Source organism: Vipera berus (genome assembly GCF_964194415.1).
Source record: "Vipera berus genome assembly, chromosome: 1".
Lineage (NCBI taxonomy): Eukaryota > Metazoa > Chordata > Lepidosauria > Squamata > Viperidae > Vipera > Vipera berus.
Window position 1 is genome coordinate 9,917,298 of NC_138202.1, and position 271,619 is coordinate 10,188,916.

The 271,619-nt window shown below is 44.4% G+C and overlaps 7 protein-coding genes across 16 annotated transcripts; 5 read left to right on the forward strand and 2 right to left on the reverse strand.

Annotated features, from left to right (window-relative positions):
* Positions 1 to 4,207: 4,207 nt before the first annotated feature.
* Positions 4,208 to 72,266, forward strand: LOC308659920 (calcium/calmodulin-dependent protein kinase type IV-like; the record flags this gene model as incomplete). Its single annotated transcript, XM_081314049.1, has 12 exons — positions 4,208 to 4,306; positions 4,510 to 4,611; positions 23,744 to 23,822; positions 34,910 to 34,972; positions 41,072 to 41,154; positions 42,714 to 42,786; positions 56,756 to 56,846; positions 59,857 to 59,931; positions 61,511 to 61,586; positions 66,351 to 66,477; positions 68,916 to 69,068; positions 71,976 to 72,266. The coding sequence occupies exons 2-12, from the start codon at positions 4,511 to 4,513 to the stop codon at positions 72,264 to 72,266; spliced, it is 1,212 nt and encodes a 403-aa protein (XP_081170175.1). The 5' UTR covers positions 4,208 to 4,306; position 4,510.
* Positions 72,267 to 89,120: 16,854 nt separating this feature from the next.
* PWWP3A (PWWP domain containing 3A, DNA repair factor) lies at positions 89,121 to 130,903 on the forward strand. The gene is made up of 14 exons (XM_081324278.1): positions 89,121 to 89,589; positions 93,467 to 93,583; positions 95,469 to 95,557; positions 95,957 to 96,027; positions 100,674 to 101,600; positions 107,594 to 107,710; positions 108,759 to 108,829; positions 115,002 to 115,081; positions 117,559 to 117,619; positions 118,163 to 118,238; positions 121,007 to 121,057; positions 122,615 to 123,042; positions 123,606 to 123,694; positions 129,342 to 130,903. The coding sequence occupies exons 2-14, from the start codon at positions 93,521 to 93,523 to the stop codon at positions 129,415 to 129,417; spliced, it is 2,199 nt and encodes a 732-aa protein (XP_081180404.1). The 5' UTR covers positions 89,121 to 89,589; positions 93,467 to 93,520; the 3' UTR covers positions 129,418 to 130,903.
* A 3,726-nt stretch (positions 130,904 to 134,629) lies between these two features.
* Positions 134,630 to 155,638, forward strand: NDUFS7 (NADH:ubiquinone oxidoreductase core subunit S7). Its single transcript, XM_081346731.1, has 8 exons — positions 134,630 to 134,753; positions 141,190 to 141,226; positions 141,496 to 141,564; positions 143,149 to 143,266; positions 145,755 to 145,934; positions 146,945 to 146,991; positions 151,532 to 151,620; positions 155,389 to 155,638. The coding sequence occupies exons 1-8, from the start codon at positions 134,738 to 134,740 to the stop codon at positions 155,484 to 155,486; spliced, it is 654 nt and encodes a 217-aa protein (XP_081202857.1). The 5' UTR covers positions 134,630 to 134,737; the 3' UTR covers positions 155,487 to 155,638.
* GAMT (guanidinoacetate N-methyltransferase) lies at positions 148,670 to 173,553 on the reverse strand. Of its 4 annotated transcripts, none has more exons than XR_014028792.1 (8): positions 172,930 to 173,553; positions 166,235 to 166,380; positions 164,890 to 164,953; positions 163,171 to 163,238; positions 159,886 to 159,996; positions 158,776 to 159,526; positions 149,825 to 150,875; positions 148,670 to 149,726 (listed from the first exon to the last, which is right to left on the reverse strand). XR_014028792.1 is itself a non-coding variant. In XM_081346730.1 (6 exons), the coding sequence occupies exons 1-6, from the start codon at positions 173,096 to 173,098 to the stop codon at positions 159,389 to 159,391; spliced, it is 696 nt and encodes a 231-aa protein (XP_081202856.1). In that variant the 5' UTR covers positions 173,099 to 173,553; the 3' UTR covers positions 156,721 to 159,388. The 4 variants fall into 4 exon arrangements, 1 of the variants encoding a protein (XP_081202856.1); XR_014028793.1 differs by having other exon boundaries at positions 156,981 to 159,526; XR_014028794.1 differs by lacking the exons at positions 148,670 to 149,726; positions 149,825 to 150,875 and adding an exon at positions 162,266 to 162,437 and having other exon boundaries at positions 159,504 to 159,526.
* A 3,088-nt stretch (positions 173,554 to 176,641) lies between these two features.
* Positions 176,642 to 242,759, forward strand: DAZAP1 (DAZ associated protein 1). 6 transcript variants are annotated; one of them, XR_014024598.1, is made up of 14 exons: positions 176,642 to 177,045; positions 205,725 to 205,765; positions 209,387 to 209,553; positions 210,485 to 210,550; positions 211,815 to 211,919; positions 217,674 to 217,722; positions 222,404 to 222,486; positions 226,761 to 226,914; positions 228,355 to 228,384; positions 229,006 to 229,247; positions 231,036 to 231,176; positions 232,064 to 232,246; positions 238,651 to 238,740; positions 241,651 to 241,793. XR_014024598.1 is itself a non-coding variant. In XM_081313702.1 (14 exons), exons 1-12 carry the CDS (start codon positions 177,014 to 177,016, stop codon positions 238,728 to 238,730), a joined length of 1,131 nt encoding a protein of 376 aa, XP_081169828.1. In that variant the 5' UTR covers positions 176,649 to 177,013; the 3' UTR covers positions 238,731 to 238,740; positions 238,846 to 238,875; positions 241,651 to 241,790. The 6 variants fall into 6 exon arrangements, 5 of the variants coding, with proteins under 5 accessions (XP_081169825.1, XP_081169828.1, XP_081169827.1 ...); XM_081313702.1 differs by lacking the exon at positions 229,006 to 229,247 and adding an exon at positions 238,846 to 238,875 and having other exon boundaries at positions 176,649 to 177,045; positions 241,651 to 241,790; XM_081313699.1 differs by lacking the exon at positions 238,651 to 238,740 and having other exon boundaries at positions 176,645 to 177,045; positions 241,651 to 242,759.
* A 1,576-nt stretch (positions 242,760 to 244,335) lies between these two features.
* On the forward strand, positions 244,336 to 255,082 carry RPS15 (ribosomal protein S15). Of its 2 annotated transcripts, none has more exons than XM_081313643.1 (4): positions 244,336 to 244,356; positions 252,058 to 252,143; positions 253,029 to 253,263; positions 254,916 to 255,082. In XM_081313643.1, exons 1-4 carry the CDS (start codon positions 244,354 to 244,356, stop codon positions 255,027 to 255,029), a joined length of 438 nt encoding a protein of 145 aa, XP_081169769.1. In that variant the 5' UTR covers positions 244,336 to 244,353; the 3' UTR covers positions 255,030 to 255,082. The 2 variants fall into 2 exon arrangements, with proteins under 2 accessions (XP_081169769.1, XP_081169768.1); XM_081313642.1 differs by lacking the exon at positions 244,336 to 244,356 and adding an exon at positions 247,780 to 247,855.
* A 2,722-nt stretch (positions 255,083 to 257,804) lies between these two features.
* Positions 257,805 to 258,533, reverse strand: LOC308660609 (gap junction beta-4 protein-like; the record flags this gene model as incomplete). The annotated part of the gene is made up of 1 exon (XM_081315030.1): positions 257,805 to 258,533. The coding sequence occupies one exon, from the start codon at positions 258,531 to 258,533 to the stop codon at positions 257,805 to 257,807; it is 729 nt and encodes a 242-aa protein (XP_081171156.1).
* Positions 258,534 to 271,619: the final 13,086 nt, after the last annotated feature.

Genomic DNA, 271,619 nt, shown 5'->3' on the forward strand with positions numbered 1-271,619 from the left:
TATCTATCTATCTATCTATCCCCATCTATCCAACCATACATTTATCAATTTGCCCATCCTGTATCCATCCATCCATCCATCCTTTCTTATTCACCTACCCTCTCCATCCATTAATGTCCATCTCTCTCTCTCCATCTATCTATCTGTTATCATTTATTTCAGCCATCTTTTCACCCATCTGTCCCTCCATTCATCAATCTGCCCATCCTCTCTATTTCTATCTCTTCACCCATCCCTTCATCCATCCATCCATCCATCCATCCACCCATCCATCTTTCAGCTACCCATCTTCTCACATCAAAACTGTGGTGGCACAATGGTTAGAATGCAGTACTACAGGCTAACTCACTGCTCACTCCAGGAGTTCAATTCTGAGCATCTCAAGGTTGACTCATCCTTCCATCCTTCCAAGGTCTGTAAAATGAGGACCCAGATTGTTGGGGGCAATATGCTGACTCTGTAAAGTGCTTAGATTGGCTGTAAAGCATTGTGAAAGCAGTATATAAGTCTAAGTGCTATCATCAATCCACCCATCTTCTCTCCATTCAGCCATCTATCTATCTCTTATCTAGTCACCCGCTCTTCATCCATCCGTCTTTCCATCCATCCATCCATCCATCCATCCATCCATCCATCCTTCTTTCCCTTTCTTCCCTCACCCAGCAGCCTGAGGGCCATACTGAACAAGATTGAGATTTTCATGGTTTTCACTGAAGCCAAGATTCCATGTTTACAGCAAAGCCTTTTGACTTTGCTTGCTATCTCATTTTTCCCAGACCTGCAATCAGATTAATATTGTTTCTCTGTCACAGGGGTGTCAAACTGACAGCCCGCGGGCTGAATGCATCATAGCAAAACCATGCCCACCCCATTGTCAGCAATGGAAAAAAAGTCACGATATGCCGCAACATGTCACGTGACGTTACGATTTTGGCACACCCCTGCTCTATCAACTTGAGAATGTTTAAAAATTTCATAGAAAAAAGGAATATCCATTTCCGCTTGAATTTTTCTTAAAAGCAGAGAGATGAGAAAAATGGGGCAATTTGACAATGGAACAGTCTTATTATCCTTCATAATGTGCCAGTCCAAGGGTTTCTGGGGTGTGTGTGTGTGGGTGGGGTAGGTCATTCCTGCAGTTCCAGAAGTTTATTCACCAAAACAGGAAATGGTTCATGATCCTATTCCTTAGTCCCATTTCTGTGGCTGGATCACCCCTTTTCGCCTAGCCTTATTTCAGAGATGCAGCATTGTTCACAACTTCCCCCAGTAAAATACATTTTTATGCAAGCATTTTATTTATGTATATCCCGCCTTTGTTATTTTTATAAATTGCAAGGCAGTGAACATAACTAATACTTTTTCCTCCTCCTATTATCTTACCCACAATAACAGCCCTCTGAGGTGGATTGGGTTGAAAGACAGGGACTGGCTCAAAATCACCCAGCAAGGACTAGAACTCACAGTCTCCATTTCAGGCACCTATTTTTTTGAACTCGCTTCCCCTAATGGAAATTTCCTCTGATGCATGTATAAAAAAACTGGCAGGACATTTTAAAAAGGAATCCTTCTTTTTCAACTACGTCTCCATGACGTTGCTTTTGCGTCATTCCCAACCGAGAAGTAGAAACACGTTATCTTTGATAACCTGGAATCAATGTTATATTTTTCTTCTTATGATGACACCTTGAAAGGGCAACCTCGAAGGATTTTATAATTTAGAGTTGATAGAAAACAGGGGCATCTGAGGGAAGAGGCAATCCAAAAAGTCAAGATGGTGGCCGCCATTGCCATCTTGATTTTTCAGACCTTCGTTGAAGGTGCCTTTTTGTTCAACAGGAGCCAGTGATCTGGGACTGACTCCGAACAGGGTCAGAAAAGCAGTACAGGAATGGGGATATTTAATGCCAAATTGGAACAGAAAACATTGCAATGCCAGCACCTGCGAAATTGCCCATCTCCAGGTCTCTCTTACAGCATCAAACAGTCAGAATAAGAGACTAGCAGAGCTGAAGGGACTTTGGAAGTCTTCTAGTCCAACCCCCAGCTCAAGCAGGAGACCCTGGCTGAGGAATTCTGGGAGTTGAAGTCCACAAGTCATAAAAGGACCAAGTTTGAAGATCCCTGCCCTATACCATTGCAGACGAACGGCTGTCCAGTCTCTTCTTAAAAACCTCCAGTGATGATGAATCACCCATAACTACTGAAGGCAAAGTGGTTCTACTGATTAATTGTTCTAACTGTCAGGAAATTTCTCCTAGATTAGTTCTCTTCTTGATTAGTTTCCAGCCATTGCTTCTTGTTCTGCCTTCAGGTGCTTTGGAGAAGAGTAGAGTAGAGTAGAGTAGAGTAGAGTAGAGTAGAGTAGAGTAGAGTAGAGTAGAGTAGAGTAGAGTAGAGTAGAACCTTGGAGGTCTTCTAGTCCAGCCCCCTACTCAAGCAGAAGAACCTATACCATTTCAGATAAGTGACTGTCTAATCTCTTCTTAAAAACCTCCAATGATGGAGCGCCCTTGATTTCTGAGAAGGCAAGCTGTTCCACTGGTTAATTGTCCTCACTGTTAGGAAGTTTCTCCTTAATTCCAGGCTGCTTCTCTCTTTGATCAGTTTCCATCCGTTGCTTCTTGTCCTGCCGTTCAGGTGCTTTGGAGAATAGGTTGACCCCCTCGTCTTTGTGGCAGCCCCTCAAATATTTGGAAGACTGCTATCAAGGTTGACTCAGCCTTCCATCCTTCCTAGGTAGGTAAAATGAGGACCCAGATTGTTGGGGGCAATAAGCTGACTTTGTAATAATGCCGCTTGGGGGGTGTATGAAAGCCCTAATAAGCAGGCATATACATAGAATGAAGGCTACTGCTAAGCTTGTAAGCCGCCCTGAGTCTTCAGAGAAGGGCGGGATATAAATGGAATTAAAAAAAAAAATAAAAAATTAAATTGTCACCGTAATCCTTCTTTTCATCAAACTAGACCAGGGGTCTTCAAACGTGGCCCTTTTATGACTTGCGGACTTCAACTCCCAGAATTCCTCAGCCAGCCACGCTGAGGAATTCTGGGAGTTGGTCCGCAAGGCATAAAAGGGCCAAGTTTGAAAACCCCCCCTGAACTAGACACACTCGATTCCTGCAACCGTTCTTCGGTCCGTCCTCTTGAAATGAAAAGCAGGATCCGCTAGGAGGCAGGAGAGAGCTGGATTTGCAAGGCGGAGCAGCAAAGCCACGCTTTCCTCAATAGAGGTCATGGGATCTCATCTCAGTCGGGCGTGGCGCTGCCTGCACCGCCAGAGCATCACCCTGCGGAATGGAGGATTTCCCCCCAGGGGAAAGATCTGAGCTCTGACCGCGAAAACTTCCTTTTGACGACCAAGCCTTCCTTGCATCTGGGCTCCGATGCATCTGCCAGCCCGTCGGATTCGGAGACCCGGGATTGTCACTTTTAAACTGGATTCACGCTTGGGCTGCAGCCGAGCGAGCAAAATTCTCCCAAGTGGAAGCTGATGGTTCCCAACTTCTCCAAGCTCTCCACTTCAGCACCTTCCTGCAAGGATTTGAAAGAGGAAGCAAGCCAGCCAGCCAGCCAAGTAAGCCACTGGAACAGGAGGAGAGTTTTGTGTTGTTTTTTTCTATCGGGGCGAGCCTCCCTTGAAATAACTGCCATCAGGAAGACTGTGCTGTGGATTACGGCTCTACAGAAGCAGGTGGAAAGTTGACCTACTCTGCAGGGTTGGTTTTCTAAGGCAGCCCCAAGGGTGGAAAAGAGGAGGAAGGAAGTTATTTGCTGAGAAAGAAAGAAAAAGAATAGGTGAAGATCTGGAGAGGGAGTGGTGCCATCTTCACCTGCGTGGTGCTCATCTTTTAATTTAATTTTTTTAATTTTAATTCCCATTTATATCCCGCCCTTCTCCGAAGACTCAGGGCGGCTTACAAGCTTAGCAGTAGCCTTCATTCTATGTATATGCCTGCTTATTAGGGCTTTCACACACACCCCAAGCGGCATTATTACAAAGTCAGCTTATTGACCCCCAACAATCTGGGTCCTCATTTTACCTACCTCGGAAGGATGGAAGGCTGAGTCAACCTTGAGCCTGGTGGGATGCGAACCTGCACTAATTGCAGGCAGCTGGTGTTACTTAAGGACGCATTAGCCCACTGCTCCACCAAGGCTCTTTGCCCCTGACGATTTTAAAAATCCCCCCCTTTTTTTTTTTAAGGAGGCTGAGGGGGACATTGAGGACTACGAAGATGCCAGCACCTCCCGTGTGAAGCTGCTGATTAATCTGCACCCACCGTATATATTCTAGCAGAATAAGGTTTGGACACGGTATTGTGACCCTCCTGGATAATCCTAGAAATTGCTTCTCCAAAACGCTCCCCACCCCGCCCCCTTCTCTCTTGCTCTTTTTTTTATTTCTCCACCTGCAATGTGATCAGAAGAGGAGGAGGAGGAAGAGGAAGGGGGGGGGAGAAAAAGAAAGACAAGCAAACGCAAGCAGATCCTTCTTCTCTGTTCCAGGATGCTCACTTTGAAACCTCTGGAGGGAGAATATTGGATTGAAGGATCCCGGAGAGAATCGGCTTTGCAAGATTTCTATCTCATGGGACCGGAGCTGGGCAGGTGAGGTTGGGCATTTAATCTCTTTGTGGCCTTCTGATGCAGATTACTTGGTATGAGGCTTACAAAGTGGGGAAAAAACCAGCAGGGTGATGGCAGCCCCAAAGACATGATTCTTCTCTAAAAGAACGTTGATTCTTTTCTGCTCAAGAAAAAGAAGAAAAGCATAAGATCTCTCTCTGGATTCCACCTGCAGAGTTTGACTCTTAAATTGTGGTATTTCCTCGAAAGGTATACAGGTAGTCCTTGACTTAGGACCACAATTGTGCCCCAAATTTCTGTTGTTAAGTGAGACAATTATGAAGTGAGTTTGCCCATTTTAAACCTTTCTTGCTGTTGCTGTTAAGTGAATCACTGCAATCGTTAAGTTAGTAACAGGGTTGTTAAGTGAATCTGGCTTCCCCATTGACTTTGCTTGTCAGGTCACAAAAAGTGATCACGTGACCCCAGGGACACTGCAGCCGTCGTAAATAGGAGCAAGTTGCCAAGCCTCCAAATTTGACCGTGGGGATGCTGCAACGGTCGTAAGTGTGGAAAGTGGTCCTAAGTCAACTTTTTTCAGGGCTGTTGTTAAATTTGAAGGGTCACTATATGTTTGTAAGTCTACTATATGGCTAGCAATGGCAGGCGCAGTTGCGCTGAAGCAGCCCCCCCCCTACAAAAGAAATACAAGTTGGAACGTTTTTGAACTCTGTGCAGCTGCTTGGGTCTGTGTTTCTTTATTTTTGCTCTGGTTGTTCCAAAATTCCCAGCTTCAGTTTTCTGCTTTTTTAAGCGGTCCTTGATAAGCTCATGTACTTCAGTCAGTGGAACAAATCCGAAATTTCAGGGAAGCAGAGTTCTATAAATGTTGGGGATGAATTAATGCTCATTAACCCTGAAAAAAGGGACGCGGTGGCTCAGTGGGTTAGGACGCTGAGCCTGTCGATCAGAAGGTCGGCAGTTTGGCGGGTCGAATCCCGAGTGTCGCGTAACAGAGTGAGCGCCTGTTACTCGTCCCAGCTTCTGCCAACCTAGCAGTTCGAAAGCACGTAAAAATGCAAGTAGAAAAATAGGGACCACTACGGTGGGAAGGTAACAGTGTTCCGTGCGCCTTTGGCATCTAGTCATGCCGGCCACATGACCACGGAGACGTCCTCGGACAAGTGCTGGCTCTTCGGCTTTGAAACGGAGATGAGCACCGGCCCCTAGAGTTGGAAACGACTAGCACGCATGTGCGGGGGAACCTTTACCTTTACCTAACCCTGAAAAATCATTACTTGATTATCATCTTCAAGCAGGTAGAAGAATTGGGGGGGGGGGGAAATGTCAAAAAAATAAACATAGCAGTTACAACCTGTTCTTTTACATGCACCAGTTTCACTTAAATTCAATTAAAAATAAGCTAAATTACAGGGACACTGATTACCTTCCGTGGAATTCAAATTCTTCCTTTTGGGCATCCCCTTTAAAAATCACAACAGCAGGGAAAGCTTTCCGATTCATCCCCGTAGTTGGGAAGAGAGCAGAGGGCCATTGAAATCTCACATTAAATCCTCAATCTCAACCCCGGGCAGATAGATAAAACACTTAGAGGATGATCTCCTTTGCCGTGTTCAAGTATTCAAAGTAAGCGGAAGGGTCACATATAAAAATAAGTGGGACTTCAGTTGCAGACACCATCTTGACTTTTTTGACCATACCTTGCAGACAACCTTGGGCAGAATACAGATGTGAATGCAGTAAATCTCGGCCAGGACATCCCATCAAAAGTCTCTATCAGCGTTTCTCAACCTTAGCCAGTTTAACATGTGTGGACTTCAACTCCCAGAATACCTCAGCCAGCATTGCTGGCTGGGGTATTCTGGGAGTTGAAGTCCACAGATCTTAAACTAGCTGAAGTTGAGAATCGCTGATAGAGACACGTGATTGCTGGCTGGGGTTTTCTGGGAGTTGAAGTCCACACATCTCAAAATGGCTCTTACAGTACTCCCGTATGTAAAGTGCTTATTTTGTTTATTTTGCAAAGGCTTACTTGAACAATATTAGCCCAAGTCCTGCATGCAAGGGGGACATCCCTTCAATGCAGGGGTGGGCAAATAATTTTCCCAACGGGCCGCACGAGAAACTGGAATTGTAGCTGAGGGCCAAACCAATAGGGCTGTGAATGTGTGTGAATGTGCATGCACGCACATACGTACATTGAAAAGGAATGGAAATTGCTTTCCGTATAAAAGCAGTTCACACGGGCTTGGACAGGAACAGGCAAAGGGACAGATATAGCCCAGGGACTGTAAAATGCCCACTTCTGCTTCAGTATGTGACTTGGTATTTGAAATAATCAAACGGACCAAACCTTTACTTCTTCATGCGTGTGGGTTTTTTTTGCCTGGGTTTTACATTCTAACACCCTGCCCAAGCATCAGAGGCAGCCCATCCATGAAATTATAATACTTGGAGCTGTTTGGAGGACTTGAGCTGGCCCACCTACTCCCACAGCTGGGCAGGAAGTTCGGTGTAGAAAAGTGAGTAGGTGTGACGTGCAATTGCTATAAGATGCTGTGCAAAGGAAGAAGCCGATTTCCTGGGGCCGTTTAAGTGTGGAAAAGATCCTGAGGCTGCATCAGTCTGCATGCTCAGTGCTCTCTGTGGTATATTAGAAATTCTGGAAAGTCGGGAGGGGGTAGAACAGCTGCCGATCCTGAAGGGTGCAGCATCAAAGGAGATTAGAGAGGTTGGGGGGACAGTCCCATTGCTTTCCTGGCGCCATTCCTGACATCTCCTTCAACAAACAGTGGGTCTTAGGAGCCTCCCGAGAATTACTTTGTTTGTCCTCTTGCCCCCAATACTCTTCTGCCTCAGTGCAGGTAGTCCTCGAGTTATGACCACGAAGGGACCAGAATTTCCATTGCTTAGCTAGGCAGTTGTTAAGGGAGCCGTATCTGATTTTATGACTTTTTCTGCCCTGGTGGTTAAGTGGATCATTGCAGTTAAGTGAATCATCTGGTTGTTTAGGGCAGGGGTCCCCAAGCCCCGGGTCTGTGGACCGGTCCCGGTCCACAGCATGCCAGCAACTGGTCCGGACAAACAAGCAAAGCCCCATCCGTGGGATGCAGGCAGCACACAAAACCTCGCCTCCTCCGGTCTGCCGAAAAACCTCTCTCCACGGAACCGGTCCCTGGTGCCCAAACAGTTGGGGACCTCTGGTTTAGAGAATCTGGCTTCCCCCATTGACTTGACAGAAGTCGGCTGGGAAGATCGCAGAGGGCAATCACATGACCCCAGGATGCTGCAACTGTCACAAATACACACCAGTTGCCAAATTTTGATCATGTGACCATGGGGATGCTGCAGCGGTCATGCAAGGATTAGTTGCAAGTCACTCTGTAAGCAGTATATTTATTTATTTATTTATTTATTTATTTATTTATTTATTTATTTATTTATTTATTTATTTATTCATTCAATTTGTATACCACCCTATTCCCGAAGGAATGGTGCTAATATTTCATGTGACCTTGATACTATCTGTTGATGCAGCTTGGGACTACATTGGCTTTTTTTGGCAGCTGCAGTGCACGGCTGGCTCAGATTTAAGTGATTGTCCACTAGGATTCCTAGATCCCACTCAGTTACTTCTGTTGCGCCAGGTGCCACCTATTCTATACCTGTGAACTCACATAGTACTCTTGCTTGGGAGACTGAGATGTGAGCAACCAACCTAAGAGGCATTTGATAAAGTAGATCACAACCTTCTACTTGATAAGATAGAAAAATGTGGGCTAGACAGCATCACCACCAGATGGATTCGTAGCTGGCTGACAGGCCGTACTCAGCGTGTGGTCCTCAATGGAACTGCATCTACATGGAAGGAAGTGTGTAGTGCGGTGCCCCAGGGCTCTGTTCTGGGCCCAGTGCTCTTCAACATCTTCATCAACGATTTGGACGAGGAGATAGATGGGGAACTCATCAGATTTGCAGACGATACCAACCTGGCAGGAATAGCCAATACTCCAGAACACAGGCTTAAGATACAGGAGGATCTGGACAGACTTGAACACTGGGCGCTATCTAACAAAATGAAATTCCATGGTGAAAAAAGTAAGGTTCTACATTTAGGCAAGAAAAACCAAATGCACAGAGGTGTCAAACTGCCGGCCCACGTCACCGGGAAACCACGCCCACCCCATTGCCGGCAATGGTGAAAAAGCTCTGATTTGTTGAGCGACATCATGTGACGTCATGAGTTTGACATGTCTGGTATAGATGGTACCTGGCTCCATAGTAGTAACTGTGAGAGGGATCTTGGAGTCCTAGTGGACAGTCACTTAAATATGAGCCAGCCGTGTGCTGCAGCTGCCAAAAAAGCCAACACAGTTCTAGGCTGCATTAACAGAGGGATAGAATCAAGATCACGTGAAGTGTTGATACCACTTTATAATGGCTTTAAGGCCACACTTGGAATACTGCATCCAGTTTTGGTCGCCACGATGTAAAAAAGTTTAGAAAGAATGCAGAGGAGAGCAACAAAGATGATTAGGAGATTGGAGGCTAAAATATATGAAGAACACTTGCAGGAATTGGGTATGCCCAGTTTAATGAAGAGGAGGACGAGGGGCGTGTTCCAATATCTCAGGGGCTTCCACAAGGAAAAGGAAGTCAAGCTATTCTCCAAAGCACCTGAAGGCAGAACAAGAAGCAATGGATGGAAACTCGCCAAGGAGGGAAGCAACCTAGAACTAAGCAGAAAATTTCTAACGGTGAGATCAATCAACTAATGTAATACCTATCCTTCAGAGGTTTGGAGTGCTTCATCACTGGAGGCTTTCAAAAAGAGACTGGACAACCATTTGTGTGAAATGGTATAGGGCAGTGACGGCGAACCTTTTAGAGACCGAGTGCCCAAACTGCAATCCAAAACCCACTTACGTATCATCAGGTGCTGGGTGGGCGTGGCCCATTGGGTGGGCGTGGCTGCAGTGTAATAGCAGACTGGGTGGGACTAAAAAGTTCCATCAATCAATTCCAACTTGGCGAGATCTTTTTTTTTCCAACGAGAAGCGAAAATTAATTGATTGATTGAACCTTTTTTTTTTGGCACACTGCGGTGGAGGCCCAAAGCGAAAAGCTTTTATAAAACCCAGCTGAAGGCCTGGGACTGGGGCGACGGGGCGCGTGCCCACAGAGAGGACTCTGCGTGCCACCTGTGGCACCCGTGCCATAGGTTCGCCACCATGGGTATATAGGGTCTCGCTCGAGCAGAGGATTGGACTGAAAGGTCCCTTCCAACTCTGTTATTATTCTATGTTCTATGGCAGACATGTCAAACACAAGGCCCGGGGGCTGGATCCGGCCTGCGAAGTGGTTTCATGCGGCCCGCGAAGCCATCCTGGAAACAGTGAGGGAACGGCCCCCACTGCCTTGGCCCTGGCCCAGAGACCCTCCTTCTGCCAGAGACCCTCAGATCTGTCCCACTCCTGCCCAGGCCCCCCCATAGGCACCCTTGATGCGTAGAGCTGGCCACGCCCACCCAGTAGGCCATACACGCACTAGACACGCCCACCCAGTAGCCACGCCCACCCAGGCCACACCCACCCGGCCCCCTGAGGGCAACCGCAATGCTGACGCGGCCCTCAATGAAATTGAGTTTGACACCCCTGTTCTATGGTGTTTCTTTCCATCAAGGGATTATCGTGAGTTAAGCCTCAGGTCAATTTGTGGACCCATCTTGTCCCTTAGATTAACAAAATACTCTTGGCGGTGGCGTTTGTCTTTCTGTTTTGGGCCAACTCTCCTGCCTGCCTCTTACTAAGCCATGAAAATCAGCGCTGTTTTCTCATTTGATACCTTTCCCGTGGCTTCATCTGTCTAATAATCCAACGGAAGATATCCCTGCTCTTCGTCGTCAGCAGAGCTTTATTTTGCAGACGTTTTCCAGCCGTCTTACATCAAAGAAAAAATGAAATCAAATCTAGGACATGGTTTCCATAAATAGATTCCCCCATATGTTACATCAACAAAGCATCTGGCAGGATGGGGGGTGGGGTGGGGCAGTGAATTTCATGGGGGGTGGGGTGGGGAATCTAATTTTGCATTCCCCTCTGATCCAGATAGGGCTGCCTTTAATGAAATTTGGAGGATGCAAAGGTAGAAAAGCACAACTATTCTTAGCAGGCAAAAACGGAACATATGTAGCGTGGATGCTGCTGTTCCATAATGCTGCTATTTTAGTCTTCCTGTGTGTGTGTGGGGGGGGGGTGTTTCTTTGAAAGTGCTGCCAAAAAACTGTTCTCAGATTAAAGTGGCTAACTTTCCCCCAATCCTCCGATCTGGCTTCAGTGCTTTTAACACTGGAAAGCAAAAAAAAAAAAAAAAGGTCCTCAGAATCTGCAGATAGAGTGAAAAGTGAAGCGAAAAAGTGAGATTAGGATTCCCAGAATTCCCCAGCCAGGATGGGCATTTCTTTGGCCGGTGCAGCTAGGAATTCTGGGAGTTGTAGTCTTGACACACTGTAGAACAGGGGTGTCAAACTGGCGGCCCGCGGGCCGGATGTGTCACACGCAGGCCATGCCCACCCCGGCTCTGCAAAGGCAAAAAACATTGCAATATGTCACGATACGTCACATGATGCAATCTTTGACACCTATGCTGTGGGAAAAGGAAGTTGGGAAGTGCTTGGTTAAGAAATATGCTGAGGAACAGGTTTAGGGTCACAGACCCTAAAACTATTGACTGGGGGCTGGGACTGGGATTTCTCCCACCAACACTTTGTGGTTTAGTGGAGGCAGTAGAATCTGGTCTACTTAGACTGATCTTAGTAACACCAAAAGCAGAGTCAGAGCTGGTTAGTACTTGGATGGAAGACCACTAAGAAATCATGGGATTGTTGGCTAGACTGGGAAATTTAAAAACAAAATCTGGAAAATAGTGGAACTCTGCATCTATACCACGGCCAAGAAAATGGCATGGTCTAAGATAGTGTTTCTCAATCTTGGCAACTTTTAAGAAGTGTAAACTTCAACTCCCAGAATTCCCCAGCCAGCAAGGGGATTTCTGGGAGTTGAAGTCCACACAGTGTAAAGTTTCTAAGGTGGAAAAACACTGGTCTATGACAGGGGTCTTCAAGCTTGGCCCTTTTATGACTTGTGGACTTCAACTCCCAGAATTCCTCAGTCAGGCACGCTGGCTGAGGACTTCTGGGAGTTGAAGTCCACAAGTCATGAAAGGGCCAGGTTTGAAGACCCCTGGTCTATGAAGGCACAAGGAATTAAGTTCAGCTTAAAGGAGGTGAGATTGGTCCCAGCTTTATTGTTGGAATGTAACCATCCCAAGTGGGGAGGTGGGGTCAAGCAAGGAATCAGTCTGGACTCGCCACATAAACACAAAAGGACTAGATCTGAGCTCCTTTGAATACCTATCTGGTCATTCCCAGGCAAAAGATGCTAGTCTAGGGAAAACCCTGTGTAACAGGGAGAGAACAATCTAATAGTCTGGGTGTTTGCACCTGACCTCTACTGATATTACAAAAGAGCCTAAAACTGGGTTTTTTTATTCTCAAATGGTGATCATGTTATCCCAGAAAACTGCAGCCATCATAAATACATGCGGATTGCCAAGCACCTAAATTTTGATCACATTATCATGGGGATCCTGCAGTGGTCCTAAGTGTGAGGCCTGTTCCTAAGTCACTTTTTTCAGTGCCATTATAGCTTCAAACGATCACTGAACGAACGTTGTAGGTCAAGGACTGCCTGTATGACCTTGGGTAATCATTCATAATACAGTAATAGTAATTTATTAAGTGTATATATACACAATTCTCAGGAACTCCTAGCAGATTGGAATTGTTAAACCATTTAAAAAATAAAGAAAAATACACTGTGGAGTGGAAGAGATGAGCGATACACTGTGGAGTGGAAGAGATGGATTGATTATATTCAGAATAAATATGGGACTAAAAAGTTTCACTTAGCATTTGAATAAGTAGTGGATTTATATGATGTATAATTAGTTTGTAGTTATTTTATTAAGAGTTAAAGTGCGATAGAATTTAATATTTTATTGTTTGCATATTTTAGATTATGTTTGTTTGTATTTTTCTACCCTGTATTTAGCTCTGGGAAGTCGGGGAGGGGGGAGGGGAGGGGAGGGTTTGGGAGGGCTGGGGGGAGGGGACGGGGAGAGGGGGTTTTTTTGTATTCCAAAATGTATTTTAAAACTTTTCAATAAAAAAATAAAATAAAGAAAAATACAAAAGACACAAAACCAGCACCAGGCAAAAGTACAGATGGTCCTCTACTTACAACCGTTAGTTTAGTGAATGTTTGAAATTACGACATCACTGATTATTGGCCCTGGGGTTCCCATGGAAATTCAGGTAGTCCTGACCTAGACTTATGACTGTAATGGAGCCTGCCCATCATGGCTATTTTACTATCTTTTTTGCAGTGATCATTAAGCAAATACCACAAGTGTTAAGAGAATGAATGGTTCACTATGAGCCGTTTTTGCCCAAAATGAGAAGTAAACGTTTGTTTTCAGCAAAACCATTGTGAAATGTGGTTGTGTGACTATAGGAGAAGGGCAGCTGTCGTAACCTAGGAACTGGGTTGTAAGTACTCTCAGGAAAGTCTGTTGTAGCTGTGCGGTTGCTCAGCCTTCTCATAAGTCAAAGTCCACCTGTATGGATCCTGTGAGATGGCTGTGTTGAAGGTGAGATACACTCTCTTGTGAGTTCTCTGTTTGCTTCTTTGTTTCCTATTTATAATTTTTAATGGTTTTAATGGTTTTGTTCTCATTGTTTTGATTGTTTTTGGTTTTTGTTGTTTTAAGTGTGTACGCTGCCCAGAGGCCCATCTGTGAGATAAGCAGCTATATAAAATCCATGATGAAGATTTGAGATTCTTTACAGATTTGATTTTAGAGGGACACGGTGGCTCGGTGGGTTAGGACGCTGAGCTTGTCGATCAGAAGATCCGCAGTTTGGCGGGTCGAATCCCGAGTGCCGCGTAACAGAGTGAGCGCCTGTTCCTCGTCCCAGCTTCTGCCAACCTAGCAGTTCGAAAGCACGTAAAAATGCAAGTAGAAAAATAGGGACCACTACGGTGGGAAGGTAACAGCGTTCCGTGCGCCTTTGGCGTCTAGTCATGCCGGCCACATGACCACGGAGACATTCTCGGACAAGCGCTGGCTCTTTGGCTTTGAAACGGAGATGAGCACCGGCCCCTAGAGTCAGAAACGACTAGCACACATGTGCGGGGGAACCTTTACCTTTTACAGATTTGATTTATACCCTGCTTTCAATCCCAGTTAGTGACAGCAAGCACCCAGTCGTTGCTAAACTCAGAAAGTGGAGCTGAGTCCGATCTGATCAGTTGTTTGGGAACCCAGCAGAATAAAGCTGTAAGATTCTGGTTGAGCAAATATCCCCTTTGCACGCAAGAACCAAGTGCCTTTTCCTTTGCCAGGAAAACTCAGGTTTGTCTCCGCTAAATTGCCAAAGGCCACCCTTGAATTGAGGGACGCTTTCGAACAGAGTAAAAATACACATACATAGTATATTCATGCAACAGGCATTCTGTGCGGAGTGAGGGATGCGTGGAAGGGCTCCTTCTGGAGATTGGAATTCTAATTTTCCTGATCTTATTTCTGAAGCAGAAGCGACAAGTTGTAATTTCAGTGACCATAGCAATAGCAATAGCATTTAGGCTTATATTTGTACCTGTATAACTGTCTGGTTCGGCACAGCGACCAAACAGGATAGGTAGAGACTTCAACAGATAATGAAGACTGCAGAAAAAACAGTTGCAACCAGCCTGCCTTCCATTGAGAATATGTATATTACAAGGGTCAGAAGGAGGGCTGAGAAAATATCTACAGACCCTTCACATCCTGGACATAAACTATTTCAATTCCTCCCCCTTGAGACGCCACTACAGGGCATTGCTTGCCAAAATAACTAGACACGGGGACAAATTTGTCCCCTCGTGTCATCACACCTAATTCTCACAGTACTGTCCTATGTCTTAAGTATATTTACCCAAATGGTATGGTTACAGCATTATTATTGTTATCCTTGTCATCTTCTCTACTACTTCCTCTTATTGGTATCATTATTATGATTATTATTACTCTATTGTTTTGCATGTACACTGAGAGCTTCTGCACCGGAGACAAATGCTTTGTGTGTCTGATCACACCTGGCCCAATGAAGTACAGGTAGTCCTTGACTTGCAATCACAATTGAGCCCAAAACCTCTGTTGCTAAGTGAAATATTTGTCAAGTGAATTTTGCCCCATTTCACGACCTTTCTTACTGCAGTTGTTAAGTGAATCACTGCAGCAGTTAGTAACCTGGTTGTAAAGTGAATCTAGCTTCCCCATTGACTTTGCATGTTAGAAGGTCACAGAAGCGGATCACGTGACCCTGGGACGCTGCAACCGTCATAGCCATGAGTCAGTTGCCAAGCATCTGAAATTTGATCATGTGACCATGGGGATGCTGCAAGGGTCATAAGTGTGAAAAATGGTCATAAGTCACTTTTTCAGTGCCGGTGTAATTTTGAACAATTACTAAATGAACCATTGTAAATAGAAGACTACCTGTGTTCTATTCTATACCGCTTCATAGTGCTTTACAGCACTCTCATAAGTCAGAGGTCACCAACCTTTGTTGGTTGGCGGACTGGTGGAAAAGGGAGGGGGAAGCATTCTACACGCGCATGTGTGCACACGGGGCCGCAAGCACGCACATGCTGCAAATGGGGCGGGGCTAGCACCCACGTGATACTCATTAGCTCTGCCCCATTCTTGCGTGGCGCAGTGCTTTGTTTCTGCGCCCCATGGTGCGGCGGTGGCCATTTTTGCACCTTGCAGTGCGGTGGCAGCCCATTTTTGTGCCCTGTGGTATGGTGGTACCCATTTTTGCACCCTGCAGTGCAGTGGTAGCTCATTTCCATGCCTCACGGTGCAGCAGCAACCCATTTTTGTGCCCTGTGGTGTAGCAGCGGCCTGTTTTTGCACTCTGTGGCATGGCGGCAGCCCATTTTTGCGCCCCAAGGCATGGTGGCATCCCATTTTCACTCCCTGAAGCGTAGCAGCAGCCTGTTTTCGCACCCCGTGGCACAGCATCCTGTTTTTGTGCCTATGGCCGTGGCGCTAGTGAGGGTGTCCTAAAATATGATGCTGTTATCTGACTTGCTTAATGGCCATCACAACTTACAACGGTCATTATGGTCGTAAATTGAGGACTATCGATATGAGCAGTTTGTCTCCATTCAATCTCAAATGGGAGATTTTGCAGAAGGCAATATTTTTCGTGCTTTTCAGGAGCATTGTGTTTCATAGTTAGGAACAACTGTATATATTAAATTTACGCTGTGTAGAGGAGTAGTAAAAAAAACTAATCACATTACACCAAGAACTAACCAAACTACCTCATTTTCTACTGAAATGCAGTAGAGAAGAATACAGGTAATCCTTGACTTACAACCACTCATTGAGTGACCGTTAGAAGTTACAATGAACGGCACTGAAAAAAGTGACTTAAGGCTGTTTTCACACTTGGAGAGAATTGCAGCATTCCCCGTGGTCACGCGATCAAAATTCAGCCACTTGGCAGCCAGCTCATATTTATGATGGTTGCAGCATCCGAGCATCTTGCGACCACCTTTTTTCAAGCTTCTGACAAGCAAAATCAATGGGGAAGCCAAAGTCATTAACAAACACGTTACTAACTTAACAACTGCTATGATTCACTTAACTATTAGCAAGAAAGGTCGTTAAATGGGGCAAAACTCACTTAACAATTAGCAACAGAAATTTGGGGCTCAGTTGTGGTCGTAAATCGAGGACTCCCCGTATGGAAATTTTTAAAACTAATCAAGTTGCACCATTTTCTATTGAAATGGAGTACAGAAACAATGCACTACACGGGGCAGAAATGAATTGTGACTGCTTCATGTAGTGTATCCTGTTGGGACACGCATTAAAGGAAACTTTGCTCCATGTATATAAAAGATATTTTGGGGCCTCTGAGAGTTTTTTTTCCATCAGGTCATCCTAGATATCCCATCTGGGATATCATGTCTGTGTAGATATAAATTTACCAGGTTTATTTCTCTGGGAACTGCTGTACTTGACAGAGGTCACAGCCCTCTAGTAGTGCCTTTGGTCTTAAAAGCAGCCTAACCGTTTAAAGCTCTGGAGCGTTTCAATTTTAATTAGAAGAGTTTTACCAAAGGAAGCCAGAAGGGAAAAAATCCTTCTGTGGGGAAAGAGGAGGGGGAATTTCATTCTGTACTGCAGGATTTTTGGATCTAGCAAACACCACTTAGGTATACAATTAATGTGGCTTCTGTGCCCTGAAGCTGTGAAGCGGTTTGGATTTGATCTCAGAAAAGTGCTTTAAAATGCCCAAATTTGACTCGGCTTCTGCATAAAACCCAAAGTAATTGGTTTTCCTGGCAAACCCTCAGAGTCTCCTTAGCAAGATTTATTAAGAAGAAATAGCGTTCTAAGAATTCCAGTGACAAATCTGCTTCCTGTCAACAAGCAATATACCACAAAGTCCTTGACTTACAAGCTGTTCGCTTAGTGACTGTTTGAAGCTACAACGGCCACCGGAAAAATGTGATTTATGACTGCTTTTCAACTTACAACCGTTGCAGCATTCCCACGGCAACAGTTGCAGTGATTCAGTTAACAACAGTGGAAAGAAAGATTGTAAAATGGGACAAAACTCACCTCACAACTGTCTTGCTTAGCAGTCGAAATTTTGGGCTCAGCTGGGCGTTGTAAGTCGAGGATCACCTGTATCAAAAAGTATATTAGGGCATGTAAAAAAACAACAACAACAGGTGACATTCTGATTTCACTGTAATGGTTGCCATCTTGCCTTTTTGGACCTCATCTTGTCAGCATCTCCCTGCAACAGGAGATTAGAAAGGGATTAGTGACCATTTCTCTTACCTCCCCTTCTGCTTTGCGAAAGGAATGGACACTCCCCACGTTTTGCGGAGAGTAAAAGGACGGGGGGGGGAACGCTTTCAGACTTGAAAGGTTAACGTTAGCCTAGGGTTAGGCAACCTTGGCTCTTTTATGACTCGGGGACTTCAACTCCCAGAATTCCTGAGCCAGCCATGCTGAGGGGAAAGGGAGAGGTTTCCAAGCTGAGCCATGCTGGCTCAGGAATTCTGGGAGTTGAAGTCCACGAGTCATAAAAGAGCCAAGGTTGCCTACCCCTGCGTTAGCCCTTTGAGATATTCACAATAGTGAATATTGTACTAACTCTAGGGCTTTTTTTCTCATAGAATGCTCAGAACTGTGTTCCAGCACCTTTTTTTTTGCAAAAAAAAACCTCCCTCTATTGGCTTTAGGAGTAGGCAATCTTGGCTCTTTTTTATGACTCGTGGACTTCAACTCCCAGAAATCCTGAGCCAGCCACGCTGAGGGGAAAGAGAGAGGTTTCCAAGCTGAGCTGTGCTGGCACAGGAATTCTGGGAGTTGAAGTCCTTGAGTCATAAAAGAGCCAAGGTTGCCAACCCTGCACTAAAGGAGCACATTAAAATTATTTACAAAGTTACTTCTTTTGGGAACTAAACTTTTAGAATCTAAAACAGCTAATTCAAAAAAGTCAACAGGAAAGAACCTCACATTTTTCATCTGCTTCTGTCTTTTGGAAGGTAAAATTAGATAACAAAATAATCTTATTTCCTACGTTAACATCTCTGCAATGAATCAATAAAGGTAACAGGAAAGAAATGAGATACATTTTTCTCAATGTAATATGTCTAATTTAGCTGATGCTAGGAAAAAAATAGTATCTTTTGTACACCCTTGAAAACTATTTTGAATCTATAACCACTGAACCATTTTAAATTAAACAATTCTTAAGAATGAAATATTCTTAATTTGGACTTTACTTTTACTCTTTGGACTGTTGTGTGTTTTGAAAAATAGATAATTTAGAATCTAGTTATGTTGCACTTCAGTCTTTAAATAATTAACGTAGTATATACATAACAATATATGATATTTTCCATGGTGAGCTTAACATCAATAACAACATTTATTAAAAAGGCTAAAATAATTTCTGGTGGTATTATCTGAACATTAAAATTTTGTTTAGTCACAGTCTTTCAAAAGATGTTACATATGTGCATAAGTGTAGTCAGTAGCATATGCCTTTTTAAAAATATCAAACATGCAAAGAAACAAAAATAAGTCCAAAAGATCTGTATTACATCCAGAAATGCCAACTTTGCAACCAATATTTCTCACCCATAACTATGGCACCCTAAGGATACCTGCATTTATTTATTTACTTATAATGAGACTTGTATGCTGCCCTATCTCCCGAAGGACTCAGGGCGGCTAACAACAATAAAATACAATAAATACAAATATTAAAAAGGAATTAAATTATGTCGAAGTCCCACTAAAACCAATAAAAAAATTTAAAATCATAATTAAAACCCCATTATCATCAGTCCAGGTCGGCCTGTTGGAAAAGATATGTCTTAAGGTCACGACGAAAGGACCGAAGGTCTGGGGCCATCCGGAGCTCCCGGGGAAGCTGATTCCACAAAGTAGGTGCCCCAACAGAGAAGGCCCTCCCCTTGCGGGTCACCAGCCGAAATTGTCTGGCTGATGGCACCCTGAGGAGGCCCTCTCTGTGCGAGCGCACAGGGTGATGGGAAATCGTTCCTGGCAGCAGACGGTCCTGCAAATAACCCGGGCCTAAGCCATGTAGGGCTTTATAGGTAAGGACCAGCGCCTTGAATCTCACCCGGAGGGCAACCGGTAACCAATGCAGCTCGCGCAGGAGGAATGTAATATAGGAGTATCGGGATGCTCCCATCACAACCCGCGTGGCCGCATTCTGCACCAGCTGAAGCCTCCAGGTGGTCTTCAAGGGCAGCCCCATGTAGAGAGCATTGTGGTAATCTACACAGGAGGTGACGAGCGCATGAGTGACCGTACGTAAAGCATCTCGGTCCAGATAGGGTCACAACTGGCGCATCAGGCGAACCTGTGCAAATGCCCCCCTGGCCACGACTCCAACGTGGTCTTCTAAACTGAGTCGTGCATCCAGGAGGACACCTAAGTTGCGCGCCCTATCAACGGGAGGCAACACCTCTCCCCCCATAACCAAAGATGGAAGATCTTGGACTACACGAGATGCCGATACATAAAGCCATTCGGTCTTGGCCGGGTTGAGCTGGAGCCTGTACTTCCCCATCCAGATTCGTACCGCTTCCAGGCACCGGGACATCACGTCGAGGGCATCACTGGGTTGGTTCGGGGTGGAGATGAAAAGCTGGGTATCATCAGCATATTGATGATACCTCACCCTGAAGCCACGGATGATCTCGCCCAGTGGCTTCATATAGATGTTGAACAGGAGGGGAGAGAGGACCGACCCCTGGGGCACCCCACAATCAAGGGGCCTTGGGGTTGACCTCTGTCCTCCTGCCAACACCATCTGCGAACGGCCCAAGAGGTAGGAGGAGAACCACTGTAAAACAGTGCCTCCCACTCCCAACCCCCGGAGACATCGCAGCAGGATACCATGGTCAATGGTATCAAAAGCCGCTGAGAGGTCTAATAGGACTAGGACAGAGGAATAACCCCTATCCCGAGCCCGCCAGAGATCATCCACCAGCACGACCAATGCTGTCTCCATGCTGTACCCGGGCCTGAAACCCGATTGGTATGGATCCAGATACTCAGTTTCCTCCAGGATCAACGGGAATTGCCGTGCCACCACACTCTCAACAACCTTCGTAAGAAAACGAAGGTTGGAGACAGGATGAAAGTTATTCAAAATGGCTGGGTCCAAGGCAGGTTTCTTGAGGAGGGGCCTCACCACTGCCTCCTTCAAGGCGGCAGGGAAGCACCCCTCACTCAGAGAAGCATTAATCACTGCCTGGAACCAGCCTTGTGTGACCTCCCGAGCTGCATAAACCAGCCAGGAGGGACATGGGTCCAACAAACACATGGCGGCACTCAATCTACCCATGATCCTGTCCACTTCATCCGGCGTCACAGGGTCAAACTCCTCCCAAATAATATCAGCCAGACCCGTCGTTTCCCCCTAGTCAGATACTGCCCAGTCAGAGTCCAGACCGGTCCGAATCTGAGCGATTTTGTCCAGCAGATGCTGACTAAACTCCTCAGCCCGTACCTGCAAGGGATCTTACCCCATCCCCTGATTTAAAAGGGAACGGGTCACCCTAAACAGGATGGCCGGGCATACATGCAAATGCTTCTCTGGGATCAGTAACGCAGCAGGGATTGCTTTTTCCTTCCAGGAAATACCAAACATGGCCTTGAGAATTCCAATGTTTGTTACAAATTTTTCTGGATGTGGTTGGAAAGTGGCTGTTTGGTGCCGGAGACCACTGCCACGAGAAACACAGCTCTGGGTCATTCTAAGGTTATATTAACAACAGGGGTCCCCAACCTGTGGGCCATGGCCCACTACCAGTCCCCGGCCTATTCCCAACCGGGTTGTGTGAGTGCCCGGCTGGTGTGCGCACACGCACAGCCTCACTCGAGTGAGCATCACAGGCGCTCAGGGCGTCCCTCGGCTGCCCCTCCCACAAAATCATCCTCTCTTTCCCCCACCCACCCCCCTTTCTGGGCTGCCAACCCAGAAAGGTTGGGGAACTCTGTATTAACAGAATTTTTCCAAGTCTGAATGTATTCCTTGCTACATTTCCTTTTATTCTCTGGAAAACAAGGAGAGTCCATTCCAAGAGTCTTCCCACACCCATCCTTCTGTGGACTGAGATACAGGGAGTCCTCGACGTATGACCACAATTGAGCCCAACATTTCTATTGCTATGCAAGACATCTATTAAGTGAATTTTGTCCCATATTACGCCCTTCTTTGCTACAGTTGATAATAACAGCAACAATAATAATAATTACGCAAACTGATTACAAAGCTAGACATGATCAAGTTGCTAAACTAATCCACTGGGCATTGTGTAAAAAATACAACTTGCCTCTGTCCAAAAAGCGTGGGAACGTAGGGTGGAAAAAGTCGAGAATGAGAGGGTGAAGATCTTGTGGGACTTCCGAATACAGACAGATTGCCATTTGGAACACAAAACGCCAGATACCACAATTTTAGAGAACCGATTGATTGATATCACTGTACCAGGAGATGCCAGAGTCGAAGAAAAAGAACTGGAAAAAATTACGAAATACCGCAACCTGGCCATCGAAACTGCGCGATTATGGATGAAACGTGTAACAGTGATACCCATTATCATCGGGGCACTGGGAACTAGGTCCAAAAACTTTGCAAAATACATCAAGAAATTGCAGCTTCCTGCAATAACTCCAGCAAAGCTACAAAAAACTGCGCTACTCGGAACATCTTACATTTTAAGGAGATACCTGGTTGATACCTAGGATGCTGGCAGCAACCCGTGTCAACCATTAGTGCCAGTCAATTTGAATGTTCAGTTGACTGAGTTTCATATTTTATGAATAAAAGTTTTATATAATAATAATAATGATGATGATGATTATGATGATGATGATGATGATGTCGGAAGGGGCCTTGGAGGTCATCTAGTCCAACCCCCTGCTCAGGCAGGAAACCCCATACCATTTCAAAATGGCTGCAAGTCAGCTCCTGGTCTTGTTTTTACTGACTGTATAGAGCGTCTCCATCTTTGGCTGCAGAGCACATAGTCAATCTGATTTCTGTGATGTCCATGTGTAGAGCCGTCTCTTGGGTTGTTGGAAAAGAGTGTTTGCTATGACCATCGTATTCTCTTGACAAAATTCTATCAGCCTGTGCCCTGCTTCATTTTGTACTCCAAGGCCAAACTTGCCTGTTATTCTGGTTATCTTTTGGCTTCCTACTTTAGCATTCCAATCCCCCATGATGATAAGGACATCATTTTTTGGTGTTAGTTCTATAAGGTGCTGTAGGGCTTCATAGAACTGGTCAATTTCATCCTCTTCAGCACCAGTGGTTGGGGCATAGACCTGGACTACTGTGATATTGAATGGTTTGCCTTGGATTCGAACTGAGATCATTCTGTCTTTTTGGGGATAATATCCCAGTATTGCTTTTCCTACTCTTTTATTGACTATGAAGGCTCCATTTCTTCTGAGGGATTCTTGCCCGCAGTAGTATACCTGATGGTCATCTGAATTAAATTCACCCATTCCTGTCCATTTTAGTTCACTGATACCTAAGATGTCGATGTTCAGTCTTGTCATCTCTTGTTTGACCACGTCCAGCTTTCCTTGATTCATGGATCTTACATTCCAGGTTCCTATGGAGAAAAATTTTTTACAGCATCGGACTTTCCTTTCACCACCAGACACATCCACAGCTGAGCGTCCTTTCGGCTTTGGCCCAGTCGCTTCATTCCTTCTGGCGCTACTAGTACTAGCCCTCTGCTCTTCCCCAGTAGCATATTGGACGCCTTCTGACCTGAGGGGCTCATCTTCCAGCGTCATATCGTTTTGCCTTTTGGTACTGTCCATAGGGTTTTCATGGCAAAGATACTGGAGTGGGTTGCCATTTCCTTCTCCAGTGGATCACATTTTGTCAGAACTCTCTGCTATGACCTGTCCGTCTTGGGTGGCCCTGCACGGCATAGCTCATAGCTTCATTGAATTACGCAAGCCCCTTCACCACAACAAGGCAATAATCCACGAAGGGGTTTCATTAAACTAGACATACCCAATTCCTGCAAACGTTCTTCATATGTTTTAGCCTCCAGACCCTAATCTTTTTTTTTTTTTTTGCTCTTTTCTGCACCCTTTCCAGAGTCTTTGAAGGGCACCCTTTCCTTGGTGCCCTGTGGTCATCCTGATTTTGCTTAAGGGTTGATTCAGGGCTGAGGGAGAAACCTTTTCTTCTGATTGAAGAATGGTTAGAAGATCCAACATAGCAGCAGGAAGGACCCAGAAAAAGACTTTATCTCCAGACAGAGGTTGTGCACACCAAATCCAGATATTGAAAATGCACAGTTATGATGGATCTATAATTTCCTTTATTTGTCTGTGTGTGGGGGGGGTTTATAGATTAATATTAATCAGTCATATGTTTTGTGTGTCCATTTGTGTGTGTGATTCCAGTCTTGGTTTTGGGGACAATACTTCTGATCCTTGTCTGTTTTAGGGGGGCCACCTCTGTGGTTTACAGTTGTGAAGAGAAAGGATCGCAGGTCCAGTATGCTGCCAAAATATTGAAGAAAACGGTAAGTGTAAAACTCTTCCTTCCATCACACTTTTTTTTACTAGCTTTGTATCCTGCCTTAATTTGTACTAAGACAAGACAGTGTAAAGCAGGCATGCCAATCTGCTGGCCCTCGGGCCGGATGCATCACGACGAAACCGCGCTCTCCCCATTGCCAGCAATGGCGAAAAAGTCACGATACATCGTGCGACATCAAATGACGTCGCGGGTTTGACATGCCTGGTGTAAAGGGTGCTCTTATTTTCCCACAATCACATCCATATGTGAGGACCCAGATTGTTGGGGGCAATAAGCTGACTTTGTAATAAGGGCTGCTTGGGGGGGGGCGAAAGCCCTAATAAGCAGGCATATACATAGAATGAAGGCTATTGCTAAGCACATTTGATTTGTGCTTAAATTGTAAGCCGCCCTGAGTCTTCAGAGAAGGGCGGGATATAAATGGGATTAAAAAAAAATGGGGTGGATTGGGCTGAGAGGCTTTGGGGGGGCCAACATCCCCCAGCCACTTTCATGCCAAAGGCAGACTAGAACTCACTGTTTTCTGATGATTGGCCCAAAGTCAGCCAGCTGGCTTTCATGCCTGAAATGAAACTAGAATTCACAGCTCCTGGTGATTGGCCGTCACCTAGCCTGCTTTCATGCCTAAAGTGGAACTAGAACTCACTGTTTCCTGATGATTGGCCCAAAGTCAGCCAGCTGGCTTTCATGCCTGAGATGAAACTAGAATTCACAGCTCCTGGTGATTGGCCCAAGTCAACGAGCTGGCTTTCATGCCTAAGGTGGAACTCGAACTCACTGTTTCTTGATGATTGGCCCAAAGTCAGCCAGCTGGCTTTCATGCCTGAGATGAAACTAGAATTCACAGCTCCTGGTGATTGGCCCAAGTCACCTAGCCGGCTTTCATGCCTAAGGTGGAACTCGAACTCACTGTTTCCTGATGATTGGCCCAAAGTCAGCCAGCTGGCTTTCACGCCTGAGATGAAACTAGAATTCACAGCTCCTGGTGATTGGCCGTCACCTAGCCTGCTTTCATGCCTAAAGTGGAACTAGAACTCACTGTTTCCTGATGATTGGCCCAAAGTCAGCCAGCTGGCTTTCATGCCTGAGATGAAACTAGAATTCACAGCTCCTGGTAATTGGCCCAAGTCAACGAGCTGGCTTTCATGCCTAAGGTGGAACTCGAACTCACTGTTTCCAGATGATTGTCCCAAAGTCAGCCAGCTGGCTTTCATGCCTGAGATGAAACTAGAATTCACAGCTACTGGTGATTGGCCCAAGTCAACGAGCTGGCTTTCATGCCTAAGGTGGAACTCGAACTCACTGTTTCCAGATGATTGTCCCAAAGTCAGCCAGATGGCTTTCATGCCTGAGATGAAACTAGAATTCACAGCTCCTGGTGATTGGCCCAAGTCACCTAGCCGGCTTTCATGCCTAAGGTGGAACTCGAACTCACTGTTTCCTGATGATTGGCCCAAAGTCAGCCAGCTGGCTTTCACGCCTGAGATGAAACTAGAATTCACAGCTCCTGGTGATTGGCCCAAGTCACCTAGCCAGCTTTCATGCCTAAGGTGGAACTCGAACTCACTGTTTCCTGATGATTGGCCCAAAGTCAGCCAGCTGGCTTTCACGCCTGAGATGAAAGTAGAATTCACATCTCCTGGTGATTGGCCGTCACCTAGCCTGCTTTCATGCCTAAGGTGGAACTAGAACTCACTGTTTCCTGATGATTGGCCCAAAGTCAGCCAGCTGGCTTTCATACCTGAGATGAAACTAGAATTCACAGCTCCTGGTGATTGGCCCAAGTCAACGAGCTGGCTTTCATGCCTAAGGTGGAACTAGAACTCACTGTTTCCAGATGATTGGCCCAAAGTCAGCCAGCTGGCTTTCATGCCTGAGATGAAACTAGAACTCACTGTTTCCTGATGATTGGCCCAAAGTTAGCCAGCTAGCTTTCATGCCTAAGGCAGGACTAGAATTCCCAGACTCCTGACTTCTAGACTGTGCCTTAACCACTAGGCCAAACTGACTCTCTCGTGTTTTTCCGTGTTCCTTACAAAATAGCCTAGGGGAGAATATGAATACAGAGGAACATGGATGATTTTCTGCAGTGGGGGACAACCAGTCTACCAAGAAATTGATATACCATTGTAAAAACAGTGGCAACTTGCTCCAGATTAACTTTAGAGCAGTTTACACTGCATGGCAATACAGGTAGTCCTTAACTTATGACCACAGTTGGGATCAGAAATCCATTTGTAAGTCATTGCAGTCATACGTTGAGGCAACCACATGACCAGATCCATTTTTTTGCCATTTTTCACTGTGGTCATTAAATGAACCAATACTTACTGAAAAAGGAGAATATTTGTAGCTCAGGATTGAAATGAGGGGTTCTTGGTCCGTTTTTTGCCAGAAACCAACAAGGAAGTCACAAACTGTGATCTGAGGGACATTGCAACTGGGTGTTCTCTCCCAGCCTACGTACGTCCTTGTTACTTCACAAAGACAACCCTTCTTTTAACAGTAGACTGGAAAAATAAACCCTTTATTTTATTTGATAATTGTCCCAGAAAAACAAAAGCAACAAAACACTTTTCCAACGGAGACCTTGTTCAAAAGCAAAATGGAACACAAGTCAAACAGGAAATAACTCACAGGCAAAATAAACAGACCATGATCTCTTGACACTGAAGTTCTTTGCAAACGGTTGCCTCCAGCAACCAGCCCTGCCCACACATTCCTTTTTTGTTATGCACCCTCCAAGGCGTGGCTTCTCACTGCTTTCTCCTTCTCCCCTGGATTTGCCCCATTGCCTCCCTCTGACCTACTCGTGTGACCTGTCTGCATTTACGAGTGTCTCTGAGGTCTTCCATCTATGCTTCCTCCGAGTCCGACTCAGCCTCCCAGCACAGGTGGCTGTCAGCTTGATCACGAGTTGAGGGGCCAGGTTCTTCCTCACTTTGTAAGTCCTGTAGCGTGTAGCTCATCAGAGCCTTCCTCCTCCTCTGATGGCTCCCCAGGCCCCTCCTCCTCCTCCTCTGATTCCCTGGACCCAGCTGCCAGGATCACAGGCTGACACAGAATCACAACACTGGGTCACAAAGGAAAGCCAGTTGCCAAGTGCCCAAAATGTGCTCTCATTATTGCAGAAGGGTGTGTGACATTTTAAAATGGCCAGAAATGCTTTGCAAACTGTGGAACTCCTGTTCCGAGGCCATACTCGTAAAATAGCCAGTCACAAATTAAGGACTACGTGTGGATCGAGAACTACCAGAAGTACAGGCAGGATTTCGAAGAGGCAGAGGAACTAGAGATCAAATTGCCAACATACACTGGATCATGGAGAAAGCTAGAGAGTTCCAGAAAAACATCTACTTCTGCTTCATTGACTATGCTAAAGCCGTTGATTGTGTGGATCACAACAAACTGTGGCAAGTTCTTAAAGAGATGGGAGTACCAGACCATCTTATTTGTCTCTTGAGAAACCTATATGCGGGTCAAGAAGCAACAGTGAGAATTGGACACAGAACCACTGATTGGTTCAAAATTGGGAAAGGAGTCCGGCAAGGTGCCTTGGTGGAGCAGTGGGCTAATGCCTCCTTAAGTAACACCAGCTGCCTGCAATTAGTGCAGGTTCGCATCCCACCAGGCTCAAGGTTGACTCAGCCTTCCATCCTTCCGAGGTAGGTAAAATGAGGACCCAGATTGTTGGGGGCAATTAAGCTGACTTTGTAATAATGCCGCTTGGGGGTGTGTGAAAGCCCTATTAAGCAGGCATATACATAGAATGAAGGCTACTGTTAAGCTTGTAAGCCGCCCTGAGTCTTTGGAGAAGGGCGGGATATAAATGGAATTTTAAAAAAAGGTTATATACTGTCACCCTGCCTATTTAACTTATATGCAGAGCACATCATGAGAAAGGCAGGGTTAGATGAATCAAAAGTTGGAATTAAGATTCCCGGGAGAAATATCAACAACCTAAGATATGCAGATGATACCACTCTAATGGCAGAAAGTGAAGAGCCTCTTGTTGTGGGTGAAGGAGAGTGCAAAGGTTGGGTTGAAACTTAACATTAAGAAAACCAAGATCATGGCATCTGGCCCTCTCAATTCCTGGCAAATAGATGGGGAAGAAATGGAGGTAGTGACAGATTTTATTTTCCTGGGCTCCAAGATCACTGCAGATGGGGACTGTAGCCATGAAATTAAAAGACGCTTGCTCCTCGGGAGGAAAACCATGGCAAATCTAGACAGCACAGTAAAAAGCAGAGACATCACCCTGTCAACAAAAGTGCGTATAGTCAAGGCTATGGTCTTCCCAGTTGCAATGTATGGCAGTGAAAGCTGGACCATAAAAAAGGCCGAGCACCAAAGAATTGAGGCCTTTGAACTCTGGTGCTGGAGAAGACTCCTGCAAGTCCCTTGGACTGCAAGGCGATCAAACCGGTCAGTCCTAGAGATCAACCCTGACTGCTCTTTAGAAGGCCAGATCCTGAAGCTAAAACTCAAATACTTTGGCCACCTAATGAGAAGGAAGGACTCACTGGAGAAGAGCCTAATGCTGGGAAAGATTGAGGGCAAGAGAAGAAAGGGACGACAGAGAATGAGGTGGCTGGATGGAGTCACTAAAGCAGTAAGTGTGAGCTCAAATGGACTCCAGAAGATGGTAGAGGACAGGAAGGCCTGGAGAAACGTCGTTCATGGGGTCGCGATGGGTCGGACACGACTTCGCAGCTAACAACAACAACAAGTAACTCTTCAGCAACATCTGTAGATAGAAAGGGCCAAAAAAGCACCACCCTTTTGTGTGGCCCAGAACAGGCAAAACAGTGGATGTGATACCATAATCCAAGTCCTGCCCCTTTCATGGGCTAGGCTTGGATTGCAATGCTGCATCCGCCATCTTGTCTGTCATGATTCCACACCCATGGGATTCTGATTGCTCCCCCAGTATTTTCTAATAAAAGGTTCTGCTCCTCTGTCTGGCTGCCTGAATCATTTTTAAAGCAGAGATACTAGCTCAGTGTTTCTCAGCCTTGGCAATTTTCAAATGTGTGGACTTCAACTCCCAGAATTTCCCAGGCAGCTGGCTGGAGAATTCTGGGAGTTGAAGGCTTCACATCTGCCAAAGTTGAGAAACACTGTACTAAAGACTGAATTTCTATGACTGTATTCTCCTGGATAAACCCATCAGCAGATAAACTGAGCTACAAAATCAATCAAAAATCACAAGGAAATTTAATTTTCATTTAACTTAATGACAGCAGCAGAACTGTTCCTTTCTCCAATCTACTAATAACTTTTTGCTTGAAAATTGCATCATACTCAAACTGTTAACAATTTCCAGATAGGGCAATTACCTATCTCCCAGAAATGTGTTCAGCAAGAGACGGGAAACCGTAAACATTTACATCATCCTTTAAAGCTTATGATTAAAAAATAAATCTGAGCCCTAGTCCATGGATAGGTCAAAGTGAATTTTTAAGGTGCATTTTAGAATCAACAGTTCATTAAGAGCCTTGGTGGAGCAGTGGGCTAATGCCTCCTTAAGTAACACCAGCTGCCTGCAATTAGTGCAGGTTCGCATCCCACCAGGCTCAAGGTTGACTCAGCCTTCCATCCTTCCGAGGTAGGTAAAATGAGGACCCAGATTGTTGGGGGCAATAAGCTGACTTTGTAATAACGCTGCTTGGGGGGGGGCGAAAGCCCTAATAAGCAGGCATATACATAGAATGAAGGCTACTGCTAAGCTTGTAAGCCGCCCTGAGTCTTCGGAGAAGGGCGGGATATAAATGGAATTAAAATAAATAAATAAATAAATAAATTTAGTGACCAAAATTACAACAGTACTGGAAAAAGTGAAATGATGATGATGATGGAAGGGACCTTGGAGGTCATCTAGTCCAACCCCCTGCTCAGGCAGGAAACCCTACCTACACTATTTCAGACAGATGGCTGTCCAGTCTCTTCTTAAAAACTTGTAGTGTTGGAGCATTCACCGCTTCTGGAGGCAGGTTGTTCCACTGGTTAATAGTTCTCAGTCAGGAAGTTTCTCCTTAGTTCTAGGTTGCTTTTCTCCTTGATTAGTTTCCATCCGTTGCTTTATTGTCCTGCCGTCAGGTGCTTTGGAGAATAGCTTGACTCCCTCTTCTTTGGGGCAGCCCCTGAGATATCACCACTTTTCCTATTTATGACGGGTCCAGTGTCCCAGGGTCATGTGATCATCTTTGTAACCTGACCAGAAAAGTCAATGGGAAAGTCAGATTAACTTAACAGCTGTGTACCTAAGTTCACAACTGCAGTGATTCACTTAACAACTGTGGCAAGAAAGTCGTAAAATGGGGCAAAACTCACTTAACAAATGCCTCACTTAGCAACAAAAATTTTGGGCTCAATTGTGGTTGTAAATTGAGGACTATCTGTAATCTCACCTGCTCTTCAGAAGTCTATCTCAGTAAGATGGTTTTGACAGTCTTGTAGTAATCTTCAATGGCAGCCCCACAAAGAGTGCACTGGAGTAGTCAAGACACGTCTAGATCAAAGCAGGAGCCATTATTGCTAGGGCTTCTAGATCTAGGAAGGGTCAGCCAAGGTGCATCAATGCCCTCTACCCGGTGGTGGGATTCAGCTGGTTCCCTCTACCCAGTGGTGGGATTCAGCCGGTTTGCACCGGTTCGGTAGAACCGGTAGCTAAATTTTGTTGAGTTCGGAGAACCGGCTGAACGCACGCTGCTTCTGGAAGTCCGTTTGAGGCCTGGGGGGGCCTTGAGGAGGCCTCCCAGGCCTAGAACAGCCCACAGGAAGTACGTGGATGTCACTTCCAGAAGTCAGAGCCCAGGCCTGCATCCACGCGGAAAACCAGTTGCTCAGGTATTTGAATCCTACCACTGGCTCTACCTGCTGATCCAGCAGAAGCTGTGAATCTAGGAGACCTCCCTTCCCAAGACACAGAACTGCTCTTTTTAGGGACTACAGATAGTCCCTGACTTATGACCACAATTAGGACCATAATTTCCATTACTAACAAAGTGATTGTTAAGTGAGTCGTGCTGATTTTATGACCTTTTTGCCACTGTAGTTAAGTGAATCACATGGCCATTAAGCAAATCTGGCTTGCCCATTGAATTTGGTTGTTGGAAGCAGCTGGGAAGATCTCAAATGGTGATCATGTGATCCCAGAAAACTGCAACCAACATAAATACATGCGGATTGCCAAGCACCTAAATTTTGATCACATTATCATGGGGATCCTGCAACGGTCCTAAGTGTGAGGCCTGTTCCTAAGTCACTTTTTTCAGTGCCATTATAGCTTCAAATGATCATTGAACGAACGTTGTAAGTCAAGGATTGCCTGTATGACCTTGGGTAATCATTCATAATACAGTAATAATAATTTATTAAGTGTATATATACCCAATTCTCAGGGACTCCTAGCAGATTGGAATTGTTAAACCATTTAAAAAATAAAGAAAAAGACAAAAGACACAAAACCAGCACCAGGCAAAAGTACAGATGGTCCTCTACTTACAACCGTTAGTTTAGTGATCGTTTGAAATTACAACATCACTAGGGGGAAAAAAGACCTATAATCAGTCCTCACACTTATGACCTCCACAGCAATCATGTGATCAAAATTTGGACACTTGGTAACAGGCATGATTTACGATGGTTGCAGTGTTCTGGGGTCATGTGATCACCATTTGCAACCTTCCCAGCCAGCCAGCCAAGCCAGGCCAGGATTCCTTAATGACCACCTGGTTCATTTAATAGTTGGAGTGATTCACTTTAACAACCATTGCAAGAAAGAGCACGAAATCAGGCATGCTTCACTTAACAACTGCCTCGCTTAGCAATGGAAATTCTGACCTTAATTTTGGTTGTAAGTTGAGGATCACTCTATATACAAATATACAATTCTATAATTGTATATCGTCAGCATCTTAGTGGTAACTCATTGCAAGCCTACAGATGAGTTTGCGAACATGGTGGCTGCAGAGGCATACATGCAGGCAAGGGGTGGGAAAGGTCAAGATGGAATTCATGACCACACAATCACAACCCCATCATTTTGACTCATACACACCCACACACTACAATACCCCCAGCCTCTGTGTAAGTTCCACAGAATACTCTGGTTTCATGTTGTTTTGAAAACAAACAAATCTTTAAAAAAAAAGATTAAAAGGGCCTGGCAGATTATATTCGAAACAGAATAATTGGCAGAATGTTGTTTATATTGCTCAAAAATCTTCTTTCTTGACCTCTTAGTGGAAAGAATAGCTTAATTTACATGTTGATAAGCCAGCGATCCATTCTGCAAATCATTTTTAGATATATTTTTTTCTTCCAATGTTTGCAGGTGACTCAGCCAACCTCTTGGCTTCCAAAATCTGGAGTTCTCCGTATCTTGTTAAATTACAAATAATGGAAATATAGTACAGAGAATCACAGATGTGACCTTGGAAAATGTACACGATAATGATACATGATTTAATCCCAGGACAGAAATAGAACGTTAGAAACAAATTTAAAGTGACTCTATCTTAACCTTGCAGAAGAGGGAAGGAAGGGGAAATTCTGCCAGGCTTCCAAGATTCTGTTATTACAGATGGTCCTCATTTAACAACTGATCACTTAATGACTGTTTTAAATTACGACGGCCTTGGAAAGGGTGCTGTATTAAAGCGCTTCTGATTTTTGCAGAGTTTTTGCACACACACACCACCTGCAGTTACATGATCACTATCAGGGTGTCATACAACTTGTTCACACTTACAACCAATTGCCAAGCACCTAGCAATCACCTGATCACTCACCATTTGCAATCTTCTCTGCTGGCTTCCCCAAAAAGTCAGTGGGGAAGCCAGCAAGCTGATGGTCCAAGGACTCCTTCTCTAGCTGAAAGTGGTCCCTGCCAATCCATGCCTGCTTGGATCTCAGCAGCCGAAATCCAAGCAGGCACGAAGCTCAAAATCCCTCTTGAGAACTCCATGGAAGGATGCAGAGAAATTTCTTATCAGGTACTTACCGTAGGAGCTGAGGACTTGGCAGCACAAGAAAACAAGAGCCAAGGTCTACGTGTTTTTTCAAGAGGCAACTGGGCTTTCTTCTTTTTTTTTCTTTGAAGCTGAAGAAGCTTCTTGGATGAGAAGGGAAACGACTTCAAAGAAAAACAAAAAAGTCCAGTTGCCTGTTGAAAAAGCACCTTTGCGACAAAACAAGAGCCAACGACTTAATAGCCGACCATCGATACCCCAACCAACAAATAAAAAGCCACACAAAACCAAGCACCACACAAACACTGTGCATAAAATAAGCCAAAGCATGCCTTCCGTTAGAGAGAAGTTCCCTGAAGATGGGTTTAGCGCAAGTCCGAAAACTCGGAAGAAAAAAAAAACCCTCCGGTCCCAGTGACCGACCGAGATCGGATCCTGCAACATTATCCTGGGACATTCATTCATTCGATGCAAAGAAAGACCCCAGCTCCGTGCCTGGTTGAACCTCAGCATCTGAAATCCAGGCATGCATAGACCCACTGGTGGGATTCAAATACCTGAACAACCAGTTCTCTGCGTGGATGCAGGACTGGGCCTCTGAGGCCTAGAATGGACTTCTGGAAGTGACATCCAGGCACTTCCTGTGGGCTGTTCTAGGCCTGGGAGGCCTCCTCCAGGCCTCCCAGGCCTAGAATGGACTTTTGGAAGTGACAGCCACGTACTTCTGGTGGACCTCTGAGGCCTAGAATGGACTTCTGGAAGCAGTGTGCGTTCAGCCGGTTCTCCGAACTCAACAAAATTTAGCTAACGGTTCTGCTGAACCGGTGTGAACCGGCTAAATCCCACCATTGGATAAACTTTAAAATACTTGTCTCTCCACTTCTGTGGAGAGCCACACAGAGGCAGGGAGAGAAGGATTTTAAGTACCACACCTGCTAAGACCTGAGTTCAAAATCCCTCCCTCTCTGCAACTCTATAGGCACAGTGAAGGATTCTGCTTACTTAATGGCCCATGAGATCACTTAACAACTGCAACAGGGAGTGCTAGGATTGTGGTCATTGAGCTAAGCAGTCACACAAGCATCTTACTTAATGACCTCTTTGCTCTTTGCATTTTTCTTAGCTATTATTAGCCCTTTGAGGTAGGCCAAATCAGAAAACAATAGCATCTTAGAACTCTACCTTATTGATTTAGCCGATACAGATAATCCTCACTTAATGACCACAATTGGAACCATCAACCAATTCTTCCAAATGGGCGTTTTTGGCCAGAAACCAGCAAAACTCTCACAAGTCATGGAACTCTATTGATTTAGGCTATGCGGATTGTCCCAGTTGCGGTCATTAAGCGAGGATTGTCTGTATAATCTAAATCAGTAGAGTTCTAACATGCTATCTGTTTTCTGACCTGGCCTACCTTAAAGGGTTGATAGCCAAGAACAATGCATGATTGTTAAAAGGAGTATCACTTCAATATGAGCCAGCCGTGTGCTGCAGCTGCCAAAAAAGCCAACACAGTGCTAGGCTGCATTAACAGAGGGATAGAATCAAGATCACTTGAAGTACTACCACTTTACAATACCTTGGTAAGGCCACACCTGGAATACTGCATCCAGTTTTGGTCACCACAATGTAAAAAAGATGTTGACTCTAGAAAGGGTACAGAGAAGAGCAACAAAGATGATTGGGGGACTGGAGGCTAAAACATATAGGGAATGGTTGCTGGAATTGGGTATGTGACAGTGAGAACAATAAACCAGTGGAACAACCTGCCTCCAGAAGCGGTGAATGCTCCAACCCTGGAAGTTTTTAAGAACAGACTGGACAGCCATTTGCCTGAAATGGTGTAGGGTTTCCTGCCTGAGCAGGGGGTTGGACTAGATGACCTCCAAGGTCCCTTCCAACTTATTATTATTATCTTTGGGGAGGCATCAAAAAAGTCAGGATGGAAGCCAAAACTGATTGAATAGCAAAATCATTTCTGAAAAACCTTGCCAAAAACCTACAGGGACTTGTCTAGAATAGTCTTGCTTTTCCTCCATCCTAGCATCACCCAGTATAGCAACATTATTGTTATTGTTATTCTTTGCAGATTGACAAGAAAATTGTCAGAACTGAAATTGGAGTTTTGCTGAGGCTCTCCCATCCAAATATTGTAAGTAACAGATCTCTGTAGTACTTAAAATGGTTAGCTTACATTGGTAATCATATTTGGTTTGTTTTCGTCACATGCTGAGGTGGTTTGTTTTTTTTTAATCTCCTGATTTCCTGTTGCCAAGCATCCAAAAATACAGTCACGTGACTGTTGGAAAGTCCAGCTGTGAAAACTTCGAATCTGGGTCGTAAGTAACCCTGGGGAGGTCCGTCACAACTCTGAATGGTCACTAAATTGTAACCACACAGTCGCTTTATTCTTTCTCACAGGGAGCTGCTTCAGCCGGTGTCTCTTTTTGTGTTCCTTTTACAGTTCTTCCAGCTCTAAAATATTGCTCTTCAGGCCAAAAGACCATAAACTTCCTTTATTATGGCTTTATTAAATTGCCATTTCCATTATCAATTCCCTTCCTAATGATTCCGAGCACGGAATCCTCTTGAATAGGTTGTCAGTTGCCCAATCACATGACAGTGAGATGGACTGCAAATAAATTTAATCAATAAATAAATGACGCTGTTGCACTCTGGATTTTCATTGAGATGTCCACTATAAGATCACGATCTTTCTTTCTCTCTGTCTGACTGTTTAGCTAGATAGCTACCTATCATCTAACTAGCTATCATCAATTCTATCTATCCATCCACCATTGATTCTATGTCTGTCTGTCTTATCTATCCATTTATTGTCGTCTAACAATCATTATCATCTAGGATAGATAATAAATCTATTATTATCTATCCTCATCTATCTTTCTCTCTTTCTATCTTCTATCCATGAATTAATGTATCATCAGATAGATACGTCATCTATTTCTAACAATCATTTATCTTCTATCATCTTTTTATTCATCTGCCTCTCTATCCCTTTCTCTCTCCCCCCCCTTCCTTAGCAAACTGATAGATTCTGTGCAGTGGCCCTGAGAATATACCAAACGCTATGAATTTCTTTCTCCTACATAGTTACCGATCTAGTTTCTTGCACGAACAATAAAATCTCAGCTTTTCTTTTTTTTCTTTTTCTAAAAAAATAATAATACCAGGTTTGTTTTTTGTTCTCTGTACACATTTCTTTCTTCAAAGTTCCATTAAAGAAAAGAGAAGATGACAAAACTAATTTCATTGTTTACCCTTGCGACGTGTAACTTTCCCTTCTGCTGCCAGCATTCAGCTGATACGAAGTGATAATAGGATTGCAAACATTTGAAGTTAATAAGAAAAAAGATTGCAAGAGCCCTATATTAAATGGAGCATTAAGCCTCTTCCTGGTGTGACTGGTATTGTAGGATCACTGAAGGAAGCACCCTGAGCTGGGAAAGTAATGATTAAAGTGGTATGAAATTCACAGTGTCACTAACATCTTAAGAAACTATTATGGAACAATTTTCTGGAAGGAAGGGAGGGAGGGTTAGTTAGAAAGAAAATTTGAAGGGGGGTTTGCAAATATTTCTCTCTCAGCTAATAGGCTGTAGGTTTTAGCTTCATTGTATTTTCATAAAGAATACAAAAAGCTGTGATTTAAGGTTGCTATGACAGCTGGGAATCTTTCAATAATCTTGTGATTTACTTCCTTTGTTGCTAAGCCTAAGCCTTAAAAAGTCAAACCTTTTGACGTGTGTTTAGTATATTTAGATCAGATATAATATTCATGTGTATTTATAATAAATATAAAATTTTTTTGATATATTTGCTGGCTAAAAACTCATCAAAACTGATTCCAGGCAATATTTTTTTTAAAAAAAAGATGGTTTATGTCTTCCACTGATTTTTGAGTTGCAGCTATGCAGTGTGTGTAATGCTTATTTATTATTTATTTATTTTATTTTTGGGACTTATATGCCGCCCGATCTCCCGAAGGACTCAGGGCGGCTTACAACAATAAAAACAACAATACAAAAATTAAAAAAGAATTAAATAGCCCCAAAATAAATTAACTACAGTTAAAAATTAAAACATATTTAAAAACCCATCATCAATCCAGGTCAGCCTAGAAGATATGAGTCTTGTTGCTTTCAGTTGTACTGTGTCTTTTGTCTTCTCCCTTATTACACAGTGTGTTGCTCTTTCCAACCAAAACCTTTGCAGTGATCCACAGCTGATGTTCTGGTTCAGAGATTACAGGTAGACCTCGACTTACGACCATAACTGAAACCCCAAATTTCTCTTGCTAAGCAAGGCAGTGAGTTCCGCTCCATTTCATGGCCGTTTTGCTACACTGGTTAGGCGAATCCCTGCAGTTCTTAAGTGAATTGTGTGGTCGTTAAACGAATCTGGCTTCCCTCATTGACTTTGCTTGTGGACACCAGCTGGGAAGGTCACAAATGGGGATTGCAGGACCCCGGGACAGCGCAACCGTCATAAATACAGGCCAGTTGCCAAGTGCCTGGATTTTGATCACGTGATCCTGAGGATACTGCAGCGGTCATAAGTCATTCTTGGTGGAGCAGTGGGCTAATGCCTCCTTAAGTAACACCAGCTGCCTGCAATTAGTGCAGGTTCAAGTCCCACCAGGCTCAAGGTTGACTCAGGCTTCCATCCTTCCGAGGTAGGTCAAATGAGGACCCAGATTGTTGGGGGCAATTAAGCTGACTTTGTAATAATGCCGCTTGGGTGTGTGTGTGAAAGCCCTAATAAGCAGGCATATACATAGAATGAAGGCTACTGCTAAGCTTGTAAGCCGCCCTGAGTCTTTGGAAAAGGGCGGGATATAAATGGAATTAAAATAAATAAATTCTTTTCAGGGCTGTTGTAATTTTGAACAGTCACTAAGCAAATAGTGATAAGTCAAGGACTAGCCTTCAAGTTGGTGTCGACTCTTAGTATCCACAGAGATAAATTTGTCTTTACCCAACCTGGCCCTTCAGATCTTCCAACGTGGTACTCCTCGCCACTGTAGTCCTTCTATCATTTTGCTGCTTGTCCTCCTTTTCTTTCCTTTCCTCCTTTCTTTCCTTTCCTCCTCCTTTCCCAGCATTAGAGTCTCCGCCAGGGTATGATGGAACACGAACTAAATTGCTTTATAATTAATGATCCAAATAGCATAAACTCTGCAGAATGGTGTTAAACAGACTTTATTGGTCAGGCATCCTAGGCAGACTTACGTTTGCTGATAAGATCCTCCAACATGGCACATCTGTCCATCCTGACAGTGTAAAAGATTGAAGGTAAATTTACCCCATATTGTTTTGGAGCGAAGAAGCGTCCTTGCATGCATTCGTGTAGAGATGTAGAACATAGACAAAGGCAGGAAGTCCTGCTATAAAACTTAAAACTCCACCCACTTAACTAGAAGCATGGTATTCACTAAACAGTTAAGACTACAATTCCCATAAGGCATCTCTTGAGGAAATAACGTTTAACCCTGTAAAGGCTACCGGTTCTTACATACAGTGCTGCTAGTATTAAGCCTGTAAATGCTGAATACACTAACACAGTTCTTAATTCCTAAACTAGATAAAAAATGGAACAGCTGAATGTATACTGGTCCAGCACACAGGAAGCTGAATTCTTTGCTTAATGCATCCATAGTATGATAATTTGACATCTCTGAATTGATTTGTTTGATGATCCGTTTATTTTTAGCCTGTCCATAAGGTAAAGGTAAAGGTTCCCCCGCACATGTGTGCTAGTCATTTCCGACTCTAGGGTCCGGTGCTCATCTCCGTTTCAAAGCCGAAGAGCCAGCGCTTGTCCGAGGACGTCTCCGTGGTCATGTGGCCGGCATGACTAGACGCCAAAGGCGCACGGAACGCTGTTACCTTCCCACCGTAGTGGTCCCTATTTTTCTACTTGAATTTTTACGTGCTTTCGAACTGCTAGGTTGGCAGAAGCTGGGACGAGTAACAGGCGCTCACTCTGTTCCGCGGCACTCGGGATTCGACCCGCCAAACTGCCAATCTTCTGATCGACAAGCTCAGTGTCCTAACCCACTGAGCCACCGCGTCCCTCTAGCCTGTCCATACTAGCTGTCTAATGGCAAAACTCAAAAGCATCCTCACTCTTCCTCTTCTACTTCTTCAAAATCCAATTTTTGCTTCCATAGTGTGTCTCAGTGAATGCTATTGCTTGTTTGAGGCGTTTAAAGGTAGTCCTTGAGTTATGACCGTTATGGAGCCCAGATTTTCTGTCATATGTCATGACAGTCACAAGTCAAGTCAGCCATGTGACCAACCTGATTATTATTATTTTTTTGCAACTAGCATTAAGTGAACGCAATGGTCATTAAGCAAACACCGTGATCATTGAATGAACACATTGTCAGCAAGGGGCGTTTTTTTTGTGTTTTTTTTAGGGAACCAGAAGTAAATGTTGATTTTTGGCCAAAAAAAGCCAACAACATTGTAAATGGTGGTCGTGTGACTGTGGGATGCTGCAAAGCCATAAATGCAGATTGATTGCCTAGCATCAAAATTTTATCATATGATTGCAGGGGGGTGGCCATCGAACTTTGAATTGGGGTCGTAAGTACATTTTGGGGAGAATGACATAGTCTCAAATGGTCACTAAGCAAGTAGTCATAAGTCAAGCACTACCTGTATAAAAGGGACGCGGTGGCTCAGTGGGTTAGGACGCTGAGCTTGTCGATCAGAAGGTCGGCAGTTTGGCGGGTCGAATCCTGAGTGCTGCGTGACAGAGTGAGTGCCTGTTACTCATCCCAGCTTCTGCCAACCTAGCAGTTCGAAAGCACGTAAAAGTGCAAGTAGAAAAATAGGGACCACTGCAGTGGGAAGGTAACAGCGCTCCGTGCGCCTTTGGCGTCTAGTCATGCCGGCCACATGACCATGGAGACATCCTCGGACAAGCGCTGGCTCTTTGGCTTTGAAACGGAGATGAGCACCGGCCCCTAGAGTTGGAAACGACTAGCACGCATGTGCGGGGGAACCTTTACCTTTACCTGTATAAATCCTTCACCTTTCTGGGCTGGATATAGACCTTCACTTAGTTTTCCACAATGCTCTTAACTTTATTTCTTGCAGTGTCTCTGATATACCATTGTTCTGGGTCAGAGAAGAGATTCCACCTAAGGACATATTATTTGAGGTCTCAGAATAGGAGGACCCAGCTGGCAATGCAGTTTGGACTTTTTAATATAAATTAGCACTCTAAAAATAACACACCCACACACACACACACACACAAACAAATCAGAACAGCTTAGGCATCTGAATCATTATTGGTGAGAAATGTGTACAATTTGCATCTGAATGAAAACTGATCTAATATCAGGTTTTTTTGCAGCAAAATTCCCAAAATAAAACTGAATCATCATTTTAAATTCCCAGTTCTCCAAATGTGCCAGGTTACAAGAACATTTTGGGGGAAAAAAGGAAAAAGACCTGCTAGGGAAAATAGTTTGCAAAACAGAAAAAAGGCAAACAAAATGTGTATATTTAGAGAAAGTGTATTACACCTAAACCTTGATTTACAGCCGTTTTTTTTTGAAGTACTGTGGCATGGAAAAAAATTAACGTACGACCATCCTCGCACTTATGACCATCATAGCATCCCCACGGTCACATGATCAAAATTTGGGTGCTTGGCAACTGGCATGTATTTACAATGGTTGCAGCGTCCTATTCACGAGATCGCCACTGTCAGCCAGTTGCCGATAAGCAAAGTCAATTGGCAAAGCTGGATTTGCTTTATCAAGATTCGCTTAACAACTGCAGTGATTCACTTAACAACCATGGCAAAAAAAGGTTTTAAAATCAGGTGCGATTCACTTACAACCACCTTGGCTTAGCAATGGAAACTCTAGTCCCAGTTGTGATTGTAAGTAGAGGCTTACCTGTAATATGGATAGAGATTTTAGTACAGTTTTGAAATTATTCTTAATTTCAACCCAAAGGGCATAATGTACTGTGCCAAATTAATAAACCTCAAAAGATTTGCCAACCTCTAATATTGATGCATATAATGTCATAAGATCAAGAAGATTGAGGTTTCTTTCTAAATCTTGCAATCTGCACAATAATTGCATCTGTGAAGATGGGCATGCAAAAAGTGTGTTTGGAATCGCTTTTTCCATCGCTTTTTCCTCATTTCTGCAAAGCTTTAGATCAAAGTTACTCATCCTTTTATATTTCTTCCTATTTGCTTTTAGATCAAACTCAAAGACATCTTTGAAACCCCCACAGAGATCACACTCATCCTTGAGCTGGTGACAGGTGGTGAGCTGTTTGACAGGTAACACAGGAGAAACCTTGGCTTAATTGGCAGGTTCTTAATTAAAGATGACTAATTGAACAAAGGGAAGGAGAGTAATTTGTTGCCATGGGGAAAAGATGTGTTTGGGACACAGAAAAGGTGATTGGTTTGATTCACAACAATCAGTACAGAGTCTCTAGCCTTGCCTTCTGCCTTTCTGGCATCAGCTCTTGGTGAAAATGGAGATAGTTAATTTTTTAGAATTGATGGACATAAATGTGCCTGCACCAGCCAGGCTTCCTTGATTGACCTTACTTTAATTTGTTTAAATTTGTTTTAGTTTTGTTTTGTTTTTACCAACAGAGCTAAAGGGGAAATGACCAATTGCAAAGGGAAATGAGAAATTCTAGCATTGTCTGTGTTTTCAAACAGCTTGTAGCTTCACCTACAACCTAGAGTCCTTGGAAAATAAATACGATGGATGGCCGTGACCCATTGCGATGGGGAATTAATCACGATGTCTGAGAATGGCCATTGCAAACCAGGCATGAAATGAAAGGATGAATTGGCTGATATCAAGAGGAAATAGAATTAGCCACTTTGGGGCAGGAGGCCAAGTTACTGAATAATTGTTTAAGAAGCCAGATAAACTTCCATGAATATCTAGTGATTACAAGAGATCGTGAGTAACTAGCAATAGGATATATAAGCAAAGAAAGGGTTTCTTTTTCCCTTCATGCCTGATTTTGGTAGATTTTGGAAAGCTAATCGAAATCAAGCCTGGTTAGTTACGGATAGGAGACCACCAGGAAATCAGGGCTCTAGAATAGACAGGGAATTCGGAGAAGGGCGGGATATAAATGGAATTAAAATAAATAAATAAATAAATAAATAAATAAATATATGGATCTTTGGTCACTGGTTGAAAAGCCCTAATCTAGTCTGCAGCTCTTCTTTCTCCCAAGGCCCCTCCCTTCTATCTTATAATGCCTTTGCTTCTGTCTCCCAAGACATTTCTCTTCCGTCTGTCAAGGTCTTTCCCTTCTATCTCCCTAGATCCTTTCCTTCTATCTTTCGAGGCCTTTCCTTCCTTTTCTCCCTAAATCTTTCCCTTCTATCTCCCAAGGCCTTTCCTTTCTATTGCCCGAGGCCTCTCCCGCAAACCCATTGCAGATGCTCACAAGTTAGGAGCATTAACAAATCTGGGCTGCAATACTTTGGGTGACTTCTAGATGGCAGCAAAGAAAGAGAACCAGGGAGGAGTGAATGTGTGGATGGTTGCCTAGCAACCCCTGCAGCCTTCTCCCTTTTGCATCCACCAGGAAAAGGAGTGCTCTGGTTGCCTAGCAACCTGCCATTCCTGCCATCTTTGCTGCAAACGTTCCCCGCCTCCTCCTCCTCCTCCTTGTATCACACATTAAAGCAACAGAAAAGAAACCAATACACCTGCCAGCTTATTTATTTTTAAGCATTCCCCCACCCCACCCCACCCCCAAAGCAGATTTACAGGTTGGCAGTCAGGCTGGCTGTGCAGGGTAAAAATATATAAATGAGTATATATATATTTTAAAAATCTGCACGCTGTTTCATCTCCGCAGGATTGTAGAGAGGGGATTCTACAGCGAAAGGGATGCAGCCCACGTGGTGAAACAGATCCTGGAAGCTGTCTCCGTAAGCCATTTGAATGTTTCCTTCCTTCTTTCTAGGCTCATGTCCTTGCATCTGTTTTGGAGGGTAGAATTTTGGTTGCCAAGGAAACGGAGACATAAATTTTGCCACCTTTCAAAGGCACCTTTTCTGTAAGTGGAATTTCATAGGCAGGCACACAATTGAGGCCTTTGCTTTTCATGGATTTATGCAGGAGTGCCCCTCCGATGGTGGGAAGTTTGTGCGTGTGCTTCGTTTTTTGAAGTTGTGACTTCATTTTTTTTCAACGTTCAGTTATTATGATTATTATTATTATCCTTGAAAGCTGCCCTTCTCAGTGCTCTGAAATCAGCAGCTTATAACCAGTAGTTTCCCTACGTTGGTAGGAAGAATAATAAACGGTGCACATTGCAATACCTGGGGATAGCAGGAGAAAAACCTGGTGAAAATGACAAAATGGAAAGACTTGGAAACAAAAGTAGAACAGTTGTGGCAAAAGAAAGTAAAGATAATTCCAATAATAATTGGCACCGAAAGGAAGGGAGGGATGCAGAGAAAAAGAAAGTAAAGATGAAAAAGGCATCTGGGGGTCGTTTACATCAGTGTGTCTCAGGCTCAGCAACTTTTAAGATGTGTGGAGTTCAACTCCCTCCGCTGAGCCAGCAGCCATGGCCGGGGTGCTGGTTACAGGCGCTTCTTTTTTCTCCATGCTGAGATTTTCCCTAAGTCTTTATCAGACTATCCCTCGACTTAGGGAAGGTGACTGAAACTCAGGACCCAAGGGTGGTCAGGATAGAAGGCAGTTTGCGGTTAATGTCATGGTTCCGATAGATGAAACCCATCAAAAGAACTCCAAGGCAAGAATTCTTCCTCAAAGAACATTTTATTCAGGAAACCAAGTATCGGGGTGACATAGTTGAACCCAAAACTAGTTTCCCTTCCCCCGGATACAAAGTAACAAATTGCAATTCCCGCCCTCCAATAAGCAGTCATAAATCACGTTCTCCAATTAGCCTGAAACGTGGGCTTTCTCCCCAGCTCCTCAGCCCGCCAAAACTTTAGCAATTCGTCCTTGGGTTCCCACAAAGCAGCGTTTATTAGCTCACCCTTTCATCCCAACCCCCAACCCCCACCCCTTCTGCACCTGATTTATAAACAGGAAAAGCATGTTAAAAGCAAAGAGAAAATGGCTGAGATTTTCATCAGTTGTCAGAGCGGGGTCCTCCAATGTTTACAGCGTTGACAGGCAGGGAATTCTGAGAGCTGAGGGCCACACATCTTACAATTGTGAGTATTCTGGGAGTTGAAATCCAAGCATCTTAAAAGCTGCTGAGGTTAAGAAATAGCGTCCTAGACAATGTGGAATACAGTTTTCTGAATCCCAGTCCACAGTGGTTGGGGACTGTGAAAACCATCTGTTTTCTATAGTCAAAATATGTAGTAAGTCCTCAACTTACACCAGTTTATTTAGTAACCGTTCAAAGTTACAACAGCCCTAAAAAGTGACTTATGACCGTTTTTCACACTTAACGACGGTTGCAGCGTTCCCGTGGTCACATGATCCAAATTCAGACGCTTAGCAACTAGTTCATATTTATGACGGCTGCAGTGTCCCTGGTTCACATGATCCGCGTTTGTGAGCTTCTGACAAGCAAAGTCAATGGGGAAGTCAGATTCACTTAACAACCGTGTTCCTAAGTTAACCAATGCAATGATTTACTCAACAACTGTGGCAAGAAAAGTTGTAAAATGGGGCAAAACCTACTTAACAAACATAGGACCCAGATTGTTGGGGGCAATTAAGCTGACTTTGTAATAATGCCGCTTGGGGGGTGTATGAAAGCCCTAATAAGCAGGCATATACATAGAATGAAGGCTACTGCTAAGCTTGTAAGCCGCCCTGAGTCTTCGGAGAAGGGCGGGATATAATGGAATTAAAATAAAAATAAATAAATAAATTCAGCAACATAAATTTTGGGTTCAGTTGTGGTCGTAACTCAAGGACTACCTCTCTCTAAAATCTGTTGACATTCTATTCGTATGTACTAATGTGCACAATATTTTCTATTGTAGTTTCACAAGGCTGATTGAGAAAATAGGATCTCAATAGGCAGGGTGAATATTTTCTCCCCTCGGTCACTGTTCCTTCAGTAACCACAGATGAAGAATAAATTTCCCATCAAATTGAGTCCCTCTTCTCTGTCAACCTCTGGAATTTTCTTTCCGCCTTTACCAGCAGTTCTCGACTTACAACCATTCATTTAGGGCAGGCGTCTTCAAACTTGGCCCTTTTATGACTTGTGGACTTCAACTCCCAGAATTCCTCGGCCAGCATGCTTGGCTGAGGAATTCTGGGAGTTGAAGTCCACAAGTCATAAAAGGGCCAAGTTTGAAGACCCCTGATTTAGTGACTGTTCAAAGTTACAGTGACACTGAAAAAAGTAACTTAGGACTTTTTTCTCATAAAGTCTTACAACCGATCCTCACACACTTGATCCAAATACATGCTTCGCAACCGGCATGTATTTATGATGGTTGCTGCGTCCTGGAGTCATGCGATGGCCCTTTGTGACCTTCCTGGCCAGCTTCTGAAAGGTAGTCAGTGGGAGAAGCTGGATTTGCTTAATGACCTTATGATTCACTTAACCACCGCAGTAACGTGCTTAACAACTGTGACAAAAAATAGCTGCACAATTTCCCCTGGGATTTGGTTGCGACTGAGTGCTGTCTTGGAAAATTATTATGGATGATTTCCAATTTATTTTACCCCTAGCACACAGCCAGTCGATCACTACATTCAGATCACAGTAAGCACATGCGCGCTCAGTTCAGCGAGCCAAAATAGAGCTTGAGGGATATTTATAAAGCATCAGCAAAGATTGTTTTCTCTAAAAAAAATAAAAATAACTGGCAAAACAGAATAAAATGCAGGCAATGTGTGAGAGAGAGATGAACAAGAATTGACCTCAAAATGAATTGCAATTTCCTGAGCCATTGGTAATAGTCTTGGGGGTAATTTAACGTGGAGAGTAAGGGAGTGACCTATGGCTATTCCAGCCCTAACTCTTTTATGTACATCACAGCAGTAGAATCGAGAAGGAAAGTAGGCCATCAAGTGATCCTTTCTCTATTTTGCACCATCAAAGAAACTTTGATGGACGGCAGCAATAGATCCAATGTGTTACAGGCAAACTTTTTCTAGGCCAGGGGTAGGCAACCTCGGCTCTTTTATGATTCATGGAGCATAGCTGACTCAGGAATTCTGGGAATTGAAGTCCATGAGTCATAAAAGAGCCGAGGTTGCCTACCCCTGTTCTAGGGTAAAGAACAGGCCTGAGGGAAAAATTGGAGCAGAAAGGAAGAACTAAAACAGATTAAGAAATCACACTAAAAGATTTATTTGAATGGATGTGATTTGAAAAATCATGATTTACAAGTAGTCCTCAGGTTATAACCAGGTGCTTAGCTACTCCTTGATACTACCACAGATCATTACAACTTATAGCCTAGTTCTGATGCCCGGGGCCCCTCCCCCCAGTCATATGATTGCATTTTAGGTATTTAGCAGCCATTTTGCATTTACAGCTGTAAAAATACATTTATAATCTTTTTGCCAAAGATAGGCATTTGCTTCTTGTTTTTGATAAAAATACCCTATAGCAGACATGTCAAACACAAGGCCCGGGGGCCAGATCTGGCCCAGGAAGTGGTTTCATGCGGCCCGCGAAGCCATCCTGGAAACAGTGAGGGAACGGCCCCCACTGCCTTGTCCCCTGCCCAGAGACCGCCTCCTTCCAGAGACCCTCAGATCTGTCCCACTCCTGCCCAGGCCCCCATAGGCACCCTTGATGCGAACGATGTAGAGCTGGCCATGCCCACCCAGTAGGCCATATGCACTCTAGCCACGCCCACCCAGTAGGCCACACCCACCCGGCCCCCTGAGGGCAACCGCAATGCTGATGCGGCCCTCAATGAAATTGAGTTTGATACCCCTGCCCTATAGTAAGCCATGGCTTTGCTTACTGAATGCAGTGTTCACTTTACAACTGCGGCAAAAAAGTTGTAAAATCAGGTTGGTGATGTGGGTGACCCGTTTTCCCACCATCATGATTTATTATTGTAATGGGCAGCCTCCATTACAGTCGTAATTCAAGGATTACTGGTGCAGTGTTGTTTAGGTCTAATTAGCACAGGTAGACCTCGACTTACGACCACAGTTTGGTCCCATATTTCTGTTGGCAATCAGATACGTTTTGCCTCATCATATGATTTTTCTTTCCACCGTTGTCCCGTTTGTAACATGGTTGTTAAGTGAATTCGGCTTACCCATTGACTTTGCTTGTCAGAATTCTGCAACAGACACTGCAACTAACATTATGAATACCCGCCATTTGCCAAGCATTTAAATTTTGATCATGCTGCAACAGTTGTAAGTGTGAAAAATGATCATGTCACTTTTTCCAGTGCCATTGTAACTTCGAATGGTCACTAAATGAATGGTTGTAAGTCGAGAACATCCTGTAGTTGTTTATTTGACAGATTAACCAACCAAGTTTCAGCTTGTTCAACCAATGTCTGAAAGTAGAGGCTGAAAGTTGAGATTCTAGAAAGAGTGCAGAGAAGAGCAACAAAGATGATCAGGGGACTGGAGGCTAATACATGTAAGGAACGGTTGCTGTAATTGGGTATGTCCAGTTTAATGAAGAGAAGGACGAGGGGGGACATGATAGCAGTGTTCCTGTATCTCAGGGGCTGCCCCAAAGAAGAGGGAGTCAAGCTATTCTCCAAAGCGCCTGAAGGCAGGACAAGAAGCAACGGATGGAAACTAATCAAGGAGAGAAGCAACCTTGAATTAAGGAGAAATTTCCTGACAGTTAGAACAATTAATCAGTGGAACTACCTGCCTCTAGAAGCTGTAAATGCTCCAACACTGGAAGTTTATTTATTTATTTATTTATTTATTTATTTATTTATTTATTTAATTAATTTATTCAATTTATATACCGCCCTTCTCCCGTAGGACTCAGGGCGGTTCACAAGGTTTTTTTTAAAAAAACCAGATACAATTACAAAACTTAAAATCAATTAAAAAGAATTATATAAACCTTGCAATAAAACCCCAGTTAAAAAACAGTTAAAATCCCAATTAATATTTATTTATTTTTATTTATTTTAATCCCATTTATATCCCGCCCTTCTCCGAAGACTCAGGGCGGCTTACAAATTAAGCACAAACCAATGTGCTTAGCAATAGCCTTCATTCTATGTATATGCCTGCTTATTAGGGCTTTCGCCCCCCCAGCGGCATTATTACAAAGTCAGCTTATTGCCCCCAACAATCTCAGACCAGGCCAGAGAGCTCAAAGAGCCAGGTCTTCAGGTCCCGGCGGAATGAGAGAAGGTCAGGGGCAGTCCTAAGCTCTACAGGCAGCTGATTCCAGAGGGCAGGCGCACCCACAGAGAAGGCCCTCCCCCTGGGTATTGTCCGCCGGCAATCTTTTACCAGCGGTACCCTGAGAAGACTCTCCCTGTGGGGGCGCACAGGACGAAAAGAGCTTGATGCCTGCAGCAGGTGTTCCCTCAGATATCCCGGACCCAAGCCATTAAGGGCTTTATAGGTCATCACCAGCACCTTGAATCTCACCTGGAGGGCAACCGGAAGCCAATGCAGTTCGCGGAGCAGAGTTGTTACATGGGAGTATCGGGAAACCCCCATCACAACCCGCGCAGCTGCATTCTGCACCAGCTGAAGCCTCTGGGTGGTCCCCAAGGGCAGCCCCATGTAGAGAGCGTTGCAGTAGTCCAATCGGGAGGTCACGAGCGCATGAGTGACTGTGAGCAGGGCATCTCGGTCCAGATAGGGCCGCAACTGGCGCACCAGGCGAACCTGGGCAAAGGCTCCCCTGGTCACGGCTCCTATATGATCTTCAAAACTGAGCCGTGAGTCTAGGAGGACACCCAAGTTGCAAGCCCTATCAACGGGGGGTAACACCTCACCCCCCATCATTAAAGGTGGAATAGACTGGTTAGTCCGAGATGCCAGTATGCACAGCCACTCAGTCTTGGCAGGATTGAGACGAAGCCTGTTTCTCCCCATCCAGACCTGGACCGCCTCCAGGCAACAGGACATCACGGCGAGGGCATCACTGGGATGGTTTGGGGTGGAAAGAAAAAGTTGGATATCATCAGCGTACTGATGATACCCCACCCCGAAACCACGAATGATCTCGCCCAGCGGCTTCATATAGATGTTGAACAGGAGGGGAGAGAGAACCGACCCCTGAGAGACTCCACAAACGAAAGGCCTCGGGGCAGACCTCTGCCCTCCCGTCAACACTGATTGCGAACGGCCCAGGAGATAGGAGGAGAACCACTGTAAAACAGTGCCTCCCACTCCCAACCCCCTGAGACGCCGCAATAGGATACCATGGTCGATGGTATCAAAAGCCGCTGAGAGATCTAATAGAACTAGGACAGAGGAGCAACCCCTGTCCCGAGCCCGCCAGAGATCATTCACCAGTGCAACCAATGCCGTCTCCGTGCTGTACCCGGGCCTGAAACCCAATTGGTACGGGTCCAGATAATCAGTTTCCTCCAGGAACAGAGGAAGCTGGTGCGCCACCATGCTCTCCACAACCTTCGCCAAAAAGCGAAGGTTGGAGACAGGACGATAGTTGTTTAAAATCGCTGGGTCCAGGGCAGGCTTCTTCAGAAGGCCTCACCACCGCCTCCTTCAAAGCGGCGGGGAAGACACCCTCACTCAGAGAAGCAGATTTTACTGCCTGGAACCAGCTTCGTGTCTCCTCCCGAGCCGCATAAATCAGCCAAGAGGGACAGGGGTCCAATAAACAGGTGGTGGAACTCAGTCTCCCCATAATCCTGTCCACATCATCAGGGGAAACAGGATCGAACTCAGTCCAGATAACATGCTCAAGACCGTCCAATTCCTCCACATCCGACTCTGCCCAGTTAGAGTCCAAACCGGCCCGGATCTGAGCGATTTTGTCCATCAGATGATGACTAAACTCCTCGGCCCGCCCCTGCAAGGGCTCCTCTCTCACCTCCTGATTAAGGAGGGAGCGAGTCACCCTAAACAGGGTGGCCAGGCGATTATCTGCGGACGCGATGAGGGCAGCGAAGTAATTAGCCCTCGCCGTCCTCATCGCAGCAAGATAAGACCTTATAAAGTTTCTTAGCTGCAATCGGTCAGATTCGGAACGGCTGGACCTCCAACCGCTCTCTAGACCCCATCTCCGACGCGTCATCTCCCGGAGCTCCACAGAAAACCATGGAGCCCAGTGGGATCTGCGCCGGGTCAGAGGTCGCAAGGGTACAACACAGTTGAGTGCCTCAGTGGCCGCCTTTTCCCAGGCATCAACCAAGGCATCAACTGGGCTGTGAGTGAGGGCGATGGGTATAGACCCAAGTGCCATCTGGAACCGTTCATGGTCCATTAGGCGCCTGGGGCGGAACCATCTGATCGGTTCTGCAGCCCAGCGGCGGGGGGTGGCATAACGGAAGACCAGCCGCAGGAGATGATGGTCGGACCATGACAGGGGAACAACGACCGGTGAACCCCCTCCCAAGTCATCCAACCACTGTCCAGACAGGAACACCAGGTCGAGAGTGTGACCCCCCACATGAGTCGGGCCTTGAATTACCTGGGTCAGGTCCATGGCCGTCATGGAAGCCATGAACTCCCGGGCTAACTCCGACGACCCTCCCAGGGAAGGCAGGTTGAAGTCACCCAGCACTATAAGCCTGGGAAACTCCACCGCCAGCCCTGAGAGGGTGTCGAGCAGCTCGGGCAGAGCTGTTGCCACACAGCTGGGCATCAAGTATGTGAGCAACAAGCCCATCTGAACCCGAAGGCCACATCTCAGGAGGAGGGACTCAGTCCCGCCAATCTGGACAATGGTGGTCTCCCGCGGACATAAAGTCTCCCTAATAACCACTGCCACCCCACCACCCCTACCCTGAGCCCGTGGCTGGTGTAGCACACAGAAACCTGGGGGGTATAACTCGATCAGAGGGACCCCTCCCTCCGAGCCCAACCAGATTTCCGTAATGCATGCCAGATCTGCGCGTTCCTCCTCGATCAAGTCACGAATGAGGGGAGCCTTATTAACAATGGATCTGGCATTAAGGTAAACCAGCCTGAGCTCAGGGACCTGATCACCCTCACCCCCAGGCAAAAGGGTGCTAACCGGAGGGTCGGAGCGCGTCACCGCTCGAAGACAGTGGGGGTGCGATCCCGGATGTCGATACGGCCCTCCGTGCACACACCTGCTGCCATTCCCTATCGTCGTGGGGATTTGAAACCCCACCCCAACACATCCAGAACCAGCAGCCTCTACCCCAAACCCCGTGCCAAGAAGAGACTGGACAGTTATTTGTCTGAAATGGTATAGGGTTTCCTGCCTGACCAGGGGGTTGGACTAGACCACGGGTCGGCAACCCGCGGCTCCGGAGCCGCATGCGGCTCTTTGAGCCGTCTCCTGCGGCTCCCAGCCGCCCGGTGCGCGCGCACCTCTTCGAATGGGCAGTGGTGCGCGCGCACCTCTCCAAATGGAGTGTGGCACCGCCCGTTTGGAGAGGTGCGCGCGCACCTCTCCAAACGGGCGGAGGTGCGCGCGCACCTCCCCAAACCTTTGGAGAGGTGCACGCGTACCTCCGCGCGAACGGGCAGCGGCTCCGCTTCTTGGGAAAGCTGCCGCGGCCCGTCTGCAAAGCTGGGCCAAATTTGGATGGGTCCCGCTCTACATGCGAGGCTCCCGAAGTTAATTCAGAAAGGAGTGGATCTGTGTTAGAGGCGCACGGAGCGAGTCCAGCGGAGCGTTCGTCCACCCCTCCGAAGCTCTCGTGTTTCTTGCGCGAGGTAATCGCCCAGAGAAGCCGCTTCGGGTTACAACACAGCGAAAGGTAACTGGAGATGATCCGCATGTGAGCAAACTCACCAGGGGACCCTTGTTGCCCCCCGGCTTTCCGTCCCCTCCACCCCGAAACCCTTAATTGCAAGACGCCTTCCCATTGACCGAGGTCTCCTCTTCTTTCCTCTGCCTTCCTCTGCCTCCTCCTCCCTTGTACACCTACTATCCACTTTTATGCTTCCTTAGACCCTCCCGCCCCCGCCCCGACGGTTCCCTTCTAGCGGCCGCAGACTCTCACCTTCGGGGCGCGCGCGAAAGCCGCTGATCTTTAGGTGCAGGGCAAGCTAAGGGCAGGGCGGCAGCATCTCGGTCCTAAATGGGAATGTGCAGAGCTCACGCGCACATGCTCACTGGGGCCTCGTGAGGACTTTGGAGGGCACGTTTCCTTCGGGGAAAGCGAATCGCGCCTTTGCCGGCTGCGGACTTTCAAGCCCGAGAGCGGCAGCAGCGGCTGCCTTTTAGCGCCGGCAGGCTTGTTCCTTCGCTCGAGCGCCGGCGGAGTCGGGGAGCTCGGCGCGCACATGCTCACTGGGACCTCGTGAGGACTTTGGAGGGCACGTTTCACGAAGGGAAAGCGAATCGCGCCTTTGCCAGCTGCAGACTTTCAAGCCCGAGAGCGGCGGCGGCTGCCTTTTAGCGCCGGCAGGTTCGTTCCTTCGCTCGAGCGCCGGCGGAGTTGGGGAGCTCGGCGGCGCCTACGCTCAATAGCAAACTGTGGTGGTGCCACTGCCCTTTCGAAGAGGGAGAAGCGGGATACTGGTTGGGTGGGGAAGCGGCAAAAGTGGGGGGGGGAGAGAGAGAGAGAAACGGCTCTGCCTTTGGTTCCCCGTCCTAAAGCACAGGGGCGCTAGAGAAAGTTTGGAGTTGGGTAAGGAAGTGCAAAATTCAGGAAGGAAAGCGGGACGGCGGGCGAACGGGAGAACCGGGAGCATTGGGGGGGGCGGAGGGGAGCGATTACTGTCTCGCTACTAAAACGAGGGCCGGCCACTCCGCTGGGGCGAGCGTGCCTATCCTGCTCCCTTTCTCTTCCAAGCGGCGCTGCTCAGCGGAGACGGCAAGAGAGCAAGAGCCTCTGCAGGCAGGGAGGGAGGAGCGGCGAGAAAGGGACGTTTGGGGTCTCTCGCCAAGGGGTGTAAGCCGAGGAACCCCGAAAATCTTTGAGTAGAAAAGGAGGAGCTTTGGCAGGGAGGGAAGTGAGGTTGGAAAAGCAGGCCGGGCGAAGGAAGGGAGCGGAGGCGGCAGCTTTGTAGATGGGCCACGGCAGCTTCCTCAAAGAGCGACGCCGCGGCCCGTTCCGAGAGGTGCGCGTGCACCTCCCTGAATGGGCGGAGCTGCGCGCGCACCTCCCCAAACCTTTGGAGAGGTGCGCGCGTACCTCCGCGCGAACGGGCCGCGGCGTCGCTCTTTGAGGAAGCTGCTGCGGCCCGTCTGCAAAGCTGCCGAAAGCGGCAGCTTTGCAGACGGGCCGTCGCCGTCGGGCAACCGGGAACCGGTTCCATCTCACTTTTTAAAAAAATGGCAACCGCGTGCGTCCGCGCATGCGCAAAAAACCGTTTTGTGCATGCGCAAAACGTTTTTTTCGCATGCGCGTGCATGGACACACGCATGCGGCTCCCAGTTTTTTTAATTTGTGATGGAACCGGTTCCCGGTGGCTCTTTTCCTTTTTTAGGTTGCCGACCCCTGGACTAGACGAACTCCAAGGTCCTTTTCAACATCATCATCATCATCATCATCATCATCATCATCGATCATTGCACAGCCAGCCAGATGTTCAGACTGGATTTGTTATTTTTGTCTACCTATTGAGTCCTTAGCAAGGACCTGGGATAGGCAGATGTGGATGTTTGATGGTATTACGGATATCGTTGCAGGATGGAAGCAGTTCCTAGTAAGGCTGCCTTTTGCAATTGACTAATGGCAGATTTGTCAATGCCAATGATGGTGTTCAAGTGGTGCTCCAGTTGTTTTGGGATTGCACCCAAGGCGCCTATTACTATTGGTACTACCCTTGCTTGCATTTGCCACAGTCTTTCTATTATTATTATTATTATTATTATTATTATTATTATTATTATTATTATTATTATTATTGTTGTTGTTGTTGTTGTTGTTGTTGTTGTTATTGTTGTTGTTGTTGTTGTTGCTTTGTGAATGTGGAAGCTGCCAGCAACAGAGGTTGGAGAGCATAATTCACAAGCAGGGAGAAGGTGGCTGGCTTCACCTTGCAAATCATACATTAATCTTGGTTTGGAATGACACCCCCTTAAGGGACATTCTTAATTCTATGTGTAATTCTATTCCGCACGAGTTTCATAAATAACATTCCCAAAACCTTTGAAATGCAGACAATTCCATATTTGGTATTCAGCCCCTTCCCTCCCGGCCCCTGAGGAATTGCTCCTGACGAGAAGCCGCTTAAAAAACAGGACGAGCAGGGAAAGAAATGGTAGCGTGTATTTGGCATTAAGCTCTTTCCTGCGGTCTAAATTTCAGCACTGCATAAAAGAACAAGAAGAAATCTATAATTCTTCGAGGGAACATTAGTAGGCCACTGTTTCGCAGTACTAAAGGCCAGGGAAGATGGTTTCCATGGCAACCAGGGGTTTTAAAATATGAGAGACATTCGTGTACAAAAGTAGTCCGTCGTTGGCTTTGTGCAAAAGTGAGAATTTGGCTCCATCGCTCTGAGCTGGGAAAGAAATGCTATCCAAATGGTCAGAGATCTTAACAGCTGAGCGAATAAAAAGTACAATTGGGATGCAAGACAGGGATGTCCGTCCTTGGCCACTTGAAGGCCTGTGGACGCCAACTCACAGAATTCCCCAGCCAGCCAAACAACAGTACAGAGCAATGTGCTGTTGCTGTGGTTAAACTCCTGATATAACATTTATTCAGAATTATTCAGAAATAATCCAACAAAGGGCTCCCTGCCGTTTTTAAGCAGAAGCAGCTTCCGTGCACTTTCTGCCCATAATTTCAATAGTAGAGAATCTTATTTTGTTTCTATAATTTGTTCTTGGGCCTGGAATTGTGTCTATCATTTGTTCACAGCACGAGTGAAGAATTGCCTATCATTTGATCAGTTTGCGGTTCCGGTGTAATCTGTGAATACATGTTGTCTTTATTAATGATTTGGGAGAAAACAAGAAAATGAAAAGAAATTAGCAATTGAAATAAATAATCTCCTCCAATTGCTTAGGAACTGAGGCACTTATTTGAATAAAAGCTGGATTTTATCTTAATGATTCGGAAACAAGGCTATAACCATCCTGAACAGAATGCAGAAAGCGTTGATGCAAAGCTAATAAATTTAGAACACAACAGAACATTGTCAAAGTTGGAAGGGACCTTGGAGGTCTTTAATAATAATAATAATAATAATAATAATAATAATAATAATAATAATAATAATAATAATAAGAAGAAGAAGAAGAAGAAGAAGAAGAAGAAGAAGAAGAAGAAGAAGAAGAAGAAGAAGAAGAAGAAGAAGAAGAAGAAGAAGAAGAAGAAGTTGGAAGGGACCTTGGAGGTCATCTAATCCAACCCCCTGCTAAGGCAGGAAACCCTATACCATTTCAGACAAATGGCTGTCCATTCTCTTCTTAAAAACTTCCAGTGTTGGAGCATTCACAGCTTCTGGAGGCAGGTTGTTCCACTGGTTAATTGTTCTGTCAGGAAGTTTCTCCTTAGTTCCAGGTTGCTTCTCTCCTTGATGAGTTTCCATCCATTGCTTCTTGTCCTGCCTTCAGGTGCTTTGGAGAATAGCTTGACTCCCTCTTCTTTGTGGCAGCCCCTGAGATATTGGAACACTGCTATCATGTCACCCCTCACCCTTCTCTTCATTAAACTACACATACCCAATTCCAGCAACCGTTCCCTATATGTTTTAGCCTCCAGTCCCCCAATCATCTTTGTTGCTCTTCTCTGTACTCTTTCTAGTCTTTCTTTTAGTCCTACATCCTTCTCAAGCAGGAGGCCTTATATAATAAGATACCAAATAATGGTACACTAGGCTTGAAAAGCCTCAGTACTTGTAACACCTTACTGATTTACATTGGAATGCTAGTCCTTGACTTATGATGATTCATTTAACAACCGTTCAAAATTGTGATGGTGCTGAAAAAAAAATCCGTTGCAGCATCCCTGCAGTCACACGATCAAAATGTGGGCACTTGGCAACTGGCATGCATTTATGATGTTTGTAGTGTCCCAGGGCCACATAATTGCCCATTGTGACCCTCTCAGAGGCTCCTGAGAAGCATAGTAAACGGGGGATGGTGGATTCATTTAATGACCGTGACAAAAAAAAAGTAGCAAAAATTGGGCAACATGTGCATTATTTAATGACAGAAGTTCTGGTCCCAATTGTGATCGTAAGTCGAGGCCTACCTGTATTAATACAAGTAGTCCTTGACTTACGTCCACAACAGAGCCCAAAATTTCAGTTGTTAAGTGAGACATTTGTTAAGTGAGTTTTGCCCCATTTTACAACCTTTCTTACATCAGTTGTTAAGTGAATCACCGCTGTTGTTAAGTTAGTATCACACTCGTTTAGTGAACCTGGCTTCCCCATTGACTTTGCTTGTCAGAAAGTCGCAAAAGGTGGTCACATGATTTTGAGACCCAGCAGCGGTCATAAATATGAATCAGCTACCAAGCATCTGAATTTTGATCATATGCTCATGGGGGTGCTGCAAAGGTCATAACGGTGAAAGAAGGTCAAAGTCATTTTTTTCTTTTTTCTTTTTTTTTTATTGAAAAGTTTTACAGTACATTTTATCTTTAACAATCCCCCCCTCCCCCCACCCCTACCTAACCCTCCCTATTTTTTCAGTTCTGTTGTGGTACACAAAGGCCACGAGTCAGAAAAATTTGAAATGCCTTCAAATGCCACCTAAAGTTACTTTGTCATTTGAGCTGGCTAATAACTTGATTAATTACATTAAATAATTAAGAAATAATTAATTCGCTTGTTCCAAAGGAATTCTTTTTGACAGCATACAGAAGTAAGGGACTTTTTACCACAAAATGTTGCGTGTTTTTCTATCTTTGTCTCTTTTAGTATCTGCATTCAAATGGAGTCGTCCACCGTGACCTCAAACCAGAAAACCTTCTCTACGCAGATCTCTCCCCCGATGCTCCACTCAAAATTGGTATGTTTGGGATGAAGTAAGCAGAAAATATTATATAATGAAAACTTATTTTAACAGACTAAGAGGGGGGCAGGAATCCATTGTTTGCAAAGAACCGCTAGGTGGAAAAATACACCACTGTGGCAATTAACTTCAATTGCGTGATGATGTCATTTTGCAGGCGCTGCAAATCATGCCCTTTGCGTCAATACACGTCATTTGACATAAACTGATATGAAGGATATAAAATCATTTGATCCAAAACAAAGAAAAAACAGAATTTATGATGCATTTTGTAAGATGTTATCTGATGTGACATTTGTGTAAATGTACCTGATTTGCGTTATAATCTCATTATGCAGCTTACACAAATGACAGGATTTTGAATTTAACAGATGTTTGGGAGAAATGGGTCTTCTTTCCCTCAGGTTATACCTTAAATTAAGGGTTGACTAATTTAACAGCATTACATGCAGAACCACAACAACTTACAAGAGTTCGTTTAGTGACCGAAGTTACAACATCACTGAAAAAGTGACATATGACCGTTTTTCACACTTATAACTGTTACAGCATCCCCAGGGTCATGTGGTCAAAATTCAGATGATTGCCAGCTGACTGATATTTTTGACAGTCACAATGCCCCTGGGTCATGTGATTCCCCTTTTCCAATTTTCTGACAAGCAAAGTCAATGGGGAACCCAGATTCCCTTAACAACCATGTTACTAATTTAATAAGTGTAGTGATTCACTTAACAACGGCGGCAAGAAAAGTCGTAAAATGGGGCAAAACTCATTTAACAAATGTCTCACTTAGCAACAGAAATCTGGGGCTCAGTTGTGATCATAAGTCAAGGACTACCGGTATCTGTATTGGAATTACTGTTTTAACAGTATTTCCTGCTCTAAGCAGAATGACATAGCATTCTTTCCTGGCAAATAATGACGTTCCCTAGTTGGGTAATGAAACGTCTGCAAGAAAAGCTCAGAGAGCGTCAAAGAGAGAGCATCAAGGACTCCATAACTCAGTGGCCTTCAAATCTGGCAACTTTAAGACTTGTAGACTTCAACTCCCAGAATTCCTCAGCCAACCATGCTAGAACTACTAGAACAGGGGTCTTCAAACTGGGCTGGCTGAGGAATTCTGGGAGTTGAAGTCCACAAGTCTTAAAGTTGCCAAGTTTGAAGAGCCCTGCCATAACTGAATCCTGAATTATAAATATTCTTTTCTCTTGGAGTTCCAAATTCTTATTTGGCTGGTTTTCTTACGCTGATGACATTGCTGTCATTCATTGGGTAATGAACTGTGAAAAACATCAACCAAGCCAAGAGAGCATGAAGGACTTCACCGTGCAACCCTGAGCTACTGATAAGGTAGTCCTTGACTTGCGACCACAATTGGGGTCAAAAGTTCCATCCCTCAGCAAGGAGATTTAGTTAGTTGCAGTTGATTTTTGTGACTCTTGTTCCACAGTTGCCAAGCAAACCATTGAAGTTGTTAAGTGAATCACATGGTCATTAAGCAAATCTGGCTTCGCCCATTGGCTTCCCTTGTTGGAAGCCCCCTGGGAAGTTTGCAAATGGTGACCAAATGATCTCAGGGTGCTGCAACCAAAATAAATATCTTCTGATTGCCAAGCGCCCAAAGTGGATGCTGTGACAATTTTTTCAGTGCCCTCCAACATCTAATTGAGCAGAGATTAACAGCAAGATTAACATCAGAGCAATAATCAGGAAGTAAACAGTACCTCAATCAAGGGAATAGAATAGAATAGAAGAGAAGAGAAGAGAAGAGAAGAGAAGAGAAGAGAAGAGAAGAGAAATTGGAATGAAAGGAATAGAATAGAATAGAATAGAATAGAATAGAATAGAATAGAATAGAATAGAATAGAATAGAATAGAATAGAATAGAATAGAATAGAATAGAATAGAATAGAAATTGGAATAGAATAGAAATTGGAATAGAATAGAAATTGGAATGAAAGGAATAGAATAGAATAGAATAGAATAGAATAGAATAGAATAGAATAGAATAGAATAGAATAGAATAGAATAGAATAGAATAGAAGAATAGAAATTGGAATGAAAGGAATAGAATAGAATAGAATAGAATAGAATAGAATAGAATAGAATAGAATAGAATAGAATAGAATAGAATAGAATAGAATAGAATAGAATAGAATAGAATAGAATAGAAATTGGAATGAAAGGAATAGAATAGAATAGAATAGAATAGAATAGAATAGAATAGAATAGAATAGAATAGAATAGAATAGAATAGAATAGAAGAATAGAAATTGGAATGAAAGGAATAGAATAGAATAGAATAGAATAGAATAGAATAGAATAGAATAGAATAGAATAGAATAGAATAGAATAGAATAGAAGAATAGAAATTGGAATGAAAGGAATAGAATAGAATAGAATAGAATAGAATAGAATAGAATAGAATAGAAATTGGAATAGAATAGAAATTGGAATGAAAGGAATAGAATAGAATAGAATAGAATAGAATAGAATAGAATAGAATAGAATAGAATAGAATAGAATAGAATAGAATAGAATAGAATAACAATAACTTTATTGTCAGTTTGAATGTACACTAATCGGCATACATTAAAATGAAATTTCATTGCATATAGCTCTCAAAGGGTCACCATCTCCAATATACACTACATAAATATGATGAAAACAAACAAACAAACAAATACAGAATTATACATATACCCACATATATTATATGACACACAGTCAAACAAGCTAACAGTAAACAGCCCAACTAAAGAATCTCCAGCACCGCTCCCACCAACCCTGAGCTACTAGAATATAGGGCGAGCTACTAGAATATAAAACGACAGCAAACCCCACTCCCTGCAGTCACTGATCGTGTTACCTAGTTTGGTAATGAAACGTCTGCAAGAAAACCATCAAGCTCAGAAAGCACCAAGGATCCCACAGTTTAACCCTGAGCTACAAATATTCTCTTTTTATCAGTACACACAACAATTTCTTTTTTTTTTTCCCCTCCCAGGTGATTTCGGTTTATCTAAAATTGTGGATGAGCAAGATACGATGAAAACTGTATGTGGCACACCAGGATACTGCGGTGAGTATGTGATGGAGAGCAATGGGGAACTCTGTCCCTGTTACGGGTGCAAGAGAAAGGGAAGCTCGGTATTCTGGGCCCTATTTTTAAGAAAAAAGCACATAACAGCATACGTAATTGTGCTCTCTAGGAAAGGACCTTTTGCAGGAATACTATATTTGGGATGTGAAAATCCAGATGTCCACTAAGATGCCAGCAAAATGTTAGACTTACTTTCTCTCTACTGCTTCCTAGTGGTCATGTGAAGATTTGCAGCTCAGATCTGGTGGTTTTTTTTCAGCTTAGCAACCAGTGTTATTTGCTCCTAAAAACTGTTTCTTGCCACTGTTCCCAAACCAGCGTGTAAATGAAGTGTGCTGAAGTATTCACCTCTGGAAGGCCCATTGGAGAAACATTACGAAGCTTGTGGAAAGATGCCTTAAATGAGAAAATGGCTACCTGGCCTAAAGGATCTGAGCTGCAGACGTTCAGACAACCACCAGATGGCAACAGAGAGTATTTGAGGGATCTTTTCTACCATCTAGTGCAGGGATCCCCAACCTGTGGGCCGTAACCCACTACCGGGCTGTGGCCTAATGGCAACTGGGCTGCGTGAGTGGCGGGTCGGTGCACATACACAGCTTGAGTCATGCGAGCAGCGGGTGCTGGTGCTTGCAGCCCCGCTGGTGTAAGCGGCAGGCGCAGCCATGCCTGCCCCTCACATCAAACCATCCTTTCTTCCTCTCCCTTCCTCTCCTCTCCCCCCACCCCCGTGCCAGGCCCCCAATCCAGAAAGGTTGGGGAACATTGATCTAGTGGTCATCTGGCTTTAGCATCCTCATTTTACCACCTAGCCCAGGGGTCAGCAACCTGAAACAGTGAAAGAGCCACTCAGAACCGGTTCCCTCACAAAAGGAAAAACTGGGAGCCGCAAAAAATGTGTGCGCATGCACGTACATGGGCGCATGCACAGAACAGGGTTTGACTGAAGAGTGGAGCCTAGACGAGATATGCACCTACCCTGCATATTTGAATTGATTGGTTGAACTTTTTTAGTCCCACTTTTTTTTGGGGGGGGACTGCACATGGCAGAGGACTGGGAGCCGCAGGAGACGGCTGAAAGAGCCGCATGCGGCTCCGGAGCCACGGGTTGCAGACCTGTGACCTAGCCTGACTCGAAGGAGAAGGCCTTTGGGCAGATAGTTTGGGCTACAGGTGTGTTAGGCTTTATCCATTCTGCTTCAACGGGCCACCAGGGAAGCATGGGCAAATAATAACATGCCACTCTCTTTTCCTTCCCCATGAGTTTGCAGAAGTGAAAGTGATAGCAAGTGTCAGGTTGGAAAACTTCCAAGAAAATTGCCCCATCATCCCTGAAGGAGTGTGAGTTTTCAACCTTGATGCTTAGGGGATGAGCAGGGAAGAGAGTCATAGAGGGAGAAGGCGGGAAAAAATGGAAGCAAAGATATGTCTGCCAACTGCTCGTTCTCTCTCTCTCTCTCTCTCTCTCTCTCTCTCTCTCTCTCTCTCTCTCTCTCTCTCTCTCTCTCTCTCTCTCTCTCTCTCTCTCGTCTTTTGTTTATTTTTCAAATGCCTTCAGCACCTGAAATTCTCCATGGCTCACCATATGGCCCTGAAGTGGATATGTGGTCTGTAGGCGTCATAACATACATTTTGTGAGTAATGCTAAAATACTTTGACACAAAACTCCTGTCACTGTGATTTGCTCGCTCGCGCTCTCTTCCTTTCAAGCAGGGCCCAGCAAACCAGCATGATGTGAAGTGTGCCTTTTCTTATTCTGGGTTATTGTTTTTGGAGAGGGAGAGGGGGTGATTCTCACCCACCCCTAATTTCTGCCATTCTCTGCTTCCGACTTAAAAATAAATCAGGGGGAGGGGGGGGAAGGGGGGAGGTAGGGAGGGGAGGAGGGAGGGGGAAGGGGGTTTCTTAAAGGAAAACTGTATTTTTAAAACTCTTCAATAAAAATAAATAAATAAATAAATCAGCTCCTTTTAGCCTCCAACTCTTTCCCTCCCACTCACTTTGTTTATTTCTCTCTCCAAGTAAAAACCACAAAATTCTGACTTCCCACACGCACACATACACACACAATGATGCATGCTGACAGGCATACTGTTTTCTTTTTTATTTGCTTTCAGTGTATTGCCAAAAAAAAAAAAGGAATAGGCAAAAGTGTAAGGATGCCAAGAGGGGGCTTGTTCCAGATCACAGGTTGTTGTGGTAACTGAAAAAAGTGACTTATCACCTTTGCACCATCCCCACGGTCATGTGATCAAAATTCGGTCATTTGGCAACTGACATGTAATTTATGTCCCCAGTCATGTGATCACCATGGTGAGAGGTAGGCAACCTTGGCTCTTTTATGACTCGTGGACTTCAACTCCCAGAATTCCTCAGCCAGCCACGCTGAGGGGAAAGGGAGAGGTTTCCAAGCTGAGCCACGCTGGCTCAAGAATTCTGGGAGTTGCAAGTCCACGAGTCATAAAAGAGCCAAGGTTGCCTAACCCTCACCATGGGTAACCTTTCCAGCTGGCTTCCAATGAGCAAAATCAATGGGGGAAAGCCAGATTCACTTAACAACCACATGAGTCACTTAACAACTGCAGTGATTCACTTAACAGCTAGGGTAGAAAAGGTCGTAAAATGCGTCGCAATTCACTCAACAACAGTCACGCATGGCAATGCAAATTTTGGGCTCCATTGTGGTCATATGTCAGTGGCTACCTGTACAGTTTCTTTCCTTATTGTTACCCTGCACAGGGCAAATATGGACACCACCGCCTGCTAGGAGATTGGCCCTATGATTTTATGCCATACAGAAAGACTATGGACTATCACTTAAATAGAAGCCAGCCGTGTGCTGCAGCTGCCCCAAAAGCCAACACAGTGCTAGGCTGCACTTACAGAGGGATAGAATCAAGATCACATGAAAGTGTTAATAAAGGTAAAGGTTCCCCCGCACATGCGTGCTAGTCGTTTCCGACTCTAGGGGCCGGTGCTCATCTCCGTTTCAAAGCCGAATAGCCAGCGCTTGTCCGAGGACGTCTCCGTGGTCATGTGGCCGGCATGACTAGACGCCAAAGGCGCACGGAACGCTGTTACCTTCCCACCGTAGTGGTCCCTGTTTTTCTACTTGCATTTTTACGTGCTTTCGAACTGCTAGGTTGGCAGAAGCTGGGACGAGTAACAGGCGCTCACTCTGTTACGCGGCACTCGGGATTCGACCCGCCAAACTGCCGACCTTCTGATCGACAAGCTCAGCGTCCTAACCCACTGAGCCACCGCGTCCCTTCTGAAGTGTTAATACCACTTTATAATGCCACACTTGGAATCCTACATCCAGTTTTTGGTCACCACGATATAAAAAAGATGTTGAGACTCTAGAAAGAGGGCAGAGAAGAGCAACAAAGATGATCAGGGGACTGGAGGCTAAAACATATAAAGAACGGTTGCTGGAATTGGGTATGTCTAGTTTAATGAAGAAAAGGACAAGGGGGGACATGATAGCAGTGATCCAGTATCTCAGGGGCTGCCACAAAGAAGAGGGAGTCAAGCTATTCTCCAAAGCGCCTGAAGGCAGGACAAGAAGCAACGGATGGAAACTAGTCAAGGGAAGAAGCAGCCTAGAACTAAGGAGAAATTTCCCGACAGTTAGAACAATTAATCAGTGGAACTACCTGCCTCCAGAAGCAGTGAATGCTCCAACACTGGAAGTTTTTAAGAAGAGACTGGGCAAACATTTGTCTGAAATGGTATAGGGTTTCCTGCCTGAGCAGGGGGTTGGACTAGATGACCTGCAAGGTCCCTTCCAACATTATTATTATTATTATTACTATTATTATTATTATTATTATTATTATTATTATTATTATTATTATTATTATTATTATTATTATTATTATTATTATTATTATTATTATTATTCTAAGGAACAGCCGGGAGCCATGGAGAAGGTCCTCTGCTGCATGAGGCTAATAAATCTGTTGCTAACAGGCTTCTAGTTAAGTGGGGGATTTTTTTCCACTTATAAAACTGTAGTTGGCCCAGTACTGAGATGCCCTAAGGGTCACCGCCTTCAGCTAGGAATCAATGGCCCAATAAGAACACTTCAGGAAACAATGCTTTGTAGTTCTCCAAAACCATGAAGTGAGGGCCACTGAGGCCAGCAGGAAATGTTTCTCAGTTAATGAGAAGCTAGATTAACCTCCACATTATTGTCATTTCAGAAGCATATTAAATCAGAGCTCTTCCAGAAGTCTGTTAAAGTTGTAGTTTATTGAAGGAACACCCTATCGATGTTTATATTATTGTAAGTTATGATTTTTAACTTGTGTGATCCAACTATTAAGGATAGCTTACGTGCCTATATTTTGCAGTGACTTGTTCTATATCGCTGAGAGTTGTTTGATCGCAGTGGCATCGAAAGCCGATACACAAGGAAGCCCTTAATATATTTGGGGCAGTGGATGCGAAAAAAGACCTTAGTTTTACTTTTGCAATGTAAGTGCAGGCCCTACAGAGGGAAGAGATTGGAGAAGAAACCAGTGAACAGGAATGCAGCAGAGGGGGTAGTGGAAAAGAAGAAACTGGACAACCATTTGTCTGAAATGGTATAGGGTTTCCTGCCTGAGCAGGGGGTTGGACTAGATCAGAGCTTTTCAACCAGTGGTACGGGTACCACCTGTGGTACATTGGCACCTGGCAGGTGGTACACGACCATCCTAGAAAAGTGGTAGCGGGGGAGGGGAATGAGCTGGACTGGTGGCAGCACCACACAAGCCTGAGCGAGAGACGGCTGGAGCTGCAGGGCTGTCAGGGCTCAGCCGAAGCGCCAGGATCAGCGCCAGACTCCAGCTGGAGCCCGGCACTGATCCTGGCACTTCTGCTGAGCCCAGAAGAAGAGCCCATCAGCTGGAATGTTGCCGCATCTCCAGGGTCTTGTGATTTACATTCAGATGCTTGGCAACTGATTCATATTTATGACGGTCACAGTGTCCCAGGGTCATGTGAAGTGACCAAAACCTGCTGCAACCACCCAGCAGAGGGGGGGGAATAAAAACCAAACACCCCACCCCACCCCCGCTGCCAATCCTCAATAGAAATGCTCACAACAATGAAAACCTCGGACAGGAGGAAGAGCGCTGCCGGGCGGGCGGGCGGGTGTCTTGCTCGGCTGTGGCTTGGGGGGCACTTTTTTCAGTGCCATTGTAATTTTGAACAGTCACTAAGCGAATTGTTGTAAGTCGAGGACTACCTGTACTTCATCACTTTTTTCCTTTTTTTTTTTTTTTTGGTCATCAAGTTTTTGACACCTTGCTAGGCGACTGGTGGTACTCGGAGGTTGCCATATCCTAAAAGTGGTACAATGGGTGAAAAAGCTGAAAAGCCCTGGACTAGATGACCTCCAAGGTCCCTTCCAACTTGATGATGATGATGATGATGAGTCAGTGAATTAAGCCCCTCCCACATTAATTGATTGATTGATGCACTTTCAAGTCTGCCCGGCTCAGTAATAACTCAGCGTGACTAACAGATAAAAAGCAAAAGAAAACAAAATACATCAAGAAAAAGGGGGGGGGGGAAAGATAGCTAACCAAAGCCCAAGTACAGGTCATCCTTATGATGACCTGACTTATGATCAAAAAAGAAATACCGATAGTCCTCAACTTATGACCATAATTGAGCCCAAAATTTCTGCTGCTAAGTGAGACAGTTGTTAAATGGGCTTTGCCCCATTTTACAACCTTCCTTGCCACATTTGCTAAGGGAATCACTGCAGTTGTCCAGTTGGTCATGTGGTTATTAAGAGAACCTGGCTTCCCCTTTGACTTTGCACGTCAGAAGGTCACAAAAGGTGATCACGTGACCCCAGGGGACTGCAACCGTCATAAATCTGAACCACTTGCCAAGGGTCCGAATTTTGGTCCCTTGACCGTGTGGGGATGCTGCAGTGGTCGTAAGTGTGAAAAATGGTTATAAGTCACTTTTTTCAGAGTCATTGAATGGTCTCTAAATCAAGGGTCTTCAAACTTGGCAACTTTTAAGATTTGTGGACCTCAACTCCAGTCCACAAGTCTTAAAAGTTGCCAAGTTTGACGACCTCTGCTCTAAATGAATGCTTAGGTCTAGAATGACCATACCTGTAGTTCTTATACTCTTGTGATTTTGGGAGTGTCTGCCACCAGGACATTGTGAGTTCTAGTCTTGTTTTAGGCACGAAAGCCAGCTGGGTAACTTTGGGCCAATCACTTTTTCTCAACCTAACCCACCCTCACAGGGTGGTTGTTGTGGGGAAAATAGGAGGAGGAAGGTGCGCTGAATATGTTTCCCACCTTGATTTATTTGTAAAAATAATAAAGCCAGAATATATATAAATAAATAAGGGTATAGGCATCTGTTTCTTCCATTTTTTTCCCCAGACTGTGTGGCTTTGAGCCTTTCTTTGACCCAAGAGGAGACCAATACATGTACAGCCGAATCCTAAATTGTGACTATGAGTTTGTCTCCCCTTGGTGGGATGAAGTGTCCCTCAATGCCAAGGACCTGGTGAGTTCCTGTATTTTGAGCACGGCCCTGATGGATGACTGGCCCGTCTGCATCTGCTCGGCAGGCATAAAGGAACCCTGGTGGCACAGTGGTTAAAGTGCAATATTGGAGGCAAACTCTGCCCACAACCTGGAGTTCGATCCTGATTCAAGGTTCAAGGTTGACTCAGACTTCCACCTTTCTGAAGTCAGTAAAAAGAGGACCCTGATGGTTGGGGGCAACATGCAAATAATGTTTTACCTCAGGGTTGGGGAACTGTGGAACTTGGTGGACTTCAACTCCCAGAATTCCATGCTGGCTCAGGAATTCTGGGAGTTGGAAGTTCACAAGTCATAAAGTCCCTACCTTTGCTCTAGATCAGGGGTAGGCAACCTCGGCTCTTTTATGACTCATGGACTTCAACTCCATAAGTCATAAAAGAGCAGAGGTTGCCTACCCCTGCTCTAGATAGTAAACTGCCCAGAGAGTGATGTAATATATGGAGTGGTATATAAGCCTAAATGCTCTTGCTCTTGCTCTGAAGGGTTGAAGCCCTGTTCCTCAGCCACCATGTCCCCTCAAACATCATCCTGCAAATGAAAGTAGCAGACTCGCCTTCCATTCTTCTGTAGGGATATCCTTGGATCTCACTGGGGTTGGAGAGAGTAATGGGACACCGATTCCATGTCCCTGGGTCCTTGGTGCTTTCCGAACTTGGTTGTTTTGTGGCAGATATTTCATTACCCAACTAGTTAACCTGTTCAGGGCTAGAAGGGAGTGGAGTTTGCCCCTGTAGCCCTGATGATGTTACCTAGTTGGATAAGGAGATGTCTGCAAGAAAACAATCAAGCTCCGAGAGCACCAAGGATCCCACAGTTTGAACCTGAGCTACATATATTCTCTTCTATTGCTACAAGTGCCTTGACTGGCTGAGTCCACCCCATGGTCCTCCTTTTTTGTGAAGAGGAGACTTTCCTAGTCAATCCCTTCTGCTAGGGCAAGACCACATGATCTCCAAATATCAAATGTGTTCCTAGCTCTAAGACTGGATCATTGTTGCTCCAATATATTAAGACTTCAGGGCTCTTCAAACTTGGCCCTTTTATGACTTGTGGACGCGTGCCTGGCTGAGGAATTCTGGGAGTTGAAGTCCACAAGTGATAAAAAGGCCAAGTTTGAAGACCCCCGTATAAGAGATACGGCTTGGACTGCACAGTGAGGGCCATCATTTTGACTTCTCCAACATCCCCTCGCCTGGCAGACACCCTCAATTAGCAGAGTTTTATTTTATTGATTAAACTTCTATGCCTTCACTTACGCTATTGAAGCTGCTCTGGGAAGCTTGCAAAATGATAAAAAGACCAATATGGAAACAATTAAAATTAAAATTAACAAGGAGTAAACAGGCAGCATGGGGCTGTCTCTGTACTCCATCAGCCACTCCCAGTATAGTGCAACCCATTGGGGCCACAGAACAGCCAGGAATTAAAGCCCTTCCAGAAGGCCAAGAGAGTGTGGGGGGGGGTGGACCTCAGCTATGGAGGCAGAGTATCTCAAAAGGTAGGGGCCACAGCAGAAAAGGCTCTGCTCCCGGATCCGGCCCACCGGAATTCCTTGACAGAGGGGTTCTGAAGCAAATGTCGTCTGCTGGAGCAAGTGGGACAGGGCAGTCCTATGGGGCGAGACGGTTCTTCAGATAGCCTGGACCCATGCCCTAAAGCAGTGATGGCGAACCTTTTAGAGACCGAGTGCCCAAACTGCAATCCAAAACCCACTTATGTACAGTCAGGTGCCGGGTGGGCGTGGCCCATTGGGTGGGTGTGGCCCATTGGGTGGGCGTGGCCATAGGTTCGCCACCACAGCCCTAAAGGCTATTTACATCCATTATTATTTGTTAAATTTTTTGCTGCATGGCTGCGGTGGTAACAGCAAACTGGGTGGGACTAAAAAGTTCCATCAATCAATTCCAACTTTGTGAGATCTTTTTTTTCCCCGTGAGAAGTTGAAATTGATTGATTGAACCTTTTTTTTTTGTACACGGTGGCGGAGGCCTAAAACGAAAAGGTTTTATAAAACCCAGCTGAAGGCCTAGGACTGGGGCGACGGTGCGTGTGCCCACAGAGAGGACTCTGCATGCCACCTGTGGCACCCATGCCATAGGTTCGCCATCACGGCCCTAAAGGCTATTTACATCCATTATTATTTGTTAAATTTATTTGCTGCCCATCTCAGCGGCCCCCCAAACATTTGGGCACAAGAGACTGGTTCCATGGAGAAAGGTTTTTCTGCGGACCAGAGGGAGGCATTGGGTGCTGCCTGCATCACACGAATGGGGCTTTGCATGGCCCGGTTGCTGGCATGCATGGCCCAGTGCTGGTCCGCAGTGGGGGCTACTCTAGGTGGACACGACATGTTACGACCTGGAGTTGTCACACTAGATCCGTCTCTGGCCTTTGCAGGTCCAAAAGCTGATTGTCCTGGATCCCCAGAAGAGGCTAACAGTTCATCAAGCTCTAGAGCACCCTTGGGTGACTGGCAAAGCTGCAAAGTTTGCACATATGGACAGCACTCAGAAGAAACTGCAGGAGTTTAATGCCAGGAGGAAGTTAAAGGTAAGATTCTGGGGACGCTGCCCTCCTGTCTGGGGTCCCCCATGGGGGCTGGGAACTAGGGGCCCAAGCTCAATGCCAGAGGCTCAGAATCAGGGTGCAAGGCAAGCCTTCCAAAGTAGCATAGTACAGTTGCCTGCGGTGTGTGTGTGTGTGTCAAAATCAAGTCGTGACCGTCTTTCACGACGGTTTTGCCATAAACCAGCACTTGCTTTCAGCAAAACCACGCCCACAGCCAACCATCGGTTTGCTTAACTAACACTGCAAAAAAGGTCATAAAATCGGATCAGACACCCGACCGACCCATTTTACAACCGTCCCAACTTAGAAGCATGCAGGAACAGAGTGACGGTTCTCGTCCCTTAATCTTCCCTTTTGGAAGGAGGGTGATTTTAAACCCAGGGAGGACATTCTCTGAGGTAAATAGAGGGCCTGAAGTTTTCCTCTTGTGCAAAAAATGTTAGGTGTGTGATTCTTCTGAGACAGAAACACCTGCAGCCAATGGCAGGCTGTGGTGGATGAGATCTCTTGCCTGGGAGGTCTTAACAATGCCTGCCAGATGTTTGTAATTGTGATCCAGTTGTGGCTTTTATTTCACTCTTCCACATTTTTATTCCATTGGCAGTCAGCCACCTGTGCTTAGTATTAGAGAACATGGTGCCGATGAGAATGAATTAATGTAATTAATTAAAATAAATGTATACAAGTAGTCCTCAGTGACCGACAGTAATTGGAATCAGGAACTCCATTGCTAAGCAATGCAATCATAAGGCATGATGTCACATTACCATGCCGACTTAACATTGGCAGTTCCAGCAATCCCAGTGCTGTTGTTAGGTAAATCCCATACAGGCCCAGCGTCCCATGGTATATTTTTTTATATTCATTTATGTAATATATAAAATAGGAGAAGGAAAAAGAGAGGGGGGGGGAAAGGTGAGATACTAGGGAAAAAAGGAAGAAAAGGCGCTGACTTCCGATTCTCTTTAGCACAGTACAAAATAAAAACACTCCAGCCTCAACTTTTTGTTTTTACACATTAGTATATAACTAGACATTTCTGTAACGACAAATCTATCTAATCGACAAAACCAAAGTAAAGTCAAATTTTTTTTTCCATCACAAGCACAAAATCTAGAAGTGATATATATCCAAGTGAAAAACATACTTAAATATATTCTCCTCTTTGAATAAACTGATCAATTTAACCCTTCCTGCTTTATCTTTCTTGCTATGGAAATTTCTGTTTGCGCCTAATAATCTTTCTGAACTATCACCATTTTTATTAACAAGGTTCACTATATTCTTTCAGATTCTTTGACCTTACAGGGAAAAATACCTTTTTTTAAAAAAAAAAAAGTTAAAACTTTCCTTTAAACACATTTCTAAAATCAAAACTTTCTAGTGTATCTTTTTCTTTAACTTCTTAAGAAACATGCAGGATTTGAACTTCAGTATTAAATTTAGCATGACCTTGAGGGATAAGGGGTAGAGATGCTGTCTAGGAAACGATCAGATAAAAGATGGGGGAGCCATCAGTTACTTAACAGTCAGAGAAAAGAACTAAGGCAGGACTCGCCCTAACTCAGGGGTAGGCAACCTTGGCTCTTTTAGGACTCGTGAACTTCAACTCCCAGAATTCCTGAGCCAGCATGGCTCAGCTTGGAAACCTCTCCCTTTCCCCTCAGCATGGCCGGCTCAGGAATTCTGGGAGTTGAAGTCCACGGGTCCTAAAAGAGCCAAGGTTGCCTACCCCTGCCCTAACTGATCACACGGTTAAAAGAGATGGGAGGAGATTTGTACTTTCAGACCTGCAAGATTTTGACAATGTAACCTTACAATTAAGTAGAATTAGCTCGTCTGGTTACATTTCCTGGTCTGGTTTAACTGGAAGGGCTGACATCAGTCTTGCAAGTCTGAAAATACAAATTTCCCACCATCACTTTTAAATGTTTGATCCATTAGGATGGGTCCTTCCTAACTTTTTTTTCCTGACCATTAAGCCACTGGGGGCTTCTCCCCTTCTTGTCTGATCATCCTCTGAACACCATCCCTTCCCCTCATCCCTCAAGATCATTCCCACGTACCATTCATTACTCACAGTCACACAGCAGCCATTTTCAACTTCCTGTTTGCTTCTCCACTGACCTTGTTTGTCAGAAGCTGGCAGGGAAGGCTACAAATGGTGATCACATGACTATGGGATGCTGTGATATCATAATTGTGAGCCAGTTGCCAAGCATCCAGATAGTGAATATGTGACCATGGGGATGGGCCAACAAGGAGAACCCATTATCCCTCATTCAGCGCTATCATAACTTTAAATAGTCGCTGAGGGAGCAGACATTAAATCAGGACTGCCTGTGTGGTTCTGCATCTCACCCAGAAGGGCAGCTCTTGGGTGTCTGATTGAGAATTAAAACTCGGTTAAAAGCAACCAACAGTATTTATTTATTTATTTGATTTATAGCCTGCATTTCATTATTTTTATAAAGAACTTAAAGTGGAAAAACTATCTAATACTTTTTCTTCCTCCTTTTTTCCCCACAACACCCTTGTGAGTTGGGTTGCGCTGAGAGAGAGTAGCTGATCCAAAGTCACCCAGTTGAATTTCATGCCTAAGGAGAGACTGGAACTCACCATCTCCTGGCGATTGGGCCCTGATCACCTAGCTAGCTTTCATGCCTAAGGCGGGACTAGAACTCACAGCCTCCAGGCTTCTAGCCTGGCGCCTTAATTACTAGACCAAACTACGCATATAACATAGATATAAAATATATAAAACCCTGCTAGCCAGGGAGACGTAACAGTCCCCGCCAGCAACATTCTTTTTACAAGCTCCTTTATAATAACAAACACATACGTTCAAACCAATGTCACTCTTTGTCACGTCATGTCTAACATACACAGGCTGCCGTGAAAGCAGTGGTTGCATCCAGCCGTCTCGGCAACCACAGCCACCACGAGGGGTGCAGATATGAGCGCCATCAAGATGCAGCCAAAGAGGACAGCGCAGCTCCCTCAGCAGAGAGTGACCTCTTTCTCCAAGGGAACCTTTACAAGGAGAAGATGGAGATTGATACAGAAGAAGCCATGACCGTAAACAACCCTTTAGCCAAGGTCGAGAAGCTCGAAGGCTTCCAGAACGAGAGTCCCGGAGCCCCGATGGTGATACTTAACGGCTCCAGCTGCAAAACCTAATGCTACGGAACACCAGCGTGCTGCTCTTGTCACCAACTCAAGGGGGATAAAGTCTGTCACCACCGCCGATAGACCAAATTCTAACAGTGACCGTCAAAGGCCACCAGCCAGATTGAGAGCAGTTCAGATGGAGGAGGACCAAAAGCTAATAGAGATTACGAGAAAGTGCTGTGGGGATATCTTTTGCAACCTGGCACGTCATAGTGGATTCCTGCTTCCATCATCTTCAGTCAGGGATGATGGGGGCTATGATCCAATTTTTGGGGGGAAGAGCACCAGACTGGGGAAGGCACTAAGGGTAGGCAGCTGAAGAGCAGTTTGTCTTGTTTTGCAGAGAAACCCATGTCCTTTATTATCCTTGCTCTGTGTGTGTGTGTGTGTGTGTGTGTGTGTGTGTGTTTGTGTATGTGTATGTGTCTTTGTACACAAGCATACAGCAAAAGGATAAGAATATATGCATTTGTATGGGAGCCAGGTAGTTTAGAAATTTGAAATCCCATAGTAATAATTCAGGGAGAAGCGGGGGCAGAAATAACTTTTCTTCTATTGCTACATAAGATCCTTTTAACTGCAGGCGCCGTCTTTGAATTTGAAGCTTTCTACACTCAGAGTATTTGCTCTAAAGCTGCTGCCATCATTCCATTCAACAACTAACTTTGAACCGTGTGTACACAGAAGGATAAGGTGCTCCTCTAAGAATTGAGTGATTTTTCCCAACCGTTTGTGAGCCAGATGGAATACATTTAAGGAACAGCAGCCTCCAGATGCACCCTCTAACCAATAAATAGATGCTGCCACTGTTGCTTCTCGGAATTATTTTCTTGTTGGCAGGCCCAAATTTTGTCTCCTTCCAAGAGCAAAGAAGTGCAGCAAAACTGCCCACCGAAAAGTGATTTCTCCATACGAAATAGTTCTGGACCTGTCTTCACTCTGCAGAGTGTATTTGAACTGCATTTGAACTATGTGACCTCCACATGGTCAAAAATTGGTCCTGCCAACTTGAAGCAGGGAACTCACCCAATATAACCAGGGAAAATATTCTTCACTGCTTCCTCAAAATTCAGAAAAATAAGAATATATGGATTCTGCCAGGGTGTCATCTGGTGTCATCCACTTCACATCGTTATTCTGGACAGAATGGCTCTTACACCCCTGAACATTATGTGTAATATTATGGCCCCCAGCTCTTAAAAAAAGAAAATGTCTCTTTTCCAGTGACTCGGCTAGCTTCTTGCCTAAGGCAGAACTAGAACTCCCAGTCTCCTAGTTTTGGACCTGATGCATTCAACTATTATTCCAAACAGGCTCTCCTCTGTTAACTCCTTAAGCCTTGTCTTCTGGGCAAAGAGAAAGTGAGTATTTGCCTTCTTCAGGAATTAGAAGAATGCTTATCCAACCGTTCCTGTCCGTATTATCTTCTTCTATTCCAAACTCAAGATCAATATTTCTTTCAACTGTTCCTTACAGGACCTATTTCCACACTTCGTCCTGACTCCTTTGCCCTCCACTTGATCTGGGGCTGCCGCAAAGAAGAGGGGGTCCACCTTTTCTCCAGAGCACCCGAAGGCAGGACAAGAAGCAACGGATGGAAACTAATCAAGGAGAGAAGCAACCTAGAACTAAGTAGAAATTTCCTGACAGTGAGAACAATCAACAATCAACAATCAACCAGGCTTGCCTCCAGAAGTTGTGGGTGCTCCAACACTGGAGTTTTTTTAAAGAAGAGATTAGACAGCCATTTGTCTGAAGTGATACAGGGTTTTCTGCCCAAGCAGCGGGTTGGATTAGAAGACCTCCAAGATGCCTTCCAACTCTGTTATTCTGGTCCCAATTTGTTACATTCTTCTTAAAATATCTCACCCCCAAATGGACTCGGGTTTTGGAAGTGTGTTGTTGTTTTTTACTTTATACACAGTGTGCAGGGCACCTGAGAAGAGAGTCATCAGAAGAGTGTTCATCACCTCTAAGAACTTAAAATATGAGGATCAACAATGCTGGTTTGATAAAAGCAAAGGGACAAAGTGATAAGTGATATTTTTGTTAGCTTGATATGGGCCAAGAGCAATCTGAACCTGTCGCTTTAACTGGAAGAATTAAATGGAACTTGTGGACACAGATAGCTTTCTTCCCCACTGCTCTGCAGGAAACATTTATTTACTCTCCTTGCCGTTGCTTTACAGTTTTGTATTTGAGCAACAAAACAAAACAGAACAAGGATGGTTGAGAGATCCCAAAGATGCTTTTTCACGAGGCAACTGGACTTTCTTGTTTTTCTTTGAAGACGTTTCACTTCTCATTCAAGAAGCTTCTGAAGAAGCTGAAGAAGCTTCTTGGATGAGAAGGGAAATGTCTTCAAAGAAAAACAAAGTCCAGTTGCCTCGTGAAAAAGCATCTTTGGGAGAACTATGACCTGGATGACTGAGAATCTCCATAGACCAGGGGTAAGCAACTTTGGCTCTTTTATGACTGGTGGATTTCAACTCCCAGAATTCCTGAGTCAGCTATGCTGACTCAGGAATTCTGGGAGTTGAAGTCCACCAGTCATAAAAGAGCCAAGGTTGCCTACCCCTGCCATAGACGGTTGGTTGAGAGACTTTGCAGCAACTAGTAACTTCCAAACAATGTGCGATACCGCTTCTGCAAAAGTCAAGGCCTTCATAGAGATGACAGAACAAGAGACTCGGTTATTGTCACGCTGGACATCACAATCCTGTGAAAAGCATGTAAAAATTGGGATGTACGTGGGCAAAACACTAGGACATCAACCCTTCACCGGGGCTAATGGGATGGCCTTCTCACTTCATAAAAGGCCCCTTGTTACATGTTTGGAAGTCAGTGTCTCATGCGGTCACAAATAGTCACAAATAGCTGCATCAGCCCCCACAAGGCAACGACACTAAGACTGCAGGGCATTCTGGACTTCCACCTTGTGAAACGCCAGTTCTGGCGGCTGCACATGAAAAGAGACATTGAGAGCTGTGTGACCAGTTCTGCTTGCTTTCTTTTTCTTTGCTAGATGACTGAGTGGGACGGTTGACACGGTGACCTCTCTTGAGAAACAGGTTGGTGTTCCTTTCACCTACTTATCCTAAGAAATAAGTGGGTTAAAATTTATTTATTTTATTCATTTATTTTTATTACATTTATATCCCGCCCTTCTCCGAAGACTCAGGGCGGCTTACAAGCTTAGCAGTAGCCTTCATTCTATGTATATGCCTGCTTGTTAGGGCTTTCACACACACCCCAAGCGGCATTATTACAAAGTCAGCTTAATTGCCCACAACAATCTGGGTCCTCATTCTTCTTCTTAAATTACAACTCTCTTTTAGAATTAATTTGCTTGCATGAAAAGCATCTATTATTAACAGATCACCGATGCTCCAGTCTGGATGACGATTGCCTTCAGTGCAACAACGTGAACTGCCAGGAGACCTATTTTGGTTTGAGCATTGCCTCGCTTTCTAACGATAAGCACTAATAACACAATATTTCCAAATGAAATGTTGCCGGGAATTCAAGGGCTAGGCTGTAGTTCAAGTCTGTTGTTTCACGTTGGGCTTAAACTTCAAACACGGACTTGAGACATTCAAACTCAAGAGGGTGGGAAAAACAATTTCTGTTCTCCCCCCCCCCCAAAAAAAAAACCAGATGTAAAGAGACTGTGATGCTGCCATCGATCTTGAAATATTTATCCACGTGCTGCTGGATGAACTGGAGAACCATGGAAAGCAATCTACATTTTACGATACTCGGTTATACTGTAAGCAGATGTTTGAATGGGAAATTGAAAACAAGCGAACAATGGAAGGCAGGTGGGTGGGGACCCAATTAAGTGTATTGATCAAACTTGGTTCATGTCCAGATGGTTAACTGGGATGCCACAAGAAATGTGATATGGTGAACAAGGTAAAATATTAGATTGGATCTAGGGAACTCTATACAGGTAGTCCTCAACTTATGACTACAGTTAGCAACCACAGTCTGTTGCTAAGGAGTATCATTGTTAAGAGAGCCAGGCCTGATTTATAACCTTTTTCACGGTCATTAAGCAAGGATTTGGCTTGTTGGAAGCCTGAGAGGGTTGCAAACGGCAATGTAAACGCATGGCAGTTGTTAAGCAATTGAGTTTTGATCACGTGACCACAGGTATGCAGCAATGGCCATAAGGGTGAGGACTGGTCATAAGTAACTTTTTCCAATGCCATCATAATTTTGAATGGCTGTGAAACGAATAGCCATAAGTTGAGGCCTACTTGTGTTTACCTTTCAGCTCAAGGCTCACCTAGTGGAGATTAGGCCAGGCACTCTCACCCGTACCGCTGCAGAAGCTTTGTTTAAACCTGGGTAATGACTGGAAGAGAAGTGTGGTTATAAATGTCGTAAATGATTTCTGACATGCTGTTAACATGGGTTAATAAAAGGTTGGGGAAATGCATCTCTGAAAAAAATGTATGCTTCCTATGAAGACCATAATCCTAAAGGGCTTGTGAATACAATTACGTTTTAAATTAACCAAGACGCTGTTTCATGTTACATGTTAAAAATAAATACATTAATCCAAGAAACCCTATGGGATTAAAATTGTGGACGTGATTTAAGGAAACCAGGTAGGTTTGTGTTGTGCTTTTTGTTAAATTGTTGTTGTTATTGTTGTCGTTGATTTGCTTCTTTTGGAGTAGACATATCTGGGAGCATAGTGTCTGGTTAACCTGGACAAAAATATTTCTGATCCAGCTTGGGCACTGTTCTGGAACTGTTAACTAAAATGCTTTATAGTCCCGATCCAGACACTATAAATCAACAAAAATGATTTTAAAACAAATATTTATTGCCCAAGAATTCTAAGCAAAGACTTACGTTTGCAGTAGATACGTCTGATCATAGCAACATATTCATGCCCATACTTGTTCATTCTCGTAGTGTAAAAAAAGAGTAACTTCTCCATCTCAGCTAAGCATTGTTACGGATGCTAATTGATGCCTGCACGATGGTGGATTAAAACAAAGGGCTTTTACAACCTGGCACTAGCCAGGATGTCCTGCAGTAAACTTTGAAGCTCCTCCCACTGGCTAGATAAGATATAGGACTGACTAACAACTGGACTACATTTCCCAGAAACCATCTCCTTAAGGAAACAGCGTTTAACCCTTTAAATGCTAAATGTTCTTACATACAATTCTCTTAAGCAGGGCTTTTCAACCAGTGGTACGGGTACCACCTGTGGTACATTGGCACCTGGCAGGTGGTACGCGACCATCCTAGAAAAGTGGTAGCGGGGGAGGAGGATGAGCACAACCAGTGGCAGCACTGCAGAAGCTTGAGCGATAGATGGGTGGAGCTGCAGGGGTGTCAGGGCTCAGCGGAAGCGCCAGGATCAGTGCTTCTTCGGGGCTGTCAGGGCTCAGCGGAAGCGCCAAGATCAGCGCCAGGCTCCAGCTGGAGCTCGGCGCTGATCCTGGTGCTTCTGAGCCCAGAAGAAGCGCCGATCAGCTGGAATGTTGCAGCATTTCCAGGTTCTTGTGATTTACATTCAGATGCTTGGCAACTGATTCATATTTATGACGGTCACAGTGTCCCACGGTCATGTGAAGTGACCAAAACCTGCTGCAACCACTCAGCAGACAGGAATAAAAACCAAACACCCCCACCCTTCACCCCCACTGCCAATCCTCAACAGAAATACTCACAACAATGAAAACCTCAGACAGGAGGAAGAATGCCTCCGGGCGGGCAGGCAGGTGTCTTGCTTGGCTGTGGCTTGGGGGGGGCACTTTTTTCAGTGTCATTGTAACTTCGAACAGTCACTAAGCGAACTGTTGTAAGTCGAGGACTACCTGTACTTCATCACTTTTTTCCTTTGGAGGGGGTCATGAAGTTTTTTACACCTTGCAACTGGTGGTACTCGGATGTTGCCATCTCCTAAAATTGGTACAATGGGTGAAAAGCTTGAAAAGCCCTGCTCTTAAGGATACAGCATTAATGTTCTAACACAGTTCTTAATTTCTAAGCTAACTATATAATGGACCAGCTGGCTATACACTGGCCCAGCACAGGCACCCTTGACATGCAAGGAGCTTCAGATCCAACCATTTCACACGTGGGTGTCATTCCTTTTAATGGCAGGAGAGCACACCAGACTCTTTCCTTTTACATTTTCCTTAGTCCATGGGTGGGGAATCTGGGCTCTTTTATGACTTGTGGACTTCAACTCCCAGAATTCCTGAGCCAGCACTGCTGGGAGTTGGAGTCCACAAGTCATAAAAGAGCCCAGGTTCCCCACCCCTGCCTTAGTCTCTCTTTTGGAACCTTCATCTTCATAGGGGAGAAATTGGATTTGACCACCAGTGACTGTCCTTCCAGAGCTATGGGAATCCGCCCTTAATTCCTTTTCACAGGTTAAATACGATCTGTCCAGCGTTTACAGTTAATGGCCACGATTCAGCCCAACATTTCTGTTGCTAAGCGAGACAGCTAAGTCGGCTTTGCCCCATTTTACAACCTTTCCTGCCGCAGATGTTAAGTGAATCACCAACCCCGGGACACTGCGACCGTCATAAGTACGAACCCGTTGCCAAGCATCCAAATTCTGATTATGTGACCATGGGGATGCTGCAAATGTCGTTAAGTGTGGAAAAACAGTCATATGTCACTTATTTCAGTGCTGTGTAACTTCAAATAGCCACTCAATGAATGGTTATAAGTCAAGGGCTACCTGTGCTCATTCCATCCTGCCACTTATCAGAATAACAGGAAAACCTATGATTGTGTACCATCAAGTCAATGTGTAATGACCACATAGATGGATCCATGATCACCTGGTTTACCAGATCTTAAAATAGTGCCTCCATTGCCACTGTAACTGAATATATCCACCTTGATGCTGGTCATCATCTTCTCTTTCCTTCCAGTTTTTCCAGCATCATAGATTTCTCCAGAGAAGAGAGTCTTTGCACTAATTGACCGATTAACTGATTGTTTATTCGTGTCAGAAGTATCACAATTAAAATAAGGCATATTATTCACTGATTGATTACATGCCATTTCTGAGGGAGAGGGGTAGTTAAGAAATATGATAGATAGATAGATAGATAGATAGATAGATAGATAGATAGATAGATAGATAGATAGATAGATAGATAGTCCTCGACTTACAACAATTTGTTTAGGGACCGAAGTTACAACAGCACAGAAAAAAGTGAGTTGTGACCATTTTTCATATGACCATTGCAGCATCCCTAGGGTCACATGATCAAAATTCAGACCCTTGGCAACTGATTCGTCACATTATCTCGTTTGCGACCTTCTGACAGGCAAAGTCAATGGGGAAGCCAAATTCATTTAACAATCCTGTTACTAACCTAACTATGGCAAGAAAAGTTGTAAATTGGGGCACTTACTTAATTGTCTCACTTAGCAACAGAAATTTGGGCTTGGATGTTGTCATAAGCCCAGGGCTACAGATAGATAGATAGATAGATAGACAGACAGACAGACATTTTTGATCCTAATGACCACATAGTTAGATTTTCTCCAGGAGAGCTTGTCCCCCACCTGGTCCTTTAAAGGTGCCTCCATCACCACTGTGACCGAGTCCTTCCTCCTTACTGCTGGTCATCCTCTTCCTCTCTTTCCATCCACCTTTCCCAGCACGAGAGCCTTCTCCAGGGAGTGGGGTCTTCACATAATAATAATCTGCAAGATTACCAGGTATTTAATCAAGCAATCAGCAACCTCCACTTTCTTAAATTGCAGGGTTCGTTCCTGTTTCCTAATTACTACTATTTCTTTTCCTACCATTTGCTTGTTCAATTTAGCCTGATAGAGGGTTCTGGAGAATTCAAAAATCTTGTTCTTTCTTGGGTTATATTTTGGTTGATCTTTAAAATAGCATGGCTTACCCTTTAATTTTAGATTCATTTTTTTCTTTACGAACCGCCGTGGCTATCTTTATTATCTAGGCTAATCAAAAACCAAGTAGAAACATTAATTAGAATCCCAAATGATTGCCGTGTGTGTGTGTGTGTGTGTGTGTGTGTGAGAGAGAGAGAGAGAGAGAGAGAGAGAGAGAGAGAGAGAGTGTTACTGGAGGAGTTCACAGGCGTGAAAAAAAATAGCAAGGATTGTTTTGAACTACAGGTAGTCCTGGACTTACAACCATTCATTTGGTTTTTGACATTACAACAGACCTGAAAAAAGTGACTTAAGTGATTGTTTTTCATGCTTATGACTGTTGCAGCATCCCCAGGATCACGTGATCAAAATTCAGACGCTTGGCAACTGGTTCATATTTATGACGGTGGCAGGGTCCTGGGATCATCTGATTACCTTTCGTGACTTTCTGACGAGCAAAGACAATGGGGAAGCCAGATGCACTTAACAACTGTATTGCTAGTTTAACAACTGCAATGATTCACTTAACAACTGTGGTAAGAAAGGTGGTAAAGTGGGGCAAAACTCATTTAATAGCTGTCTGTCTTGGCAACAAAAAAATTGGGTTTAATTGTGATTGCAAGTCGAGGACTACCTGTATTTAGAACTAGGACTAAAGCTTCCTTCTAAGACTTGAGCTGTCAAGATTGAGTTGCTAAGATGCTTGCTAACCTCTGTCGCTACTTAATTTGCCATAGAAACATGGGGGAGGGGAAACTTGGGAAAGAAACGGCAGTTTCAAAAAGCTGTCCACGGACCCTGAAAACCAAGGTCACAAAAACAGGTGTCTGACGGAGAAGTGGACCGTTCTCATATCAAACCAAAGAAGTATGATTGGCCAACGTGAACACTTGGTGGGTGGGTTTTTTGGAAAACTACTGTTAACTAATCAGATTTTCACACAGGAAAACCAGAATTGATTTAGCTTCTTCAGTACCGAGATGTGTATTCAATAAAGTTTGCCTTTTATGGCAGGGGGTCCCCAACCCCAGATCCAGAGACCAGCAACTGATCCACACAAACAAGCAAAGCCCCATCCGTGGGATTCAGGCAGCACACAAAAACACACACCCTCCAGTCCACAGAAAAACCTCTCTCCAGGGAACCGGTCCCTGGTGCCCAAAAGGTTGGGGACCTCTAAGCTGTAAAGTTTCCTCAATATTGAATTCGCTAGTCGGACAGTTGACATAAGCCAACATTCTTAATAGGCAGTAAGCCCTATTCAATACACCTCTTTTACCTTCCTAAATACAGATAGCCCTTGATTTACGATTACAATTGAGCCCAAATTTTGTGTTGCTAAGGGAAACAGCTGTTAAGTCTGTTGTGTACATAGTTATGGGAGTGGTTTCCCTTCGGCGGGAAAACCTAGTGCAATCATTGGCTGTTACTTCCCGGCGGGAGATTCTGAGCCGGGGATTGGTTATGTTTGAATGAAACCTAGTATATAAGGTAAGGGTTCAACGGCTGCTAGCCAGTTGACCCATGTGAGTTCTAATAAACGTTCCATGTTTGACATCGCTGTCTCCGCTCGTCATTCCGGACTTAACAGTGGCGACGAGGATGGGATCTGACGGCAGAACAGCGATAGAACCGCGGAAAGCCGACAGAGCGAAAAGCGGGAAATTTGAATCACAGTCAACCGAGCAGCAAGCGAACTGAAGCAACAGAATGGCGCAAGTCGGTTCCCTGAAGGAGTTTGACCCTAACTACCCTGAAGACTGGGAAGAATATGTTGGACAAGTCGAGGGGTACATGCTGGTCAACGGGATCACGGAGGACAGGAAGAAGGCGGCTCTGCTAACCATCAGCGGCACTCCGGTTTACCAGGTGGCCGTCGGCCTGTGCCAACCCCTGCCGGTCTCCAGCGTATCGTACGCCGATACGCTGGAGACCGGCAGCTAAGCTGAGGGTCCATTTCATCCCTAAACGGTCGGAACTGTTCTGGTGGAGGATATTTGAAAAGCGGAACCAACGGCCGGGCGAATCAATACAACAATTTGTGGCGGCAGTCCGAGAAGCAGCCCTGCGCTGTAAATATGACAACCTCGAGATTCGCATCAGGGACCGAGTGGTTTTGGGGCTGCGAGATGAACACTTGCAAAACCGAATCATCTCTAAGCCCACAGGCAACCTCCAAGAAGTCTTAGACGAGTTACTCACGTACGAGTCTACAGGCAGACGCGACCCCCCCTACAATAGCATGGCAGCCTCAGCCGAAATAAACCTGGAGAGCCATGTGGACGGTGGGGAGGTGGACTACCAGTGGGAAGCCGAGATTGCCGAAGTAGCCAGAAGGTTCGGGAAGATGGCGCCGAGACCACAACGAGCCGAAGGCCCAGACCAGAACAGAAGACTACAACCTCCAGCACTACAACAACGACCCCTGAGGGACAACCCAGCCAGACCTCGCGACCCAGAGACCCGGTGCGGAAGCTGTGGCGGGAATCACCAACGATCGTCGTGCCGATTCCGAAACGCCAAATGCCGAGGGTGCGGAAAAACGGGCCACATCCAGGCCATCTGCAGAAGCCGACCGCGCGACAACCGCCTCCACGAGCTCGACGCTTGGGCCTCAGGTGAGGTAACCCCCGAACGGAGTGGCGGAGAGACCCATAGGCCTAAGGCACGCACTTCCAACCCGGGGGCTGGGGTGGGGGTCAACCACGTGGGAATCCCTAGACAAAAACACACCCCTAGAATCAACCACATTTTGAGGCCTAAATTAAGAATTGAAGTCCAACTGCAAGGTGTCCCTTGCAAGATGGAAGTGGACTCCGGGGCCTCAGTATCTATAATTTCTAGGGACACCCTTAAATACATAGAAACCAGAAGCGGCCAAAAAATTCCCCTTAAACCCACCAAATTACAATTAGCCGACTTCCAGAAATCACCCATAGACCTAGTGGGAGAGACTACCATTAAAGTTAAATATAAGGGGTTTAGTGGATTATTAACTATTTTAGTCACTGAGGGCCAGAGAACTAGCCTTGTAGGCCTTAATTGGTTCTCGGCCCTAGGCATCTGGGTGGGGGGAATTAACACCATTCAGAATAAAACCCTAAAATCCGTCTGCGATAACTTCGCAGACGTATTCGACGGGTCGTTAGGGAGGTACAAGGGACCCCCCATTAACTTTAATTTAGACCCCGAGGTCAGGCCCATTAGGCTTCAGGCCCGGAGGGTGCCTTTCGCCCTTAAACAGAAAATCGAGGCCGAACTAGATAAGCTAGTAGGCCAGGGCGTTCTAGAACCCGTAGAGGGGGGCCTTTGGGAGACACCGATCGTCACACCCCTGAAACCGAACGGGGATGTGAGGATCTGTGCCGACTATAAGGCCACCCTGAACCTCGCCATGAAAAAGCATGCTTACCCGGTCCCGACGGTGAAGCAGGTCCTCGCGACGATCCAGGACGGCGCCATTTTCGCCAAGCTCGACTTGGCGCAGGCGTATTTTCAACTTACTGTGTCTAAGGAAGCCGCCGAGGCTCAAACGATAGTTACCCACAAGGGGGCGTTCCGCGTTCACAGACTTCAGTTCGGGATAGCTGCAGCTCCAGGCATCTTCCAGGAGGTGATGGAGAGAACCTTGAAGGGCATTCCAGGTGTATGCCCTTACTTTGACGATGTCCTCATCGCTGGAAAAACTGAGGACATCCTAGCTGAGAGGCTAGAACAGGTACTGGGGAAGTTCAGGGAGGAAGGATTGAAATTAAAAAAAGATAAGTGCTGCATAGGGGTAAAATCAACAGAATTTTTGGGGTTTAGAATTGATGCCCTAGGCATCCACCCTACAGAAGGGAAAATTAGGGCGATAAAATTAGCTCCACAACCCAAGAACAAGGCGGAATTACAAGCTTTCCTTGGCTTAATTAATTTTTATCACACATTCCTGCCTCATAAAGCAGCTATTGCTGAACCCCTCCATAGACTTTTAGATAGGAAGACCCCCGGCAGTGGCAACAAAAACACAGGACTAGCTTCCAAACTTTAAAGGACATATTGTCAAGCAATTCTACAGTTACTCACTTTATAGAAAACAAACCTATATACTTAGCTTGTGATGCTTCCCCTTATGGAGTGGGAGCAGTTATTAGCCACATGGATGAGCAGGGTCAACAGAGGCCTATAGCATATTATTCCAGGACCTTAACAAAGGCGGAACGGAATTATGCACAGATTGACAGGGAAGCATTGGCCATAGTGGCAGGCGTAAAAAAGTTCCACGATTATCTGTATGGTAGGGACTTTACCATTTACACTGACCACAAACCCCTGCTAGGGCTATTTACTACCGATAGACAGACTCCACAAATAATGTCTCCCAGAATGCTAAGATGGTCAATTTTCCTTTCCGCTTACACATTTTCAATCAAACACAGGCCGGGCAAGGAGATGGGGCACGCTGACGCCCTCAGCAGGTTACCTCTAGAGGATACTGGTACAGACCCCGCACCTGTGGGACAAATCATGTCCCTACAAGAGCTCTCTGAGTGCCCCCTAACTGCCAGGGACATTGCAGCAGCTACCAGAAAAGACCCCATACTCAGCAGAATAGCAGCATGGGTCCTTCCTTCTTACACCATATGTAAGAAGGAAGGACGAACTATCATCACACGTTGGATGTCTGTTGTGGGGCAATAGGGTTGTTATACCAGAGAGGCATAGAAACACAGTAATTGGGGAATTACACGATGGGCACCCTGGAATTGTGCGTATGAAGGCCCTAGCTAGAAGCCACGTATGGTGGCCAGGGTTAGACATAGCCATAGAGGACAAAGTAGCGGGGTGCTATCAGTGTCAGCGCTCTCGACCAGAGCAAGCACACACATCGGTACACAAATGGGAAGAGGCCAGGAACCCGTGGTCTAGGATCCATATTGACTTCGCCGGCCCATTCCAGGGCCTCACATTCCTTGTAGTAGTGGATAGCTACTCCCGGTGGTTGGAGGTCATGCCTGTTAAGTCCATGACATCAGCCAAAACCATACAGGTCTTACGGGGACTCTTTGCCACTCATGGGTTACCTGACGTAATTGTTTCTGACAATGGGCCACAATTCACATCTAATGAATTTCAGGACTTCCTCAAGGCCAACTGGATTAGACACGCGACTTCTGCACCCTTGCACCCCTCCTCTAACGGCTTGGCAGAACAGAACGTCAGAACAACCAAGGACGCCCTCAGACGAATAATCCACGGCGACTGGCATCAGAGACTGGCTCAGTTCCTGCTGGCCCAACACACCACACCGTGTGCGGCCACAGGGAAGAGTCCTGCTGAAATGAGGTGGGGCAGGCGATTAATAACGAAATTGGACAGACTACACCCTGACAGACTACCTGCTGAACACGATCCGGTTACCCCAACCAGGTCTCTGAATATTGGGGACATGGTGTGGGCCAGGAATTACGGTCAAGGGGACAAATGGGCACAAGGGGTCGTGATCGATAAAACCGGTCCCTTATCTTATTTAATTGAGGGGGAAGGGAATCAGCTGATTAGGAGACACATCGATCAGTTAAGGAAAAGGGCCCCTGAATGTGTACAAGCCAACAAAGAGAGGGAAAACACTACAACTGACACTGCTTTTTCCCCAGCCAGGGTTAACACAGCACCAGGGGGTAAAGGGAGGAGAATACAATTCAGGTCAATAGAAGCAACCCCCCAGAATTGTAACGCAGGAACAGAAATAGCGCCCCCTGACAGCCCACCAGGGTCATCCAGTCAATCCAATGAACCCCAACAACAGCAACCACAACAACAGCCCAATAGGGAAATACCACCAGAGCCGTCCACACACACAACAGGGTCAGAGGTGGTAGTCAATGGCGGAACTGAAGGCACCCCAGCAGTTAGTATGGCCAGCAGATATCCAGTCAGGCAACATAAACCCCCTAGCTATCTGAAGGACTATGTCAAATAGTAAATATCATCCAGGGGGGAAGGGGTGTTGTATACATAGTTATGGGAGTGGTTTCCCTTCGGCGGGAAAACCTAGTGCAATCATTGGCTGTTACTTCCCGGCGGGAGATTCTGAGCCGGGGATTGGTTATGTTTGAATGAAACCTAGTATATAAGGTAAGGGTTCAACGGCTGCTAGCCAGTTGACCCATGTGAGTTCTAATAAACGTTCCATGTTTGACATCGCTGTCTCCGCTCGTCATTCCGGACTTAACAAAGTCAGTCGTAACTGATTTTGTGACCTTTTTTTGCTACAGTTGTTACAGAAATCACTGCTGTTGTGAAATGAATCATATGTCAAGTTTCCGACTATGGGCTTTTCAAGTGACTCTGAGGCATTGTTTACCTTAAAAGTCCTTTATTAGCCTAATACACCGGTAAATGCTTGCTCGAAGGAAGCTGGAATCTGAAATCTCCGCCCCTTGCACAATATATTAAAACACAATTCTCCACCTTTCTAATTTTGTCATTAATTTGTCGTGGAATAGTTAACATTCCGACCAGAGGAGGATGGACCGTGGCTCATTTGCATGGTGAATATCAAAGAAAGAAAATCCGAGGCATGTTATATTGTAAAACTTTTAATGAGAAAACAAAAGACCTAAACTGACTACATTCTCTCATCAGGCAGAAGAGAGAAGTAAGAAGAAACTGTGAGAAACTTCTAGGCATGCGCACAAAACAGTCTAAAACAGGGGTCTTCAAACTTGGCGCTTTTATGACTTGTGGACTTCAACTCCCAGAATTCCTCAGCCAGGCATGGTGGCTGAGGAATTCTGGGAGTTGAAGTCCACAAGACCAAGTTTGAAGACCCCTGGTCTAAAACCATAACATAGCTGGACATATGAGATTCACTATGGTTACATGATAAGATAATAACACAGGTGCAGAGAGCGGAGGAAAAAATGTACAGACAGAAACGAGCTGCTGACAAAATTAGAATAAAACGGCAGTGACATAATCATATTCTCCAATTAATTTAAAGAATCAGTTTCCCTTCCGTTAGAAGAACTGCCAAAGCCTTATCTTCTTTAGAGAGACAAATGGCCTTGAAAGTGCATTCCTACTCTTCCCTCCTCCCAACTTTAAACTAAAGCAATACACAAGTCTTAAAGCAATACACAAGTTTAACATATGAAATAGCTACTTCTTCATCTCTTGTCAAGCAATAACATTGGATGTTAGCAGCGTTGACATCAGAGTCATTAGGCAAATCTGGATTCCCTCATTGACTGCTTGTCGGAGATCCAGCTGGAAGATAGCAAATGGCGATCATATGACCTGAGATACTGCAACTACTGTAAATGCATGCCAGTTGCCAAGCAACAAAGTTTTGATCCCGTGACTGTGGGGATGTTGCAACAGTCATAAATCCCATGTTATTACTTTTTTTTGCTATGGCTGTTAGGTGAATCACTGCAATTAAGTTAGTAACATGGTTGTTAAGTGAATCTGGCTTCCCCTTTGCTTGTCAGAAGGTGGCAAAAGAGGATCACATGACCCCAGGACACTCCAACCATCATAAATATGAACCAGTTACCAACTGTCTGAAATTTGATCATGTGACCATAGGTGTGCTTGCAATGGTCATAAGTGAGAAAAACACTCACAAGTCAGCTTTTTCAGTGCCATTGTAACTGAATGGTCAATAAATGAATGGTTATAACTCAGCTATCTGTATTGGGGCCAAAATGTGGGGTTGGCTTCCTATAAAGGAAAAAAACATTACATAAAGTTCCAATAAAAGAGAATATTTGAAGCTCAGGGTTGACATGAGGCGTCGTTGGTACTCTCTGAGCTTGCTTGTTTTCTTGCAGATGTTTCATTACCCAAGCTAGATAACATCATCAGTGCTAGTAAGGCAGGGGTCTTCAAACTAGGCCCTTTTATGACTTGTGGACTTCAACTCCCAGGCACGCTGGCTGAGGAATTCTGGGAGTTGAAGTCCACAAGTCATAAAAGGGCCAAGTTTGAAGACCCCTGTAGTAAGGACTGTGGTGGCTTGTCTGGTGGCTTGCCCTGTCAGTGTTGGTGGGGGTAGTCTTAAGAGGGGTTTTCAAACTTGGCCCTTTTATGACTTGTGGACTTCAACTCCCAGAATTCCTCAGCCAGGCATACTGGCTGAGGAATTCTGGGAGTTGAAGTCCACAAGTCATAAAAGGGCCAAGTTTGGAGACCCCTGTCTTGGGAGATTCTTTGGTTGGCTTGTTTACTGTTGGCTCTTTAGCCCTTTCTCGATTGTTCAGTGTATTGTTTACTTGATTGTTGATATGAAGTTAACCTTGGAGTTAATCTATGCTGACCTGGATTCCAATTACTGGTGGGGAGGTGCTTGGGTCTTTTTGTTCCTTTTGTGGTGGTGGGGGGACAACGGGGTGATTCTCTCTTTTACATAGTCTATAGATGTTGTTCATGTCTATGTGTCTATTGATAGCCGATTTGTCAGAGTGCCAGGCTTCTAGAAACTCCCTGACATTTTGGAGTTTCCATAAGTCCAAAAATGCCCGATCTGGGACATTACAATAACTTTACATAAAGTTATTGTAATGTGCACATAAAGTTATTGTAATGTGTATTGCTGCATTGCAGCAACTCTGCTTTTAATTGTCCTTTCATTGTGTTGCATGAACCTCAACACTGGCGTCGGGCCCCAAAGTTCACTTTTAAGGAAATAAACAGGATAAGGAAGGCGAAAAAAGAAAGAAAAAAAAAGTAGGGCGGGAATAAAGCGGGTGTGATGGATGGAGCGTCCATTCAGGAGGCAACGCATAACCAGAGGTCTTTTGTGATTGGCTGCTTGGTCTCGAGCCGCCTCCGCAAAGAGCGCGTAACAGCTGTGTCTCGCGCAAAGGGCCAGAGGGCCAGCCGTCCTTACAGAAGCGGAGGGAAGGAAAACTGAGCCCAAGATTGACGTTTCGCTTTTCATTCTGATTGGTGGTAAGGAAAAGGAAGGAAGGACAGTCTCCTTTTGGATTGATTTGTCTCTCTGTTGTCAAACGCGCAGGTACATTTTGTCCCCTCAAACGTCCCATGTGCTGTGTCTATCGCTAGCCCCGCCCCTTGCGTTGTATCTGACTTGTTACCAAGCGTTTTGGGGGAGGGGAAAAGAGAAGGGAGGGAACCAATCCTTCGAGACGATTGGCCCAGCTCTGATAAGAGGGCGGAGACTCCAGCCACAAATGAGGAAAAAGCGGAAGAATCCGGAAGCGCCAGAGCTGGAAGGCAAAGGGCGGGATACCCGTACCCAATGCAGAGCCTGAGTGAGGTTCGAAGAGGCGTGGCCCAACTGGAGAAGGCGGAGGGGCGTGGCCAGCCTCAGTTCTCGGCCTCAACAGTCTGGAGGAGGGGGCGGGGCAGAGAGGAAAGGGCGGAGCTATGTGTTGCAGTTTTCAAATGCGACCGAGAAGAGAAGGACGAAGCTTTGGGTGGGGTAAGTTCGAGTCCCGCTCTCCCCATTTTGGTGGTCGGAAAAAAAGGAAGGAAAAAAAAGAAGGGCTGCGGTGACTGCCCTGGGGAGGGGGCTGCTTCCATGGGTAGAGAGGACGACTCCTGCTCCCTAATATGGCTAAGCTGTGGCTATTTCCCTTTCCTGCTCCACTCATGGGGGTGGATTGCCTTACCTCAGGTTCTCCAGCCTTCCGCAGTAACTTGGGTAGTTTCCAAAAATGGAGGGTTGCTCCTGTGGTTAAAGCAGGGATAGGGATCTATGGCCCTTTTATGACTTGTGAACTTCAACTCCCAGAATTCCTCAGCCAGCACTGCTGGCTCAGGAATTCTGGGAGTTGAAGTCCACAAGTCATAAAGGGGCATAGTTTCCCAGCTCTGGGTTAAGGGGTATCTTGGCCTCATCTTTGGGGTGGGGGGACAGTCCCTTTGAACTCACTTTACAGTGATTCTCAACCTGGGGAATTGTGGAAGTCCACACCTCTTTAAATGGCCAAGGTAGAGGAACACTGGTGGATCTTTCTCTCAGCTTCCTTTGATGTGGGAGTGCATAGCCCTTCTGGCTGGGAAGAACGATATTTAAACAAAAACTAAAGCATTTTTTAAATGCACAACAGCTTCCTTGTCTCAGTACAACATACTGTACCTCTTTCACCGGCTCATGGAAACTAGTGCAGATCGTCCTTGTTTAGTGACTTCCTCAGACACAGCCAGTTACGACAGGGATGTCAAAGTGCCACCAGTCCTCGCCTTTATGACTTTTGCAGCATAAATGTACAGCAAAGGAAAATCATGGGCACAGTTGTGGTTTCACTTAGTGGCTGCTCAGCTCCCCTACCAAATTGCCAGTTCCAATGCTGGTCGCTAAAACAAGGGCTATATTTATATGTTTATATTGCATAATAGGGGACTCGGTGGCTCAGTGGGTTAGGACACTGAGCTTGTCGATCAGAAGATCGGCAGTTTGGCGGGTTGAATCCCGAGTGCCGCGTAACAGAGTGAGCGCCTGTTACTCGTCTCAGCTTCTGCCAACCTAGCAGTTCAAAAGCACGTAAGAAAAATGCAAGTAGAAAAATAGGGACCACTATGGTGGGAAGGTAACAGCGTTCCGTGCGCCTTTGGCGTCTAGTCATGTTGGCCACATGACCACGAAGACGTCCTTGGACAAGCACTGGCTCTTCGGCTTTGAAACGGAGATGAGCACCGGCCCCTAGAGTCAGAAATGACTAGCACGCATGTGCGGGGCAACCTTTACCTTTATTGCATAATACACTTGAAAAGTGAATGAGATTATTTTAAAGTGCTCTGTTGCTTCTCTATTTTTTAACACACGAACTGGCCTTCCCAGTGTAAATTTTTTTTACCCCAGTGGCATATTCTCTTCTTATTTATTTGGTGAATTTATATAGCTGCCCATCTCATGTATTTGTTTCTGATATAATGCTCAGTGGGGACTCCGGAGGGGACGTGCTGCTTTCCAAATGTAAGAGCAATGTGTGCAATTAATCGGTGGGTGCCCTTCCACTTACATCAATTAGTACATTTAGCCAGCATGAAACTGTGCAAATGTCTATCCGTTTGGCTTTGTGAAAGTTTTAGATTTTTATCTTGCTTTTTTCTTCATAACTCAAGGTAAACATATAGATTCTCCTTCCTCCTCTTAAGTTTCTAATTTTTTCTAGGAGGAAAAAATATTAGGTATCTTTGCTACCTTGTGTTATTTATAAAAATAATAAAGGTGAGACTAAAAAAATATCAAAGGTTATATCTCTGCATAGTACCTGGGGTTCCTGCTGGACATGTAAACTTTAATGAAATCCTCAGTTTTCAAACCAGCCAGTTTGGGTAGGCAGAATCCTGCTGGTGCTGCTGTCTGTTGTTTGGACTGTGGCAGGCAGAATGAGTTGGTTTAGAACAGGGGTAGGCAACCTTGGCTCTTTCATGACTCGTGGACTTCAACTCCCAGAATTCCTGAGGCAGCATGGCTCAGCTTGGAAACCTCTCTCTTTTCCCTCAGTGTGGCTGGCTCAGGAATTCTGGGAGTTGAAGTCCACACAGTCATAAAAGAGCCAAGGTTGCCTACCCCTGGTTTAGAACATCTTCTCTAATCAAAGATCCTGCAGGGCAACTTGGCCAAACATATTACAGTTAATAGGTTTGGGCCAATCACTTCTATTCCAGCCTAACCTTTGCTAGTCTGTGGTGCAAATCAAAGAGAAGGACTAGGGGGTAACATGATAGCTGTCATCCAGTACTTGAAGAGCTGTCACAGAGAAAAGAGGGTCAACCCATTCTCCAAACCACTAGAGCAGAGGTCCCCAACCTGTTGAGCACCAGAGACTGGTTACGTGGAGAGAGGTTTTTCCACGTACCGGAGAGTGCGTGGTTTTGTGTGCTACCTGCATCTCACGGATGGGGCTTTGCTTGTTTCTGCAGCCCGGTTGTCACCATGCTGCGGCCCAGTACTGGTCCATGGTCCGGGGCTTGGGGACCCCTGCACTAGAGGGTAGGACAAGAAGCAATGGGTAGAAACCCCTTAAAGAAAGATTGAACTTGAAACTAAGGAGAAATTTAAGAAATGAACAAATAACCCACTATAGCCATGAAAGCCCACTGGCTGAGTGGGCCAGTCATTCTCTCTCTCTCAGCCTAATACACACAGGGTTGCTGTTAGGAAAATAGGAGGAAGGTGGTGTATTGGCTATGTGCATCGTTTTCAGTTATTTGTAAAAAAAAATAAGGGCAGGATATAAATAAATAATGGAACAGCTTGCCTATTGGGTGCTTCATTACTGGAGATTTTCAAGAGTAGACTGGGCAACCATTTCATCAGAATGATATAAAGTCTGCCTTGAGCGTGGGGTTGGACTAGAAAACCACGTTCCCTTCCAACCCTGCGATTCTATGATTCTAAATATTCTAAATATTTTCTGGGATATCATTCTGAGCAAATAAATATTTTTCTTAGTGGAATTCCTTGGACTTGATCTAGAAAAAAGGTGGAATAAAAATTATTGTGGATAGTATAAATGCTGAACGTTTTATGGAATGGAGCACAAGTATTTATTTATTTATTTATTTATTTATTTATTTGTTCTTATATACCGCCCTTCTCCCGAGGGACTCGGGGCGGTGTACAGAGTAAGGTAGGTATACAGATTGAACAATAGTGAAAAACAATAGTAAAAACAACTGAGACCCCAAGAGCTATCAGGCCAGGCCGGACTGCTGGAACAGGTAAGTTTTTAAGTCGCGCCGGAAGGTGCGGAGGTCGGGGGCCATCCGGATTTCGGTAGGCAAGCAGTTCCAGAGGGCTGGCGCACCCACTGAGAATGCCCTCCCCCTGGGGGCCACCAGCTGACATTCCTTGAGCGGTGGCACCCTGAGGAGGCCCTCTCTGTGGGAGCGCACAGGGCGCAGGGGTGTTGACGCCGGCAGCAGGTGGTCCACGACATACAACACAGTTGAGCCCAAAATTTCTGTCGCTAAGCGAGACAGTTGTTAAGTGACTTTTGCCCCATATTATGACCTTTCTTGCCACAGCTGTGAAGTGAATCATAGCAGTTAAGTTAATAACACGGTTGTGAAGTGAATCTGGCTTCCCCATTGACTTTGCTTGTCAGAAGGTCGCAAAAGGGGATCACCTGACCCTGGGACGTTGCAACCGTCATAAATATGAGTCAGTTGCCAAGTGTGTGAATTTTGGTCATGTGCCCACAGGGATGCTGCAGCGGTCGTAAATGTGAAAAATGGTCATAACTCACTTTTTTAGTGCCATTGTAACTTTGAACAGTCACTAAATGAACCACTGTAAGTCAAGGACTACGTGTACAATGATTTATCCTTTTGTTACTGAAACCTAGAACGTCCTTGCTAGCAAGCCTTTAATCTGGAACCCTGACTGACATCCAACAAGGATGATGATGAGTGAAGGAGAATATGTCTTTTGCAAGTGGAAAAAGCGGCTATGGCCAGCACAGGTATGTAATGGGCCAACCCTGATTATTTCTGATTTGGGGAAAAAACATATCCAGATGGGCTAAAAATACCATGTCGGTTTGAGCTGAGCTGGCAGTTCAACTGTATTTGGTTTTGGAGGGTTTTTTTTTGCTCTGTTTGCAAACTATATTTAACCACAGTTTGGCAAAAGGTCACCCTGTTATGTTAAAAGCAGGGGTCTTCAAACTTGGCCCTTTTATAACTTGTGGACTTCAGTTCCTCAGCCAGCATGCCTGGCTGAGGAATTCTGGGAGTTGAAGTCCATAAGTCATAAAAGGGCCAAGTCTGAAGACCCCTGGTTAAAAGGCTTTCTCCCATTAGAAGGGTTTCATTTCGAACCCAGTTGTCTATAATTTGGGAATGGTATATAACATTGGGATGTAGGAGACATGCAATGGATTCTTCTGCAAATATCCCACATAGTGTGCAATCATGGTTTGTGATAGCTTACTACAAAGAAAAAAAATTCCCTTGAGTCAGATGTGATTCTTGGTTGCAATCATACAGTTGGCTCTGCTTTCTAGGACACATTTTCATTGTATTTATGTACTTATATATTTGTTTGGCTTCCAAGTCCAGACTGGTCTTAGGATTTCACAGTGGTCTCCCATCTCAAGTATGAACCAGGCCTCACCCTGCTTAGACTTCTGCAAAGGCCAACCAGCTGTGCCACTGGCCAAGGTGTGGGGGTTGTAGCAAGCCACTGTGTTTATTTATTCGACTTTTATCCCGCCTTTATTACTTTGTAAGTAACCCAAGGCAGAGAATACATCCAATATTCCTTCCTCATCTTATTTTCTCCACAACAATGACAACCCACCTCACTCTGAGAGAGTGTGACTGGCCCAAAGTCACCCAGCCAGTTTTGTTGCGTAAGGCACAGTGGTGGGATTCAAATATGTGAACAACCTGTGTGGATGCCGCTTCCGGAAGTCCATTCTCAGCCTGGACAACAACAAATTAGCCACCGGTCCTGCTGAAGTGGTGCGAACTGGCTGAATCCCAGCACTGCTAAGGCAGCAATAGTACTTGGTGATTGGCTCAAGGTCACCCAGCTGGCTTTTGTGCCTGAAACAGGACTAGAACTCATAGTCCCCTGTCTTCTAGCCTGGTAAATTAACCACTAGACCAGACTGACTCTTGTATTGCTCATGTTGCTGCCAAGAAAATTATGTGTATACACACAGAGTCCCCCCGGTGAATTTTCTTGTCTTCTACATTTTCACTCCTGTTGGAATGTCAGTGGTAATTCAGAATCTGATTAAAGTATCACATCCTCTTCCCCACTTTTTGTTTATTTTCTCATGATAGACCTGGGGTAGGCAACCTCGGCTCTTTTATGACTCGTGGACGTCAACTCCCAGAATTCCTGAGTCAGCATAGCTGACTCAGGAATTCTGGGAGTTGACGTCCACGAGTCATAAAAGAGCCGAGGTTGCCTACCCCTGTGATAGACCGTCAATTTTCAGGGGGGGGGGTTGCATTGGTAGGGAGAATTTCTGGCTTTGAGAGTTCTGAAGAACTTTAAAAAAAACCCTCAACTTCAGGGCTCTATCTTGTGCAGGGGTAGGCAACCTTGGCTCCCTCATGACTCGTGGACTTTTAACTCCCAGAATTCCTGAGCCAGCATGGCTCAGCTTGGAAACCTCTCCCTTTCCCCTCAGCATGGCTGGCTCAGGAATTCTGGGAGTTGAAGTCCACGTGTCATAAAAGAGCCAAGGTTTGCCTACCCCTGAATTCTTGCGCATTTCTCACAATAGAAATACGTTTCTGTTTCTCTGTTGCAGTTTTGTGGGTTTTCTGTTTCTCAGAATTTGGATGTCCACCTTTTAAAAAAAAATCCATATTTTTTCTTCTGCCTTCCAGATCTTGTGTAGAAGCCAGAGTTCCAGAGGGCGACTGCTTCCTGAGAAGCTCGGTTCCATTCGGCTCAAAATTATTGCTGAAAATAAACAGTTAAGTTTCTGTGGATTTGCAGCCTCTTAGCACTGCTTTTTTATATGTCTAGTTCACCAATAGGTTTGACTTTGATTTGCAAAATAAATCCAGTAAAAAAGCCCCCAGGTCCTAATCTCCCTTCTGGGTTTTTGTTTTTTTTAAATAAATAAATTCCTTTTGGGATGTTATTTGGGATAAACAGGAATAGTCATAGCTGGCAAAATGTTGACAAGCAACCTTAGAGTTGTAATCCTATCAAAGACAATGCTAGGTTAGGGAAGGTGCTGGTGTCGGCTTGCTCAAGAGGGTTAGGCTTAGAAGTCTAATTTATTTAAAAATGTCACAGCTGTTGAACCAAAGCATTCTTGACCACACAAAACCAAAAGTTTAATGCTGTTCTTTCTCCCTTTTTCAAGGGTTACCATGCGTGTTGCCCATATTGTGCCTCTGACAGTACAAAGCATTGAAGATATCGCAGATAAATTGGGTATGTTTTTCTTGTATTTGTTCAGCTGTGACCATGAAATCCTGTATGTTGGCTATTTTCCTAAGTTATCTTCTAGATAACGAGGGGCACAAAAATCTCGCGCTAGACTTAAGGAGCTGAAGACAGGCAAACTCTGTTAAAAACAGTTTTCTTCATTCCGTTGTGTTTAGGTGTCTTCTTTGCCAAACCTCTCACTATAGTTTTTGTTTTATAACACTGATATGCATCCGTAAAAGATCTAATTCTAAAGAGAAGGAATAAGGGGTTGGGAACATACTCGGGGATGAAATTATATCATCGTTCCTAACGGACTGGGGTAGATTTTTTTTTACTCTTTTGTTATAGCACTTTTTGTCTGTATGTTTCCCCCCCCCCCTTTCTCTTTGAAAATGTAAGAATGGATTAAACTTAAGGACACCTCCTAGAAATGAATAGGCTGTCTATTACAAAAAATGACAATGTTCCCCTTCCAAGAAAGTGCTGAGGCCAGGCTAGGTTTGCAGGAACCCACTGAAAATGTGTGTTTTTAATATACAGCCTGTTTTCAGCGGTTCCTGAAAGCATTGTGTGGCTTCAGCGGTTCGTTGGCTTGAGGAAGAACACCACCATCCACCCTCTTTAGTAAAAGGCAGCCCATTTGTGAGTGCCAGTTCCAACCTACGTACAAATTGGATTTAAAGACAGATTAAAAACAGATTTAGGAATAGAACTCATACTTCCTCCAGTACGGGAGGTTTTTAAGAAGAGATTGGACAACCATTTGTCTGAAATGGTATAGGGTTTCCTGCCTGAGCAGGGGGTTGGACTAGATGACCTCCCAGGTCCCATCAACTCTGTTACTCGGTTATTCTTAACCTCGGACCTCACCTGTATACAAAAAGCATCTTAAGAGTAAAAGAATAAACCAGGTGAGAACCAAGCGGATGGTATAAACTCAGTATAGGTAGTCATCGACTTACGACTGTAATGGAACCTGCCAATCACAGTTGTAAAACGGGTCACGTCCTGATTTTATGACTTTTTTTTTTACTGAAAGCGAATGCCAATTTTTGGCAAAAACATCATGAAACCAAGTCACGTAACCGTGGGATACTGCAAACAGCTGTAAATGCAGGCTGGTTGTCAAGCACTCAAAGTGTGGTCATGTGACCGCAGGTTGTTGGAATTTCATAACCAGCTCATAGGTGTTCCCCAGGGAGATCAATCAGAACTTAAAATGGTTGCTAAGGGACTGGCCCTAAATTGAGGACTCTCTGTAAGAGAAAATAATTTAGGAAGCAAAAAAATAGCCTTGCTAGTTCAAGCTAAGGTGCATTTTAATTCCACCCACCCACCCACACCCACACACTGTGGGGTATTGGTACTGGTAGTCCTTGACTTACAACCGTTCATTCAGTGGCCATTCAAATTACAACAGCTTTGGGGGGGAAAAAGTTACCTAGGACTGTTTTTCACACTTTGCAGCATCCCCATGGTACACCTGATCAAAATTCAGCAGCTCGGCAACTGAGTCGCGTTTATGACTGTTGCCGTGTCCCAGGGTCACGTCGTCCCCTTTTGTGAGTGTCTGACAAGCAAAGTCAGTGGGGAAGCCAGTAACAAGTAACAGCTGTGTTAGTAACTTAACAATTGCAATGATTCAGTTCACAACGGTGGCAAGAAAGGTTGTAAAATGAGGCAAAATTCACTTCATTCACTTAGCCGCAGAAGTGTTGGGCTCAGCTGGGGTCGTAAGTTGAGGACCACCTGTACAATTCAAGGGAGTGCACTTAATACCCCCTCTGCCTATTTTCCCACAACCAACACATCAGGAGACTTGGGCTGAGTCCGAAGTTACTCCTAACAAGGAGATGAAACTTTAATGTTTTCCCTCTGTTGTTCTTTTGCAACTGGTATTTGCAAGCCTACTGGGGATTGCAAGCTTGGGGATGATTTTGAATCTTCAGGATCAATATTATTATGGTTTGTCACACAATCAGCCAGATGATGTTCAGGCTGTATTTGGCATTTTTATCCACCTATCAAGTCCTTCCCAAAGACCTGAGATAGGCAGACGTTGATCTTGGATGGTGTTATAAATATCATTGCAGGATGCCAGCTATTCCAAGTAAAGCTGCCTTTTGCATTTGACCATTAATAGTGGTTGTTATTATTTTGATTCATTGCACAGGCAGCCAGATGGCCAGACTGGATTTGGCATTTGAACCACCAGATGGACATTATTATTATTAGATTTGTTTGCTGCCCATCTTGTGGTTCAAGGTGACTCTAAGCTCTTTTTTTTTATTGAAAAGTTTTACAATACATTTTTTTAACAAAACAAAACCCCTCCCAACCCCCTCCCCTCTCCCCAACCCTCCCCAACACCTCCCCCTCTTCCCCCTCCCCCCTCCCCGACTTCCCAGAGCTAAATACAGGGTATAAAAATACAAACAATCATAATCTACCTTATGCAAACAACAATAAACTATTAAATCTATCGCACTTTAACTCTTATAAAATAACTACAAGCAATATAAATATCACATCAATACTTATTCAAATGCTAGATGAAACTTTTTAGTCCCATATTTATTCTGGATATAATCAATCCATTTTTTCCACTCCACAATATATCTCTGTTGCGAATGGTCTTTCAAATACGCTGAGATCTTTGCCATTTCCGCCAGGTTGGAAACTTTTAAAGTCCATTCTTCTATAGTCAGCAGTTCTTCCTTCTTCCAATATTGCCCTACTAAAAGTCTTGCTGCCGTAATTAAATTCAACATCAAGTTAGTGTCCACAACAGTAGTATCAGTAATAATGCCCAGTAAAAACAATTGCGGACAAAACTTTATCCTTTTCTTAAATATCTTTTGCATGTTCCACCAGATTTTAATCCAAAAAGCTTTAACCTTTTTACAGGTCCACCATATATGAAAATACGTTGCATCTTTACCACCACACCTCCAACATTTAGGCTGGCAGTTCGGATACATACTTGCTAATTTTTTAGGATCTAAGTGCCACCTATAAAACATTTTATAATAGTTCTCTCTTAAATTTTGAGCTTGTGTAAATTTTACATTTCTCACCCAGATCTTTTCCCAAGTATCCATTGCGATGACTTCTTGAAAATTCTGAGTCCACTTTATCATACAGTCTTTAACAAGTTCTGTCTCTGAATCAATTTCTATCAATGCAAGATATATCCTTTTAATGTGTGCTTGACCTTGATCTCTAATTTGCTTTACCAGATTTTCATCAATCATTGAAAAACCAATTTTCTGGTCTTCTTTCCACCTGGCCTGTAATTGCCCATACTGAAACCAAGTTTGTACAATCTTTTCTGCTCTTAAGATATTATACGGCTTTAAATGCCATACATTTCTTTCCAAACTTAAAATTTCCTTATATGTAGTCACATCATGTTTAAACCCAACACTTATATTTTCTATTGCGTGTTTCGGTACTGCCCATATAGGTATCTTATAATTTAACTTATGTCTATACTTTTTCCAAACTCGCAACAGAGCATGTCTTAAAATATGTACCTTGAACACATTATCCACCTTCTTATCATACAATAAATATGCATGCCAACCAAATAACAAATCATGGCCTTCAAGATTTAATAATCTCACTTGTGTTAAATTAATCCAATCACTTATCGCTGACAAAGCAGCAGCTTCATAGTATAGTGGTGACTCTAAGCTCTTGACTGATCTGCCTCATGAATTTATTCTACTTCTTTGATAGTCATCCAAATTCTTTTATTTATTGGTATTTATTGAGAATTTTACATAAAGTAAAAAGTAAATCTAAAGAAAAAAAAGGGAAATGAAAAAAAGAGGAAAGAAAGAAGTGCAAGAAAAAACAACTAAAGTTATGAAATATAATGATTTCTGATTTTCTCTTTCAGAGTTATTAACGAACCTAGCATATCTCCTCCCTCTTAACTCTTCCAGACATCCCTTCAACCCCTTATTTAATTCTTATGTATTTCAGTTAATAAATCCATGTTAATATTTTGGCTTCCTTTAGCAAAAAAGCCATAACATACTTCTAGTTTGCTTTTTTAAAGCCCTTGTTGTTTTCTCCCTGGCCAATTTCTAACATTTTAACTATCTGTTCCTGCATTGTGGGAATTTTACTACTCTTCCACCTTTGTGGCATTATCATACACAAAATTATTCTTTTGTGAGTCTTTTATAATTTAGTATCCATTAAGTCCCAATAAAAATGCCTGGCTGAGGAATTCTGGGAGTTGAAGTCCACAAGCCATAAAAGGGCCAAGTTTGAAGACCCCTGCTTTAAAGGGATGTTTACACAGGACAACATGTCTGGCTGAGGAATTCTAGGAGTTGAAGTCCACAAGCCATAAAAGGGCCAAGTTTGAAGACCCCTGCTCTTCTGCATAATCTATAGATGTTGTTCATGCCTGTGTGTCTATTGATGGCTAATTGGTCAGAGTGCCAGGCTTCTAGAAATTCCCTGGCATTTTTTGGGACTTGGTCTGGTCTAGGACTGTCACATTTTCCCAATTGAAACTATGGTTAAATCTATGAAACTATTGAAACCATGGTTAATCAGATTTAACCACCAATAGACAATAGATAAATAATAGATTACACCCCCTCGCTGATCACCACCGACTCCCTTCCCAGGTCCGAGCAATGAAACCCAGAAGGTTGTAGAAGAGTTGACTTATCGCCGAGCCTTGCGAGAATCGCTGGAGATCATGAGGGAACAGGCAGCTCCTAAAGGCCCTGATTCTTTTTGGCAAAGGCGTGAAGAGGCGTCAAGCGGGAAAGGACAGCAAGAACCATCCTCAGCCTCCCAGGGACCACTTTCTCCCCGAAGAAGTCCCCGTGGGACAAAGAGGGTGGAGGCAAGCGGGACCCTTCCGGATTCTCCAGCCACATCATTGAGACCTTTCAAGTCGAGGACCAAGAACCCGTCTACCTGCAAACCTCCTTCATCTGCATCGGAGGACCTTCCAGGTGTCAGGACGCCAGCCTGGGAGGCTGACAGAGTTTTGGAAGCCCCAAAGCCAAACGTCTCGCAAAGTCTTGCAGCGCCACTCCAACCCACCCAGAGGTCTTCCCTGGCCTCCAAGGCGCATCAACAAGTTGGTGGTCCATCTGGCAAGAAGGCGCCTTCAAACCGGCCGGCGAGAACCAGCACCCCGGACTCTGCTTCTCGTGAGCGCTGCCCCAGGTCCCCGCCAGCAAAGGAAAGAGACGAGGCCGCCATGAGACTGCGGAGGCGTTTGCTGGGGCCCGCCGTCGAAGGGTTTTCATCCCGGCCAGCAGATGCGCTCCTGGCCAGGCTAGAGGAGTTGAAACGGAAGAAATGGCAGCTGCCCTCCAGCGGCACCAGGCACTCCTTGCGCTTGGAAGCCGCCGGCTCAAAGCAAATCCTGGCGACTCAGGAACCCTCCTTGGAAAGGACACGGTGCATGGGTGAGAGAGCGCCTGGAGACTACAGAGAACCTTCTCCGGACTCTGCCCCGTGGGAATTGAAAAGAGAGCTTGACCCATACGGAGCTGGAGATGAAGGAGGCCGTCTTCCAGAAGTTGCGGATAAGGAAGGTAAGATGATGTCAATCTGCAAAAGACATGCTGGGGCGGGGGGGGGGGAAGCTGTGAGTGTTGGGGAGAGCTAGTAATGAAGGGAAGGTTTCATGTGCTGTCTTTAAGTGCAGTGAACTGGTATTGCCAAGCGCCAGGGAAATCCTGAGGTCCAGGCAGTTCAAATAGATATATATTTATAGATATATTTAATGAGGTTGCCACCCACCTCACGGTCCAAGGTGACTTTGGAGCAGTTTATAGCTGAATCTGATGCATGAACATATCGTTGTGGTTCTAGTTTTCAATACATAATTGAAACCCAGCCCAGCATGGTGCAATGGCTAAATGCAGCCGGGCTTCATCCAGTTTTCTTTTTTTTAAGTTTATATCCCACGGAAGTCTCACAGTGGCCTATAAGGGGAACTCACTGCATCCTCCCCCTGCAACAACAACCCTGTGAGGCAGGTTGACTGAAAGTGACTGACTTCATGTCTGAGGAGGAATTTGAGCCTGGATGTTTTGTACAGCTGGTCCTCAACATACAACCGTAATGGAGCCTGCCCATTACGGACATATACTGTAAGTCGTGCTGGTCATAAAGCAGGTCACCTACATGACTGTCCTGATTGTATTACCTTATTTGCGTGGGTCTTTAAGGAAACTCATTGTTTGCTATGGTGCGGTTTTGCTGAAAAGCAGAAGTAAACGCTGGTTATTGACAAAAACGTACATCGTAGTCAGGTGACTGTGGGATGCCATAAACAGTCATAAATGTGGGCCAGTTGCCAAGTGTTCAAAATGAGCAGCCATCAATACTTTGGAACCAGGTCATAAGTACCTTTTGAAGGGTCTGTTATAACTTTGGACAGTCACTAAACAACCGGTCGTAAGCTGAGTACGTACAGTTGCCAAATGCTCAGATCGCCATTACGTGACTGTAGCGGGTGCTGGGATGATCTGAACTTTGAGGACCAGGTATAACTACCACCTGTTCAGCGCTGTTGTGACTTTGTACAGTTGCTGAACTGGTGGCCGTTAACTCAAGGACTACCTGCATACCAAATTTAGAAGCAGCATTTGATTTGGAATAATCCTATATGCGATGACTCATGGCACAGCACAGAGTCAATGCAGTCAGCTGGCAATTCAAACAGTTCTTTTATCGCTCCCAATTTTCCCCAAATGCTCCCACATTTGCTGGCAAGCCTCCAACAAAAGGATCACACACACACACACACAGAGACACAGACACACACACACACACATCCCTTCACATCCCTGCCGGCGTCGACTCCCCTCCGCCCTGTGCGTGCCCACAGAGAGGGCCTCCTCAGGGTGCCTCCGGTCAAGGAATGTCGACTGGTGGCCCCCAGGGGGAGGGCCTTCTCTGTGGGTGCTCCGGCGTTATGGAACCAACTGCCGGTTGAGCTCCGGACGGCATCAGACCTCCGATCCTTCCGTCGCGGGTTGAAGACCCATTTATTTGAACTAGCGGGTCTGGCCTGATGGGGGTATATGGGTTTTTATAGGCTTGTTATTTTTTATCATTCTTGTTTTAACTTGGGCATTGATTTAATTGTTTTTTAATTTTTGTATTGTTATTTATACATGCCCTGTGAACCGCCCTGAGTCCCTTTGGGAGAAGGGCGGTATAGAAATCTCAATAAATTAAAATTAAATTAAATTAATTCAGCTGAAAGCAGGTTCAAACACAGGCTGACTAGCATAAGAAAGTACTCAAGGCCATAGAGATAACAAGGAAGAAAACATAAAATAAACTTAAGGAGTCTGTTTGAATCCTAGCTTGCCTGAGCAGTTTTCAAAAGAGAGAATCCGAAATACAGTCCGAAGTCTTTAAACAGTCAAGCACCGTGGTCAGTCAGTCCAATAGTCAGGGTTTCCAGGTTTCCAAACAAGAGATTAGCAACAACACACAACACTCCCAAGCAGTGCTTTCTTTTTTTGTGAAAGAAAAAGGTGCCGGAACTCACACACGTCATACAACCCGCCTTGCCTACCCTACAAGGTTCCATCCAAAAAAGGTGCCGGAACTCCGTTCTGAGCGTTCTATGAGAAAAAAAAGCCCTGGGTCTCCCAAGATTCAGAGTTTGTTCCCGACAAATGCCCCTCCCCATAGCGTCTCCTTAAATCTCAATCCCCAGGTGTGCCTTGTGGAGTGGGGCAGGACGCTCTCCTCCCGAGTAACTGAGAATTGCCCTCCTTCTCTCCACTCTCCATGCTCTAGGACAGACATGTCAAACACAAGGCCAGGGGGCCGGATCCGGCCCGCGAAGTGGTTTCATGCGGCCCGTGAAGCCATCCTGGAAACAGGGAGGGAACGGCCCCCACTGCCTTGGCCCTGGCCCAGAGACCCTCCTTCTGCCAGAGACCCTCAGATCTCTCCCACTCCAGCCCAGGCCCCCATAGGCACCCTTGATGCCAACGATGTAGAGATGGCCACGCCCACCCAGTAGGCCATACGCACTGTAGCCACGCCCACCCAGTAGGCCACGCCCACCCAGGCCACACCCACCCGGCCCCCTGAGTGCAACCGCAATGCTGATGCGGCCCTCAATCAAATTGAGTTTGACACCCCTGCTCTAGGATCAGTTGGGGGTGGGCCTTGCTCATCACCTGAACTCTGTTCATCCTGTCCCAGTCCTTAAGAGCCCTGGCCTGCCTCAGCCTGCTCTTCCCCACAGTTCTCTGCAACCTGCTGCAACCACCCAGCAGAGGGAGGGGGGAGGAGGAGGAGGAGGAATTAAAAACCAAACAGGCAGGTGTCTTGTCCTGGCTCCAGAGGACTTTTCAAACTTTTCACCCATTGTACCACTTTTAGGATATGGCAACATCCGCGTACCACCAGTCGCTTAGCTAGGTGTCAAAAACTTGATGACCCAAAAAAAAAGGGAAAAAGTGATGAACTACAGGTAGTCCTCGACTTACAACAGTTCGTTTAGTGACTGTTCGAATTTACAATGGCACTGAAAAAAGTGTCCCCCCACCAAGCCACAGCCGAGCAAGACACCTGCTTGCCCGCCCGGCGGTGCTCTTCCTCCTGTCCGAGGTTTTCATTGTTGTGAGCATTTCTGTTGAGGATTGGCAGCAGGGGTGGGGTGGGGTGGTGTTTGGTTTTTATTCCCCCCTTCTGCTGGGTGGTGGCAGCAGGTTTTGGTCACTTCACACGATCCTGGGACACTGTGACCGTCATAAATGTGAATCGGTTGCCAAGCATCTGAATGTAAATCGTAAGACCCTGGAGATGCTGCAACATTCCAGCTGATTGGCGCTTCTTCTGGGCTCAGCAAAAGCACCGGGATCAGTGCCGAGCTCCAGCTGGAGCCTGGCGCTGATCCTGGCACTTCCACTGAGCCCTGACAGCCCTGCAGCTCCAGCCGTCTCTCGCTCAGGCTTGTGTGGTGCTGCCACCGGTTCAGCCCATTCCCCTCCCCGGCTACCACTTCTCTAGGATGGTCGTGTACCACCTGCCAGGTGCCAATGTAGCACAGGTGGTATCCGTACCACTCGTTGGAAAGCCCTGCTCTGAAGCCACAGACACACCTCCCTCATCCTCCACAGGGTCCTGTTCCAGCTCATGTTCCTCCTCAGATTCAGGCTCAGACGGAGGCATGACACCGTGCAAAAATATTGTAAAAATTGGGGAGAATATCAGGGTTGTAAATGAAATCTACGGTCTAATGGCAGAAAGTGAAGAGGAACTAAAGAGCCTCTTGATGCGGGTGAAGAGTGCAAAAGTGGGCTTGAAACTCAACATTAAGAAAACCAAGATCATGGCATCTGGCCCTCTCAATTCCTGGCAAATAGATGGGGAAGAAATGGAGGTAGTGACAGATTTTATTTTCCTGGGCTCCAAGATCACCGCAGATGGGGACTGTAGCCAAGAAATTAAAAGACGCTTGCTCCTCGGGAGGAAAGCCATGGCAAATCTAGACAGCACACTAAAAAGCAGAGACATCACCCTGCCCACAAAAGTGCGTCTAGTCAAGGCTATGGTCTTCCCAGTTGCAATGTATGGCAGTGAAAGTTGGACCATAAAAAAGGCTGAGCGCCAAATAATTGAGGCCTTTGAACTATGGTGCTGGAGAAGACTCCTGCGAGTCCCTTGGACTGCAAGGCGATCAAACCGGTCAGTCCTAGAGGAGATCAACCCTGACTGCTCTTTAGAAGGCCAGATCCTGAAGCTAAAACTCAAATCCTTTGGCCACCTAATGAGAAGGAAGGACTCACTGGAGAAGAGCCTAATGCTGGGAAAGGTGGAGGGCAAGAGAAGAAGGGGACGACAGAGAATGAAGTGGCTGGATGGAGTCACTGAAGCAGTAGTCGTGAGCTTAAAGGGACTCCAGAAGATGGTAGAGGACAGGAAGGCCTGGAGGAACATTGTCCATGGGGTCGCGATGGGTCGGACATGACTTCGCAGCTAACAACAACAACAAAATGAAATCCTCGTTGGATAGCAAAGGAACTACTGGAACGTATAACACCGGACATGTCACAGGAAGGCGAAAATCGCAAAACTGCATCTCACTTATTTTGGCCACGTCACGTGGGGGGAATTCACTGGAAAAAGCAATTATGCATGGAAAAGTTAGCAGTAAAAGGAAACGCAAAAGAACCACGGTGGCCGAACGCCATCAAAGCTGACCCCAGCCAGAGCATAGAAAAACTCAAAGAAATAGTGCAAGATCGGAAGACGTGGGGAGAGAGCTGACCCATACAATCGCCAGTAGTCAGACACAACTGAATAGATAACATCCTCATCAAATGAAAACCATGAACTGATGTTGATTTACCAAATAAGTACCATATGTAAGTGTACCCATGAACTGGAAATGGATTCTATTAGGGGGGGGGGGAAGCAAAAATATTGTATTTTTTTAACCATACGAGCTTCCAGGGACATGCAATCACCTTTTGTAACTTCTGACAAAGCAAAGTCAGATTCACTTAGCAAATGCAGTGATTCACCTAACAACTATGGCGAGAAAGGTCGTAAAATGGGGCAAACTTCGCTTTAACTGTCTTGCTTAGCAAGGTGAATTTTGGGCTCACTTTTGGCCATAAGTCAAGGACTAACTCTATTGGGAGAGGCGTGTGTGGGGGGGAGCATGCCCTCCCCCCCAAATCCCTTTTGCCTGGGATATTTGTGCTGGCTTGTCTCGAACCAATGAAAGAGAATTTTCTCTGCCCAAGACTCTCCCTGTATATTGTGGGAGCAAGCGGAACAAAATCCAAACAGATACGAAATGTCTGGTTTAAAAGGTAAAACTTGATTACAGACCTATGACCGGTGGCTCTGCAACTGTTTGAAGTTGCAATGGATCTCCCCAGGGTTGCTCACAACCTGGATTGACGTCCCAAGGTCCTCTTTCTTCTTTGGGTCTACAGTCACTTGATCCCATTTTGAGCACTTGGCAACCTGCCCGCATTTACAGCCATTTGCGGTGTCCCAGGGTCACGTGAATGTGAATTTACGATGTGTTTTTTTTTGCAAGGTGTTTACTTTCAGTTTCTGGCAAAAAAAAAGACAATTGCAGACAATGGAATCGCTTAACGATCACCATGAAAAAGGTGGTATAATTTGGCACAGTCACGTGGTGGCCCAGTGGTTAGAATGCAGTACTGCAGGCTACATCTGCTGACTGCCGGCTGCCAGCAGTTCGATCCTGACCACCTCAAGGTTGACTCAGCCTTCCATCCTTCCGAGGTCGGTAAAACGAGGACCCAGATTGTTGGGGGGAGGGTTGTAATAGGCTGACTTTGTAAACCGCTTAGAGAGGGCTGTACAGCACTGTGAAGTGGTATATAAATCTAAGTGCTATTGCTATTAACAATCAGCATGATTTAGACCGCAACTCTGGGCTCTTAAGTCTAAGACTGCCTGCATGTCCTCATTGTGCTGTATCTCCCAGCCCATCTTTGAGATTTGTCAGTGCAAATTCCAATGCTGTATGTGTAAAACTGAAATCAGCACGGTATTCCTTCATTAGCAGATCAGGCATCTGATCTTTCACTGCAGCTGAGTCCTGTAAGAAAAGTGAATCCAAGCCCAGAGTCAAAGGATGAAGAGGAGGAGGAGGAGGAATTGCCCAGCATCTTCTTGCATCAAGGTAGTTACTACTTTTGCCCTGCTGCTCTCTTCAACATATTGTATCTCCAAACCCAACATAGCTGATAAGCAGTGGCTGAACCAAATCTCATAATAACTGGTAGGGATCATACTATCTTGGATTGGTGGGCGAGGGCGAATCTCCACAAAGATGGTTCACCAAGGCTCGGGGCCACTTCAAGAAGGCCTTGTGTCTTCTGCTCGCTTGCTCAGCCGGAAGGGTGTCGCAGCATAAATAAAAAAGGGGCGTCACTTCGAACACGGTTGCCCTTATGGCTCATTTAAGCCTCCTGTGGACACCCATCCTCAGTCACATTGAGCGACAGTAAGATAAGCAGGATTTCAGCCTTCTGAAATGGGCAGTTGCTTGGCTTCATAAGCCCTGGGCTACTATTTAAGATAATTGCTCCTTTACATCAATGATTCTCAACCTGAGGGGCCGCAGTGTCGTCGTAGGGGTCGGCGAAGGCGTGAAAAAACATGTGATTTCAATTTGAATTAAGTCCTGGGGGTGTGTGTCCATGGTCTGTGGCCACAAAAGGTATTTAAAGGGGGTCTGTGGTGAAGGAAAGGTTGAGAAACCCCACTTTACATCCGTAGTCCTGGAATTGCAACTTTTGGGGGAACTGCTGGGAACATGACCTGTTTTGAAACCCAAGAGCCAGTTTGGCATAGTGGTGAAGGCACCAGGCTAGAAACTGGGAAACTCTGAGTTCTAGTCCTGCCTTAGCCACCAAGCCAGCTGGGGAAGAGTTTGGACCAGGGGTAGGCAACCTTGGCTCTTTTATGACTCGTGGACTTCAACTCCCAGAATTCCTGAGCCAGCCATGCTGAGGGGAAAGGGAAAGATTTTCAAGCTGAGCCATGCTGGCTCAGGAATTCTGGGAGTTGGAGTCCACAAGCCATAAAAGAGCCAAGGTTGCCTACCCCTGCTCTATACAATTCTCTGATGTAAGGCCGAACAACAGTACAGCAGAAGTTTCACTACGAATTCCTTGCGAGAGTGTTATTCCAGTTTTAATCCTTTCTCCAAACTCTATGCATTGTAGAGCCTTGTTGTTTTGAAGCGGGGATGATGGTTTGGTGCAAGCTCCCAAGATATCCCTACTGGCCAGCTGTGGTAAGAGTATTAATTAATTATTTATTTACTTATAGAAGCAGTTTATATAGTTGTCCATCTTGCAGCTGTGACTCTAGGAAGTGCACAGAGTAACAACATGACCCCTTGCATTTACAAAATAATCATCCAAAATAATAATGGTACAACAATTACACCCAGAATCTAAAAATTGTTCCATTTTAATCAACAAAAAAAAAAATGGTCAAGACCAAGTCCTAAAGTGCTTTTTCAAAAGGCAAGACTTTATTTTTTGAATAGAATTAGAATTAGAATTGGGAATAGAAGAATAGAATAGAATAGAATAGAATAGAATAGAATAGAATAGAATAGAATAGAATAGAATAGAATAGAATAGAATAGAATGGGATCTTGGAGGTCTTCAGGCAGGAAACCCTGTACCATTTCAGACAAATGGCTGGCCAGTCTCTTCTTTAAAACTTCCAGTGTTGGAGCATTCACAGCTTCTGGAGGCAGGTTGTTCCACTGGTTAATTGTTCTAACTGTTAGGTAGTTTCTCCTTAGTCCTAGGTTGCTTCTCTCCTTGACTAGTTTCCATCCGTTGCTTCTTGTCCTGCCTTCGGGTGCTTTGGAGAATAGCTTGACTCCCTCTTCTTTGGGGCAGCCCCTGAGATACTGGAAGACTGCTATCCTGTCAATTATACATAGTCCTCAACTTATGACCACAATTGGATCAGGATTTCCATTCCTAAGCATGGCATGGAAGCCAGCTGGGAAGGTTGCAAATGGTGATCTCGTGATCCCGGGACACTGCAACTGTGGTAAATATATGCCGGTTGCCCAGCACCTATATTTGGATCACGGGACCATGGGGATGCTGCCACAGTTGTAATCGCAAGGGTCACTCATAAATCACTTTTTGCAGTATCAGTAATAAAGAATATTTGCAGCTTGGTTGAAATGAGGGGTCCTTGGTGCACCCTGAGCTTGGTTGTTTTCTTGCAGATGTGCTTTTTTTTTAACCCAAACTAGGAACATCCTCATCAGCGCTAGTAAGACTGAAGGATAAATTGAGAGCAAGTCTTACTAAGCACTAATAATAATAATAATAATAAGTTGGGAGGGACCTTGGAGGTCATCTAGTCCAACCCCCTGCTCAGGCAGGAAACCCTATACCATTTCAGACAAGTGGCTGGCCGGTCTCTTCTTAAAAACTTCCAGTGTTGGAGCATTCACCACTTCTGGAGGCAGGTAGTTCCACTGGTTAATTGTTCTAACTGTCAGGAAGTTTCTCCTTGCTTCTCTCCTTGGTTAGTTTCCATCCATTGCTTCTTGTCCTGCTTTCAGGTGCTTTGGAGAATAGCTTGACTCCCTCTTCTTTGGGGCAGCCCCTGAGATATTGGAACACTGCTATCATGTCACCCCTCACCCTTCTCTTCCTTAAACTACACATACCCAATTCCAGCAACCGTTCCCTATATGTTTTAGCCTCCAGTCCCCCAATCATCTTTGTTGCTCTTCTCTGCCCTCTTTCTAGAGTCTCGACATCTTTTTTACATCGTGGTGACCAAAACTGGATGCAGTATTCCAGGTGTGGCCTTACCAAGGCATTGTAAAGTGGTATTAGTACTTCAATGATGTTACCTAGTTGGGTAATGAAATGTCTGCAAGAAAACAAATAAGCTCAGAGAACACCGAGGACCCTTCCCTTTTTCCAATGCCATTGTATCCTGGAATGATCACTTGAGGGCTGCCTATACTTGCTGTTTAATTACTTTTTAATTTTTGTACCTTGTTTTTTATTATGTATTGCCCTGTTCACCGCCCTGAGTCCTTCGGGAGAAGGGCGGTATACAAATTAATTAATTAATTAATTAATTAAATAAATAAATAAATAAATAAATAAATAAATAAATAAATTGTTTCTGTGCCTTTGAGTCATTTTCAACTCCTAGCAACCACAAAACAGCCACAATTTTATTGCATCTTCCTTTTCCTCAAAGTAACATTGGGGACAAATGTCCACAGAGCCGGGAATTGTCCAGAATTCCCCGACCGGTCCTATAGTTTGTAGACATCAACTCCCAGAATTCATGCTAGCTGAGGAATTCTGGGAGTTGACGTCTACACCTCTTAAAATTGTTTAAGTTGAAAAAAACTGCCCTGGAGCACCTTTGGGGTAGAAAGTTGGGATTTAAAAAAAAAAATCAAAGTGACAACAGTAGAACTGTTGGTCTCCTTTTCATTATTTTTATTTTTAGCATATTTTATTGATTTTTTTTAGAATAACAATCTTTAGTGCTTAGTAAACATGTCTGGGTTCATATATTTAACAACAGTCAATAGTAGTTAATTTCTATACTTTCATAATCAACATATTAACTAGAAATACTTTTCCTTGGTCCTCTCTTCTTCCAATAGTGTTCTCCTTTTACCAACATTAAGCAAATATCGTTCTTAATGCTACCAACACATACAAATTTAAATATAAACTTTTTTCCCTAATATTTCACAATAACATCAGTATGTAACGTCTTTTCTTGTCAGCTTATTTTACAGTTGCATTTGCAAAAAAAATCATCTTATGTAAATCACTGTCGGTCCTGTTTTCAGAACTCTTATTTAAGCTTAGTTTCCCCTCAGTAATCAAAACATTTCTTGTCAGTTATGGTTTTCTCAAAATTGATTACATTTAAATATCCAAAATATTTCATATGTTTAAATCATCCCAATATTTTTACATTTCCCATATCATAAAAAGGAAAGAAAAAAGAAAGAAAATTCTATACTACTTATAAATCACATTTTTCTTACTGCAAAACCTCTTCATTTCCAAAATTTAACCATTCTTTTAACCATATTTAGACAAATACTTGGTCATATGATACTCCACCTGGTATGCCAAGTCATCTCTCTTAAGTCCGGTTCTCGTCTGTTCTTATTTAAACTTAGGTTCCCCCTCAGTATTCAAAACATTTCTTATCAGTTATAATTTTCTCCAAGTTGATTATATTTGAATATCCAATCTCATTTGTTATATTTCCCATATCATAAAGCAATACTATACTACTTATAAGTCACTTCTCTCTTACTATAGAACCAATTCGTATCCAAAATTTAACTATTCTTTTAACCATATTCAAACAAGTGTTTTTGTCATGTAGTACTCCATCTGATAAGTCAAATCATCTCTCTTGAATCTGGCTCTCACCTTCTTCTGTTGCCTAGCAGCTTTCCAAGTCAGTGTATTCAGCTTACCATATGATTCTTCCTGTATTTTTATATGTTTGTTAGGAATGGGAAAAACAAATTGAGTAAGGTGCTGCTGAGGGGGAGTTTCACCCATCTATACTCGTTAAGAAGCCTCCACTTTCCTTCTCCCTCAATTTCTCCTTCCATTTTTTGTCTCCCAGACTCTAGTAGTTGTCGTGATAGGTCTGTTGTCCATTTTATCAAATCTTCTTTCTTGTCTTCAGGTTTATTTTGTTCTGAAAAATGAAATAGGTCTTCCAATATTATAGCAAAATCTTGTAAAATTTTCTTTGTGTTAAGTTGTGGTTTTCTTTATTTGTAGCCTCCATTTTTGAATCACTTTCCTCTAATTTTTGTTCTGTTTTCTGATTTGTTTGTTCATTCTTTATCACTATTTTCTGAGAATTTTTTTAAATTGTAAGCTTAGGTCAAAAATGTGTTCATTTATATCATCAAAGTTATTTTTATTCTCATTAATATTTAAAGCCATTGTCATTTGAATTAGTTGCAACATAGTGTACATTTCCTCCTGGAAAATCTTTGTCTTATCTTGAAGTATTTCTCCTGCAGATCTCTCATGTTCCAGTCTGGGGATTTTAGAAAATAATATTGCATGTGGTTTCTTACCAGTTTTAGTTGTATATGCAACCTCCATTTTCATCAAACCAACCAGTCTTAAATTCCAAACAGTATAGTCTTTTATATTTCTTATCTTTATAAACAATCCAAAATGTTCAATCATTTAAAAACAATCCAGTAATTTCCCCCCTAGAAGAATAGCCAAAAGGTCAAAGTTTTTCTTTCTCTGCAGACTATTCTTAAATTTAAATATCCCAGCTCAGTAAGTATTTATAATCCAAGAAGGTCAGCAGTTTTTATAAACAATTGTATTTTTCATTCTGCAATAGATAGCCCAGTGTGTTTTCTTTCTTCTATTCCCAGCTGTTCTGTTTAGCTAGCAGTCCTTGAGGATCAAAGGGATAAAAGCACTCTGTTTCTGGGCGTCTTGCCAATTTCTGAGGCAAGACAGCTATAGTTCTATACTCTGTTCTACCACTAGATGTCAGTGTCTATTTTCCAGCTTTTAAAATGAAAAGATTATTTTCTTGTAATTCTGTCAATATTGTTTTAAATAGAAAATCTTAATAGTTTCCATAGTTTTCAGTTTTATCTAAATTATAACTTTACATTACAAGTAATCCCTGAGTTATGAGTGTTCACTTAATGCTTGTTCAAAGTTACGTGATGAGCGCCCCCTAGTACTTATGAGCAAGTCCCGAAGTTACGAATATTGCAGCACCACGGCAGTCGTTCACCCTTACGAGCGACCGCAATGGCTCTGCAAAATTCACCCTGGTTATTCCCTCCTTCCCCACCCGCGTCCGGTTCTCCCTAGGCACCAGGCCTTCAGTAATCACCCTGCAAAGATCAAGATCCTTCGCTTTCTTGACTGCTCCAGGCCTTCAGTGCGTTCACAGAGAATGGAAGCCTAAAGTAATGCAAGATCACATGAGATCAGTGGGGCGAGATCTCATGCTACTGATCTTGTGTGATCTCATGGTACTTTAGGCCTATGTTCTCTGCAACGGAGAATGGAACTGAAGCTGGGGGTCGCTTCTCTGTGCCTCTGGAGGCTGGATTAGGGCTCCGGTGGCCTTTTCCAGGATGCTGCAGTCCAGATTTGAGGCTGGTGAACGCTTCCGCAACCCCCCACAGCTCGATCGGGCCTGGAAAAGGCCTCCGGAGCCAGGATCGGGCCTTGGGGAGGTCGCGGAAGCGTTCCCCAGCCTCAAATCTGGGCCACAGCAGCCTGGAAAAGGCCTCCGGAGCCTGGATCGGGCCACAGGGTGTCGCGGAAGCATTCCCCAGCCTCAAATCCAGGCGGCAGCAGGAACCGCGGCAGACAGGAGACAGATCTTTTCCAGGTGAGTCTGGCGCGGCAGGAAGGGAGGGGGAAGCATGTGGTATTTTAGTGGGTCAGAGATGCCTTGGGCGCCTGTTCCAGCACTAGGCCCTCCATGGCCTTCCCCATCCTGAGATACCTCATGTTTGCTTAACTAGCCATGTTTGTTTTAACAAGCAAGGGAGTGATCTCGTACTTCAAATGAGATTCACTCTACAGGTTTTCGAGTTATGAGTGGAATGGGCAGGCTTTGTTATACTTGTAACTCGAGGACTATCTGTAGTCCATTTCAATGTATTTCGGTTCCCCATAAAAATTAAATCACTGCTTCAGTCTATGGAAGGGTGGGTTTATAGTCCCTTCTCACTTTTGGAAGATTTTTTTGCTTCTTGGGGATCTTTTCCAGGAAATCAGTTTCAAAGTAAAGAAAAGAAGATCAATATTCTCACCCAGCTCCAACACGCTGTTCACAGTTGTTCTTAGTTGGTGCTTTTGGACTTCTGTTGCCAGTAGTTTGGGCTACTCACCGGAGTGGAGCTAGCCTTTTTCCTGTCAGGTTGGAGAGCTTCCCCCGGATCAAACGGATTGACCGCCATTGTTCCGCAATCATCGGGGTGCCTCTCCTTCTTCATCCCCTCTCCAGGGCGACTTTTGACCCATTTAGGGTCTCCAGGCAGGACGAAACCAGCCGTGGAATGCGGAGCTCTGCAATCCCTCGGCTGCGTCACTACGATGCAAAACCAGAAGCCCTGGTCTCCTTTTAATTAATTTTGCTCACATGATCTAGCTCAAGGGTAGGTAACTACGGCCCCTTTACCACCTGTGGACTTCAACTGCCAGAATTTCATGCTGGTTCAGGAATTCTGGGAGTTGAAGAGCATAGGTAGTAAAGGGGCCATAGTTGCTGGCCCCGATCTAGCTCAAAATGTGCTGCAAAGGTCCAGCTGCAGAGATGTAGCCGGGCCAACAGGTCTGTGTACTTGTCCCTTTGAATAGATACATTGATTGCAAAGCTGTGGCCCTCCGAGCTGTTCAGCTGTTCTGCTTGTCTCCTGGCAGGTGAAAAAGGTAAATCGGAAAGCTAAGAAAGCCAATGTCGTCCTCATAGAGAAATGCATGGATGCCACGAAAACCAAGGGGTAAATAAAGCTATTTTAATTCCCTGGTGTTGAGCTCCTCTGCCGTTCCGTTTTGGTTTTATTTCTTGATGTGAGCCCTTTTCTGGCGCCGCCTCCTGATGGCTGAGTCACAGGTAGTCCTTGACGGATGTCCACAGCTGAGCCCCAAATTTTCCACTGCTAATCGAGACAGCAGCTAGGTGAGTTTTCCCCCATTTTACAACCTCCTTGGCGCAGTTGTTCAGCGAATCGCCACAGTGGTTAAGTTAGCAACCCGGGTTGTTAAGCAAATCTGGCTCCCCCATTGACTTTGCTTGTCAGCAGGTCACAAAAGGGTGGTCACGTGACCCCAAAACCATGCCGTAAAAACGCGCCAGTTGCCAAGCATCCGAATTTTGATCACGTGACATGGGGAAAGCTGCAATGGTCGTAAGTGTGGAAATCAGTCTTAAGTCACGTTTGTAACTTCAAATTGTCACTAAACGAATGTTTGTAAGTCGAGGACTACCTGTATTTCCTTGTTCAAAACGAGGCTCCCTGCTTCTTCTGCAGAAAATGGTCTCCCCCCCCACCCCCCACCAATAGATGAGCCAAAAAAAAGGCTTCGCCCATTTGGCCTGTGTAGAAATGGATTGGGAGGTCTAGTTTTGTAGTATCCGTGTGCAAACCAGACTCATCCATGTTCTGGAACATTCCCGTATTGTCTCCAAAAGTGAATGTTCCAGTCAGGTTGGTCTTCCTGGAAGTAAATCCAAGTTTGAGCAGGATGAGGCCTTTGAAACATTTCAGGATCCTGACTTGGAATGAATCTTCCTGGCCAACTCTAGGCTTCTGTGTACATTATGGTAATATCTTGAGTACCTAGGAAATTGTACTAAATTGTACAATTATTTTTTAAAAATAATTGTGTGTGATTTTATACCAGAAGGAAATAGGCAATCCTCCCTATATTCATAAACATGGGGTTAAAACTGTGGTTGCCTACAGCATCCTCTTGCCCACAGGTCCTGCATCCCCACGGACTAAACATCCCTACTTCAGGTTTGCAGTAGATTTGATTTTGAATGCAAGATCAGGATTTCTATCTATCTAGTCACTAGCGCTGATGATGTTTACCTAGTTTGGGTAATGAAATGTCTGCAAGAAAACAGCCAGGCTCAGAGAGCAGCAAGGACCCCTCATTTCAATCCTGAGCTACAAATATTCTCCCTTTTATCTATCTGTCCATCTCTTGTCTATCCGTTCATATCTGTCTAGCCACTCAAATCTATCCCTATGTCTATCCATTCATATCTATCCCTTATCTGCCATTTTGTCTGTCTGGCTGTCTCTGTCTTTCTATTATTCTCTATTCATATCTATCCATCCATATCTATCTATATCCATTCATATCTATTATCTAGCTATCCATCCATTATCTATCCTTCCATATCCACCTGTCCATATCTAGCTATTTCAATCTCTCTCCCCTCCCTTCTTCCCTTTCCCCTCCCTCCCTCTCTCCATACCTCCCTCTCTCTCCATATGTATCTACCTATCTTCGTACCTACCTAGGTTAGGCATCTGGGAATATCTCTTTGAGGACTGGTTGGCATGTGTGCATTGCCACCTTCAGTTTTATCATAGTTGTCAGTTTTGCAAGGTAGTTGGGACATGAAGCACATGTCCTAGCTCTCGACTTCATTGTAAGGTTAGAGTAACACCGCCAACATCACCGGGTCAAAAGGTCGGTGATGCAGAAAGGCTTGATATGACTTCGGCAACAGCTGCTATAAGGATGCTATCAGTCTCTAGGGCTGAAATTTTTTTTTTATTTATTTTTAATTCCATTTATATCCCGCCCTTCTCCGAAGACTCAGGGCGGCTTACAAGCTTAGCAGTAGCCTTCATTCTATGTATATGCCTGCTTGTTAGGGCTTTCACACACACACCCCCAAGCGGCATTATTACAAAGTCAGCTTAATTGCCCCCAACAATCTGGGTCCTCATTTTACCTACCTCGGAAGGATGGAAGGCTGAGTCAACCTTGAGCCTGGTGGGATGCGAACCTGCGCTAATTGCAGGCAGCTGGTGTTACTTAAGGAGGCATTAGCCCACTGCTCCACCAAGGCTCTTTTAAGGAAATGACCTTAAAAGTTATCAAAACAGAACAAAACAGCAACATAAAGCATTAATTTCCATTGGGATCTCACACACACACACAGAGACAGGCTCCAAATTCTAGTACCAAAGGAGAAGGAACTAAGCTGACAAATTCCAGAATTTCCCAACTGGAAGACTGCCCGTCTTATAAACCAGTGCCTCTCAACCTTGGCCATCTTAAGAAGCGTGGACTTCAACTCCCAGAATTCCCCAACTTCCAACATTCTGGAAGTCCAGGCTTCTTAAGACGGTTAAGGTCGAAGAGGCACTGGTCTGGAATGATACCGGAGGGCCCCCTGAAAAAAACCATTTTTCTGGCAGGCTAAGATGTCGCTTTCTCTCCCTTCTCCATGCAGGTTCTCTACTTCCCTCAGAAACCTAAAGCACTTTGACTGCCAAGAGAAACAGGCGCTGATAGTGAGTAAAGCCTCCAGGAAGAAATTCCTCTGGGAAGCCCGCATGGCCCTTATCCTCTGAGCAGAGCCTGTTTGCCTAACTCAAGTGATGGCGAACCTTTTAGAAACTGAGTGCCCAAATTGCAACTCAGAACCCACTTATGTATCGTCGGGTGCCGGGTGGGCGTGGCCCATTGGGTGGGCGTGGCCCATTGGGTGGGCGTGGCCCATTGGGTGGGCGTGGCCCATTGGGTGGGCGTGGCCCATTGGGTGGGCGTGGCTGCGGTGGTAACGACAGACTGGGTGGGACTAAAAAGTTCAATCAATTCCAACTTTGCGAGATCTTTTTTTTTTCCTGCGAGGTTGAAATTGATTGATTGATTGAACCTTTTTTTTTTTTTACACACGGCGGCAGAGGCCTAAAGCGAAAAGGTTTTATAAAACCCAGCTGAAGGGCTAGAACTGGGGCGATGGTGCGCGTGCCCACAGAGAGGGCTCTACGTGCCACTTGTGGCACGCGTGCCATAGGTTCGCCACCACGGGCCTAACTTGTTCTTCTTCGCAGGAGAAAGCCAGGGCGAACTATAGCCACGAACTCAACTGGTGCATCAGCTTGATTGCGGATTACAGAATCAGAGTAGGTAAGACGCAAAGGCCCAAGGAGCTTTCTTATTTCGCATCCTAGATTTATGAGTGGGTGGTCTTTTTGCAGCTTGGTTGACTTCTTTCCTGCATTTTTCAGCTGGAGATTCTGCTGCAGTGCTCCAACTACCTTTAACGGGCAGCCCTCGACATACAGCCATTCGTTTAGCGACCGAAGTTACAACGCTTAACAACCGGTGCAGCATCCCCATGGTCAAGGGATCAGAATTCGGGCGCTTGGCAACTGACGTGTATTTATGACAAAGTTGCACTGTCCCGGGGTCATTTGATCCCTGTTTGTAACCAGCTGGCTTTCAACAACCAAAGTCAATGGGGGAAGCCAGATTCACTTAACGACCGCATGATTCACCTAACATTTGCAGTGGTTTGCTTAATGACGGTGGCAAAAAAGGTTGTAAAATGGGGCATTTGACAACTGCCTTGCTTAGCAATGGAAATTTGGGGGCTCAATTGGAGTCGTAAGTTTCTTCTGTTACCCTCACATCGTCTCCTTTAACTCTTCTTTGCAGACCTGCAGATTGTCCTCGACTTATGACTGTAATACAGGCTGCCCATTGAGGTCATAAAGCAGGTCGGTCACATGACTGACACAATTTCACAAGCGTTTTTGTAGTGGTCATTAAGCAAACCAATGGGTTGCTATAGGCATGGTTTTGCTGAAAAGTGGAATTAAAACACCAGTTGAGGGTAAATTTATCGTAAAATCCAGTCACATGGGTGCTGCAAACAGCCATAAACCTGGCCTGGTTGCCCAATGCCCAAAGTGTGGTTGCATGGCTGCAGTGGGAGATGCCATCGGAATTTTGAATCTGGGCCATAAATAAGTAGGTAGGTCCCTCCAGAACTTTGAACGGTCACTAAGCAACTGGTCATAAGTCAATGGTCCATGTTGCAGGGATGGAAAAAAATGATGAATGAAGTTAGGGAACTTCCAGGTCAGAAACTGCGGGATGACTTCCCTGCCTGTACTGAAAGCCAGAGGAATCGGTCTGCATTTTCCTACCTTCGGGACCACGTTGCAGCAGATGTGGGCAATTTTGCTATTTGTGGCCTGAATTTCAGTTTAACAAAAAAATTTATTCTCAGGTAATCTGGGGACATTTGCAGAAGACGCTGACCCAAGTTTCCAGATCACTTTTTCAGGCAGTTGCTTTGAAGGGGATCAAGTACAGGTAGTCTTCAACTTACAGCCCCAATTGGGATCAGAATTTTCGTTGCTAAGCATGGTGGTGGTGAAGTGAATCACACCTGATTTTATGAAAAAAAATTTTTTTGCCTCAATTGTTAAGTGAATCACACAACCATTCAACGAATCTGGCTTCCCCCACTGACATTGCTTGTCAGAAGCTGATTGTAAATACAGGCCGGTTGTCAAACAACCACAGTTTGATCAGATGACTGTAGGGATGCTGCAATGGTTGTCAGTGCGAGGACTGGTCATAAGTTACGTTTTTCAGCACTGTTGTAACTTCAAGCTGTCACTGAACAAATAATTGTAAGTCAAGGACTACCTGTGTCAACACTGAGCAAATGTTCAGATATTTTGAGCTGATAAGATTAAGATAGGATATAAATCTAATAATAACATAGTAAGTCTTATTTGACCAGTAGGGGACGCGGTGGCCCAGTGGGTTAGGACGCTGAGCTTGTCGATCAGAAGGTCGGCAGTTTGGCGGGTCGAATCCCGAGTGCCACGTAGCAGAGTGAGCGCCTGTTACTCGTCCCAGCTTCTGCCAACCTAGCAGTTTGAAAGCTCGTAAAAATGCAAGTAGAAAAATAGGGACCACTACAGTTGGAAGGTAACAGCGTTCCGTGCGCCTTTGGCGTCTAGTCATGCCGGCCACATGACCACGGAGACGTCCTCGGACAAGCGCTGGCTCTTCGGCTTTGAAACGGAGATGAGCACCGGCCCCTAGAGTTGGAAACGACTAGCACGCATGTGCGGGGGAACCTTTACCTTTACCTAAGTCTTATTTGATTTGCATTTTAATTGAACTTAAGTGATATTGTGTCAGAGTGTGCACAGTCTTATTGCGCTAAGATAACCCAGGAGTAAACACAGTAAACAGTGGTTTGTATTAAATGGTGGTTTATCTTACACTATCTACAATATCATACACCAGGAACAATATACATACATGAGATAATACAGCAGGATCCAACAAACCACAGTTACAGCAGGAAACGGAAGAGAGAGAACACATCAGCAGAGCCTTCCCTTTATATAAATGCTCTTAAACAGACACAGACCCTGCTGAGTCATTGCCACCATTACATTACATCTTACATTACATAAGCTGGTTAGCTGTTAAATCAATACCTTGACATATTGTCCAGCCCTGTAGTCAATCATTTTCTCTTTGGGTGATAGTAAATAAAATTATAGTTTGATCGTCAGTTTTAGAATGTCGGGCTGCCTCTGCACACAGTCATCCATCCCCAATTTGAGCATTTTTCATCCTCTTTGTCACTGGGGGTGGGGGGAATCACAAAACATTTCACCTATTTTGGCCATGTCATATGGGGGAGTTAATGGGAGAAAGCAATTATGTTTGGAAGAGTTAGCAGCAAAAGGCAACCAGGCCGTCAAAGAACACTGTGCTTGGACAGCATCAAAGCTGACATCAGCCAGAGCATAGAAAAACTCAAACCGTGCAAGATCTGAAACTATGGGGAGACCTAAACCACAGAATCGGCAAGAGTCAGACGTGACGGAATGGATAACATCATCATCCTGTATTCTTAGGTTGCCATTCTTTTGTGGGATCCTTCCTGGAATACTGTGCTGATGATATGAGTGAGTAAGCTTCATTTTGTATCTTAAGAAGCTCCAATCTTTGGAAGAGGGCTGTCTACATTAGATAACAAAATTAAAGCAGCTTAATGAGAACAGGGCCAGCTTAGAATTCCTTCTCTTGTAAAACTGCTCTGATGTTGCTAATGGCGCTCAGCCCTTCTGCACTTCCATGTATTGGCAGTCTTTGAACTTCTGATGCTCACCATCCTGAGAATGTTATCTGTGTGCTATGTTACAGATGGTCCTTGACTTACGACCATCATTGACCCCGGAATTATGATCCTAAGTTGTTGCAGTCGTAAGTTGAGGTATCACATGATCGGACCCAATTTTTTTACACTTTTTATGGTGGCAAACATTAAGGTCTTCGAATGGATGCCACAGTCGTTGATGGAACCAGTTTTCCCCAGTGGGTGTGCTTTTGCCGAAAACTGGCAAAAAAGTATCAGAAATCCTTGTTACTTGACCATAGGACCCTGCGAATAGCCATAAAAGATGGGTGAGTTACCAAGTGCACAAAATTACAGCCATTTGTCTGACATGGTATAGGCCAGGGGTAGGCAACCTTGGCTCTTCTATGACTCGTGGACTTCAGCTCCCAGAATTCCTGAGCCAGCATGGCTCAGTGTGGAAACCTCTCCCTTTCCCCTCAGCATGGCTGGCTCAGGAATTCTGGGAGTTTATTTATTTATTTATTTATTTATTAAATTTATATACCGCCCTTCTCCCGGAGGACTCAGGGCGGTGAACAGGGCATATAAATAGAAATACAAAAGTTAAAAAAGGATTAAATAATTGCCCAATTAAAACAATCACAATATAAAACCCATTAAAACCCTAACGTTCCCCCATCAGGCCAGGCCAGCTTGTTCAAATAAATGGGTCTTTAGCCCGCGCCGGAAGGAGCGAAGATCCCGTGCCGTCCGGAGCTCAACCGGCAGTTGGTTCCATAAAGCCGGGGCGCCCACAGAGAAGGCCCTCCCCCTGGGGGCCACCAGCCAGCATTCTCTGACCGGAGGCACCCTGAGGAGGCCCTCTCTGTGGGAACGCACAGGGCGTTGAAGAGTTGAAGTCCACAAGTCATAAAAGAGCCAAGGTTGCCTACCCCTGGACAGGGCTTCCTGCCTGAGCAGTGGGTTGGACTAAATGACCTCCAAGGTCCCTTCCAATTTTACTATTATTGTTATTGTTATTATTATTAAAATTCTGCAGGATGTATGTTTTGTGTGCAGCTGTCATAACTTGAAATGTCATGTGTAATTTGGGGAGGGGGGATGTGTCTGTTGTAACTTTGAACAGTCATTAAGTGACAGGTTATAAGACGAGGATTGCCTGTGATTGTGTGACAGGAAGAGAAATAGGGATTAGCAACTTTTTAGACCAGGATCTCCAAACTTGGCAATTTTAAGACTTGCGGACTTCAACCCCCAGAACTCCCCGGCCAGTCATGAATTCTGGGAGCTGAAGTCCACAAGTCTGAAAGCTGCCAAGTTGGGAGACTCCTATTTTAGATGTTGATCCAACTCTGAGCAGAGACCCTGGCTTCTCTTTTCCAAGGCTCTCCAGTCCGAAAAGAATCCTTCCATACTTTATCCCAGATGAGCTTCCCTGAGATGGAGGTGCTGGAGAATGGGGAGCTTCTCGCTGAGATAACCCCCCCAAAGCAAATTAAGAAAATTCTTCCTGACCGGACGCGAGCCGCCCGAGACAGAGCCAACAATCGGATCGTGGAGTTCATCGTAAAAGCCAAAGGAGCTGACGAGCACCTTCGCTCCATCCTAAAGAGCCAAAAACAGTCGCGCTGGCTGAGGAAATCCCTTAAAACGCCCCAGTATTTGATCCTGGAGACCTACCTGGAGGATGATTATCAGCAAGACCTTGTGCTCAACTACTTAAAGAAAGTTTATCGGGAAGTTGGAGCCAAGAAGCTGCCAGTTAAAAATAGAGACAGTGCCAAATTTGTCCTTGAAGTCCTTTTTCCAGAAGTAAGTGAAGTGTGGAGGATGTGGAAGATAAGCAGAGACTATGTACTGAGTCATTCCCCGTGTGAAGGTCAATCCCTCTGGTTGTATTTGACTAGATTGGCATGTTGCAGCTCTCCAAGGATTCAGGTAGAAATTTTTCGTAGCCATCCTTGGAGACACCGAAATATGAATGGAGTGTGTTTTCTTCTGCAACTAAGTTGCAGCCTTCTCCCCCTCCTTCTCCTCCTCTTCCTCCTCCTTCCTCCCCCTCCTCCTCCTTTTTCAGAACATGCTGACCAAATGGCCTCTAAACCAATGTTTCTCAGCCTTGGCCACTTTAAGAGGTGTGGAATTCTGGGAACTGAAGTCCATACATCTTAAAAAGGCCAAGGTTGAAAAACACTGCTTCTAAAACCAGGGGTCTCCAACCTTGGCAACTTTTAAGACTTGTGGACTTCAACTCTCAGAATTCCTCAGCCAGCAAAGCTGGCTGAGGAATTCTGGGAGTTGAAGTCCACAGGTCTTTAAGTTGCCAAGCGTGAGGACCCCTGCTCTAAACTCTGCCCTTTTCTTTTCGTCTCCAGGCCATCATTTATGCAATTTCTGCTGTGGATCAGATTGACTACAAGACAGCAGAAGAAAAATACATCAACGGACCTCCAGTGAGCAAAAGGTATCTGCTCAGACCTCCATCCCATATATAAGTCTGCCTACCTCATACAATCAGTCTGCTTACCTCACATAGTCTCTTGTGTGCCTGTCACGTTCTGCAGTGGTGACATTGTTTTCCAGTTATCCCACACCTGGTACTTCTAGACGTGTTGGGATTGCCATTCCCAGAATTTCCAAACAGTACGAAGATGGTTGCCAGGAATTCTGGAATTATGTCTTTGTGTGTTTGTGTTTGTGAATCTTCCTTCCTTCTTTCCTTCCTTCCTTCCTTCCTTCCTTCCTTCCTTCCTTCCTTCCTTCCATCTCAGGTTTGCCAGTGGTTTGCCATTGCTTGCTCTTAGGTCTGACATTGGCCAAAATGTCCCCCAGCTGTCTTTGTACCTAAGGCAGAATTAGAACTCTTTGCTTCTGAGTTTGTAGACTGCTTCCTTAACCACTGCACCAAACTGCCTCTCCTAGATATATATTTTTATGCCTCTCACCCACATCAGTAGATTCTGGACATATATGAAGTGCATTGGCGCTATCTAACAATGAAATTCAGTGGTGAAAAAAGTAAGGTTCTACATTTAGGCAAGAAAAAACAAATGCCCAGGTACAGTGTAGGTGGTACCTTGCTCAACAGTCGTAACTGTGAGATGGATCTCGGAGTCCTAGTGGACAAATGTGAGCCAGCCGTGTGCTGCAGCTGCCAAAAAAGCCAACATAATGCTAGGCTGCATTAACAGGGATAGAATCAAGATCATGTGAAGTGTTAATACCACTTTACAACGCCTTGGGAATGCGACACTTAGAATACTGCATCCAGTTTTGGTCACCACGATGTAAAAAAGATGTTGAGACTCTAGAAAGAGTCCAGAGAAGAGCAACAAAGATGATCAGGGGGCTGGAGGCTAAAACATATAAGGAATGGTTGCTGGAATTGGGTATGTCTAGTTTAATGAAGAGAAGGACTAGGGGTGACAGGATAGCAGTCTTCTAGTATCTCAGGGGCTGACCCAAAGAAGAGGGAGTCAAGCTATTCTCCAAAGCACCTGAAGGCAGGACAAGAAGCAACGGATGGAAACTAACCAAAGAGAGAAGCAACCTAGAACTAAGGAGAAATTCCCTGGCAGTTAGAACAATTAATCAGTGGAACAACCTGCCTCCAGAAGCTGTGAATGCTCCAACACTGGAAGTTTTTAAGAAGAGATTGGACAGACATTTGTCTGAAATGGTATAGGGTTTCCTTCTTGAGCAGGGGTTGGACTAGAAGACCTCCAAGGTCCCTTCAAACTTTATTATTATTATTATTATTATTATTATTATTATTATTATTATTATTATTATTATTATTATTATTATTATTATTATTGATACTACTGATACTACTATTATTTTTATTTTTATTATCCACCCACAAATCTCAGACTCACAAAAAATGCCAATCAAACCCAGCCTTCCCGCTAAGATTTCAAAAACAAACTTGGTCCAACCATCTAGCGCAGGGGTCCTCAACCATGGCAGCTTTAAGACTTGTAGACTTCAACTCCCAGAATTCCTCAGCCAGCAAAGCTGAGGAATTCTGGGAGTTGAAGTCCACAAGTCTTAAAGTTGCCACGGTTGAGGACTCCTGATCTAGCGAAGGGCCAACAGTAATTAGAGAGGCCGCCTCTTTGAGAGCAAAGGCTGCCACCAAAAAGGAGTGCCTCCAAGCCAGTACACTACAGGTAGTCCTCAACTTACAACAGTTCCTTTAGTGACCTTTAAATGTTACAACAGGACTGAAAAAAGTGACTTATGGCCATTTTTCATACTTAATGACCACTATGGCATCCCCTAGGGACGCGGTGGCTCAGTGGGTTAGGATGCTGAGCTTGTCGATCAGAAGGCAGTTTGGCGGGTCGAATCCCGAGTGCCGCGTAACAGAGTGAGCGTCTGTTACTCGTCCCAGCTTCTGCCAACCTAGCAGTTTGAAAGCACGTAAAAATGCGAGTAGAAAAATAGGGACCACTACGGTGGGAAGGTAACAGCGTTCCGTGCGCCTTTGGCGTCTAGTCATGCCGGCCACATGACCACGGAGACGTCCTCAGACAAGCGCTGGCTCTTCGGCTTTGAAACGGAGATGAGCACCGGCCCCTAGAGTCGGAAACGACTAGCACGCATGTGCGGGGGAACCTTTACCTTTACCTTTATGGCATCCCCGTGGTCACGTGATCAAAATTCTAGACCCTTGGCAAACTGACTCATATTTATGACAGTAGCATGTCCCGGGATCGTGTGATCGCCTTTTGCGACCTTCTGACAAGCAAAGTCAATGGGGAAGCCGGATTTATCGCACTGATTTAATAAACTGCCATAAGAAGCTACCCTGCTGCATAAAAAAAATATTTGGCCATTTCAGAAACATATTTGGAACAAGAATAAAACTACAGGTTTTATTTGCTTGCAACTATTTGGTTCGTGACTGTTTGAAGTTACAGTGCCACTGAAAAAAACATTGGCTTACAACCAGTTCTCCCACTTATGACCAGCGCACCATCTCTATGGTAACTTGATCCAAATTCAAGCACTTGGCAACTGGCATGTATTCACGGTGGCTGCAACGTCCTGAGGCCACGTGGCTGCCATTTTTAACCTCCCAGACCGCTTCTGACAAGCAGTTGGTGGGGGGGGAAAGCCGGATTCATTTAATGACTACATGATTCGCATAACCACCACATGATTTGCTTTAACAACTGCAGGCGGTTTCCTTCACAACAGTGGCAAAAAGGTTGCGAAATTGAGCGTGACTCATTTAATAACCACTCTGATCAGCAACAGATATTCTGGTCCCAAATGTGGTCGTAAGTTGAGGACTTCTTGTATCATATTGTTGACAATGTACAGTGGGGGGGGGATGTATTTGATCCCCTGCTGATTTTGTACATTTGCTCATTGACAAAGAAATGATCAGTCTAAAATTTTAATGGTAGGTTTACTTTAACATTGAGAGACAGAATAACAACCACAAAAAAAAATTCCAGAAAAACCCATTTCAAAAAAGTTATAAATTGATTTGCATTTTAATGAGTGAAATAAGTATTCGATCCCCTATCAGTCGGTAAGATTTCTGGCTCCCAGGTGTCTTTTATTATTATTTTTTTATTTATTATATTTTTTATACCGCCCTTCTCCCGAAGGACTCAGGGCGGTGTACAGGGCAATAAATATAAGAACGGAATACAAAAGTTAAAAAGCAATTAAATATTATGCCCAATTTTAAAACAGTAATTAAAAGACATATTAAAACCCCAACCCTAACCCATCAAACCAGGTCAGATTGCTCGAATAAATAAGTTTTTAGATCGCGCCGGAAGGAGCGAAGGTCGGGGGCCATCCGGAGCTCAACCGGCAAGCGGTTCCACAGGTCTGGCGCGCCCACAGAGAATGCCCTCCCCCTGGGGGCAACCAATTGACATTCTTTGATCGGAGGCACCCTGAGGAGGCCCTCTCTGTGGGAGCGCACTGGACGGAGGGAAGTTGACGCCGGCCGCAGGTGTTGCCGCAGGTAATCCGGACCCATGCCATGTAGGGCTTTGTAAGTCATTACCAACACCTTGAATCTCACCCGGAGGACAACCGGCAGCCAATGCAGCTCACGGAGCAAAGGTGTAACATGGGAGTATCGGGAGACTCCCAGCACAACTCGCGCGGCTGCATTCTGCACCAGTTGGAGCCTCCGAGTGGTCTTCAAGGGCAGCCCCATGTAGAGAGCATTACAGTAGTCTAGACAAGAGGTCACGAGCGCATGAGTGACTGTACGCAAGGCATCCCGGTCCAGATAGGGTCGCAACTGGTGCACCAGGTAACAAGCTGAGATTAGGAGCACTCTTTTAAAAGGAGTGCTCCTAATCTCAGTTTGTTACTTGTAAGAGACACCGGTCCACAGAAGCAATCAATCAATCAATCAGATTCCAAACTCTCCACCATGGCCAAGACCAAAGAGCTATCCAAGGATGTCAGGGACAAGATTGTAGACCTACACAAGGCTGGAAAGGGCTACAAGACTATCGCCAAGCAGCTGGGTGAGAAGATGACAGCAGTTGGTGCGATTATTTGCCAATGGAAGAAACACAAAATAACTGTCAATCTCCCTCGGCCTGGGGCTCCATGCAAGATCTCACCTCGTGGAGTTGCAGTGATCATGAGAACGGTGAGGAATCAGCCCAGAACTACATGGGAGGATCTTGTCAATGATTTCAGGGCAGCTGGGACCAAAGTCGCCAAGAAAACAATTGGTAACACACTCCGCCGTGAAGGACTGAAATCCTGCAGCACCCACAAGGTCCTCCTGCTCAAGAAAGCACATGCACAGGCTCGTCTGAAGTTTGCTAATGAACATCTGAATGATTCAGAGGAGAACTGGGTGAAAGTGTTGTGGTCAGAGGAGGCCAAAATCTAGCTCTTTGGCATCAACTCGCCGTGTTAGGAGGAGGAGGAATGGTGCCTGTGACCCCAAGAATGCCATCTCTACCGTCAAACATGGAGGTGGAAACATTATGCTTTGGGGGTGTTTTTTCTGCTAAGGGGACAGGACAACTTCACCGCGTCAAAGGGACGGTGGATGGGGCCAGGTACCGTCAAATCTTGGGCGAGAACCTCCTTCCCTCAGCCAGGGCATTGAAAATGGGCCGTGGATGGCAATGACCCAAAACACATGGCCAAGGCAACAAAGGAGTGGCTCAAGAAGAAGCACATTAAGGTCCTGGAGTGACCTAGGGGTGTCAAACTCAATTTCATTGAGGGCCGCATCAGCAGTGAGATTGCCCTCAAGGGGCTGGGTGGGCGTGGCCTACTGGGTGGGCATGGCTAGAGTGCATATGGCTTACTGGGTGGGCGTGGCCAGCTCTACATCGTTCGCATCAAGGGGGCCTATGGGGGCCTGGGCAGGAGTGGGACAGATCTGAGGGTCTCTGGCAGAAGGAGGGTCTCTGGGCTAGGGCCAAGGCAGCGGGGGCCGTTCCCTCACTGTTTCCAGGATGGCTTTGCGGGCCACATGAAACCACTTCGCGGGCCGGATCCGGCCCCCGGGCCTTGTGTTTGACATGTCTGCTAGAAAATCTGTGGAGGGAGCTGAAGGTTCGAGCTGCCAAACGTCAGCCTCGAAACTTTAATGACTTGGAGAGGATCTGCAAAGAGGAGTAGGACAAAATCCCTCCTGAGTTGTGTGCAAACCTGGTGGCCAACTACAAGAAACGTCTGACCTCTGTGATTGCCCGCAAGGGTTTTACCATCAAGTACTAAGTCATGTTTTGCAAAGGGCTCACATACTTAATTCACTCATTAAAATGCAAATCAATTTATAACTCTCTTGTAATGCGTTTTTCTGGATTATTATTTTTTGTGGTTGTTATTCTGTCTCTCACTGTTAAAGTAAACCTACCATTAAAATTTGTAGACTGATCATTTCTCTGTCAGTGAGCAAACGTACAAAATCAGCAGGGGATCAAATACTTTTTCCCCCTCACAAATAAAATGTGAAGTTCAGCATTTATGGCTGAAGGGAACACAGTTGGTCTTGAGTTCTATTCTTTAAAAAGAAAAAAGGAACAAAATCTCAGGGTTTCAGCCTCCCCATTGCTAGAGGTTTGTTTTGTTTGCTTGCAACTTTTTTTTAAATCCTTCAGGGAAAGAGAAGAATTTGAAAAAGAAATTCAAGAGGAGAAGCAAAATTGTGCCAAGAAAGCAAGAAGCCATCTGTAGAAAATAAACTCTGAAGCTCTTTTTCCATCCATTTATGTACCGGGTCCTGTAAGGGAGATTAAATTCCGTGGTTTTGTACAGAATATTAAATTTATTTTTTTATATAGATGTATATGAAAGAGATATCTATGAAATGGGAGGAATAGGTAGGTATGCCTGCTGTTTCCTCCGTCTCCATTCATTTAGAAGAAAATGAATTTTGTTTGGTCTCTCGAAACAAATCTCAGCTACATAAGAAGAAGCTGCCTCCGATTTAAAACACATCTTAAAATTATATTAATAAGTATCAGCTCCTTATAGACTTGATTGTGATTTGAGCCCACTGTTGACTCCGGACAATGTTTGAAATGGCTCTCATACCTATTTAGCCAGAAGCAACATGCATGTATGTATTGCAAACTCTTCTCTCTTCTGTTCTTAAGTAATTGGGGGGATGGTTGAGATTCATTGAGTCTGTGCTGATGCTAAGTTGTAGGGACAAACACACTTCCAGACTTATTCAGAAGTGCTTTGCAACGTGGGCGAGGGCAGCCACTCTTTACTACTCATTAAAGCAGCTGCATCCTTTTTAAAGCCGCCTACAGAAGCCTGAAAAAGATAGGTTTCCTTTTATGAGTTGGTTCATTACATCAGCCACACTGTAATGCAACTCTTAAAAGATGTCATGTGTTTCAGGCTTGGGTGGGGTGGGGAATGTGTTGCTTTAATGAGCAGCAGGAAGTTGCTGCATTCAACCACCTCTGAGGACCTTACGATTCATTTTTGAAGCATGGAGAAAACAACTTAGACAATGTTTTCAATTCAAATGTTTTCGAGCCTAGAACGCTCAGTTTTAAGTTAATGAAAAACTTATTTTGAGCTCAGAATAGCTGTTTCGCCATGGAACACTTGTTCTGATAATTTTCTGACCTCAGAAAACCTCATTTCAAGCTTGGAGTATTGAGTAATGGTTGGAGTGGCCTTTTCTGATTTTATATGTTTTGCATAATTCCTAATTCTGAATTGCACATTTTAAAAATACAATATTGTTTACCAGATGTGGGGAACTATGCCTCTTTTATGACTTGTGGACTTCAACTCCCAGAGTTCCTGAGCCAGCATGGCTCAGCATGGAAACCTCTCCCTTTCTCCTCATCATGGCTGGCTCAGGAATTCTGGGAGTTGAAGTCCACAAGTCATAAACGGGCCATATTTCCCCAACCCTGTTTTAAACAATACTGTTGTCTAAAATCAATTGCTTTTCATTTTTATAAATCTGCTTACATCATCAGCCAAGACATTCTGCAATACTACACTTATCCTACCGTACAGTATTTTGTAATTCTGGATCACTTTTGGAGCGGGCGGGAGAGGGGGAGAAGATAAATGCAGATGACATTCAATAGTCTCCATTTTTATTGACTGTACAGACATTCCTTATGACATCCCTACTCTGCAACTTTCATGTTTTATAATTTTGGAAAAAAAATGAAAATAAAAATAGCTTTCAGTGCTTCGCATTGTAGTGTCGTGTCTTCTCAGGCCTCAGAAGTACTGATAGGCCTCGACTTATAATTCATTTAACGACTGTTCAAAATTACAACCATGCTGGGGAAATTAAAAAAAGGGACTTAACAATTGGCCCTTGCACTTAGGACAGGGGACCCCAACCCCTGGTCCACGGCCCACTACTGGGCCGTGACCTATTTGGAATTGGGCTGTGCGAGTGGCTGGCTGGAGTGCGCACGTGCGGGGACACAGCTCAGCTTGCGCAAGCGGCAGGCTGGGGCGCACCAGCCCGCTGCTTGTACAGGTCCAGCTGTGTACATGTGCGTGCTGGCCCACCACATGTGCGGCCCAATTCCCCTCCACCCCACCCCGCTCATCAGGGCCACCAAGCCACAAAGGGTGGGGATTACTGACTTAGGACAGCTGCACGGTCACAAGTTCAAAATTCAGGCGCTTGGCAACAGACATGTATTTATAACGGTTGTGGCAGCATCCTGAGGTCATAAGATCGCCATTTGTGACTTTCCCAACCGGTTTCTGACAGGCAAAATCACTATTGGAAGCCAGGTTTGCTTAACGACCACACGGTTCAGTTAACAACCGCAGCTGCACTTAACCAGGGGAGAAAAGTAAAAAGATCAGATATGACTCATTTTAACAACCGCCTTGCTTAGCGCCCCCCCCCAACATACTGGTCCCAACTGTGGTCATAAGTTGAACCAGAAAATTTTCTCTTAATAATTAGCTGGGAATTGGTTGAGGGAGTCGGCTTCTGTTGTAAAGGTCTGTGGGAACGACCTTGGAAAGAGGAGGAAGAGCCGCAGAGGAGGCATCTGTCATAATAGCCTTAACCCTAACGGAAGAGTAGGCAACCTTGGCTCTTCTATGACTCGTGGACTTCAACTCCCAGAATTCCTGAGCCAGCATGGCTCAGCTTGGAAACCTCTCCCTTTCCCCTCAGCGTGGCTGGCTCAGGAATTCTGGGAGTTGAAGTCCACGAGTCTTAAAAGGGCTGAGGTTGCCTACCCCTGCTGGGGGAAGTCCAAACAGAGTTCAACAGTGACTCAAAGCTTCCCCCCCCCACACTAAAAGGTTAGACCACTCCGCCCCGAAAACCAACTGAAACTAACACTGGACAAAGGACGGGGGGAGGGGGGAGAGAACCAGTACAGGCCCATTCCTCCCACTGACCTGTGGCAGATGGTATCAAAGACCCACCAAGAGGCCCAGAAGGACCAGGATGGATGCATTTCACATCCCAGACCTGCCAAAGGTAATTTAACAAAGTTGTTCTTCATACTATGACCTGTTAGGAATTGCAATCCAGGTACAGGAGCTCCTCGACCTACAACACTTTGTTTAGTGACTGAAGTTACAACCGCACTGAAAGAAGTGACTTTTTTTTTTACCATTTTCTACACTTAAAACCTTGCACCCCTTCCCCATGGTCACCGGATCCAAATTCAGGCGCATGGCACCTGGTTCATATTTATGACAGTTGCAGTGTCCTGGGGTCGTGAGATCCCATTCTGACGAGCAAAGTCAATGGGGGAAGCCAGATTCCCCTAACTAACTGAACGACTGGCAAAAAGGCTATAAAAAAGAGGCAAAAGTCACTTAACTGTCTCTCCGCAACAGAAATTTGGGCTCAATTGTGGTTGTAAGTCAAGGACTACTCCATTTTCTCCAGGACCTTTAAAGTTGCAAACCAACACCTTTTTCAACTTTCCCTAAAAAGGACAATTGTGCGATTCATTTGGACTCAGTGAAGGCTTCCTGAGGAGGGAATGGACCACTCTTAATTTCGGAGGTGGTAAAACCACTTTTTAAAGGATACACATAATACTTAATCGATCCACCTTTTCACTCAACTCCTTGTAGGCCAAAATGTGTGTGTTTTTGTGTGTGTTCGCCCCGACAGTTCCAAGAATCTCTCCACTTCCTCAAGACTAACAAGCTCCAAGTCCTCCCAAGATAACATCACAAGACCTGCTGTTTCTCAACCTCTCTATAACTTTTAAGATACATCGACTTCAACTCACAGAGTTCTCCAGCCAGCCTGCTAGGTTGACATCCATTCTGGGAATTGAAGTTCACACATGTTACAAGTTGCTGAGATTTGGAAAGGCTGTTTTAGTCTGCTCCAGGGGTCTTCAAACTTGGCCCTTTTATGACTTGTGGACTTCAACTCCCAGAATTCCTCAGCTGCTGGCTGAGGAATTCTGGGAGTTGAAGTCCACAAGTCATAAAAGGGTCAAGTTTGAAGACCCCTGGTTTACTCTGTAGGACCAGCCCGACTGGAGTCCAACTCGGACCCAATGGGTGTTCAAAGAAATGACTGGAAACTTCTTAAACCAGAGGCCACATATCCATTTTGGGGGCAGCACAAAGCCTGATCACTGCACATTATTATTATTATTATTATTATTATTATTATTATTATTATTATTATTATTATTATTATTATTATTATTATTATTATTATTATTATTTTATTATTATTATTATTTATTATTATTATTATTATTAGTAGTAGTAGTAGTAGTACTAGCAGTAGTAGTAGTAGTAGTAGTAGTAGTAACGGTTGAAATCCCAGAGACTCACCCTACCCTACCTCAAAGGATTGTTGTGGAGATCCCCTTGTAAGTTGCTTTAAAGATATGCCAGAGATATATTTAGCAAATAAATGACAAAGTTCTCAGCAACTATTTTAATGTTAGTTCTCTTGTTTTTAATTCTGGTTGTTTTTATGAGTTTTTATTCTAACTGTAAGCTGCCCAGAGTCATGTACATGAGATAGGAAGGGGGTGAGGAGGAAGGAAGGAAGGAAGGAAGATGTCCTAAAGGCACACTTTATTTTTCTATTCCTCTATCTTTGCATTCTTGTTCAGCGTCCAATATTGCATCTTCCTCCTTAAGAGACGTGGCAGAAGGCTTAAGAGAAGCTTGGTCTCTGTGGCGCAATCGGTTAGCGCGTTCGGCTGTTAACCGAAAGGTTGGTGGTTCGAGCCCACCCAGGGACGCAAGCGTTTCTCTTTTATTTTTTTCCCCTGTTCATTTTTAAAATGCCCCGCAAACTTGTAGATTTTTTCCTTTCCAGGGACTGCAACCACTTTTCTGGGCAAAAATGAAAGAGAAAAGAAACGAACGGGTTTAAGCAGGGATGCTGGGAGGGCAACAAGGTTTCTGCCCCTAGCCAAGATGGCCGCAATGGCGTCACAAGAGGAGCAAGGATAGAAGAGAAAAATCCATTCTCTTGACAGCTGGTCATTTGCATTTCTAAAAAAAATTTTTTTTTTTAGAAAATTGCTGGTCATTTAGTTTCTAAAAGAATGCAAATGACCAGCTGTCTGCCAGGAATACAAATCCTTCCATTCCCCGCCACCCAGTCAGAGCCGAAGACGCTTCTGGGAAGAGAAGCGAAACGTCTTCAAAGGAAAAACAAGAAAGTCCAGTTGCCTCGTGAAAAAGCGCCTTCGGGACAAGAGCATTAGAGCAGGAGTCTTCAAACTTGGCCCTTTTATGACTTGTGGACTTCAACTCCCAGAATTCCTCAGCCAGCATGCCTGGCTGAGGAATTCTGGGAGTTGAAGTCCACAAGTCATAAAAGAGCCAAGTTTTGAAGACCCCCTGCATTAGAGGCACGCGGAGAATGTTCTCTTCGCATCCGCCAGGGGGCGCAGCGGAGTAAGCTCTCTGCTCTTTCAGGAACGCGAAGCAAGTCGGCTCCGGTTGCAACCCGGAGCGGCAGGGAGGGTGCACCGCCTGTGTCTTGTCCGCAGCTAGCAAAGGTGGCTTGAAGGGCTGCGGGGGAGGGGAGGGAGACGCGGCGATGGCTGCGCTGCCCGGTGAGTGGGAGCTGGGGGGGGGGGAGGCTGCTTTTTGGTGGGAGGGGGAGGAGGAGGCTTCAAGGACAACAGGAACTAGCCGCCGCCGGGAGAGGGGATGTTCAGCGTGGATAGTGGAGAACATTTGTAGGGGAGGGGGCGTTCCATCCACTCACTTTGGCGGGGACTTAAAGGTCCTCTAGTCCAACCCTGTTCAGAGCAGGGATCCTCTAAAGCAGGGGTCTTCAAACTCAGCCCTTTTATGACTCATGGACTTCAACTCCCAGAATTCCTCAGACAATGTGCTTGGCTGAGGAATTCTGGGAGTTGAAGTTCACAAGTCATAAAAGGGCCAAGTTTGAAGACCCCCTGCTCTAAAGTCTAAACCAGGGGTAGGCAACCTCGGCTCTTTTATGACTCATGGACTTCAACTCCCAGAATTCCTGAGTCAGCTATGCTGACTCAGGAATTCTGGGAGTTGAAGTCCATGAGTCATAAAAGAGCCGAGGTTGCCTACCCCTGGTCTAAACCCGTGCTTTTTAATTTGGCCACTTGCAAAGCATGCGGGCTTCAACTCCCAGACTTCTGGGAGTTGAAGTCCGCAGGTCTTCAAGTGGCTAACATTGAGAGACATCCCTTCTTAGCCCCCCCGCCCCTGAAAACCACTCCCCAAAATTTTAGGGGCTCCCCACGTCTCAACTTCCCTTCTTAAATCATCCTCAATTCTCCTCTTTGGCTGGAGAATAAAGCCCAGCAGGTTAATGGGGTTTAGTTCAATCAATTAGAATAGAGCTGGAAGGGACCTTGGAGATCTTCTAGTCCAACCCCCTGCTCAAGCAGGCGACCCTATACCCTTTCAGATAGGTGGCCGTTCATGCATTTCTTAAAAACCTCCAGTGAAGAAGCACCCACAATTTCTGGAGGCAAGCTCTTCCACTGGTTAATTGTCCTGATTGTTAGGAAGCTGCTCCTTAGTTCCAGGTTGCTTCTCTCCTTGATTAGTTTCCATCCATTGTTTCTTGCCTTGCCTTCTGGTGCTTTGGCAAATAGGTTGACTCCGTCTTCTTTGTGGCAGCCCCTCAAATACTGGAATTCTGTTATCATGTCCCCACTAGTTCTTCTTTTCCCTAGACAAGGTAAAGGTTCCCCCGCACATGCGTGCTAGTCGTTTCTGACTCTAGGGGCTGGTGCTCAACTCCGTTTCAAAGCCAAAGAGCCAGCGCTTGTCCGAGGACGTCTCCGTGGTCATGTGGCCGGCATGACTAGACGCCAAAGGCGCACGGAACGCTGTTACCTTCCCACCGGAGTGGTCCCTATTTTTCTACTTGCATTTTTTTTACGTCCTTTCGAACTGCTAGGTTGGGAGAAGCTGGGACGAGTAACAGGCGCTCACTCTGTTACGCAGCACTCGGGATTCGACCCGCCAAACTGCCGACCTTCTGATCAACAAGCTCAGCGTCCTAACCCACTGAGCCACCGCGTCCCTTTTCTCTAGACTAGACATACCTAATTCCTGCAATCGTTCTTCATATGTTTTTATCTCCAGCCCTTAATAATCTTAATTGCTCTTCTTTGCTCTTTTTACAAAGTCTCAACATCTTTTGTGTAATGTAACCAAAACTGGATGCAGTATTCCAGGTGTGGTCTTACTAAGGCTTTATAAAGTGGTACTAATATGCCATGCGATTTTAATTCTATGCCTGTGTTTATACAAGCAAGGATTGTATTAGCTTTTTTGCCTCACACTGCTGGCTGATGTTTAAGTGATCATCCACTAGGACTACAAGGTCCCTCTCACCGTTACTGTGTTTGAGCCAAGTTTCACCTAGTCTGTACTTGTACCTTTGGTTTTTCCTGCCTAGGTGTAAAAACTTGCTTTTCTCCACATTAAATTTCATGTTGTTGGATAGGGCCCATTGTTCAAGTCTGTCCAGATCTTTTTGGATCCTGAGCTTGTCTTCTGGTGTGTTGGCTATTCCTGCCAGCTTAGTGTCATCTGCAAATTTGATGAGTTCCCCTTCTATTCTCTCATATAAGTCATTTATGAAGATATTGAAGAGTACTGGGCCTAGGATGGAACCTTATGGTACCCCACTGCTTCCTTCCTTCCATGTAGATGTAGTGTCATTAAGGACTGCTTGTTGCGTACAGTTTGTCAGCCAGTTACAAATGGTGGTGATGCTGTCTATCCCACATTTTTCTAGTTTACCAAGAAGTAGGTTGTGGTTTACTTTGTCAAAAGCCTTCCTGAAGTCTAAGTATGCTATGTCCACAGCATTTCATTGATCTACTAATTTAGACACTCTGTCAACAAATGAAATAAGATTGGTTTGGCATGATCTGTTTTTAACAAGCCTGTGCCAACTACTAGTTATAACTTTGTTTGTTTCTAGATGTTCACAGATCTGTGTTTTGATTATTTTTTTCCCCAGTATCTTCCCAGGTATTGATGTTAGGCTGATTGGTGTGTAGTTTCCTGGGTCTGGTTTTTCCCCCTCCTTTTTTGAAGATGAGAATCACTCAGTTCTTTTCCAATTCTCTGGTAGCTCCCCAGTGCTCCCAGATTTTTAAAAGATACGATACAATGGTTCTGAGATAACATCTTCCAGCTCCTTCAGAACTCTGGGATGTAATCCAACAGGTCTGATGATTTATATTCAGATGATTTATATTTATATTATATTTATGATCAGACACCAGTTCTCTTGCCATTTTCTTGCTTATTTTAATTTTTATTTCTGTCTTTTACTTTTAACATTTTTGGTAGGTTGGGCTATAGTTTCTTTTTGCGTGAAGACGGATGCAAAGAATGAGTTGAGCAGCTCTGCTTACTCTCTACTGCCTGTTACCTCCTTGCCATCTTCTCTCTCTAGTGGGCAGACTGTTTCCTTGACTTTTATTTTGTGATTTATATGTTGAAAGAAACTTTTTTTTATTATCTTTGCCTTTTGTACCAAGTCTTTGTTTATTCCGAGTCTTTGCTTTCCTGACTTTGTCTTTTGCCGATTTGGGTTATCTGCTGATAATTCTGCCTTAGTTATGTGTCTTTGCATTTTTTGTACTTATTTTTTGGGGGGGTCTTTCAGTTTATTAGCGAGATCTTTGTGCAGCCATGCTGGTTTCTTCTTGGATTTCTTGTCCCTCTCTCCCCACCCACCCCTGCTCCAGTGTTATTGTGTTGGACTGGGCTTTTTTGATCAGTCCAACACAGGGGTAGGCAACCTCGGCTCTTTTATGACTCATGGACTTCAACTCCCAAAATTCCTGAGTCAGCATAGCTGACTCAGGAATTCTGGGAGTTGAAGTCCATGAGTCATAAAAGAGCCGAGGTTGCCTACCCCTGGTCCAACACAATGCCACTGATAAAGAAAAGCAAGTTTCCAGCTTCTTTCCTGTTTTATTCATGTTGGCTTCAATTGATATCCCCTCTTCTATTCAGGAGCTCAAGGCAGTGCACCTCATACTCCCGGTTCCCACTTTTGCCCACAATGACAACTAAAAGCTGTTGTTGTTGTTGTTGTTGTTTAGTTGCTAAGTCATGTCCGACTCTTTGTGACCCCATGGGCCACAGCACACCAGGCCCCCTGTCCTCTACTGCAGGGGCCTCCAACCTTGGCAGCTTGAAGACATGTGGACCTCCAACTCCCAGAATTGCCTGGCTGAGGAATTCTGGGAGTTGAAGTCCACAAGTCATAAAAGGGCCAAGTTTGAAGATCCCCTGCATTGGAGAGGGGAAAAAAGGCTTCAAAAACATTTGTCTCCACAAATCTTCAATGGTTGGAAAGAACCTGTCAGAAGGGGGGGGACTATCTACCAGTCTGAGCTCCGAATTAGGAAAGTGGAGATGGCTGCTTCCTTGGACAGGGAAAACAAGGCCAGATACACAAGCACAGAACCAGTTTGGCAACAAACTACAACTCTTATACCAACCTCCTTTTTGCGATTGGCAGGACCTTGTTGGTAAACTAATTCCCCCTTGAACATAAGAAAATTAGTGTGTCCAGTATTCTTGGTTTATTGCCTCTCTCCCTTCTACTAGAACAGGGGTCCCCAACCCCCCAGTCCGTGGACCGGTACCAGGCCACGGCATGCCAGCAACCGGGCCGCACAAACAAGCAAAGCCCCATCCACAGGATGCAGGCAGCACACAAAACCACGCGCCCTCCGGTCCGCGGAAAAACCTCTCTCCACGTAACCGGCTCCTGGTGCCCAAAAGCTTCGGGATCTCTGGACTAGAAGACCCTCGAGGTTTCCACCAACAAAAAAAAAATCCTCAAACAATATTAAAATCCCTATTAATACACTGAAGTTTTAAAAGAGGAAGGTGGGGGGGGGAAAGAGCACACCCCGTAGCTAGGGAAAATTGCAAGAAAAGCTCCTCATCTAGCAAAGAGAAAGTGGGGGTAAATTTAAGAAGTGTCTCCTGTTGATGGTTGGGCCAGCATCTTACAAGAAAGAGAATTCCTCTTTTGAAAGTAGAGCTCTTTTTCAGCAAAAATGTTGCGCTCTTAAAGATTTGGCCAATATCTTATTTTTTTTAAAAAAAAAATCAGAGACGGGTTTTCCACTCTGAATTGCTCTCTGTTCCAGGGCTTTTCAATCAGTGGTACGGGTGCCACCTGTGGTACATTGGCACCTGGAAGGTGGTACGCGACCATCCTAGAAAAGTGGTAGCGGGGGAGGGGAATGAGCTGAACAGGTGGCAGCACCGCACAAGCCTGAGCGAGAGACGGCTGGAGCTGCAGGGCTGTCAGGGCTCAGCGGAAGCGCCAGGATCAGCACCAGGCTCCAGCTGGAGCTCAGCGCTGATCCTGGCGCTTCTGAGCCCAGAAGAAGCGCCGATCAGCTGGAATGTTGCAGCATCTCCAGGGTCTTGTGATTTACATTCAGATCCTTGGAAACTGATTCATATTTATGATGGTCTCAGTGTCCCAGGGTCCTGTGAAGTGACCAAAACCTGCTGCAACCACCCAGCAGAGGGGGGGAAATAAAAACCAAGCACCCCCCCCACCCCCGCTGCCAATCCTCAACAGAAATGCTCACAAGAATGAAAACCTCGGACAGGAGGAAGAGCACCGCCGGGCGGGCAGGTGTCTTGCTCGGCTGTGGCCTGGGGGGCACTTTTTTCAGTGCCATTGTAACTTTGATCAGTCACTAAGCGAACTGTTGTAAGTCGAGGACTACCTGTACTTCATCACTTTTTTTCCTTTTTTTTTTTTGGTCATCAAGTTTTTGACACCTTGTTAGGCGACTGGTGGTACTCGGATGTTGCCATATCCTAAAAGTGGTACAATGGGGGGGAAAGGTTGAAAAGCCCTGTTCTATCCTATAAAACTAGTCATAAGAAAGCTGCAGGAGGGATCCTTCTTATGCAGGCAGTCCTTGACTCATGACAATAATTGGGACCATAATTTCTGTTGCTAAGCAGTTGTTAAATGAATTGCGCCCAATTGTACGACCTTTTATGCTGTTATGCTCACTAAGTGAACTGTGTGGTTGCTAAGTGGATTCAGCTTCACTCACTGATTTTGCTTGTCAGAAGCAGTCTGCAGAGGTTGCCAGTGGCGATCATGTGATCACACCGCAAACATCTTGCTGGATTCTTGCAACACACTACATTAAAACCTGGTTAGCTAGTTTGAAAGCCAGACTATCGTGCAAATGTGACTGCTGTTTGGATGCTGAATGCTTTCAGAAGTTATCAAAATTGCTGCATTAAGGATGGGTTCCTAAGTTTTCAAAAACAAGTCTATCCCTCCAGGAATGGTCCTCAATTTATAGAACTGTAGAATTAACAGAATTGGAAAGGGGACCTTGGAGGTCTTCTAGTCCAACCCCCTGCTCAGGCAGGAAACCCTGTATCATTTTAGACAAATGGCTGTCCAATCTCTTCTTAAAAACCTCCCTGCTCTGGCCTGCAAAATCCTGGTGACTTCTGGGTGGTAGCAACAAGTCACAATTTGTATGCACCTTCCAGTGCAGGAGTCTTCAAGCTTGGCCCTTTTATGACTTAGCTGAGGAATTCTGGGATTTGAAGTCCACAAGTCATAAAAGGGCCAAGTTTGAAGACCCCTGTTCTAGTGCAATGTTTCTCAACCTCGGCAGCTTTACGTGGTGTGGACTCCAACTCCCAGAATTCCCCAACCAATCCTGCTTTTGATTTGCTAATTGCTTCATGGTGATTGAATTGCATTCTTGAGTCAAGGCAAAGGTTGGAAATGGCTCCATGGCCTCCTCTGGAGTTCTCCCAAAGCCTTTCTTGTCACTCAAATTGAGGAGGAGGGAGTAAAAATGCCATTGGCTGAGTCAGCAGTGGGAGGAGCTCATATCATTGGCCCTTTGGGCATCCTTTCTCTGGATAAAGCCTTGTTGCTAACCATGTGTTAATTCTTGACGCTTCTTTCTCCCGTAATATTTTGGCCCATATTTTCACGTCAGCCTTTTATTTCTTTTTCAGTTTCTTGCGTGGTCCCACGTGGCTTGTTCCTTTTGAGGTAAGTCTGCCTAAAGTCAGCTCTGCAAAGAACTTTTTCCCAAAGCTGAATTGACAGAAGCAGGATACTGGAGTCCCATAGAAATATTTTAAGTGTGTTTTCCAGTTGCCTTAAATTACTGGTGGATCTAGTAATTACTGGTGGATCCACGGTCATCCCTACAGCTGTCTACATACTGTATGTTTTCAACATAGGCTCCCTATCCTGTATTGCTGTTGTGCAATCCCTCTTTTAAGACTCTCTCTAACTGTTGGCTGTTCTTTCAACAGGCCCATTGTGGGTTCCACCAGTTCGGCCCGCTTGCTGCATCAGACATCTTCAACCGAGAGCGCAGACAGGTATTCTCTGCTCCTGGAATTACCTGATAATTAACTCTTTCATTGATTTATTTACTCCAATTCTTAGGCTGATCCATTCAGAAGACTTTGCTTATAGAAAGGGTCAATTCTTCTATGCAGGGGATGTTTGGGGGGGAGGGCATTATCAACAGGCTGGAGAATGGTGTCATTCGCTCAGCAGGGATATTTAGACAACCTTACAGTACACAGAAATTTATGCACAAGCTTATTTAACTTTTACTTAATCTCTGTTGAGGTGGAAAAAAAGTCATTCAGACTGGGGTATAATTGGGGTTGAATTTCGAGCAACTTAAATATGCTACAGGTGGTCCTTGTTCAGTGACCACAATTGGGACTGGCAACACTCTCATTAAGTGAAACGTTTGCTAAGCAAAACCAGAATGGTGCTTATGATCTTACTCCAGCTTTCCTTGACTGTACGGCCCTGCGAAGGTCATAACTGGCGAGGACTGGCTGTAAAGTTTCCTTCCCATTGTCATCACGGTTGTGAAGGGTTGCTAAATGAGGCAGTGGCTAAATAAGGTCTACCTGTACTAGCATTTAAATCAATACACCGTGTTTTTAGAAGGGGAATAAATATAGCAGGTATCAAATACGGACCTTTTTATAAGCCTAATGTCCTCCTTATGTTTTACTCGTAGACATAAGAGTATTGTATAACAATATTGTAACTAGTGTAAGAACCAAGGTTTTTGAAATAAGAGATGATAAGAATTGGCAGGCTGGGGAACTGGAGGGAGAGCCTGCATTTCAAACTAACTGGAGAATGTGATTTATGACTGTTAATTAGAGGAGGGAATTGTGCTTTGATACTATGTGCTCAGGGGTGGGGAATTCAGATTTTGGCTTCAACCATGTACGTGCCGATGCCATGCTACTCGAATAAAGATTCTTTAAGGTAAACAACACCTCGAAGTTCTTGGAAGAGTTTCATCTGTCGGAACCATGACAGCTAAACAATTCTACTTGCTAATTCCCTGTCTGCGTATTTATTCATCCAGCGTTACACCTTCTCACCTCACCTCAATGTGGGTGAGAAGCAAGACAGAGAAGACAAATTTGCGTGCACGTTTACACATGATTGAAGGGGTGGGCGGTCACCTCATTTCTTCCATAGAGCAGATGTTTCCCAATCTTGGAAGCTCTTAAGGTGTGTGGACTTCAACTCCCAGAATTCAACAGTCAACCAGCATCTTCAGTGCTAGTAGGGAGTGAGAGAGAGAGAGAGAAAAAAAATCCCCCTCCCTTCTAGCACTGATGATGTTACCTAGTTCGGTAATGAAATGTCTGCAGGAAAACAACCCAGCTCAGAGAGCACCCAAGGACCTCACAGCTCATCCCTGAGCTACAGAATATTCTCTTCTGCCGCTAAGCGTGAAACCTGATCGTCCCGTTGTTGATGCTTCCATTCAGACAACGTCAGAGGCAGGATGTTGAACTTTTGGGGGGGGTCCCTGGGCACGGAACTCAGAAGTTGCTTTTATCAATTCCAGGACTGGAAGTTGACCTCAGGGAAGGTGGTGTGCTTTGTTTCAGAACCATACATTTCTTTTCTTCTTGTAGTTCTGTCCAGGTTCAGGAGAAGAGCAGTGCTGTTGTTCAGAGGAAGCCGCCGCTTCCCAGCAGTCGAGGAGAATATGTGGTCACCAAGCTAGATGATTTGGTCAACTGGATCCGTCGAGTAAGTAGGAGCGCCTCCCAGCTGAATTTTATCCTGTTTGAAGTAGGTTCCCACCAGTGGTGGGATTCAAATATCTGAACAACCAGTTCTCTGCGTGGATGCAGGCCTGGGCTTCCGAGGCCTAGAACGGACTTCCAGAGGTGACATCCACACACTTCCTGTGGGCTGTTCAAGGCCTGGGAGGCCACTTCCAGGCCTCTGAGGCCTAGAACGGACTTCCGGGAGTGACATCCACGCACTTCCTGTGGGCTGTTCAAGGCCTGGGAGGCCTCCTCCAGGCCTCCGAGGCCTAGACCGGATTTCTGGAAGTGACATCAAGCACTTCCGGTGGGCTGTTCTAGGCCTGGGAGACCTCCTCCAGGCTTCCGAGGCCTAGAACAGACTTCCGGAAGCAGTGTGCGTTCAGCCGGTTCTCCGAGCGCAACAAAATTTAGCTACCGGTTCTACCGAATCGGTGCGAACCGGCTGAATCTCCCCCCCCCCCCGGTTCCCACCAAAAGCATCTCTTTGAAATTCATTAGATACCAGTTATTCCTCTATTCTAAATGACAGCCTTGCATCCTGCTTTTCAATGAATTAGAGAAGGGGTCCTTAACCCCTGGGCCATAGACCAGCACTGGTCCGTGGCATGCCAGCAACCGGTCTGCACAAACAAGCAAAGCCCCATCTGTGGGATGCAGGCAGCATATGAAACCACACACCCCCTCCGGTCCACGGTAAAACCTCTCTCCATGGAACTGGTCCCTGGTGCCCGAAAGGTTGGTGTGTGTGTGTGTGTGCTGAACTAGAGGAGGCATGACTATAAATCAACATTGGTCCCTTCCTCTCACTACAGTTAGTCCTCGACTTACAACAGTTCACTTAGTGACCATTTGAAGTTACAGTGGCAGTGAAAAAAAGGGACTTATGACCCTTTTTCACATGTAATGACCGTTGCAGCATCTCCGTGATCGTGTGATCAAAATTCAGATACTTAGCAGCTGGTTCATATTTATGACGGTTGCCATGGGCTGGTGGGCTCCCCTTTTACAACCTTCTGACAGGCAGTGGGGATGCCAGATTCACTCAACAGCCATGTCACTGCAGCGATTCCCTTAACAACTGTGGCAAGAAAGGTCATAAAATGGGACAAAGCTCACTTAACAACAGAAATTTTAGGCTCTATTGTCGTACGTCGAGGACTACCTGTAACTTATTACCAGTATCTTCTGCAGTCATGTGATCAAAATTTGGGCGCTTGGCAACCAGTATGTCATAACTGTGGCGCCCTGGCCTCATGTGATCTCCCTTTGTGACCTTCCCGGACCAACGGAGTCAATGTTCGAAGCCGCATTCGCTTACTGACTGCACGATTCATTTAACAACTGCAGTGATTTGCTTAACAACCACGGCAAAAAATAGTCATAAAAATGGGCACAGCTCACTGAATAACCATCATAGTTAGCAACAGACATTCCAGTGTGATTATGGTTATAAACCGAGGACCTGTCTATATTTCCCCACCCTTGTGGCCCTTCATTCCTAGTCCGTTGCTTCTCAACCCTGGCAAGCGTGGTTGGCTGGGGAATTCTGGGAGCTGAAGTCCACCTATCTTCAAGTTGCCAAGATTGAGAAATACTGTCCACGCCAAAGAGGAATTCCTCTCTTCTCTGCAAACTTTGGATTATCGGTCGATGTGCTATCGCTGGCCATCCTCTTTCTGCTGCAGTTAGAATGTCTGTCGACGTTCCGCAGCATCCAGCACTCTGCCAGTGAATAAAGATGCTTCAGCAATGCCGCATTTTAATTTGGCTTACATCACGAGTGCCTAGTCCTCATGGGCGTGAAGAAGATACTGATTTATTTAGAACAAATCTCGGGCTGTCCTAAGCGATAACGCAGGCAAGAGTGGAAGAGCGATTGCTGGGCCACACGGTCGTCATGTAGACTTAGAGGCAGCAAAGATCATCCTTTGTTTATAGCTCAGGATCACTAAGTGCATATTTGGGATTGCAGTAGCGTCTTTGATTGATTGATTTGTAAAAAAGTATAAAAGTATATCTGTGTTAAAACCTAAATAAATTAAAGCCAGAGACTTAAATCAAGGACACGTGGGGAGGGTGGGGGCGCAGTGGGGAAGAGGTGGGATCTGTTATTACTCAAATCAACCACCTCCGTTGTGCTGTTCCCCCAGTGGGGTCCCAAGCTAAGATCTTTAGGCCTTTATGAAAGAATAGGTGGGTGGGGGCCAACCTCACATCGGGGGGGGTGCAAACAAGATGTTCCAGAGGGCAGGACCCACAGCATGCCTCCTCTGCCTGTACGAGTGGTACGGGCCAATCCCAGTGGGGTGAGACGGTCCCACAAGTAACATGGACCCATGATAGGGTACAACAGTGAGGGCCAAGCAATGTTAGCCTGCAATCGTGGTCAGGGCTGTTTGGCATAAGAGGGACGCAGGGTGACCACTGTGCCGTACATTCACCTCCTTCCCCTTTCCTTCCTTCAGAGCTCCTTGTGGCCAATGACCTTCGGCTTGGCGTGTTGTGCCGTCGAGATGATGCACATGGCCTCTCCCCGCTATGACATGGACCGTTTTGGGGTGGTTTTCCGGGCCAGTCCCCGGCAAGCCGACGTCATGATTGTGGCCGGCACTTTGACCAACAAGATGGCCCCAGCCCTCCGGAAGGTACAACTATGGCCTTTACTCAGCCTGTCAGGGAGGGAACCGCGTGGCCTTTTGTCCGCTCACACCAGAGGTAAAGGTTTGTAGAACTAGTAGGGAGCAGCAGTGCAAGGAGCTGGATCAGGTTTCATCTCTCTGAACCGATCCTCCATTGCATTTTTGTTCTTCCCAACCTCGTGGAATATCCGAAAGGAATTAGGCAGAGTGGCAGAAAAGCAAGCAGACAGACGGACAGGGCCCTGAGCCCTTTTGCTGCCCCGTTGCTGAACGCAGTGCGATCAAACTTGCTATAGAGCAGACATGTCAAACACAAGGCCCGGGGGCCGGATCCGGCCCGCGAAGTGGTTTCATGTGGCCCGCGAAGCCATCCTGGAAACAGTGAGGGAACGGCCCCCACTGCCTTGGCCCTGGCCCAGAGACCCTCCTTCTGCCAGAGACCCCCAGATCTGTCCCACTCCTGCCCAGGCCCCCATAGGCACCCTTGATGTGAACGATGTAGAGCTGGCCACACCCACCCAGCAGGCCATACGCACTCTAGCCATGCCCACCCAGTAGGCCACACCCACCCTGGCCACACCCACCCGGCCCCTTGAGGGCAACCGCAATGCTGATGCGGCCCTCAATGAAATTGAGTTTGACACCTCTGCTATAGAGGGAAAAACCAGCCAAAAAAAAAAGAGAGAGATGACGACTTCAGAACGGGACAGATCTGTCTTGGGGCTGCAGAGAAAAAAAAAGTCTGGAATAAATCACCCCTATGATCCTTTGAGAGGGAAAATCGGATAGCAACTCATAATGTTGGCCCCTGCTGCATTCTAAGCCAGACATTGGAGAAATTGTAGCTTTTCAACCTTATTAGGGTCTTAGCACTCCATGGTCTAAAGTAGGCATGCATTGATTTGTGCTTAGAGTCTAAGCCGCCCTGAGTCTTCGGAGAAGGGCGGGATATAAATGGGATTAAAATAAATAAATAAATAAATCAAATGCAAATCTTCACACTTCTTTCTTTGCAGGTTTATGATCAGATGCCCGAGCCACGTTATGTGGTGTCCATGGGGAGGTAAGTTCGCACGCAGTATTTTATTATCCTCAGGACTGGCTCCCATCCCTTTTTCGTTTTCTCATTTTTTTGTGTTTGTTTGTTTGTTTGTTCTCAGCACTGCAGCTGCATTTATGCAACACAACCGCCCAGGTCATCGTTCTCCATAGGTGTCTCGACTTAGCCTTATTTCCTTACAGTGCAGAATTTCTGGTCATTTGGGAATAACAAGATTACAAGTCTTCCCAGCCATTGCAAAGGAGACTGTTTTGGGGCTTTTGTGTGTGTGGGGGGGGCAGCGGGTTAGAGTTAGAGGCCAAAAATAGCAGGTGGGGGGAGTATGTGCTACTGCAGAGAGATTTGGAGGGTTGACTGAAGGAAACTTTTGAGTGTCTAGATCTAGATAACATCAATTTTCTTAGAATTTATCCCACATCTGAGAAGGCTGGCTTATTCCAAATCCGTGTGTTTGTGTTGTTGTTAGTTGTGAAGTCGTGTCCGACCCATCGTGACCCTATGGACAACGTTCCTCCAGGCCTTCCTGTCCTCTACCATCTTCTGGAGTCCATTTAAGCTCACGCCTCCTGCTTCAGTGACTCCATCCAGCCACCTCATTCTCTGTCGTCCCCTTCTTCTCTTGCCCTCAACCTTTCCCAGCATTAGGCTCTTCTCCAGTGAGTCCTTCCTTCTCATTAGGTGGCCAAAGGATTTGAGTTTTAGCTTTAGGATCTGGCCTTCAGGGTTGATCTCCTCTAGGACTGACCGGTTTGATCGCCTTGCAGTCCAAGGGACTCGCAGGAGTCTTCTCCAGCACCATAGTTCAAAGGCCTCAATTCTTTGGCGCTCAGCCTTTTTTATGGTCCAACTTTCACTGCCATACATTGCAACTGGGAAGACCATAGCCTTGACTATACGCACTTTTGTTGGCAGGGTAATCTCTGCTTTTTAGTGTGCTGTCTAGATTTGCCATGGCTTTCCTCCCCAGGAGCAAGCGTCTTTTAATTTCTTGGCTACAGTCCCCATCTGCAGTGATCTTGGAGCCCAGGAAAATAAAATCTGTCACTACCTCCATTTCTTCCCCATCTGTTTGCCAGGAATTGAGAGGGCCGGATGCCATGATCTTGGTTTTCTTAATGTTAAGTTTCAAGCGAACCTTTGCACTCTCCTTCTTCACCCACATCAAGAGGCTCTTCAGTTCCTCTTCACTTTCTGCCATTAGAGTGGTATCATCTGCATATCTTAGGTTGTTGATGTTTCTTCCGGCAATCTTAATTCCAACTTTTGATTCATCTAGCCCTGCCTTTCTCATGTTGTGCTCTGCATATAAGTTAAATAGGCAAGGCGACAGTATACAGCCTTGCCGGACTCCTTTCCCAATTTTGAACCAATCAGTGGTTCCGTGTCCAGTTCTCACTGTTGCTTCTTGGCCCGCATATAGATTTCTCAAGAGACAAATAAGATGGTCTGGTATGCCCATCTCTTTAAGGACTTGCCAGAGTTTGTTATGATCCACACAATCAAAGGCTTTAGCATAGTCAATGAAGCAGAAGTAGATGTTTTTCTGGAACTCTCTAGCTTTCTCCATGATCCAGCGTATGTTGGCAATTTGATCTCTAGTTCCTCTGCCTCTTTGAAATCCTGCCTGTACTTCTGGTAGTTCTCGATCCACATACTGCTGGAGTCTAGCTTGTAATGTTTGTGTACATTAGTTTAAATCAGTTACTTGGAGCTAAAACTAGACCCTTCAATCTTGGTTCATTTACATGCGTTGTGCGAACCGTCTTTCACTGTTCATTGCATCTTTGCACTTTTTTATAATTTTTTTTATTGATTTTTCCAATATTACAATAGTATCTTTGAAAAGCAACGTGGTGTCTGGGTTACAATAGTTCCATTTCGTACAAATACATATTATTACAAATCTCCAATTTGTTATAACCAGAATTTCCTCTCTTTTTTCCCTTTGATACATATTATCTCTTATCTAAATAAATGTATTTCTTATTGTTATCCATCAGTTATTAAGTAGTTTTCTTACATTTGTCAATACTTTTAATATATTTTATAGTTTAACATTCCATCTTTAAGACATCAAACAACTTAGATACTTTTCCAGCTTTAATTTTGCATCGATATTAAAAGTTAAACGTTTGAAGTTTAACTTTAATGGAGTTAGAGGCCAAGTGCATCTTTGCACTTTTCATTGACCGCTTTCAAGACAGTCCTGGTGGAATCATTTCATGTCGTCATCGCTGGCTTTTCAGGAAACATTTCCCTGTTGAGACGGCTCCATCAATGGCAGCAGAAAGGGATAAGCCCGGCGGTTCAGCCGTACCTTTGTTTGGTAATTTTTAGAGTCCCCAGAGCTCCATCCCCCGGCCACGAATTTAAATTAGTGATTGGCTTTACGTGCTGATTGACATCAAATATAAAATGTGTATCCCTTATGGCCCTCAGCCTGAAAAAAAATTAAATTTAATTTAATTAAATTTAATAACTAGCAAGACTACACTTGGAATATTGCATCCAGTTTTGGTTACCGCGATGTAAAAAAGATTTTGAGACTCTGGAAAGAGTACAGAGAAGAGCAACAAAGATGATCGGGGGACCGGAGGCTAAAACATATAAGGAACGGTTGCTGGAATTGGGTATGTGTAGTTTAATGAAGAGAAGGACGAGGGGGGACAGGATAGCAGTCTTCCAATATCTCAGGGGCTGCCCCAAAGAAGAGGCAGTCAAGCTATTCTCCAAAGCACCTGAGAGCAAGACAAGAAGTAAGATTATCAAAGAGAGATCCAACCTAGAATTAAGAAGAAATTTGCTGTCAGTGAGAACTATTAATAGAATGACTTGCCTTCAGAAGTTAAAAACTGGAGGTTTTAAAGAAGCGATTGGACAGTCATTTGTCCAGAATCATATTGGGGCTCCTGCTTGAGCAGAGCGTTGGACGAGAAGTCCCTTCCAACTCTGTTATTCTGTAATTTTAAAAATAAAAAAGGCCTTCAGGGTGATGGATGACATGTTATAATGGTAGGACTCTCAAGTTGATTCCTGATGCTCTTCCTGTCACTTCCCACCCCCAATTGGCTCAATCTTGGTGACTATAAGATGTGTGGACTTCAACTCCCAGAATCCTTTTCTGTTCCGTGCCGCTGTGTTCTCCCAGGGCCGACAAGTCAAAACTGGTCTGCTGTTGTTCATCCTATTGACCCATTGACTGTTGTGCCAGGTTTGCCCCCAACCTTATTGTGAAGTATGCGGATGATACAACAGTAGTGGGCCTTATTCAAGATGACAGTGAGGGTGCTCACCGCAGGGAAGTAGAGGCTTTGGTGAACTGGCGTAACAGCAACAGCCTCGTTTTAAACGTAGGAAAAATGAAAGAAATACATTGTCGATTTCAGAAAAGGCAGGCACAGCCACACATTAATGATTCACCTGTGGAGGTGGTTAGCAGCATTAAGTTTCTGGGTGTGCAGCTAACGCATAGACTAGCTTGGTCACTCAACAGTGAGACACTGGTGAAGCGGGGACAGCAGCACCTGGATTTTCTGCGTTGCATGAGAAAAGCACATCTTCTTTCCCCTGTCCTGACCACTTTCTGCAGAGGGACGATGGAGAGACTCCTGCTATACGGCACCACAGTCTGGTTTAGAAGCATCACTGCTTCAGACAGGAGTGGTGAGGACGGCAGAAAAGATCATTGGCAGTTCCCTCCCCTCCATCCAGGACATGGCACATAAGCGCTGCTTGAGCAGGGCCCGCAGGATTGTCTGGGACACGACCCTGTCCTCTTCACGACCTGTTTTCCTTGTTACCTTCTGGGCGGAGGGGGCTCTGTGGTATCTGAAGCAGAACATCCGGATTCAGTCATGGTTTCATTCCACTCTCGTTTCTTCTTTCCGCTATGTATTCAAAATGGACAGTGATTAATATTTATACTTATATCCAAGTATTTTTAGTATATTTAGTATATTTATATGTATGTCCAAGTATATCCAAGTATTTCATTAACACACACACACACACACACACACACTTTTGAGAGCAGGCAACAGAATTTCATTTTTAATGTGGGCCAGTATGCTCATAGTAAAAAATAACAATAAATCTCATCTCATCTCATCTCATCTCATCTCATCTCATCTCATCTTTGGAATAGTGGTGAATATCTTTAGCTCAGATGTAGGATGAGGGTGAAGGTTCATTCTCCGAGCTTGTGGGTTGGTTTCCGAACATTTCGTTACCAGGCTAGGTAACATCTTCAGCAGAGTTTAACATCTTTCAGTGTCGGTGTTCTTCTGTTTATAAAGGTTTCCGATGTGGGTGTGTCGAGTGAGGGTCTTGAGATGGGTCGAAAGAGCACTGGCACAAACATCCCCTAAACGCGGCTGAAGATGTTACCTAGCCTGGTCACAAAACATTCGGACGCCAACCCACGTGCTCGGAAACCGAGCCCCCACCCTTATCGTGGACTGTCGTCCAGAAGGAAACAGGCTTCCACGATTGCAAAGGGTTGCTTTTCCAATGATCCCAACACTGTTCCTCTTGTTTTCTTCAGCTGTGCCAATGGTGGAGGTTACTATCACTATTCGTATTCCGTGGTGCGGGGCTGTGACCGGATTGTGCCCGTGGACATCTATGTGCCAGGTAAAGGAAAGGCATCAAGAGCTCTTTTCCTAGTTTGTCTTCCCCAAACTGAACAAGGGATGGTCATTTGTGTGTCCAGATAAAACTCTTAGAATCCAGACAGTGGTGGGATTCAAATAACTGAACAACTGGTTCTCTTATTGGATGCAGGGCCTGGGCCTCCGAGGCCTAGAACAGACTTCCGGAAGTGGCATCCATGCACTTCCGGTGGGCTGTTCTAGGCCTGGGCGGCGTCCTCCCAGCCTCTGAGGCCTACAACGGACTTCCAGAAGTGGCATCCATACACTTCCGGCGGGCTGTTCTAGGCCTGGACAGCCTCCTCCCAGCCTCCGAGGCCTAGAACGGAGTTCCGGAAACTGTGCATTCAGCCGGTTTTCCGAACTCAGCAGAATTTAACTACCACTTCTGCGGAACCGGTAGAATTCTACCACTGAATCCAGACCTCACTTCAATACTTGGCAAGGAATTCCAGAAAGCATGTTGGAAGCAATAATACAGGTGGCCCTCAACTTGCAGCCACAATGGAGCCCAAAACCTCTGTTGTTAAGTGAGACATTGGTTAAGTGGGGTTTGTCCCATTTTACGACCTTTCTTGCCCCAGTTGTTAAGTGAATCGCTGCGGTTGGTAAGTGAATAACCTGGTTGTTGAGTGAATCTGGCTTCCCCCATTGACTTTGTTGGTCAGAAGGTTGCAAAAGGGGATCGCGTGACCCCTGAGACACAGCAACAGTCACAAGCATGAACCAGTCGCCAAGCGCCGGAATTTTGATCGCAGGGTTGTGGGGACGTTGCAAAGGTTGTAGCTCTGAAAAATGGTCATAAGTCACCTATTTCAGTGCCGTTGTAACTTTGAAGAGTCACTAAATGAACTATTGTAAGATGAGGACTACCTGTATAGAGTATGTGACTCTTCTGCTTAGTATATATCAGGGTTTCTCAGCCGTGGCAACTTTAAGATGTCTGGACTTCAACTCCCAGAATTCCCCAGCCAGCATTGCTGGCTGGGGAATTCTGGGAGTTGAAGTCCAGACATCTTAAAGTTGCCAAGGCTGAGAACTACTGTTATAGGCAGCAAGTAAGTTGTCAGGAACCTTTGTTACAACCATTTTTAAAAAATGCAGATTGATAGGGGGTCTTTAACACCCCACCTTTCCCTTCCCCAAGGAGTTTAGAAAATGTTCACCTTTGCTCTCCTGCCCCATTTATGTGCTGCAAGATTCAGACAACCAGGAGGAGGAAGCAAAGAGCTGGGATTGGCTGTGTGCTGTGATTATGTACAAGTCACAGGGAATACAATTTACAACCGGTCAAAGTTACAATAGCGCTGAAAAAAAGCGACTTTTGATCTGTCCTCAGCCATTGCAGCATCCAAGCAACCAAAATTTAACGGGCTGAGAAACCGGCCTCTATTTTACCATTTGCGACCTTCCCAGCCTGCTTTGACAAGCAAAGTCAGCCGGGGGGGGGGGGGGGAGAAGCCAGCTTTGCTTAATAACTGCACGATTCGCTTAATGACAGTGATCTGTTTAACAACCATGGTAAAAAAAAGATTGTAAAACCAGGTGCTGCTCACTTAACCACTGTCTTGCTCATTAGCAACAGAAGTTCTGGTCTCAATTTTGGTCATAAGTCGAGGACTACTGATATTGCAGACCTACAGGTAGCCCTTGACTTAACACCACTCAGATCAGAATTTCCCTTAAGAAATATGCCCGATTTTATAGCCCTTTTTTTGCCCTGGTCGTTAAGCGAGTCACTGCAGTTGATAAGTGAAACATACTGTTAGGCAAATCTGGCTTCCCCCACTGATGTCGCTTGCTGGAAGCCAGTTGGGAAGGTCGCAAATAACGATCATGTGAATAAATACCCCATAAATACATGGCCAGTTGTGCCAAGCACCCAAATTTTGATCGGGGAGATGCTATGATAGTCGTAAATGCCAGGACTAGTTGCACGTCCCTTTTTTCAGGGCTGTTGTAACTTTGGTCACTAAACAAATGGTTGTGATGAGGGATCCTTGGTGCTCCCTGAGTTTGGTTGTTTCCTTGCAGACCTTTCATGACCCAAATTGGGCAACATCATCAGTGCTAGAAGGGAGCAGGGTTTGCTCTGAGCACTCCTTGCTAGCACTGATCATGTTGCCTACTTTGGTCATGAAATGTCTGCAAGAAAACGACCAAGCTCAGTGAGCACCAAGGACCCCTCATTTCAACACTGAACTACAAATAATTATATTCTTCTGTATTGGGAATGGTTGTAAGTCGAGAGCTACCTATATCAGTGGTGGCGAACCTATGGCACCCGTGCCAAAGTGTGCACTCGGAGCCCTCTCTGTGGGCACGCGCACCTCGCTCTTTGGCTAAGTTTTTGCAGGAAAAAGCCATTTCTCAAGCCCCTTCCTAGCCAAAGCAAGCCTCCAGAGCGAGCACGCTGTTTTCAGCTTTGAATCATATCAAATCTGACACCAGAAACAGACTAACAGATGACCTGAGTGCTGCACGTGTTGCTCTCAAACTTACAAAGTATGAGCCAAGGTTAGACAAATTATCAGCATGCGTACAGCAGCAAAAATAATCACATTAATTGTTCAAAAGCATGCCAAAGGCAAACTTTTACCTTTCATTAAAAAAAGTTGTTTGTATCATTGAAAGCTTTGTTATGGTGTTTGTCTTTTAAGACAAAAGATGTTAATGTATGAGGGGTTTTTTTCTAAACTAAAACCTCAGTATTCAGATTAAATTGCCGTGTTGGCACTTTGCGATAAATAAGTGGGTTTTGGGTTGCAGTTTGAGCACTTGGTCTCTAAAAGGTTCGCCATCACTGACCGATATAGTTGCCAACTCTAGAGCAGGGCTTTTCAGACTTTTCACCCATTGTACCACTTTTAGGATATGGCAACATCCAAGTACCACCAGTCGCCTAGCAAGGTGTCAAAAACTTGATGACCCAAAAAAAAAAGTGATGAAGTACAGGTAGTCCTCGACTTACAACAGTTCGCTTAGTGACTGTTCGAAGCTACAATGGCACTGAAAAAAGTGCCCCCCAAGCCACAGCCGAGCAAGATACCTGCCTGCCTGCCCGGCGGCGCTCTTCCTTCTGTCTGAGGTTTTCATTGTTGTGAGCATTTCTGTTGAGGATTGGCAGCGGGGGTGGGGTGGGGGGGATGTTTGGTTTTTATTCCCCCCATCTGCTGGGTGGTTGCAGCAGGTTTTGGTCCCTTTGCATGATCCTGGGACACTGTGACCATCAGAAAAATGAATCAGTCGCCAAGCATCTGAATGTAAATCACAAGACCCTGGAGATGCTGCAACATTGCAGCTGATCGGCGCTTCTTCTGGGCTCAGAAGCGCCAGGATCGGCGCCGAGCTCCAGCTGGAGCCTGGCGCTGATCCTGGCGCTTCCGCTGATCACTGACAGCCCTGAAGAAGCGCTGATCCTGGCGCTTTCGCTGAGCCCTGACAGCCCTGCAGCTCCAGCCGTCTCTCGCTCAGGCTTGTGCGGTGCTGCCACCGGTTCAGCTCATTCCCCTCCCCTGCTACCACTTTTCTAGGATAGTCGCGTACCACCTGCCAGGTGTCAGTGTACCACAAGTGGTACCCGTACCACTGGTTGAAAAACCCTGCTCTAGAGGCTTTTCTACGTCTCTGAGCAATTTACAGTATGATGGAGAGCTGGATAAAGGGAGACCCCTTTCATGTGGCCTGGGGGTTTTAAGATCTTCCCCCCCCTCCACCTTTCTGAGATCCTCTAAAGTTTTGCCTCTTGCAGGCTGCCCTCCTACTGCTGAGGCCCTCCTGTACGGGATCCTGCAGCTCCAGAGGAAGATTAAACGAGCCAAAGCTCTCCAGATCTGGTATAGGAAGTAATGGGCTTCTTTTGCAAGCTGCCATGATAAAAAAATGGCCGCCCTAACTGTAGCTGTAGCGCACATGTTAAAACTGCTGTGTATAAACCTTGTCAATAAACTTATAATGATTGTATGTGGAGAAACGAGTTTGGTGCTTTGAGTGGTCTCCCCTTTCCATTTCTTTCCTTGGGAAATATTGAGCACAGTATGGAAGTGGGTGGGAGGAGGAGGAAGAGGAGTATACGCTTTAAAAAACGGGGGGGGGGGAGGGAAACAGGAGAGCAGAAAGTCCAGAACCGATGATGCACAAGTAGCACTTGTGACTTCCTGGGCTGAGTTGCTAGGAGGGTTTTTTTTCCAAATGCTAAACCTAAGACAGTTGGAAAGCTAAATGCAAACTGAATCTTAATCTGACTAGGTCAGGGGTAGGCAACCTTGGCTCTTTTATGATAAGTGGACTTCAACTCCCAGAATTCCTGAGTCAGCCATGCTGGCTCAGGAATTCTGGAAGTTGGAGTCGACAAGTCATAAAAGAGCCAAGGTTGCCTACCCCTGGACTAGGTTCATTTCTCATGCCAAATCATGATTTATTTTTTTTGGAGCAATTTACAAGGGACTAGCTTGCAGTAGATATAATCCAAAAGAATAAAACATGATTAGAAAGCCAGTTTGGTCTAGTGCAGGGGTAGGCAACCTCGGCTCTTTTATGACTCATGGACTTCAACTCCCAGAATTCCTGAGTCAGCATAGCTGACTCAGGAATTCTGGGAGTTGAAGTCCATGAGTCATAAAAGAGCCGAGGTTGCCTACCCCTGGTCTAGTGGTTAAGGCACCAGGCGAAAAAGCCAGGGACGGTAGCCATGAAAGCCAGTTGGAAAAACTTGGGCCAATCATCAGGGGACTTTGAGTTCTAATCCCACTTTAGGCATGAGAGCTGGCTGGGTGACTTTGGGCCAATCAGCAAGAGATCTGGAGTTCTAGTCCCGCCTTAGCCATGAAAGCCACCTGGGAGACTTTGAGCCAGTCATTCTCTCAGCCCAACCCACCTCACAGGGTAGTTGTTGAGGAACTAGGAGAAGCCAGATAAAATTTGATATATTCGCTGCCTGGAGTTATTTGTAAAAATAATAAAGGCAGAATAGAAATGACGGATTGTCTGATGAATGAATGAATGAAATGATTACTAACCCACCAGGCTGGGTTCACATGTAAGACAGTTTTCCTCAAGTCAAGGTTGAGTCCTGGGAACACATGGACATACTCAGACTACATTTTAGTTAACATAATATACAGTAGCAGGGGTTACCTATTGCCTTCTTCGGAGATGGATTTTTATTTACTTCCCAGCCTACCCTGCCCTTCTGGGATTTCCTAGTGGTCTCCCTTTTACAAACTTAAGAAAGCCTAGCCTTTGTTGAAAAGATCAGCCTGGTTCAGCCACTTTTCTCTATAATACTAATTCCAAAGCAAGAAGCCAAGTTTTGTATTATTGTACAGGTGCTCCTCGACTTACAACTGGTCACTTAGCAACCATTCAAAGTTACAATGAACCTCCCCAAAGGTGGGTACAATCTGGTTCCAAGGGTTCTCCCATCCCACGGTCACGTGACTTCGTTTCGGGCGCTCAGCTAGTGAGATGCGTTTTATGGCCATTTGCAGCATCCTGCAACGTTTTTGTTGAACGCTGCCGTTTTGCTTCCCTTTTTCGACAAAAGCTCCCCACAGCAAACAACGGGCTGACTTAACGACTGCTGCAAAAAATAAAGATCATAAAAGTTGCATGGGTGAACCCACTGTGCGACCGTCGTGACTTACAGGCACAATGGGCAAGCTTCATTATTACCGTTGTAAGCCGAGGACTGCCTGTAATGTGATTTCTTTTTTCTGAGAACTCATGATTAAAAAGACAGCATCTGCTTTTCCCCCAAATGATATGGAGAGATCCATTAGGGTCATAAAACTAGGATTGGTGAATATACGCTTCCCAGGATAATGCTTCAGGATCCAATCTGGGTCGGTCATCAGGACCAGAGGTTTTGTCTTCCAAGCTTTTGCACTACTGCTGGAACCCATCCTGTGGGAACATCTCTCTAGCAGAGTGTGTGCTGTTAAGCATCAACACCCTAATCAACATCTAAAAAGCCACATCCAAGAGGCATCATATAAATACCACACAGAGAACAGCCTAAAGCAGTGGTGGCGAACCTTTTAGAGTGCCCAAACTGCAACCCAAAACCCACTTATATATCATCGGGTGCTGGGTGGGCGTGGCCCATTGGGTGGGTGTGGCCCATTGAGTGGGCATGGCTCCAGTGTACTAGCAGACTGGGTGGGACTAAAAAGTTCAATCAATTCCAACTTTGCGAGTTCTTTTTTTCCCCCCACGAGAAGTTAAAATTGATTGATTGAACCTTTTTTTTTTTTTGCACACGGCGGTGGAGGCCTAAAGCGAAAAGGTTTTATAAAACCCAGCTGAAGGCCTAGGACTGGCGCGATGGCATGCGTGCCCACAGAGAGGGCTCTGCGTGCCACCTGTGGCCACACGTGCCATAGGTTCGCCACTACGGGCCTAAAGTCTACTTTAATGAAGTCTAGTGTAATGAAGTCTCGTTTAATGACATCTAGTTTAATGACATCTTGTTTAATGAAAACAACAGTTTAATGAAAAGAAGTCTAGTTTAATGAAGAGAAGGACTAGGGGGGACATGACAGCAGCCTTCCAATATCTCAGGAGTTGCCACAAAGAAGAGGGAGTCGACCTATTCTCCAAAGCACCTGAAGGCAGGACAAGAAGCAACGGATGGAAATTCTAATCAAGGAGAGAAGCAACCTGGAACGAAGGAGAAATTTTCTGACAGTGGGAACAATTAATCAGTGGAACAACTTGCCTCCAGAAGTTGTAAATGCTCTAACACTGGGAAGTTTTTAAGAAGCGATTAGACAGCCATTTGTCTGAAATGGTATAGGGTTTCCTGCCTGAGCAGGGGGTTGGAACAGAAGACCTCCAAGGTCCCTTCCAAATTCAATTCAATTCAATTCAATTCCTATTCCTATTCTCACACTCTCTGCTAGAGAGAAGTTCCCTGAAGATAGGCTCCAGTACGAGTTCGCAAGCTTGGAAGATAAAATGTTGGGTCCCACTGACTGACCCAGATTGGATCCTGCAAATCAAGGATTGCCTATCATCCACCTGGTTTGTCTCATTCCCAGCCAGTTTCCATTATATTCAGAATCGCAAGGACTAAAATCTTTCTGGTTTTTCAGGAAAGGTTTGATTCTATGACACGCGTACAGATGGTTAGGCTCACCCCATCTCATCTCTAGATGAGGCACTTGTGAAAGCTCAGATGTTCAGATGTTGATTGCAGACCTATTTGGAGGGACAGGGCTGAGAGAGAAAGACACAAAGTGTCAAGGTAATAATTTAAAGGCTAACCAGCTGGTGTAATGTAATGTGGATGATGCAATAATAGGAATGACTTAGCAGTTGTGTGTATCCCTTTAAGAGTCTGAGTATAAAAGGGAACTTTTTTGCTGGAGTTTCTCGTCCGTTTGATTGCTGTAATTGCTGTGTATTGGAGTTTGCTGTTTCACCACATGTATGTATTTTATTTCCAGTGTATATTTGTCGATATAGTGTAATATAAACCACCATTTAATTACAAACCGCTGTTTACTGTATTTACTCCTGGGTTACCTCAGCGCAATAAGACAGCGCATGCTCTGACACAAAGTTTTGAAAACGCTGGTTAAAATAAATTCTTAGCAAGGGAAAACTCTTATCTAAAGTGGTTCTTTCACACACTAGTTTTCACCTCTCCCGTCTGGCACGAGAGAACAACATTTCCTGTGACTGGTGGTGTCTCTTGCCAACACAGCGATCTCTTGTTTGATCCTGAGAGATCTTTCTCCCTGGGAGATCTATTTGAGGATGGCAGGCACGATCATCTTGGGGAAGGCATAGTATCTACAATCAGCTGGAGGAATCAGGTCCATAACGGTAGTGTGGATGTTCTTAGACTCAAAGCCAGCCTCAACCAAGTGGGTAACTTGTGTTTCCTAAGGAAAAAATATCAAAGGGAGATTTACTCTGTGTTCACGCAACACGCTAAGCCACAGTTTAAATAAACCATAACTGGCTGGGTCTGCATGACTTGTCAAGGCAAGGAGAGTCTACTTTTTCTCAAGCCAGTGGCATTCTCACAAGTGCAGTCCAAAAGAGAAGGGAGAGGTCCCCAGAAGTGGACAGAACGTCTCATGTTTCTCCTTCAAGCAAGCCACCGCACATTCGGCAGGTTTTCTTGCAAGCCACATGGCAGCACAGGGTAATTGTGCATTGTGGTGGTGAAGGTGCTGGACTAGGGATGGGTTGTCCATTCAGTGAAGTCTCCTGCACTGCAGCCTTTCCCGGCGCTCACCTGAAACATCCTTTCAATGTCCGAATACTTGCTCTTCAACAGGTCCCCCCAGGAAGTCAGGTTGCAGTAGGTGAAGACCCCACCTGGCTTCAGGAGGCGATGGGCGTGAGCCTACAGGGAGAAAAGGAGGAGTGGCATTTGGGGGGGAAAAGTGTTAGGCGTGAAGAATAAGGACCACACATTAAACTCCAGTTAAGTAGATTTATTGTTCATGCCTGTACGCAAGAATCTGGTCAACTAACGGTCAGTGCTAAATTGGTGCTAGATCAGAGTCAACGGAATTCAAGAGGGGTTGAATTTAGACCGCTTGTGGGAATGTAATAACTCCAGGCTGATTCCTCTGTTGATTGCACCCCCAGGCTCTGCCTGTCCTTCTCCTATAGATAGGGAATGTCCCAGAATCTGTTGCTTGGTGTGGTGGAATGTAGTCTGGATTCCCAGAGGGAGGGACTGCATTCCAGAGGAGCAAGAGACAGTTCATATAGTTTATGTGGGAGAAAGAGGGTGAAGACGACGCCTCCCTAACGTTTCCCCAGCATAAATTGGTGCTAGATAAGAGTCAATGGTACTATCCATGGGGTTGAAACTAAACATTAAGTTGAAACTTAACATTAAGAAAACCAAGATCATGGCGTCCAGCCCTCTCAATTCCTGGCAAATAGATGGGGAAGAAATAGAGGTAGTGACAGATTTTATTTTCCTGGGCTCCAAGATCACCGCAGACAGGGACTGCAGGCAAGAAATTAAAAGACGCTTGCTCCTGGGGAGGAAAGCCATGGCAAATCTAGACAGCACACTAAAAAGCAGAGATCACCCTGCCAACAAAAGTGTGAATAGTCAAGGCCATGGTCTTCCCAGTTGCAGTGTATGGCTGTGAAAGTTGGACCATAAGAAAGGCCGAGCACCAAAGAATTGAAGCCTTTGAACTATGGTGCTGGAGAAGACTCCTGCGAGTCCCTTGGACTGCAAGGCGATCAAACCGGTCAGTCCTAGAGGAGATCAACCCTGACTGCTCTTTAGAAGGCCAGATCCTGAAGTTGAAACTCAAATCCTTTGGCCACCTAATGAGAAGGAAGGACTCACTGGAGAAGAGCCTAATGCTGGGAAAGATCGAGGGCAAGAGAAGAAGCGGACGACAGAGAATGAGGTGGCCTACTGAAGCAGTAGGCGTGAGTTTAAATGGACCCCAGAAGATGGTAGAGGACAGACAGGAAGGCCTGGAGGAACGTTGTCCATGGGGTCACGATGGGTCGGACACGACTTCGCAACTAACAACAACAAAGAGTCAATGGAATTCAAGGAGTTTGCTTTTGTTTGGCAAGATTTCTGTGCATAGACAGGAACCATAAAGGAAGCTGCTAAAAAGAATCTCAACATGTCTTTCTTGGTTTGGGGAGCTGCCTGACCCTTGGAAAGTGGGGTTCTGCTCCCGAACCAGATTGGCCTTTCAATCATATTCTCAGGATTGCCATTTTGACTTTGTTGACCCCATCTTTTTTTTTTTGGACCCAAAGGTCAAAAAAGTCAAGATTGCAACTACAATCATGTAATCATGACACACGTAAAAAAAGGGTAAGGCACCAATGACACAGCCGCCGTTGCCATTGTGACTTATTTGATCGCACCTTTTTTCCTAGCCAAGCGTTCAAAGGCATCAAAAAAAGTCAAAATGGTGCCACAACTCTGCAATTACAGTGCACATTAAAAAGTACTGTTGATCACATGTTTGTGATTGCCAGCCTGACTTTTCTCAGTGCAGGTAAAAAAAAGAACAGCTTTTATCCCACAGTTGTGGCCGCCATCCTGGCTTCGGTCATGCAGGTACCCCTGGCCACATCTGGAGATACAGAGCAGTTTGAAGGAGAAGTTGGGGTATGGGTGCCCCCAGAGGGCAAAATACAGGTACGGCAAGGAGGTACAATCCATGGCAAACTGACTGCCCTGAATGAGGAGGGGGCTGAAAAAAAAAATTACATCGTGGCAAGCAGGAGAGAATCAGCCGGGTCTCCTATGGAGCTGATGGACTGCAGTGCCCATGGCACTTTGCCTTTGGCCAGCCTAAGTGGGATTTATGGGAGGGCACAGTGCCAAGCGTCATGCCTCCGGATCAGTTGATCATACCCAGCCTTCCTCAATCTTTTGGAAGACCAGTGGGAGAACCCTTGAAATGATTTACAAATTTCAGGAAAACCCCCCAAATAAAACTCACAAAACACACAAGTTTCCCTGTGTGACTCACTTCTAACCTACGCCATCCTTTTTTTTCTTCCCACCCAACCCCAGCCAAGTCGTGACACGTCAACAGGCCCACTGCTGCCCGCCTCAGTATCGCAAACTCTGAAAATCTGTTTTATTTCCGAATGCAGTACTGCAGGCTTACTTTGGCTGCCTGCCGGCTGCCGGCAATTTAACAGTTCAATCCTGACCGGCTCAAGGTTGACTCAGTCTTCCATCCTTCCAGGGTCGGTAAAATGAGGATCCAGATTGTTCGGGTGTGTGTTTGTGTGAAGATGCTGACTCTGTAAACCGCTTCGAGAGGGCTGTAAAAAGCCCTGTGAAGCGGTAATAAGTCTTAATTAAGTGCGATTGCTGTTGCAATAACAATAACAACCTCTTGCGAAACCGTACTAGAAAGGCTGTTCTAGCTCCTCTCTTGGCCCCAAAGAGACCCATATTCCTTGTCTTCCTCAAAGCAGGAGCAGGGACACTCCCAGTCAGCCTCGGCAAACGAGAGCCAGGACCGAACAGGGACAGCCTTCAGGTAGGCCCGAGCAACAAGGTGCAGCTGGCTGAACTCAGGCGCACCGCATTCCTTCCTTTGGACAAAGGTTAGGCCACGTCCTCCAGGAGAGGCAAACAGGTTTGACCATTTGCTCCTTGGTACACAACCGCTGTCGTAAACCTGAAACGGGCCCTGTTGCTGTTTCCTTAACTAGGAGTGGGGGGGGAAAAAACCTCCCAAGCTGAAAAACAGATAAAAACTCGATCCAGGTGAGCTCACCTTTGGATCTTTGCTGCTCTCTAAGCTTAGTGGTTTTCTTGCAAATGTTTCATTAGCAAGCTAGGTGACCCCAGGAATCCCGGAAAAATAGCACTGCTTAACGGATGGGATCCAGAGCGTGTCCACTCTAGCTGGCCCAACTTTCTAAATTGCTCTTTTTCTACCTTCAACCCTTAAAAGCAGCTTTCCCCATCAGACCTCACCCCAGGTATGTTGCGCGACGACAATCCCCAGCGTTCTCAGTCAGATGAACAGGGGTAAACTTTCAGTGGTGCCGATCTCACCTTGATGAAGTCAAACTGATGGGTGTGCCAGGTATCTTCTGACAAGGGGTACGTATCGTAGAGAATTCCTGCATGTGAGAAACAGATCTTTGGATCTCAAGAAAGAAATGCATTATGGTATCATGATCGTTTTTCACCGTCTGGGAATGGGGTGCTCCCCAAATGAACTTCTGGAGGTTTTCCTCCAACCCATGAGCCCCAGCCACCGTGGCCAAAACTCAGGAACATGGGAGGAGCCATCTTTGTCTTCAGTCCAGTTTGCCTGTGTCAACGCGCTGTCATAGACTGCCTTCAGATGTTGTTGGTGCTTCATCACTGGAGGCTTTCAAGAGACTGGACTGCCATCTGTCAGAAATGGTGTAGGGCGGGGGTAGGCAACCTTGGCTCTTTTATGACTCTTGGACTTCAACTCCCAGAATTCCTGAGCCAGCATGGCTCAGCGTGGAAACCTCTCCCTTTCTCCTCAGCATGGCTGGCTGAGGAATTCTGGGAATTGAAGCCCACGAGTCATTAAAGAGCCAAGGTTGCCTACCCCTGGTGTAGGGACTCCTGCTTGGGCAGGGGGTTGGACTAGATGACCTACACAAGGTCCCTTCCAACTCTGCTATTCTATTCTATTATTCTATTCTATTCTATTCTATTCTATTCTATTCTATTCTATTCTATTCTATTCTATCCTATCCTATCCTATCCTATCCTATCCTATCCTATCCTATCTTTTATCTGCTAGATGAGGCCTTTTCAACCAGTGGTATGGGTACCACCTGTGGTACATTGGCACCTGTCAGGTGGTACACGGCCATCCTAGAAAAGTGGTAACGGGGGAGGGGAATGAGCTGAACCAGTGGTAGCACCGCACAAGCCTGAGCGACAGACGGCTGGAACTGCAGGGCTGTCAGGGCTCAGTGGAAGCGCCAGTCTCCAGCTGGAGCTCGGCGCTGATCCTGGTGCTTCTGCTGAGCCCAGAAGAAGTGCCGATCAGCTGGAATGTTGCAGCATCTCCAGGGTCTTGTGATTTACATTCAGATGCTTGGCAAGTGATTCATATTTATGACAGTCACAGTGTCCCAGGGTCATGTGAAATGACCAAAACCTGCTGCAACCACCCAGCAGAGGGGGGGGGGGAATAAAAACCAAACACCCCCCCACCCCACCCTCGCTGCCAATCCTCAACAGAAATGCTCACAACAATGAAAACCTCGGACAGGAAGAAGAGCGCCGCTGGGCGGGCAGGCACATGTCTTGCTCGGCTGTGGCTTGAGGGGAACTTTTTTCAGTGCCATTGTAACTTTGAACAGTCACTAAGCGAATTGTAAGTCGAGGACTACCTGTACTTCATCACTTTTTACTTTTTTTGGAGGGTGGGGGTCATCAAGTTTTTGACACCTTGCTTAGGCGAAGTGGTACTCGGATGTTGCCATATCCTAAAAGTGGCACAATGGGTGAAAAGGTTGAAAAGCCCTGGGCTAGATCAAGAGCTCAAAAGCACTTGTAATCCATGGGTGGGCGACTTTGGCAACTTTATGACCTGTGGACTTCAACTCCCAGAGTTCCTGGCTCAGGAATTCTGGGAGTTGAAGTCCACAGGTCATAAAGTTGCCACGTTTGCCCACCCCTGCTGTAAACCCAGGGATTCTGGGAGTTGAAGTCCACAGGTCGTAAAATTGCTAAAGTTGGGAAACAATTACCCAGAGAAATGGAGGCAACCCTGTTGCTTACCGTTAAAATGTTCATCCGGCAAGGTTGGTGCGACATCTTCCCACAACCCTTTCAATGGGACAACCTGGGGGTGGGGGTGGGGGGAGGGTCAAGGAGGAGATAGAATGCAATCAATGGAGAGGCAAGCTGTGATGCCGGAAAAACATGCTCGTATTGTAAGGGCAACAGTGTCTTCGTAAAAATAAAAATAAAATATTTGCAATGCAAGTAAATGAGGGGAAAAATAGAAAATAAGGAAATATAGCCTTCAGATCATGGCTCTCAGCAATCCAGACTCAGACCTGAGTCCTCCCTGGCAGGAACACAATTCCTTCAGGGCTTGAAGTCGCCCACTGTTAGCCCTGTGAGGTAGTCCAGGCAAGAAACACCACCAGGAGTTCTAACTTTTTATTTATTGTAAGGTTGCATTAAAAGAATTTGGCAAGACTGAAAGTATTTTTATTTATTAGATTTTTATCCTGTCTATTACTTTCTAAGCAACTCGAGGCAGCGAACAGCATACCTAGTACTCCTTCCCCCTCCAATTTCCTCACAACAACCCTGTGAGGTGGGTTGAGCTGAGAGAGAGAAAGATTGACCCAAAGTCACTCAACCATCCTTCATGCCTAAGGCAGGACTAGAACTCACAGTCTCCTGCTGATTGACCCAGTTATCCAGCTGTCTTTCATGCCTAAGGCGGGACTAGAACTCACAGTCTCCTGCTGATTGACCCAAAGTTATCCAGCTGTCTTTCATGCCTAAGGCGGGACTAGAACTCACAGTCTCCTGCTGATTGGCCCTAAGTTATCCAGCTGTCTTTCATGCCTAAGACGGGACTAGAACTCAGTCTCCTGCTGATTGGCCCAAAGCTATCCAGCTGTCGTTCATGCCTAAGGCGGGACTAGAACTCACCGTCTCCTGGTTTCTAGGCTGACACTTTAACAAACTGTCTCTCCCCTCCTTTACTTTTACTCTCTGGAAAACTAAGGAGAATCCCTTCTAAAATGCTTCCCATGCCCTCCCTCATTCTGTGGGTCAGAGAGACCTGCTATACCCCATTGTCCAGTCTGGTGCTCTCTCTCCTGTCTCCCAAGGCCTTTCTCACGTACCATTACCCCCTCCGCCTGTTCACACTGCCCAGCTTGAAACCACCAACGTATGGACATGGTTACCTCACTTCCCTTCCCCATTCACTGCTCTTGGGCCCCTGCTCCCCTTTCCCATCATGCATTCGGATAGAACCCTGGAAATAACCTGCATGATGTCATCTACATGATTTGCACGATGACATCATAGCAGGTGGGCGGTGCTTCGTTTCCTGCTGGGCATTCGTGCCCTCTCTCTCGCCAGGCCCCTCTGCCCCAACCTTGTGAAGCTGTGTTTTCGCCCATTCCTGCAGCCTCTGGAAGACTCCTTCGTTGCATTCGATGATCCAATGCTCCTTGATGTCAAACTCTTCGATTTTGATGGCAGCAATGGCCAGGCCAAAGCCGACCTCCAGCACCCGGCCTCCTGAAAGGAAGATATGATTGATTGATTGATTGATTGATTGATTGATTGATTGAATGACTGATTGAATTTATATGCTGCCCATCTCGCTATCTAAAGAGGCCCTGAGCGGTTTACATCTCGTTAGCTAGACCACAGAGATGATCTTGGAGAAACTATGTCCCAGAAAATTTACAAACACGTTATTTCTCTCAAGAAAAGGTTAGAAAGAAACTCAAGATGGTCCCGCCTTGACTCTCTTGGGCATAAAAGGAAGAAAACAAGAAAATTCAGTCTCTTTCAGAATTGGATTACTGGAGCCCCTGTTCATAAAGCAGAATTTCTATCTTTCTTGAATCTGTTTCTTATCCTAAAAAAACCCAAAAACGTAAGAAAGGTCAGATCAGGTTAATTCTTGGAAAGGAACCAGAGAACTGCAGCCTAGTCTGGCAGAAAGAGACAAATGAAGTAACTTATCCGAGTTCAGCTTGGAGGAGACTTTACAAAGCTTAGTTAGCAGCACCTTGCCAGCCATGCTGGGTTATTTAAAAACAAAAACAGGGCTTAATGTGCAAGGGCTGTGTGAAAAACGGTCATCAGTCACTTGCCGTTGTAACTTAGAACAGTCATTAAATGAGAAGTTGTAAGCCTGTAGTCCTAAAAATCTGGCATCCAAGACTGACGACCATTTTTCACACAACCCTTGCAGCGTCCCTAGAGTCACATGATCAAAATTCAGATGCTTGGCAACTGACTCATATTTATGATGGTTGCTGGGTCCCGGGGTGTGTGTCATGTGATCCCCTTTTGCGGCCTTCTGGCAAGCAAAGTCCATGGGGAAGCCAGATTCACTTAACAACTGTGGTGTTAACAGCTGCAGTGATTCACGTAACAACTGTGGCAAGGAAGGTCATAAAATGTGGCGAAACCCACTGAACAACTTTCTACCTTAGCAACAGAAATGTTGGGTTCAGTTGTGCTCATAAGTCGAGGACCACCTGTACTGGGTGTCAGGCTCAGCTCCTGGTGACTTGGTGGATACAACTGTGTATCTCTTGGTGCAAAAGTGGTTTGCGCATCCAGCCACTTCTGGACTTCCCACTCCGTGTGCAAGCCATATTTAGCCCTGTTTTTTTAAAAAATAACCCAGCATGGCTGGCGAGGTGCTGCTAACTAAGCTTTGTAAAGTATCTTCCAAGCTTAACGCAAAGTCAGATACGTTACTGTCATGGCCCTGTTCACGTCCACCTACATCAGGGGTGGGGAATAATAGCCTTTTTATGATTTGGGGATCGAACTGCTGGCAGATGGCAGTCAGCGGAAGTAGCCTGCAGTTTTGTTTGTTTGTTAGCTGCGAAGTCGTGTCCGACCCATCGCGACCCTATGGACAACGTTCCTCCAGGCCTTCCTGTCCTCTACCATCTTCTGGAGTCGATTTAAGCTCACGCCTCCTGCTTCAGTGACTCCATCCAGCCACCTCATTCTCTGTCGTCCCCTTCTTCTCTTGCCCTCAATCTTTCCCAGCATTAGGCTCTTCTCCAGTGAGTCCTTCCTTCTCATTAGGTGGCCAAAGGATTTGAGTTTTAGCTTCAGGATCTGGCCTTCTAAAGAGCAGTCAGGGTTGATCTCCTCTAGGACTGACCGGTTTGATCGCCTTGCAGTCCAAGGGACTCGCAGGAGTCTTCTCCAGCACCCTAGTTCAAAGGCCTCAATTCTTTGGCGCTCGGCCTTTCTTATGGTCCAACTTTCACATGATTAAGCCTGCAGTACTGCACTCTTAACCACTGTGCCACCACTTACGACCATGGTCATAAGTCAGTTTTTCCAGTGGCGTTGTAACTTTAAATGATCACTAAATGAATGGATGTTAAGTCGAGAACTACCTGTAGATGACGTAGATGAGGGAACAGAAGGGGAACTCATCAAATCTGCAGATGACACTAAATGGATCTTGACAGACTTGAACAATGGGCCCTATCCAACAAAATGGTATTTAATGTGGAGAAAAGCAAGATTTTACGCCTGGGCAGGAAAAAAAACCAAAGGTTTAAGTACAGATTTGGCGAAACCTGGCTCAAAAACAGTAACTGTGAGAGGGACCTTGGAGTCCTAGTGGACGATCATTTAAACATGAGCCAGTGGTGTGCGGCAGCAGTCAAAAAAGCTAATACAATCCTTGGTTGTATACAGAGAGGCATAGAATCAAAATCACATGAAGTATTAGTACCTCTTTATAAAGGGACGCGGTGGCTCAGTGGGTTAGGACGCTGAGCTTGTCGATCAGAAGATCGGCAGTTTGGCGGGTCGAATCCCGAGTGCCGCGTAACAGAGTGAGCGCCTGTTACTCGTCCCAGCTTCTGCCAACCTAGCAGTTTGAAAGCATGTAAAAATGCAAGTAGAAAAATAGGGACCACTCCGGTGGGAAGGTAACAGCGTTCCGTGCGCCTTTGGCATCTAGTCATGCCGGCCACATGACCACGGAGACATCCTCGAACAAGCGCTGGCTCTTCGGCTTTGAAACGGAGATGAGCACTGGCCCCTAGAGTCGGAAACGACTAGCACGCATGAGTGGGGGAACCTTTACCTTTACCTATAAAGCCTTAGTAAGGCCACACCTGGAATACTGCATCCCGTTTTGGTCACCACATTACAAAAAAGATGTTGAGACTTTGGAAAAAGTGCAAAGAAGAGCAACTAAGATGATTAAAGGCCCAGAGACTAAAACATATGAAGAACGCTTGCAGAACTGGGCATGGCTAGTGTAGAGAAAAGAAAAACTAGGGGTGACATGATAGCAACATTTCGGTATTTGAGGGATTGCCACAAAGAGGAAGGACAAGAAACAATGGATGGAAACTAATCAAGGAGAGAAGCAACCTGGAATTAAGGGAGGACAATTAACCAGTGGAACGACTTGCAACCCAGGAGGAAACTTTTATTCTAACCGGAAGGCAATCCAATTGCCGATCCTGGTGCAATAAATCCGGTAAAAGGAAACTCTACCTACGTTCTTGCTTTCTGCAGTATAAGCTCCTATTCTGAACCAGGGGCTGAACCCTTTTCTCCATTACTCCATTACAGGTAAGTCCTTGACTTACGACCACAACTGAGCCCAAACGTTATGCTGCTAAGCGAGACCTTTGTTAACCGCGCTTTGCCCCATTTTACGACCTTTCTTGCCACGGTAGGTGAGGGAATCGAGGCAGTTGTTAAGTTAGTTACACAGTTGTTAAGTGAATCGGGCTTCCCCACCGACTTCGCTGGTCACAAAAGGGGATCACATGACCCCGGGAACACTGCGACTGTCATAAATATGAGCCAGTTGCCAAGCGTCTGAAATTTTAATCACGTGACCCTGGGGGAATGCTGCAACAGTCCTAAGTGTGAAAACTGGTCATAAGTCACTTTTTTTCAGTGATGTAACTTTGAACGGTCACTAAACGAGCTGCTGTAAGTTGAGGACTACATATACCTCTCTCTCTCTCTCTCTCTCTCACACACACACACACACACACACAACACACACACAGACATTTTCTGCAATTCCTATGGAACCGTCTCCTCCTCAGGCTGCTGTGTATGCTTAAGCCTGGTCGCCATTTTGCAGAAAGCCGGTGTCTTAAGAGGTTGGAAGAGACCTTTGCCTCAGCAAGGCAGCAGCCCTTATCTTGAGCCTCAGCCTGCAGCTGTCAGCAAAGGGCGAGACCCCTGAAACACCCACCCATTCCCCAGCCTTTCTGGAGAGACTTTTCACCACAGAGCTATTCTTATCTCGGTTGCAGGGCAGAGAACGGGAAGGCTGCTGAGGCCAGGAACTTGACTCCGATGGGTGTCAGCATCCATGGTTATGGGGTGGGTGGTGGGGAACTTTTTGACCAAATAGGGGTGACATAATAACACTTTTCCAGTACCTGAGGGGCTGCCACAAGGAAGAGGAGGTCAAATTTCATTTCATTTCATTTTATTAAATTTGTATACCGCCCTTCTCCCGAAGGACTCAGGGCGGTGAACAGGGCATATATAAATAGCAAATACAAAAATTAAAAGGGAATTAAACAAGTGCCCAGATAAAAAACAATAATATAAGAAACCCATTAAAAAACCCTAACGTCCCCCCTCAGGCCAGACCAGCTTGTTCAAAGAAATGGGTCTTCAGACTGCGCCAGAAGGAGCGAAGGTCCGGTGCCATCCGGAGTTCAACCGGCAGTTGGTTCCATAGAGCCGGAGCGCCCACAGAGAAGGCCCTCCCCCTGGGGGCCACCAGCCGACATTCTCTGACCGGAGGCACCCTGAGGAGGCCCTCTCTGTGGGAACGCACAGGGCGGAGGGAAGTTGACGCCGGTAGCAGATGGTCCCCGAGGTACCCCGGACCCATGCCATGTAAGGACTTGAAGATCATAACCAAAACCTTGAATCTCACCCGGAAGACAACTGGTAACCAATGCAGCTCGCGGAGCAAAGGTGTAACATGGGAGTACCGGGAAACTCCCAAGACAACTCTCGCGGCCGCATTCTGTACCAGTTGGAGCCTCCGAGTGGTCTTCAAGGGAAGCCCCATGTAAAGAGCATTGCAGTAGTCCAGGCAAGAGGTCACGAGCGCATTATTATTCTCCAAAGCACCGGAGGGCAGGACAAGAAGCAACGGATGCAAACTGACCAAAGTGAGAAGCAACCTGGAATTAAGGAGAAAGTTCCTAACAGTGAGGACAATTAACCAGTGGAACGGCTTGCCTCCAGACACCGTGGGCGCTCCATCACTGGAGGTTTTTAAGTAGAGACTGGACTTGTCTGAGATGGTGTAGGTTCTCCTGCTTGAGCGGAGGGCTGGACTAGAAGACCTCCAAGATCCCTTCCAGCTCTATTCTATTCTAAGAGCAAAAGACCCCAAGAATATCTCTTATGTCCCTACCAATCACCCTATTCCCTATCAGGTTAAGGAATGTCATGCAAAGTGCAGAAAAGGGGTAGGATGTAGCAAGTCCAGGAAATTAAGCGCCAGGAGCTAAGACAAAGATGAGGTGATCCAGGTAAATCCTCGACTTACAACAGTTCATTTAGTGATTACAAATTACAATTGCACTGGAAAAAAAGTGACATATGGCCGTTTTTCACACTTACGACCGCTGCAGCATCCCCCTGGTTACTTGATCAAAATTCAGATGCTTAGCAACTGGCATGTATTTATGACGGTTGCAGGGCCCCGGGGTCATGTGATCACGTTTTGCGACCTTCTGGCCTGCAAAGTCAATGGGGAAGCCCGATTCACTTTAACAGCCCTGTGGGTAACTTAACAACTGCAGTGATTCACTTAACAACTGTGGCACGAAAGGTCGTAAAATGGGGCAAATCACTTTGCAAATGTTTCTCTTAGTCACAGAAATTCTGGGCTCCATTCTGGCCATAAGCTGAGGACCATCTGTAATAAATCTGCTTTCAGCAAACACATAGGCAGACAAACTGAGCAAGGATGACAATGTGTGTCAAAGTGGAGTGTGTAAAAAAAATGGTGTGCTGGCTAATAATAATAATAATACAAGTTGGGAAGGACCTTGGAGGTCATCTAGTCCAACCCCCTGCTCAGGCAGGAAACCCCATACCATTTCAGACAAATGGCTGTCCAGTCTCTCAACTTCCACTGTTGGAGCATTCACAACTTCTGGAGGCAGGTTGTTCCACCGGTTAATTGTTCTAACTGTCAGGAAGTTTCTCCTTAGTTCTAGGTTGCTTCTCTCCTTGATTAGTTTCCATCCGTTGCTTCTTGTCCTGCCCTCAGGCACTTTGGAAAATAGCTTGACTGCCTCTTCTTTGGGGCAGCCCCTGAGATATTGGAACACTGCTATCATGTCACCCCTCGTCCTTCTCTTCATTAAACTAGGTAAAGGTAAAGGTTCCCCCGCACATGCGTGCCAGTTGTTTCCGACTCTAGGGGACGGTGCTCATCTCCGTTTCAAAGCCGAAGAGCCAGCACTTGTCTGAGGACGTCTCTGTGGTCATGTGGCCGGCATGACTAGATGCCAAAGGTGCACGGAACACTGTTACCTTCCCACCGGAGTGGTCCCTATTTTTCTACTTGCATTTTTACGTGCTTTCGAACTGCTAGGTTGGCAGAAGCTGGGACGAGTAACAGGCGCTCACTCTGCTACGCGGCACTCGGGATTCGACCCGCCAAACTGCCGACCTTCTGATCGACAAGCTCAGCGTCCTAATGCACTGAGCCGCCGTGTCCCTATCTTCATTAAACTAGACATACCCAATTCCAGCAATATATACAGACCTAGGCCCAACCACGGACATTTTTGTCAATGATGGGAAAAAGATCACCGTGCTTTCCAAAATTCCACGTTAATACTTTTTAAAACTACAACATTAGAATTTTATTAGCCAGGCAAAGGTGCTGATACCTAATTCCTTCTGTGGCTACCTAACTGTGGCAAGGAAGGTCATAAAACGGCTGGAAACTCACTTGGCAAATGTTTTGCTTAGCCACAGAAATTTTGCTCTCAGTTGTTTTGGTCGTGAGCCGAGGCCTACCTGTATGGAGGCTGCAGAAGACCTTCCGGGGGTTGAGCTTACCTTGTGAAGCAGCCACGCTGGCCAAGGCATGCATGTAGGGGCTTTCCCAGCGCTCCATTACCGGCTTTCCCATGATTTCCAAGTGAGTGTCTGCTGGATTGTAGCCTGCAGCGGCTGCCTTCCAAGAAGCCTTACAGGTTTCCCCTTCCAAAAAGATGGGACAAGCCATGCCGGAAGGTCTAAGCCAGGGATGGAAGGGGAGAGAAGGGTGGGAAGAGGCTGGAGCTGCTGGGCTTCTGTTTAGCTTGAAATAGCTCAGGGGGTGGAGCGGGAGAGGGGGGAGCTGAGAGAGCAAAGGGGAGTTAACAGGGGAAGGGGGGGAGTTTGCAATTCCCACTTGGAAGTGGGGCAGGAGAAGGGGACATCTTCTGGAGAAACGGAACAATTGCAGATCGTCAATAGCTTGAGTGGCTATTGCTATTGGCTGGGATAAAGCAGAAAAACAGAAGAACAAGAGTTGGAAGGGACCTTGGAGGTCTTCTAGTCCAACCCCCTGTTCAAGCAGGAGACCCTATTATACCATTTGAGACAAATGAAATCGGCTGCATTCACAGAGGGGTAGAATCAAGGTCACGTGAGGTGTTAATATCACTTTACAATGCCTTGGGAAGGCCACACTTGGAATACGGCATCCAGTTTTGGTCACCACAATGTAAAAAAGATGTCGAGACTCTAGAAAGGGTACAGAGAAGAGCAACAAAGATGATTAGGGGGCTGGAGGCCAAAACATATAGGGAACGGTTGCTGGAATTGGGTATGTGTAGTTTAACGAAGAGACGGACGAGGGGTGACATGATAGCAGTGTTCCAATATCTGAGGGGCTTCCCCAAAGAAGAGGGAGTCAAGCTATTCTCCAAAGCACCTGAAAGCAGGACAAGAAGCAACGGATGGAAACTAGTCAAGGAGAGAAGCAACCTAGAACTAAGGAGAAACTTCCTGACAGAACAATTAACCAGTGGAACAACCTGCCTCCAGAGGCGGTGAATGCTCCAACACTGGATGTTTTTAAGAAGAGACTGGACACTCATTTGTCTGAAATGGTATAGGGTTTCCTGCCTTAGCATGGGGTTGGACTAGATGACCTCCAAGGTCCCTTCTAAATAATAATAATAATAATAATAATAATAATAATAATAATAATAATAATAATAATAATAATAATAATAATAATAATTGTTATTGTTATTGTTATTATTATTATTCTGCAAAGCACCTAAAGGCAGGACAAGAAGCAATGGATGGAAACTAATCAAGGAGAGAAGCAACCTAGAACTAAGGAGAAATTTCCTGACAGTGAGAACAATTAATCAGTGGAACAACCTGCCTCCAGAAGCAGTGAATGCTCCAACAGTGGACGTTTTTAAGAAGAGACTAGACAGCCATTTGTCTGAAATGGTATGGGGTTTCCTGCCTGAGCAGGGGGTTGGACTAGATGACCCCATTTTGCGACTTCCTGACAAGCAGAGTCAACAGAGGAAGCCCGATTCACTTAAGAACTATGTTACTAACTTAACAACGGCAGTGATTCACTTAATGACAGTGGCAGGAAAGGTCATACTATGGAGCAAAACTCACTCAGCAACTGTCCTGCTTTACAACAGAGATTTTGTGCTCAGTTACGGTCATAGCTCAAGGATGACCTGTAGGAGGAGGAAAGAGCATCATGTATGTTCACCACCCTAAATTACTTACAAAGTAAGGTCGTTAAGCGCACCAGGTTACAAACTGGGAGAGCATGAATTCTAGTTCTGTCTTAAGCATGAAGGCAGCTGGGGCATTTGGGGGCCAGTCCCTTTTGCTCAGTTCTGGGAAAAAAGAGGAAATGGCAAACTACTTCCCAAAAACGAGATTGCAGGGATTTGTCCAGGCAGTTGCCATGTGTGAAGACTGACTCGAAGGCACGTATACACACCCACCCATAAAGACAACCTAATGTAGTGGTTAAGGCTCTAGACTAGAAACAGGGAAACGTCTTGTTCTGCCTTAGGCATGAAAGCTGGCTGGTTGACTTTGAGCCAGTCCCTTTCTCTTAGCCCCAGAAAGAAGGTGACAAGGAGAAACCACGTCTGAAAATCCTGCCAAGAAATCTCCAAGGATTCATCCAGGTGCTTTAGGAGTCAAGACTGATTTAAAATGGACATCTAACATCAAAAACGTCATCAAAAAAGTGCAACAAAGGTTTTTCCTGCGCCAACTGAGAAAGCTCAGACTGCCCAAGGAGCTGCTGATATAGTTCTACAAAGGAATTTGGCACAGCAACCAAACAAGACAAGACACAGATTTCAACGGATAGTTAGAACTGCAGAAAAAAGAATTGCAACCATTTGCCTTCCATTGAGGACTTGTATAATGCCACTCATCTTATACCTAAAATATTAGCTGAATTTAATTTCATTATTCTACAGGAATCTCATAAGCCAACAAGTTAAGGTTGTTGTAAAGAATTAGCACGTTAGCTTGAAAACTGCTGCTGTGTTAATAGCATGACAATATTTTGTTGTTCTTTCCGTAACTTTGTATGTAAACAACACTTTGCTGTTTTGTTTTTTATCATGTTGACGAGTGTCACGGCTAGGACAACCTACTCATTAATCAATATTATTTTTTTCTCTAATAAATTCCTCGTGTGCCCAATCACACTTCGCCAATCAATCAATCAATCAATCAATCAGAATAGAGCTGGAAGGGACCTTGGAGGTCTTCTAGTCCAGCCCCCTGCTCAAGCAGGAGTCCCTGTATCATTATATCAATAAAGAATTCTATGTTCTTATGTCTATGTTAAATCATTTCTTCTCAGTTCTACAGATTCCAACCCACGTACAGGTGCTTTCATTCCGTTCCTCCTTCTCCTTCGTCCTCTTAAACCAGCGTCTCCCCACCTTTCCTATACCCCGCACCCCTAGATGGCTTCTGATGTATCAGGGGTCTTCAAATTTGGCCCTTTTATGACATGTGGACTTCAACTCCCAGAATTCCTCAGGCAGCATGCTTGGCTTGAGGATTTCTGGGAGCTGAAGTCCACAACTAATAAAAGGGCCAAGTTTCAAGACCCCTGTGGTACATTTCTCGCACCCCTTAACAAAAGTTCGAAATAACGGCAATGAATTTATGCATATACACTATAATTTTGAAAACCCAAATTTTCGCGCCCCCTGGAATATCGTCTCGCACCCCCGGTTGGCAACCCCTGTCTTAAACCAAATACAGAGACGCGGAATCAAAACCATAATTTCCTTCTTCAACGGACTACACTTCCCAAATGGCCCAAGACAAACTTCCGGAGCTGAACAAACTCGAGTGGTCCACTTCCTTAAAAAAAGAAAGAAAGAAAGAAAGAAAGAAAGAAAGAAAGAAAGAAAGAAAGAAAGAAAAGTACAGTAACTACATTCCCCATCATGCTCCTTGTTCTTTAAAACGGAAGTTGGACCGCGTGCACCGCTGTACCCGCTCCTAACAAAGCGTTCTAGTCCTCCAGACGATCTGTGCGTGGGCTTCCCTCCTGCCCCGCCTCCTCCTATCCTCCCGCCCGCCTCTGCACTACCGGAAACGCCGTAGCAGCCAATGATATTCTTAGCGGCTGCTGAGAGGGAGAAAGGAAAAGAAGCGGGGGGGAGGGGGGAGGGAAAGGGTCTCGCGGCCCTACTGCGCAGGCGTATTACCCGGCTTCTCCTTGTAGCGGCGGTTGGTAGCGGCAAGAGTCTGGGAAGGAGATTGGGCGCGAGTGGTGGGGGGGGGAAGAGAGGACGCAAGGCGGCGCGCGCGCGTGCGCTTGCGCAGGCGCGCGACGGCGGCGGCGGCGGCGGCTAGCTGCCTGACTGTCGCCGGGCCCCTCTAGTGTGAGGTAAAGCTGAAGGCGGCAGCGGCGAGGACGGTGGCGGCGGCGGCGGCGCCTGGAGCTCCTAGGGCGCCTGTGGCAGGCGGTGGACCCCAGGAGAAGAAGCGGACGGGAGGAAAGCGGCGTTAGGATCCGCCACCGCCTCTCACCGCAGCGCCGCCGGAGGAGGAGGAGGAGGAGGAGGAGGAAGAAGAGCGGAGGGGCAGCTAGCCGGGCCTACCCCCAGGCCATTCTGCCCCCGTCGCCGCCATGAATAGCGTCGGGGGCGCCGACGAGATCGGGTGAGGAGGCCCTGAAGGCCAACGAGCTCTGCCGCGCGCGGGGGGGGGGAGTGGCACGTGAGGGAAAGCGAGAGGCGACCGCGGCGGGGGGGGGAGGGTCACGTGGTTAACGAAGGTTTTTTTTTCCCATCTCACGTGGAGCCCCCCCCCCCACAGAGAGAGTCTCCGTCGAAGGGGCGAGGGGTGTGTGTGAAGAGATTCCCTTTCTCGGGGCATGGAGCACCCGAGGAGTGGGAGGAAGGGCCGCTTTGCCCGCTCTCTTTCGACTCAAAAGGGGAAAAGCCGGGAAAGCGGAAGACACCAAGACGCGCGATCACCTCAAGAGAAGCTAACCGCCCCCTTTTTTTGTGGGGCATCGCTAGAGGCGTCCCCAAGGAGAGCCACCCTTCGCTCGTTTTAAAGCGCCTCCGCACCGCCCAGCCAGGTGAATTGGTGAGGCCTTGCTGGGAATTGTGCAGCCTCCCTATTAGTTAGGAGAGCCTGGTATAAAACACTTACCTCTGCTCAGAGAAAGAGAGAGATGGGATCGCCAAGTGCCCTGGCTCTTTTTCTCTTTCCCGGGTTAACCCTGACCTCTTTCGGCCTCCCCCTGTCTACCAGAGGACAGCATCCTGTAGAGAGAGAAGGAAGTTGAGAAGATGGCTACTGCATTTTTTAAAAAGTCCTCCTTTTACAGGTAGTCCTCGACTTACGTCCACAATTGAGCCCAAAATTTCTGTGGCTAAGTGAAACATTTGTTAAGTAAATTTTGCCCCCATTTTTTACCGTTCTGGCCACAGTTGTAAAGTGAATCACTGCAGTTGTTAGTAATGCCGTGGTTAAGTGAATCTGGCTTCCCCATTGACTCTGCTTGTAAGAGGATTGCAATATGCGATCACATGACCCTGGGCGCGCTGCAAGCATCATAAATACATGCCAGTTGCCAAGCATCTGAATTTTGATCACATGACCCTGGGATACTACAACTGTCATAAATATGAGCCAGTTGCCAAGGCGCCCCCCCCAACTTTGACCACATGACTATAGGGATGCTGCAATGGTTGTAAGTGTGAAAAATCACTTTTTCAGCACCGTTGTAACTTTGGTCACTAAATGAACTGTTGTAACCTGAGGACTACCTGTAGTCTCCTTTCTGATAATTGAGGTCCAAACGCCTTGAGATCAAGATGGAAGAGTTGTGTGGGGACCTGGCATCTAAGGACCTGCTTCTTTCTTTCACTTTTTCAAGATAAGCAGGGGCAGATGTAAAAAGGGAGGGTATAATAGAAATGCTCTGTAAAATTATACATGCTGTATAAAGTGAGAGTGGGTAGAAATAATTTTCCCAAAGGTATTTTTTCCAAAAGGCAGCTGGACTTTGTTGAAACTTCTAAGGTCCAGTTCCCTTTTGGGAAAACCATGACCTGGTTGATTGAGAATCTCCATAGAGATTGAGAAATGATCTTGTTCATAATAGAGCTATTATCCTGTAAGATTAGGGGGTTGGAAATCTAAAAGGAAATGTGTTGGATTCATGAAAGATTAAGACAATTATATCTATTAGGGATGGCTATACAACAAAGCATTTAGTGATGGTGAGATAAAACTGGCAATATGAGGAAGCCATATGGGGTGTTTGGCAGCAAGAATAGTGGGGGTGTTTGTTCCCTAAGGTCATGAAGCAACATCCTTGACTAAATGTGACAGATTTTAAAAAATAGAGCTGTTTTTGAGGGAAATCACTATCTTCAGGGCAGAAACAATACTGGATCATTGAAAGAAATAATGGAGCTGATGTTTGCCTTTTAGTTTAAGCTCTCATTAGTTGGGAGAGTTTGGAAGTTTTGTGGTCCTACTGAAATAAATTTTCTTTTCCACATTTGACATGAAGAGACAAAGGATGCCAAAGGAACGGTGGTATCAGGCTCTTTGAGTTGTGTGGTGACATGAGATCATATGCTTTGACTTGTTTGAGCCTGATTCTAGGATCCATCTCTTTTGCCACATATATGAAAAGTTAAACCACCCAGGATCTTTGTATATGTTTATGCCTTTGTGTAGTACTGAAAGGTTGTTTGAAACATTTTTCTGTGCTCTCTATTTACTACTGTGTAATCAACACATAGACTAATTACATGTTTAGTTATGTAGTCTATTTGTGACTGTGTACATAATGGAGTTTTCTGTTACAAATGTTGAAACCCAGTCTGCTTCTGGATGCTAGGTTTCTAACTCACTTGGCGTCTCAGTGTTAAGACTAGAAAGTTGCTTTGTTTCGGCCTGCCATGGCTGAGTCTCAAGGTCATAAGGTCATGTCTCACAGGGGAGAATCTGCAACTGTTCTTTTGTCTTCCTTGTGTTCTATAGAAATGCAGAATTCATCTAATTCTCTGGTTTCTTTTTTTTTTTTTAAATCCCATTTATATCCCGCCCTTCTCCGAAGACTCAGGGCGGCTTACAATCTAAAGCACAAATCAATGTGCTTAGCAATAGCCTTCATTCTATGTATATGCCTGCTTATTAGGGCTTTCGCCCCCCACCCCCAAGCGGCATTATTACAAAGTCAGCTTATTGCCCCCAACAATCTGGGTCCTCATTTTACCTACCTGGGAAGGATGGAAGGCTGAGTCAACCTTGAGCCTGGTGGGATGCGAACCTGCACTAATGGCAGGCAGCTGGTGTTACTTAAGGAGGCATTAGCCCACTGCTCCACCAAGGCTCCTTTGCATTTTTAAGGGAGATATTGGCCAAATAAGCAATGACTTTTCACCTCTTTTTAAACACAAATCCTTCATAATATTGGGACTTTTGCTCCTGATACACTATTATGTATAACGCTCTCTACATGGGGCTGCCCTTGAGATCCACTCGGAAGCTTCAACTGGTGTAAAGTGCAGCGGCACGGACACTCTTGGGAGCCTCCCGATACTCCCATATCACACCTCTCCTCCGTGCGCTGCACTGGCTTCCGGCTGCCTTCCGTGTGAAGTTCAAGGTGCTAACAATGACATACAAAGCCCTACATGGCATGGGTCCGGACTACCTACGGGAGCACCTTCTGCCAATGTCAGCACCCCACTGCCCTGTGCGCTCCCACAGAGAGGGCCTCCTCAGGGTGCCACCGCTCAAGGAATGTCGGCTGGTGGCCCCCAGGGGGAGGGCATTCTCGGTGCGCCAGCCCTCTGGAACTGCTTGCCAACCGAAATCCGGATGGCCCCCGACCTCCGCACCTTCCGGCGCGACTTAAAAACTTACCTGTTCCAGCAGTCCGGCCTGGCCTGATAGCTCTAATTGGGGTCCCAGTTTGTTTTTACTATTGTTTTTCACTATTGTTCAATCTGTATACCTACCTTACTCTGTACACCGCCCCGAGTCCCTCGGGAGAAGGGCGGTTTATAAAAACAAATAAATAAATAAATAAATTATGTATCCTGTTGACAACCTGTATAGTACAGAACATTGTCCAACATTCCTCTTGACTACCAAAAGCACGAGTGTCTTTGGAGATCTGTATAAGAAGCTTGGAAATTAATTTGAGCTTTTCTTTTGGATCTTCTTTTGATTTTTCTGCTTGCTCTTTTGGATGTCCATGATTTTTGTTCTTGGACAGATATCCACATAATAGTTTCTACTCTGAGAATGTCTGAATTTACAAAAGGTGGGGAGCCATGAATTCTGTTTCATAAACATCTTTCAACGGATTTTATATTTTTATTTTATAATCCTAGTATAGCTCATCACTTGGGTCACTTTGTATGTTCTCCTTCGTCACCCTTCTCCAAATATTGTGCAGGATGTCTGCAGTGTATAGGAAGAGAGCTAGAGGAATACTTTAAATTAGCATTGATTCTGACATTACCATAACTTAATGATGTGGCTTGATCATAACAGTTATATTATCATCAAAAGATATTTAATTTTGAGCATTCAAACAATATAGATATTGTATCAAACTAAATAAGCACTAACAAAATTAAGTACATTATCCCAGGGCAGGAAATAGAGATGCTGCAAGTAGTTATTTTATTTATTTAATTGGATTTATATACCGCCCTTTCCCGAAGGACTCAGGGCGGTTTACAGGGTATTAAAACAAGAAATACAAAAGTTAAAAACAATTAAAAATAATTACAACAGTCCCTGAAAAAGTAAAAAAAAAACCAATTAAAATTAAAATTATGAGGCTTTGTACTTGGAATCATATACTGCTTTTTAAAAAAGGACTATAGAACTCCTTTAAAAGAGAACATATACAAAATACCTCTGTATGGATCATTAAAGCAGCCACATTTTTCCCCAGTTTATTACAGTTGTTTTAGAAAGCTGCTTTCTGCTGCTTTCACATGTGTTGTGTGCATGCACAGTCACGTTGCTTCTGTGTGAAGAATGTGAAGGAAAGCAGTTGCAAACAAAGATGGCAGAGAACAGCTTCCAGAGCAAACAACCAAACTTGGAAGAAGAAATGGCCCAGTGTTGAGAAGAGGTGCTTTGGAAATGGTCCCACATGATCTAAAGCTCCTTTATTAAATCAAACAGTCAAAGCCTAGTTTTTTCTTGTAGCTTAGCTTTTGGCTCTCAACTGATGACAGCAAGTGACATTTGTCATTTTGACTTTTACTGTTTGTTTCTCTTAAGTCGGTAGATTTACATTTTAAAGTTCAAGTGCGTTGATACAGATATATTCCTTTTGGAAAATTATTTTGCCTTTCCGTTTTAAAAATTGAACCTCATATTACAAGAATAACTTGTGTTTTTTGAAAGTGTCTGATTTGAAGTGTATTTAAATTTTGTACATAGGAGAAAGACGATTATAGACCTAGGTTTGTCAGTTGTTTATGATTCAAAGGATTTCCTCTGTATCTTGGGAGTCAGAACAGTTGGGTTTTATAAGAAGGCTACAATGTCCACAGTGGTTTTGGACAGCTTTGCTAGGTTCACCAATTGTCCAAAGCCATGATGAACTTAAGTGTTGGGTAAATCTAGTTATTACAAACTTGAGTAAATAAACTCAAGTAATAGTGATACCATGGCTTAAAATAATCGAACCAAGTCAGTGTATGTATATTCAAGTATTAACCTAGAGAGCTCACTGCAAAAGAGCTGGATCTACTATGGATTTTATTCCCAACAAGGTCTCTGAGAGGTATTTTTCTTAGCCATATAGGCCATGCTAGATATGATGCCAATACCGTACAATCTCAGACTTAAAAGTACAAGACTGTCATTTCAACTCAAGGGCCTAAATTTGCAGATGTCTTTTAAGATATTTTATACATTATGATAAATGTACATGTTCAGAAAGATAGCATTTCTAGCAACCTTTCTGTCAGTTGTGACATCATTCTGAATGTTAAAAATTTTAAATGCCTATTTTGGGGTTGTGAAATTAATTGTATTGGAGTGATCATATCTTAGGTTTTGTATATATTTGCATATAAAATAGGCAGCGTATAAATTTAATAAACAGATTATTTTGTTAAATGTCTTAGTATGTAGTGTTTATTTTACATTTCTGTGTATATAAAACACATAAAAACATTTCCAAATATACAAAATTTTAAGCATAATATAGAGTATATAATAATAGTAATAATATAGCGTAATCCAGTCTAAACTCTGGCTGACTACGTGACCAACCATAATAACAATAAAAGAAACACTTTGAAAAATAGTTTAGATAAAGAAATCATGATTAAAGCTTAACAGTAGATGCCTATTGTTGAAGGTGTTGAGCCTGATGCTAGAAAGTCAAGATTTGAATCTATTGCTGGAGGGGCAGGTTAACTAATGGTGTCAGTTTTTTGAAGTAGGTATCAAAGGAGGTTGGACACAGCTTTTTTTTTTTTGCCTCATCATAAATCGCCTTGTAGCAGCTCAAGCCCTCCGTAATTGTTTGTTAAACTTTGTGATTTGCTCTATATTAGGATCTTGCTCCTTTAAGTTTGCCATCCCTGCTTCAATGAGACAAAAGTCTTCAGTTAGGTCTTTTGTCAAACCCTTTTTCCAGTTCTGGATCTGTATGCCCCAGTCGTCTTCCTCAAATGCTATCAACTGCTGCTTTAAATCCATAAGATCTTCATGGGTCAGTTCTTCGGCAGGGGAGTCCAGTAACTGTATGACATCTTTTGCACTGATACCTAACTGCAGTTGATTGCCAATGTCAACCGCAGCTTGCCTGGCTTCTGCAGTGTAGTGAGCTGTAAACTCCTGAGAAGCATGAACAAATTGAGGGCACAATTTGTTCCACACTCCTTTCATATTTGACTGCTTCATTTCATCCCAAGAATCAGCAATATTTTTGATTGCATCACAGATGTTGTAATTCCTCCAGAACTCCCTTAAGCTCGTCACATCATGTTGAGTAGCCTTGACTGCTTGTGAGGTCTGCCGTAAATAGTAGCCCGACTCCCTACTCTATTGGTTGAAGTAGCAATGTGGTGTTGGAGGATAAAAATACCATCTTTACATTGGGGTGAAGGTTATCTAAAGTGTCTGGATGTCCATCGCCAGTGCATTGTCAAGCACAAGGAGAAACTTAAAAGGAATTTGCTGGGCCAAGCAATAGCATTCAGCAACACGGACCAAATGTTTTATGGCAGTTATAGCCCAGGCCTTTGCATTTCCCTTCCAAATATTAATAAGAAAAGATGCTTTAATGATATGGTAAAGTGTTCTCGGATTTAGGCAGTCATAAACAAGCAAAGGCTTGAACTTGAAATTGCTTGATGCGTCACCCCAAGCATTAACAGTAGCCTATACTTTGATGCCATACACCCTGGTGCACTTGTTTCCTTCCTTTATAATGTAGGTCCTTTCAGGTGTTCTCCCCCCCAAAAAAAGCCACTCTTCTACGTTAAATATTTGGTTTAGCAAATAACTTCTTTCCTCAATAATAATCTTAAACATGTCAGGAAAATCACGTGTAGTGCTTACATCAGCATTTACTGTTTCTCCTTGCACTTTAATATTATGTAAATTTGCCCTCATTTTAAAAGATTGAACCTTCTCCCAAAATACTCTTCATCAAAAATCACCTTTATTTGCTGCCCCGCAACTTTTAAGTCATTGAAAGGGCTTTGAGCCTTTTCTTGCAGGAAAGTAAGGCTAATGGGCATTTGATGCTGATTTTTGGTTCTCTAGCCCAGGGCTTTTCAACCTTTCCACCCTTTGTACAACTTTTAGGATATGGCAACATCCGAGTACCACCAGTCACCTAGCAAGGTGGCAAAAACTTGATGACCAAAAAAAAAAAGAAGAAAAAAAGTGGTGAAGTACAGGTAGTCCTCGACTTACAACAGTTCGCTTAGTGACTGTTCGAAGTTACAATGGCACTGAAAAAAGTGCCCCCCAAGCCACAGCCAAGCAAGACACCTGCCTGCCCCGCCCAGTGGCATTCTTCCTCCTGTCTGAGGTTTTCATTGTTGTGAGCATTTCTGTTGAGGATTGGCAGTGGGGGGGTGGGGTGGGGGGGAGTTTTTTTTATTCCCCCACCCCCTCTGCTGGGTGGTTGCAGCAGGTTTTGGTCACTTGACATGACCCTGGGACACTGTGACCGTCATAAATATGAATCAGTTGCCCAGCATCTGAATGTAAATCACAAGTCCCTGGAGATGCTGCAACATTCCAGCTGATCGGCGCTTCTTCTGGGCTCAGCAGAAACACCAGGATCAGCGCCGAGCTCCAGCTGGAGCCTGGCGCTGATCCTGGCGCTTCTGCTGAGCCCTGACAGCCCTGCAGCTCCAGCCGTCTCTTGCTCAGGCTTGTGCGGTGCTGCCACTGGTTCGGCTCATTCCCCTCCCCCGCTACCACTTTTCTAGGATGGTCGCGTACCACCTGCCAGGTGCCAATGTACCACAGGTGGTACCCGTACCACTGGTTGAGAAGCCCTGGTGTAGCCACATTATCAATAGCCTTTCTGCTTCAGTGATTAAACCACTGCATGGCTTAGTAATAATTGTAGCTTCCACCAGGGCAGGTTCTTACATGCTCCATTGTTCTTTTATCTGTTAAAATTGTTCCGATTATTGACTGGCTGTAGCCTAATGCTTTTTCAAATCTGATGGCATTTCACCTTTTTTGGGGACGCTTTGTTATTTCGTCTTTATTTTCAATACTGATCATTTTCCTTTTCTTTGTTGCAGTTTTGCTTTGGAGGCATGGTAAATAGAGAAAAAACTGGAACATGATGTGACTCAAAATGGCAGGCAACTTTCTTTTACCATGATCCTATGGATGTTTTTTTTTTTAAAAAAATATATGGTCACTCTGACAGTTCAAAGCTTATCTCTATGAGTTTTAAATGCATACTTTTCTTCAAACCAAAACGTAATCATTATTTTTTTCTGGGTTGAGTTCTAACTTGCTTGGCAGCTATTTCTGGCTATAATCTAGCTGCCGGTATCAAACTGGAATTGCAGACCCTAGAAGGAGAGAACGTGGATCAAGTATAGAGCTCCCTATTTGAATACAGATAGTCCTTGACTTACAACCATTTGTTTAATGAGCAAAGTTATGACAGCGCTGAAAAAAATGGTTTATGACCGTTAGAGCATCTCCGCCGTCACATCAGTATTTGGATGCTTGGAACTGACATGTGTTTCCAAAGGATTCAGTGTGCTGGAAAAACATGATCGCCATTTGTGATCTTCACAGGGAGTTCTGTCAAGCAAAGTTAATAGGGAAAGCTGGATTCACTGAATGATCACAGCGAAAAAGATCATAAAAATCAAGCACAACTCACAACAACCACGTTTCGGTCCCAGTTGTGGTTGTAAATCAAGGACTACCTGTAATTCCGGAAGAAATAACCTGTCTGTATTTTAAGCAAGAGTCAAGATTAAAGGCCTGTAAGTCCTTGTGGTAAAGTTCAACTAAAATTCAATCAGGTGTTCAGTCACTGGAATTCAGTTTACATAATTCATCTCACGCTGTCTTGAATTTCTCACGTTACATGTGAAGTGCAAAAAGAGTTCTTAGATTGCGTTGCCCTTTCTGCACTGAAAAGCCTTTTAAAGCATTGACGGTTATTTAAAGCATTTAAATTCATCTAACGTGAATCCCTTACATGAGAAGCAGCAAGTATAAAAAAATATCAGATGAGATTTACTTTGGATCATACAGATAGATTGTTTTAGGAATTATAGACTAGGATTGTAAGATTTGTTTCAGCTGAAAAATATGGAGGAAACCAACTTACAGCAAGGGAAGCCCAATTCAGAAGAACCCACTAGAACTCAGTTCACATGGAGCAATTTACCTCTCACTATCCTGAAGGTAGCGAAATGTTCTGGCTAGGTTGTTGTTGTTGTTAGTTGCGAAGTCGTGTCCGACCCATCGCGACCCTATGGACAACGTTCCTCCAGGCCTTCCTGTCCTCTACCATCTTCTGGAGTCCATTTAAGCTCACGCCTCCTGCTTCAGTGACTCCATCCAGCCACCTCATTCTCTGTCGTTCTGGCTAGGTACCGATAATCAAACTCAAAATGGTGGACACTCTCCTTCTTCAAGTCAACAAATGCTGAAACTGTGCAAGACTTTCATGAACCATTGAAACAGTGTATTAAAAACACACACTACTTTGTGATGCTCATGAAAGCATTGCATAGTGTTAGTGGTTGTTGGAGGATACCATCTGCCATTTTTAGTCAGATCATGTTGCTGGTCAGCTGTCCTCCATTTTAAGTACAGTGCTATAATGGGCAGCTCGTTTGAAACTATATTAAATCAGTTCTTAATCCATGGACTAACTGTATTTTAATTATTTAAACTTATTAAAGCTTAATGATAATGTTAGGAGTTTGTAATTGATCACATCTGCTTGGCTTCCTTTTGCAGTTTCAGTTTGGTAGCTTTAAGCTAGTTTTGTTAAAAAATATTTAAAGCAAATATAACAAAAAGACCATCAACATAAAACTTTATTATAGCTATAAAGCCACCAGTCAGATACAGATTAAAAACTACGATTTTTTTTAGTACAAATAAATGAGCAGGAGCTATAAAGATATATATTGAACAGCCCATATCAGAGGGATCTATATTAACCTAAAAAATCTTGAAAAAAAGTTCATTTTTGGCAGAATACACAATCAGTGTGTGAGTTATTAAATGGAACAATTTGGCATGTATAATAAGCAAAGGAACCCCTCACCCCCAAACAAACAAAAAAAAAAACAGCTCAGGAAAATTCAGCAGTCCTACCTGTATAATGTCTTGATATAATTATCAAATCAGTTGTGTCCTTTGATTACTTTGGAAGCTGTTTCTTTGCCCATCCAGATTTTTATTTTTTTACCCACTTTCTTCAGGCTCTTTGGCATTGGTTAATCTACATTTATTCAGTATACCAGAATTCATCCATCACAAAGTCAAATACCAGAACTCTCTTAGCTTGTGGTAATCTATTGAGTCAGGTATAAATAGCAGGAACATTGTCCATGGGGTCGCAATGGGTTGGACACGACTTCGCAGCTAACAACAACAAATAAATAGCAGCACTGAGTTTATATACAGCTTCCCTGTTTGACCTCAGAAAACCTTTCCTTTTTTTGTCTGAATATTCATCAAGGTGTCCATAAATAATTTCAAGTAGAGCTGAGAGACTGCAATGGCCAGTGAGAAAGGAAAATCTGCATTCAACCTCCTATTTAATGTGTCAGAAGTGGTTGCACGTAAGCAGTCAAATACAAAACAGCTAGTGCACCAGTATGAATGTGTGACGTTGAAGTACATCAACGTCATTCATTTTATGTAGCTTTTAGTCCAAGATAATATAAAAGTACATAAAATCAGTCTCTAGTAAATATGTAAAGTGGCTTAAGACTATACACTGTATTTTTGGTGCCTTTGATATACTTGAGTTTTAGCAAATGTGCATTTCTTTTCTGTAATCAAGGGGGTGGGATTGCTTTTAGTCCCTTTAAAGCAGGAAGAATAAATAAGCTATCAAAATAAAAATAAAACAATAGAAAAGATGCCTGCGGAAAATCAGGAAAGAAAATTCAGTTCCAGTTTTAGAATTCTTTTCACTTTGTAATTTCCACTCATCAGTTAGTTTGCCATTTGGATAACCTTGCGCAGTTTATAATCTCATAGCTCAGTTTTATATAAAATGGAAATATTTATTTTCTGTCATTCTTCTTAGCAAGGATTAGTAGGCAACTCAAAAGCCTTAGCCAGAAATGTTGGAAGTTGTAATCTAATAGTAGCAGTCGTATAAGTATACTGCATCAACAGACATCTTGACATGGCTATTTGAAATTAGTAAATAATTGTGACTGCCTAACTGTTTGTTGCAGAAAATTGTGTTTCCTATTTGGAGCTCTCTTTAATGGAGATTGTATTCTCTTTAATGGAATATTAAGGTCTACCTGGAGTCAAATTTGTGATGATTTATGTGCTAGTTTTGTGCTTTTGGGAATGATAATACAGTACTAACTTCCTTTTCTTTGCTTTATTGATGGAAGATTGCATGTGATGAAGAGTTCCAAATCACTACGGCTGTTATTCATGTTCTTGCACTAAAATCTGTGCTCTGAAATTTGAGAGTATAGAAAAGGAAATAGTTTTTTTTTAAATCACATTACAGTTTTGCCTATGATAGAATTAGTTTGGAAGCACCTAGAAATGACTCTATCAGGAAAGACATCTCATATTCTCTTGATATAATGATTTGTGTCATCGGATTTATTGCATTTCAGAGGCTGAAAAAGAAGCATTTGTCTCCTAGATTCATGCTTTTTTGAATAAGCCATCCAGATACTTTCTATCTCTATAAGTATTTTTTTTTCTTTTTAAGAGAATTATTTTGCAGTTCTTGAGTTTATCATTATGAAGTAGCTTGTGTATTTATATCTCACCTTTCTTTTGTATAACTCAAGGTGCCATGTACAAAGCTCCCATCTCTTATTTTCATTAGTTGCTGGACAGTATCGACTGTGATGTGTTGTGCTGCCTTTTGCCCTGACATCTGCGCTTTCATTAGTTTATCTGTCACTTTTATCCCTTTATTCCAACTAGGCCATGGGTCGGCAACCCGCGGCTCCGGAGCCGCATGCGACTCTTTAAGCCATCTCCTGCACGCGCACCTCATGTTTGACGAACGCGGCAGATCTCCAAACGGGACGGTGGAGGTTTGGAGAGGTGCGTGCGCACCTCTCCAAACCTCCACCGTCCCATTTGTACAGCTGCCACGTTCGTTCATGTTTGACGAACGCGGCAGATCTCCAAACGGGACGGTGGAGGTTTGGAGAGGTGCGCGCGCACTCTCCAAACCACCACCGTCCCATTTGTACAGCTGCCACGTTCGTTCATGTTTGACGAACGCTGCAGATCTCCAAACGGGATGGTGGAGGTTTGGAGAGGTGCACGTGCACTCTCCAAACCACCACCGTCCCATTTGTACAGCTGCCGCGTTGGTTCATGTTTGACGAACGCAGCAGATCTCCAAATGGGTGGTGGCAGTTTGGAGAGGTGCACGTGCACCTCTCCAAACCTCCACCGCCCCGTTTGCTCAGCTGCTGCATTCGTTCATGTTTGACGAACGCAGTGAGCGGTGGCGGTTTGGAGAGTGAAGAAACACGGACGAACGCAGCAGCTGTGCAAACGGGACGGTGGCGGTTTGGAGAGTGCGCACACACCTCTCCATACCTCCACTGTCCCGTTAATACAGCTGCTGTGTTCGTTCATGTTTGATGAACGCGGCAGATCTCCAAACGGGCGGCGGCAGTTTGGAGAGGTTCACGCGCACTCTCCAAACAGCCACCGTCCCGTTTGCACAGCTGCTGCGTTTGTGTTTCAAACGCAGAGGAACGCAGCAGCTCTGCAAACGGGGCGGCGGTGGTTTGGAGAGCTGCGCAGCTCTCCAAACCTCCGCCTCCCCGTTTGGAGAGCTGCTGCGTTCATCAAACGCAGAGGTTTGAAGGTCCCCGGGGGAGGGGCAGGGTGCTCGGGTGGCTCCGGCGGTGCCCGGGTTGAAGGCGCCATGCAGGTGCCTCCCGGCTCGGGGGAACCACACTGCAGGAGACGCTCGCGAGTCTTCCTTCGGCCGGGGAAGGGTCCGTTGCCTCCGAGCGGGGCCGGGCGGGATCCTCTGATCCTCCTTCCTCGTCTTCGCGCGGCCCTCTGCAGTCGTCTCGGCCTGCGAGTCCGTCCGTCCCCCGTAAGCTGGCGGCACTGGGCAGTGACAGGTGCGTGCGGCTCAGGATGCGGTGTGGGTGTCAGGGTGGTGCATTTTTTCGCTTGTTCTGCACATGCGCGTGCATGCACGCATGCGCGCACACATTTTGCGGCTCCCACTTTTTTGTGTGTGTGACGGGACTGGTTCTGAGTGGTTCTTTTGCTGTTTCAGGTTGCTGACCCCTGGTCTAGGACACAGGTCTGCAACCCGCGGCTCCGGAGCCGCATGCAGCTCTTTCAGCCGTCTCCTGCGGCTCCCAGTCCTCTGCCATGTGCAGTCCAAAAAAAAAAAAAGTGGGACTAAAAAAGTTCAACCAATCAATTCAAATATGCAGGGTAGGTGCATATCTCACCTTGGCTCCACTCTTTACTCAAACCCTGTTCTGCACATGCGCGCGTGTACGCGCATGTGCACACATTTGTTGCGGCTCCCAGTTTTTCCTTTTGTGAGGCAACCGGTTCCGAGTGGCTCTTTCACTGTTTCAGGTTGCTGACCCCTGGTCTAGGAGGTTTCTTTTGTTAAACATTTTTATTGGTATTAGAAAACAGGAGTAGAGTATGACCCTACCATGAATGACTTAGCCACTACTTAAAGCTGCAATATTATGACCTCATTACCACTGTTGTGTGGCACATATTAGAATGAAGAGAAAGCAGCCGTTGTTCATTAATAGTTAATTTATGAATCCTTGAGAGAAGGAACAGTAACTCTTTTTCAAGTTTCCTAGATGTCCTTTTCCCAGTTTGATTAACAGTTATACCGATGATTGTCAGCACAGATAGAAGATTAACTTCTTAGACAGAACTGGACTTCTTTGTCCTTCTCTCAGATTTATAGAAGTTATGATTCAAGGCAAGCATGATACCTGCTACTAATAAAATACTCATCTTTTTCAGTTGGGCGGCTTTAGATTGCCCTACATGGTTTCCCATTTCATCTTGTGAATTAGTCAAATTGATTTAGTTCTGTTATTCTTTATTGATACATTCATCTCCAGCCACTACATTATCGCTTGCCAAAACTTTATAAATGTTTGCTTAAGAACAGGGATAGCCTGTTGTGTGATCCTCAGACGTATTTGGCTGAATCTTCCATCAGCCTCCTACATTAGTTACGCTTACTGAGACTGCTCGGAATTGAATTTAACTGTTGGAATATGACATGTTTCTCATTCCTGGTACAGGTAGTCCAAAATTTCTGTTTCTAAATGAGACATTTTTAAAGTGAGTTTTGTCCCATTTTATGACCTTTCTTGACACAGTTGTTAATTGAATCACTGCAGTCGTTAAGTTAGTAACACAGCTGTTAAGTGAATTTGGCTTCGCCATTGACTTTGCTTGTCAGAAGGTTGCAAAAGCTGATCAAGTGATCCTAGGACTTTGCAACCATCATAAATATGAATCGGTTCCCAAGCATCTGAATTTTGATCATGGGGAGGCTGTAGGGAGAAGGGCGGCATATAAATTTAATCAAATCAAATCAAGTGTGAATAATGGTCATAAATCACTTTTTTCAGTGCTATTGTAACTTTGAACGAACTGTTGTAAGTTGAGGACTACCTGTATTAAAAATACAATCTTTTAGATATTTTTTTTACTATTTGCTTTATTTTAATGCCGCCTTCATTATTTTTACAAATAACTCAAGCTGGCGAACATATCCAACATACCAGTCTCCTCCTATTTTATCCATAGGTACCCTGTGAGGTAAGGTAGACTAAAAGAAACAGTAATTGGCCCAAGGTCACTCAGCTGGTTTTCATGACCTAGATAGAATTCAGAGTCTCCTGCTTTCTAGGCCAGCACTTTAACCACTACACCAAACTGCCTCTACAGTATATATATTATAGTGCTAAGATTTTTTTTGTTACGATCTTTTACTGGGCAAAATGGCTAATCATAGGGCAACAATTTTTGAACAACAAGGTACCTCAAATGGACTGACTTCCAGAATGTGTCCAAATTCCATTGTTTCTGATACTTTCTGAAGATTCCTATAAGGAAGATCAATGGGGAAGCCAGCAGGAAGTCAGAATCATTCCTGTTCTCCCTGCTTTTTACCCACTCTTGGTCATTCTATTTCCCTGGGTAAGGAGTTGTCTCTGAAACAATGACCCAATGGGCCATGGGTTGCCTAGCTTTCTGCTAAAATTGATTCTAATTCATGGATACAATCACACTAAGTGGTAGAGCACAAAGACCCTAGATCAGGGCTTTTCAACCTTTTCACCCACTGTACCACTTTTAGGAGATGGCAACATCTGAGTACCACCAGTCGCCTAGCAAGGTGTCAAAAACTTGATGACACCCCCCCCCCCAAAAAAAGGAAAAAAGTGATAAAGTACAGGTAGTCTTACAACAGTTTGCTTAGTGACTGTTTGAAGTTACAATGGCACTGAAAAAAGTGTCCCCCAAGCCACAGCCAAGCAAGACACCTGCCTGCCCGTCCGGCGGCACACTTCCTCCTGTCCAAGGTTTTCATCGTTGTGAGCATTTCTGTTGAGGATTGGCAGCGGGGGTGGGGTGAGGGGGAGTTTGGTTTTTATTTCTCCCCCCCCCCCCGCTGGGTGGTTGCAGCAGGCTTTGGTCACTTGACATGACCCTGGGACACTGTGACCGTCATAAATATGAATCAGTTGCCAAGCATCTGAATGTAAATCACAAGACCGTGGAGTTGCTGCAACATTCCAGCTGATCGGCGCTTCTTCTGGGCTCAGCAGAAGCACCAGGATCAGCGCCGAATTCCAGCTGAAGCCTGGCACTGATCCTGGCGCTTCCGCTGAACCCTGACAGCCCCAAAGAAGCTTCCGCTGAGCCCTGACAGCCGTGCAGCTCCAGCCATCTCTCACTCAGGCTTGCGCGGTGCTGCCACTGGTTCAGCTCATTCCCCTCCCCCACTACCACTTTTCTAGGATGGTTGCGTACCACCTGCCAGGTGCCAATGTACCACAGGTGGTACCCGTACCACTGGTTAAAAAGCCCTGTCCTAGATCACGGGTGTCAAACTCGTCACATGACGTACCACAACTTCTTTTTGCATTGCCAGAGCTGAGGTGGGCACAGCCTCTGTATGATGCAACTGGTCTGCGGGCCAGCAGTTTGACACCCCTGCCCTAGATCAATGACAGAAAAACAATCTCTAATTTGAAACCACCAGTTTCCTGGTTTCTTGTGCTCAGATTGAATATGAAGTTAATTTTAATGTGTTTAACAAGCAAATGAATCCAAACACCCCATCAAGTGGGGGCTTGGCAACTAACCTGCCCCCAACCCCTGGGAGAATAGTCAGGGTATTGAGTTAAATTCGTTTTGAATAATCTTCCCTAAAAAACACACAATTAGGTATTCTAGTATTTAAATTTCTTTTCAGAAGCTACTGAAAGACACCTGGCATCCTCACCTGTGGGATTATGATATCATTGTTTTATAGGGATTCTCTTTTGGCTTATGTGGCTGGCTTTGAGGTCTATTCTGAATTTATCTTGCCTTGCTGTAGTGCTCATGAGACTTATTTTGCCAGATTATGGGGACTAGAACTGTCATGGTAGTATTTGAAAAGCTTGAGGCTGCACTTGCTATGATCTATATTTGCCATGCTCAATTACATTTTTTTAAACATTGTGAAGCTCTGTCAAATGAATCCTTGACAGTGAGGTTCTTACTGCTGATTTTTCCCAAAGGTGCTTTTTCAAAAGGCAGCTAGACTTCGTTTTTCCTTGAAGATGTTTCGCTTCTCATCCAAGAAGCTTCTTCAGTTCTGCCACGGAAAAGGCATATTTCCTAGGTATCATAAGATGGCAACATCTTACGGAAAGCACTAGCAGCATGCTTACCCTGTCTAGTCTCGTAGAATGACCGATGTTCTTTGGGAGAGGCTACCTGCAAATAACTTGATCCTGTGCCATTTGGGATTTAAAGTTAATAACCAGCACCCAGAAACTGGGAGTCAGTGCAGTTTGTGCAACAGGGGTATGAGCTGGGTAAACGTGGGGTGGGGGGCAACACTGCATTCCATTGTAACTTTGGGATGGTCTTCAAGGGCAGCCCCAAATAGATCATATTTCAGTAATTCTGTTATTAGTCTGCTGCGAATTCAATTTCTTACTGAAACATTGGTAAAATCCTGGTTTTCTTTTTATTTGTATACTTGAAAAAGATTTAGAATGCCATTCATTGCAAATTTGACTCTCCCAGCAGTGCCATGACTCCTTGAAATATGTGAGGAGAGGGGGAGGATTTTCTGGATCAGATCTGGGGAAGCTGCAAGGGAGAAAGATGAACGGAAAACTCTTTATTACGCTTGAATTCACCATATACAAACCCACAGCTCTTGTATCTGAGGAAAGCCTGTTAGTTTTGAAACATGATAGTTATTCTTTAACTTTTGGGGGTGGGGCGGTGATCAAAAAATACAAGTTTGGAAGATGTTGGTCCCATGTGGCCAGGGCAGGGGAAAAAGGATGCATTCAGAGTAAAAATCACATCATCAAATCCCATTTACCTTTTTACCAGTTGATCCAATCCCAAAATACTATTTTTCTCTTTCTTTGAAGCTAAAACTACTGAACATGGGTATGATACAAAAGGACATTTGGTTGTGCTCCACCCTTTAGAATAGAGATAGCAATCATAACACTACGATGACTTCAGCCCCCCCCCCTCTTGTGTAAAATTGTGTTGCTTAATTTAAGTGGCAGGCCATCAAGAAATTGATTTAGTGCTGTTGTGCAAAGAAAGCAAGGAACAAATGTACAACTTTTTTCCTTTAACATATTGTACTTAGAAAATAAATCCATAATGTATTTCCCTCCCTGCTGGAAAGCAGTTTGATGTCACTAGGCCTGCAGTTTGTTCTTTATATAGGAAATTCCTACAGAAAGAGAGAAATAGTCCCGACCTTATTAGATAATACACTGTCAGCATTTGAGGCTGTATATAAATAACAATGACTTACTTTATTAAGTAAAATAGAAATTCTGAAGGAAGTCAATAAAAGAATCGTGCACATTTTTGTCAGGAGAGTGTAAGTAATTTATAATGGCAATAGGCCATTTTGAGTGGAGTAAAACTGCTCAGTGCTTTTTTAAAAAACTTCCTGTGAAGGCTTTTTACCATTCCAGTCATACTAGCAATCCTTGCTCTTAGTTGGCATGCATGCATACATGCACTACCACTACCCCTGCTTATTCTTACAGATCTAAATATATGGCACTTGTTTATTTTTTTACCCAACTCACAAAAGAATCATAATGAAGAGAGGAAAACTACATTGATTACATGGTTTATGTATGCTCTTCCCAATAGTTATTTATCACAAGCTTCTCCTGCTTTTTCTCCAAGGAATACAGCGAATTGTTGTTGTTCTCTCCCCCCCCCCCCAGTCACCTGTTATGTACACCAACAATCTTTTATCTTAGACTAGGCCACGTTGATGTCCTAGAAACACCTCAGCTTCATAGATGAATGTGGGTTTGAACCTGATATTCCCCAGGCCTTGTATATTTAATCTATAACTCTTCTGACTTTTCTGTATTGGGCCAATAAGTTGTGTATAAAAAGTCTTAAGTCTGACAAGTACTGTGTGCAATGGGACAAATGTTTAGCATTAAAGGAGTGCATTTTCTATTTGCACAGGATCTCAGGCATGAGGGTTCAAACCCCAAACCAGATTTGGGGGCTGTGTATGTTGGGCGGTCTTGCAGAATGGGTTATGTTATAGCATGAAAGATTGTGAGGTTTCCAGTTTTTATGGAGAAGCAGATTCATATTTTGTAGGGGGAAAAGAACTCAATGCCTTTAGCAGATGAATGACATCCAGCTCCAAAATGCCTACTCACTATTCCCAGTATCTTCATGTATATTTCAATAATACTGAAGGTAAAATAACGCCTTTTACTGCCTTCTGTTGCAGCTGCCGGCCTACACGGTAGCACAGTCACTTGATACAGATAGTCCTCGACTTAAACATTTCATTTAGTTCAAAGATACAACAGCACCGGGGTAAAACATGACTTCTGACTATTTTTCACACTTAGAACCATTGCAGCATCCTCATAGTCCAATGATCAAGATTCAGACGCTTGGCAACTAATTCATATTTATTACGTTTGCATTATCCCGGGGTCATGTGATCATTTTTGCAACCTTTTAACAAGCAAGGTCAATGGAGAAGCCAGACTCACTTAACAACCGTGTTGCTAACTTAACAATTGCAGCGATTCACTTAACAACTGTGGAAAGAAAAGTCGCAAAATGGGACAAAATTAAGCTTAAGAAATGTTTCAGCAACAGAAATTTTGGGCTTCACTGCGGTCATAAGTCGAGGACTACGTGTACTACTTTCTGATACCATCCCTGCAAGTAAGATCAGAACCTTACTACATAAGAGTGCCTCTAATTTACATCATTGACCAGGAGGAGCCCTGGGTGGCAGTATCAAGAGATTGAAGAAAGCTCAAGTAGTTTCAAAAGAATTGCACTTCCTTAAGGGGTCATCTGTTGGGACGATCAGGGCAGTCTGAAACCAGAGCCTAGACCTGTGATGGCAAACCTATGGCATGGGTGCCACAGGTGGCACGCAGAGCCCTCTCTGTGGGCATGCGTGCCGTCGCCCAGTCCTAGGTCTTCAGCTGGGTTTTATAAAAAATGTTCGCTTTAGGCCTCTGCCGCCGTGTGTAAAAAAAAAAGTTTCAATCAATCAATTTCAACTTCTCTCAGGAAAAAAAAAGATCTCGCAAAGTTGGAATTGATTGATTGAACTTTTTAGTCCCACCCAGTCTGCCGTTACTACCGCAGCCATGCCCACCCAATGGGCCATGCCCACCCGGCACCCGATGATACATAAGTGAGTTTTAATTGCAGTTTGGGCACTCGGCCTCTAAAAGGCTCGCCATCACTGGCCTAGACTGAAAAGTTCAGCATATCCAAGTACATCTGCAGCTGCACAGACATCACTCTCTTAAAGACTTTGTTTAAAGGGCATTGTTAATAGAGGAACAGTTGGCAAAATTCCCTGCCACTGGGGAAGCCGCCTTCAGGAGCCGATAGAACATTGCCTTCTTTAAGATCAATGGTACCATCCCATCATGTGCCCCTGTATCTATTTTCTTGATTTACCCAGTCATTCCTTTTGGCAAGTACAAGTGAGCTCAGATGATGGGCCAGAGAGCTACAAATGTCCTTGTCTTTGAACTAAAAGTGACCCCGCAGATTTAGGCTAGATCAGGGGTAGGCAACCTTGGCTCTTTTATGATTGGTGGACTTCAGCTCCCAGAATTCCTGAGCCAGCATGGCTCAGCTCACACACACACACACACACACACACACACACACACACACACAGAGAGAGAGAGAGAGAGAGACCCGCTCACCTTTCCAGCAGTCCTCCCGTCTCTTCCTCCGCTGCCGCCATGTGCAGTCCGAAGAAGAAGAGGTTTGTGGGCAGTCCCACAAACCAAAGAACTTCAAACAATCAATTCAAACTGCACAAGTTTTTTCTTTTCCATGAGAAGTTTGAATTGATTGGTTGAACTTTTCTAGTCCCTTTTTTTTTTTTTTTGGACTGCACATGGCGGAGGACTGGGAGCCGCAGGAGACGGCTGAAAGAGCCGCATGCGGCTCCGGAGCCAGGGGTTGCCGACCCGTGGTATAGGCTGACAAGGATACTGACAGTATCTCTACTATGACTTCTGTAAAATCTTCCAGAAGTTTCAAGAAATCAACAGATTCTATAAGTGTCTGAGATGGACCGTCCTAATGTATTTCTTACTCTTTCAGGTAGACAATGAGGCGACAAAGCCCCAAGTCTCCAGAAGCTGCCTTCTTCATTGCCCAAATGTTTCACCTGTTGTTCTTATGCAAAAATTAGATCGAGTGTGTGCAACTACTTATACATTGGCCTGATTGTGGCCAAATGGAATCTCCATTTGGCCTTATTTGTGCAACCTTAGGTAAATGTTGTGATCCCCAGGGGCTACTGAACTGAATTTCTGTATCACACCGGAGACCACAGCAGTTTGGTCATAAATGGTAATGGAGAAGGGCAGCACTGGCAATGCATCTTACCAATCAGAATTAGAATCTTGGAAACATTTTCTAGTGCAGGGCTTTTCAACTAGTGGTACGGGTACCACCTGTGGTACATTGGCACCTGGCAGGTACTATGCGACCATCCAAGATCTCCAGGGTCTTGTGATTTACATTCAGATGCTTGGCAACTGATTCATATTTATGACAGTCACAGTGTCCCAGGGTCATGTGAAGCGACCAAAACCTGCTGCAACCACCCAGCAGAGGGGGGGAAATAAAAACCAAACACCTCCCACCCACCCCTGCTGCCAGTCCTCAACAGAAATGCTCACAACAATGAAAACCTTGGACAGGAGAAAGAGCGCCACTGGGTGGGCAGGCAGGTGTCTTGCTCAGCTGTGGCTTGGGGGGCACTTTTTTCAGTGCCATTGTAACTTTGAACAGTCACTAAGTGAACTGTTGTAAGTCGAGGACTACCTGTACTTCATCACTTTTTTTTTGTCAAGTTTTTGACACCTTGCTAGGTGACTGGTGGTACTTGGATGTTGCCATATCCGTAGGGGTTAGGGTAGTATTCCTGCCCCTCTGTCCTCAAATTCAGTTGCTTGGACCAGGGCTGCATTTAGAAACAAGTGGATAAATCTGGATCAAATCTCTAGGATTTAGCTTGCCCTTCCACGGGAAAGTAATATCCATGAGATGGATTTCTTGTACAATTATTGTGAACGAAGTCTTATAAATAAAGCTGCCCAGCTAAAACGAAAAATGCCATTTTGTGCAGATTGATAATTGGGATGCTGTTATTCCTCTTCTCTCTCTCTCTCTCTCTCTCTCTCTCTCTCTCTCTCTCTCTCTCTCTCTCTCACACACACACACACACACACACACACACACACACACACACATGCACACACACGCACACACACACACGGTGTTACTGCTAGTTGCGGTTCCCGTGTTGAAAGAACACATAGTAACATTGATGGGCAGATACTGCATTTAGGAATCCAGCTTATCCTTCAGAGGGAGCGGTAATTTTAAAATAAACTTGTCTACTACTTCTTCCTTTGTTACTATAAGGCTACTATATCAAAGCCATCATGTTGCCATTTCTGTTGTTTTGTTTAGGATGGTTTTACCCATCCCACCCAGCCACTGTAGTATGCAAACCATAGTTTAGATCGATATAATCTGTGATGTGTGGCAGTACTCTTATAAAAACAAATGACAAAGGAAGCAGAACTACTTAGCTTCTCTTCTGACTCAGTTCCCTTTATGAAGTGGATAATTGATTGGTATAAAGTGGGAGCAGTTTATATTAAAACTTCACTGGCATATTCCTTCTTCTGAAGCTTCCTCAGTAAAGGCGTTGTTTGTTTATATTTTAAATGGATACAGCTACACAACTCACCGCATTTCTCAGCAATATACCCATTAATATAACAAAACCTGAAAGGTTAAACCAGTTTTTTTTAAGGTAATCATAGCTAGGGAGTACATTCATACTACAAACCATATTCAGTATAATTCAGATCAGGTGGACATAGATGCTAATCTAACCCAAAACCTGTGGGAAAAGTCAGGTCTTTAAGACTCATTTGAAGAATAGCAAGATTGTGGTTTTCCAAACCCCCAGGGTTTGTTGGATCTTATGGGATGGGCAGAAACAGGGGGAAAGGCAACTTCTCAGCCAGTTCCTAGGCATGAAGGGTTTTGTATACGATAGCTACCTATAAGCTGATAGCATAAAATGCTTATAATAAGCAACCACAAATTGGACTGTATCTCCTGCCACTCCCTAATCTGTGCAGATAGAAAGTTTTTACCTCACCTATCAAGGATTTGTCCCTTGACTCCTAAGAAAAAGTACGTGTCTAAAGATCTTTATCCCCAGTGCTGAGAAATTCAGAATTTAAGAAACCACTTGCCAGTTCTGACGCACAAAGGAAGGCTGTGTAACCCTGCTGACTTGCATAGAGGGAAGGTTTCAATTAAAAATGGCTTATTACATATTGAGGCTAAATCTCCAGTTATATAAAGGAGTTTATTGGGAAAAGGCAAATGTAAGAAACACAAGGGAAGGCAACACCCAGCTTTCTGATTAAAATCAATGCAGTCAGCCTAGCTAAATTAGTTTCTCAATGCCTCTTTAAACTCTTGGATTTCAGCATATTTTCAGAGGTCATTACAGAAACATTGGTAGAGGGCTCCTGCTTGGGTTTTATTTTTTAATGCTCTATCCTTTGGTGTGGAAGATAATTGAAAGGCAATTTCATTTAGGGAGATAGATTGCCTCTTTGTCCACTCAAGAAAAAAATTGTATCTCTGATGTCCAAAGACTAGCTGGCAAATCCTAAATTATATAGTCACTAAACTCTCCTAACTTGGTTGAATTATAAAATGAGAGCCAGTTTGTTCTGGTAATTGAGGCATCAGTCTAGAAATGAGGACTGAGTTCTAGGCCTGCCTTAGGCATGAAAGCCAGCTGGGTACATGGGGCCAGTCACTCATTCTCAGCGAGTTCATCTGACAGGGTAGTGGTTTTATGGAAAGTAAGAGGAAGGATATTAGATATGTTCACCACCTTGAGTTATTTATAAAAATAATAAAGGGATAAAAATATTTTTTTTAAAGGGTGCAGCCTTGCTTTCACCAGTTGTGCCATTATATTAATGGGACTACATGGAGAGGCTTTTTGGGAAAACAAAAGCTGAGTTTCATTCATTCATATATCTCAGAATGGGATCAAGGCTTTAGGAAACCTTGTTGCATCATACTACAAGCTAGGGACTTATTATAATGCTTCAGCTGTTGTGAAAGGATTCAACAAAACATTCCATCACAATCAAATTAATAGATTGGTTAAATATCAATACTTGTCTATTAGGTGATCCAGTGCTAAAAACCATAGCCAGAGAGGAATGATCTATGGTTCCTTATAAAACTAGACTGAAGTTCCAATAGAAGAGAAAATGTGTAACTCAGAGATGAAGTGTGAAGTTCTTAGTGCTCTCCAAGCTTGGTTGTTTGCTTGTAGTCTTTTCATTACTCAAATATCATCAGTGGGATTGAGTATGGGGTTTGCTGCCTGCTTATATATATATACTGTGTTTCCACGAAAATAAGACTTACCCTGAAAATAAGCCCTGGCTTGATTTTTACGGGTGCACCCAATATATGTCCTGCCCCCAAAATAAGGCCTACTTAAGACCCCGCCCACTCCATTGCACCTGGTTGCACGAGGTGGGGCGAGGCGCACGGGTAAAAATCAAGCTTAGGGGAGGTGGAGCTGCCCTACGCGCCCTGCACCCACTTACCTTAGGAGTCTTGCGGCCAGGCCTCCTATGCCCTGATACCTGTCTTGCCGGCCCCACTTCTCCCGCCGCTCGCCACCTCTCGCGCCCCCCCCAAGCCTCCGTTTTGCTGTCTTGCCTCTGCAGCCAAGAAACGAGCTCAGGATTGATGCACACAGCGCCCCCCTGGCTTCTGTTTTGCTATCAGAGGGAAGCGGGTAAGGCATCCCCCGAAAATAAGACCTGGTGCCTCTTTTGGAGGCAAAAGGAAATATAAGATTGGTCTTATTTTCGAGCAAATAGGGTAGTTGCTTGTTGTACCAGTATTGTTGGAGCTGTGGTTTCCTTTATTCTGCCTGATTGTTGTCTGGTGTTGATCTTGCGTATCTGAGCGGTAGCTGCTGGAGGGGATGTGTTCGAGTCCTTTTATTTTTCTTTCTAGGTTTTTTATTGCCCCTTTTGAATTGGGTGTAAATATGGTTTATCTGTGTGGTTAGATTACAGGTAGTCCCGGACCTACAACTATAATTGAGCCCAAAATTTCGTTTGCTAAGTGAAACCATTGTTAAGTTGAGTTTTGCCCCATTTGTTGCCACAGTTGTAAAGTGAATCGCTGCAGTTGTTAAGTTGGTAATATGGTGGTTAAGTGAATCTGGCTGTCTTCCCCATTGACTTTGCTTGTCAGAAGGTCACAAAGGCCGATCACGTTAACCCCATGAGACTGCAACCGTCATATATACATGCCAGTTGCCAAGCGTCTGAATTTTGATCGCATGACCATGGGGATGCTCCAACGGCTGTAAGTTTGAAAAAGAGACATAAGCCATAAGTTTTTTCAGTGCTGTTGTAACTTGTGACTGGTTGCTAAGTGAACGTTTGCAAGTCAAGGACTACCTGTAATTGTCATAAATTACAAGGGAACAGATGGAAAGGTTGTTTTTTTTCAAACATTCAGCGTATTATGTTCTGAGAGTGGAACCGACACCAAGATTATTAATTGTGCTGGAGAGCTTACTTTACAGCACACGTTGAAGCAGAGGCTAGGAACCATCTGCCTGCCATCCGATAGGTTGGATTTCTGCAGCGAACAGGATTGGGCTTGCTGTCCTGAACTTCCCATTGTAAATCCCAGAGGTGTTTTTTTCAAAAGGCAGCTGGACTTTCTTTGTTTTTCCTCGAAGAAGCTTGCTTCTCCTCCAAGAAGCTTCTTCAGTTCAGAACTGAAAAGGCTTCTTGAAAGAAAAGCAAAATGTCTTCAAGGAAAGACAAAGGAAGTCCACTTGCCTTTTCATAAAGCGCCAGTGGGACAACCATGACCTGGATGATTGAGAATCTCCATAGCCCAGTGATGGCGAACCTTTTAGAGAGCGAGTGCCCCAAACCCACCCCCCTGCCCCGCTCCCCGTCCCCATTCTGCCCCCACCCCCAGTGTGCTCCTGCCCTACTCCACCCCCAGTGTGCCCCTGCCCTGCCTTCCTACAGAGCCACCCAACGCCTCTACAGCCCGCCGCAACAGATCGTCCAGGTGGTCCAGTAGTGCCATGGTGCCCACGCCCTCTGCCCGTGCCCCGCAGCATCATCTGGGCATGACGGGGCACGAGGGCCGAGCCTTGTCCCTGCTGCCTGGATGCCATGTCGTTGGCTCCGCTGCTCCGCGGGGGCCGCTCCGGGGCAGGAGCTGGTGAGGAGGGGGCCGTGGGGGTGGGGTGACGGCGTGCGTGCCCACAGAGAGGGCTCTGAGTGCCGCCTCTGGCACGTGTGCCATAGGTTCACCATCACTGCCATAGCCATTCCCATTGCAGAGGTTTTGTGAACTTGGTCAGAACTTGGTCATGTCTTCCTTTAGCAGCTTTAATCAGCTGCTATCAGGCAAAATGCTATTAGGTAAGAAGCTGATTCCTGATTCCTCTGGAAACCTGTCAATCTTTTCAAGAGTGAAGAACTTGGATTCCATTTGATTAAATATGACTTTGTTGCATCCCTTTAGTTTCCAGAGTTTTCTCGGACTGTAGTTTAAATCAGTACAGGCAATCCTCAACTTACAACAGTTCCTTTAGCGACTGTTTGAAGTTACAGAGGCACTGAAACAAGTGACCTATGGCCGTTTTTCACACAACCGTTGCAGCCGTGATCAAAATACAGATGCTTGGCAACTGTCTCATGTTTATAATGGTTACAGTGTCCCGGGATTGTTTGATCACCTTTTGCGACCATCTGACAAGCAAGGTCAATGGGGAAGCCAGATTCACTTAACAACCATGATAACAACTGCGGTAATTCAGTTAACAACTGAGGCGAGACAAGACTAATTGAACCACTCTCTCGCTTAACAACAGAAACAGTTGTGGTCATAAGTTGAGGACTAGCCGTAAAAGTAATTTCTCCTTCCATAAGGAGGAGTTACTAAAAGAGGGGGAAGGGAAGAGGCAGTAGGGGCAAGTAAGGGATCAGGGGGGGGGGAATGGGGATGTGAGGCAAAATTGTGGGCAGAGATGCTGTGCTGGGTTATCGGAAGAGGCAAGATTCTTGGGAGGATGGGGTGGGTAGACAAACTGGAGGCAGGAGGAGAGGATAATGCATATCAACTTTGCTGCCCTTGGACCTTAAAACCACTCTGGGACCCCTCTAGATTTTATGTTTTCTGAACAACCAACCTGTTTTTGGTTTTTAACGTCAACTTAGCCAGGGCTCGTGTGAAATAGTTTGGCAGAACTTTCAGATCTGAAGCGAAGTGTAATTTTCTTACTGAAGATGCTTTGCTTCACAGCATAGTAAATAAAATTTTGTATATTTATGAAAAGAAAAAACAATGCTAGGAGGATGAAGAATGCATTTCTAACAGGGCGGCCGAGAAGGAAATTGCCTAAGAGGATAATTGCCTCCTATGGCATGTTGTTGTTGATGATGTAGTGAATGGCTGCTGTTAATTGGCTGTAATTGTTCCATTGATATAGCAACCATACCGAGTCACAGCTTTTGTGTTACCGTGATCATATGTCAGCAGTGTTCAAGTTACGCTGTTGTGTTACTGTGCAACTGAGGTTTTAATGCAGTAGAATAGGTAAGGAACTGACCTCCACCATCTGGGGCTCTCCAGAACTACAGTTCTTCTCTTCATTCATCCCATGAGGGTAGAAGGAATTACAAAAGAAACGCAAAGAGACAGCAGCAGGTTGAGTTTTTGGAAATGCCCAAAATATGCCACAAAAATTGTGGAATGAAATCCAAAGATAAACTTGCAAGTAGTTTGCTGGTAAATGACAAGTTACCGGGCAATTTCCTGGATATGGTTCAAATCCCAAGGCTCAGATGCTTTATGAAACACTTGCAGGAAAACATTTAATTTGCCAAAATGGTTTTCCAAAACATTCATTGACAGTATTAGTAAGAGATCAAACTTCAGCCTTACTGAGAGCTTTTTGATTGAAATGACATATTACTACCTTTCTGGGGGGGGGGACTGTAAAATGGGGAAAAAACTCAGAGTGAATTATTTTTAATGTCTGTTAACTCAAAATGCATTATTTCATGTATGTTATATTTTCTCAATGAAATCTTACAGCAGATATTGGCTACAATAATTCCATGCATGTTTACTGGCTTGCCATATTTTTTAAGAATGCTTCATGATATAAACAAAAGTAGAGAAAAAAGTTTCCCTGGCCAATGACTTCAGGATCTGTAAAGTATATAAATGAATACTGCTTTTCTTTAATCACACCATAGTAACTTTTAGAACAGGCTCCTGAATTGTTTTGTTTCCCTAGTGCCTTTTTTTCTTTTTCTTTGTTAGCTGTTTCTTTAGAAATTTTTGCTTGCTTGTTTGTTTGTAATTTAGGGGGCTGCCTAACTCCAAATGGCTCTGGGTGGTTTGCATTTTAAAAGCAAGAACAATAAAAATATAAACAGTAAAACGAACAACCAGAAAAAACCTATAAAGGTTTGGTGACTGCCTGGGAAAACACCCAGGTTTTCAAAGACTTTTGAAACATCATTAAGGTGAAAGCCGAATGAATCTCTGGGGAGATATTATTCCAGAGAGCAACAGAAAAGCCATTTAATCTTAAGAGCAACAGTTACCATCCTGCTGATTGTTACAAACTACTCAGGCAGTCTTTTGGGATAATGAGTACTGAAAGTGCTTTGCTGTTGAGAATCTTTTTATGTTTGGAATGGGAAATAATTAACTTATTCTTTGCATTTCAGGAAACTATTTGTAGGAGGCCTAGATTGGAGCACCACACAAGGTAAATTAATCTGCCTCCTAGATTGAACATCTGACTTAAAACTATCTCAAAATCATACTTAAAAAGTATTACTTTCTCCATTTGAAGGCAGGACTGCAGCTTACATAATCCCAAGAAGGACTTGTTTTAAAAAAATTTTTTTGTGGGGGGGGGGGTTTCTTTCTGAATGGCACAACCCCAAAAATCCATTCCGTAAAGTACAGAAAGAAGCGATAGGTAGGCTGGTCTTCCTAGGGCTCAAATAGGAATCTTCAGAATTCTCTCCCTGGCCTAGATCAATAATAATAATAATAATAATAATAATAATAATAAGAAGAAGAATAAGAAGAAGAAGAAGAAGAAGAAGAAGAAGAAGAAGAAGAAGAAGAAGAAGAAGAAGAAGAAGAAGAAGAAGAAGAAGAAGAAGAAGAAGAAGAAGAAAAGTTGGAAGGGACCTTGGAGGTCATCTAATCCAACCCCCTGCTCAGGCTGGAAACCCTATACTATTTCAGGCAAATGACTGTCCAGTCTTCTCTTAAAAACTTCCAGTGTTGGAGCATTCACCACTTCTGGAGGCAGGTTGTTCCACTGGTTAGTTGTTCTGTCAGGAAGTTTCTCCTTAGTTCTAGGTTGCTTCTCTCCTTGACTAATTTCCATCCATTGCTTCTTGTCCTGCCTTCTGGTGCCTTGGAGAATAGCTTGGCTCCGTCTTCTTTGTGGCAGCCCCTGAGATATTGGAACACTGCTATCATGTCTCCCCTCGCCCTTCTCTTCGTTAAACTGCACATACCCAATTCCAGCAACCGTTCCCTATATGTTTTAGCCTCCAGTCCCCCAATCATCTTTGTTGCTCTTCTCTGTACCCTTTCTAGAGTCTCGACATCTTTTTTACATCGTGGTGACCAAAACTGGATGCAGTATTCCAGGTGTGGCCTTACCAAGGCATCGTACAGTGGTATTACTACCTCACGTGATCTTGATTCTATCCCTCTGTTAATGCAGGCTAGCACTGTGTTGGCTTTTTTGACAGCTGCAGCACACTGCTGGCTCATATTTAAGTGATTGTCTACTAAGACTCCGAGATCCCTCTCACAGTTACTACTATTGAGCAAGGTACCCCCCTATACTATACCTGTGCATTTGATTTTTCCTGCCTAAATGTAGAACCTTACTTTTTTCACCATTGAATTTCATTTTGTTACATAGCGCCCAGTGTTCGAGTCTGTCCAGATTTTCCTGTATCTTAAGCCTATCTTCTGGAGTATTGGCTATTCCTGCCAGCTTGGTGTCGTCTGCAAATTTGATGAGTTCCCTATTTATCCCTTTGTCCAAATCATTGATGAAGATGTTGAAGAGCACTGGGCCCAGAACAGAGCCCTGGGGCACCCCACTACACACTTCCCTCCATGTAGATGCAGTTCCATTGAGGAGCACACGCTGAGTACAGCCTGTCAGCCAGCTACGAATCCATCTGGTGGTGATGCTCTCTAACCCACATTTTTCTATCTCATCAAGTAGTAGGTTGTGATCTACTTTATCAAATGCCTTACTGAAGTCCAAGTAAATTATATCCACAGCATTCTTCTGGTCCACTAATTTTGTCACTTGGTCAAAGAATGCAATAAGATTTGTCTGGCATGATCTGTTTTTGACAAACCCATGTTGGCTTTTAGTGATGACTTTGTTTGCCTCTAGGTGTTCGCTGATTTGTTGTTTGATTATCTTTTCCAGAATCTTCCCAGGTATTGAGGTTAGGCTGATAGGTCTGTAATTTCCTGGATCCATTTTTTTCCTTTTTTGAAGATGGGAACTACATCAGCTCTCTTCCAGTCTTCTGGTAGTTCCCCAGTGTTCCAGGATCTTTGAAAAATATAGTTCAGTGGTTCTGAGATCACGTCTGCCAGTTCCTTGAGAACTTTGGGGTGTAATCCATCTGGTCCTGGTGATTTGAACTCATCTAGGCTGGACAGGTGCTCACTTACCATTTTCTTGCCTATCTTAACTTGCGTTTCTATTCTGTTTTTTATGGCACTGGTTTTGGTAGGTTGGACTGTTTTTTCCCTTTGTGTAAAGACAGATGCAAAAAACGAGTTAAATAGTTCTGCTTTCTCCCTGTTGCTTGTCACCTTCTTGCCACTTTCCCCCACTAATGGACCTATCATTTCCTTAACTTTTTTCTTGTTTTTTATATATTGAAAGAAGCTTTTTTTGTTATTTTCAACTTTGGTCGCAAGCTTTAGTTCATTTTGAGCCTTAGCTTCTCTCACTTCATCTTTGCAGGCACGGGCTATTTGCTGATATTCTGCCCCTCTTTCCACTTTCTATACTTGTCCTTTTTATCTTTCAATTTATCAGAGAGTTCTTTATGCAGCCATGCTGGTTTCTTTTGAGAGCTGTTATTTTTCTTCTTTGTTGGTATTGTGCTAGACTGGGCCTTTATTATCTCAGTTTTCAAAATTTCCCAAGCTTCTTGAGTTGTTTTCCCCTTTAGGATTCTCATCCATGGAATTCTTCCCAAGGTCTCTCTAAGTTTATTGGAATTAGCTCTTTTAAAGTCCAAGACTCTAGTTTGGCTGTGTTCTATTGCTTGTGCTTCCAGAATGTTGAATTCCAATATTGCACGATCACTTCCCCCCAAGGTTCCTGTGGCTTCGACACTTTCTATCATTTCATCTCTGTTAGTGAGAATTAAATCCAATATGGCTAATCCCCTAGTTCCCTTCTCTACTTTTTGGGAGAGAAAGTTGTCTGCTAGGTTTGTCAGGAATCTGTTTGATCTTCCACTTGATGCAGAGTTTGTCTCCCAGTTGATATCAGGGTAATTAAAGTCCCCCATTACTATTGTGATGTGCTTCCTAAATACCTTAGTTAGCTGACTAGCAAAAAGTTCATCTATTTTCTCTGCTTGGTTGGGTGGCCTGTAGTATACACCTATGGCAATGTCATTTTTTTCACCTTTTATATTGACCCAAATGCATTCAAGTTTACAGTTTTCATCATTGTTGTGCTCTATTTCTGTAGAGATAAAGTTATTTCTTATATATAGAGCAACTCCACCTCCTCTTTTGTTTAGTGTGTTTCTTTTAAATAATTTAAATCGTGCTTGGGTATATTGGCCCACTGACCACCAACACCACCATCAAACACCCCCTTCAGTTGACCTTGTTAGTTTGTTCTGAACAGAGCTCCGCTACCTCTCAGCCCCGAATGGTTGGAAACCCATTTCAAGGTAATAGTATTTTATACATTGCTCTCCTTGTCCTAAAGAAAGGGCTTATAACTCTGGTTGACTCAAGTCGTTCTGGGCTTATTGCCGTGTGTCGAACACCATACTCGTGAATGATGCATGACAGGAAGGTTGAAATTTGCCAAAGCGTTTTTAGCTTACAAGATGGGGAGTGGGAGAAGAAAGAGCCGAATATTTGTTCCAAACCTTGGAGGGCTCCGGAACTACAAAAGAAGTACTGGAGGGCCACAATACTGTATTTTTGCATCCCCAGAAGTATGTCTTCACTTACACCTGAGAATGCCCTCCTATAAAATTGCAAACTATCTTTATTCCTGGAGTGCATTTCTTTCCCTATTGGCCCCTGTTCTATTTTTGACAAACTGATCTCAACAAAGTATGTTTTCCTTTAACAGAAACTCTTCGTAGCTATTTTTCCCAGTATGGGGAAGTTGTCGACTGTGTAATAATGAAAGATAAGACCACAAATCAGTCACGAGGATTTGGATTTGTCAAGTTCAAAGATCCCAACTGTGTGGGAACTGTCCTGGCCAGCAGACCCCATACGTTAGATGGCCGAAATGTAAGTTATTCCACTTGGGTGGAGCAATACAACTGAGTGTCAATTGACTCTTAAAATGAATATGATTAAATAATGCCTTTTAAGTGATAATCTCTTTGCTGAATCCTGACTGTACTGGAGACTCAGCTTTATTTTACATGGTGCCCCTATTATTTGAATATAATCTCCCAGGTCCTGGACATTAGATGGAGAGCTTTTTGTTGATAATTTTATTTGAGCTTATCCTTAGTGACCACTGTAGGTTTTTATTCTTTGCTAACATTTTTATCGTCTTAATGTGCTATTGGTGTCCAGAGTTGCTTTCACCAATTGGGCGTTCATATAAATTGAATTAATAAGTGTATATAAGAAGTCACTTCTTTATTACCACAATTATTGTCCTTTCCCCCCCTTATTTTGGGAGTTACTGCAACATTCTAAATTCCCGAGTTAGCCATCATCAAAGTAAATATGATTGTAGAGTTTGGATCCACCAATGTTACTAAACTTTAACAGTGATTGTGTACTGCATTGTCATATACCATTTAAGGCCCAATAACGTACAAAAAGAGAGAGTTTTTCTTTTGGTTTATAATTTCATCTCTACTTGGTCACCTCCAGTTTTTCCTAATTTTCTCTGGCATGTGACCTTTCCGAGGTGACATTTTAACAAATTATTTTTTTTTAATAAAGCCTTCCTTTAATTCAGGGTTCTTTTTTTCTGTCACAGTTCTCTAGTTTTCTCTAGGAGAATATAACTTTGCTGGGTTGCACACGCCTCTACCTCTGTTGATCCATGTTCTTTCCATGAATTCATCATATGAACGTCTTAATATGCAATTTTATTCCACCATCTTGCAAATGAGGTGGCAGGAATTATTATCATGTGCTAGCTTATTTTCTCAAATGCTGGTACCAGTCAGCCCTCTTCACTTTTGCTCTCATTTGACAGATTGATCCTAAACCCTGTACACCTCGGGGAATGCAGCCTGAGAGAACACGACCAAAGGAAGGATGGGTAAGGAGGTGTCTTCATGTTACTCCATATTATTCCTTTTCTTGGGGTCTTCGTTGAAATGTGGTGTTTTTTGTCTCCAAGACCAAGAAGCTTTGTTGTAAGCAGGCGTATCAAATGCAGAGGTGCCAACCAAAAATAAACAAGAGTTTTCAGGAGTAAGCCTAGTGCTTCCAGCAGATTCTAAAAAATGACACCTGAAATTTCAGCTGCATTTTGTGGATACATGCTGTCTTTCTGCTGTGTGAGACATTTAATGTCAGGTGGGCGTGAAATCTCCCATTTAGAAATTACTCTTAAACTTGCTCAAAACAAAAGTAGAAAACGCACAGGAAACTACAGTTGGATCAGCAGTTACTTTTTTTTTTTTTACACTTGTTACAGTAGTGGATTCCAGCAAAAATGAATGAATATTCACAGACCAGGCAAGGCATTGACCAAAATAATAAATAAATTCTTGAATAAAAATTTCTAAACTTCCTGCTGACTGCTTTTAGGTTATATAACCTGTTGGGCTTCCCTTTCATCTACCAAACCATAATAGAAGTTGCCACTAATAACTAGTTTGCAAAAAAAAATTGTTTGGTAAAGCAGATGATATCCTCCGAAGAGCAAGAGCTCTACTGTAGGAGAATTCACGTTTATGTTAGGCTTCACGTCCATGTCATGAAGAGGTGTGTAACTTTCGTTAAGTCAGGCAGGGTAAGTCAACTGCAGGCGTTTTATCCAAGTGTTCTCACTTCAAATCATTTTTATTTATTTATTTTATTTATTTGCCGCCCATCTCAAAAGTTCAAAGCCATTCTGAACTGTACTTCTTGCCTCCCTTAATTCTCCTTTGTTCTCCTTCAGCCCATTGGTTTTAATCTTCTTTTCTTCTCCCAATTGTCCTGCCGTTATTTTTACAACATGTGGTCCTCTTGCCCTACGAATCCCTGCTTTCCTGTGCATAAGCGATTATAGCGGAGTTCTTTCCTTCCCTTGTCTTTGTTCTTTGTATGTATTACATGTGGTTATTTTCAGTTCAGAAACCTCGAGGGGGTAAGTAAGCAAGTAAACACTTAACACTTTGACACTTCAATTTATTTGTTTATGCAATCAGTCGATCAATTGGTTGGCTTTACATTTTTCAGAGCCGTCAGCTCCACTAGCGTGAGATGAAATATTCTTGCCGACTTCCATATGTCAGGAAATAAATAATTTTACTTTTTTTTGTTTGATAGAGGAAACCCTTGTTTCAATACAACCCTCCCTTTTCTGTTGGTAGAAAGGATCCAGGAGTGATAGCAAGTCTCATAAAATTTTTGTTGGTGGGATCCCTCACAACTGTGGAGAAACGGAGCTCAGGGAATACTTCAAGAAGTTTGGAGTGGTGAGTTATTGTGATGGAATACATTGTTTCATGAAGGGGTGTTTTTTCCTTCACCTAATTCTTTAAAATATTACTTTTTTCATTTGGTGGGATAAATAAGTATGGGATACAGTCCAAAACTCTGAAGGAAACCAGGTTTTATATGTCAATATAAAATAGTATGGGAGGAGTCACAATCTCTAAAATACTGTCTTGCTTCTCCACTCCAGTCCCACAGTGCTAATCTACTATTTCTGCTGAATTATACCTATCAGCTTTCATTATAGGATTCTATTAAATCAACAAAGCCTATCAAAACCATTATGGCAAGTAATGATAAAAAGATTAACAGTATGTACTCTGTAAAATTTTCTGTAGCTTGACTTCTTATCAAAAAGCTTCACTTAATGAGAGGCATGGTTTGTACACTACACCAGGGCTTTTCAACCTTTTCACCCATTGTACCGCTTTTAGGATATGGCAACATCCAAGTACCACCGGTCGCCTAGCAAGGTGTCAAAAACTTGATGACCAAAAAAAGAGAGGAAAAAAGCGATAAAGTACAGGTAGTCCTCGACTTACAACAGTTTGCTTAGTGACTGTTTGAAGTTACAATGGCACTGAAAAAAGTGCCCCCCCCCCCCGAGCAAGACACCTGCCTCCCCGCCCGGCGGCGCTCTTCTTCCTGTCCGAGGTTTTCATTCTTGTGAGCAAGAATGGAGGTTGGAGATGCTGCAACATTCCAGCTGATCGATGCTTCTGTGCTCAGCAGAAGCACCAGGATCAGTACCAAGCTCCAGCTGGAGCCTGGCACTGATCCTGGCGCTTCCGCTGAGCCCTGACAGCCCCGAAGAAGCGTTGATCCTGGCGCTTCCACTGAGCCCTGACAGCCCTGCAGCTCCAGCCATCTCTCGCTCAGGCTTGTGCGGTGCTGCCACCGGTTCAGCTCATTCCCCTCCCCCGCTACCACTTTTCTAGGATGGTCACGTACCACCTGCCAGGTGCCAATGTACCACAGGTGGTACCCATACCACTGGTTGAAAAGCCCTGCCCTACTCCATTGTCAGCCATCTGGTGGTTTATTATATTTTGCTTAACATGTTGACTCAGCCTTCCATCCTTCCGAGGTAGGTAAAATGAGGACCCAGATTGTTGGGGGCAATTAAGCTGACTTTGTAATAATGCCGCTTGGGGGGGGGGGCAAAAGCCCTAATAAGCAGGCATATACATAGAATGAAGGCTACTGCTAAGCTTGTAAGCCGCCCTGAGTCTTCGGAGAAGGGCGGGATATAAATGGAATTAAAATAAAATAAATAAATAAATAAATAAACCATGGTAATCCCATCCTATTCATGACATCATAGCTGTAGTTCAAACATGGCTTATTCCACAATATGGGCTACTGTTAGAGCATGTCAGCAATGAGTCCAGAATAGCAAGTACTCCAGCATTTTAGAAAACTAAATTTTTATGTGACTGACAGAGAAAAATGCTTGATGAAACTAGGGCTATCACTATGTTTTTTGTTTCCTCTTTAAGAAATACTTTTATTTTCATAATTTGAGGTGATCAAATCTCCTCGGGGATGCTGCCTCAAGAGGGAAGAGCGTCGGGCGGGAGCCGGCAGGGCAGTCCTGCACATGCGCACACTCCCCGGCTGCTAAGGAGCGCTCCTTAGCAGCCAGGGAGTGCGCGCGTGTGCAGGACTGCCCTGCCGGCTCCCGCCCGACGCCGGACGGCTCCACCGATGCTGCCTCAAGAGGGAAGAGTGTGAGGCACCTGCCATGGCTCCCCAAGGACTCCTTAGGAGCCGGGGAGCGCGCGCGTGTGCAGGACTGCCCTGCCGGCTCCCGCCAGACGCCAGCCTGCCCTGCTTTCCTCCACAATGAGAGGGGAGGGCGTGCCTTCCCAGGCTCGCTGACTTGCAGCCAAGCCGGAGCCGAAAGGGGCTTTTCCTTCCACCCACGCTTTGGAATAGACGCAAGAGCTCCCGGGGTCTGGCGTTTGCAAGGGGGAGGGGAAGGGGCTGAGAGGCTCTTGGGGGTGGGAAGGGAGAGTCACGTTGGAGGGGGGACTGGACTAAGGAGGCTTGAAGTTGCTTTGCAAGAACGGGGGCGCTCGATTGATTTATGTACTATTTTCCGGCGTATAAGACGACTGGGCGTATAAGACGACCCCCCAACGTTTGAGATGATTTTCATGGGTTAAAAAGTCGTCTTATACGCCAGAAAATACGGTAACTCTCCCAAAAAGCATGCGTAGCACACACGCAGCTTCAGCATAAGGGATGGAAGGTGAATAGTGATACTTTAGAGAAGCGCTAAAATTTCCCCTCTTTGGAATTATATTTGCAGCCTAAAATGTAGAACTGTTCCTAACCTCTTGCTATACAGTATTACTGGTACATTTTTAAAAAGGTAATGTGGAAGAAATTAGCAGTGTAGGTTTATTGGAAAACTTTCTTGAAAATAACTAGGAAGCCAGTGCATGTGGAAGAAGACTAATGTAATATAGTGGGTAAATACAGCTGCCTCATGTAGCTGTACTTTAAAATAGCGTATATGGCAAAAAGACCATTTACATCTTGCCAGCCTGGAACTATACTTATTTTTGTTTGTAGTAAGCTTAACTACTTTTAAGAGGGGTTAAGCTTATGAACGCTTTCTAGAGCAAGGGTCCACAACCCCTGGTCCGTGGACCGGTACCGGGCCACGGCATGCCAGCAACTGGGCCGCACGAACAAGCAAAGCCCCATCCGTGGGATGCAGGCAGCGCACAAAACCACGCACTCTCCGGTCCATGGAAAAACCTCTCTCCACAGAACCGGTCCCTGGTGCCCAAAAGGTTGGGGACCTCTGTTCTAGAGAATCCTGGCAGATGTGGATCGAGTTATTTCACTAAGCTTTATGTGATATGTCGTAAGAGCTTTCAGCAGTTTGCAAAATAAAGCGGCCCATGTACCAAAAGTGCTTTTTCAAAAGGCAACCGGACTTTCTTTGTTTTCTTTGAAGACATTTCACTTCTCATCCAAGAAGCTTCTTCAGTTCTGACTGAAGAAGTCAGAACTGTCAGAACTGAAGAAGCTTCTTGGATGAGAAGCAAAACGCCTTCTAGGAAAACAAAAGAGAGTCCAGTTGCCTTTTGAAAAAGCACATTTGGGACAACCATGACCTGAACGACTGACAGTCTCCACAGACAAACAGCCAGTGTAGTATAGTGGTTAGGGTGCTGAGCTTGAAGGGACCTGGATTCAAATATGCACTTGATTGTGGAACTTCTTGAATAACTTCAATCCATTGATTTTCTTTCTCTGCCTAACCGGCTTCACACAAAGTACAGTAATTGGTACTACCATGTTTTCCCGAAAATAAGACCCAACCGGAAAATAAGTGGGTTAGGACGCAGAGCTTGTCGATCAGAAGGTCGGCAGTTTGGTGGGTCGAATCCCAAGTGCCATGTAACATCCCGAGCGCCTGTTACTCGTCCCAGCTTCCGCCAACCTAGCAGTTCGAAAGCACGTAAAAATGCAAGTAGAAAAATAGGGACCACTACGATGGGAAGGTAACAGCGTTCCGTGCGCCTTTGGCGTCTAGCCATGCTGGCCACATGACCACAGAGACGTCCTCGGACAAGCGCTGGCTCTTCGGCTTTGAAATGGAGATGAGCACCGGCCCCTAGAGTCGGAAACGACTAGCACGCATGTGCGGGGGAACCTTTACCTTTACCTATAATTTTTCAGGATGCTCATATAAACACCACCTCAAAAAGAAGCCCCAGTTAAGATTGTCAGCCAGACAGATGCATTTAGTACTGTATTTCCCCTAAAATAAGCCCTAATGCGTCTTTTGGAGCAAAAATTACAATAAGCCCCGGTGTTATTTTCAGGGAAACACGGTAGATGTAAAATTAGGGTAGACCTTAGGTAAATTGTCTTGGGACTCACAGAAAAGGCAAAATACAAATACAAGGGAATCAAGAGGTGTTTTTAACTTGACTATTTTGACCAGCTGAATCAGAAACTTGACATTCCTTTTGGGAGAGGACAGTTGTCAAGGCATAATTGGGTAGGCCCCCAAAGGGAATTAATTCACAATAGGATTTCCATTTGGTAATTTGAACCTAGGCAACTAAACAGTCTTCAGATTAACCCTAAAACCTCACCGCGCATATTCCTTTTCATTATGTAGTTGTCCTCTGGGTCGAAAAGGCCTCCCTAGGGAGAAATTGGCAGCTTTTAGGACAAATGTTCCTTAAAAGCCTTTGAATGATCAATATGTTCCCTTCTTTCCAATTATCCTTTTGCTCTGCTGTTCTTCCAGCAGCATAGCCTCAGCCTCCCCTGGTGTAAAAGTAGCTGCTTGGTGCTCAACAAAAGAGCCTCTATATATGAGAAAAGTCCTTTTGCTGTAGCAGATACTAGTTGAAATGCAGAGACTTGACTGCCGATTTAAAGAATCACAGATAAACTCAAGTGTAAAGTTGGGACACAGTGATGGCTCTTCCACACACTGTTCAGCATCTTTTATAAGGGGTGAAAGAAAGAGGGCTGCTTGGGAAATGGGGTTGAAAGTTGAGGGAAGCACACTGTTTCGAGGTAAAAGAAAGTCTGATCAGGAGCTCTGTATTTTTTTTCCCTGCCCTCCATCACACTGTAGCAGTCTCAAAATTGCCTCTTGAATACATATGCAAATCAAAGGTGAGTAAAGATAGTTATTGCGTGACAGCTACTTAGGCTAACAGGCTCTGTCACCTTAGGGAGTTGAATTACCTGTTTAAAATAATTACAAAGACAGTGCTCCTTGTTTTGTTCGTCTGATTAAGGCATCAGTCCTCATTCCCCAGAGCTACCTGCTTTTCTTCCTTTTTTTAATAAGATGTTTTTCTGCTGCTTCAGCACAATTAACCATGGCCACATCTGTTGAACGCTTTCAAAGGGCTCAGAGTAGTAGATTGTGTATCGCAGATTCTCAAAAGGGGCCTTGCCTTGTCCCGTTGGCATTTAAATTACTGATTATTCATAATTATGCAGTACCAGTAATAATAGTAATGGCTGCATACTCCTGCTGTTAAAAGTGAGAAGATTCAAATGCAGGGGGACTGGCCTCAGTCTGTAAGACATATGCTGGAGGAGAAAGAAAGAAGTTTGTTTCCTTTCGATTTCCTTCCTGTTGGGAAGAAATTATAATGGCAGCTCCAGCGCTAGTATCCTATGTTTGGAGGCAGCAATGGGAAGATTGTGGGTTTCGCCAATCAAAGTCATCTTAATATACCCACAACACTGCTACTTATTTGTGGCTTTGAACCTATATTGGCAGGAGTTCCTCTGAAGCCAAGGTACTTTTCCCTCACTTGATAAAAGGACAACCAAAGTAGCCAGGCTGGGTAATCTGTATTGTATTTTGTTAATACATAAGGAGGCAAGTCATGAAAAGTTCCTCCATATCAAAGCCCCATTTGAAGAAGGGAGCCTGATTTGTTGGAGGTTTATCCAGTTAGCCACTTAGCATGGAGCTTGGTTATTTTCCTGCAGACATTTCATGACCAAACTAGGTGACATCAGTGCTGCACTGCCCTGCATCAGCACTGATAATGTCACCTAGTTTGGTCATGAATCGTCTGCAAGGAAACAAACTCGGAGAGCACCAAGGATCCCACAGCAAAGGTTCAATTTTATATATTTTTTATTTCACTTCATCCTGCTGATGAAGGTTCATCCGATAAGATTAGATCCGTCTAATAAAACCATTAGTAGAATTTCCTTTTGATCTTTTTCAGGTTACCGAAGTGGTAATGATCTATGACGCCGAGAAACAGCGACCCCGAGGTAAAGAAGAATCTAGTTAACCTTTGAAATTTCTTTATCCTCTTTCCTATGTCAGATGGCAAACTTACACAACATCCACATATATATGTATGGACATGTGTGCTCATATATGTATATATGTCTTTTTGTAAGCTGCCTCAGGAATTTATTTCACTGAGCAGACTTTCACAGAGGCTTTTCATGCTATTTCATCTTGTATTATGTTTTAGAAGTCAGATACTACATTGCCATGTTGTTCACTTATACCACTCTGAAAAGGTGTTTTCCTTAACAAAGGCCTGGCACCTGTACTGATCTGCTCCTTTCAAATAACTGAGTGCAAAGCCGTGAGATGGAGCAACTGGATATACCTTTGATTTTTCCACCTTTAAAAGTAGGTAGGCACCATTAGAACCAAGGGCCTATTTTTGGTTTTAGGACAGGAATTGTTGTGAGGTGCCAGACTGGAACAGATACCATGCTTGCTACATTTCTCACATTTTCTTTCTTTAAGTGGCTACAGCTGAAATTTGGAGACAAAAGCCATTTGTTGCTTGAAACACTCTGTGGATGGGAATAAATGTGGCACTTTTAATTTTACGATGCCGCTTGTATGTTGGAAAAAGCAACTCCCTTAGTTCGGCAGACCTGAGCCACTTAACCTAATTCGTTTTTGGTCCCAGCAGAAAGTGGCCATTGTGTTCCCCAGCTGTTCATCGCACCAGTCACCTTTCAGTATTATTATTTTTTTTTTAGAAGCAATGCTTTTAAAACATCATCAGTGTGAGTTGCATTTCAACCACACAATAGCATGTGAAACATGCTGGAAAATAGTTTGCCATCTGGACTTTCCACTTCTCCTTCTTGTTTCTGTTATTTAAAGAAATATATATATATATATATATAAAATATATAAATTCTTCACTTCATATTTATTAAGTGTTAAGTATTAGTTTTATCTTTAATTTAGACACATCTTTAGTGACATATATAAGTGTTTCATAGTAAAAGTACAGTAAACATTAAGTTCTTTCTTTCCCTCTCTTTTTTCTCTCTCTGTAAACTGATTTTTGATTAATATCTCTTTAGATTTCTTCTCTCTAGGTGATAGATTATCACAGAGGTACAGGCCATTTCCACAAACGGAGGAGGGACCGGGCTTTGTCTTTAATGGAGTGTAAATAAAAGTTTTCACTACGTGGTGTGGGAGGAGCTACGAGGGGCAGTTGCTCTAATTTGTTTTGTGACAGCTTTGCACTATTTCAACAGAAAAATTCACCGACACAGCAAAGAGCAGCAGCATCTTTATGTACATACCTCTGTGTGTGCTTACATGCTTAAGCTAGTAGAAGAAATCGACTGTAGGAATTCTGCCTACCCGGTCCATCATTTTGTTTCCTCGTTGCAAAAAAAAACAAAACAAACCCTGACATAGGAATCTTGGAAGCAAGACACACGAGCAAAGGATCTTGTTGTATTTTGCATCAGTCCACCCCACCCCCCATATTCTGAGTAAATAAAATGTAAACCTAACGCATTTCTGATGGATGGCCCTGAAACTCTTGACCTGCCCACATACTATCACAGAGATGCTCTTAACTGACCTATAAAGTCCTTTATAAAACACCTGCTGTCTAACGTCCAGTTCTTTCCCTTTTCCAAGCTGCAAGCCTATGGCTGCCAAGTGTGCTGCCCCGCCAAAAGACTTTGAGCTGGAGGAAATCAGCCCACTTGACAGCAGCTCTCCGTGCGGGCACAATATTGAGGATTGCCGAAGAAGGGTAGGGCCACGAAAATGCTGCCTTTGCAACTCGGCTCACTTTGTTCAGTGTTCAGCTAGTTCATCTATAATTCAGTGGTTGATTCTTATATTCCAGGTACAAGTGATCTCCTTTGAGCACGTGGCTTACAGTACCTGCTTTTACCTGTACTTACTGTTCCCATTACGGTCTTATGCCCCTTCTCCTTTGAATAAGCGTGATCAGCAAAATCAAGACAGCAGGCCAGTAAAAAGGGAAATATTTGACGCTGTGATAACCCACAAAGGCTACCTAGGAGAACTTCTTTATTTCCAAGTAAAACTCTTAAGCCTTACTTTTTGAAGATCCTATGTTTCTTGTATTTTTTTTTCAAGAGTTGTCTGAATCTTACATGCCCTCTCGCTTTTAATTATGCTTTGTTCATAGCGAAATCAGCCAGTGGTTTCAGGTCCGAGCTGCAATGCTTAAACACAATTTTTCTCCAAGACTAATAACCTTCCCAATTGGGTTGCACTAGGTCTGGTTGCAAGACCTGTTGGTGAACAGCTAAGTTCCTTGAAGCAACAAAGTCATCTCAAAATAAGAATGGCTCTCTAGCCCTGGAATACAGCATTGTCACCCTCATAAATCATCTTTATGAACCTGACATTTAATATGTCTTTACATGAGATTTTGTTTCCAAAATCTGAATAATCAAGCTGAAAAAATAGCCAGTTTAATTGTGTTACTAGAGAGAATATAGATAATTTACACGGCATAATTGAAGATTTTTTTAACCAGTGTGAGAATTGCATATACCATAGTTAAAAGAAATTTAATTATGCCTAAGCACAATTGTCAACCAAGCTAAAGGGCCTAATCTCCTTTGAATTATAACAATTTGGAGTTGGCTTTACAGACTGGTATCTTGCAGAATTCCGCTCGCTCTCTCTTTTTATCTACTCTCCCAGAGAAATGTGCGACTTGGTTCTAGGTATTCAAAAAGCATGCATACATTGACAGGACCCATCGTCTCGCATCTCATCTGAGCTGTTGAGGAACCCGATGGACTTCCTTTGCCTCAAGTGTCATCACTGGACAGTTGGATCGAATTGAAAAGAAGCAGAGAATATCTCTCCATTGAAGTACCTGGCTGATTACGGGAGGGACAGGCAAACTGGTGCCCTCCGGTTAGAATTCCCCTATGCTGTTACCAAGATAAGTTGTGATCAAACGTTTAGGTTCTTAACAACCAAAACATCTGGTTGGCATGACTTTGCCTATTTGGGCCTTGCAACAATTTGAAGGACGCTATATGCTTCTCGGACTCTAATCTTGGGAACAGATTGTTTTTAGGATGTGAGAAAAAAATGCCTTTGTTCCTTTTTTTCTCTTTCCCCCTAGACTTTGCTATGAAGAATCAAGAAAAACCTCTAGGAAAGAAATTAAGGCACATATGTTCTCAGTGTCCTTTTTTTTTACCCATTTTGCTGCTGGTCGGAGTCTAACTCTGCCTCTCTTAATGTATTTAAATCTTCAGAATCAGGTTCAGGATCCTATCTTCAGATCATTTCATCAGTATTCTTCTTTCCAATTTCTAAAGGCATTTCCAAGGAGCACATCTCTCTCTACCTTGCTCTGAATATGAAGTACAGTGCAGTGCACCATTTGTTCATCCAGCCTCTTAGTTACTCTGTTTGGTTCTCGAGGTTGTTCCCCTTCACTTCACAAACTTGTCTATGATGACATCTCTGCCCAAGGCACCCAAGTACCATCTCTACTTTTGGCTATCCCATAAACACAGTCATCAAGTCTGGCTCAAATTCTTCAGGTGTTGCTGTGTCTTCTCGTTTTAATGCTGCAGTCCTGTTTCCCCCCCCCCCCCCCTTAGTTTGGTTCCAAGGCCTTTTTCTTTTCTCCTAACCTCAAGCAAGGAAAACAACACACTGTTCTGTTTCCCTCTAAAATCAATATTTAAATCTTTATGTTGTGTATCGTTGGAATGCAGAAACGTCCCTTTTTGTAGTCTTAAAAAAAAACCCACCCAGACTCATATTTTGGCTTTTAAAACAGTTCCTTGCTCTTTAAAGGCTCACGTGTCACTACTTCAGCTCCCATTTGGTCACAATGCAAACACTTGCCTGCAGGAGATGCTTTAAAAGTTGCCTCCTCCACCTCCCCAGATCCCATTTATTTCTTAATTTGTTTCTTGTTCTTGTTGCTGGCAGCAGAATTTTGACCTGCTGCAACCGATCTTGGCCTGTATCTTTGTGTCTTATTAAGCATAAATCTCTACAATAAGGCTCTACGAGTTTACCCAACTACGTTGGATAAGCTTAGAGAGACACTAACTGTTACAGAGACTGTATCTGTTTTTCTGTTGAACGCTTTAGAGCAATAAATGGCTGCTGTCAGCACTAGCTGCAAAGCAAAATGAAACCAAGGGGGAAATCTCAGGTTTCGGGGAGGAGGGAGGGAACCAATCAAACAACCCATCCCAAAATGTTTTGTCCAGTACCGTTCTCTCTTTTTCACTTTTATGCTATGGCTCAGTCGCTTTCCAAATTTGCCAAATGGCATTTAAACAAATTATGAATATCATGTAATGGCGGTTTATGAATTGACTTGGCCATAGTAACTCGATGCAGGTGTTCTGCACAGAACTAAGTTGGATTTTTTTTCCCCAGTATTTGTTAGTAGGGCAAAAAAAAAGGGAGGCGGCGTATCTGTGGGCACTAAGCCATGTTTTCTGCCTCAGTAAATTTTTCATGGAGCGCTGAGCTAACCACTTTATTCTCCTGATCCAAGATGGTCTGGTAATTGCAAGCTAGCACTGAGCTCCCCGCAGCCCAAGCCCACCTGAAGCCCTGGTTTGAACCCTTGGTCCGCCCCTAATACTGTTCATCATCCTGTTTTGTGTCACAACACCCTGCTACCTTGATTCACTCTTCGTCGTTGGCTAGGTTTTGGATTTATTACTTTCGAGGACGAACAATCAGTGGACCAGGCTGTCAACATGCATTTTCACGACATCATGGGCAAAAAAGTGTGTAGTTGTAGTTTTATTTTACCTTAAGACAAAGCTGAGTCTTGAGGCAACTAGCAATTTGGCTGGCGAATGGAAACTGGGTGGTACAGTAGAGGGGATTAAAAAAAATAATTTGGGTAAAATCACATTCAGAAGCTCATTTTATAAGTTACTTTATTTTGGATTTTTAAAAAAGTGTGCTTCAGCTGCCAATAGATTCCTTTGGAATGTTTTGCTTAAGAAGAATCATGGCAGACCCAACTTCCATAAAAGCTAATATTTGAGTTCAGGCATCATGAACTTAGTCCAATAAATCAGGGTTTATGGGTCAGAAAAAGAAACACTGTCTACTCATTCACTTCTCTCTCGCATCTTCACACAAGACTTTCAAGGTTGATATCAAGATGTGTGTGAGAGAAAACAAGCCAAATATGCAGCTAAATGGCTTATTGAATTGAAATTACCTCATTTGATCTGACCCAGCTTGCTCATCATACCGTGCAGTGCCAATAAAGGGAGAATATTTGTAGCTCAGTATTGAAATGAGGGGGTCTTTGGTGCTCTCAGAGCTTGGTTGTTTTCTTGTGGACATTTCATTGCCCAAACTTGGTAACCTCATCACCGCTAGCACTGATGACGTTACCTAGTTTGGCAATGAAACGTCTGCAAGAAAACAACCAAGCTTGGAGAGCACCAAAGACTCCTCATAGCGTGCAACGCTTAGAGTTACATATTCTTCATATTCCGAGTGCAGAATAGGAGATACTGAAAAACAAACATGCTTTGTCTGTTTGAAGTAAACACTTCGAATACGTTGACGTGGAGAAAAGCTATGTCTCTGAAAACTTTTAATAGTTAAGAGCACTTTATTGAGTTACAGAATGCAGTAGTTTTAGAGTCCTAATATGTTGAAGGCCATTGCGTTTGCTTGTCTAAATTCTAAGTTGTACTGTCATTACTGTTCACACGTATTTTGTGCCTTGAAAATTACAGAATACAAAAAAGGGGAATGAATGGAAGACAACCTTTACTTTCTGTTTGAAACGGCAGTGAAATCTCTATGTTGCCAAAGGCTCAGCTTCCCATTACTATTCCTTCAGATGTGTGTTCTTTGTTTCACATTCAAACTTGGGGTGGAGGGATTTGGGGTTGAGGAAGAGGAAGGGGACTAAACGTAAGCAGCCAATTGACAGAGCATCGTGAAGGAATGGTTAAAATTTTTTTAAAAAATGGGTCACTTACTGTGAGACTTTGAAATGAATCCACGTATTCTTTTTAATAGTACTTTTTAACCACAATACAGTTAAGTGACCTTTTGATTGTTGTTATCTTCATACTGTGTTGTCGGCACTTCTAAGAGGTTTGACGGGTGAAAAGGTTTCTGCCTTCTTACTCTGATTGAAGGAGCTCGCCTTTGAGCATGGCTTCGCTTTAGGAACCAAGCCAGAGGAAGATTAACTAAGAACTACAGGGTGCAGCTTTGACCTTTGTAGGAAAAGTCTGCTGAAAAGGGAACTTCGAAGGCTCTTATGCCAAACATAAATTATAAGCTGCTCAAAGTCTCCAGAAATGAAGCAGCAACAGGTAGTTTGTAGTGATAAATATATGCAGCACTTGCCGTTTTGCTGGATTGTGTCACCAAATACAACAAAGCCTTCAACTGGAATAACTTTTCCGAAAATATTTCCTTATTGAAAAACAAGGTATCCTATCCTCTTGATGCATTCCGGTTTATGTTTTACAGCTATTTGATGTTTTTCCCCCCAGTTTAAATTACTTCTTGTCAAAACCCATTAAATTTTTCTGGACCCTGGAAGCGTATTCTAGGATATCCTTGCTAATGCACATGCAATCTGTGCCATTTAAACAATTAGTGAGTTCTAAGCAAGACCTGGAAAAACTACTACTACTTTGGTTTGGTGCTGATTAAATCCAGGAGTTGCTAACACTGGTCCAGTGAAGCCAGTAGAGCAGGGGTCCCCAACCCCCGGTCAGTGGCCCGGCACCGGTCCACAGCGTGTCAGCAAGCACAAACAAGCAAAGCTCCATCCTCGGGATGCGGGCATTATTCAAAACCACCACCCCCTCGTCTGCGGGGAAAATCCTTTCTCCGTGGCACCGGTCCCTGCTGCCCAAAAGGTTTGGGACCTCTGCAGTAGAGCAACTCTTCAAAATGTCAGAGCTGCTCAGGCAAACCTCCAGGGCCTCCTGGACCAGTTCCAAATGTAGCATCCTTCATGGTCCCTCCTGGAGAAGCATCCTTACAAACTGGAGACAAAATCTCAAGTGGACCAGACCAAAAGCACAGGGACAGACATTTAAGAATGCATGTGAAACAAAGCAAAATAAAAGTTCAGACGTCAAGGTTTTGGTTGGCTAGTGCAATGCAAATTGCTGACGACTTGAGAAATCCCACACTCGTTTTCCTCAGTCTTGAAATATTATTATTGGGGAAACGTGTCCTAAAATCTTACTAGGAAATTTTTTTTTAAATGATAAAACTTATCTACAGGCAGTGAGCCCAAAACTTCTGTTGCTAAGTGAGACAGTGAATTTTGCCCTATTTTACAACCTTTCTTGCCGCAAGTTGTTAAGTGAATCACTGCAACTGCTAAATTAGTAATACGCTTGTTAAGTGAATCTGGTTTTCCCTCTGACTTTGCTCGTCAGAGGGTTGCAAATGTTGATTACATGACCCCGGGGACAGTGCAACCATCATATGAGTCAGTTACCAAGTGTCTGAATTTTGGTCATGTGACCATGGGGATGCTGCAACAGTTGTAAATGTGGGGAAAAAAGGGTCCTAAGTCACTTTTTTCAAGTGCTGTTGTAATTTTGAACAGTCACTAAATGAACTGTTGTAAGTTGAAAACTCGTGAAAGCCAGCCCCCTGCCCCCACCTTCTTATACAGAAGGGAACCAAGTTGTTTTTGGAATATCTTAACCATGGGAAGATTCAGGACATTTGAAGGCAGGATTGATCCTGCTCAGCATAGAAGGGCAGTCTAGAACACTAGATGCGGTTGTATTTCAGTTCTGCCATTCATGCGCCAGGTTAATTCGGAAGAGAATGTGAAGGATTCTTGATTGTCTCCCCACAATAAGACCCACTTAGCTTTAAGGAAGGCCCTGTGCCCATTTACCTAAACTCTTGGAAAGTAAAAAAAAAAAGTGCCTGAAATGTAGCTAGAGAGAACCAGGACACTCTAAGCCTGCTCTGTTTTTCAGGTTCACTCAGCGACGCAGAGCTAAATTCCCCCCATTAAATCTTTGCAATTAGCTTTGCTGAGTGTGTTTGGATTAACCCCAGACAATTCTTCAGGACCTCTGCATTCAGCAGGGAAGTCATTTTATTTTGCATAGGCCAAGCCTTTTTTTAAGGCCCCACCGCACAGGGCTGCCTTCCTTTTGGTCTTCCCCCCCCTTCTTTGCAAGGAATGTTTTTCCATGACTGAACACAGTATGAAGGTTTTGCTTCTTATTGACTCAACTGTCCATTTTTTATTACCTGCATGTTTGTTTACTTTTTTTTTGTTAGATGTAATGTAAGGTTCTCTTATCACATCCATTCCTTCTGACATTGTTTGAGTTAATTGAGGTTCTTTAAGCGTTAGCCTGGGGAAGGTAAGTCTCTATCTTCCATTAGACTTTTAAATAATAATAATAATAATAATAATAATAGTAATAAAAAAATCTTAAGATAAAAAGGATTTGAAACTGACAGACAAAATGAATACAATGCGTGTTTCTCAGGTATGACCAAAACTGAACAGCAGTTTTAATTGCGATAGATCTTAGCTATCAATTTAACTTCTTTTTTTTCAACATTGCCCAGAACAATCCCTCCCCAAGGCCTGGCTAAAGCTTTAGTACCTCCTCCAGAATGTTCTCTTCACCCTTGTTTATAACAAACCGTTTTTGGCCTATCTTACTATCAAGATTTACATACAGGGAGTGAAAGGCCACTGAGGAGATGGTACTGCTGCTTTAAAATGAGGAAGAAAGTAACCAACAGAAGAGAAATCACCAATAGGCATAATTTATCCCAGCACGGTATATGAAGTTAAGAATGCCTTATTCTGTTATTACCCATTGTACCTGAGAAACATTGATTAAATTAGCAGCCTTAAAAATATTAAGCTTGCTATACTTTTTAAGTACTTAGCAATAAGTCATAACCTGCTAAGATAAAGTTTTTCTTTAAGTGTAAAGATAAGGGTGTGTGTGATGGGTAAAGGGGGGCAAGCTACCTTTCGGCCTCCTAGGTCTGAACGTTTCTCCCCTTTGTTTAGGTGGAGGTGAAGCGGGCCGAACCTCGGGATAGTAAGAGCCAGACTCCAGGGCCAACAGGCACCAGCCAGTGGGGAAGCCGGATCATGCCAAGTGCTGCCAATGGCTGGGCAGGACAGCCCCCACCTACCTGGCAACAAGGATACGGACCTCAAGGTACCAGTTTCCCATTTGGGTTTGGGGATCCCGAATGACTTCAGTCTGCCTTGACGCAGACCCATTTGTGGATTCACTCAAATCAGGTGTCAAGTTTCCGAAGTATGGGCTTTTCAAGTGACTCTGAGGCATGGTTTACCTTAAAAGTCCTTTATTTAGCCTAATACACCGGCAAATGCTTGCTGGAAGGAAGCTGGAATCTGAAATCTCCACCACCACCCCTTGCACAATATATTAAAACACAATTCTCCACCTTTCTAATTTTGTTATTAATCATTCTCCAATTAATTTAAACCCGCCAAGTTCTTATCTTCTTTAATTTCAGATGGCCTTGAAGGTACAATCCTCCTCTTCCCCCCTCCCAACCTTAACTCAATCTCTTAAAGCAATCCACAAGTTTAACATATGAAATGGCTACTTCTTCATCTCTTGTCAAGCAATAACATTCAATGTTAGCAGCGTTGACATCAGGATCAGGCCTACTTGAGGCCAGGCCCTGAATAAAAATCTTATGTTCCTGTCAGGATTATATATACCGTATATGGCTTCTTGTACCACTTGATTATGCTACAATGCAAGACTTCTGTGATGCTGGTGGGCAGCACAAATTCCTTACCAAGTATAGAAAGTCCTTGATTTATCTCTAGTCACTTAGCAATCATTTGAATTCACAAACCTGAAAGACCTGAAAATGGAGAGTTATGGCCCGGATCTGTAGTTCCGACGGGTGGGGGTGGGGGCCCTCCAGGGTCACATGACAACTTCAGGTGCCTAACAACACAGCCACATTTACAGTTTGCAGCATTCTTAAGGTCACATTTGTGAGAGTTTTGTTGAAAATCAGTTTGTTTAACCATTGGTTTGCTTAATGACTGTTGCATAAAATGTTATAAAATTGGATTGGTCATGAGACTGACCCACATTATGACCATGACAACATACAACTGCAGTGGGCAAACTCCCATGTTGAAAACTATGTATATTGGAAAACGTATGCCATTGGTGTGAGACCCTACCAAGCTCTGCCTTTTCATTTGTTCCAAGGAAATTAAATCTTACTTTCTGAAAATGGACATCAGCTCTATAAAAAAAAGAGTCTCTCTTTGAATTTTGCACGAGGTGGGAAGATTAAATCTCATTTTTATCCAAATCCAGTTTCATTACTCCACTGTGGACTTCTTAGTTTTGGGCATCTCCATTAGGGCTGCATCTTGGATTCCCTGTAACATTTTCCCCACTTTGATGTCCAAACATCTTCAGAGTAATTGTGTGTAATATTAGTAACTTTCCTAATGGAGAGCGTTAAACTTTGCAGAATGATAAAGTTATATAATACCGACAATGAATTGATGAAACAGTTGTGGTAACTTGTTCTTGTTTTGTGTGTGTGTGTGTGTGTGTGTGTTGTGTTTTTTCCTACTTCTCCTCCATCTGCCTTAGGTATGTGGGTACCAGCTGGACAAGCACTTGGTAAGTATGTACTGAGAGTTTTAAAAATGTGCATAGTCAGTATTGAAATTGTAATTATTCAGGTTCAGATTTTTAGCAAAATCTTAACTCTGTGTGCATTGTTTGCCTTTGTTCTCCAATGATCTTTTTGCATCTGTTGTTTTGAAGCATTTGGGCCCTTTGAACAAGAATTCATAGGTTTCTTGAGCTGGGAGACAATAATTGTACCTTAGAACTTCTCATAGATAATCAAAGCTTGTGTGAGTGTGTTTGTATGTGTGTACATTTAATCATTTGTCAGATACTGGGAAGATCTGGAGGAGACAGGGAATCACCCTTTCCTAGTGGCCTAGTCCTTTTTCTTCCCACACGGTCTGTTTGTGCACAAAGAGGCTGTTCTCCTAATATCAAAAAAGAAGATAAGAATTTAGTATGGCCATGTGAAAAATAGCTTCAACATCACAGTAGCCCTGCATAGAAGTTGTTCCATGTATGGAGAAAGAAACAGGACAATAGAGGCTTAATCTTACCCCAGTTTCCTTGTGCACGGGGTTTGTGCATTGATATATTTTGTACTTAGAAATAAAATCTCCAGTTACAGATTCTCCATGTGTAGGCTGTAATTCATCTCCACATAATTAGATTACTGGAATGTGCTCTACATGGGGCTGCCTTTGAAAATGACCTGGAAACTACAATTGGCACAAAATTCAGTGGCCAGGATGCTAGCAGGTGCGAGTCCCTACTGCAATGGAATTCCTCTGCTCCAGTTGCTCCCTTGGTTACCACTACATTTAATGATACAAAGTGCTGCATGGCTGCAAAGCCCGCATGGCGTGGCCGCTAGATACCTGCCGGAGGAAGTGGAATCTGCCCTAGCCCAGGTGTGCATGTGGGATGGGAAAGTTTAGCGCCCCGTCCCTGCATCAAATCAGGGGGATATAATACCAAGAGATGATATTGATACTCCCTCAAGCTTTGGATCAGGCTGCTTTTGGAGCTGCACCTTGCACCCTTCCTGTAGCTATTTCACAAGGCATCAAGAGCACGAGAGCCAGTTTGGTCTAGTGCAGGGGTAGGCAACTTTGGCTCTTTTATGATTTGTGGACTTCAAATCCCAGAATTCCTGAGCCATCTGGCTCAGGAATTCTGGGAGTTGAAGTCCACGAGTCATAAAAGAGCCAAGGTTGCCTACCCCTGGTCTAGTGGTTAAGGCTCCAGGCTAGAAACCAAGAGACTGTGAGTTCTAGTCCCTCCTTAGGCGTGAACGTTGGCTGGGTGACTTTGGGCCAGTCACTCTCTCAGCCCAACACACCTCACAGGGTAGCTGCTGTGGGGATAACAGGAGGAAGAAGGTGCATTAGACACGTTTTGCCACCTTGAGTTAGTTATAAAAATAATAAAGGCAAGATAAATAAATATTGCTTAACTGGCCATTTGGTGTATGATTTGTCTTGACACATGGATGGGCTGCTCTGTTACTGTTGTTTGTGTTTATTGCTGATCTGAGGCTTAACTAATTACTGTATTTTTAATCTTAGTATAACAGACCAGTTCATATGAGCTTGATGGTATATTAGTGGGGTAAAATAATTAAGAATTGAATAATTAAGAATCGCCTTTTCTTCTGGTGACCCTTGCTACCAGCCTGAAGTTGGATATGACCTTCACATATATATTTTTTTCTCCATTTTCAAAGCAAATAGAATTGTATCTATGGCAGTTTTTAAAAATGGAGGCATTCTTTATCTAAGGTTGCTTTTTCAAAAATAGTTTAAAAAGGAGTGTGGCGGACCATTTGGTGGTCTGGCATTGGAATGTTCTGGAAATCACTGGAATGATCTTTTACCAGACTACAAATTTTTGCCTGCAGTTACCTTTAAGACATCAGAGTGACCTGTTACCTATTTTCAAAGAGCTGAAGTGCATGTAATTGGAGCTTAATCAACTATGATTAAAGCTAAAGAAGAGAATAGGGGTCCTTGTGAAATATTTTGTGAGAATACCTGCTGCCCATTGAACTCCTGAATACCAAAAAGCCAGAAGAGGATTTCTCCCCACAGTAGATCATTCTGGCTTCTTCAGTATTGAAAAACACCAAAAAGTTTTGAGTGTCTGGTTTCTTCAGTTTGAATGTAAGAAATGGCAGTTGGAAAGAGACCATTTTAAATACTAATAAAGTGTACTAGAACAGAGGTCCCCAAACCTTTTGGGCACCAGGGACCTGTTCCGTGGAGAAAGGTTTTTCCACGAAACAGAAAGTGTGTGGTTTTGTGTGCTGCCTGCATCCCACAGATGGGGCTGTGCTTGTTTGTGCGGACCGATTGCTGGCATGCCGCGGCCCGGTACCGGTCCACGGACCAGGGGTTGGGGACCCCTGTACTGGAACACACAAGTGCTACAGCACCAATTCCTAAAAGAGGAAGAAAGAAATCTTCACGCAGAAGCTAGTAATTCACGTCAGGAAAAGGATTTAAAATGGATTCTTTCCACAGTCTCTCAATAGCTTGGAATGCCTAATTCCACCAATTCCTCTTGACTTTAGAGCCTCCATGTTTTGGAGAAAGGTGATGCCTAGTGCAATAGATTGGGAACACCCTTTTTTGGGGGGGAGGTTTGGCTCATCTGTTAAATGCCTTTAATTTTCTCAACACCCTTCTTGCTGGCTCCAGGTGGGTATGGTCCCCCTCCACCAGGTAGAGGAGCGCCACCTCCACCGCCGCCTTTTACCTCGTACATTGTTTCGACACCTCCAGGAGGATTCCCACCCCCGCAGGGTTTCGCACAGGGCTATGGCACCCCTCCGCCCTTCAGTAAGTACTGCTTCCAGCTACACTTGTGTGTAACATTTTTAATCCCGGCTTTTAAAAAAAGAGCTCGTGGCACATATCTGGCACACCCCCACCTGTGAGGTAGGATAGGCTGAGAGCATGCAGACGTTGCGGGTGCTTCATCACTTGAGGTTTTTAAGAAGAGACTGGACACTCACTTGTCTGAAATGATATAGGGACTCCTGCTTGAGCAGGGGGCTGGACTAGGAGACCTCCAAGGTCCCTTCCAACTCCTTTCTGATTGATTGATTGAATTGAACCCAAGCTTGGACTTGAGCCTAAGGCTTCACGTTTTAGACCGATTCTGTGTCCACTCACTGCAAATTCTATCAGACGTTACGTTCCCAAGCTTTATTTCTTGATTTGAATTTGGATGAGCAGTGTCATAGCCTAGAGGTAGAGGTGGAGCTGTCGCCTCACAATCAGGAGGCTGTGAGTTCAAATCTAGGTAGCGACAGATATATCTCCCTGCGCACAAAAAGAAAATGTTTGCTGTTGAACTCCATGTAGGCGTCGGGAAGGGCATCCTGCCAGTAAACTCTCATTCAGTCGCCCTGATTCTACCTCGATGCAAGGGATTACAGAGTTATTAAAAGGAAGGGGGAAAAATCCTTGATTTTAATATGAGGGGTGTGTGTCTTTGAATTTTTATTTATTTATTTTGCCAGATGGCATTTCCCTTTGTTTTCCTAGCCCAGGGGTAGGCAACCATGGCTCAGGAATTCTGGGAGTTGAAGTCCGTGAGTCATAAAAGAGCCAAGGTTGCCTACCCCTGTCCTAGCCTTTACATCAAGTGAGTAAAAGTGGAGAACTTTTTAACGTGAGTTTTACAGTTAAAAACTTAACCTGGTTTCTATTCCTCCCTTTAGGTTTTGGGTATGGTGCCCCACCTCCTCCACCTGACCAGTTTGCTCCTCCCGTTGTTCCTCCACCACCTGCCACCCCTGGGGCAACACCACTCGCTTTCCCTCCGCCTCCCCCGCCATCTCAGCCAACTCAGGACATGAACAAGCCTCCAGCTGCCCAACCAGATTTCCCCTATACCCAGTTTGGTAAGTGACCCGTTTCAAGAGCTGGGGCTCTTCCTCCTGGCCCCAGCTTTTTCCCTGCTGCTTGTCTTTCTTTGCGCTACCTTTCATTTTGTTTGCAGTAATATCGCTGGAAAATCGAACTAGGGGGGGGCTGTATGTGCATAACGTTGGCAAAGGATCTCCATATACCTTTTGTCACGGCGATACGCCAATTTTGAAAGTTTGCCAGCTTTAGGAACTTCAGGATCATCGTTTGCCAAGATAAATGATCTCTGGGATCCAGAGAGGATAATCATATCCTGTGAAAATGCCATCCACTCATGGGAAGGGACTAGTAGAGAATAGTATTTGCGATTTAAAGTTGTAGCTGTTGTTGCTGCCTTGAGGAATAATGGTCTAGTATGGTGGCAGGATAACATAGTTGGAATGGACCTTGGAGGTCTTCTAGTCCAACCGCCTGCACAGGTCCAGCAGCAGTGGTTTTGAATCTAGGCCAGGGGTAGGCAACCTCGGCTCTTTTATGACTCATGGACTTCAACTCCCAGAATTCCTGAGTTCAGCTATGCTGTGCTATACTGACTCAGGAATTCTGGGAGTTGAAGTCCATGAATCATAAAAGAGCCGAGGTTGCCTACCCCTGATCTAGGCCAATGTGAATTTGTCTCTTAAGTAACAAGTCCCATCTTTCCCGGCTGGCCTAAGGGGTACTTTAAAAATCATCAGCAAGAAACTGAATTTGGAAAAAATAAGTTGTACAATGCATAAGTATATAATTATTTATGGAAATGTTTAGCTGCAAAGTTGTATTTTATATACATGAATACACAATCTTTTCAGGAAGATACTTGCAATGTTCAACAGTCAAAACTGGATGAAGCTACACATGTTATATTTGAAATTAAATTGTACAGTTTCACCACTGTTTGGAGTTATTCTTGTTTAGTAACCTTAGCGCTGTTTTTTAGTTAATTAATTTTAACAAGTCCTAATATTTTAACAGATATTCCATAAAGATTCTTCTCTTGCCTTCTTAGATCCAGGCTGACTTCCTCCTGGGATTGCAGGGATTCCATCTACTTACAAAAAAAAATCTGCCCATCTAGCAAAGATTATTTTATAATAAAGGCTAAGGCTATGTTAGAAGCAAGATACACATAGTCCTCGATTTACGACAGCATTTGGGACCAGAATTTCTGTTGCTAAGCGATGCAGTCATAAAGTGCAATCACTTAGCAACAGCAATCCCTGCAGTCCCAGTTGCCATCATTAACTGAATCCCACAGTTGTTAGGTGAGGCAATTTCCTGATAGTTTCTCACAACCAAGTCAGTGGAGAAGCCAGCAGGAATTTGCAAGTCCCAGGCGGCTTGCAGACAGGTGAACAGATGCTGCTGAGTTGGGAAGAGTGTCAGGGGATGCATGAAGGAAGTGCAATGAGGGTGCACAGGGATGTGAGGTATGGTGAGGGGGCGTGGATGAGGGAAGGAGGGGCAGTGGGTTACGAGGTAGGTGCAGCAAAGCTTGGGGAGCGGAATGGGACAACTCTCCACCGTCAACTCTCCATGGCCAACTTGCTTCGGCCAACTCATCCAGGGGACAACTCACAATGGCCAACTCACTATGGGACAACTCACCACAGGACAATTCAATACTTTGATTTAATTATTTAAAATAATTTTATTTTTTTCAATTTTTGTCATTCACATTTTATTTTGTCCCTTCTTTTGCATCCTTCCTTGAATGATTTGATTAATAATAATGATGATGATGATGTTGGAAGGGACCTTGGAGGTCATCTAGTCCAACTCCCTGCTCATGCAGGAAACCCTATACCATTTCAGACAAATGGTTGTCCAGTCTCTTCTTAAAAACTTCCAGTGTTGGAGCATTCACAGCTTCTGGAGGCAGGTTGTTCCACTGGTTAATTGTTCTAACTGTTCTAACTAAGGAAGTTTCTCCTTAGTTCTAGGTTGCTTCTCTCCTTGATTAGTTTCCATCCATTGCTTCTTGTCCTGCCTTCTGGTGTTTTGGAGAATAGCTTGACTCCCTCTTGTTTGGGGCAGCCTCTGAGATATTGGAACACTGCCATCCTGTCCCCCCTCGTCCTTCTCTTCATTAAACTAGACATACCCAATTCCAGCAACCGTTCCCTATATGTTTTAGCCTCCAGCCCCCTAATCTTTGTTGCTCTTCTCTGTACTCGAACATTTTTTTACAACGTGGTGACCAGAACTGGATGCAGTATTCCAAGTTGGCCTTACCAAGGCCTTGTAAAGTGGTATTAATACTTCATGTGATCTCGATTCTATCCCTCTGTTAATGCAGCGTAAAACTCTGTTGGCTTTTTTGGCAGCTGCAGCACACGGCTGGCTCCTATTTAAGTGATTGTCCACTAGGACTCGGTGATCCCTCTCACAGTTACTACTATTGAGCAAGGTACCACCTATACTATACCTGTACATTTGGTTTTTCTTGCCTAAATGTAGAACTTTGCTTTTTTCACCACTGAATTTCATTTTGTTAGATAGCACCCAGTGTTCCAGTTTGTTCAGATCCTCCTGTATCTTAAGCCTATCTTCTGGAGTGTTGGCTATTCTTGCCACCTTGATGTCGTCTGCAAATTTGATGGGTTCCCCATCTATCCCCTCATCCAAATTGTTGATGAAGATGTTGAAGAGCACTGGGGCACCCCACTACACACTTCCCTCCATGTAGATGCAGTTCCATTGAGGAGCACATGCTGAGTACGGCCTGTCAGCCAGCTACGAATCCATCTGGTGGTGATGCTATCTAACCCACATTTTTCTATCTTATCAAGTAGTAGGTTGTGATCTACTTTATCAAATGTCTTACTGAAGTCCAAGTAAATTATATCCACAGCATTCTTCTGGTCCACTAATTTTGTCACTTGGTCAAAGAATGGAATAAGATTTGTCTGGCATGATCTGTTTTTGACAAACCCATGTTGGCTTTTAGTAATGAATTTGTTTGCCTCTAGGTGCTCGCTGATTTGTTGTTTGATTATCTTTTCCAGAATCTTCCCAGGTATTGAGGTTAGGCTGATAGGTCTGTAATTTCCTGGATCCATTTTTTTTCCTTTTTTGAAGATGGGAACTACATCAGCTCTTTTCCAATCCTCTGGTAGTTCCCCAGTGCTCCGGGATCTTTGAAAAATATAGTTCAGCGGTTCTAAGATCACGTCTGCCAGTTCCTTCAGAACCTTGGGGTGTAATCCATCTGGTCCTGGTGATTTGAACTCATCTAGGTTGGATAGGTGCTCACTTACCATTTTCTTGCCTATCTTAACTTGTGTTTCTAATCTATTTTTTGTGGTACTGTTTTTGATAGGTTGGTCTGTTTTTTTCCCTTTGTGTAAAGACAGAGGCAAAAAAATGAGTTAAATAGTTCTGCTTTCTCCCTGTTGCTTGTCACCTTCTTGCCACTTTCCCCCACTAATGGACCAATCATTTCCTTAACTTTTTTCTTGTTTTTTACATGTTGAAAGAAGCTTTTGTTTTGTTATTTTTGACATTGGTCACAAGCCTTAGTTCATTTTGAGCCTTAGCTTTCCTCACTTCATCTTTGCGTGCTCGGACTATTTGCTGATATTCTGCTTTAGTTACGAGCCCCTCTTTCCACTTTTTATACTTGTCCTTTTTATTTTTCAATCCATCATTTCTTCGATATTAGTGTAACTCTTGTCCTTCGGCCAGTTGTCCCTTGACAAGTTGGCTGCGGCAAATTGGCCATGGCAAGTTGTCGTAGATCTCTCCAGTGTTCAGGAATGCACAAGTACCAGGGGGCAAGTGCAGAAGGGCTGAGGAAGGGTGCGTGTGTGGGGAAGACCTACCCCATTGTCATGTGAACTTCTGTGCCAGTGTCCCCATTGACTTTCTGGGGAGGCCAGAAAGGGTCGCAAACGGTGATCATGTGATCATGGGGTGCTACAACTGTTTGTAAATACAGTCTGGTTGCCAGGTGCCTAGATTGCAATCATGTAAGTGCAGGGGTGCTTGGAGGATTGAAACACAGAGGTCCCGTCATAACAACCATTCCTTTAGTGCCGTTATAATTTCAAACAGTCACTGAACAAATAGTTGTAACTTGAGGACTATCTGTAAAGCTTTTATTAGCTGGATGTGAAATATTCATCACTGTATCTGCATAGGTCAGCTAATTACAATTGAACTAATCCAGCCCTGAATGTAATTCCCTCCTCTTCTCCCCCCCCCCCCCCCGCGCTACAGTCTTGTAGTCTTAAATGTGCAGAGCCTCGAGAGCTCATTTTCTTGATGAACCACAGTTTTTCTTTTTTTTGCCTTGATGACACAATTGAAAGACATGCTGCTCCCCATTATTATGTTTCTGGGAGGAATCAAGAAAACTCCTGCAATAATTGTGATTTCTCTTCTTTTTTCCCCCTTCCCCAAGCATTCTTCCTGAATGTTATTTCCATATTCCTCAACATTGGCATTTCTAATATAAGGATTCCTAAAATCTCCCTTAACTTTACTGTAACACAGAAAACCATGTCGTCCAAACCTCCGATCATGCTCTTCCAATTCTAAAATTCTTTTATTTCTCAGCAAAACCTACTCTTCCACCTAAACTAAGCTGTAGGGTGTGAAATAAAATTTTGAATCAGGCAATCCCAGTCCTCCTTGTTCCTTTGCATCCTGAAGTAGTAGTTCATATTTAATTCATTTTTATCCTCTTGCCATACAAATTTAAAAATATCTTTCTGCCTTTGTTTAAACGGTACCTCGGATTTCAGGATATAGCTTGGGGGGGAAAATCATCCTTAGCAAAATATTCACCCCCAATGACAATTTCTCCCACCTTAATATGTCCTTCTAAATTTTACTCCACCTCGTCACATAATTCTGATATAACATAAATTTCAGATTAGTCATAGTGATAGCCAAGTTTTCCAGGTTTTTTTCCTCAATCTTAAAACCATTTTCCCCCATCATTCCCATTTGCTTTTGGATGCTTATATTCGTTAATATCTTCATCTTTTGTTCTAATTTTAAAGGTAGCTATTAAAGTTAAAGAGAGTGTGTTATTGTGCTGTTTGAAGAGATTTTTTTTTCTTTTTATCAGATGGCTTCAAAATCTTTTGACTTTGAGTAGAGAGAGGCAAAGATGAATGGATGTTTGGAATAAAAAAAAGAAAAGTTGAAGCGTTCTTCATTTGAGCATTGTCTGGAAGTGCCTTATTGAAATTGTCTGCACATAACAGATGGTGCATGTGGAATTCCTATTTTGACATCTACTTTTATGTCAGATCAAAGCAGTAAAAATATACGCTACTTAAATATTCTACTGGGCAGATTCTTATATTAGGGAAATTATCAAGTGTTTTTCAGTTACATCAGGGGTCCCTAACCCTCGGTCTGTGGATCGGCAGCGGTCGACAGGCTGTTGGTAACCGGACTACACAAGCAGAGGGCGAGTACACAAAGCTTCATTTCTGCCTGCACAGGATCTAAGTGTGCATGCACAGGATCTAGGTTGCACGCATGAAACCACCCATCCCCCTCCCTCCACCACCAGTCCATGGAGCCAGAAAGGTCGGGAACCATTGAAGTGACACTCAAGGCATATTGTTGAGGGGCAGATGGCTAACTGAATAGTTTTGATAACCACACTTAATATCTCAAGTTATGTTGCATAATCCTTAGGTTATCCTTGCCAGAATTAAATTTTAAGAGGACAATTTAAAAAGTCAAGACTAAGGCAGTTGATATTTGTCCTATTCTAACAAGTTCATATTAACAACACAGCCACACCTTTTATAACTATGTGGAATACTTCCTTAATATTTTGACATGAGTTTTGCATAAAATGTTATCATCCGAGTAAGTCACTAATTTTTCAAGAGAGGAACCTGAGAGAATGAAAGATAGGGAGAAATAAAGGGGAGATTATGAAACGTGTTATATTCTTTAATATAACACTGGTATACCTCCTCCAACCAAAAAAAATAAATTATAGACCTCAGTATAGCAAAGTATCCTATGAAATACATGTATCCAGAACTTGATAAGACCACTACCGAACTTAACCGCTCAGTAAAAGTTATGCATTTAAGACTAAATAATACAGTTTTTACAAAGTTCTTTTTTCATGTATATGTCTACACAAATACTTAAGCAATATAACCAAGGGTTTTTTTTCCTGTTTTGCATGTTATCATTTAAAATACATAGCTGTTTCTAAGATACTTGCAGCAGTGGTGGGGGGGTCTGTAGTTACGGCTAAAAAAGACTCTGGCACTAGACTTTTCAGCACAAATCTCAAATGCAAGAGTGATCCTAAGCTTGCATTATGGGTAAGTCTTCCTTGCCACTTTCCAAGAGAATTGTAGCTTTTGTGCAGGGCTCTCTTGGGGGTTTAGTCACCCTGGTTTCCATTTTTTACCAGGGCTGGGTACCTATTCTCAAGAACCTTCAGGCTTCGGGCCAATACTTTGTTTTCACACTTATGGTCAGGCTGAGAAGTGAGTTACCGTAGGTAGGTGGAGCCTATTTACACCAAATCCTCTTACTTGTAATCTCTTGTGGGGAAGCGGCGGTGGGGGTGGGTGGGAGACAGATTAACCTTTTTTTTTCATTGCAGGGGTGTAATCTCTTTCAATGTATGGAGAGGGTAAGGCATTCTTTCCACTGAAGGATTCTTTCAAGGAGTCACTGATCTCGCCCAAGCTTCTTTTGCTACCATAAATAGTTTGCTGAATTACTTAACCTAATATCAAAAAAATCTACTGTGTTTCACACAGCGTTGTGCACCTCTGCTCTGGGGGGTTTGGGGTGGTAACCTTCTGCTCTTGTTATGTACACTTCTTAAAATTGGCTAAAGAGGATTTTCTCCTGTGGGGTGGGTGGGTGAAATACCAAGGTTTGTGGCTAGAAGAGAACACCTCAATTTTAGAAAAACCTATCGGTGATAATGAGTTGGATCACAAGATTTGCCAATTTGGGTGTGTGTGTGTTTGTGTGTGTTTGTGTGTGTGTGTGTAAGGAACAACCGCAGACATTCACTCTTCCTACTGCAAGGGAAAAAAAGTTTATTTAAAATAATTATTTGCTTTTAAATGACCTGTAATATAATCTCATCTTCATTTTGGGGCACAGTCCAGATTTTTCCTTAGAATAAACAGGCCCAATTTAATATGCAAGAAATTAACGATAAAAGTGCAGTGAAAAACCTGTACCTGATTTAGAGTTATGAGTATCAATAAATTAGGCTTGTGGGGTTAGCACGAAATTTGCAAACTTGATTGAGCCAAAAACATGCTGAAGATGAAGAAAAAAATAGCAGAAGAGGGAGAAGTAATACGGGTAGTTTTTGACTTACAATGGTTCACTTAGTGACCGTTAGAAGTTACAACAGCACTGAATGAAGTGACGTATGACCATTTTCCACATTTATGACCATTGCAGCATCCCATGATCATGGGATGATGCATTTGGATGCTTGTCAAGTGACATGACTGTTGCTGTGTCCCGGGGTCATGTGATCCCCTTTTGCGACCTTCTGACAAAGAAGGTCAATGGGGAAGCCAGATTCCCTAAACAACTGTGTTACTAATTTAAGAACTGCAGTGATTCGCTTAACAACTGTGGCAAAATTCACTTAACAAATGTCTCACTTAGCAACAGAAATTTTGGGCTCCATTGTGGTTGTAAGTCGAGGACTACCTGTAATCATCAGAAATTGTTTTGCAAAAGCCTAAAGAGGTACTTTTAACATTCTGACAAATTAAACTTTTATTTTCCATCCCATTTTCCCTACTCTTCCAATACTAAAGAACTGATCTATTCACAGACCCCAAACTGCAAAGTACTATTAATTAATTAACACAGTGCTATTATTTCGAAGAGTATACCCATCTCAAGATTAGATTGGCCCTAACCCTTCCAACTTTTTAGAAAGCCTTGAAAACTCACACTTGTTTCTGGATATAGGAGTGGAAGGATTGGAGGGCTATGAGTTACTCATTTTGAATTATTATAGATTGGTGTCTTACTTTGGTGATCTTTAAATACACGCTGGGCTTTTAAAAATGTCATGTATATTATATGCAGTTATAGAAAGATGAGTGGCCCCATAAATTGTATACAGGTAGTCCTCGACTTACGATCATTTGTGTAGTGACTGTTTGAGGTTACAACGGCACTGACAAGAGTGGCTTATGGCCGTTGTTCACACTTACGACTGTTACAGCACCCCCGCATGGTCACATGGTCAAAGTTCAGACACTATTTGTGACGGTTGCAGCGTCCTGGGGGTGGGGTGTCATGCGATTCCCTTTTGCGACCTTCTGGCAAGCAAATCCAGATTCACCTAACAACCGTGCTACTGACTTAACAGCTGCAGTGATTCACTTAACAGTTCTGGCAAGAAAGGTGGCCAAATGGGGCAAAACTCACTTAAGCACTGTCTCACTTAGCAACAGAAACGTTGGGTTCAGTTGTGATCGTAAGTCGAGGAGCACCTGTAAAATAAAACTGGAGGAGGTCGTTCTGCAAGGCCAGCGCCACCCAACCCTGTTAGTATGACTGGCAGTTAGAAGAGTTGGTGGGAGCTATAATCTGGAGCTCACCAGGTGTGGTGCCTTCCTTTGGCCTAGAGCAGGGGGTAGGCAACCTTGGCTCTTTTATGACTGGTGGACTTCAACTCCCAGAATTCCTGAGCCAGCCGTGCTGAGGAGAAAGGGAGAGGTTTCCAAGCTGAGCCACGCTGGCTCAGGAATTCTGGGAGTTGAAGTCCACGAGTCATGAGGGGGAGCCAAGGTTGCCTACCCCTGGTCTAGGCGTAGGCCGCTTTATGACTGGTGGACTTCAACTCCCAGAATTCCTGAGCCAGCCGTGCTGAGGGGAAAGGGAGAGGTTTCCAAGCTGAGCCACGCTGGCTCAGGAATTCTGGGAGTTGAAGTCCACGAGTCATGAGGGAGCCAAGGTTGCCTACCCCTGGTCTAGGCGTAGGCCGCTTTATGACTCGTGGACTTCAACTCCCAGAATTCCTGAGCCAGCCGTGCTGAGGGGAAAGGGAGAGGTTTCCAAGCTGAGCCATGCTGGCTCAGGAATTCTGGGAGTTGAAGTCCGCGAATCATAAGAGATGCCAAGGTTGGCCTAACCCAGGGGTAGGCAACCTTGGCTCTTTTATGACTCATGGACTTCAACTCCCAGGATTCCTGAGCCAGCTGTGCTGAGGGGAAAGGGAGAGGTTTCCAAGCTGAGCCATGCTGGCTCAGGAATTCTGGGAGTTGAAGTCCACAAGTTATAAAAGAGCCAAGTTTGCCTACCTCTGGGCCCTAGAGTTTATTACTCTGGTCTCTCTAGGGTTCAATTGCTGACTGTTAGTAGGGTTCCATCTCTTGTGTTTTCATCAACCCTCTTTTATTTTCTTCCTTCCTTCCAGGATATGGACAAGACTTGAGTGGCTTTGGACAAGGCTTTGCCGACCCCAGCCAACAGCCCCCCTCCTATGGAGGCCCTTCAGTGCCACCCTCAAGTGGGCCGCCCGCAGGGGGCAGTGGTTTTGGCCGTGGACAGAACCATAACGTTCAAGGTTTTCACCCCTACCGACGCTAGCGTGCCCACCTAGAAATCAGGGAATTCTGTCCAGAGCAGGATATCTGGTATCAGCTGAAACCCAGGAAGCCCAGACTTATGAACTTGTGACAATCACCTACTTTACCAGAGGGGGGAGGGGGGGAAAGCCACAATTGTAACATCTTTTGGAGGGGTGTTGGGGGAGGAAGAGGAGGCAGCTTTTGAAAGCAAAGTTGTCAGTGGTGTTTGGACTGCATTTTTTTTTAAAAAAATCTTTTCTTTAACCCATCAGCACAAATAAAGAGTGTCACTGGTTCAAACTACAGGGTTTTAAAAATGTCTTCAGCTTTAATTAAAAAAAAAACCTTCAGGTTTCTTTATTTTTGTTGAAAATTTATTTTTTTTCCTGAGCCTTTTGTTTTACCATATATTGTAAACTTTTATGTTCAGAGAAGAAGAAAAAATATATACATTTACAGATTGTGAGATTTTTAAGAGAAATTTTCTACTATGTATGCGGGCTTATTTTTTAATTTAAAAGGAAAAAAAAACAGGGTTTCCATTAGCACTGCTTAAGAGGGTGGAGTTTTGAACCTCCTTTTGTTAATGTGGTTGGTCCAGAAACTGGGAGTTATTTAAAAAAAGAAAAGTGGGAGGTGGAAATAGGAAAGGAATTTAAGTATGTCCGTTTGTCATTTTGTTACTGGTTTTGGATCTGATAACAGTCCAGGAACAGAGTTGTTTGAAAAGGGGCACCGTTTCACTTCTTGAAGCACAGCATTTCAATTGAGGCTTCATGTTCTTACAAAAAAAAAAATTCTTTGGGGATATGAATTTCTTTAAGGGGGTTAATGGAAGCCTTGCAAAGATGTAGATTTCCCTCAGGCAAAAAAAAAAATGGGGGTGCATTTTGCACTAACTAGCGATTACCCCTGGTTTGAATAAAGAAAAGTACATTTGGATTAGAAATGCAAACTTGTCTCCACTTTTTCTTTTTTTAAAAAATGCTTGAATTTCTCGTAGGACCTTCTAAGCTACAAGTTACTTTTGGGGTTGAACAGGTAGTCCTTAACTTACAACAGTTCATTTAGTGACTGTTCAAAGTTACAACGGCACTGAAAAATGTGACCTATGACCGTTTTTCACAGTTACGACCCGTGATGATGTGATCAAAATTTAGTTGCTTGGCAACTGGTTCATATTTATGACTGGTCATGTGGTCCCCTTTTTGTGACCTCTTGACAAGCAAAGTCAGTGAGGAAGGCAGATTCATTTAACAACCGTGTTACTGACTTAGCTGCAGTGATTTGCTTTACAACTGTGGCAAGCTTGTAAAATGGGGCAAAACTCACTTAAATGAGTTTAGCAACAGAAATTTTGGGCTCAATTGTGGTCGTAAGTCGAGGACTACCTGGTATTGGTGGCCAAGAGCCATTTTCCTATTTCTCTGTTCTGCCACTTGATAGATTGTGCTGTATGATTCTTTGAAGCTCACGTGCCTGTCAGCTACTTACCCAAAATGATTCCTGCTTAGTGCCTACACACACAGAACAAAACACAACCAGAGAAATGTGGGATCAGAAAAGGGTATTTCTGATATCCCCAAAGTTCTTCAGTCTTGAGGCCATATAACAACTTTTAAATCCACCAATTCTTAACTTTTTTTTAAAATGCAGCCACTTCTCCCTTAAGTATGAAATGGCCCCTCATTGCTGACTCCATCTTGTTTCTGATAAAACACAAAAGAGAGTGCTTGGATTCCCCTTTTCATGCAGTCATAGCATGTCATTAACCAGGACATAATTGGCTTGTGTTGCAATGTTAAAATAATTTGTTGTAAGGGAGAAAATTCCAAATTTATCAATAGGATCTGCAGGTAGATAGGCTGGTGTCTGTCTGCGCAAACTTAATGGGTTATTTATTATTTGTATATTGCCCAATTACAAGAACTCCCAGGAAATTTACATTTGTCAAAATATCAATTACTCCAAAGGGACAAAGCCACCAACCTTATCTAGTGTCCCTAATCCAAAGTATCTGTTATTACAGATTTTTAAAAAATCTGTGAAGCAGCCTTATCTTAAACCATCTACTAACCACTAGGGAGGGAAGCATCACCAGAACCTCAGCTATTCCAAAAGGATTGTCCCTAGCTATTCCCCTAGGCCTGGAAGTCAAGCTATAAAGGGACCCCTTGTGTTGTTATCACCTGTTGGCAGTCAGTGCAGTCCTCACACAACTAGAGTTGTTTTTTTTTACCCTCCAGCACGTAACAGCTGCATTTTGTTCCGTTTGCAGTTTCTGGATAGTAGCTCTACCCCAGAATAGCACTGAAGGTTTCGTCTCCTTTTGCCCAGGTGTCTCATTCCAGGAAGAGCTCCACCTGCCCACCTACCTACCCACAACACCTGTGAAAGTAGAACTTCCAAGCCACACCGTTTAGATAGTCCTCGACTTATAGCAGTTCGTTTAGTGACTGTTCAAAGATGCAAGCATTGAAAAATAGCGACTTGAGACCATTTTCACACGATCATTGCAGCATCCCCATGGTCACGTGATCAAAATTCAGATGGTGAGCAACTGATTCGTGTTTATGACGGCTGCAGTGTCCCGGGGTCGCGTGATCCCCTTTTGCGTCCTTCTGACAAGCAAAGTCAACAGGGGAAGCCTGGTTCACTTAGCAACCGTGTTACCAGCTTTAGCAATTGCTGCGATTCATTTAATAACTGTGGCAAGAAAGGTCGTAAAATTGGGCAAAACCCATACTTAACCACTCTTGCTTAGCAACTGAAATTTTGGACTCAGTTATGGTCGTAAGCTGAGGACTGCTCGTATTCCTCCAGGGAGGGTGCCACCCCATTCAGAGTCACAACTGGAGCCGAGAGTGAATTCAGCCACTTCTTCCTAATCCAATGCGTTGACAGAACTTCCGTTGCATCAGTAACTCAACGTAGGGTGGAGCTATATGAATGTCAGCAATACACCAAGATCATACCCTAAATCATCAGTCGGACTGATTTTATGCAGATGTTGAAATACTAGGGAAAATAAACTATGCAACTATCTGGTTGATTTTTTTTTCCCCTTCCACCCATCCAAGGCAACTTCCGTTTCAGGAAGTGAAAATGCTGTAGCATATTCTCAACCTTTACAAGCAGCCCAGAAGAATACATTGAACGATGGAATTAAAAGCTAAAAACTCAAAAGTGGCAATGCTCAGGCTTCTACTGTACTTCCGAAATGGACCCTATTGTAAGATGTTGGGTGAGTCATCTCTTCAGATCCTGCCTTGGGCAAATTTGAACAACACCATCTGCTCAAAAGAAGTCCACAGAACGATATTCCTGCTGATCCTTTTCCAAAAGAGAGCAAGCAGCTCTAAACTAGGTTTCTGGGGCATAATCTCCCAAAGTAATCAAGAGAGAGAAATCTTGATTCTTGCTACTCTTACACTCTTACTGCCATGGTGTAGGTTCAGTCATGAGCTTCTATCCACATTTGGTCAAGTTCGTTTCTAACTTCTCTCAACTAGTGCTCCATCACCGCTGTATTTTCGGGAGCTCCTTGGTAAACCAAGGCTTGGTGAACAGAGAAGTCACCAATAAAGGAGAATATTTGTAGCTCGGTTGAAATGAGTCCTTGATGCTCTCTGAGCTTGGTTGTTCTCTTGCAGATGTTGCATTACGCAAACTAGGTAACATCATCAGTGCTAGTCCAAGTCTTATGTGGACTAGAAAGTGATCTAAGTATGGCAATGGATGAATGACAGCGCCCTCCATCATCAGATCAAATGCCATTCACTCAAGATTAAAAATTGGCTTTGGTGTACTCATCTAGTTGCTGCTAGCCATCCTGCTGAATTGTAAACAAGATGTTGCTTTTTCACACCAAAGGTCTGTCTAATCCCACATCCTAGAGAGGTTTTCAAATATAGATTGGACAACCATTTGACTGGGATGATATAAGGTCTGCCTTGAGCAGGGGGTTGGACTAGAAGACCTCTGAGATCCCTTCCAATCCTGTTATTGTATGTTCCTTCTCTCTGTGCTTTATTCTATGTTTTAAGACTTATACAGGAAAACAAGAAGAAACCTGATGTTACATATAGGGAACGGTTGCTGGAATTGGGTATGTGTAGTTTAATGAAGAGAAGGGTGAGGGGTGACATGATAGCAGTGTTCCAATATCTCAGGGGCTGCCCCAAAGAAGAGGGAGCCAAGCTATTCTCCAAAGCACCTGAAAGCAGGACAAGAAGCAATGGATGGAAACTAGTCAAGGAGAGAAGCAACCTAGAACTAAGGAGAAACTTCCTGACAGAACAATTAACCAGTGGAACAACCTGCCTCCAGAAGCTGTGAATGCTCCAACACTGGAGGTTTTTTAAGAAGAGAGTGGACAGCCATTTGCCTGAAATGGTATAGGGTTTCCTGCCTGAGCAGGGGGTTGGACTAGATGACCTCCAAGGTCCCTTCCAACTTATTATTATTACACCCTTCTATTAGCTGCCTTGAAGCAGTAGGTGTGAGCTTAAATGGACTCCAGAAGATGGTAGAGGACAGGAAGGCCTGGAGGAGCATTGTCCATAGGGTCGCGATGGGTCGGACACGACTTCGCAACTAACAACAACATTAGCTGCCTAGAAAATAATTTTCCAAGTTACTGTCTTTGAATCTGGAGGTACCATAAATATTTTGCAAGATTGCCATAATTTGTCCAGTTGAACCTGCATGAAAACGCAGATGATCTGCATTTTTTTTCTGCCCCTTTTTTTTTACTCCGTGTTCATGGCATATAGATGCAGAGATCAGTTTCTAGTGGATGAAATACCCCTGGGGATTATTGCAAATAATATAAAGCAAGTTATTTTGATCTGATCCAAGTGGAAATTTACAGGCAGCAACAGGGTATAAGGCTTCCTTAATTCTCAAGGAGCCATTATGATAATTTATGAGCCAAAGGCATAAGAGATGCACCAAGGAAGCTATTAAAAATAAGTAGGTCTAGAACTATTGTCATATGCTGCATATATAGGGAGGATATCAAAGGAGGATGCCTTTGATATCCTGATACTTACATGCTTTAAGCTTGTAATCAGCCATATACATCTAATACATAAATCTTATTAGAAGATAACAAGTGATTTTGCACTATAAAAGACAAGACACGAAAAAGGGCTGGGTGACTTTGGGCCAGTCACTCTTCTCAGCCCATCCCACCTCATAGATTTGTTATGCGGGGAGGGGGATAGATTATATATATTAAAAGTTGAGATCTTACATATTATTTAAACCAGGGGCCTTCAAACTTGGCCCTTTGATGACTTGTGGACTACAACTCCCAGAATTCCTCAGCCAGCAAGCCCGGCTGAGGAATTCTGGGAGTTGAGGTCCACAAGTCGGCCAAGTTTAAAGACCCCTGCAATACATAAATATATAAATAAATCTGCCACCCTTGCATGAATGCAAAAACTCTAATTAGAGTCTAATTGGTTTCTGTCATTTGGGCCTCAGAAAGACCACAGCTGAATCCAGCTTCCAAGTTGTTTTTAAAAATCCCGGTAATAGCGCCCTGAATCTTTTCCAGAATTAGCATTCCGGTGCTTGAGATTATACAAACGGTCAATAAAAAAAATCCTTATCCCATTTGTTATGATTACTTATGGACCATACAAATGGTCAATTTAAAAAAAATCCTTATCCCATTCGTTATTACTTTGGACCATACAAATGGTCAATTAAAAAAATATCCTTATCCCATTCGTTATGATTACTTTTCCATTAAGATAATATTGTCTTAAAGAAAAATCGCAGTGGTTAAAAAAAAACACAACTCAATACCGCCAAACAGTTAACTCTACCTAAACTTCTTTGGCGAGGTCCCGCATGCGCATCACGTCCTTTCCTAACTGTGGGCGGAAGTGATCGCTTCGAAGCTCGAGGGAGGGGAGGGGAAAAAAACACACACAGGGAAAATCGTCATTCTCGTGCGGCCGGAACTGGCGGTTCTCGCGATATCAAGAGCAGGTCGCGCGAGAGTTCGGCCTTTTCTCGGAGAAGACTGCGGCTAAGATGGTGCGTATAATTTTGAGAGGGTTTCGCTCGGGCTTTGAAATCTGCATCCATCCGACGGCAGAGAGAGGAAGGGCGGCCTTTGGGTCGCTTTAGGTCGTGAGAAAGGGATGAGAAGGGACGGGAAGGAAGGAGAACTGGGGGATAAAATGAAGAGAGATTAGCCAAAAGCCGAAGGAATGGCTGGCGAGCATTACGTGGGGCCCAGAACTAGCATCTCCTGCCAGAAACGCCCTTTGCCTTTGCGGCTGTCATAAAAAGCCTCAGAACAGGATGTCCTTCCAAAACCTCGCTCCCTGTTATAGGGGGAATCTGGAAAAAGCGTAAGAAAAAGAAAAAAGCGTTATCAGAGTTTTCCCAAAGCCAGAAAGGAAGGTGAAGGTTGCCATAAATAAATAAATAAATAAATGCTCCCAACGCACGCAGTTTGGATTTGATTCCTTGGGGCATTTTAATAGCATTTTTTTATTACTTGAATTCGCCTCTTGCCGACGGCCCACAGAGAAGGGGGGAAGGGAAGGTGTAGCAAGGGTGTGTGTGTGTGTGTGTGTGTAATAATAATAATAATGATAATCATTTGCAATAATCCCCAGGGGTATTTCATCCACTAGAAACTGATCTCTGCATCTATATGCCATGAACACGGAGTAAAAAAAAAGGGGCAGAAAAAAAATAAAGATCATTGCGTTTTCATGCAGGTTCAACTGGACAAATTATGGCAGTCTTGCAAAATATTTATGGTACCTCCAGATTCAAAGACAGAGTAACTTGGAAAATTATTTTCTAGGCAGCTAATAGAAGGGTGTAATAATAATAATAATAATAAGTTGGAAGGGACCTTGGAGGTCATCTAGTCCAACCCCCTGCTCAGGCAGGAAACCCTACACCATTTCAGGCAAATGGCTGTCCAGTCTCTTCTTAAAAACCTCCAGTGTTGGAGCATTCGCCGCTTCTGGAGGCAGGTTGTTCCACCGGTTAATTGTTCTAACTGTCAGGAAGTTTCTCCTTAGTTCTAGGTTGTGTGTGTGTGTGTGAGTCTGCCTGGCCGCGCCTTCTGAATTTTTTTCTTTTGGGGTGTCCATCCCACGGATCCGTCTGCATTTTGAGGGCAGTCCCACGCATTTTGTGGATTTCCTTCCCGATTGGAAATAATAAAGGAGGGGGGAAATAGCATTCACGGTGGTGGTTTTTTGGGGAAGCGGGTGGGAGTGGTGCAAGAATGTGGATCCATTGGAGTGATGTGAGAGCATGGCCTGTGTGCTTTTGGAGGGCAGAAGGATAAAAGTGGGCAGTTTCATGGCTGAGGATCTGAACGCCTGTAGGATCTCCTTATCCCAATAACATTTGTACATGTGTGGGTACACACACACCCAACATTAAGTGGGCCCATTTCATGCTCCCTCTCAAGGACCACCAATTTCAGGAATCTTCTCAATTGCAGAATACCAGAGTTGGAAGGGACCTTGGAGGTCTCCTAGTCCAACCCCCTGCTCAAGTAAGGTAACGGTAAAGGTTCCCCCCGCACATGCGTGCTAGTCGTTTCCGACTCTAGGGGCCGGTGCTCATCTCCGTTTCAAAGCCGAAGAGCCAGCGCTTGTCCGAGGACATCTCCATGGTCAAGTGGCCGGCATGACTAGGCACCAAAGGTGCACGGAATGCTCAAGTAGGACCCCCTATACCAGGGGTCTTCAAACTTGACCCTTTTATGACTTGTGGACTTCAGCATGCTGGCTGAGGAATTCTGGGAGTTGAAGTCCACAAGCCATTAAAGGGCCAAGTTTGAAGACCCCTGCCCTATACCATTCCAGACAAATGGCTGTCCAATTTCTGTTTAAAAACCTCCTTAAAACTTCTGGTGGCAGGCCGTTCCATTGATTAATTGTTCTCACTGACAGGAAATTTCTCCCTAGTTGTAAATTGCATCTCTCTTGGATAATCTTCCACCCATTACTTCTTCTCCTGCCCTCAAGTGCTTTGGAGAATAAGGTGACCCACCTTCTCTCTATGACAGCCCTTCAAATATCGGAAGAGTCTTACCATGTTATCCCTAGCTCTTCCCTTCATTAGGCCAGACATACCCAGTTCCTGCAACTGTTCTTCATATGTTTTAGCCTTCAGACCATAGTCATTTTGTTGTTGTTCTCTGCACTCTATCTAGAATATTACAATATTCTTTTCTTACAGGATTCTTTGTCAAATTGTATGCTGCCTTAAGAGCAGAGTGACTCTAGGTAACTTACAAGTAGGCATTTATACAAAGTAGTTTGCCCTTAGAGATCCAAATGGCCTTCCCTTCCTGGCTTGTAGGAAGTCCGTTAAAAGAACTCTTCCATCAGCCCCAGAGGCCACAATGTTATCACTGCTCCCTCTGATGAAGAATAGTACTTTAATTTTGGGTCCACTTAGTACTGCAGAGGTCTTCACACTTGGCCCTTTTATGACTTTTATGCACTTCAACTCCCAGAATCCCTCAGCCAGCATGCCTGTAGTAGTGTAAGTATCTTTTTCTCCCCACCCCTCCCTTTCCCCACCTTACTGTTTTATTCTTTCTTTATTATTATTTATGCGGAGTTGTTTATCTGAATTTACAATAAATGGGAATTATGTGCCACTGATACCTTTCCAGGTTTGGAGAGATTAATTATCTGTAAATAAATAGGATCGTGGCTGTTAGGCACCAATGGTTTAAGAAAAAAAGTAATGTTACAGTCTGCAATCAACAATAAAACTGAACTGAATTGAAATTGAATGGGGAAAGTACACGATAGCTTTGCCATTGCTAATTTGAGCACCACAGTTGGACAGGCATAACAGCTAATCAGAAAATAATACGGAAGTTGATTACATAGGTAGCCATGAAAGTGGCTATTTAGTTGAGGAATAGCAAAGGATGACAGAGATGAGGGATATAGAATTATGAGCACAGTTGGGACCAGAACTTACGTTGCTATGTGATAGGACAGGGGTCTTCAACCTAGGTCCTTTTATGACTTGTGGACTTCAACTCCCAGAATTCCTCAGCCAGTGTGCCCTGTGATAGGACATCAAGTGAGTCATGCCTGATTTTTATTGCCACAGTCGTTAAGTAGATCATGCAGTCTATAAGCAAAGCCAGTTTCCTCCATTGACTTTTTTGTTAAAAACCCCCAAGAACTGGATGATCATGTTAACATAGAACGCTGCCTGCAATCATCGTAAATACATGCTAGTTGCCAAGTGTCCAAATTTGGTTCATGTGACCAGAGGGATGCTGTGGCAGATGTAGGTATGAGGGCCAGTCATAAGTCACTTTTTTCAGCACTGTCATAACAAGTAGTTAAATGGTTGTAAATCAGGATTATCTGTGGACAGGTTGGTAGTGAGGTGCAGGTAGGGAAGGCTGATGGCCAGATAATGGGCTCACAGAATTAGAGAATAACAGTTTGAAGGGACCTTGATATTCTAGCCCAGGGGTCCCCAACCCCCAGTCCATGGACCAATACTGGGCCGTGGCATGCCAGCAGCCGGGCCGCACAAACAAGCAAACCCCCATCTGCGGGATGCAGGCAACACAGAAAATCATGCACCCTCCGGTCCGCAGAAAAACACTCTGGAACCAGTCGCTGGTGCCCAAAAGATTGAGGACCTGTGTTCTAGCCCAACCCCCTACTCAAGCAGGAAGCCTTATACCATTTCAGACATGACTGTCCAGTCTCTTCTTTAAATCCTCCAGTATTGGAGCATTCACTACTTCTGGAGGCAGGTTGTTCCACTGGTTAATTGTTCTCCCTGTCAGGAAGTTTCTCCTTAGTTCCAGGATGCTTCTCTCTTTGGTTAGTTTCCATCCAATGCTTCTTGACCTGCCTTTGGGTGCTCTGGAGAATAGCTTGACTCCCTCTTCTTTGGGGCAGCACCTGAGATACTGGAAGACTGCTATCCTGTCCCCCCTGGTCCTTCTCTTCATTAAACTAGACATCCCCAATTCCTGCAACCGTTCTTCGTATGTTTTAGCCTCCAATCCCACGAAGCATGATTAGCCATGATTTCTTACTCTGAATACCTTTCTAGTTTGAATAAATCGCACTTGGCTGAAGTCAGAGAATTTATTAAATCATAAGTCCCATAAATAATAGGTTGGCGTTAAAAACAAAGAGGTCCAGTTCACCTTACTGCTTCGCCGTATCTCAAGATGCGATTGTCCTGTGTTGTTTCTCTTTCTGCAACAGGCGGAAGTGGAGCAGAAAAAGAAGCGAACCTTCAGGAAATTCACCTACCGAGGTGTCGACCTGGACCAGCTCCTTGACATGTCTTAGTAAGATCTCTCTTCTCTCGTTTAACCGCCTCTGTTCCTTTGCTTCAGATTCGGCAGCCGGCAGAATGAAGGTTCAGTCTGAACCTGTTTAGCGATAGGATTGGGGCTTTAAAAGGTAGACCTGTTCCAGAAGTAGAACTCTGGAGCACAATCTGGATAAGAAGACTTTCGGAAAATCTTGAATCGGAAGTCGATTGGGGTGGCTGGATTGGAGAGAAAGATGCTCGTTGCGTTATTGATGGCGTTATTTTTTTTTAAGTCTCACGGACAATTTAGGATGAATGGTGGCTCTCCATGTAAAGAGTGGGAAGCATTGACGCTGATCCTGTCAGGTGCAAAGGATCAGGACCATATGTTAAGTTGTGTATTGCTATATAAGCCTTATACGCAAGAATCTGGTGGGCTAAAGTTAAAATCTGCATTGGCACTAGATAAGGGTGAAGGCCACAGGGTAAGCAACCTCGGCTCTTTTATGACTCGTGGACTTCAACTCCCAGAATTCCTGAGCCAGCCATGCTGAGGGGAAAGGGAGAGGTTTCCAAGCTGAACCATGCTGGCTCAGGAATTCTGGGAGTTGAAGTCCACGAGTCATAAAAGAGCTGAGGTTGCTTACCCCTGGTCAAGGGAATTCAAGGGGGCAGCTGGACTCGGATTGCTTGTGGCAATGTAAGGACTCTTAAGCTGATGACATACTTAACGCCATCCCCACCTGTGCCTGCTCTGCTCCTACAGATCCTTCCCCTTCTAGGATTTGGATCTCCTTCCGAGATCCACCCGATTTCCAATGGGAAACCCTTTTCGCCTTCCCGCAGGGACCCTTGGCTCATTCGCCTTGGGTTGCAGGCGTCACTTTTGACCTGATCGGACCTCTCTCCTCCTTTCCAGCGAGCAGCTGATGCAGTTGTACAGTGCCCGCCAGCGCCGGAGGCTGAATCGCGGCCTGCGCCGCAAGCAGCACTCGCTGCTCAAGCGTCTCCGCAAGGCCAAGAAGGATGCGCCACCCATGGAAAAGCCGGAAGTGGTGAAGACCCATTTGCGTGACATGATCATTCTTCCGGAGATGGTAGGCAGCATGGTGGGCGTGTACAACGGGAAGACCTTCAACCAAGTGGAAATAAAGGTGAGGAATTGGGCTGGGAGGGGAGGCAGAGATCCATTTTAGACGCCCCAAGTGACCACGTTTCTGCAGATAAGACCGTGGTGGCAAACCTATGGCACGCGTGGCCACGGGTGGCACACAGAGCCTTCTCTGTGGGCATGAGCACCGTCGCCCCACTCCTAGGCCTTCAGCTGGGTTTTATAAAACCTTTTCGGTTTAGGGCTCTGCCGCCATGTGCAGGAGAAAAAAAATTCGTTCAATCAAATCAATTTCAACTTCTCGCGGGGGAAAAAAAAGATCTCGCACAGTTGGAATTGATTGATTGAACTTTTTAGTCCCACCCAGTCTGCCGTTACCACTGCAGCCGCGCCCACCCAATGGGCCACACCCACCCGGCACCCGACGATACATAAGTGGGTTTTGGGTTGCAGTTTGGGCACTTGGTCTTTAAAAGGTTCGCCATCACTGAGATAAGACAAGCAGTTGATCAAAGAACACAATTCCTTAACCCCTGTTGGAAGTGGGACATCAATTGTGGCTGGGATTAGACCACCGTGGCCAACCTGGCAACTTTTAAGTCTTGCAGGCTACAGCTCCCAGAAATCCCAAGCCAGGATGGCGGGTTGGGGAATTCCGAAGTCCACAGCTCTTAAAAACTTGCCAGATTTGGACATCCAAGATTAGACTTTGAACCTTTATATGAGCAAGGAAAAGGGAGAAGTTACGTTAAGACAAAATTAGGTTTGAAATTATCTGGCAGCTGCACCAAATCCTGAAAGGACAGGATGCCTGATTTAATCCATTTTTGTTCAACATGGATTGCTTCAGTTGTCAACTGAGCGTCTTACAATCCCACTATCTATATAAACAAGAATAAGGAGTACATCAGCAAGATTTAACAAGTTTGCTGTCATCATTGCAACTGTTGAAATGTATCCATCGGATCATAAAAGCAAATAAGAAATTCATAGTTTGTCATATTTGAATGCCATAATTTCCCTCCAAATTCATCACCTGTGTTGCAAAACCACCTTTGCCAATAAATCTTGGGAATATTGTGAGGCAGTTTCTCTTTTTATATAAAGGTAGTCCTCAATTTATGACAATTCGGCTCAAAATTTCTGTTGCTAAGCGAGACGGTTGTTGGGTTTTGCCCCATTTTGCAACTTTTCTTGCCACAGTTGTTAAGTAAATTACTGCATTTGTTAATAACACAGTTGTTAAGTAACAGATTGTCACTTAACGATTATTAAGTGAATTTGGCTTCCCCATTGACTTTGCTTGTCAAAAAGTCTCAAAAAGTGACCATGGGACAGTGCAACCGTCATTAATATGAACCAGTTGCCAATCATCTGAATTTTGATCAGGTGACCATGGGGATGCTGCAGCAGTTATGAAAACTGGTCATAAGTTGTTTTTTTCAGTGCCATTATAACTTTGGACACTAAATAAATGATTGTAAGTTGAGGATTATCTGTGCTTTATTCTGAAGCTGATGAGTTTTTTGCATTAACAAAAAAAAGTGCTTTGGCATTCCTTTTGTATCCCTAATGCAAATTTGCTACCTGATTTATAAAACTGCTTTTCTCCATCTTCTTGAAAGACTCACCTTTCCATTCCTTTCCATTATGTGTTTCTTGGAAACAATATGCTTTTTTTCCACCCTCTTTCAGCCTGAAATGATCGGCCACTATCTGGGAGAATTTTCCATCACATACAAGCCTGTGAAACATGGTCGACCTGGGATCGGGGCTACCCACTCATCTCGGTTCATTCCTCTAAAATAAGAGCGTTTTGGGGAAGGGTATTTTTATGTGTAAATAAAAACATTTCCCAAACAGCTGGCTGGTCTATATCTTCACCTCAGTCATGCTTTTGAGTTTGTGGGATTTACAGTTCGTTATGTAGCAGGTAAGAGGACGAGAACCATAATATAACATGATTTTTTTTTCTCCATGGGGGAAGGAATGTAGTCAAATAAGACTTAATTTTCCTTCTACAAACAGAGAAGGCTGCCTGTTTGTCTACTCAGTAGCAGCTTCATGAGAAGGAGGGCTGTTTGTACAGCTGTTTGGTCACGCTTATATGTGGGCTTGTGCTACCAAAGTTCAGACCTATGGATAGCCCTTGATTTTTGACTGATTAGACCCTGGCATTTCCATCTTAAGTCATGACTGTAGGCTGAAGCGCCTACGTGACTGGCCCCGATTTTACAATTTTTTTTGTAACATTTAAGTCAGGGGTCTTCAAACTTGGCCCTTTTATGAGTTGTGGACTTCAACTCCCAGACTTATCTGGCTGAGGAATTCTGGGAGTTGAAGTCCACAAGTCATAAAAGGGCCCAAGTTTGAAGACCCCTGGCATAAATCATGGTCACATGACTGGAACCTTGCAATACACCATAAGATTTGTATGAACTGAACACCAAATTCCTCATCTGGATCTGGTTGTATTAACAACAGATTTGCAGGGAGTTCTTGACAAGTGGGACCAGAATTTTCTTTTCCTAAGCAAGACTGTTAGACGCAAATAGGGTGTGTGAGTTGCGTCCCATTTTATGACTTTTTTTGTCATTGTTAAGCAAATCACTGCATTTGTTAAGTGAATCGTGCAGTCATTAAAATAAGGTTTTCCACCATTGACTTTTCTTGTTGAAAGCTGGCTGGGAAGGTCACAAACGGTGATCACATGACCGTGGGGACGCTGCAACCACTGAAATACATGCCTGAACTTTGATCATGTGATGCTGAAATAGTTTAAACGTGAGGATCTATTTATGAGACCATTTTTTCAGCACCCTTGTAATTTTGAACGGTTACTAAGCAAATGATTGCAATTCAAGGATTACCTATAATGCAGATTTCTGGCAGAGTTTGGGCAGAAATGAAGCTTCTTGGATGAGAAGCAAAACAGCTTCAAAGAAAAAGTCAGTCTGTTTTTTGACAAAGGACCTTTGGGACAACCGTGGCCTGGATGACTGAGAATCTCCATAGACCCTAAGCCAGGATCTGATTTTCTCTGCACGAACCCAGCTGTCCATTTTAGGGCAAAGCCTTTGTTAAGTTTTATTAAGTGTGCTCCAGCTGCCCAAAAAGCCAATGCAGTGCTAGGCTGCATTACAGAGGGATAGAATCAAGGTTACGTGAATTATTAATACCACTTTACAATGCCTTGGGAAGGCCACACTTGGAATACTGCATCCAGTTTTGGTCACCATGATGTAAAAAAGATGTTGAGACTAGAAAGAGTGCAGAGAAGAGCAACAAAGATGATCGGGACTGGAGGCTAAAACATAAAGAACGGTTGCTGGAATTCGGTATGTCTAATGAAAAAAAGGACAAGGGGTCGCCACAAAGAAGAGGGAGTCAAGCTATTCTCCAAAGCCCCTGAAGGCAGGACAAGAAGCAACAGATGGAAACTAATCAAGGAGAGAAGCAACCTAGAACTAAGGAGAAACTTCCTAACAGAACAATTAACCAGTGGAGCAACCTGTCTCCAGAAGCTGTGAATGCTCCAACACTGGATGTTTTTAAGAAGAGACTGGACAGCCATTTGTCTGAAATGGTATAGGTGTAGGGTCTCCTGCCTGAGCAGAGGGTTGGACTAGATTAGTCATCTGGACAGGGCATTTAAAATCCTGCCTGGGTAAACCCACAGGCACTTTGATGGGGACGAAGCACCACAAAGTCCTGGTCTTTCAGCATGTTCTCCAACTTCCCTCGCAAGGCACCTTGTGCAGATAGTCCTCAACTTAACAACCATTCTTTTCTACCAACCGTTAACGGTGGCTCTGACAAAAGTGACTTAAGAACTGTACTTCTGCCCACTGCAGCTTCCCCCCACCCCATGGCCACCATCAGATTTCAGACTCTTTGACAACCGGCGTGTATTTAGCATGCAGCATCCTGGGGTCCGGTGGTCATCATTTGAGCTCTTCCTTTCCGGCTTCCGACAAGCAAAATCAATGGGGGAAGCTGGATTCACTTAACAACCACAGCAAAAAAAAGTTGTAAAATGGAGCACGACCAGTGGTGGGATTAAAATATGTGAACAACCATTCTGGGCCTGGGCAACAAAAAATTAACACTCGGTTGTGCCAAAGTGGTGCGAACTAGCTGAATCTCACCACTGGATGGATGGATACATACATACAGTGATGGGAATCAAATATGTGAACCACTGGTTCTCTGTGTGGATGCCACTTCTGGAAGTCCGTTCTGGGCCTGGGCAACAAAACATTAACTACCGGTTCGGCTGAATCCCACCACTGGATGGATTGATAGATAGATAGATACAGTGATGGGGTTCAAATATGTGAACCACTGGTTCTCTGTGTGGATGCCACTTCCATTCTGGGCCTGGGCAACAAAAAATTATCCACCAGTTCTGCCGAAGTGATGCGAACCGGCTGAATCCCACCACTGAGCACGACTCACTTAACTGCAGTGCTAAAAAACCAAATTCTGGTCCCAGTCCTGGTTGTAAGTTGAGGACTACTTGTAGATGATCTCCAGACCAGACGTAGAGGTGAAGATGAAGACTCCCAAATAATCAGACCCCCCTTAAACTGGAACCCTGTTGTAAGATCTCTTCCACGTAAGGTCACCTTTGAAGGGCGGCGAGCACATTGAACTAAGAAGAGGCTTTCCCATTAGCGGCATTTTGCAGGACGAGAAGGTGGTTTGAAGCATTTCCCTGATGGCAAGACACACGGCAATGGCAGCCACTGAGATAGAAGCCCAGGATGTGCCAGCTATCAAGAGGCCGAATGCCTCCATTCGGCTGGCCCCCTGGATCGTACACCACGTGGCTTCAGGACAAGACACAGAAGGGGGGAAATCGAGCGTCTCTGGATAGTGGCCGTAGAGGCTGTGGAAGGTCATCACAAAGAGGCCCTCCAGGAGAGTCTTGGCCAAGAGGTTGGCCAAATGCAACCTGAGCTTTAGGCCAGGGCTCCAGGGCTGACTCTGCCCACCGAGGCCCTTGCCCTGGACGTCCCGGGCGGGAAACAGGAACACACAAGCTAAGCCGTGGGTGAGGAGACTGGCTGTCTGCAACAGGAAGAGGTTGAGAGGAGAGATGGGAAAGGCTTCATCCCAACAAGCAAGCAGGCAGCTCGGCTGGGTAGAATTGCACAGCAGGTCAGCCGACTCGTCCCGCCAAACCGTTGCAGCTCCTAAGATCAGGAATCCCAGACGGAAAACGGCGAGACCGGCCAGGCTGGCTCGGCACAGCCCTGGTGCTTGATCGCCGGTGCCACTAAGCAGAGTGGTGATTGCTTCTTTCTCCATCATGGCTTTTGGCTGCAATAAAATGTTGCATACTGTGATTGCTCACATTCCTTTTAAGATTCATAGAAGTTGGTCCCCAGATGGGCCCAGTATGTAATCTGGGGGATTCTCCTGGACTTGAGACTGCTGCTTGAGAAGCAGCTGGCAGTGGTGGTCAGGAGAGCCTTTACGCAACTGTGGCTTGTGCATCAGTTACACCCTGCTCACAGTCGTCCACGCCCCAGTCACCTCGTCTCAGCTACCATAAACACACTCCATATGGGGCTGCCTTCGAAAAATATCCAGTAGCTTCAATTGATTCAAGGTGCAGTGGGCTGCATGATGTTGCACAAGTCTAGATTTGCACATGTGAGGGAGCTGCATTGGTTGCACACATGCTTCCAGTCCAGTTCCAGGTGCTGGTTGTCACCTGTAAAGCCCTATATATCAGGCGTAGGCAACCTTGGCTCTTTTATGACTCGTGGACTTCAACTCCCAGAATTCCTGAGCCAACATGGCTCAACTTGGAAACCCCCTTTCCCCTCAGCCTGGCTGGCTCAGGAATTCTGGGAGTTGAAGTCCACGAGTCATAAAATAGCTAAGGTTGCCTACCCCTGCCCTATGTGGCCAGGGCCGAGATTATTTGAAGGACCATCTTTTCCCAGTGATATCTACCCAACCCACCTGAGCAAGGAAGCATGATATGTTACGGCAGGGGTGTCAAACTCAATTTCATTGAGGGCCGCATCAGCATTGTGGTTGCCCTCAGGGGGCCGGGTGGGTATTTATTTATTTATTTAATTAAATTTTTATACCGCCCTATTCCTGAAGGACTCAGGGCGGTTTACAGGGCAGCATAAAATACAATATAAAAATAGTATAAATTAAAATAGATTAAATTACTTAAGCCCAACAATTAAAACAATATGGCCAGGGTGGGTATGGCCAGGGTGGGTGTGGCCTACTGGGTGGGCGTGGCTAGAGTGCGTATGGCCTACTGGGTGGGCGTGGCCAGCTCTACATCGTTCGCATCAAGGGTGCCTATGGGGGCCTGGGCAGGAGTGGGACAGATCTGAGGGTCTCTGGCAGAAGGAGGGTCTCTGGGCCAGGGCCAAGGCAGTGGAGGCCGTTCCCTCACTGTTTCCAGGATGGCTTCGCGGGCCACATGAAACCACTTTGTGGGCCGGATCCGGGCCTTGTGTTTGACATGTCTGTGTTACGGGTCCCTACCCTAAGTAGGGGCTACAGGGGTCTTCAAACTTGGCCCTTTTATGACTTGTGGACTTCAACTCCCAGAATTCTGGTTGAGGAATTTTGGGAGTTGAAGTCCACAAGTCATTAAAGGGCCAAGTTTGAAGATCCCTGATCTAGTAGGACCAAGAAGGGCCTTCTCATGGCTGACTCGCCACGCGCCCCTGCTCGCAACCAAACAATAGAAAGGGGGGGGGAGAGGGAAAATATTGGAATGCAAGGGGGGCTTGGGAGGGAGCCCAGGACAGTCCCAACACCCCAACACTGAAGAAACCCCTCGAACTGCTCAGAACGTTCCCAAAACAAAATGAATGCTATTGACTGGTGGACAATGAACTGTGGGGCACTCCAGGAGAAAAAGGGGATTTTGCCTCTGCTGGTTTTTGTGCGAAAACTAGAACCGGCTCTGCTACTTCTGTGCCTATGTGGAATTATCAATAAAGTTACATTCTTGGCAAAAACACCGTCCCAGGAGTTTCTTTTGCTGCATTTACCAGCGGAATGGTTGACAGGTCTTCTCTGTGCTGGCTCCATCCCTCTGGAACATCTTCCTACGAAGATAAGGTTGACTTCAACCTTGACACTCTTTCTAAATGCCCTGAAGACCTGGTTTTGTCAGCAGGCCTGGGAACACCAGGTTGATAGGGAACCCATCAAGTGGTGGGTTTGATGGCAATTTGGGGGGTGGGGGGTGGGGGTGGGGGTCTTGTATTTGGTTATTTTATTTCTGTAGGCCTCCCAGAGTCACCATGAGTGACTTGGGCAGCCCATATAAATTTTCAGAATGAATAAAAAGTTGCTCTCGGCTGCCTTTTAAAGTAAAGTAGACTCCAGGCTTAAAGTTAGTTAGCCAGGAGCTTAAAATGCTGTCAAAAATATCCTTGAGTTGATCCAATTCACTTTTAGACCTTGATGTCTATGTAGATTCTCAACCCTACAAGCCACGGTTGTCCCAAAGATGCTTCTCCAAAAGGCAGCTGAACTTGCTTGGTTTTTCCTTTGAAAACGTTTCACTTCTCATCCAAGAAGCTTCTTCAGTTCATTCAACTGAAGAAGCTTCTTGGATGAGAAGTGAAACGTTTTCAAAGGAAAAACTAAGCAAGTTCAGCTGCCTTTTGGAGAAGCACCTTCGGGATCGCCTTTTTTGGCTTCTGGGAAGGCACCTTTGGGAGTTTCAGGCCATGAGCGCATGAGGACCCAGATTGTTGGGGGCAATTAAGCTGACTTTGTAATAATGCCGCTTGGGGGTGTGTGTGAAAGCCCTAATAAGCAGGCATATACATAGAATGAAGGCTACTGCTAAGCTTGTAAGCCGCCCTGAGTCTTCGGAGAAGGGCGGGATATAAATGGAATTTAAAAAAAAACACACCACACTAGCTGGCCGTGTTTAGCTGATCTTGGATAATCTCTCCAAGTGAAATGTTTAGTTTAATGAAGAGGAGGGCAAGGGGGTGACATGATAGCAGTGTTCCAATATCTCGGGCTGTCCCAAAAAAGAGGAAGTCAAGCTATTCTCCACAGCGCCTGACGGCAGGACAAAAAGCAACGAATGGAAACTTATCAAGGAGAGAAGCAACCTAGAACTAAGGAGAAACTTCCTGACAGTTAGAACAATTAACCAGGGGAACAACCTGCCTCCAGAAGTGGTGAATGCTCCAACACTGGAGGTTTTTAAGAAGAGACTGGTCAGCCATTTGTCTGAAATGGTATAGGGTTTCCTGCCTGAGCAGGGGGTTCGACTAGATAACCTCCAAGGTCCCTTCCAACTTTATTATTATTATTATTAGTAGTAGTAGTAGTAGTAGTAGTTAAGCCAAGCTGAACCTGGTTAATCTGTATATGGTGAACACCAGAGCAGCGGACTAGCTAAGAAGCCGAAAAACATTCTTGAAGAAGGCCAAGGCAAACCACCTCTGTGCTGTTGGCATGGGAACTGCAGTGTAATGAGCAGGAGTTAAGCTTGGCTCAAGGGACAGAGTTATATTCAGACATCACACTAAGGTATTGTTCACCGAATAAGCCGCAATTGACTGGGTTCACACAATGCAAGGCTGAGGATGGGTGGTCTGTGAACTTCTTCCTGCTTTATTTTCAGAGCTCCTGGAGGGCTCTGAAAGATCAGATCTTCTGGGATGTATTCACTCAAACTTGTTGGAAGCCATTACGTGATAAATCTCCTGTAAGACTGTAACATCGCAACATCTTAATTTTGAATTTGAAATGGAAACCCTTCCAAAACATTTGCCACCCCAGTGCTGTGCCGTGAACCCAATGCTGCATTTGGTTAACACAGCCCAAATAATAAAAGAATATGTCCTTTAGCACCATGTGGGAATTGATTCTGAAAATACAGTAGTAACACACCAGTAAGGCAACCCTGCCAAAAAGTAAGAAGAGTCTAAGAATTATATGTCTGATGGATTTGTGTGTCTCAATCCTGTAAGCTGTTCAGACTCACTCATGTGAAATGGGTTACTATATATCACACATATGTTTGTGTGTGTGTATACAGGTAGTGCTCAACTTAAGACCACAATTGAGCCCAAAATTTCTGTCCCTAAGTGAGACATCTGTTAAATGAGTTTTGCCCCATTTTATCTTTCTTGCCAGAATTGTTAAGTGAATCACTGCAGCTGCCAAAAAAGCCAACACAGTGCTAGCCTGCATTAACAGAGGGATAGAATCAAGATCATGTGAAGTTTAATACTACTTTACAATGCCTTGGTAAGGCCACACTTGGAATACTGCATCCAGCTTTGGTCGCCACGATGTAAAAAAGATGTTGAAATTCTAGAAAGAGTACAGAGAAGAGCAACAAAGATGATCAGGGGACTGGAAGCTAAAACATATAGGGAACAGTTGCTGGGATTGGGTATGTGTAGTTTAACGAAGAAAAGGGTGAGGGGTGACATGATAGCGGTGTTCCAATATCTCAGGGGCTGCCCCAAAGAAGAGGGAGTCAAGCTATTCTGCAAAGCGCCTGAAGGCAGGACAAGAAGCAACGGATGGAAACTAATCAAGGAGAGAAGCAACCTGGAACTAAGGAGAAACTTCCTGACAGAAATATTAACCAGTGAAACAACCTGCCTCCAGAAGCTGTGAATGCTCCAACACTGGATGTTTTTAAGAAGAGACTGGACAGCCATTTGTCTCAAATGGAATAACGGGGTTGGACTAGAAGCCCTCAAAGTTCCCTTCAACTCTATTAATCTGTTATTCTATAATTGTTAAGTTAGTAACCCGGTTGTTAAGTGAATCTGGCTTCCCCATTGACTTTGCTTGTCAGAAAGATACAAAAGGGGATCACATGACCCCAGGACACTGCAACCGTCATAAATATAAATCGGTTGCCAAGTGTCTGAATTGTGATCACATGACCAGGGGAATGCCACAATGATTGCAAGTGTGAAAACTGGTCATAAGTCACTTTTTTCAATGGCATTGTAACTTTGAACAGTCACTAAACTGTTGTAAGTCGAGGACTACCTTTACACGCATCATGCATATGCACATGTACACATAGATCCATATAAGTAGCCCCTGATTTGCAATCATTCATTTAATGACTCTTCAAAGTTAGGACACTGCTCGAAAGAGTGACTTACGCCTGGTCCTCACACAACCGTTGCAGAGTTCCCACAGTCGCGCGGTCAGATTTGTGATGCTTGGCTACCAGCGTGTATTTACAACAGTTGCAGCCTCCCGGGGTTATGTGACTGCCCTGTGTGACCTTCCCAGCCAGCTTCTGACCAGTGAAGTCAATGGGGGAAGCTAGATTTGCTTAATGTCCGCATGATTCACTTAACAACCGTAGTGATTCACCTAACAATTGTGGCAAAGAAGGTCATAAAATAGGGTGTGACTTCACTGTCTCAGCAACAGGAGTTCCGGTCTTAATTGTGGTCATAAATTGAGAACTAGCTGTATACACACCCAAACTTACCTTCAGTTGTTTAGATGCCTTTCAGTCTTGGTCACCCCTGAACTTGCTTATCCTGACAGTGAGGACAATCAACCAGTGGAATGGCTTGCCTCCAGAAATTGTGGGCGCTCCATCACTGGAGATTTTTAAGGAGAGACTGGACAGTCACTTTTCTGAGATGGTATAGGTTCTCCTGCTTGGGCAGGGGGCTGGACTAGAAGACCTCTTAAGGTCCCTTCCAGCTCCATTCTATTCTATTCTATTCTATTCTATTCTATTCTATTCTATTCTATTCTATTCTAGTCCAGTCAAGTCAAGTCCAGTCCATATTTTCTATTCTACTATACTCCTGTTCTGTTCCGTTCCATATATTCTATTCTATTCTATTCTATTCTATTCTATTCTATTCTATTCTATTCTATTCTATTCTATTCTATTCTAGTCTAGTCTAGTCTAGTCTAGTCTAGTCTAGTCTAGTCTAGTCTAGTCTAGTCTAGTCCAGTCCAGTTAAGTTCAGTCCATATTTTCTATTCTACTATACTCCTGTTCTGTTCCGTTCCATATATTCTATTCTATTCTATTCTAGTCTAGTCTATTCTAGTCTAGTCTAGTCTAGTCTAGTCTAGTCTAGTCTAGTCTAGTCTAGTCTAGTCTAGTCTAGTCCAGTCCAGTCCAGTCCAGTCCAGTTAAGTCCAGTCCATATTTTCTATTCTACTATACTCCTGTTCTGTTCTGTTCCATATATTCTAGTCTAGTCTAGTCTAGTCTAGTCTAGTCTAGTCTAGTCTAGTCTAGTCTAGTCTAGTCTAGTCTAGTCTAGTCTAGTCTAGTCTAGTCTAGTCTAGTCTAGTCTAGTCCAGTCCAGTCCAGTCCAGTCCAGTTAAGTCCAGTCCATATTTTCTATTCTACTATACTCCTGTTCTGTTCCGTTCCATATATTCTATTCTATTCTATTCTATTCTATTCTATTCTATTCTATTCTATTCTATTCTATTCTATTCTATTCTATTCTAGTCCAGTCCAGTCCAGTCCAGTCAAGTCCAGTCCATATTTTCTATTCTACTATACTCCTGTTCTGTTCCGTTCCATATATTCTAGTCTAGTCTAGTCTAGTCTAGTCTAGTCCAGTCCAGTCCAGTCCAGTCCAGTCCAGTCCAGTCCAGTTAAGCCCAGTCCATATTTTCTATTCTACTATACTCCTGTTCCGTTCCATATATTCTATTCTATTCTATTCTATTCTATTCTATTCTATTCTATTCTATTCTATTCTATTCTATTCTATTCTATTCTATTCTATTCTATTCTATTCTATTCTATTCTATTCTATTCTATGCTTATCAAATTAGCCAGGTGAGTTTTTATGAAACAGTACCTAAATCATGGTTTAGAGTGAAAGGAACTCTTACAGCTTTAGGGACATTCTGAATTTTATAAACACTTCTGGAAGCTCTTTAGGAGTGGGTGGTGAACAACAAGCCGAGATAGAATTCCACCTAATAAATGGTGATTAACAGTTGGAATTGAGGTAGTCACATCCGTATTAAAAGGACAAATTATAATAACAGTTGCTAAAAATATTTTTCCAAGAGAGTTGATATATTTAAATGCGCAGTGGGCTGTAATTGTGATATTCATAAATTTCAATGACATTTTCCACGCCATCCCATAATTTAAATCCACCTGTTTCAATCTGGTAACCTCAGAGGTATGCAAATCCTAAATTAAGCAAGTTACCTCAATCCTAAATTAAGCAAATCGTAACTTAGATGGGATTCGGGACTATTAGTCTGGTTCCAGGCTGAAGAAATTTGATCTACATAACATTGAGGGAATTACTTTTCTTGGTTATACTCTGAGATGGGTTGGCAATGCCTGGTTTTAATTTACTTCAAGATCCCAGGGCCTTCTTTTGAGCACAATCCTTTGGCAGGACTAGAAGCTTCAAACTAGAGTATTAATCACAACTTCCAAGAAGCAAGCTGGAGCCAACTGTATTAACTGACAGAAGGAATTTCCTTCATCGCCCTATTTTTAACAAAAGAGTTAACTCTTTTCCTAAGTTTCAAGACGCAGAAACCAACTGTTGCTCTAAGGCAGGGGTGTCCAACCTTGGTGACTTTAAGACCTGTGGACTTCAGCTCCCAGAATTCCCCAGCCAGCATGGCTGGCTGGGGAATTCTGGGAGTTGAAGTCCACAGGTTTTGTAGGTAAGACAAAAGGATAGGGAACTTGCATTTTTATTGCAAGAAATGAAGAGTCTCCTAGGCAAATTTTATCATCAGCATTATTATTTTTATTCCTCTCCCTGGACGCCCCCCCATCCCCAAAAAGCAGGATTGAGGTGGCTTTCAGATCCCTACCAAAAAAAAAATAAGTCTGCATGCCTCAGCCGAATCCCAAACCATGCAACATGAGACTGCATTTCCAGCACACTCACCTCGCCCAGATATAATCTCCAGGTCTGTTCTATAGATGTCAGATTTGGGGGTGGGTGGGGGGGAGGAATGATCCAGATCTCCTGAACAAATGGGTGCCTGTCAAGATCCTTCCTCTTCTGAAGGACAGCAAGAAGAAAACAGGAAGTGCTTTCCTTCTGGGGTATATTTTGATATAAATAAAGCTCAGGGCAGAGATTCCAGTTTGGATCAAGTTGGAGCAGGTCACACCAGGAAAGGGAGGAAAAGGTGGGGGAAGGAAAGGGGGGGGAATTTAAAGCACCCCATGATGCAAGGTATGAATTGGGTTATCTGGATAGCTCCATTCACCTTCCGGGTGAAATTCAAGGTGCTGGTGATGACATACAAAGCCCTACATGGCGTGGGTCCGGATTACCTACGGGAGCACCTACTGCCAGCGTCAACACCCCTCCGTCCTGTGCGCTCCCACAGAGAGGGCCTCCTCAGGGTGCCACCGGTCAGAGAATGCCGGCTGGTGACCCCCAGGGGGAGAGCATTCTCGGTGGGTGCGCCAATCCTTTGGAACCGCTTACCAGCTGAAATCCGGATGGCCCCCGACCTTCGCTCCTTCCGGCGTGATCTAAAATCTTATCTATTCCAACAAGCCGGCCTGGCCTGATGGATTTGGGTTTTACAATTTTCTTACTCTGTTGCTTTATTGTATTTTCTTACTTTATTGCTCTGTACACCGCCCTGAGTCCTCCGGGAGAAGGACGGTATATAAAACAAACAAATAAATAAATAAATAAATAAATAAATTTGATTTCTAATGTCCATTATCTGTAGCTTTCTTGGCCTAGAATTTGAAGATTATTTACTTATTACTGAGTTTATCGTCCGGGGTTCAGTTTATACAAACCCTTCAAGGCAGCTTTAAAAAAAATTAAAAGTCCAGCCCATCTTCTTTTCGTCTCATTAACCTGCAGAGCAAGAAAGGAAAAAGAGAGAGAGAGAGAGAAAGAAGAAAGAAAAAGAAGGAAAGAAGAGGGGGAAAGGAAAGGAGGAGGGGACCTCATCGAAGTAAAACAAATAACACTAAAAATGCCAACATTAAATCATTTTTTTAATAAAAAAAATTGTATCACAAACAATCTAAAAGACACCCATACCCAAGAAGAGATCATTATTTATTTATTTATTTTATTTAACTTAATTTAAAAGGCTGGGAAGCAGCAGATGATGAGTTCAAGTCCCACCTTAACCATGAAAGCCGGTTGTGTGACTTTGCGCCAGTCCCTCCCTCTCTCTCCCTGCACAACCCACCTCACAGGGTTGTTGTTACTGTGGGGAAAACAAGGAGGAAGAAGGTGCGTTGGATATGTTCGCCCACCTTGAATTCTTTGTCAAAATAATAAAGGCAGGATGCGAATCAATCAATCAATCAATCAATCAATCAATCAATCAATCAATAAAACACAGGTACAGCCACCCATTTTTAAACCACAGGGCGGCTCCCAACAGCAGAAGCTCATCTGGCTGAAGGACTAAAAATTGCTGTTGAGAGGACCAAGAGCTTCAGAACTGGGGTGCTGCCTTGAAGTGGCCTTAAAGCTGCCACTGCACCCCACTTCCCTATAAGCCCCCAACACACCCTTCCTTCCCCCTTCAAGAAGAGACTAGGCAATCACCTGTCTGAGATGGTAGGGGTCCTCCTGCTTGAGCAGGGGGCTGGACTAGAAGACCTCCAGGGTCCCTTCCAGCTTCTATTCTATTCTATTCTATTCTATTCTATTCTATTCTATTCTATTCTATTCTATTCTATTCTATTCTATTCTATTCTATTCTATTCTATTCTATTCTTTCATTCCAATTTCTATTCTAATTCTTTCATTCCAATTTCTATTCTATTCTATTCTATTCTATTCTATTCTATTCTATTCTATTCTATTCTATTCTATTCTATTCTATTCTATTCTATTCTATTCTATTCTATTCTAATTCTTTCATTCCAATTTCTATTCTATTCTATTCTATTCTATTCTATTCTATTCTATTCTATTCTATTCTATTCTATTCTAATTCTTTCATTCCAATTTCTATTCTATTCTATTCTATTCTATTCTATTCTATTCTATTCTATTCTATTCTATTCTATTCTATTCTATTCTATTCTTTCATTCCAATTTCTATTCTATTCTATTCTATTCTATTCTATTCTATTCTATTCTATTCTATTCTATTCTATTCTATTCTATTCTATTCTATTCTATTCTATTCTATTCTATTCTATTCTTTCATTCCAATTTCTATTCTAATTCTTTCATTCCAATTTCTATTCTATTCTATTCTATTCTATTCTATTCTATTCTATTCTATTCTATTCTATTCTATTCTATTCTATTCTAATTCTTTCATTCCAATTTCTATTCTATTCTATTCTATTCTATTCTATTCTATTCTATTCTATTCTATTCTATTCTATTCTTTCATTCCAATTTCTATTCTATTCTATTCTATTCTATTCTATTCTATTCTATTCTATTCTATTCTATTCTATTCAATTCTATTCTATTCTATTCTATTCTATTCTATTCTATTCTATTCTATTCTATTCTATTCTATTCTATTCTATTCTATTCTATTCTATTCTATTCTATTCCCCGATTTTAGGGCCACAGATGGGTAGGTTTAGGAGTATTTGTGTGTTGGGGGGGGACCCTGTCTTCAAAATACTCATCTCCTGGCTCTTTCATTGTGAATACAGCTCTCCAGCTTCAAACTCCATATTTCTGGGGTTCCCGATGCAAACCGCCCCACCCCGCAAAGAAGACCAGGCACACCTACAAAGTGTAAAAGATTATGTCAGCTCCTTTCTATTCGATCAGATTGGCCCAGTTGAGCCCTACCCCGCCCCCCCCCCCACTCAGTGTGGCATCTCTCTCCCCTCCTCCGAGCAACCCGCCAGGTGCTCCCCACTGCCCCCTGGTGCTCCCAGTCCTGCACTGCAACGTTTTTCCTCCCTCTCCGGAAAGCCAAGCCCATCTCAGCAAGACAGGCAGAGACAGGAGAAGGATGCGGTGGACTACATGGGTCTGCTCTGGCTCCTCTCCTTTCTGCATTCCACCTTCTTCGCAGATGAGGTAAGACCCTCTCTGGACTTTGATATATATATATATAGATAGATAGATAGATAGATATATTTTTTTGGGGGGGCCTTTGCAGGCTGGAGACAATGCAGCAGGCTGGGGGGGGGGGGGAAGGAGAGAAAAACAGATGCAGAATGGAAGGGGCTGCTTTTCCAGCCTTGCCCCCAACCCCCATGCCAGCCAGTGCCAACCTGAGCAGCATATTAAAAAAGAGACTGACGACTCACTCCAGGGCTGGATGTGACATGACAGGGACCCAGAGGGGGGAGGGGGTGCCAGAGAATAAATTAGGAAGGGGGAGGGGGGTGTCAATCAATCCTGGGGAAAACCAGACTGGCGTTCCCTTTTTAAAGGTCCACGTTGCGGTTTCGAAGAGCCACGGCTGGGCAAATAGCGTTGTCTCTTCCTCTTGTTGCGTTGATGGTGCTATCGAATCTCTCTCTGCGTTGTGTGCTCTGTGTCTGTGTGTGCTCTGTGCAGGGGTATCCGTTCTCCCCCCTCCCCCCGGTTGCGAGCGAGGGTCGCACACCATTTCGGCTCTGGCTGGCCAGCGATGGGAAGGATTGCCAAGGGTGTGTAGTTCAATATTCGGTGTTGCCGTTGGCAGTGGTCTGTCCGGCAGAGAGGGGGACGCGCTGTATGGATCCAGTCCCAAAGGGTGCCATCTTCCCCATCCCCACCCCATCCTCACCTCCCCAAAGCTTAACTGGCTGGCAAAGGTTCATGGGAGATGCCACCTAGACGGGCAAATGCCGCCCTTCAGCGGGGCCTATTAGGAGGTGGGTTGGCCAAATGCTGCCCAAACAGGGGAAACGATGCCGTCTTCTCGGATTGCAAGCAAAACAGGTCATCTCTCTCCGTCCCGATGGCTGGCAGCCAGGTGGTTTGGAAGGAGTGTGCCAAGCCGAGCCGAAAGAAGGCGGTGACCTTCCCTTGTCATTTGCTCCATTCTCCAGCATTCCGAGGTAGACTGCCTCTCGCTTTGGAGGGTCCATTTAATTTCCCGGATGAACTTCCCATTTTGGACCTGGGTAACTGCTTAAAAAAGGAAGGGTAACGGGCCTTTTGCCCTCAGTGGCACGCTGCTTCAGCTGGAGAACAAGAAGGTCGTTCAGGTGTATTTTATCAAAAACATCCCAACGTCATGCGGTCATTTCCACGGGGTCTGCCTTTTTCTTTGTCCTGCCTTGGCAAAGTAAGAGGCCAAAAGTAGACAGGCTGTGCTTCTCCTTGTCTCAGGGTGCCAACTGGCTGCCAAGTGCTTTCTGAGAAACCCCGTGCGCTGCACTGGATGCTGTGTTATGGTCTGGACGCTAAAAAATTTATGTTGCATCTTCAGAGTAGTAAGGTTACTCAAGCTGCGCCAGGCTTTTGGGCACAAGATATGCCAGGCATCAGTTTCCTAGGAGAAAATATTGGCAATGTCCCATTTCTGAGCAGCAAAAGGGTTCTGACGCTGCTGTGTCGTTCCCGTCTTCTGGAACAGCCTCTCCGAAAGTGGAGTCCTCTCCATCATTAATAGCCTTCCAAAGAGTACAGGCAGTCCTCGACTTACAACATTTCACTTAGTGACCGTTCAAAGTCACAACATCACTGAAAACGGTGACTTATGACCTTTGCGCTTTTTCACCATTGCAGCATTCCCCGTGGTCACGTGCTCAAAATTCAGATGCTTGGCGATAGATTCGTATTTATGACGGTTGCAATATTCCTGGGGTCATGGGATCCCCTTTATGCACCTTCTGACAAACAAAGTCAATGGGGAAGCCAGATTCACTTAATAACCAAGTTACTAACTTGACAACTGCAGTGATTCACTTAACAACAGTGGCAAGGAAGGTCGTAAAATGGGGCAAAACTCATTTAACAAATTTCTCACGTAGCCACATAAACTTTGGGCTCAATTTGTGGTCGTAAGTTGGGGACTACGAGTTAAAAAAGAGCTACAGGTAGCCCTTGACTTTCAATGCTTCGTTTAGTGACTGTTCTAAATTACAGCTGCACTGAAAAAAGTGACTGATAACCAGTTTTCATACTTAAATGGCCACTGCAGCATTGCATGGTCGAGTGTTCAAAATTCAGATGCTTGGCAACTGACTCATATTTATGACGGTTGCAGTGATCCCCTTTTGCGGCCTTTTGGCAAGCAAAGTCAATAGGGAAGCCGGATTCACTTACCAACTGTGTTACTAGCTTCACAACTGCAGGGCTTCAATTAACAACTGAGGCAAGAAAGGTTATAAAACAAAACTCACTTAAACAACTGTCTTGCTTAGCAACAGAACTTTTGGGCTCAGGTATGATTGTAAGTTGAAGACTGCCTGTGGTGCAAAGGGCTTGAGAGTAAACAAAAGGATTGTGTGGTGTGTTTTTTCATCTTTAAGTTATTTAA

Excerpts from the sequence above, each read along its gene's own strand:
- PWWP3A (XM_081324278.1), top strand. The coding sequence starts at position 93,521 with ATGATGATGAGTGAAGGAGAATATGTCTTTTGCAAGTGGAAAAAGCGG. Across the intron at positions 93,584-95,468 it reads AGCGGCTATGGCCAGCACAG|ATCTTGTGTAGAAGCCAGAG; the intron begins GTATGTAATGGG and ends TCTGCCTTCCAG. Across the intron at positions 121,058-122,614 it reads ATACTGTGCTGATGATATGA|GCTCTCCAGTCCGAAAAGAA; the intron begins GTGAGTAAGCTT and ends CTCTTTTCCAAG.
- NDUFS7 (XM_081346731.1), top strand. Across the intron at positions 145,935-146,944 it reads TGGCCCCAGCCCTCCGGAAG|GTTTATGATCAGATGCCCGA; the intron begins GTACAACTATGG and ends CTTTCTTTGCAG. Across the intron at positions 151,621-155,388 it reads CGTGGACATCTATGTGCCAG|GCTGCCCTCCTACTGCTGAG; the intron begins GTAAAGGAAAGG and ends TGCCTCTTGCAG.
- GAMT (XM_081346730.1), bottom strand. The coding sequence starts at position 173,098 with ATGGCTTGTCCCATCTTTTTGGAAGGGGAAACCTGTAAGGCTTCTTGG. Across the intron at positions 166,381-172,929 it reads CAGCGTGGCTGCTTCACAAG|GAGGCCGGGTGCTGGAGGTC; the intron begins GTAAGCTCAACC and ends TCTTCCTTTCAG. Across the intron at positions 159,527-159,885 it reads ACATTGAAAGGATGTTTCAG|GAAACACAAGTTACCCACTT; the intron begins GTGAGCGCCGGG and ends TTTTTTCCTTAG.
- DAZAP1 (XM_081313699.1), top strand. The coding sequence starts at position 177,014 with ATGAATAGCGTCGGGGGCGCCGACGAGATCGG. Across the intron at positions 217,723-222,403 it reads CGAGAAACAGCGACCCCGAG|GTTTTGGATTTATTACTTTC; the intron begins GTAAAGAAGAAT and ends GTCGTTGGCTAG. Across the intron at positions 222,487-226,760 it reads ACGACATCATGGGCAAAAAA|GTGGAGGTGAAGCGGGCCGA; the intron begins GTGTGTAGTTGT and ends CCCTTTGTTTAG.
- RPS15 (XM_081313643.1), top strand. Across the intron at positions 252,144-253,028 it reads CAGCTCCTTGACATGTCTTA|CGAGCAGCTGATGCAGTTGT; the intron begins GTAAGATCTCTC and ends CCTCCTTTCCAG. Across the intron at positions 253,264-254,915 it reads TCAACCAAGTGGAAATAAAG|CCTGAAATGATCGGCCACTA; the intron begins GTGAGGAATTGG and ends ACCCTCTTTCAG.